The sequence below is a fragment of the Amblyomma maculatum genome, chromosome 11, assembly GCF_055883805.1.
Source record: "Amblyomma maculatum isolate TAMU_Amacu chromosome 11, ASM5588380v1, whole genome shotgun sequence".
Classification (NCBI taxonomy): domain Eukaryota; kingdom Metazoa; phylum Arthropoda; class Arachnida; order Ixodida; family Ixodidae; genus Amblyomma; species Amblyomma maculatum.
Genome location: NC_139354.1, coordinates 63,997,873 through 64,286,230, shown reverse-complemented (window position 1 = coordinate 64,286,230; position 288,358 = coordinate 63,997,873). Strand labels below are relative to the sequence as shown.

The window sequence follows — 288,358 nt, the reverse complement described above, 5'->3', positions numbered from 1 at the left end:
CAAGAACGCACAAATAACAAGTACAAGGAATAAAGCAAGGTAATTCTCTACTACAATTAACGGGAATCGTTAGTAGAAAATATTTGTAACCTCTTTGTTGTGTCCCAACCTAAAAAAGCTGTCGTCAACAGAGCCATTTTTTTAATTGGTTCACAGGAATGGAAAAGTGCGGTATCTGTCACAGGCGTTAGAATTACAATAAAACTCTAATTGGCAATTAGTCTTAAGGCATGATTTGTAAGGCGTACATGTAAGGTATCTAATCTTATTGAAGTATTCGTACATAGCTTGACAAATGGCAGCAGCGTCTTTTCGCGCTCAGCGCTACTCTGCGAAGTTTGTTGCCCACGTTTGTTGTTGCCCAAGTTTGTTGACCATGGAATAAGCACGATAGAGCACATGGCTGACGATCGTCGTCTTCACGTTATCCAGGTTGGTCAATCGTGTTCTCTACATGCTAGGAAAACATCAAATCGTTTTTTACTGCTGCTTCCGTGCCCGCAAGTGCTCTATGACGTGTGTTGTGACTGCAAGGAGGTGTTGCTTATGTTGTTGCTATGTTCGGGTGACGTTTAGCTAAACCCCGGGCCTAATCGCAAGCAAACTACAGAGCGGCAGACCCAAGTAGCTGATGAAGATGGCACGTCGTGCGCCCATCGTGATAATGAAGTCATGGCTGCGTTGTCCTTTATTAAAACCGCCTGTGAGGCGTCAGCGGAGGCCCAAGCCATGTTGACGCAGGCTGTTAATGACGTAAAAGCCAATCAGGAATGTTTATCAAAGCGGCTGTCTAATATTGATACTCGACTCGCTTCTGTTGAAACAAAAGTCAGCATTGTTAGTAGTCTCGATGGAGAACTTCTGTTAACAAACGACACCATTAATGACTTGACGCAACAGAATAATGAGCTTCTTTCCCGCATCAATGATCTGGAAGACAGATCTCGCAGAAATAATTTAATATTTTATGGCGTCCCCGATAGCAATGAAACGTGGAATGACACAGAAAAAAACGTTATTAGTTTGCTTTCATCCAGTTTTGGGTCAGAATTTAAACCAGACAAAATAGAACGAGCCCACCGCCTTGGTGGCCCTTTTGTTCAAGAAAAATGCCGACCAGTGATAATAAAATTTTCGCACTTTAAAGCGAAAGAAGAAGTGATGTCACATCGTGATGAGCTGAAAACAAATGACATTTCAGTTTCTGAAGACTACTGCGCAGCAACTAGGCTCGCTCGCAAAAGGTTAACTGCTTTCGCAAAATCTTTGCCTGGTTCACCATCCTTTAGGCTTCGCTACGACAAACTAACTGTAAATAAAAGGCAATATGTTTATGATCCTAGAACAGACAGTGTCATTGAGCTGCCCCGGCTGCGTTATCATTCTCCTTCTCGTAGCAGCCCATCCGATGATTCATCTGCACGCGCTCGACCCTCTACATCCAATGCTGCTCGCGCATGCGCGATGGGAGACATTTCGAACTCAAGTCCCACGCGTAATGTTTCATAACACTTAGCCAGGGGTAGTGGTCATCGGCGCCCTATATCAGTCCTTTATACCAATATCCGGAACATTTTAGGCAAAAGAGATGATATCAGCGCAGCAATCAATTCGTGCGGTGCCGACCTGGTGGCGCTCACTGAAACTTGGTTAAGTGCTCGTGTAAGCGACAGCGAAATTTTTACTCACACCAAGCCTTTCAATGTCTATCGTTGTGACAGAGATGGAAGACAAGGGGGTGGAACCCTGCTCGCAGTTTCTACTAACCTAACATCGTTCAGAATTAATGTTTCATGCAACATAGAATCTGTCTGGTGTGGCGTCATTTTAAACAACAGAGTACACATCATTGGCGTCTGTTATCGTCCACCTAATGCAGACATCACATTCGTGAATGAATTGCATGACGCGGTTAACACCGTCGTCCTTCGTTATCCAGCATCCCCGGTATTTCTTCTAGGCGATTTCAATTATCCATCAATAAACTGGACATCGACACCGCCTACCTGCACACCATATTCTTCGAATTGTCAAGCTTTTCTCGATATGTGCTCCCTTTTCAATTTTGATCAGGTTGTTGATGGCCCAACGCGTGTTATCGGCAGTTCTGCTAACATTCTTGACCTGATCCTCACCACTAACCTTGATATGATAGGCCCAATAATTTTCATGCCGGGACTCAGTGATCATTCTTTACTTCATTTTGACCTAAACTTTACCGCGTCTTCAGCTACGAAAAAACGCAAGATTGTATTTGATTACAAAAAGACAAACTTTGAAGAGATAAATAGAGAACTTTCGCTCTTCCTTGACAACTATCTTAGTGGTTTTGGACATCGTTCTGTCCAAGAGAACTGGGACCTGTTCGTCAATAAAATTTCATATCTAACTGAGGCTTACATTCCCAAGAAAATACTAACAGTACATAGACATTCGCCATGGTATAATCCGTACTTAAATCGACTTTCGAACAGAAAAAACGCTTATTTCGGGCAGCAAAACTGCAGCAGACTGCGTCACGCTGGCAAGCATACACTAATGCATCTCACACCTACTCTCAAGCTGTCGCTTCTGCAAAATCTACTTTTTTGAAATACACTCTACCATCCTAGCTCACTAATAACCCTAGCAAATTTTGGAACATCGTAACTAACTCCCAGAGCAACTCAGAGATTTCTTTACTTGACCAGAACGACTTACCTGTGCCTAGCAAGGAGTGCGCATCGATTTTAAACAATATGTTCACACTGAACTTTTCATCTGCAACTAATCTTCAATTGCCTACACATTCGTTTTCGGGCTATACGATTATGCATCCAATATCAATAGATGCCGACGGGATTGCAAAGCTAATTGAAACACTAAAACCTTCATGTTCCTCTGGTGTTGACAATATAAATGCAAGATTCCTTAAAGAAACAAACATGTACTCCTCTGTCCTTTTGGCAAAAATATTTCAACAATCTTTAGATACTGGCGCTATTCCTGTACATTGGAAGCAGGCGAAGGTGATTCCACTTCATAAATCCGGTAACAAGCAATCTCCCCTTAATTATCGCCCCATATCTCTTACTAGCATACCATGTAAAATTCTTGAACATGTCATTTGCTCACACCTAGCTAGTTTTCTTGACTCGAACCTTTTTTTCAATCCAGCGCAACATGGCTTCAGGAAATCATACTCATGCGAGACACAGCTACTTTGTTTCACAAACTCCATGCTAACCCTTATTGACAACCGTTCCTTGGCTGATTGTATCTTCTTGGATTTTTCTAAGGCCTTTGACAAAATAAACCATCATCTTTTACTACTTAAACTCAAGTGTCTTAATATTGACAGACATCTTCTTACCTGGGTCGAAGTTTTCCTCATCGGTCGATCACAGCATGTCTTTGCTAACAACAATAATTCACCGTCAGCACCTGTTACGTCAGGTGTACCACAAGGGTCCGTTTTGGGCCCTCTTCTTTTTTTAGTTTATATTAATGACCTTCCTAACTGTGTGACTTCCCCTATTCACTTATTTGCCGATGACTGTGTTATTTATCGCGAGATTGCTGAACCCGCCGATGTTTCTGATTTACAATCTGACCTCAATAATATAACTAAATGGTGCAGCACATGGTGTATGGACCTAAATGTTAAAAAATGTAAAGCTATGCGAGTGTCGCGCAGTAATTTCCCCCCTGCTTGCTATGTATTGAATAACACTCCTTTAGATACTGTAACTTCGTACAAATATTTGGGTGTGCATATTACTAATGACCTCAGCTGGAAGCAACATATTGATTACATTATTAACAACAGTAACCGCATGCTTGGGTATTTGCGCCGTAACTTTTCGAAGGCACCTGTTTCGACTAAAATGACTATGTACAAAGCATTGGTACATTCAAAGATTGAATATGCTTCTACAATCTGGGATCCCGGTTTCACGAACTTGAAATCCTCACTTGAGATGGTTCAAAATAATTCAGCGCGTTTCATTCTTTCCAATTACAGTCGCACTAGCAGCATAACTTCAATGAAACTAACGTTATCTTTGCCATGTCTCGAGCTTAGAAGGAAAATTTCACGTCTTAGCCTTTTTCACAAAATTTATCATCATAACGAATTGAGGCATACTTTCATTTCGCAGCCATCGTATCGCTCCTCCCGCGTTGATCATGCTTACAAAGTAAATGTCATAACTTGCAATACTAATGCCCTTTTTCATTCCTTTCTACCTCGTACGTCAGTAGAGTGGAATCGCCTTCCGCCCGATGTCGCATTAATCCAAGATCACGATTCATTTCGCTCATCACTGATGCAATATCTTGAAGCTGATCCGTGACGCTTTTTTCCCCCCTGACTATTATCTTATTTCCGTTTTTAGTTTTTCATGCTTGTTTGCTCCCAGTGCTGTTGTTCTTTTCGCTGTATAATGCTGTTCTCTCACCGCTTATGATTGTTTTCAATTTATTCCGCTTGTATAACTTTCTTTATTGTAAGATTGTTTTCGTTGTTCTGTATTCCCTTGTTCGTTTAGCCTTTGTTATGTTTTGTTCATTTAGTGTTCTATGCTTTCTATCATATATGATGTACCACTCCCCTCTGTAATGCGTATGCGCTTGAGGGTAATAAAATGAAATGAAATGAAAAATGAAAAGCTTTATAAATGCTTGTCGCTCTGGCTTACAACTGATTTCAATCTGTTACGGGTGTGTTCAGCAACGCATAATATGCTGCTGTACACTTGAAACCCTTTATTTCGAGGCAAGGCTGCTTTCGAACGGTCTTCAAGTACATATGATATAAACCTAAACCCAGAGCATTGGAAATTACATTCTTTAGGCGGGTATATTAATGAGGCAATTGTAATTCTAGGACCATCTCACTCGGCAAGTTTGCGTCCCTAAGAAGCCCCAGATAGTCAAAACTCGCACTTAGAGGTAGGCTAGCCGTTAACGGTAAATATTTCTTTGTTTAGCATGGGGCACTTTTGAAGCACATGTTTCCTTCTTATGCGAGTTCCTCCTACAATTGGTCATCCATGAATACTTTGCACCCAATGTCATTCCGATTCTCGTTTATAACTCTCTTCTTGTTTGACGATTTTGGAGCGCAGAGAAATCAGGCGATTTGGAATAGAGATGGAATGCGGAAAAATGGCAACTGAAGAGATATGTATATTATACAATTTCTATTGTCCGCTGGGAGTTCAACAGCATTACATTCCTATATCTTTAGATGCAGCTTTATCGCTGCTTAGGTCTCGATTGTTTTATTGCCTTCTGCAAAGCAGTTGTGGTGCAAGTACTTAATTGTAAATCCAGCTTATGCATTACACACATTGCCAGATTCAGTTCTTAAACGCTTAGTCAAGCGGAACCCTTGTGCACCTTTTTAGCAGTTGAAAGATTGGTCTGCTTCACGAACATTTGCCGGAGTAGATTAGCACTGCGCTGGCTCAAGACCAGGCATTCATGGCGAAACATACTTTCATCCTACATTACACGCAACTTTTTAAGCCATTACATGACAGTCAGACTGAGGACGTTTGAGACTGGTTCACACAGTTTAAACAGTTCACTCAATTTACCAATGAAAGGACTACGAACTAAGAAGGCGTTTCAACTATATGGCTTCAGTTTTGCCGGCGACCTCTTGAGACCTCCCCCAGCATGAATCATCGAGACAAAGCAAAACGAGCTTTGCAGGTTCACATTTCTGATCTCTTTGCCGTGCCCCTTATACATTACTTTATGTTGAATGCCCTCGCCTTATTTCGGCGCCGCTGCGATGATGCAATGTTTAGAGTGCTCGACTGCTGGGATTCGAGGATCAGCCCCAGCAGTTCTGATCCTCAGAGTCATGTATCGCCTTTTTATGTCCTGACTTGCAGGTCAAGAACCACTCCCTGGAGTGCTATTTTCTGTTTGTTGAGTGATCCAGCTGCTTGGCAACTGTCACCTTCTACGATTACTATCCACACCTCCCACGATTACTCTCACACCCTTCCCAAAGACATTTCATATGTGAGCTTCCTGTATTCTTTCGCATTAGCCTATTCAGCTGTATTGCCGTGCCCAAAATTGAATTATACAATAAGTTGCTTTTTAAATTTTGGCTTGGTCCCTTTCAGGCTCTGGTACTTCTATATTCGATTAGCTTAAGCAGGTGAATACTTTTTTGTTCGTTCGTTTGTTCGCTTTTTTGTTTGTTTATGTGAATTCGCGCCTCAAAGCGACTCAGGCCATGAGAGACGCCGTAGTGGAGGGCTCCGGAAATTTCAACCTCCTGGGGCTCTTTAACGTGCACTAACATCGCACAGCACACAGGCTCTGAGCTTTTCATCGCAAAGTGGCCGCCGCGGCCGGGATTCGATCCTGCTGCCTTGGGCACGGTAGCCGAGCACCCTAACTGCTGCACCACAGCGGCGTTAGGTGCGGGCTCCGTGCGCTTTTATTTTTGTGATTTATTCTTAGACGCCCTCAAGCTAGCAAGGAAGGGATAACTCTCAAATTTATAATCACTCTTTTTCCTAATGCAGCGAAGCTACTTTTTGTAAGAACCGCTAATATTAGGTTTAACAAGTTGTCAAAGATTGCTCCACTAACCAACATTAAATTTTTTTAATGTAGTCTTCTGAAATTGGCTGTTATTCCAGTGTTTTCATTGAAGCATGGCATGAAAAAAACGTCTTGCTGAATTTTTTTATTTTATGACGGCAGATGTTAATCAAACTCTCTGATGAAATTAAACGTCCACAACTGAATCGTTTGAAGGTTTGAAGGTTTGAAGGTTTATTAAAACGAAATACAAGTCAATTATAAGTGCATAAAAAAGTTTGTACAGTAGGAGGCCCCGAAGTAAGACTGTCTGGGGGACCTCCCATCAGGAATACATGAGTATAAATACACAAGTGTGGCAGAGGATCTAGAAAAAGATATAATCAAATTGAAACCTATTAAAATATCGGCAATGAATAAGTTACACAATAGTAAGCGGGCGTAAGTTTTCAGCGGGCGTAAGCGGGCGTAAGCACTGCGTCGGATGAGATGATTTCTTTCCCGAAATTTAGCGCCTTCTTTCTTCTCTCTAGCCACAAAAAAGAAGTCATTATCACAGCGGAGGTGGTTCGTTTGTCGGCGCAGATAACAGCTCGTACTTGTAAACGGTGTTATTGTGCTGTCGGTACAGTGCGCCTGAAATTTCTACATTTCACTTATTTCGCCTGTATTCATTCATGCATGGCAAGCTCATGTGATATCCCTTATTTCGGAATGTGTTTCCGTCTGAAGAAACTCTCGTTGTTCTCTCGAGCGCCCAGGTTTTCGCTGCTCCGCGGAGCCTCGGATTACTTTCGAACGAAACTTCAGCAAAAAGAGGAAATGCGAAAAAGCTTTCAAAGAACTGACTTCGAAACAACAAAAACAGTATAAGTCCAAGTGATACCGGATTTATGCAGAGAAATTTAACATAGGCTTTTATAAATGCAGATTGTTCTGTGAAGAAGCTGACTAGTCCAACGCGCGAAGAAACCTGTTAACAAGCAAAATTCCTTTCCTTTTGTTTCCTGGGGTTTTTGATGTTTACAAATCATATGTTCTCGTACACAGCTGCAGCGGTTTTAGCTTCATTCTAGTGCTGAGCGTAACATAACAATTTACTTACGGTGATACGATTCTGCGTAAAGAAAGGACGCTGCTGGCGAATAATCGCTACTCCCGCACATGCGTTCACTTCCCGAGACAGGTCTTTGCGAGCGTCTATGTGAAATTCGAGTGGTTAACAGGCAGCTTCATATATAGCAACTGGAATAAGTGAATCATTAGCTTTATTTCCTTGTTAGCAAAACTTTACTTGCCTGCACATCTGGCTCCCGCATGCCTTAATTTTACGTGGTTTTCGATCTCTTACTCCGTGAATAGCTGCGCCGAGAAATAAATGCTGCTGGAGCCTTGCGTATGATGGATGGATGTAATAATGGGTTGGATTATTTTTCTGTTACGCCTAAACTTTAATCTTTGGGAACGATATTTTTCAACATTGTAGGTCAAATTTAACGATTTTAATTTTAGTTCGTTGTGCCCTGTCTGGAATGTTTTATGCCAAAGGTGTCGATAATAGCACAGATGCCTCCATAAAATAGATCTTCATAAATTGAGATGACTTCATTTTCCAGAAATATTTGCTCTAGGAAACACAACATAAAGTTGAGAACTGTATAGATTATTAGGCACCAGATGTGCTAATGTAGATTTCGGTGCACTTTGTTGTGTTTTGCTTGAATGCATGCTGTTAAACTGGCTTTTAATATCAACGTAATAGGGGAAATCAGCTAGCATGTAACAAAATAAAGATAAGTCTATTAAAATAGCTTAAGATGGCGAGGATGAAGCAGGCCGGTGAAGTACGTCTGCAGTCGTCGTGCTCCTAGCAGGGCCTCCCAAGGCCTGAAGGCTGCCCGTGACCGCCCATGACACGATGATCCGCAATGTATAGCCTATCTCGCTTCCCGTACCGCGGTGCGCGACTCCCTTTGGAACGCATCCTACGCGAGGTGCCACTGTCGTCTAGCCAAACACCGCGGAACTGACTGGAGAGTCGATAAATACTTCTGGCTGTGGGCAGCAGCACCAACCAGTACCGGATCCGCGCAAATGACAGTATTCGCCGGAATGTGCTGATACCGGACACTCGACAGGACTGTCAGAATGGCTTCCACTGTGTCGAGACTGCATACAGGGGCAGGGCGTCGCGACGGGCTGACTCTTTATCATTCGGTCGCATCTTCTTGCCATGTCAGCTTTCTATATCCTTGTCGACCATGCTAGGGCGTTCTCGTAAGCGACGCGCGCTGGTCAGGCCTATCAGAATCGCCCAGGATAGAGAACGCCGATCAAAGCCGCCTACCCCAAACCCGGATATTTAGTTGTTGATGATGATCAAAATAGCTCAAATCTACCTCGCATTAACATTCTGCTAGTGGGAAGAGCGTCTAATCATCGAAGGAACGTTTTCTACTCAAATGCACGAAGAGTGCTAGCTGAGCTTTGTCTGATATGTTCTATATAATTTGCAACACATTTTGAACGTTTTCCTTACTTCATAATAGAGATTTATTTTTCCGTGATGCGCGATCAGCTACCGTGACTCTACCGAGCGTGATAGTGGCGAAGAAGCTGACTGGTCCCGACGCGGTAGGTCTATGTGCCGACATGCAGTATGTGCGTTATCTATCGACGTAAAGGGGATCTGAGCATGCAGTGGAACATGCGGTGGCGGATCAAGGTAGCGAATAGCGGATCATGGTAAACTAATACTCTCTAATAGCTCGAGGGGCCTAGTGAACTTCAGACCACTGGCCTGCACACAAAAAAGCATAGCATTCAAGGCTGTAACGTTCCTGTAAATATTGCAGGAGAGATCGACGTCACCTTCCCTGGTCTCAAATGAGTTTTCAACCAATGTTAGAATAGTACCATAAATTATTTGTGGTGTTCCAATCAATGTGTCAGAATATATTCTTTCGACACGCGATTTATACGGAGGGCACTTCTGCCAACCTACGAATGATCATAAGCGCAAATACATAGCATGCGCAAGACGACATAAGTGACTAAGGTACTGGTTTTTAAACTTCTCACAAGGAGCACTGAGAAGAAATACCAGATGCTATTATGACAATTTAATATCTCTTCAGTACATTCCTCGTAGTAATTTGTTAATCAATGTTGTAGTGACTGCATTTACCGTGATATTGGGCTCGTCTAGTTGATAACTGAGGTGTGCAACAAATGGTACCTTCAATGCGTTTCCGTACAAAAACTGTACATTAGGGTAAAATAAAACATTACTTAAAGCATTGCTGACATTATAGAAACACACTTTAGTTAGCACGTTAAAATGCTTATTTATTGGGTCATGGGCTAGATATTTTCTGGACCCGATAATATAGTTTGATACAAATAGGGTGTTGGAAAAAATCCTGCACGCGGTGACAGACATGCCAAACTAAAGCACGTGTCATGGTCAACTTTCCATAAATCGTACAGATAAAGCAGCAGGAAGTACACACGGGTGAAAAGAGCTGCGTTACTACATCACAAATTAACTGTCGTCAAAGGAATCCATGCAGTTTACCTTTTTCGGTCAACAGAAAGTTTAATCACATATTGTCGAGCTGATCTGCATGTAAATACATATAGTTCTGTCTGGCTAACCTTCTTCTGTGGTTAACAAAGGACGCTTTTTCCGGCGTCGAGTAGACTGCCTGTTCATCTCGATATCATTATATGTGTTAAAATGTAGAAGGAAAATGAGCGCTTGATAAAGATAAATGTTCTGGACAGCCTTTGGAAAAGTAAAGTTATACATTTTATATAAGTGGCATTTCAGACCCTGTTGTGCGCACTGATAGCCTCTCTGCCATTAATACATAGTCCAAAAATCAAGTCGACGAACAAAAGTAAATCTCAGAACCAGTATGCGAAGTAGAATGAGCCATATGTCTTCACTGTCGGAAATTCAGGCCGTTTACCGAAGCAGAATAATTATTATAGCGTTTATGAAAGCATTCATTCTTCATTCCCGTGAAAGACCTGTTCATTGCGCACATTCTGAGTTACTTCAGGTGTTTTTGATATGAAAAATAAGGTTAATATTGACCTTATTGTACCCATCGTTTTTCTTTCATCACTACTTTTGCTTCATTTATAGTTAGTAAAATTTCATGCAGCTGAATACGGCATTGCTCACTGTCGAAGCACTATATTATTACATTGTTTTGCTCAATTCCATGTGTCGCACTAATCCTCAAATTATCCCGCCACCCACCTAATACAGGATGTTTTCAAGTTTTTTGCCGCAGCATGAGATTACAAAATGCATTGCAGTTTTCGCAAACCTATTGCAGGGGTATTTCAACGATATATGGTTTTTTTCGGTAAAGGTGCACGGTTTGGATATTATTTTACATACCCAAAGTTTTTATTATGACGATATAATTTGCCGGCAAGAAATTCACCCTTACGTCCCTCATCATTTGAGGCAATATATTGTCTTTCCGTTTTCCGAAATAACATTCTGCTGTACAGTTCAGTCTCGCTACTAAGACTTGACAAAATATGGGTGACATGGTGTCAGGTTCGTCCAGTCCTACGTGAAACACGTTGAGTGTCTTCAAAGCACCTTTTCGGCCGATGCGGTCGCATATGGAAACAAAGGGCCGCTAACACAGAGAAGCCTGGTGGTGGCCGCTAACACAGAGAAGCCAGTGCATTGCCCGTTAGGCAATGCACTGGCAGTATTCTTGAGGCTGAGCACAGCGATGAAAAGATATTTGACATACTTGCGTATATGTGCATTCCTACAAGTAGCTGCAAAACATTCAAGGAGTAATTTATTTCTGTGGAAAAAGCTCGTAAACATCTGCGGAGCTGTTCGCTGTAAATTGCGTGCTTTAAAATACAGGGTTCTTTCAGACGTCCTTTTTATGAGGGCACTTAAAGCGATAGATATTTAAAGAAAGCTTTGTTACCGTTGATTGTGCCATATGCTTTTAGTACACAGAGCATACATCTCAATAGTCTTGAAAATAGTATCTACTGAAAGTAATAGTTGGGTTATATATGTACTGGCATAAAATGCGTATATAAATATTTGATGTATGTATTCCGCTGAAGAAAGGCACATGAGTAAACTTATTTTAGCAAATTTTAACTTCGTAGCTGTTTTTGGAATAACTAGAAATTATTGCATAACTCCAACGCACAATAAAAATGAATTTTAAAAAGAATGCTGCCTCTTTTGAACATTTCTTAAGCCAGTTATACATGTAGGAAGCATAGAGATACTTCAACGCAGTTTGTTAATAAGTCTTAAAAGGCATTGAACAAGGAAGAGAAGGAGAACAGTGAACAAGATAATCTGATTGTACAACGGGGCCACTCTTCCGGTTGTCCATGCCTGTTGCTGCGAAGAAAGGGCGGTGTAGTAGAAGTTCATGTCTCCAAGAGATATATTTTTCAATTCATACGTAACATGTGGTAGCGCTTTGAATATAAAATTTACACGGTGAAGGCAGATCTAATTTAATTTAGTGCTGTGTGTGTTGCAATGGCGCTTTGATGCAGCTGGACGCGATGTGTCAGTTTGTCTCTAAAATGCCGTGCCAGAAGAGCTACACGAGTGATTCGTAGTCTTCAGAAAAAATATCCGTCTAACACTGTGTATATGGCCAGATCGACTCGCACGCCTAATACATTGATCGGAGGTGGCTTATGGTTTTTGGACGAGGGTAGGCATAGTTCAAAGGGAAAGCGTGGCAAAATAATTGCTACAAGTGTTATGGTTTTTGAATGTTTTGATGCTGCGTTATGAATAGTACCACGGTATTACAACTTCAACTTCCTCTTCATGAGTTTAAGCACTATCGTAGATGAGAACGAAGGTTATGGAACTATTTTGCGATTAACAATACAGTAGGATCGAAATCAATTTTTTTTAGTTACATGAATTTCGCTCACTTTTAAAAGCGAAAGCTAACTGGACTGCAGAGAACCGTTCTATGAGAGACACGAGGGCCAATTTGAGGGGCAGAGAATAAAAGATCCAAGCAGGCAGTTGCCTCTCATGACATGGTACTTGGAGCGCAGTTACCTGGGAGCTGTCGAACATCGCCAGTGTTAGGGGTGCTGACGATTTACACGTGGGATGGACCTTTATTTTCGAACGAGATTCAGGTCGGGGCGAGACAGATCAAATGGAAACCATAGCGAATACAATCCTTAGCATTGCTGCAAGACAAAGCAGCGATTGTGTACAGTCGGCTAAACGTGCTGCGAAAGTAGCTCTACGGAAGGCACTTAGTTTAAGGTTCATGCGGTAAAAGTATATATACCGGCTCCTGAGACCGTAGCGCAGAAAGAATAACGACGCATCCTGGGCGGTTTGTTTGCAGAACGCTGGGGAGACTTAAAAGAGAGAATTGCGAAATACGTTTTTGGTTCTAATACGATATCGAATAATCTAAAAAAAAGAATGCACTGTCAGCTCAGGATAGCCAGACCTCCAGCTGGTTGGTCAGTGAAGCAAAATGAATTCAGACTTCCCTTCATTTCTTCATTAGGCTGCCACTAGTACAGATACACACTAAGTGATTAATTCTTTTGGCCTGTATCTAATGCACTTTCAAGCGTATGCCAAAATCATTGAAGTACGCCAAGGAATAATACCGAAAAGAAAAGTAATAAATATGGCATTAGGAGTTGCTCCTACTATTCAAATGTCATTCCAAAAGTGGTTATCCATATTGCTGCCTTTACAAATCCTTTATTAAAATCCCTATATCATCAGCCTTTTGGATGGGACGACAAGGTACTGTTATGCCATAGGTCAGAAAACTATCGGTGTTTTCGAGGTAGCAAGCGCAATTCTTTAGATGTATTCGTCATACGAAGTACCCAATACATGCTTAGAAAGCGATGCATAAATTTCATATCACACCTGACGATGCAACTCAGCTTACTCATGGCGGAGAAGAAACTGCCGGCAGCACATTTCTACCTGATGCGTTGTGGCTTGGTACAGCGCAATTAAGCAGTGCAATTGGCCAAATGATAATTAAAATGTCTCGAAAAGCACCTATAGTAACGGCGTTTGATACACATTGGCTCTGCTGTTTACATAAGAAAACATCCGGCAGTCAAACCTAGAATTCCTTGAATTGGCGGTGCTATACAGCGAAGATGTCAGAAGGCCATACAATATCCATTATATGATTGTTAGAATAATCAATTCAGATTTGAATAGAAGACAACGGATATGTAAATACAAAAACTAACAAAGAGCTTGGAAGAAACCTTTACAATCGGACATCTGAAGCCTATACTGCCAAGGCGATGTCAAAGTAGCTAAAAAAACCGAATTCTGATAAATCAAGAACTGGAGCAAATACAAAAGATGCCATTTCCGGTTTGAAGTGAGCCGAACCAGATCAATATTTAGTTCAAAGATTCGTTATTATTGACATAAAATATTATTGGAAGAGACAGTAACCTACCCGCCAAGAGATCAAGAAATGTTTCACCCAGATTTCCTTCGATGGCTTAAAGAGATGAGTCCCTGACGGGTTTATTGCTCTCATGGTCGTCTAAAAAAAAGCCTTGTGCCCATGAATTGCTCACATTAAACGCACAAAGGACAGCTGGAATTGAATACGCAATACGTAATCCTGCCCTAAACGCAGAAGAGACGGTGGAAGTCAAGCCTCTTCTGGAGCAGTCATACGATGTATTCTGCGACCTGCTCGTACAGACGATGATGTTAGATTGCAAGCTATCACTGAACACATTACAGGCAATACATTGGTTTACCATAATAATACCGAGTCGAAATAAAACGAAAGGGGTACGCTGAATCTATAATCAACCCGCGGAGGCCTGGGCGAATAGCGTGTAGTAGTTTTTAAATATAAAGGAAGCTTCAATCGACGTAATGTGGATTTTAGCCTGTACAGCTGCGTTCTAAACATTTAGGAGTGCATCAGATAGAATGTTTTCTCAAAGTTCAACCCCTGGTCTGCCACCCAGCTTCTTTAGGGGGTGAGCTTGGATGAAACTCCGTTACCTGCGCTGTGCCTTCCAGGCCACAATCAGTTTCGAACACGCCAGCTTGCAAAGGTGGGTCGTGGTTGAGTTGAGATTGATAGCGAGATGTTGATGATCATGTGATGTCGATAAGATTATGTCCCTCACGATGTAAAGAAAAAAAGGGCCACATAAGGGCTTCTTCTGCTCGAGGCGGACCTATGGTTGTCCGATTGCGGAACGAATCACTGGCCCATCGGAGCAACTATTTGGGCCATGACCCCTTTTCCAAGCATTTCACCCAATAAGAGCCGAGCACTAGGCCGGGGGATCGCTTGTACCCATTGAAAAACCGGCGAGTACCCGGCGGCACCAGGGGCAGAACCTGGTACCTCCCGAATATGAAGCGGATGTTGTGATGAGGGCCTTTTCAAAGCTATTTGGGTTTAAGATAGGCGAAACCAAATTTCGAAAGCACTTTCTTGAAGGTCTGATGTTGTGTAACAAGTACAGTATGTATTAAATTAGATTTTATCTGCCTCAGACATAATGGAGCAAACAGTCTGAAAACACTGCAGGACCTGCACAGGGGAAAGGAGAACCAATATTTCGGCATTGCTTTTGCGACACCAGGTGAGCCTTATTTCTTTTTGTTTATTTCATATTCTTCATATTTGTCCTAACTATTTTTATATTTTTGATTTCTCGACGCCCTTCAGCGTCTTTACGCGAGACGAATAGAGGTGAAGACATGTTGGAAGAAATTCAAAATATATCTGGTCAACACGCTCAACTGGGACATGGCAGGGATGTTTTTCCAGTGCTAGCGTGGACACGACTCTTTTTTCTTATTAACGACTGACAGACTGTTAGGACACGCTGTGGTGACTCGTTTTGTCCACAAGTGTTGTACACGCTACTAACGAGGCATAAAGTGTTTTTTGCATAATGTCTAAATGCGTTTGAATTCCTCTCAGATAAATCGAGTGAGATGCTCTCTATAGAATTTTCGAAAGCGTAAGATGGATCTGAGTGTTTTTTTTTTCTCGAGACTCTAGAGGGTTGGGGCGGATGTCAACGAAGGAAGATGAGCTAAAAACATTTCTACCGGCACTGAGGCCAATCACCAGAAAGAGTTGCAGTTAATGTCCTTAACAACAGGATTCTATAAAAACTGTTCCTCGAATATGCATGCATGGTTATCAAAATTGCAGAGATGAAAACGAAACGAATACCAATTACTCTAATCTACAGTTTTGGCCAGCGGAAAGGTTTGAGCAAAGGAAATGAAAGCTTGACGCGGCCACCTGCGCGGCTAGTTCCTAAGCAAATGAGGTACTTTTGTTACGCACAGACACTTCAGTGGAAGTTCCTAGAACATTTCTGATGCAGGATGAAGGTTTTTTTTTTTTTCTCAGCCTGCGGGTATGCCAAAAGGTAAAATGGCGAGAATTGGGCCTAGTTGGTTATTCATATTGGTTTCACCGCGCTAACACAGGAGGCAATTTTAAAGAACTTTGAAAGGATCTAATCCGGAACAAAAAAGGTGAAAAGCAGGAAAAAAGAAGCGGTTAGCCTTTTCGAAAAATCTGGCCTGGAGAGCTTAGCAAGGGAACTGAAATCAAAAGGGAACCTTTGTCTTCGACCATTCTACACAGTAAAGACCCATAAAGATGGCAACCCCTTGCGGATGATTGTGGAAGACAAAGAAACCTGGCAAAGGAGCGTGGCACGATACCTGCAACAGCATCTCTGTACTTTGGAAGTAGATGACCCGTACAGAATACAGGGATCTGAAAAAGTCGTGGACTTCCTAAAAGAAGGCCGCAATGTTAGTTGCCTCTCCATCGATGTTCAGGACATGTACTACAACATCCCAAAACCTGATGCCGTGACCGCCGTCGAGGAGGCTGTGGAGTACTTTGGACCCACAAAATTCCAAAATCAATGCGGTACTAGTGTTCGTGCTTTTTTAGACTTGCTTCAGTTGTACTTGGGATCTCTGTTTGTCGAATTCGAAGGGAACCTTTTCGAGCAGCGCACTGGGATCTGAATCGGCTCCTGCTTGGCGCCGATTTTGTCTGACCTGTGCATGGCAAAAGGAAATAGGGCATTGAAGCACCAGCTCGAATCCCTCGGAGTGCTTGCATGTTTCCGTTATGTTGATGTTTTTTTGGTTTGTTTTCCTGGTGAAGCAAGCAGTACTGTAAACCCCAACTTGGTTATTAATTTGTTTGAAACGGCGTTCAAAGGACTAAAATTCTCGTTTGAACTGCCGGAACAATCGGTGATTAGGTTTCTGGACCTCGAAATTTATAAGGGCCTAGAGCACACATGTTGGCTTCACAAGACAAAAGGAGAGAAGGCGATTTTAAGGTATGATTCCGGACACTCAAAATTAATCAAACGGTCCATTGCCAATACATGTATAATTCAGAGCATCAGGAAGTCATGCGTGCATAAGGTAGAGCAAGGAATTATCCAACAGGTTGCAAGGTTAAAAGATAGCGGGTACCCTGATATTCTCCTGGCCTCGATTTAAGAAAAAATCCTAATAACATTGACCGCAAAAATAAGGAAAAAAATGACCCTGAAGGTTCCAAGAAGATCACGCGTCCGATTGTCATCCCGTATGTACACGGAGTATCGCACGGTCTAAAAAAGATTGCAGGCAGGCACGAAGTTCCTGTGGTGTTCACGGCACCCAAAAAGCTATCGGGGTTGTGCGCAAAAATAAACAGACTCGATGAAACACCCAAACTACGTTGCACCACCAACCATGAGAGGAAAGACGTCGAATGCGATACAGGCGTGGTTTATTCCATCCCCCTCTCATGCGGATTGAAGTATGTCGGCCAAACGGGTCGGTGCATAAACAAAAGGCTGAATGAGCATGCTAACAATTGCAAATCAATCGCGCATCCAGGGAAGCTGGCTACGCATTGCCAGCACTGCAAATGTAATCCTCAATTTGAAAAAACCGCAGTTATTTCGCATTCTGATAATAAAACCGAAAGACAGATCACAGAAGCGTTTGAAGTAAAATCCGTCGGGGCCGATATGTGTATCAGCAACGTATCACTGTCGTTGTCTGCGAAAGAAGTTGATTTGCTTAGATTATCGCGATGAGTGTGTCTAGCTGTATGCCTTTGTTACCTGCGATGATTGTTTCCTCATGTTTCCTCGTTGCTTATGTTTGTTTGATGACGACCACGTTTTGTGTATAAAATGACTTCCGTTTCATCCATTAAAACCAGTTGTTAGTTCGCGCTCCGTGGTGTTTGTCTTTTCTGTCGTTCAATGTGTTAGCGCGGTGAAACCAATAAGCCAAAAGATCATTAGCATAAGCGACATACCTATCCTAGCAGAAAAATGGAATGTTTTGAACTTGTATAGGGATTTGACAGATTTATTGTTTACACTAAAGGACGCATTTCAAGCTGAGAAGCGGCCATCAGCCCAAGAAGTGTTCGACAAAAACTAAAAGATCGACTTGAAGACTGACGAGGTAGTGCATCGAGGATTACGAACTTCACACTGAATGTATCAAATCAACATAAGTAATGCATTCAAAGTTATGTTCTTAGGGCTCTGTTGTATACTCAGTGGACGTGACGTTGACTCTCACACTTCTCTGTGCCTGTTTGTGCTTTAAATATGAATGAGCCATTTTTTTTTTGTGTGTGAAAAACCCCTGAGTTAACGGTGTGTGCTCGACTTTTTGGGTTTCGCTGCCTGAAAAAGAAGTGAAGTGGGACACGTGAACGAGGATCAGCAAAGGGACATTAGGTGCATGGATGTGTCTCTAAATATATTCATACTATTGTTCCACGGCATAAAATAATTTTGGTTTGGTAGACGTAAATCGGCCTAGTTTCTTTACTCTCGCTGGGAATTTGAACTCACAGCTATGCGTGAAAAGAAGGGAACCTGCATAAGGACGATGGTTTCCTAACATAAAGCGTAATTTATCACTTACAATATGTGTAACCTCTTTTCCATTTTCTGTAGTGATGAGACGCACCAGAGGAGCTGCGACCGAGCTTTTTCTTAAATTGAGCACAAGGTCGTCAGTGACGTGCAGCGTAAGTTCCCCATTTGCTGTTCGTTCTTCGAGCAGTTGTGGGTATACAAGCTCCGAACGTTCATGCGATGGTAATGTTCGTGCGTCAGCACCTGCGCAAAATTCGTGCAAAGGCGAGTTTAAATGTTTTACTGGATCTCCGTGCCTACAAATAATTTGCATTAACCAAAATTTAAGATTCGCTGTTTTGTGACTGACAATAAAAAGTACTCTTCATTTGCAGCCTGGCTCCCGCGACAACTGCGCGCCTCGTGCTTCTTCATGTAATCTGCATAATAAGTTTTATTTAAAAGTGCATTGAAGCCTTTTCTTGGATTCTGACTCGGACTAATCTTATAAAAAAGCCGTCTATAGTAACCAGGACGAATACTCATTTGTGGAAGTAATTTAACACTTGCACGTCACCATAAGCCGAAACTGCCCAATAATCCGGTCACAGGATGAAATGGGCATAAAGGTATTTCCTTTACGATGACATACTCAGCTCACTATGAAATGCGAGAGAAGCCGGTAATTGTTCCAGAAAAAACAATTTATCGAATGAGAGGGCATTTTGTCTAAAAAGTTTCATTTTATTATTAATATTTAACCGCATAGTTTAATGAAGTAGTAGTAGACCAGTGCTTTTCTAACTCTCGACGTGTGAACCGTGCCTGAAGGCCAGTTAACGATCCCTTGCTAGGTTAATTCTATTTTATTCCAAAGAGTAGGGAATCCGCTATTAGGTGTTCCTGGCGTATGCATTACACAACTTATAGTCTTAAAGACATAGATAGGTTTTGCTCTAACACCTTAGCAAGGCTCACATCGCAGCTTTTGCGTTGTGCCTAGCAGTCGTTCAATTGGTCTATCTGTCTCATATCACCTTTTTCGCGATAAAAATTAGAATAATGCGTCTGCTTTTGCAGTTGAAGGAATAAACCATATTGGCCTTTGGCCCCGATGCTTCAGTCCTATTAAAATGAAGGAATTAGATCCTGGCTGTCTTTGCCAGCTAGCCGATGGATTTCCTAATCTCTTTCGCGTTTACAGATGACTGTGAAACTAACTCTTAGTTGGATATGTAGCGTTTGGACCAGAAATTACTAGTGCTGTTCAAATTGGTCACAGCAATATCATGCCACAGTGGTCACAGCAATATCATGACGTCGACCATGAAATGTACCCTCTCTTTAGGACACACAGGAATCGGAGCTGAAAGCAGCTATGCCTGCGCTCTAAGGTCCATTGTATCATTTCGTATACGAAGAATAATATGGTAAATGGCAGGAAACATTACGATAGGCAGTTGTAATTCGCCGCCAGGTATGTTGATATAGTTCTACATATTACTGAAAATACTTCAGAGGGCCGAGACGAATTTAATAGCGAAAATGAGACTAATTACACACAATCTCTAGCAAAGCAGGTGGAATAAAAAGAAAAAAAAATTACTGTTTAAAATGCAGTGCTTTAAGAAATTGCATACTCTTACTCAAGACACCTACAATACTATAAAATATAGCTACTCACCCAATGCAGAGAACGTTAGCAAGAAAATTGCTCTGTACATGATAGTAGATACAAGTAGAGTGTTGGTCTCTTTTGTCCGTAATCGGTGTTTCAATCTAATCATGTATTGTGGCATCCAAAAGAGCTGCTCAGCGAGTTTCCGCAACGTTATTCCTCAGTTCATCGATCGGAGGCTTATAAAGGGATCGGAAAATTTTCTGCTGCTTGGTAAGACTTCTTGGTAAGCTGAACAGGCGGTGGTTCTAAGATTCATAGCAGCATTTTCTTCGTATTTAAAAGGGTGCCTGGATCGATGGTGTGAATGCTGCTCAAAATCAACTAGGTAGTTTTACAATTATGAAAAAGCAAGCGAAGCAAGCGCAGCACGATTTTGGAGAATTGAAGAAGGAAGCATTAGACGCAGTGGCACATTGCTAACAACTTTCAGCTGGCAAGCAAAAATAAAAAGAGATGGCCCCTCAAACTCTGACAGCACAAAGCAGCTTGTCACTAGAGCCTTCTTGTGTATGTAGATGTGCAGCTAAAGAAAAGTGATAAGGTCAAGAGCAAGAAAATGGGTATTGTTCGATGCAAACTATGACATCTTCGCAGAAGCCGTCAGCCTTGGACGTTTCCTGAGACAGTTGTTTTTTCTGGGCCGCGAAAATCAATAAAATAAATAATATATTTACGTGATGCCGAACAAAAAGGAATAAAGAAGGCACAGTTTGTGTCTAGTCCATGAGAGCTAGAGGTCGTAAGAGATAAAAGTAAGCTATATGTCTAGATTTCTTTTTTATTCTTCACATGCATTTAGTGTTCCATGTTTCTACTCGGGAGCTATGCTGCCGAGAACACAATTGAAACTTGAATATTATTACGCTCATGATGACACAGTCACTGTGTTCATTGCGCAGAGACCAAATGTGATAGCAGAAGCACTCGCTTAGGAAATATTGATTTTTAATATAATTCGCCAACATGAACACGATAGCAAGAACGCACAAATAACAAGTACAAGGAACAAAGCGAGGTCATTCACTACTTCGATGAACGGGAATCGTTAGTAGAAAATATTTGTGACCTTTTTATTGTGTCCCAGCCTAAAAAAGCTGTTGTCAACAGAGCCATTTTTTTTAATTGGTTCACAGGAATGAAAAAGTGCAGTTTTTGTCACAGGCGTTCGAATTACAATAAAACTCTAATTGCCAATTAGTCATAGGGCATGATTTGTAAGGAGTACATGTACGGTATCTAATTTTATTGAAGTATTCGATGTTAACTTGACCAATGGCCGCAGCTTCTTTTCGCGCTCAGCGCTACTCTGCGAAGTTTCTTGCCAAGCTTTATAACTTTTTGTCGCTCTAGCTTATAACTGATTTCAATCTGTTACGGGTGTGCTCAGCAATACATAATATGCTGCTGTACACATGAAACCCTTTATTTCGAGGCAAGGCTGCTTTCGAACGGTCTTCAAGTACATATGATATGAACCTAAACCCAGAGCACTGGAAATGATATTCTTTAGGCGGGTATATTAATGAGACAATTGTAAATCTAGGACAATCTCACTCGGCAAGTTTGCGTCCCTAAGAAGCCCCAGATAGTCAAAACTCGCACTTAGAGGTAGGCTAGCCGTTAACGGCAAATATTTCTTTTTTTAACTTGGGGCACTTTTGAAGCACAAGTTTCCTTCTTATGCGAGTTCCTCCTACAATTGGTCAGCCATGAATACTTTGCAACCAATGCCATTCTGATTCTAGTTTACAACTCTCTTCTTGTTTGATGATTTTGGAGCGCAGAGAAATCAGGCGCTTGGAATAGAGATGGAATGCGGAAAAATGTCAACTGATGAGATATGTATATTATACAATTTCTATTGTCCGCTGGGAGTTCAACAGCATTACATTCCTATATCTTTAGATGCAACTTTATCGCTGCTTAGGACTCGATTGTTTTATTGCCTTCTGCAAAGCAGTTGTGGTGCAAGTACTTAATTGTAAATCCAGCTTATGCATTACACACATTGCCAGATTCAGTTCTTAAACGCTTAGTCCAGCGGAACCCTTGTGCACCTTTTTAGCAGTTGAAAGATTGGTCTGCTTCACGAACATTTGCCGGAACAGATTAGCACTGCGCTGGCTCAAGACCAGGCATTCATGGCGAAACATACTTTCATCCTACATTACACGCAACTTTTTAAGCCATTACATGACAGTCAGACTGAAGAAGTTTGAGACTGGTTCACAAAGTTCAAACAGTTCACTCAATTTAACCAATGAAACGACTACGAACTAAGAAGGCGTTTCAACTATATGGCTTCAGTTTTGCCGGCGACCTCTTGAGACCTCCCCCAGCATGAATCATCGAGACAAAGCAAAACGAGCTTTGCAGGTTCACATTTCTGATCTCTTTGCCGTGCCCCTTATACATTACTTTATGTTGAATGCCCTCACCTTATTTCGGCGCCGCTGCGATGATGCAGTGTCTAGAGTGCTCGACTGCTGGGATTCGAGGATCAGCCACAGCAGTCCTGATCCTCAGAGTCATGTATCGTCTTTTTATGTCCTGACTTGCAGGTCTAGAACCACTCCCTGGAGTGCTATTTTCTGTTTGTTGAGTGATCCAGCTGCTTGGCAACTGTCACCTTCTACGATTACTACCCACACCTCCCACGATTACTCTCACACCCTTCCCAAAGACATTTCATATGTGAGCTTCCTGTATTCTTTCGCATTAGCCTATTCAGCTGCATTGCCGTGCCCCAAATTGAATTATACAATAAGTTGCTTTTTAAATTTTTGCCTTGGGCCCTTTCAGGCTCTGGTACTTCTATATTCGATTAGCTTAAGCCGGTGAATAATTTTTTGTTCGTTCGTTTGTTTGCTTTTTTGTTTGTTTATGTGAATTCGCGTCTCAAAGCAACCGAGGCTATGAGAGACGCCGTAGTGGAGGGCTCCGGAAATTCCAACCTCCTGGGGTTCTGTGACGTGCACTGACATCGCACAGCACACAGGCTCTGAGCTTTTCATCGCAATTGCGGCCGCCGCGGCCGGGATTCGATCCTGCTGCCATGGGCACGGTAGCCGAGCACCCTAACTGCTGCACCACAGCGGCGTTAGGTGCTGGCTCCGTGCGCTTTTATTTTTGTGATTTATTCTTAGACGCCCTCAAGCTAAGCAAGGAAGGGATAATAACTCTCAAATTTATAATCACTCTTTTTCATTGAGGGTAAACAGTGCAAAAAAGACGAGGACGAATAAAGTACACAATCGAGAATGTGTACTTCATTCGTCCTCGTCTTTTTTGCGCTGTTTACCCTCAATGGATTACCAACTTGCCCAAGCGTCTGTTTTAGCCACTCTTTTTCTTAATGCAGCAAAGCAATGTTTTTAAGAACCGCTAATATAAGGTTTAACAAGTTGTCAAAGATTGCTTAACTAACCAACATTTAGATTGTTTAATGTAGTGTTCTGAAATTGGCTGTTATTCCAGTGTTTTCATTGAAGCATGGCATGAAAAAAACGTCTTGCTGAATTTTTTTATTTTATGACTGCAGATGTTAATCAAACTGGAAGATGAAATTAAATGTCCACAACTGACTCGTTCAAGAAGCACTGCGTCGGATGAGATGATTTCTTTCCCGAAATTTAGCGCATTCTTTCTTCTCCACAAAGAAGAAGTCATTATCACAGTGGAGGTGGTTCGTTTGTCGGCGCAGATAACAGCTCGTACTTGTAAACGGTGTTATTGTGCTGTCGGTACAGTGCGCCTGAAATTTCTACATTTCACTTATTTCGCCTGTATTCATTCATGCGTGGCAAGCTCATGTGATATCCATTATTTCGGAATGTATTTCCATCTGAAGAAACTCTCGTTGTTCTCTCGAGCGCCCAGGTTTTCGCTGCTCCGCGGAGCCTCGGAGTACTTTCGAACGAAACTTCAGCAATACGAGGAAATGCGAAAAAAACTTTCAAAGAACTGACTTCGAAACAACAGAAACAGTATAAGTCCAAGTGATGCCGGATTTCTGCAGAGAAATTTACCATAGGCTTTTATAAATGGAGATTGTTCTGTGAAGAAGCTGACTAGTCCAACGCGCGAAGAAACCTGTTAACGAGCAAAATTCACAAAAGTGCGTTCTGTAGGAGGCCTTTCTTTTTGTTTCCTGGGGTTTTTGATGTTTACAAATCATATGTTCTCTTTCACAGCTGCAGCAGTTTTAGCTTCATTCTAGTGTTGAGCGTAACATAACAATTTACGTACGGTGATGCGATTCTGCGTAAAGAAAGGACGCTGCTGGCGAATAATCGCTACTCCCGCACATGCCTTCACTTCCCGAGACAGGTCTTTGCGAGCGTCTATGCGAAATTCGAGTGGTTAACAGGCAGCTTTTGGTCAGCTTCATCTATAGCAACTGGAATAAGTGATTCATTAGCTTTATTTCCTCGTTAGCAGAACTTTACCTGCCTGCACATCTGGCTCCCATATGCCTTAATTTTACGGGGTTTATGATCTCTTACTCCGTGAATAGCTGCGCCGAGAAATAAATTCTGCTGGAGCCTTGTATATGATGGATGTAATAATGGATTGCATTATTTTTCTGTTACGCCTAAACTTTAATCTTTGGGAACGATATTTTTCAATGTTTTAGGTCCAATTTAACGGTTTTAATTTTAGTTCGTTGTGCCCTGTCTGGAATATTTTATGCCAAGTGTCGATAATAGCACAGATGCCTCCATAAAATAGATCTTCATAAATTGAGATGACTTCATTTTCCAGAAATATTTGCTCTAGGAAACACAACATAAAGTTGAGAACTGTATAGATTAATAGGCACCAGATGTGCTATTGTAGGTTTCGGTGCACTTTGTTGTGTTTTGCTTGAATGCATGCTGTTAAACTGGCTTTTTGACAACGTAATAGCGGAAATCAGCTAGCATGTAACAAAATAAAAAGAAGTCTATTAAAATAGCTTAAGATGGCGAGGATGAAGCAGGCCGGTGAAGTACGTCTGCAGTCGTCGTGCTCCTAGCAGGGCCTCCCAAGGCCTGAAGCTGCCCTTGACCACCCAGGACACGATGATGCGCCATGTATAGCCTATCTCGCTGCCCGTACCGCGGTGCGCGACTCCCTTTGGAACGCATCCTACGCGAGGTGCCACTGTCGTCTAGCCAAACACCGCGGAACTGACTGGAGAGTCGATAAATACTTCTGGCTGTGGGCAGCAGCACCACCCAGTACCGGATCTGCACAAATGGGCAATATTCGCCGGAATGTGATGATGCCGGACACTCGGCAGCACTGCCAGAATGGCTTCAACTGTGTCGAGACTGCATCCAGGGGCAGGGCGTTGCGACGGGCTGACTGGTTATCATTCGGTCGCATCTTCTTGACATGTTAGCTTCCTATATCCTTGTCGACCATGCTAGGGCGTTCTCGTAAGCGACGCGCGCTGGTTAGACCTATCAGAATCGCCCAGGATGGAGAACGCTGATCAAAGCCGCCTACCACAAACCCGGATATTTCGTTGTTGATGATGTTTAAAATAGCTCAAATCTACTACGCATTAACATTGTGGTAGTGGGAACAGCGTCTAATTGTCGAAGGAATGTTTTCTACTCAAATGCATGAAGAGTGCTAGCAGAGCTTTGTGTGATATGCTCTATATAATTTGCAACACAGTTTGAAAGTTTTCTTTACTTCATAATAGAGATTTATTTTACCGTGATTCGCGATCAGCTACCGTGCTCTACCGAGCGTGGGAGTGGCGGACAAGCTGACTGGCCCCGACGCGGTAGGTCTATGTAACGACATGCAGTATGCGCGCTATCTATCGACGTCAAGGGGATCTGATGAAATGAAGGAGATAGATGAAATGAGAGCCACGGTAATAGGCGAGAGAGTATGGCGGAACCAGTAATAGAGAGTTTTAGCTTACCGTGATCCGCGATCCGCTACTGGGATCCGCCACCGCGCGTTCCACTGCGCATGCCCAGACCCCCCTTGACTCCGACAGATGGCGCCACATATTGGATGTCGGCCCACAGACCTGCCGCGTCGGGACCAATCAGCTTGACCGCCCTGCCCACGCGCGGTAGAGAGCCACGGTGGCGGATCGCGGATCACGGTAAGCTAAATCTCTCTAATATCTAAAAACTATCAAGGGGTTCTAGTCGTACCCCTTGTGTAGCGCCACATCGCGGCAACTAACAAATGTGAGAGAACCGACGGGTCCTTTTGCGAAGCAGACAATTTCGCTGACATTGTAAAAATACAGAAGATACTTGTACGGTCTCTCAAGGCAGGTTAACGCGCAAAACTCTGCCATATTTTGCTAAGCCTCGAGCAGAATGGGGTAAATGCTGCAAACGTTCGCGACTCTAACGGAATGTTTAAAGATATCGGTGGAGCTACCAACAGACGACCCGTGTGATCATTTCTGAAAATCTATATTTTCTAGCTCTTGGCAGCACTGACAAACCCCCTGGTGAGTCGGCTAGCGAGAGCGACTTCTTCATTCTTGCAATAGAGCATCGAAATTTCCTGCCCTTGCTCGCCGCTGCTCCCAACACAGACCAGGATAGGACGGTAGAAGTCTTGGAAAATGGCGCTTGGGACGTGTCATTCTGTCATTCCTTCCTCCCAAGTAGCGTATTTGAAAGGTTCTGACTCCCAGGACTTCATAATGATAACATAATCAGGCAACACGCTGTAAGATATTAACGGTAATGAGTGTAAACAGCCTGAAACGCAGCGGCCATCTGCAGATATAAAGAACAAATTGGCATTACAACGACCACAAGCCCCCGCAGAGCACAAAAATGACACTGCCACAGAAACTCAAGCATTTTGCCGACAGAAGAAGAATGCACTTGGAAGAACTCATGCATTTTTTCTACGGAATTGTTTATGTTGCACATACCTCAAGTTTCGAAGTTATTTGCATTAAAGCAGCTCTAAATATCGCACTGCACTAAATGCTGCTGTTACCAGGGCAGGTTCTCGTACACAAAATGAATACACAAATGTTCTTATGGACAGTGCAGCTTACATGTTATTTGAATATGTTCAATGCAAACTTAATAAACTATATTCGAAGAAAATATACTGCATCCTTCGTGCTTGGCTGTCTGTCATTCGCATACATTGGTAATCCTGATTTCCCACCAACCACTGCTAGTCAAACTGTGAGGTAATACAAATAGCCTGAAAGTGCTGGGTAGATATGCGACAAGTTGGAGTTCGAAGGCTAAGGTTTTAACTCAAGATAAGCAGTACGTGCTTGCAGCCAGATTGCTTGTCTAGACATGGCTTATATTTAGGGTTGTTCGTTTTTTGGTGAAATTCGATTTTACTCGCTTTTTCACCCCGAACATGTTCCTAATATTCAGGTAAGACCTCAGTTTTTCCAGTTTCTGGAACAGTTGTACCTATGGAACCTGTTGAAAGCTCGAATCAAAGTGCCAAAGGAGAAGCAATTTGAATGTAACTTTCCGATAAGGAGGTTCTTAATGCGAAGGCAATATTAATGAGAGATGCACAACAGCCACTTTTCAATGTCCAGAAAACGCTTGAAAGCGGAAAACATTTTGTGCCAGGCTTCGATCATCTTGTAAACGTCAAGCTGCAGCAGACAGTCAACGAGTTTTACACGACAATGGGTAAAAGCGATTGAGCAAAAGGTGTTCCATCTATGTTACCTAAGAGCAGGGCCACATCAGTAAAAGCTTCTTCTGAAGAGATTTGCGAGAAAATCTCCATAAAATGGGGCTGCACTCTGAAACCGAATGTCTCGGACAAAGAAGAAAACCAGTTCTGAATGCAATGTGGCCTTACTGGCCCATTCTAGAAGCGGCTGCTGAGTCTCTCTTTGGAGGACTACCTACCTATCTTTATTTCCGTGACGGGCGTTGCAGGCTCGCTTTACGGAGAGTTTAACCAGTACTTGCTTGCAGCAAGCCCGACGAATGAGTGTTGAACTGATGAACTATTGGAATGAACTGATGAACTATTGGAACGACGCTACTGTGCGCTACCCAAGGCTAGCAAATGCAGATGAATATGTATGTTATTAAGAGCGTGTAAAATGTTGATGACCAGCTAAAGTGAATAAAATGCTTCTTGTCCACACACTAATCACTGTACATTACTGAGAAAAATAATTACGACAGAAAAGCCAAAATATAAAATATTTTCTTGAAAGCAGCACAAACATAACCTTTATTGTTACCCACCGATTAAGAGAAATCCGATAAACCCCGAATATCAGAGTGTTTCCACAAAGAACTTGATTTACCCCCTAATAACTAGCGGAAAAATAACGCCCTTGTTTAGACCCTTGAATTTAAAAAAAATATATACCCGAAACGAAAACCCATGCTCATATTGCTCCTCAGATAGAGGCTCTGCAGGCATAGGGAACAAGAAAAGTCTACACTGAGAGGCTTTCATTTCATTTAGGTGTTTTGTAAGGTAACGCGAAGGTAGGACTTGGGGGATCAGGTTTTATCGCAGACCTGAAGCCTTGGTCGCACACTGCAGCCAAACACACTCCGCGATGACGATGGGTATCTACAAGATGAAGCAGCACGTTCAGCCGTGTGGAAGTTGAATCGCCACACAGTGCTCACGCTATTTCGCCCGCGCAGTTGAAGCGGCCCGCCTGGCCGCAATTAGTCCTCAGGATTGCGCCGAATAAAAGGCTTCATGCGTAAAACGTGGACAACTTCAATGCCATGGTAACGACTGTCCGGAGGAGGGTAAACAGGAGAGACGCGATAGTTGACCTGGGAGGTTTTTGCAAGAACTGTGTAAGGACCAATCTAACGGTGCTGGAACTTGTCACAAAGGCCAGGAGTGCGTAATGGGGTCCAAAGTAACATCTCTTCGCCGGGACGGAACGACACTTGGCAATCGGCTGCATCATAGCGGCACTTGCGGTCTTCCTGGCTAGCTTCCGTGGTGACGCAAGCAAGCCGACGAGATTTGGCCGTTCGGGAAAGGAACTGGTCAGGAAGAGAGGATGAGGAGCTGGCATGTGTAGAAAGGAAAGAGGCATCAAAAAAGGTAGCGGGAGAACGGCCGTAAACGAAAAAAAAAAACGGAGTGCAACCTGTGGTCCGCTGTACAGCTGTATTGTAGGCGAACGTAACAAAAGGAAGTATTGCGTCCCAGTTTCGGTGGTCCTGGTCGACGTACATAGACAACATGTCAGAAAGCGTGCGGTGGATCCGCTCACTCAACCCATTGGTCTGCGGGTGATAGCTGGAGGTCAGTCTGTGATGTGGGGTTGAGGCCGCAAGAACTTCGGCTACAATCGTCAACAGAAATGCCCGACCACGATCGCTGAGAAGCACTGGAGGGGCCCCATGGCGCAGCACGAGCGATTTCAAAAAGAAGGTCGCGCCCTCATGTGCAGGGCAGCGGTCTCAGCGTAGCATGTTAGGTGGTCGATGGCGGTGACGATCCAGCGATTACCTCGTGCGGACAATGGAAGTGGCCCGTATAAGTCTATGCCAATAACGGCGAAAGGAGTAGCAGGGCAAGGTAGCGGCTGTAGTAGGCCATCAGGAGAAGTCCGCTGTTTGCGGCGCTGGCATGGCAGACAAAAGGCGACCTATTTTGCCTCGCTTGAGCCGAGGCCTGGCCAGAAGAAATGGGTTTTCACGCGGTGGTAAGTTTTATGAAAGTGTAAGTGACTGGCTGTAGAATCATTGGGGAAAGCCGCCAGGATACGGGTGCGAAGCGCTCTCGGAATAATGGGAACCCAACGGGTGCCTTCAGACCAATAAATATAACGGAAGAGCACGCCGTTGTCAACTTTGAACTTTTGGAGTTGCCTGCGCATCCTAGCGGTAGGAGGGTGAGAAGCACCGGTGAGAAGGTCGATTAGGCAAAGACAGTAGGGATCTACTCGTTGGTGTGAAATAATGGAGTAGCGATCTGGAGCAGCGGCAGCCGTAGCACAGGTGATGTTTGGAGCTCTGGACAACATTGGGACGTCGAGGGTGCACGCAGGAGAGAGAGAGAAAGAGAGAGAGAAAGAGAGATAGAGAAGGCAGAGAGGTTAACGAGGAAAGCTTCCGGTTTGCTACCCTGCACTGGGGAAGGGGAATGAAGAGTTTAAAGGAGAAAGATAGAAGAGAATGATAGGAAAGGTAAGGCGACGAGGAGCACAGTCACAGTTTCTCAATCAAGTTTGTATCTCTCATAAAACACATAAGTGCTTTGAAGGCTTTGCCGGTGCACGCAGGAAGGCATGAAGATGCACTAGGTGGTGATTCTGGGAGCTGGCAACGGGAAAGAGCATCGGAATCTCGACGTTTGCGCCCCGATTTGTATGTGACATCGAAGTGGTATTCCTGCAAATGCAGAATCCAACGGCCCAGGCATCTAGTCAAATTTTTGAGGGTTGATAACCAACACAGAGCGTGATTATCGGTAACGATCGTGAAATGGCGGCTGTAGAGGTAGGGGCGGAATTTCTTAACTGCCCAAACGACGGCGAGGCACTCTTGCTCAGTGATTGTGTAGTTGCGTTCCGCTGGTGTTAGAGCTCGACTGGCAAACGCAATTACATTTTCCCGAGAAGCGATATCACGTTGCAGAAGTACGGCGCCGATACCGAGGCTGCTTGCCTCGGTGGGGAGAATGGTGGCAGCAGTGTCGTCGAAGTGAGCGAGAACAGGGTTCGAAGTGAGGGCATTCTTCAGGGTTTGAAAAGCTTTTTCGCATTCTTCGGACCAATTGAAAGTAGTACGGTCGGTAAGGAGGTGGTGGAGCGGTGCAGCAATGGCAGCAAAACTTCGAATGAAATTGCGGAAGTATGAAGATGGGCCAAGGAAACTGCGTAGATCCTTAGTCCGCTGAGGGCGTGCAAAGTTCAAAACTGCAGCAAGCTTTTCAGGGTCGGGTCGAATGCCATCGCGGCTGACGAGGTGGCCCAGGATCTTGATTTCTTTCTTGGCGAAATTACACTATTTTGTGTTCAGCTGGAGACCGGCGGATGCCAGGCACGTTAATACTTGATCAAGGCGGCATAAATGATCAGAAAAAGTCTCAGAGAAAATAACTATGTCGTCCAGGTAGCACAAGCCTGTTTTCCACTTAAGCCCTCTAAGAACAGTGTCAATCATGCACTCAAACGTAGCGGGGGCATTACAAAGTCCCAGAGGCATGACATTGAATTCATAAAGCCCATCGGGAGTAGCGAATGTGGTTTTTTCTTTGTCGGCTTCATGCATCGGAATCTGCCAGTAACCGGAACGCAAATCCAACGTGGAGAAATATTCGGCGCCCTGAACACAGTCGAGGAAGTCGTCAATTTGTGGATTAGGGTAAACATCTTTGCGAGTGGCTTTGTTAAGTGCGCGGTGATCAACGCAAAAACGCACGGACAAATCCTTATTTTTTATCAAGGCGACCGGAGATGACCAGGGGCCAGCTGAGGGCCGAATAATGTCTCGTCGGAGCATATCATTCATATTATCTTCTATTATTTTACGTTCTGATAAGGAAACACGGTAAGGGCGGCGGCTAACAATTGAAGTACCTTCTACAATAATGCGCTGCTGTGCAGAAGAAGTTCGGCCCTAGGTCGAAGAAATGACATCAAAGGAGGCTTGGTGTTTTCGAAGTAATTCCTGCAAAGCTTGGCGGTCAGTCGCAGGAAGGTCAGGATTGATGGTGCCACGGAGAACACAGAGAGAAGCATCGGAAGAAGCTGCTGGTGAGGAAGAGGAGGCGGTAAGGGTGGTGAGGGACACCGGGTGAATGTCCGGGGCACAAGGAAAACATGTCCCTTTAGTCAGCACAGTGAGCTCTGGAGAAGTGTTCGAAGCAGCGACAAGCGCTATGCCATGCTCAAACCGAACAAGACTTGGTAATAGCGCGATTCCACGGGTTTGATGGCGATCAGAAGGCACGATTAGCACATTTCCGTTATCAATGTCAGTAGAAGTAAGCGCGACAAGTTGTTCGCGTCCAGGGGGCAACACTGAGTCAGTAGCGGCAAGTAGGGGATGACGGGGCTTGGGAGGTTCAGAAGACGGATCGCTCTCGTTCATGTAAATGACCCTGTAAATGACCCTGCAATGTAAATGTAAATGTGAAGGTCATGTAAATTACCTTTAATAATCTTTCAATGCCTCGAGGATGAGTACTGATCGTTCAGGAAGAATGAAATTCGTTCCGCATTAAAACAAAATTTCCTAATATGACACATCCGTCCATATATTTGAAGACAGATTATAAGTGCTCATTGAAGTGCAATCTGGGGAGCGAAGCACTTACCCTGAAATTGCAGTAAATGTTTCCTTCGCCATTTTGCGCAAATGACACACTTAAATATTTGAGCATGATTGTATAACCTAAATGCTTCAAAATGTTGAAGCCAGCTCTACTAGAGATTCGGACCAGAAGAGAACTTTTTTTTTTCACGCAGGCTGCGGCTACCTACAACCATCTTACTTATTCTCCAGAGATGTTTATGTGTGAATGTACCTACTCTGGAAATAAAATAAAAATATGCACAGAAACAAGAAATAATTCTCCACTGCATCCTAGAAGGCTTGTTTCTAATCGAAGCTTTCTTGTTCATTGCAACCAGCATATCTTCGACGCCAATACCCATTCTTCAGAGGCGCGTCTGTATTCGTTATCATCAGTCACACTATGCCGCTGCATTGCGAAGGCCCCTCCCATATTGCTCCAATTCAGCCGTTTATGTTCTAGACGCCTAAACCTTGCCCCTGCAAACTTTCTAACCTCCTCCTTCGACCAAATAAATATTCTGACGTCTACTTGGAATCCAATTGGTTCCACTTAGTGCACTAAATGTCCTGCCCATTACCACTTCATCTTGATTTCTACTGGAATGTCATTAACTCCAGTCACTTCTGCCTCGCACGCACACTATTATAACATTACATCCAGGATTTTTTGTTCCATAAATGTCGGTTTTATCCCCAACTTAAGCAGAACGCTTTTCGGGTTAGCCTCTGCTTTTCAACTTTGTAGGTGAGCATAGGTAAGGTTTTGGTAAGCCGCTAGTAATAACCGGTGAGTACTATAAAGAAAGGTGTTAGGCAAGGAGACACAATCTTTCCAGTACTATTCACGGCTTGTTTAGAGGAAGTATTCAGAGGCTTGGAATGGGAGCAGTTAGAGATAAGGGTAGATGGAGAATACCTCAGTAATCTGCGATTTGCTGATGACATTGCCTTGCTAAGCAACTCGGGGGATGAACTGCAAATAATGATTGATGACCTAGACAGGAAAAGTAGAAAGGTAGGCTTGAAAATCAATATGCAGAAGACTAAGGTAATGTTCAACAGCCTCGGGAAGGAACAGCAGTTTGCATTAGGTAGCGAAATACTGGAAGTAGTGGACGAATATGTCTACTTAGGACAGGTAGTAACCGCAGATCCGGACCATGAAAAGGAAATAACAAGAAAAATAAGATTGGGATGAAGCGCATTTGGCAAGCACTCGCAGATTATGACTAGCAGCTTACCGGTATCGCTCAAGAGGAAAGTATACAACAGTTGCATCGTCCCTGTACTCACCTATGGGGCTGAAACGTGGAGGCTAACCAAGAGAGTTCTACTTAAGTTGAGAACAACCCAGAGGGCTATGGAACGAAAAATGGTAGGGGTAACATTAAGAGATAGAAAGCGTGCAGAGTGCGTCAAAGAAATAACTGAAGTTACCGACATTATAGTAGAAATTAAGAAGAAGAAATGGACATGGGCAGGACATGTAGTGCGAACAGAGTATAACCGATGGTCGCTGAGGGTAACAAACTGGATTCCAAGGGAAGGAAAGCGTAGCAGGGGGCGGCAGAAAGTTAGGTGGGCGGATGAGATTAAGAAGTTCGCAGGGGTCAAGTGGATGCAGCTTGCACAGAACCGGGTTAAGTGGAGAAATATGGGAGAGGCCTTTGCCCTGCAGTGGGTATAATCAGGCTGATGATGATGATGATGACTTGCCAAGTGCATCTGTAGCACTTGCCGGACAAACTCTCTTCTTTTTCTTATTTTTCAAGGCCCCAATCCATAACTGCCGTATTAGTTTTTTTTACAGTGCAACCACAGACCCTTTCTATAACCTTACTATAAGGACTTCCAATCCACCATTGTCTCTATTATCAAGTGTATTTCATCTGAATTACTTTGTGACGAGAATCAAGCTAGGAATACAATGGTCGCGTGACAAACTTTGTTTGTACGTTGGGCTTACTGAGAACAAATAATTCGCACAACGACCATTATCAGTTCCATTTGGCGCACTGCGTAAAATTCATTATTTTAATTTCAAAGGTAATAAATAATTATCTTCAGCCCTCGCACTATCCATTAATAATGAAGTGTCCCTGCGTCGACAAAAAGAAAGAGTACCCATCTTGTCTGGGGTCAATAGAAGCATAATTTTCCTCCTTTGATAAGGACGGGGCAGTTGAGAAGGAAATGCTTCGCAGTATTCAATTGTAAGATTTAGTAACTTACAAGGAACTTGAGACATCAGTGAAAACGAATCATGCGACTTGATAATCTCACTTTTGGGAAAACGTCGTTTTTAACCATAATATCCATTTAATAATCATGCCCTCCGTTGATAGACATATGACTCTTCTATGTTGGCTACTGTAACATAATCGAACGAACCCTTTCACGCAATCAGGAAAAGACATACCATTTTGTTTCTCACAGTCTGGTAACTTATTTATTTCTCTTGTCGTAGCGATAAGTTCGGATGCGTTCGCGTGACAGCAAAAGATCTGTTGAGCGCTGACTCGAAGAATGCATTTGTCATTTTCAATAGCTGTGTGTAACAGACGGTCCATGTTTGCCTGAAATTAGGGATATTAGGCGTTAGCCGCTAGTCTGCCTGTTTCATGCTTGAACTGGGTTTTATGTAGGCCGGTACCATTGGGAAAAACTTAATGAAGGAAGGATCTTAAATTTAAATAAAAGTAGAAGTACATAACAGTCACTGAAGCACTTCCTTGCTTTTGCAAGCTTTTTCTGAAAAATGTAATAGCTTCCGCCCTGGGGGTTTTTAAAGTCGAACTATATATTTCCCCCTTTATAGGAGATCTGTGAATTCTCTGACTTGTGAAGCAAGAGTACCATGGCCCAGTATCCTAAATAGAGATAGGATCGGGTATTCTAGCAGTCTAATGTTCTCAGAAATTTGGCACCTCAGTGGTGAAATGCAATTATGAGTCGTGCGTCTAGGTCTTTCTGCAACATCGTGTGAAGTAAAGAAAATGAAATAGGCACAATATGCTTGAAATAGTGATAAGTTATTTTCAGCGGGCTGCTGTTGCAAAATATACTGAGAACATTATTATGCGAAGAAATAATTAGAGCAGTGCACTGCTTGCAGTAGACCACCATATTACTAGAGAATAATTTAAGCTCACAAAACTCTGCATTCCGTGGCCTACAGAATGCAGCAGTTATAATATTATGTTGGCATAACTGAACAGCAATTCATGGCATTTCAGCATGTCTAGCATTCAGAAGAACTGACTACTGTGGGCGTGCTTTCGGTTCCGATTCATCACTCTAACACTTTTTAATGATCTGGGAAGACGCTACTTCTGATGCTCTGGATTCGAGGGAAATGCAAATTAAGACTTGGCTAAACATCTTGACGTATTCGAGCGTAAGACAAGAAGAGGAAAAGAGAGCAGCATAGGCCTCGAACCTAGGTTCATATTTTAATGCCGGAATGTCGATATATAAGAGATATGCAGCTCTTATTAAAGAGCACACGGAAAGGTTAGGACATGCTGTAAACATACTGAAAGTTTACCACTCGCTCAAATATGTCTGAAAATCGTATTAGCATGATCACCTGACATCTTCATTTGAAGTGGGCACAGACAGGCGATACCAACACTTCCTCTTGAGATAAAACTGCCTATAGCTGCAATAACACTATGCGCGTCAAGGTTCCGGCAGGCTGATTTGTGTCCTCTCTTTGTCGACGCAGGGATACTTCATTATTAATGGATAGTGCGAGGCTGAACATATTTATTTATTAACTTTGAAATTAAAATAATGAATTTTACTCAGAGCGCCAAATGGAACTGATAATGGCCGTTGTGTGAATTATTTGTTCTCAGTAAGCTCAACGTATGAATAGAGTTTGTCACGCGACCAACGTATTCCTAAGTTGATTCTCGTCACAAAGTAATTCAAATAAAATACACTTGATAATAGAGACAATGGTGGATCGGAAGTCCTTATTGAAAGGTTATAGGAAGGGTCTGTGGTTGCACTGTAAAAAAAACTAATACGGCAGTTATGGATTAGGGCCTTGAAAAATAAGAAAAAGAAGAGAGTTTGTCTGGCAAGTGCTACAGATGCACTTGGCAAGCACTCACCGGTTATTACTAGCGGCTTACCGACATCTTACCTATGCTCACCTACAAAGCTGAAAAGCAGAGGCTACCGAAAAGCGTTCTTCTTAAGTTGGGGATAAAACCGACCTTTATGGAACAGAAAATCCTGGATGTAATGTTAAAATAGTGCAGCGTGCGAGGCAGAAGTGACTGCAGTTAATGACATTCCAGTAGAAATCAATATGAAATGGTAGTGGGCAGGACATGTAGTGCACTAATTGGAACCAATTGGATTTCAAGTAGACGGCACAATACTTGGTCGAAGGAGGAGGTTAGAAAGTTTGCAGGGGCAAGAGTAGGCTTCTAGAACATAAATGGCTGAATTTGAGGAATATGGTAGGGGCCTTCGCAATGGAGCGGCATAGCGGGATTGATGATAACAAATACAGACGCGCCTCTGAAGAAATGGGTATTGGCGTCGAAGATAAGCTGGTTGCAATGAACAAGAAAGCTTCGAGTAGAAACAAGCCTTCTAGGATGCAGTGGGGAATTATTTCTTGTTTCTGTGCATATTTTTTATTTTATTTCCAGAGTAGGTACATTCACACATAAACATCTCTGGAGAATAAGTAAGATGGTTGTAGGTAGCCGCAGCCTGCGTGAAAAATAAAAAAAAAGTTATCTTCTGGTCCGAATCTCTAGTAGAGCTGGTTTCAACATTGTGAAACATTTAGGTAATACAATCATGTTCAAATATTTAAGTGTGTCATTTGCACAAAATGGCAAAGGAAACATTTACTGCAATTTCAGGGTAAATGCTTAGCTCCACAGATTGAAGTTCAATGAGCACTTATATTGTGTCCTCAAATATTTGGACGGATGTGTCATATTAGGAAATTTTGTTTTAATCCGGTACGAATTTCATTCTTCCTGAAGGGTCAGTACTCATCCACAAGACATTGAAAGATTATTAAAGGTCATTTAGATGACCTTTACGTTTACATTTACATTACAGGGTCATTCACAGGGTCATTTACATGAACGAGAGCGATCCGTCTTCTGAACCTCCCGAGCCCCGTCATCGCCTACTTGCCGCTACTGACTTAGTGTTGCCCCCTGGATGCGAACAACTTGTCGCGCTTACTTCTACTGACATTGATAACGCAGATGTGCTAATGGCGCCTTCTGATCGCCATCTAACCCGTGGAATCGCGCTACCACCAAGTCTTGTTCGATTTGAGCATGGCATAGCGCTTGTCACTGCTTCGAACACTTCTCCAGAGCCCATTGTGCTGACTAAAGGTACATATTTTCCTTGTGCCCTGGACATTCATCCGGTGTCCCTCCACACCCTTACCGCCTCCTCTTCCTCACCAGCAGCTTCTTCCGATGCTTCTCTCTGTGTTCTTTGTGGCACCATCAATCCTGACCTTCCTGCGACTCACTGCCAAGCTTTGCAGGAATTACTTCGAAAACACCAAGCCTCCTTTGATGTCATTTCTCCGACCTTGGGCCGAACTTCTCCATAGCACCGCATTATTACAGAAGGTACTTCTACTGTTAGCCGCCGCCCTTACCGTGTTTCCTTATCAGAGCGTAAAATCATAGAAGATGATATGAATGATATGCTCCGACGAGACATTATTCGGCCCTGAGCTGGCCCCTGGTCATCTCCGGGCGTCTTGGTCAAAAAAAAAAAAGGATGGGTCCGTGCGTTTTTGCGCTGATTACCGTGCACTTAACAAAGTCACCCGCAAAGATGTTTACCCTATGCCACGAATTGACGACTCCCTCGACACTTCAGGGCGCCGAATATTTCTCCACGTTGGATTTGAGTTCCAGTTACTGGCAAATTCCGATGCACGAAGCCGACAAAGAAAAAACCACATTCGCTACTCCCTATGGGCTCTACGAATTCAATGTCATGCCTTTAGGACTTTGTAATGCCCCCGCTACGTTTGAGCGCATGATTGACACTGTTCTTAGAGGACTTAAGCGGAAAACATGCTTGTACTACCTGGACGACATAGTTATTTTCTCTACGACTTTTTCTGATCATTTATGCCTCCTTGATCGAGTATTACCGTGCCTGGCATCTGCCGGTCTCCAGCTGAACACAAAAAAGTGTAATTTCGCCAAGAAAGAAACAAGACCCTGGGCTACCTGATCAGCCGCGATGGCATTCGACCCGACCCTGACAAGATTGCTGCAGTTTTGAACTTTGCACGCCCTCAGCGGACTAAGGATCTAGGCAGTTTCCTTGGCCTATCTTCATACTTTCGCCGTTTCATTCGCAGTTTCGCAACCATTGCGGCACAGCTCCACCACCTCCTTACCGACCATTCTACTTTCAATTGGTCCGAAGAATGCGAAAAAGCTTTTCAAACCCTGCAGAATTCCCTCACTTCGGACCCTGTTCTCGCTCACTTCGACGACACTGCTGCCACCATTCTCCGCACCGATGCCAGCAGCCTCGGTATCGGCGCCGTACTTCTGCAAAGTGATACCGCTTCTCGGGAAAAGGTAATTGCGTTTGCCAGTCGAGCTCTAACACCAGCGGAAAGCAACTACACCATCACTGAGCAAAAGTGCCTCGCCGTCGTTTGGGCAGTCCAGAAATTCCGCCCCTACCTCCACGGCCGCCATTTCACGATCGTTACCGAGCATCACGCTCTGTGTTGGTTATCAACCCTCAAAAATTTGACTGGACGCCTGGGCCGTTGGATTCTGCGTTTTCAGGAATACCACTTCAATGTCACATACAAATCGGGTCGCAAACGTCGAGATGCCGATGCTCTTTCCCGTTGCCAGCTCCCAGAATCACCACCTAGTGCTTCTTCGCGCCTTCCTGCGTGCACCCGCGACGTCCCAATGTCGTCCAGAGCTCCAAACATTACCTGTGCTACTCCTGCCGCTGCTCCAGATCGCTACTCCATTATTTCACACCAGCGAGTAGATCCCTACTGGCTTTGCCTAATCGACCTTCTCACCTGTGCTTCTCACCCTCCTACCGCTAGGATGCGCAGGCAACTCCAAAAGTTCAAAGTTGACAACGGCGCGGTCTTCCGTTATATTTATTGCTCTGAAGGCACCCGTTGGGTCCCCATTATTCCGAGAGCGCTTCGCACCCGTATCCTGGCGGCTTTCCACAATGATGCTACAGCCGGTCAGTTACACTTTCATAAAACTTACCACCGCATGAAAACCCGTTTCTTCTGGCCAGGCCTCGGCTCAAGCGCGGCAAAATATGTCGCCTTTTGCCTGCCATGCCAGCGCCGCAAACAGCCGACTTCTCCTGCTGGCCTACTACAGCCGCTACCTTGCCCTGCTACTCCTTTCGCCGTTTTTGGCATAGACTTATACGGGCCACTTCCATTGTCCGCACGAGGTAATCGCTGGATCGTCACCGCCATCGACCACCTAACATGCTACGCTGAGACCGCTGCCCTGCCTAATGGCTCAGCACATGAGGTCGCGACCTTCTTTTTGGAATCGCTCGTACTGCGCCATGGGGCCCCTCTAGTGCTTCTCAGCGATCGTGGTCGGGCATTTCTGTCGACGATTGTAGCCGAAGTTCTTGCGGACCCAACCCCACATCAAAGACTGACCTCCAGCTATCAATCGCAGACGAATAGGTTGACTTAGCGGATCCACCCCACGCTTTCTGACATGTTGTCTATGTACGTCGCCCAGGACCACCGAAACTTGGACGCAATACTTCCTTTTGTTACGTTCGCCTACAATACAGCTGTATAGCGGACCCCAGGTTGCACTCCGTTTTTTCTCGTTTACGGCCGTTCTCCCGCTACCTTTCTTGATGCCTCTTTAATTTCTACACATGCCAGCTCCTCATCCTCTCTTCCTGACCAGTTCCTTTCCCGAGCGGCCAAATCTCGTCGGCTTGCTTGCGTCAACACGGAAGCTAGCCAGGGAGACCTGCTAGTGCCGCTATGATGCAACCGATTGCCAAGTTTCGTTTCGTCCCGGCGACGAAGTGTTACTTTGGACCCCATTACGCACTCCTGGCCTTTGTGACAAGTTCCAGCACCGTTACATTGGTACTTACACAGTTCTTGCAAAAACCTCCCAGGTCAACTATCGCGTCTCATCTGTTTACCCTCCTCCGGACAGTCGTTACCATGACATTGAAGTTGTCCACGTTTCAGGCATGAAGCCTTTTATTCGGCGAAATCCTGCAGACTAATTGCGGCCAGGCTGGCCGCTTCAACTGCGCGGGCGAAATAGACTGAGCACTGTGTGGCGCTTCATCGTCCACACGGCTGAACCTGCTGCTTCATCTTCATCCTGCTCCCTCTTGTAGATACCCATCGCCATAGCGGAGTGTGGTTGGCTGCAGTGTGCGACCAAGGCTTCAGGTCTGCGATAAAACCTGATCCCCAAAGTCCGACCTTCGCGTTACCTTACAAAACACCTAAATGAAATGAAAGCCTCTAACTGTAGACTTTTCTTGGTCCCTATGCCTGCAGAGCCGCTATCTGAGGAGCAATTTGAGCATGGTTTTTCGTTTCGGGAATATATTTTTTTAAATACGAGGGTCTAAACAAGGGCGTTATTTTTCCGCTAGTTATTAGGGGGTAAATCAAGTTCTTTTTGGAACCGCGCAGATATTCGGGGTTTATCGGATTTCTCTTAATTGGTGGGTAACAATAAGGGTTATGTTTGTGCTGATTTCAAGAAAATATTTTATATTTTGGCTTTTCTGTCGTAATTATTACTCTCAGTAATGTAAAGTGATTAGTGTGTGGACAAGAAACATTTTATTCACTTTAGCTGGTCATCAACATTTTACACGCTCTTAATAACATACATATTTATCTGCATGTCTGGTCTGTCTGGTCAGATACCTATGGATACCTGTCTGGTCTCTAGAGGTATCTGAGCTGAGAGAACGTTCACTCAACGTCACAGCTGCCATTACTAAGACGCAACAATGTAAACGCTGCATTTGCTAGCCTTGGGTAGCGCACAGTTGCGTCCTTCCAATAGTTCATCAGTTCAACACTCATTCGTCGGGCTTGCTGCAAGCAAGTACTGGTTAAACTCTCCGTAAAGCGAGCCTGCAACGCCCGTCACGGAAATAAAGATAGGTAGGTAGTCCTCCAAAGAGAGACTCAGCAGCCGCTTCTAGAATGGACCAGTAAGGCCACATTGCATTCAGAACTGGTTTTCTTCTTTGTCCGAGACATTCGGTTTCAGAGTGCAGCCCCATTTTATGGAGATTTTCGCGCAAATCTCTTCACAAGAAGCTTTTACTGATGTGGCACTGCTCTTAGGTAACATAGAGGGAACACCTTTTGCTCAATCGGTTTTACCCATTGTCATGTAAAACTCGTTGACTGTCTGTTGCAGCTTGACGTTTACAAGGTGATCGAAGCCTGGCACAAAATGTTTTCCGCTTTCAAGTGTTTTCTGGACATTGAAAAGTGGCTGTTGTGCATCTCTCATTAATATTGCCCTCGCATTAAGAACCTCCTTATCGGAAAGTACCATTCGAATTGCTTCTGCCCTGGCACTTTGATTCGAGTTTTCGACACGTTCCATGGGTACAATTGTTCCAGAAACTAGAAACACTGAGGTCTTACCTGATTTTTAGGAACATGTTCGAGGTGAAAAACCGAGTAAAATCGAATTTCACCAAAAAACGAACAACCCTAAATATAAGCCATGTCTAGACAAGCAATCTGGCTGCAAGCACGTACTATTTATCTTGAGTTAAAACCTTAGCCTTCCAACTCCAACTTGTCGCCTATCTACCCAGCACTTTCAGGCTATTTGTATTACCTCACAGTTTGACTAGCAGTGGTTGGTGGGCAATCAGGATTACCAATGTATGCGAATGACAGACAGCCAAGCACGAAGGATGCAGTATATTTTGTTCGAATATAGTTTATTAAGTTTGCATTGAACATATTCAAATAACATGTAAGCTGCACTGTCCATAAGAACATTTGTGTATTCATTTTGGGTAAGAGAACCTGCCATGGTAACAGCAGCATTTAGTGCAGTGCGATATTTAGAGCTGCTTCAATGCAAATAACTTCGAAACTTGAGGTATGTGCAACGTGAACAGTTCCGTTGAAAAAATGCCTGAGTTCTTCCAAGTGCATCTTTCTTCTGTCGGCAAAATGCTTGAGTTTCTGTGGCAGTGTCATTTTTGTGCTCTGCGGGGGCTTGTGGTCGTTGTAATGCCAATTTGTTCTTTGTATCTGCAGATGGCCGCTGCGTTTCAGGCTGTTTACACTCATTACCGTTAATATCTTACAGCGTGTTGCGTGATTATGTTATCATTATGAAGTCCTGGAAGTGAGAACCTTTCAAATACGCTACTTGGGAGGAAGGAAGGACAGAATGACACGTCCCAAGCGCCATTTTCTAAGACTTTTACCGTCCTATCCTGGTCTGTGTTTGGAGCAGTGGCGAGCAACGGCAGGAAATTTCGATGCTGTATTGCAAGAATGAAGAAGTCGTTCTCGCTAGCCGACTCACCAGGCGGTTTGTCAATGCTGCCAAGAGCTAGAAAATACAGATTTTCAGAAATGATCACACGGGTCGTCTGTTGGTAAGCTCCACCGATATCTTTAAACATTTCATTAGAGTCGCGAACGTTTGCAGCATTTACCCCATTCTGCTCGAGGCTTAGCAAAATATGGCAGAGTTTTGCGCGTTAACCTGCCTTGAGAGACCGTACAAGTATCTCCTGTATTCTTACAATGCCAGCGAAATTGTCTGCATCGCAAAAAGACCCGTCGGTTCTCTTACATTTGTTAGTTGCCGCGATGTGGCGCTACACAAGGGGTATGACTAAAACCCCTTGATAGTTTTTAGATATTAGAGAGATTTAGCTTACCGTGGTCCGCGATCCGCCACCGTGGCTCTCTGCCGCGCGTGGGCGGGGCGGTCAAGCTGATTGGTCCCGACGCGGCAGGTCTGTGTGCCGACATCCAGTATGTGGCGCCATCTGTCGGAGTCAAGGGGGGTCTGGGCATGCGCAGTGGAACGCGCGGTGGCGGATCCCAGTAGCGGATCGCGGATCACGGTAAGCTAAAACTCTCTATTACTGGTTCCGCCATACTCTCTCGCCTATTTCCGTGGCTCTCATTTCATCCCCGGCGGGATGTTTTTTAAACGACAATCGATTGTAGTGCAGCTTTGCTTTCCCGTCGCAGACTTGGCTGCGGGGCTCGCTCCCCTTATCACTTTACATGACGTCAGGTATAATTGAAGCTTTGCTTGAGTTGTTTGCGCCCCTTATGGCTCTTCCTTGTCAGACAAATAAAGCGTTGTAAGTTGAACGTTCGATCGTTTTGACAGTAAAAATTGTCTGACTCGCGCAGTTGTTTCTCTGCATCTATTATGAGCAAACTAGCTTGAAGAGATCCCAGCTCAACCTTCTCAGCGAAAACAAGTTACAATACTTATGCCAAGCTGATAACATAATTGGAAGCCGCAACGTACTTTGTCATGAGTTGAGCATCTGAGAATAAAGATATTACTTCTTAAACAAATCACAGCTCAGGCTACGTCGCACAGAGAACATTGAAGAAAGGCACCCTAAGAACATAGAGGCCAATACTGCTGGAGTAGTTCGCGCAAAGGCATGTGAGGAGGAGCTGCCCTTGACGTAGGGGCTAATATGCAGAAAGCCGCAGCCACGAACGCATCCTGGTGCAGTCACAACTTTAGGGAAACATAAACACGCTCCGAGACGCTTAGGATAGGCGAACATAGTATGTATCCGTAATAGACGCTATATTGTTGCGCTACCACGCGGGTGTTTAGTGGCAACGTTCCTCTTCTGATGCCTTCTATACGCATGCGCTCAAACATTGAACAGCGTTGATATATTCCTTTATGGGGCAAATTATGAGGTAGTACGGATTATACATTTAATTGTTTCTGCCGCCAGATAACATTGTGCCAACGAACACAAAATATTGTTGAAGTGTAGCGGGTCGTCGACTCATAGGGCGAACACGCGGGGAGGTTGTTGCTCTCTTCACAGTGCAGTTCCGTTAAATAGAACAGCATATCATTGGAAAGTCGAACTGAAGTTGAGAGATATGAAAGTGGTGGCCCGCATCGCCTGTCATTTGGCTTCACTGGGTATTGGGGACAGGCGAAAAGCGCTTTGAAGAGATCGATCACGTGCTAGTGTATTCACTCTAAGAGTAAACGACATTAGTCACAATCACACAGCAACCCCGTTCACCACCTAGTATGAGTACCACAAGGTGCGGTACCTGCAGATGTACAGACATACGTTTTGTTTGAGCATATTTTGACCTGTATGTATACTGTGTGCTCTTTTCGAGGAGTAGCTTCTAGATGGTAGTGTGCGGTGCTTGAGGAAGCTTGTTTGGATTTTTCAACTAAAGGTATATAGCTTACTCGCGCTAATTCATTCACAGAAGAGACTACACCATGGCATGTAATTGCTTACATGGTGCTAGACGTTTTACTATTTTTAGTGTAGTGAGTTGGATTGAAGTTTTCGCATAGTAAACAGCCCACTTTTGTGCTGAGTGCAGCATTAAATTTTATTTTGTTAAAAAGGACGTGTTTTTCTAGACAAAAATTGTTTTTGAGAAGATTGATTTCCGTGGAAAGAAAAATAGGAGCGTAATTTCTAGAGAAGTTTCATTTCTTCCATGTTGAAATTTGGGTTTTTCTCCACCTAATGTCTTGAATGAAGCAGGATGGGTTCAAACTATATGCATATGAAATCTGTTTTCGTCATTTTTCGAGTGTTGTTCATGAAGCAGACCTCGCTGGCACCGGTGCCTGTGTCTAATATATACACGGAATGTTGCTAAACCTGAGGTATTTCAATTAACTTGTCTAGTATTTTAGATGGAAGGTTTCTTCTTTATTTTGTCTTGAGGACAACTTCAGACAAATTCTATAACTCAAGAACTGCATCTCCTTAAAATCATGGCCGTTTATTATTCCGTTTCTTCGGATCTTGTACGCAATCGCCTTGAATGCATACCTGCAGGAGAGGGGGACGAAAGGGTTGCAATCAGAGAAGTTCTCTTAAAGAACAGAAATTCCTATTTGAAAACAAATACTTCCAATAATCTGGCAATAACTATCGGCATGAAAGCAAGTGCAAGCCGGAAATATATTGCAAAGTAAACGGACGACATAATCGAGCAGCTGAATGCACGGCTATCCGCGTTGTTGGTGTGGCATTAGGCCTTGATCTGAAATTTTGCCACTCGCTCAAATATACGTGTGAAAATATGATTAGAATAATCACCTGATATCTCCATTTGAAGCGGGCACAAACAGATGGTACCAACAGTTACTCTTCAGAATTAAACTGCCTATAGCTGCAATAATAGTATGCGAGTCAATGTTCCGCCAGGCTGATTGCTCTATTTGAAGTTGGACAGTAAGCTTGGACTTAATGCAAACAGTTTTAGGCAATGGCGCCTGAATGCCCTCGTTGAAGCGAATTGGCATCATAAATTGGTTGTGAGCGAAGAATCAAAAGTATGCGTTTGGCAGGCGTAACTGGGCGGTGATACAGCTTGCACTGATTATTGGACGCACTGTGTGTCGTCAGGACACCGCAAAGCAGCCCCTGGGGTAGCTTAAGTTCTACGCGAGGTTGACATAGGCATCTGATTTAAGAACATTCCCTTCAGAGTCACATGCTACTACTAGGCCTTTCACATGTGTTAATGTGACCTGGTTAAAATGGGACTATATAACTATGTTCGGTGATCTTTCAGCGAATAGAACAGTTTATGACTTTAATTATAGCGACTGAGATAAGATTTTTGAGGCACTTAATATCCCTCAGGAGCGATGGGGAGAAAGTCTTTAGGGCTTGTTGTGTTGTACTACTGTTGTGTTTATTTGACAGAACACGGCCGATCACACAGTACCGCACTGTGGCTTACCCGATTCGAGCTGAATAGCTTCATTCGGCGGCGAGGGCGCGCCTTCGTGGCTGAGCTTGTTCTTCATAGCTGCCGGAAGATGGCGTGCGCCATGCTCCGATGGCGTGCGCCATGTTTCGTTCAGAACAAGGGTGTGAAGGCGTCATGGGATGCCGTTTCAAATTATCCCGTCTCGTGATGCTTTCCATAAGGCACAAAATGCAGATATAATCGTGCGTTACAGCCGCTATAAGAGACTTCATTTTAATTACTTGCGCGAGGACACGTTGTTGTGACCACAAAAGTACGTTAGTCAGGCAAAATTACGACAAAAATGAGATCGGCGGAGACTCTCGTTCGGTGGTGGTGAGCACTTGAGTGCTTTCGCGAACATAGTGATAAAGGGAGTACCAAAGTGTATGCATGCGAGTGTAGAACCGGGAAAGGAATCACAAGGGGATATATGATGCTCTTGTCTCCTAGAATTAACGCGGAGCATACGAGCCTCGAATATTTTGTTCTTTACGTGCAGCCGCATTCAACCACTTCTATTCGTGGTGAGTCACGCGCTTCTAGATTCATCGGCAACAGGAAGGTACGCGGGAAATGCTTGTAGGAAATCCACGCAATAAATGTGGGAAGAAAGTATTCGCGCGTAATTCCACTTAAAAAAAAAAGCTGCCTCTACAAGGAACTGAGCCACTACCCCTCCGACCCCGGCTGGGCACAGAAACGACTAATCTGCTACACTTCGCCGGGCTTGTGAGAAACCAACAGTATTTCTCCATGTCTATAGCGAGGAGGCTCGTAGCGATGTCAATGACAATGCGGTTATTGATAATTATGAAATTATAATAATAGCGATGGCAACATATTAGCATTTTCTATAATTGCCATAGTAGCGATGGTATTAGCGATGATAATCCAATTATTGTAAACAGTCCTGTACAATCAATTTCGCCATTTACCCTAAACGCACTCCTGTAATTGTGTGTAGAGCTCTTGCCCGCAGCTTCTGTCACATCGACTATGGATATTTGCAGCAGCTAATAAGCAGCCGCAGTAACTTCTTTCTGATAAACGCTGGGAATTTATAGGACCAGTATGTATGGTTATGAAAATACTGGCAAATAAATTTGAAGATAACAAAGAATGATTAAGAATGATGAAATCACGGCAACACGATCGACGGAGATGACATATACATTTATTTGCATCTCGATTATTCGTTGTGTACGTTTTGGCGCAATAACTCATTGTGCACTGCTAACTTTGTGCCCTTTACAATGATGGTAAATTCGGCTTCTAGAAGGACTACTTCGAAAATTTATTTGTCAGAAGTTGTACTTCGTACATTTATTAGAGCTTAAAATGTAAACTCCAAATTTAAGAGTGAAGAATCGAATTATCCTCTCCGTATATATTTTATACTATATAAGAAAGTTACGTTTTCAACGGCGTCTATTTATCTGAAGAATGAATCCTTTGCAAACAGTGCATTCAAGTAAATCCTACTGCTGGGATAGTTAGTGCATTAGAAAGGGAAAGAAAAATTACAGAGCGCTAGCAAATACGAACACACAAGGAGGCACACACAGGACAGGCGGTCACTCAAATTGGTCACACTTTAGAAAAGGCAGCAAAGTAGCTGCCTGCAGCCGCTGCATCGTCTCCTAAAGCAGCTTTACCGGAAATGTTCACCGAACCGCCTTTTGACTTATTCACTGACTCTGTCATTAAGGTTAAAGAGAGGTAAGTCATAAGCGCCGCCGTTTTCACTCCGATGCCCTATTTCTGTTCGAGTTAGCCTCGAAGGCATCAATAGAGGAAGCGGAGTAAAACGAGACAACGAAGAAATTCATTGAGAGGAGTGATGATTTTCGGTGGGCCCAGAGAGATGTCAGCAGCCACCGAGGAGTGCCTGCCATACAGTTGGAAAGGCCTTTGGGAAATACTTATTGAAATGAGGGACCGATCTAGATGGGGCTGTGGCGGAGTAAGCAAACCGTCTAGCCAGTTAGGAACTTTAAAAGTAAAGTAGTGGCATCTGTGTTCTTTACAGGCAAGATTGTTTTCGGACCTCCAAAGCAAGAAGATTGCGAACAATCACCACATGTTGATCCCGTGCCTGGTGACATACACACGGAGCGATCATCCAAATGAATCGAATTTATCGGCCTGCGGAGGTATAGGACTGGCAAGGAGGAGGCTATGGGATGTAATGACCTCACTCAAGGCCCAGGAAGCCACTAATATAAAACGCTAAAAGTTCATTCAGTGGCCTTGAGCAAAACGAGAAAGCCAGTGAACGTTATAGATACTCAGCCTTGTGGCTTCTGTAAAGCATATGCGAGAGGAAGACACCGCAGCAGGGACTCCAATTGACATGCCGACCTCTGCAGACCATACGAAAGGTGCTGAGATAAACAAACCGAGCTAATCGTCTACGATATTATTACACAAACAGAAAATATATTCATGCAGTGCTGGAAGCACTTGTGAAGTGGAAAAGGTCGATGAAGAAACAGCATAGACTATCGAACAGCCTGGAAAAGTGACGGTCACTTTTTTCACCAGTACAGAGAGAGAAATTCCAGTGCGCAGGAAAAGAACACGTTGGAAACCCAGAGTGTTGTGCTGTGTTGTGACAGCGTGTGTGTAAGTTGTGTCAGTGTTGATGTCAAGGATGTGTGTCTAGAATTTTGAATTGAACTATGAACTTCCAGCGTTGAGGTCACAGCTTTATACACGTGAAAAAGTCGATGCTGATTATGCTTTCAGTAAAGTGGGACGAAGACCTTCACGCAGGGGAGCAGGGCTCGAACAACGAGATGGCGTCCAAATCTTTCACCCTGTCCGTAGGGCGCCCGCGGTTTAACCGTGGATATATTGAGCCGTACACGATCGTCACCAAGACTTATAACGGGTAGGAGCCTTACGAAATGAGCCTCAAGCCAGAAGTCGAGCAGGATATACGTGAAACCATCAATGCTGTAGGAATCGAGAAAGTAGGATGTCACCTGGAAGCAGAGTAAGTGGTGTCACAGACTGCGGGAAAACTACCGAGGTGCTATAGTGCTTACCGTATACATACGTGAACTAAGATGTTGAGCGATGTATTGTGGCAATCAGCGCCGACGAATTAGTGCAGTCTGTTGCTGGACCTATAGGAGAAGAATGCTGGGAAAAACTTGGACAGAGCGTAGTCTATAGTCTGCGATTTGAATCCGTGTGGCCTCGCTCCTACTGATCTATCTTTTTTTTTTAACGGTTGGTGTCCTGTTGCAGACGTTAGATGCCAGTATTTGTGGAGTATCTAATGCCATTATTGAGGAGCTTCACGAGCAAGCTATTAGCATCGACTTCATAATAGTGGCTGTTGCACTTCACTGGTCGGGAGTTTGGACAGTTGGCGCCAAACCGACTCAATTTGAATTATAGGAATAGCGGCCTGTTGCTGCAGGACAGTGTGTGTGTGCGTGCTTACTCGCCGACATCCCGTCCGGAGAAGTGTTTTGGTCGCGCGCACGTGATCCCGGCGACGACCCGTTTCTGTGCGAACCAGACGGCACCTGTGCACCCCCCTTGCGGTCAGGAAGCGGCCGGGGCCCGCCGCCGCTACCCGCTGCAATCTGGGGATACTGCTCGCTGACCTGTGCCTTGGAAAACGGCGGCTGTGTCAAAAAAATGCGGGGCGACGGAGCAAGGGACCCGGAGTCCCATAAATCGACTGTCGGCGGAGACGCAGCCATTTGGACGCTGACAGCGGACGGGCATAGATTACTTTGGGCGGCTCCGCAGAATTCCGAGGCGTGATGTTACATCAATCGACAAGAGTCGTGGTGGGAGGACCGCCGAGAGTTTGAAGGCACCGCGTTATCATGGGCTGGTTTTCATCAATGAATGTGATTGGTTGGCTAGCAAAACAGCAAAATTTCCCGTCGCAAGTCGGAAGCCTTAAAATGGAACTCGTGGCATTATTCAGGGATCTTGATCCTGACATTAAATATTTAAATAAATTGTGTTTATATCGTCTAACTTCGCTGAACCGACTGCACCTTATTCTGCACTTTGTTGGGGAACTGAAAAACTTCGCGGACCATCACGAAGTACAAACCATGTAAAAACATCCTAATTGTGGCCGTCAGATATCATTGATGAACACTCTTCCAGCTTCAAGCTACGACTTCCTTCAGGGCGCGGTGTGTGTTGCAGATTCGGTGAGGAATCTTCGAGCCGAACGAAAACCAGGAAGACAAAGTTTGGGGACGGACGCGCGCGTGAAGTGGAGTGGGCGCCATGTTGGCACATTGGCAAACCAGGGAACAGCCAGGAATTAAACGCAGTGCAGATGTGACCTGGCGTCTTGCCCTGCTCCTTCTATATTCTACCAAGCACGGTGTGAGGACGGTCTTCTCCGCTTCCCGAAAACTGGCTAACATGTCCGTGCGAGACACGGGAAGTGACAATTAAAAAAAACAAGTTAAAGGCTGCTTTAGAAGCATGTTAAGCCATACATCAAATGCGCCGCCGAGGTTATTAAATCCCCTTAACCTGTGCAAGTTATATGTCAGCAAATCTGGCTGATGTGTGAATGATCGGGCTGCAGAGCAGAAGCGTTCCATGACAAACAGTTCAAATTTACATCTACCCGCCCACTGCCAGCTGTGCGATTTCAAACCAGTGGGAGCCAAAGCTGACAGAAATCAGGATTTTAAGCAGGAGCAGGGAAACTATCGCTCGTTAGTTGCTTGAAGCCTCTTATATCAAAATGCTGGGAACGGAATGCATCAGTGGAACCTCAGTATCACTTATTTGATTAGACAATTAAGGAAGGCCTAGCATCACATACACACGTTGCCGGCGGTGGGGAAGCGTTTGAGGCTATTTAATTTGCAAATTCGTTTTTGAGCATGGACAATGACGTTTCATTTTTGTCATTTCGAAGAAGTGTGACCAGTTGGAGAAACTAGATTGTTGCTCTTTCTGTCAGTAAATGACAGTAAACGTCTTGTACATGCTATGAAATAAGAATTAGTGTAGCTTTTATACTGGCTGCGTTAAATACGGCATGCAGCGTAATGCTTACCTGTTGCTTTCATATATCCATAATCCAGTGTGACCTCCCTTTCAAGTTCGGAATCATGCTACAGCTCATGAGGCTGCCTCCGGACAATGCCCGCTTGCTCTAGACAATTTTACACTGATCTGGTTTCAACCCCAGGAGTGCGCTGTTAGATGATCTCTCCATGCTGGTTTACACTTTCATATCTTTAAAGTCTACCGTTATTTTGCTTGCAATGGTGCATACAAGCCATGCCCTATTTATATTGGCAATTCGTCCACAGCTGAGAAATTGAAATAGAAACTGTCTGCTTAGATTTATTGCTCAGGGTAATTATTTAGTGCAACTAACTTTGGTTGTTGCGAAATATGCTTGCTTGAGCTGCTGCGCGTGACCTCTGGCACTTGCTATGCCTGGGCGAATAGAAATGGTAAGGTAATATTTTTCACCAATCTTCATGCCTTTCTGCCTTTCCCTTTCCCTGCCTTTCCTCATCTTCCTTCCCTGCTTCCTTCATGTCAACGTCTCGCGTAAACTTTGCGAATTTAAAGTAAGGCTGATACCTTAAGTATATTTTAGTTTATGGAATCTTCAAATGAATGGTGCTCTTTTAGTGAAAGGAATATCCGGGAGCGTAATGAACTTTTGTCAAAAAATTCTACCACAACAGTACTTTGTTCTTGCATTTCGTAACCAGTCTTCTTTTCACCGGTTGCGCAAGAAGCGCTACTAAGTAAGACGAAATATCCAATCTGACTGTGATATATCCATGATTAAAATATCTATAGTTTACAACGGTTATGTTTTTATAGTCGTCGCTCGCACCGCACTTTGCAGGCATGGAGAAACGTTTCTATAGTGCAGATTTGTGCAGGTTTCTGTGAACTTTGCCGACCTAGCTAAGCGGCTTGTATATGATCCAGAGAATACTCTTGTCTATTGAATCATGGACTATAGGTTTTAAATTATCGGCTTCGCTCCTCCGCGAAGGCGAAGTGTTCTTAGTGAGTCGCATCTCATAAACCTTTCTCTATCCCTGCGTATTAAAAGTGAGTTCTTGAAAGTTGCGTTACTAGATGTTCTTGCCCAAGTAAGGTGTTATTAAATTTTACGAAAATTGATTTAAAGGTCGCGTGGCCGTACCTGGTCGTTTCCACAGGGTGTGTATTCAAGCGCTTCAACATCTTGGAAGGAACTGTGTCCATTAGAATTCGTCTCATGCACTTCGTTGTATAAACAGCGCACCGAGCATTGCGCTTTGAAATATTCACTCTGAAAAATAGAACAACCAGTTTTAACGGAAATATCTGACCCTATAGCAAAGCGAGCGTCGAGAAAGGAGGATGGGATTTTTGTGATTGCTTACAGCAGTGACATCATTCTTTTCTGCAAACTTCCTCTGACAGTAGGCCTCCATGGTCAAGACCATCCCAGGGTACTTCTTCGTTACATTGTATGTCTTGATAGCAGTCACTCGCCAGCATGCAGAGCCTCGCAGTCTGCAATAAAAGTACGCAAACCCCTAAAGCCGGCAATAACGTAGCATACAATTTTACTTTTCCTTTTATCTTGGCTGAGGAAGAATGCAATAAAGAAGAGCAGTACTAAGCAGATGAGGCTTGGCTTTGAACTATTAGTTCTTTGCATATTTTCTTTTAAATCCGAGGCTTATTACCGCAGCTCACAAGAGTGTGAGTTGATGAACAATATTGCAGTGTCAATAGTAGTGTATAGAGAAGTTAACACAAGACGTAACGGATGTACTGAACCATATGTATCAGCAGCGCGAACACAATCAGAGGAAAAGAAGAATAAGAAGGACAGAGCGCTGAACTTGCAACTTTATTAGAGGAAACTGAAACCTATTCAAGGATGTACTGAGCCAGAACGTTTAGCATGCTAACGCTTTGCAGTTGCGTAAGATTTAGGATAATCACTCTGGGATCTCATACAGGAGCTCTGAGTAATTGGCTTTTTCTTGTAGCGGCATTAAATATTGATAGCGATACTATTTCCTATTGTTTTCTCAGGTTTCTGAATTGAAGTCCAACTCGTAGATGTCTTAAATATGTTTTAGAGAGGAGGTCGTATAGAGCTTGTCTGATAAAATCAGTACGGAAGAAAAAATTCTAAGGGTTCATAGTAGCTTCTTGAGAGAACATTTTTTAGAATTATGGGAAAACGAGACGTTGATATTGCAAGGATTTTGTTTATCAGCTCTGACGACAAATCAAGGCGCATCGTTGAGGTAGAAAGTGAAAAACATTTACGAAACACGTGCACTGAGCAACAGTTAAGAAGGACAGGTGATTTCGTTTTATAATTTGGATGTTTGAGACTGCACCAAAAAGCGAGATGCGATCGAAACCGTCGAGGTATGATCTACAGAGTGGCAGGCGTTTTACTGAGGGGTATCCTCTGCACCATTTGATGGCCTCCTGCATACTTCCGCAATGTGCTTGCTATTAGGGGTGGTGTACCAAGAGCAGTATATCAATGAAGGTTGCTCGTTTTCGGATAAAACCCAATTTTACACGGTTTGCACACCCCACAAATGTTCCTGATAATCGGGCTTTCACACTCCAAAAATGTTCCTAATAATCGGGTAAATCCCCAATTTTCCCGGTTTCTGAACGACTGTGTCCATCGCACCTGTTTAAAGCTCGTATGAAAGCCCTCAAGCAGAAGCTTCTTGAGCGATAAGTTTTGATAAAAAGGTTCTTTATGCGAAAGCAGTCTTAAAGAGAGATGCACTCAAGATAATTTTAGATGTTCAGAAAACTCTCGAAAGCAGAAAACGTCTGATCCCAGGCTTCGATCACCTCGTTAATGTCACGCTACAGCAGACTCTCTACGAGTTTTCACAATGATCGGTACAAGGGACCAAAAAAAAAGTGTTTAGTTTGTGACAGTTACGAGCTGTGCCCCATTAGTTAAAACTTGAGAAGGGTTTTGCGTGAGAATCTCCACAAATGGGACTGCACTCTCAAACAGAATGCCTCCGAAAAAGACGAAAACCAGCTGACAATGGGAAAACTGGGTGGCGTACTCGATCCATGCCAAAAGCGGCTGCTGAGTAGTTTGTTTGATGACTAACGTCCTCTCTTTCCGCGACGGACGATGTAGTCTCGGCTCGCGAGGAGTTTAACCAGTACTTGCTGGAAGCAAGCCCCGCAGATGGAAATCTTGAAGTGATGGACTGTTGGAACGACGAACTACGTGCTACCCCAGGCTAGCAAATGCAGCGTTGAAATTGCTGTTTAGCTAATAAAACGTGTGACGTTGAGCGAACGTTCTTTCAGCTAAGGTAACTCCAGAAACCAGACAGGTCTCGAATGGAAACAGAATATTGCACAAGCAGATGATTATACATGTTATTAAGGGCATGTAAAACGTCAATGACCATACTCATGCGAATAAAACGTTTCGTGTCTAACAACTAACCGTCGCACACCATTGAGAGTAATGAATACGACAGGAACGCCAAATTAGGAAATATTTTCTTGATTGGAACCCAAAACGCGACTTTAGTCTTTACCTGCCGATTAGGAGAAATAGAATACATTAATACTTTGTAAATGTAGCCCCATAAACTCGAAGTTTGGAGGTTGTTAACAAAAAACAAGTTGACAAATTTAACCCCCAAATTTGAAAAAAAAAAAATCAAACCCGAAAACGAATAACCCTAAGTATATGCCACCTAACAATATACACGTTCAATGTGTACATCTGTCCTTTCTAGCTATGATGCAGACGACGAAGTGGGACAGTTTTATTTCCCACTGCCGCAATGATTGTTATAACCCATTCCCAGAATGCCCCCTTCACTTGCAAACATTTTTCAAACATCAAGTAGTGCTGATTTCGCTTTTATTGAAACATATATTCGACACCACCTCAGAGGCTTTTCAAGGCAATTTGTGGTATCTGGTAAAGACCCCGTGCAGCGAAGGATGAAATCAAATACAGCACGATAGATTAGGCACCGGTAATGTGCTTAGGGAAGTTAGTTATGGCCGTTATAAGGGATTGCCTCAAAATAACTAGGCTGGGCCCACCTGCTGGGAAAACGAGGTTAAAATGTGCAAGAAGTATTTTCCCTCCCTTTAAAAGAGTACGTTTTGCAGAGAGATGAAGTGCCACAGCAAAGTAGAGAGACGCATCATATTACGCGATGCCCTGTATACCTCTTTATGTCGAAATTCGAAATATCCTTCCCACCGCAACGCTATAGTTAGAGAGACAACGTGAAAGACGTGTGGGAACAATTTTTTGGCACAGACGTGATGCAGGCGCCATAACTCCTTCAATATTTGATACGCCATTCCAAGACTGATAGTGCCTGTTTGTCTTGTTTGAAAGTTGCTTTTGCAGTGCGAATTGCGAATATACCTTGATTTTCGAATGCGAAAACAGGCCAGATGGCTTCATATAGCTGTTATCAATTCATACCTATACGGCAGAGTCTAAACGTTGTCAAAATGTTCCTCACGTCATACAAAATGTTATTCGCCACACAGCTTGCTTAATCAGGATGCTAGAAACAAAACTTTTCAAATCCTGCAAGCTCTAGCCCAATAATATCTATTTATGAAATCCGAAACTTTGTACCCCAGCACTTAAAGCAAGGCACTATAACCAACATCTTTATGTCGTGCCTAATTATGCCGGAAATTATTTCAGAAAGCGCAATGATTAAACTTTCGTCACCCGACAGGGCTACGCATTGAAATGGTAAATGCGCCTGTGTAACCCTTCGGTGCCGTTTGAGGTAGCAAAGTTACATATGTCTTAGGTTGGAGGGAAAGAAAAACTGATGTACCTCGCCGTGTACATATCTCGATATATTAAAAAAATCAGTTTTACCGATATGGGTATTCATGGTGTCTCCAAAGTATGCAGAGCCTTTTTGTTTTACTCGTGTGAAGCCGTATTCCATCCCACATTTAGGAAATGGTACTGCTCCAAACGCAGCCTTATGCCGCCTACCCCATTTGGGTCTGCCAGAGAGATTTCCAGACATCTCTTCTACTTAGGTCTGCAGAGAGAAATGCCGGGGAGAATTCAAGCAATTGAGCTAATGTCTTCTCATCTAAAGAACTGTCCATGCGGGGATACGTGTTGCGGCGCCGCGCTGAGCCTCAGGACGTTAAACTTCGGTAGCAATATTCCGCACACGAGAACCCATAAAGAATATGTTAGCAAAAGGCCATTTAGCTTGACGGAAGATTGGGGGGGGGGGGGGGGGGGGGTATTCATAAATTTGCACACTGTGCAAAACAGTTTCAGCGTGCTGTGCAGACTGCGCATTAGAGAGGTGTAGGTAAGGATCAGATACGTTTCATATCCGAAGACGGGAAGGCGCCTCTCTAACTATCGATATGCAAAGATTCTTCCCTCAAACTTGTAGTGTGACGAGAGAGGTCATGTGGCGCCTGCGTACTCTGCGTAAGAGCACTACATCCTTAGAAATTTTCCGCTCAACACGTGTTCGCGCGATAAGCATGAGAGTGGTCATGCAAGTATTCCTAGAGATATCTGATTGCCTAGGGGCCGAGACGTTTAAGTAGGAGTAAGCGGAAGTGGAAACGTGAACGGAGCAGGAGCAATGCTGCAACGTTGAAGAGCAGACCTTGTTTGAAGCGTTTATTTGGCTTCGGCTAGTTAGTTAGGAATGCTAGCCAGGTTTCAGCATTATTTGTCCGCTTTAAGTGCACTGCATGGTTTATAGCTATCGGAATGTGGAGGTACGTAGAATTTTTATTCGGCAAGTGCCGCAGAGTCGCCAGTAGCAGCTGCATCAATTTTTCCAGCCCCGTACGTGGAAGCCGTGATGCGTAGTTGGCGGGGTTATGCAAAAGTAATAGGGCAACTCACCTGACAATGTACCTCATTTGTTGAAGACTGCACTGAGAGTAGTGGTGGCCGAAGCGACTCCTCTTCGCGTTTCCCATGAGGTAGCCGTAATGGAACGGACAATGCTGTGCACCTGGCCTCCCAGGATACCTGGGGTCAGGGGGCTGTCCATCGTGTGAGGCTCCCAGCCTGTAAAAGGTATTGATTGCGGCGGCCATTTATCATCATGCACAAATTTTTGCAGCAAGTGCAGATTTTCTTTGAGCACAGTGAGATAATAAAGTTCAAAATAAAAAAAAAATTATGAGGCAACGTTTGGTGCTTTTTTGTGTGCGTTAATTTGGGATAATGTAAGCCGCTAAATTGTTGTAAACGACATGCTACCGGTCAAATTATGCAAAAGTCTCCCGTCAGTATTGATTAAATACTGAAGCTGAAGCAGTGAAAGTTTATTCGGCATATGAAAGCCGATTTGAGCTGTCTGTGTTTAGCCGCGAAATTTAGAATATACCTTAAATTGGTTCTCTCATGTTCTACCCTCTAGAAGGGCATGCGTAGTAAATCATACATTTCGCACTTCAAGTAAGCTTATGATCGGTACTACTGAGACCTAGCATCAACGCTTAACTCATTGTAACGTGGGACAAATACAGGCCATCTCATCAACTGTACGCATCGAAGGGGAGAGCTTAAACAGTCAGAGTAAGTTTGTTTATTTTATACATTTGTTTGGACGTATCATTGAAGTAGTCTGGCTTTACGGACGCATTCCCACTTCCCTGTTGCATTTTTAGATTGCTATTCTAAATATAAATTCAATTCAATTTTTATTTCAATCACAACACGATTAACGCAAGTAACATTGCAAGAAGCATCTGGATCCCTAGCTCGCATGATAGTTGGGATCTATGCACAGAATGTTCAAAAAAGTTAATTAAGACAGCACAGACATTTGGTCAAATTTTAAAGGAGTAAAATTTTCTTAACTTATTGTAATAGTACGACTTTACCAGTGCAGAGAAGTTGGTAGTTTTCTTGGTAAAGGATAGTTGCTGGTGATCACGCGGTGCACCATTACTGCAGTTTTATGTTCAATTAATAAATGAAGGGGAAGTATATTTAAATATTTGAAGAGAGGCATCGTATAGGCATGGTAACCACAAGGTGATGTGAATAACATTATAATTTTTTGAATTTTGAAAAGTGGTTCTAAACATGTCGGGTAGGTATGGCCCAAGTTTCAACACAATATGAAAGGTGACTGTTAAATAAAGAAAAGTATATTGTTCTTAAAGTGACAGTATCGAAGTACTGTTGACATTTTTACAATGTGAAGTAGACACGGGACAACTTTTTGCAGAGAGATTCGATGTGAAGTTGCCAGTGTAATTGCTCATCCAGTATAATTCCTAAGTAAGTGATGTGATCAACTTGTTTAATGACGGAGCTTTGACTGTTAATATGCAGGTTTTGAGTTGGTGGCGGCCTGCGTGGGGACCTGAATAGAATGTACTTTGTTTTAGCAGAGTTAAGCGCCAAACTATTGCTAGAAAACCAATGAGAGACAGATTTAAGTTCAAGATTTGCACTTTTGATCACATCCTCATATGATTCACTAGCGCAAGTCAAGGCAGTGCCGTCAGCATACATGAATGCAGTAAATTTATTTATTGCTTTGGGGAGGTCATTTATGGGTATGGAGAATAAAATAGGGCCAAAGACTGACCCGTGCGGTACGCCTGCACCAGCAACTTTGTACTCACATTTTAGATGGAGAAATCAACACACTGTTTTCTATTTCTTAAATAACTGCTAAACACGTGCTACACCACGAAAGCCATAGCACTTTAATTTGCGAAGCAGGTTGTCGTGGTTCACCGAATCAAAAGCCTTTTCATTGTATAAGACGCCCAATACAAATTTGTTATCGTTTAATAGCTGATTTATGAGGTTCGAAATTGAGAGGACCGCTGTGCCAGTTGATGGATTGCTCCTAAAGCCATGCTGGCAGGTGGAGAGTATATCTTCGCGCTCCACAAAAGCTGTTGCTCGCGCCGCTAAGAGTTCTTAAATAGAGTTTAATTACTGCTTAGGATGCGAATGGGGCGATAATTTGCGAAAGCATTATGATCCTAATTTTTAAATATAGGAATACTTTTACCAACGTTTAAAGAGTCTGGGAATGTAGCTTCATGAAAGGCGTGAATGAAGATTTTGTCTAGTGGAACGGCTACGATATTAATGCGTTCGTTAAGTAAAAAAGCAAATATGTCGTCTATTCCAGCGGAATGCTTCGCTGGCATGGCCTTAACAACTGTGACGATTTCAGCAGCGGTTATATCAATATATCTGAACGATGCCAAACTGTAAGAAACGGCAGTGGGGCTGTCAACGAAAGGGCATGCGTTCGCAATCCGTCAACCTGTTTCAAATAAATAACTATTAAATGCAGCAACAAATTCTACGTTATTCCCGAAACTGCAATGTCAGGCATTTCAGAATCAACCAGCTGTAGGTTTAATAACCGAGTTAATTCTTCGCCATGTCTGCATTGAAGCATTAGAAATTCTGGCTGTTAATTGAGAGGAGGTTTCCACAAATCGTTCTTCCTTATAAGCGATAGGATCGTTTTATTCATCCATGGAGAGATGGGAATGCTAGAGCGCTTCTTAGAATATGTTTCTGTGGACTGAGAGATCGCATTTCTTATAGTCCTACTAAGCCCGTCATACCGGGCATTTGTGTCTTCTAGGTCTGATAGCTCTAAAGTCACCTCTTGCAGACGTTGTTTTAGAGTATTAAAGTTTACAGGATTGTGAACACGTCTTGTGGTAAGTTTACTACTATCATTAGAGGAAAAATAAAGCCAACCGGAAAATCATCCGTTACGGGATAGTCATATGTACTGCACCAGCTCAAATCCGGGCTGAAGTTACAGAGTACATGGTCAATTAATGATGACGTGGTAAGGGTTACTCTTATCGGTAATTGTGCAAAACTATGGTACCCATAGGCTTCCAATAGATTGAAGTATGCTGTTGTACTCTCTTTCGTTGCATCAATATTAAAGTCTCCTGCAATTACTGTTTGCATGCGAAAGCTAGATAGGCACATAAGCAATCACTCGAAATGTCGAAGGAATATATGCATGTTCCTGTTGGTGGCGGGATATATTACCACTGATAGCACAACTGAAAGCTTTATCACGAATATATCAAATTCATTATTAAAGGTATAAGAAAGTTCGGGAACTACGAGATAATGTAAAGATGTCTTGACAAGTAAAGCAACAACACCGCCTCTTGTATTACCTACCCTCGGTGCATGAAAAAAAGAGTATCCTGGAATACTGTGAAATTCCCCGGGGTTCAGCCATGTCTTCGTCAGAGAAATGAAATCAAACATGAATGAATGTTGTGCCACCAAGGAACAAAGGCAGTAAATATTTTTGTGAATGCTGCGGATATTGCAATACATAAGGGAGCGGGCTGGGTTGCGGACGGCAAAATCACAAGCCGAGTTTGATAGTAATAGACTATATCTTGGAGTTAAGAAAAAAAAGACATCAGCTTCCATTGGGCGAACAAGAGCAAGAGCAACAAGCAACCAGGGCAGCCCACGAGAGCACTGGGGATGCGCGTTCTCGTCTCCCCAACGGGACATTCATGCTGCTCGGAGAGCAGCGTAGCGAGGGGGAGCGCGTGACGTCAGGCGTTATGTGATCAAACTTTTCCCGCGCTCGCGTTGCCCGTATCCGCCGGCCGAACGCCGCCGCTGCCGTCTTCCGCCATTTTAGAGCGCAGCTCTTTGGCGCCCGTTCCTGGGTTTCGCGTCGGCGTCGGCCTCGTAACCAGCTCCGCCCCCCTTTCAGCCCCCCTCTTCCTGCGTGGCGCCAGCCAAGCGTGTTATCTGATTGCTGCGCGCGTTCCCCCGTTCGCCGCTGCTTATACCCCCTTCCCCCCCCTCTTCCTACGTGGCGGCGAGGGTGCTCTCCGATTGCCGGAACGACGGCTCCCTATCAGCGGATCACGGTGCTTGCATCCCAAGCCAAAACGCAGTCACGTTCTCTTCACTCGCTAGCAGCGTCAGCGGCATCAGTCAGACGCTGCTATCTGATAGTCGCGCAACGTTCCTATGGGCTCACGCGCTGCCTCCCGCGACCTCCCGATAACTTAATTGCTCTCTTCATTTCTCCGACCACAAAGCTTCTTTTATGACAGCCAAGAACTGTTAGTGGAGTGTTTCTTGAAGGAATACCTGTGAAAAATAAAAAAAATAAAGTTGTCTGTAATTGTACATACGTCTCCTGCTCGAAATCTTCGCCTCAATCTATCGAAAAGGTGAAACAGCTGATGAGCTGCGCTCAAATTTCGCATTTTTCTCGACCGTCCTGCCCGGGCTCCGGGGGAATTACCAGGAGTGACGTTAAAAAGAGTTCGTGACTTCTTCTGTTCTCCCTGTACTCCGCCGCTTGGCACGGAGCACCGAGGACTGCTCTAAGCTGCTCCCGGAACCCCAAAAGCGCGCCTCCTCTGCCAATAGAACACAACGCTACTACTCCTGTTCGACCACTGGTAGGCGCCGAAACTCGCGAGAGCACTTTGAGTGCAGCTAAAAGTGCTCCTGTTCGCCTAGTGGAAACCGGGATTACCAGATCAAAGCGAGATCGCTTTCCTCAGAAATGAGAATGTCAGTCAAAGTTTCTGCTTTCCGCGCAAGAATTGGTCCGTTCACAACCCATAGGAACTTCCACCTGTATTCCTTTTTTCTTGTATATGCTTTCCCAAACCGGATCTTGTTCTCCGGGCACATGTGTTCCTTAATGTATAAGCGTATTTTAGGCCCACACGTGTGCTATATCATGGTAAAAACGCTTCGCCGAAGAAGGTCTTTTGTTTGTTGCCTATTTCATAAAATTAGTACGATTTTAACAAAAGGAGACGACGCAAGAGTAGTTTTGACATCGTGACACATGTTTTCTGGCAGTGTCCGTCAAAGAGAGCTATGGCTAGTGCTCCTTGTGAGCCTTGGGCCTCCTCCTTGAATGATGAGATCTTTGTTGCTATTGCGTGCTACGAATGCATTCTGTCCTCTAACATTTTGTTGAGGCAGCGGTGCTTTCGTATTATCTCTGTCCTGGAACGTTTCTAATGAATAAAAACAGATCACATCCCACAGATTCGCAGCGTTGGCTATAGCATGGCGTTCTCAATCCCTCAAACGGTCAGTCGCGAAGGATGCCTAATCCTATTCTTATGGTGATAGTTCATCCTTCTGAATCGCGAACGTTCTGGTTCATGTTGGTCCAGAGGACAACGTCGTGAAATCGCAATGTTACATGTATCACCATCACAACAGCTGGGATCTTACTTGAATTTATTTTCTTCATATTTTCTTTCTGTGACAAGTTTATTTTTCATATATGACCCTCGAAAGAGAAACAACCACGAGAATATAATTGGGATGAGGAGAAATCGCAAGCACGTGTAGATTATGACTAGCAGCCTATTGGTATCCTCCAAAAAAAAGTGTGTCACATTTGCATCTTACTGGTTCTCGCCTATGCGCCTGAAGCTTGAGGGCTAACAAAATGGTTCTACTTAAGATGAGGACAATATATAGCACTATAGAACAAAAATGACAAGTGTAACATTCAGCGATAGGATGCGTAGTAAGTGCTTCACAAAATAACTCATGGTAATGGTATTTTGAAATAAGAAATGAGAATAGACAGCATGGGTATTGCGAAGAGAGGATAACCGATGACCGCTAAGGGTAATAAATTTAATTCCAAAGGAAGGAAAACGTAACAGGAGGCGATAGAAAATTATGTGCGAGTTTCAGGTTAGGACGTCGTAGCCATCAAGCTGAACAATAGGCAAAAGATCAAGATTGGAGGAGTGTGGGAGAGGCCTTCGCCCTGCACAGAGGCTGGTGATGGCACTGATGAGTGACCCTCTGGGTCAAGGATTTGAGATGCATTATCATTACCCTTTCAGACATTCCGTCATGACCCCTGCTCACTGTATTTCACTTCGCACCAGTCACCCAACGCCATCCACATACTTTGAGCATCCACTATTGCGCATCTCAAGTAGTTTTTTTTCCCAGACTGCAAGAGATTGTAACGACCTGCCGGCTGAAGCTCTTGCCCTTCCGAACCATGAATCTTATATTTCATTCATCATCGAACTTATTATATGATATGTCAGCCCACTTCTCATGTAGCGCTCCATATTGAGCCTTTGAGATACCAATAAAATACAATAAAAGGTAGTACTAAAGTGCTCTGACGTTTTGAAATTAAATCGTTTTGATCTTTGTGGACATCTAGATCATTGGAAGCGTGCGAATAAAAAATATGAATCGCGGGGTGAGTCTGCCCCAGCCGTCACATCAGATATTTTAGGATGGATTAGTGGATAATTGCCATGTTGATAGCCCCACATTGAATAAAAATCTCAGCCGCATATTAAAAATATCCCAGATGACGTGTTCTCATTTGTAGATGCAAAAGCTGCAATACTCGGTACACAACCATCAAGAAGGGCGGTAGCGAATGAAATGTATACGTGTATCATCAGCGAGAGCCCTTACTGATGACCGCTGCACAGTTCTGATATCGGGTTACAGGTGAGCACCAATTATTCGTCCGCAAATTTTAAGAATTGGGAATAACAAAAATGACATCGAAGAGTTTTTTTTTTTAGTCTTTTCGCACATACTTTAGGAAATGGCAATGCGTAACGTGCACACGTGTTTTATTTCATGTGTACGCATCATCAGAGCCAGAATCGACGGCGCAAAACATCAGCAGGTTAGCTCGGCACATGCAGTTCGACAGAGCAAGTTGTTACCGATTTCCGCAAGTGCACGGAAGAATCGTGCACAAGAGCACGCGAGCGGCTACGCTAGCAACGCAATGAAGCTCGCCATTCTAAAACGCCGTCCGCCGCGGCTTTGGTACAAAACAAACAAGGCCTTGCGACGACTTGGGAGCAGTGCACGAGCGTAGTGCCGTCGGCAGCAGCGCTTGGGGACGGCATCTCTGCGGTAACCTGGCGGCATCCGGTGCTGCACGCAAGCGGTACGAATTCGTGTACTTTGCGATGAAGGTGAGGGTAGACCTTTTTTGACCCACGTTACATTTAATTATCAACATGCAGCAAAAATGGTCCATGCTGCAAAGAGAAGGCGGGACTACAGTACGCTGCTGCGCCGTCGGTCCATACACAAAGGTTGATACTGCCGATTTTATGCGCTGCCCCTCAAACATGATCTGAAACAGAAGTGTACAGTCGGTACGGTGTTGAGGCGGACCAGTTCGTGCTTTTTTCGCACTCCGGCGCCGACACGCACTTTCAGACGAACTCCACCGCCTTGGTTGACATCGCAAACCGAAGCGTCAAGCTCAGGGGTTCACGCGTTCAGTGCATGCAGCCCTTGAGCAGACGACTTTCGCCGCTACCGAAAGTGCGTCCGTGACGTAGTAGCCGTCGCGGCTGCAGCCAATGGGAGCCTGTCGTGATCTGTCTCTCTCGGTACTTGGGACGCAGGTACTTATGAAAGAATAGTTCTAGCTAGATATCACCGCCACGCGAGAACCCAGCAGTCCGTGAATTTCAAGAAACGCAGATTTTAAAAATTATAATAAATCACTGCCTTTGTTGCAAAGAGGTGTACTCTAGGAGAACGCTCGGAAGAATTAGTTATACACAAAACGTTTATCAGTGACATTTCTAGCCATTTAATACCCCATTTAACTGTAGTCACCCTTGTTACACTTTAAAAAATTGTGTTGATGAAAATCTTTGCGCTTGCCCGACAACACAAGTAAGCGTTTCGCATTCATAAGCTGCCCCACTGAGTAACTCTACCCCACCTTCGCTCACGTACAGGCCACGCACATCGTATCTTACCACCATGTCTAGGGCACCTCCCTCCTATACGTTTTATCAACGGGCAACTTCGGCCACCACTTTAGTGCAGGTTACTCTGCATTTTACCAATTGTACGACAGCATAGCAATATGGCTTATTCTGTGGCTGTCGTACAAGTGGTAAAATGCGCAATAACCTGCATATCGTGGCGGAAACCATAATAATCCCGCTCATAACTTATGCGGACATTACAAATTATTTACGCCTCTGCAGGAAGGCACTCCGGGGACCCGCCAAAGGTCTCGACAGATCTGAGGAGTGCCACCTTTGACGGCTCCAAATCGGATCTTTTCTAAATCCCGTCATACTAAAACACGCGGACCCGGCAATCATGGGTAGGTGCAAATTCTGCGGGCAATATGCTGACCTATACCACATGATGTGGGCATGCCAGCAAAATATAAAAATAAAAGTTATAAAACAACCAACTAGGGAGGACTGTGAGGTGGCTCTGTCCAGCTCGGACCTGGAGGCCCAACGTGCCCTGGTCCAGAGAGCTTAGACAGCGGCGGCGGCCAATGGCATCCCGGAATAGGGTTTGCCACTCAGCTCCACAACATTCGTTCCCACATCATTTCGTTGTCAATAAAGGTTTTCTCCTCCTCCTCCTTGTACGACAGTCAGCTTGAATTACCTGCTGAAACGGTTTTCCTACATCTGGTTCCCCCCACTAAATGCAGCTGCAAACCCTTTCGTCATGCTGACCACGCCTGTGAACAGGCACGCTGTTGCCTTTAATCATCCAAATTCGCTCAACAAGTGCCCTACCGCTGCCGCTGTCGTGATTGTCGAATCCTTCTAGCCTGGCTCTCTTGCGGTGTTCTGAGAGCCTTCTTTCCTTGCTCTTGGAAAGGCTTCTGTGCCGCTAATACAGCGAGCTTAGTAAGCTGCACCAGTCACGGCTGCCACCTAGGATATCGCACCTGCCTTCCTTGCTGTCCCATAGCACCCATATTGGATACGTCACGTGCCTGATGTTCTTCCAGCTCCGTGCTCTGCAGCGTGTAATCAAAACGTTGAGGGTCTTTGTGAGACCAAATGGGCTCTACTAGAAGTGCAATGAATGTGCACCATGAAAATGAAATTTTAAGCGCTTGGCACGTGCTCTCTCGCCCATTTGATCTCATCAGCCTGTGCCCTTCTTACCGCGCTTGCCACGTGTGTTGCGTTTTGATTTCTTCTTGTGAATCTTACTTACTGCGAATGCCTTTGCTCCCCAAACGTATCACCGAAAATATAAGAAGACGAATAATCATCTAAAAAAAACATCAGTGCAATCTCAATGTCGGCAGTGCACCTCCACCATGGGGTTCTGCGAGCGCGTCCGGGACGGCTACTCTCTTCAACTCTTAATGGACCGCCCGTATTTCTAAAAATGTGACTAGTGAGACTAGTAATATAGTAATATTAATGTGACAAATATATAACATATAAATTAATCTAGTAATATTATATAATTAGCAATAATATATATAGTGAGATTAGTAAGGCAAGAATGTGTTATTGCAAGCTTTTGTACTTGTCGAAAAATAGCCATTCGCTTCTTTCAGAATATTTAGTAGTTATTGTCCACCTTTTTAATTTCAAATCACCTAATGAAAAAACATGTTCGTTGCATTGCGTTAATATGTATAATGACTGAACTTACAGGTGGGCAACCTCGTGAGCAAAGGTGTCTGCTCCACTGAACGTTCCAGGCACGTCTTCTCCCAAAGCCACAAACCAGTCAGAGCACAGACCATTGTCATATCCAAGACCTTAGAGGAGAAGTTTTAACATGCATTTTTATACCTCCAAAAGTTTGCTTGCTTTATTACATACTGACTTGAATTAATTTTTGAACTGATCTGGGGATGAATCGCTAGTAGAGGAATGCGGTTATAGATGTTGTCTGCCACTGTTCAATGTGCGGAATAGTGAAATTATTTCAGCCACTGTTTAAATAAACCGCTGTGACAAAACCTCGACAACATATACTGCCAGCGCATTTTATGCTTTTATTATGGCGCTTAAATTATAACTACTTCCAGTATCCCAAAAGGAAGGCCACTTAATTTTGCGATCATCTCGCAAATATACCAAAGGAAGTTTCGGTTTTTATAACCCAAAATCGAACTCAATGCATGCGCATCACACTTCTTAACCAGTTTAAATACAACGATGAAACATAAGGCGGCTGCATTCTGAGGAGGTTGCAATGGTACGTACTATAAACAATGATAGTTTTTATAGCGGATTCCTAAATTCAACTTACAAACAATAGTTTTCTGACTTATGAGCTACCGGACAGGGTTGTTTTCGACGCATTTTATATGACACAAGTACGATAATCTTATGAAATCACCTTACCGAATTAAAGTTATTATTGAATAAAAATATTCGCCCTAGTCGAAGAAAGAGAACCATGCAAAAAGATAAATATTTTGTATTCTTTTCAGACTTCACATGTTTGGGAAATGTGTAATACTGTTTGCTTGTTGCTTACGTTTGTGCGACACTTCCTTCAGTGCGAAGTTTATTATTAGTTTTCCGGATTAGCTAAGGAAAATTCGTTTCTTGCTTTAAAATGTTCTACTCAAGCTAAGGTTCGAAGACGAAAAGCGTACAAACTATCCACATTAACGAGACGAAATCCTGTTCAGTTTTTACTACCCGGCGTCTCGGTGTCGTCTCACCAGATGATGAAGCCGTTCGCCGAGATGAGAGGGGAAGGTGATGGAGGATCCGGCTGGCGCACTACACCAGTCCTCCCACCCTCGCCCTCTCCGCCAAAGCCCCGGGGGAAGGCGGCCAGAAAGGGAAACATGAAGGATCCCCGTGAAAGAGAGAGAGAGTGTGCTCGCCGCGTCGTGTCGATGAGGAGAATGTTAATTTTCTTGATAGATTGATGAAAGGATCGATGGACGCAGAATACAGACGGATACCTAAACGGATAGACAGACAGATAGGAGGGAAGGCAAGGACGTTACCAGCAAAAGGCTTCCCCGATTGGCTACCCTGCACTGCGGAAAAGGAATGATGAGATTACAGGGAGGAAGAGAGAAGCGACTAGGAGCAGTAATCATTTGTCACTCAAGCCGGTTGCCCTCAGGTCACAAAGCAGAGCAAAGCGAAAACAAATAAATCCGTATGTGATAATTTAGTGACGAATAAGGCACCGCCGATTTTACACTCCGTTGTTATTTTATTATTAATTTCGCAACGCCACACCGCGGAATTAGGACTTTTTCTTCGCATACGGAGGTGATAATTTTTTTATTGGAACACCCTCTTTCTCTGAAAGAATGGCCACGATCATACGAACGCTCAAATTGTCAGCGCAAACCCAACTAAAGGGGAACAAGGATGCCTAAAGTTATGAGGTAACATCAGTCTGTGCCATTTTTGTGTTTTTGGCTTGAGAAAATTGCTGAAGATACGTATTTCATATACGAAAGCCGCCTTCTGATTCAGGATGATGAGGACGTTGAAATCACGACAAAAATCTTCGCTCGAGACGCCACCTATATGGCGAACGATATATCACATTGTGAGGTACTACCGGTGGTGACCGCTTGCCAGCGCCGCCGTGCCATTTAAAGAAAGAAGAAACAGCAGTATGCACAGGGTTTCCCACTCTTAGCACTGTCATTGGGATAAATTGAGATTTCACTACCGGACATGTTTCAACTACTACTTGCTGGCATGAGTTGCGCATACATTTTTTTTCGTGCAGCCCTGAAGCTCAGCCAAGCAGTACTGCTACAGCTAAAGATACGCCGTGCTCAATGGCTGTAGTAGTTCTGCTCCGGGCAGAATCTGAGTACTTTTCATGCTTCTGAAAACAATATCATCAGTTATCGCGGCACCAGCTGCGTTACTGGTCTATAAGCAGCTGTAAGACGTCTGTATTCTGCATCTTCGCATTCCTCTCTTGAAATTCACGACACGGCCATGTTTATAAACATCTCCATGCATTTCTTACTTGCGCTGTTATCAAGGTCTTCACCTGTTCCTCCATGTTTTCAGGCCGCGAAATGGATGCACTGCTAGGAGCATCTGTGTGCTAATGCTAACACTTCTATTCAGCTAACGCTTCTTGCTGATGATTTTCAAACTATCTTCTGGTTTCCCTGGCGTGGTTGGCTTAACTTGCTTAAGAATACTAACGCACACGTGTGTCCTCGCAAGAGTTAAAGACTCACCTCTCAGCCCTCTATCACTTCTTCCCCATCGTTGTCCGTATGCATCGCGCCTGTCAGAAAAAAAAAAAAACAAATGCCTTTTTGTTCACGCTCGCAAGGAATACTGTTGAAGAAAAAAAGTAAAGTTCACAAAAGTGGAAAAACTAGGGCACCCGGTAAATAAATATAGCGTGTCTGGATATCCGAGTCGTTGCTTTACATGAAACGCGTATCTTCCCAGCGCTTGGATAGTAGTTTCAGCGTTGAGCATGTAACCTTTGTCGTTCAAATAAGGTTCGTTCTACAAAAAAGAAACGAAACGATGGGTGACTTACTCATGCAGCTACTAACCCAAATACAGGCACGAGAAGAAAATGCACTCACCTTGCTCACTTCAATGCCAGTAAAAAGAAGCTGTATTGTAGGATCGCTTGTTTCACTGAGCCTAATGTTGGCCTGAAACACCAATCGTAACACGTTTGGCAAATTAAGTTCAATGCGTTCAATAATGTAAATAAATTCAGTAGGTTCCTGACATTCTTACGGTAATATTTTATGAACAGTGATGTTTATAAATGAACTTGCTTTCTAAATGTGAACTGTGAAATTAAATACTTTTTACTGCGTTGTTGATTGGTAGGTATAATCAAATCCTCTATCAGATTTGTTATGCTTTTCAGAACTTTTCGTTTCACTTATATAAGGCTGCTGAGGCGCCAAGAGATTAGGGCAACATATTTACCCACTAGTGCTGATCACAATGAATATTATTGCCATGTTGACCATAAGGCCGAAACGCTCTGCAGGACAAGACATTTTTTTTACATAAGAGGATATCAACTATTGATTCGCAAGCATTTCATTCCAGTAGCTTTGAGCCCGTGGCCAGAAGGCTTTACGGGGTGGAAATCAATGGGTAACGTGACGCCACTGCGAGCTAGTCAGTGAATGTTGTACAATAAGCGAACGCCGTAAGGGTTTTCTTGCATTTATTGCACAGATGAGTATTGCTGAATCAGTGAATTAGCTTTGCCCTGCCATTGTACTGACTGCACTAACGAGTTTCTTATTCGCTTAATACACGTCGAAGAAAACTCCGATCCCAATACACGAGATGGTAGGAGCTAAACGGACATGCGAAAAAGAGAGAAGCTAGGCAAAACAGACTCATGGGCGAGCTGAAATCGATAAGTAGTAAACCTGAGACAACAAAGCAAAGAACCGGTAGCGTGCATAAAGAAGAAGCTGAATGCGTGTGTATCCGCATGTTTCTAGGCAACGTCGGGCAGCTGCTATCTTAAACGTCTGAGACAATTAAAGCAATCACTGATGTTGATGATCGCCTAGATCGTTCTAATACAGGTCACGTAGCAAAAATCTTGTTTTTTTGTTTTTTTTACAGCTCTACCGATTGCGAATTTGAGATAAAAAAGGACAGCGGAAATGCTATAATCTACTGTTGAATTAAAAAGATGGGAGTTGAAATGAAGCAAAAGGAAAATATACAGCTCATCGTATTGGTGAAGTGACCTCGGACGAAGAGAGCCGCAACCTTGATTTGGTTAAACCATAATTTTCAAGACAAAAGAGCCTATACTGTCACAGGAGATGAAACTGAAATTTGTCATGGCGTAACTTTTGGGAATATAACTGCTCTGTCGTCAATAATTTTAACGCTTTAAACTTGAAACTGACGTCTAGTTTAGCTTCAGTATAAAACAAAGATCATTGGTTTTCAAAATATCATATCTGCAACTGATCCCAAAAAAGTTGGGAACGGAAAAGTTATTCCAAAGCTACATAAATGCCTCCTACCAAGGCCTATCACCAGGCAGTCATATTGTTTTCCCTAAAGTCACATTTCAAAACAAAGAAACGACATTTTAGTTTTCATTATTCGCAGTTTACATTTATAAAGTTTCTGTTGAAGTGAGACGGCATGAACCCAACAATCTAATTTACGGAATCTGACATTATGTTACGAGAAAGATGGCAACCGACCGCTGTCAAATATTTGCAAATGTTTCTTATGTGTCCTTGGATTCATAGCATAGGAGCAAAAGAGTTTAATTGGTAAATATGGTGGCATGGTGACGGGAAAAAAAAACAAGCTCACCCTCTAAACTGCAGAGGCTGATAAACTTTTACTCACAATATAAGTGAGGAATAGGGGAAATCAGCTAGCGTGCCACAGGCCGTGGAACGCTTTGGCAACGCCGGTCATTCCACGGCCTTGAACTAAATGCCAGGGTCATCGCTGGAACGTAACTTGTTCCAAGCTGGCCAGAGTTCTAAGGGAGGCTTTAGGCCTTTGCACGGCCAGATACTGTGGTCGAAGTTGTCTTTCTAAGAAAGTATTGACACTCGACTAAACTGCGTCCAGACACCAGCCTTCATATATATCGTGCTGGGCGTGAAGTAGCCTCTTCAGAAACAAAAACCCGAACTTAGGCTTCATTGTTCACTTCAACAGTGAGATCAATCCTGACCTCGGCGGCCGCTTTTCAATGGAGGCGAAAAGCAAGGCGCCCGTGTGCTGTGCGATGTTAGTGCACGTTAAAGAACCCCAGGTAGTCGAAATTTCCGGCGTCCTCCACTACGGACTCTCTGATAGCCTGAGTTGCTTTGGGACGTTAAACCCTACAAACATAATTCTCTATAAACGAGTTACCCGCCTACAAAGTTTGCTCCTTGAGGTAATTTAAGCAGCCCTAATTAAATTGGCTATAAAATATTGCTAACTTCTCAGAATGCTGAGAATAAATAAATAAATGCACTACCTACCTGAACTACATATTAGACTAGCAGCTAACGTTGGTAATAATCAGATTACTAGAAAACCGACTAACAACCGAGGTATTGGGGATCTTCTATTAGCGTTCCATACTTCTAATCAGCAGAGTCTTCATTATTTACCATACAAATGACGATAGGTGTTATCTCGCTACTTTTACAATCCTGTGCTCTAAGAAAGCATACTAAGAAACAAGTACATCTGCATCACAGCGGGGATTACAGAGCTATAAAGAGTGAGGTAAATAATTTCTGCAACCCTCCCGAAAGCAGCTTTTCTGCGCGTTCTATTCAAAATGATTGGCGCCTTCTTCAAAACAAAATGAGTGTCATCGTTCCGACGTTTTTAGGTATCACAAAAATAAAATATGAACCCTACAGTTCTGGTACCGCCATTAAAATTATTATGAATGTCAACTAAATGTTAACAGGTCTCCCTGACGCAAGGAATTGAGAAGTAATCAAACCGAGCTTGAGGCAATGCAGCCGCGAAATGCGTAGGCAAGGCGAAGCAAAATATTGTGGCACAACTTTAGCAAACATAGTAAGGACAACCCACGGCGTTTACTATAAAGCAACAAATTAGTCACCAAAGAGGGCGGTTATCATCACTGATAGCTGTGAAATACCATTGTAAGGCTGAGAGAAACGTGTTTCAGCTTAGCCTTTTCATCAAAATTCAGAGAGGAGCTCGGGCAGTATTATCCTATGCCCTCTATTTTAGTAATCACGGAAGCTTTTGTACGAATATTCTTTGTGTCCTCAATAGCCTCTAAAGATAACTGAAATTCTAGAATACTGCAAAACACAAAAGCAGTTTTAAGGTAATTCTTAACTTTATTTTTTTACATTCCTTTATGTGGGAGTGTACATAGAGAATTAATTGCAGGGAACGTCGTACGAATCGCTAATCCAGACAATAAGCCAGTTATTTACATTTACAGGCCTGTATCTTTAACTGGCGTCTCATCTGGTCCTGGAGGCGTTTCGGAAAGTGCAATCTCGGCCAAACGTGCTCTTCTTTTAAAGAAAAAGCCGCACGCCCATTTAGCTGGTTGCGTGCCTCTACCTTTCAATTTCTCTCGTGCTCTGATACTCAATTTTACTTGGCTGTCCAGCTCCTCAGAATTATTCATATTTGATTGTTTCTTAATTACCACAATCTTCTGCGGCGGGACTTCAGCACTGCTTAGCATCTACATATGGGATTGGCTAGCCTTGCTCAATGTTTTCTTCACTCAAACTGGCTTTTCCAGAAAATGTACAGCTTTTTCCCGTTTGGCAGCTTGGTTTTATGAAAGTTGGCTATCAATGTTGGTTCTTAGTTCCTTAATGATGATTTCCTGCGTTTCAATTGCTTCTTGGGGTGCATCGAACAAACGAAACTAAAATAAATGTGAAGAATGTTTCTAGAACAGAATCTTTGCTTTGAGGATATGGGTGAAATGTTGTAAAGAGCCTCACCGTATAAGAGCCTGACCATGTTGTAAAAGAGCCTCACCAGGCACAAAAAGCGATTTTATATGCCTTAGTACAATTCAGGGAAATAGTTATGTGAATAAAGTCTCCAGTCGACTGGCTGGCTGCTTGCCGTCAGGATATATTATTGAGTGAATAGCAGTGAGGGAAGAGGCCTATGTGTCCCTATGATCAACTATTCTGTAACAGCTAATGCAGTCGCGTAAACAATGATATGATGACACCACTTAATTGACAGGGTGTGAATAACAGTAAAATATGTAACTTACAACATTTATAATAAGGCACACGTAGACAGTCAGCTTCGTTTTGTTATGGAAGAACTGGCTGTGATGCGTGTCCGATATCACAAAGATTTCGACTGTAACTTTTTTAGGCACCGTTTCTGTTCCTGAAATACTTCTAGCAGTGACAGGGTCAGGCGCCACTGAAAAAGAAAGTTCTTTACATGAGAAACAGTTGCGTCAACTCAAAAGAGATCGGTATTTTATTTTTAAGCATGGACGTATTCCAACCCACAACATTCTGTATAGCTAATAATCTTAAACAAATTCAGTCTCACAAAGACTGAACCAATTCGACAAATCTGGTTGAAAGCGATGATCAGACGTGTTGTGTGCACATTATGGGCTGATAAACAGAAAGCTAGATTCAAGTACAGCGCGCTTTCCTCTTTCTGCTGAAAAGCTTCAAGTAGAAAAGCATAGCTTCCGAGAAACATAAAAATTTAGATAATCAATTTTCTGCGTTCATTGTATCTTTATACGCAGAAGAACTCGACACCTGCCTGAGTTGGCTGCAAGACTGGCCGAACCTGTTCATGTCTACCTCCTTCTATCACTTACTATGTTCCATCGGTAATATTGTTGCGTGGTGACAAGCAAAGAGGACGGCACAACAAGGCGACAGGATCAACTATGATGTAACGTCTGGCCTAGCGCGAGAGCTCCTCTCGCGCCACTGCCGACATTCTTCGCAACACTTCCCGGGGCCATCGAGAGATTGTCCCGATAGGTTCGTGAAAGTTGATGGTGACGTGACAGTGTAGAGATGTTCAAGAAAAGATAGAAGAGAATGATGCGCTTTCCACCACGATGACGATGAACACGATGATGCTGGGGTGATCCGCCTCCCCTGAAGCGGTTCAACCATCCGCCATAGAGTCCATGGGACCGATGGCTCGAAGTCGCTTCGAGCGGCTGGGCGGAGGTTGCGTGTACATGTCCGGTTCCTTTGGGTCCTTCGGGTCTTTCTGGCATTCATCTCGGTTTTGGTTGGTCTGTCTGTTCTCCTTGTCTTCAGATCCGAGCTGAGGGCTGTGCGGTGGTAGTTGGTCGGGTCTTGGCAGGAAGGGCTGGGGCGAAGCGGCTCAGCGATGTCTTTGGCCCTCGGTCGATGGTCCCGGCTTACAGATGGCGTCGATGCTCGAAAGCGTGGATGAGGATGACTTACGCCGCACCTCCAACTAAGATGCTATGTGGTGATAAGCAAAGAGGACGGCACATCATGGCGTTAGAACGAAGGGTGATTTATTGGTTGGCCTAGCGCGAGAGCTCCTCTCGCGCCACTGGCGACCTTCTTCTTCGCAAAAATATAATGCTGGCTCTTTTGCATATTTTTGTCAATACGATGAAGGGGAAAAGTCTGACCGACAGAAGCATATAATATAATGCATTTGTTTCTAACCTGGTCAATTTAGTTTACACAGCAGCTGGTAATTAGCTGTTCACGGCATTGACAAAACGTCAGATCGTGAAATGATTATACGACATACCCTCTTCAGTTTGGAATGTCTTGCTTAAAACAAGAAAGGTAAATATTTTTGCGCTCAATATCATATCGTTATGAATTTGGGGCATTAGAAGGTTCACGAAGCAAATGTCACCTGTTAATAATTAAGGGGGTATTATTAACGATGCGCCCTTAACGGTGCGCACACTCCCAGACACCCTTAGAGTGAGTGGGGGTAGCTGCTCCGGTCGCAAAGGAGATGCCCTCGACTTGCGTGGCAAGCTCAGCCGGAATTCAGCTACCTTGTAGTGACAGAAGGGGGTGGTCGTTTGGTGCCCAGCGGTCGCCGGTTCAAACCAGAATAAGGATCGGAGTCAGAAGTAACAAACAAAACACAATTTATGTACAGCAAGAGACGATACAGAGGAATACACAAGATCACTCGAAATACAACAGACGAGAGGTTCACAGAATAACAAACGCTAAGCATGCAATTATACAGGTATTCAATAACATAGAGGCTTTACAACAGATGAAACACGAGAGAGTACATAAACAAACACCAAATTGTTCACCGGGCACTGTTGCAGTCCGACGCCTCAAGAGTCACGATGTGGCCGCCATACGAGACGAGCGCCGCTCCCTTGAAAGTCCGTGGGCTTGCCAGCAGCGGGTGATCCCTGGGAGTCCAGCCTAACACGTCGCAAAGCACTGACGAACTGACTGACTGACTGACTCAACAAGCGGCGCGGTCGCTTTAAATAGGGCGCGCCGCGTCTGTTTGTTAACACGCGCCAAAGCTAGCGCGCACACTCACATAGCTTCGCTGGTTGTAGCTCCCTCTTCTCCACCCGTCGAGCCGCGCGTCGTCATTGGCTAGGTCCCATAGAGGATGCTAGAATTTTCTGGCTGATTCCAGTCCGATGAATCACCGTCCTCCCCGGGCAATGGAAAAGAGGGTGACGGCAACGCGTACAAAGCTACGCGCTCTCCCGCGTGGGGAAGGGGGCTTTCTCTACATGCTTTCCACGCGACGCCGCGCGGGCCTCGCGCCGTGCCGGCTTGATGAAAATGGGCGCCGATTTCGTGACAGCAAATAAATATTTGTATTATACATTTTATAGAAGCATTTCTTTATTCCACAAGCGCTTGTAATAAAATTATTTATACTTTGCAACATTGGAAATGTTAAATTTGTTTTTGAAAGTTCCAAAGGCAAAACACTTCACGACTTTCACGGCATCAAAAAATTCGGCTTTGACGAAGAGCATCATGAACCAGGTTAATTGTTCTCCTATGTCCAGTGTGGAAAAAGTCGTACGCCTTCAAAATTATCAGTCCATGTCTTCTTTACACTGTGCGAACAATTATCTGGTGGCATGATCAGAGGCCACTTTTCAATAGGTCACCAAATTCGCATTTTAGCAGGACAAATGTGATTCTGAACAAACTAAAGCTATATACTTACACATTTTATGGTTATAGATCACACTGTCATGAACTCCACCTGAGTCAATAGCATATATAACATGTGGAATGAGGCCGGTTGCTAGCCTGGCCTGCTCCCTAGCTGGCTCAATCCGCTTTTTGGGACTGATTAGGCCTTCCTATGAAACATGGAAAAAGGTAAATGAAAATCAGAGAGACGCTTAATTTGTCTTAAGAGTCCATTCATAAGCGTGCGCGCTCATTGCCTCATTGCCTCAATCGTTGCTACTCCGATGTTACTTGGATCACACCCGCTTCTTTGCCTATTAATAAACGACGTAGACGATTACATGTAACAACGAAGAATACATAAACGTTCATAATCGCTCAGTGGTGTAGTTTTGTAGCATACTAACGTCTGGAAAAATTCTGCACAGTATATAAAATAGACCATCTAAAGCTGTTTTTAAAGTACAGCTCTATTAACCTAGCCCTTGTATTTCAAAAAGATTATTTTGACAATTATATATTTGTCACTTCAGTCATTTCTAGCATACCAAAGGCTTCTAAATGACATTCTACATTTCGTTTGAAAAATATTTCGCTGCACAACGCAAAAAAGGGCAAACTGCATATATCACAATGATTCGCACACCAGGAATATCATCTTACAGGATAGTTAAATAATGTGTTCATTGCATTACCTAGCGTTACTAAATTCACCTTTACCTTTCATGGGGCTTCTAATACCTGGTGAAATGGAGTGTAGGTAAATTCGTGGAGTTCTGCAAGACATGGAATGCTTGATACCTGCAGTTATATAGTGTCACCTGCAGTAAAGTTCCTCATCAGCCACAGTGCTACAAGGCAATATAGACAATCGGAAGACGATTGCGCACCGATATATTCATGTTTGTGCCAGCGAGCTTCCTGCTCAATAAAGCAGAACAATTACGAACTTGACCACGCGAGCCGCATTCTTGTGATGCATGAAGTGTTATAGACATTCGACGAGGTATCACTCAAAGTCTGCGTGCCCGCGGTTGTGATATGTTTTTTGTTTTGGGCTTTCATATATTAGTAAGTTCAAATTTTTATCATCTCACCACTTCGATCCCGCTCCCCGCTTGAGTAATAGACACTGATGCCATCGTTGTCACGTCGTGGTAAATAGTGCTCTCAATCGCCTTGCCGTCGAGCTGAAAAGTAAGCGCAATATTGGAGCTTCGGTAAAAGATGTCCTGACAAAAGAAGGCGAGAAGTACAGTGCTGCGGCACTGGAGAGGAAGCAAACTGGGCAACTGGTGCGGAGGGAATCAGTGTATAGCAGATGAGCTAAAAGGAGAGAAAGGGCTACAGACACAAGCAGTAATTATATCAACGGCAGAAAAAAAGCTGATCACTTGAAAGCGGTGCACTGAAAATCACGGAATTACATGAATACACAAAGTCCTCGGACGCAAGTGTACCTAGGACTAGGTGCGGACTAGGTGCGCACACGCGAAATTGGCTGCGGCCGCATGTGGGCGCAGTGACGCTCCCCTTCTGGCCTATGCATCCTGGCCACCATTCGGACCGTACAGGCAGTCGATCTGGTACACTTCGGAGGAACGAACGAGATAACACCAAGGGACATCCCAAATCGGCATCACTCTTAAGATCATTTAAGATTGCACTATTTGAAGTCTTCTTCACTCGGTTCCTAACCAAAAAGTGTAATTACCCTAGCGAAAAAAGCCCTATGAGTCGCAATAACCTCATACAGATTTCTCATACTAAGCTCATATACATCTCATATAATCTCATACAAATATCTTTCAACGTATGAGAAATATATCAGATTGTATGAGATTTGTATTACTGTAGTATGAGAAATCTGTATGTGGTTATTGTGATTCATAGGGTTTTTTCGCTAGGGTAGGACTACGTTTTATTATCTCTACGACACTAGCGTGTAGGAATTTTACTTAAGTGCGCATCTGTGTTTTGAAACCACTAGAAAATTCCAGCGCGATAGTGGTAAAGGTCGTTTTCTTCGATAAGACTGGCGTCGTTAGCAGGTTTCAGCACTTTAAGCAAGAATTCACGGGAATGGATCTGACAAGCCGTGTTGTTGGCAGCTTACGTGGGCGTGCTCTAACTGGTAGTCGGATTGTGGGATGTTGTGAGAGGGCATGACATCGAAATGACAGGTGCTGCTAACAAAGGCGTCTCGATTCAGAAGGTGGGTGAGGTGGAACCGGACCTTTCAGGACCTTGAGCGATAAGTAAAACGCGCAGCATTTAGGCTATGCAGGCGCGCCCGCATGAATGCTCAGAAATGGCGCTTTATAGAGAGAATCGAGTAATCTGAAACATAAGTGTCTACCTTACGGCTGTATGCTAATGACGATAGATACGGAACCTAAGCCATGAGAGATTAACTGGGTAGCGATATCGATACATTGAACGCGCATCTGCAAAGGAACATTAAGACAGGAGCCAGTGACATCGTGGCATCATACCTACGAAGGCTGACAATAAAGGTCGCATAAAAACATATTTACAATAACTAGAAAACACGCACAAGAAATAGGTATCACACTAGTATTCTGCTCTAAACAAAAATTTTTAACCGATCTCTAGTAGTGTCTAAAATATCGGCGGTCAAAAATGACGTGCCTCCACTTCTTGTCAAAAATGACGTGCCTCCACTTCTTGGAAGTGGAAGCACGTCATTGCGTCATATGGAAGGTTTACGAGGGGACCGTGTCACTCCAAACGGTTACAAGCGGTCGCCAGGAGCAGATTTTAAAATTATCGGCTTCAAGTTAAGCTTTTAAATTTCGCTCGAGTACTCACAAGGACAACCTCTATAGGTTTCTCCTGCAAGAATATTCGGCGCGTAATGTGTCAGGAGAGCATAGGTTTGCCTAATTATTTTCATACTTTTTTCAATGCTTTACACTTGCTTGGTTTGGGAGACGTAAAGCTGTATGGTTTCCTCACTCGCGTTGTAAACTGAACTCAGAGAATGAATGGCAACCTGGATATGACGACGTTTTTCAAACGTAAGGTGTGAACTTTCACTTACAAAGTTCGTAACCTCCTTTCCATTTTCTGTAGTGATGAGACGCAGCAGAGGTGCTGCAACAGAGCTTTTCCTCAAGGTGAGCACAAGGTCGTCAGTTATGTGCAGCATAAGTTCGCCATTTGCTGCTCGTTCTTCTAAGAGCTGTGGGTAAACAAGCTCTGAACTTCCATGCGATGGTAATACTCCTGCGTCAGCACCTGTGCAAGATTTGTTGGAAATGCAGTTTCAGATGCTTGACAGGATCTCCATTCTTCACATAAACGATCATATCCAAAGATAGTTTAAGATGTGTTTTTAATGGCTTGTAAAACAAAGTCGCCTCTATTTGCAAATTACCTCCCGCCACAGCTTCGCGTATCAACCTTTTCCATTCGATCCCTACGATTGTGAACTATTTCAAAGTTCTTTACAACTAACCTTATAAAAAGACGATCCACAGAAAACAGAAGGGCACTAATTTGAGGACGCAATTCAAAAGATGTTCTTAGCCACAAGTCGAAACTGCCCAATAATTCAGTGCAGAATGGAAAGCGCAAAAAAGTATTTTTTTAGGTATTCAAAACTAAGCTCAATATATAATTAAAAAAGAAATCAGTGCTTTTTGTAGCAGACATGTCTATCGAATTTGACTATATTTTACTTGAAGGCTTTTGCTTTGCCTCTCAACTATAAATGGTGCAGGAAGTAGCCGAGAACCAGTGCTTTTCCAACTACCGACGCCTGCACTCTGTCTAAACGCCAATTAATGATCACTTGTCACGTTCAGTCTCTTTTGTTACACAGAATACCGATGCAATTATTACGTGTTCCTAGCTGATGCAATACACGACAATAGGCTTTCAAACATAGGTAGGTTGGGCTCTAATACCCAAGCAATGCTCGCATGGCAGCTTTTGCGTTGTGCCTAGCAGTTATTCCATCGCTCTATCTGTCTGATAAACTCTTTGACATTCAACGCTGGCACTCATAGCCACTATTTGGAGTTCAAAAAATAAACCACATTGCCATTTGACTCCCATGCCTCAGTCTTATTGAAATGAGAGAACAAGTACCTGGCTGCCTTTTTCTTCTAGCCGGTGGATGTCTTAATCTCTGTTTTGTTTGCATACCGTGTAGAATTTTTAGCTTCTAGACCAGAATTTACTAACGCTGTTCATATCTTTTTGGTGGTCACATCATTACTGTGCCATCGGTCATGAAGTATGCACTCTTTTTAACATGCACTGAAATCGAAGCTGAATGCAGAAGTTCCGTGCGCTGCAAGTCTGGTGTATTATGTTGTATACAATGCCACTAAACGGTAGCAATCATTGCACAAGCCGTTTGTAATTCACCGCCGAATAAGTTAATATTGTCCTATGCGTTTCTACAAATATTTGCGTGGGCGAAGGCGAAATTATCAGACTAATTAAATGTAATTACACGCATTTTCTAGGAACTAGTGTGGTATAAACGGGACAAAATATTACTGTTACAAATGTAGTGGTCTAGAAAATCGCATAGTGTTAATCAAAGCACCTCACAATGCTAATAAATACTGCTACTTACCGAGTGTTGAGAACGTTAGCAAGAAAATTAACCTGTGCATTGTAATAGATACAAGTAGAGTGCTGCTCTTTCTCCGCAATCAGTGTTTCAAGTCAAGGTGCCTTGCATCATCTATGTCTCGATAATTAACAATCTGCTCATGTATTATGGCAGATAAGGAGTGGTGCTCTGCGAGATGCCAGAAGCTAATTCCTCAGTTCATCGATCGGAGATTTATAAAGCGATCGGGCAATTTTCTGCTGAACGGCAAGAATTCTTGGTAAGCTGCACAGGCGGTGGGTCTAAGATCCGTAACAGGATTTTCTTCGTATTTAAATGGGTCTCTGGAACGGTGGTGTGAACACTGCTCAAAATCAACTGGGGAGTTTTGCAATTATGAAAAAGCCAGCGAGGCATGATTCTGGAGAATTGAACAAGGAAGCTGCAGAAGCAGCAGCTCATAGTTAAGATCTTTCAGCTGGGATGCAAAAATAAAAAAGAACGGTCCATCAATTTCAGACAGCACAAAGCACCTCGTCACTAGAACCTTATTGTGTATGTAGATCTGCAGCTAACAAAACCCGTAAGGTCAAGAGCAAGAAAATGATTTTTGTTAGGTGCAACCTATGACATCTTCGCAGAAGCAGTGATCTTTCGACGTTTCCTGAGACATCTCGCAGTTTTTTTTTTCGGGGCTGCATAAATCGTTACGTGATGCCGAAGAAAAAGGAATAAAGAAGGCACAGGCTGAAAGGCCGTAAAAAATAAAAGCAAGCTATATGTCTAGATTTATGTTTTGTCCTTCACGTGTATTTAGTATTCCATGCTTCTACATAGGAGCTATGCTGCCGAAACCAAAATTCAAACTTCAATATTATTATGCTCATGAAGGCACAGCTGCTTTGTTGATTACGCCGAGACAAACGGTGATGGCAGAAGCACTCGCGTAGGAAATATTTGTTTTCAATAAAATTCGCCCACCCCATGAACACTATAGTAAGAGGGCACAAATAACAAGTACAAGAAACAAAGCGAGGTCATTTTCTATTCTGATTAACGGGAATCGTTAGAAGAAAATATTTGTTACCTCTATTTTGTCCCTACCTAAAAAAAGCTGTTGTTAACACTGCCGATATTTTAATTGATTTACAGGGAGGGAAAGGCGCAATATCTGTCACAGGCGTTCAAATTACAGTAAAAATCTAATTGCCAATTGTTCGTAAAGCATGATTTGTACGAGATAGATGTAAGGTGTCTAATTTTATTGACGTATTTGATGTTAACTTGGCAAATGGCAGCAGCTTCTTTTCGCGCTAAGCGCCACTCTGCGAAGTTTCTTGCCAAGCTAACTGCTTGTCGCTCTGGCTTACAACTGATTTCTATCTATTACGAGTGTGCTCAGCAACGCATACTATGCTGCTGTACACTTGCAACCGTCTATTTCGCGTTAAGGCTTCATTCGAACGGTCTTCAAGCACATAAGATTTAAACCTAAACCCAGAGCATTGGAATTGATAAAGAATCTTTAAGGGGGTAAATTAATGAGACAATTGCAAACCGAGGAAATAACCTCATTCAGCACATTTGCGTCCCTAAGAAGCTGCAGATATTCAGGACTCGCACTTAGAGTTGGAATTCGGGTGGACTAGTCGTTAACGACAAATACTTTTTTGTTTATCTTGGGGCACTCTTGAAGCACATGTTTCCATCTTATGCGATTTCCTCCTGCAATTGGTTATCCATGACTACATTTCACCCATCGGGATTCTGTTTCCCGTTTACCAATCTCTTCTTCAACGCCTAACGGTGTCCTCGTGTTTGATGATTTATGGAGCGAAGAGAAATCAGGCGATGGGAACAGAGTTGAATAAAAAGAAATGCTTAAGACCTTCAACTGACGAGACGTGAATATTATACAATTTGGCAGGTGAAGGGCATAGAATTGCTATATCTTTGGATGCAGCTCTACCACTGCTTAGGACCTGATTGTTTTATTGCCTTCGCTAAAACAGTTTTGGCGCAAGTACTTAACTTAAAATCCAGCTTATTTATTACGCACATTGCCAGATTCAGTGTTTAAATGCTTGGCCCAGCGGAACCCTTGTGCACCTTTTTAACCGTTGAAAGAAGGGTGTGCCTCACGAGCATGGGCCGGATCAGATTATTACTACGCTCGGTCAGGTACAGTCATTCATGGTGAAACATACTTCCATCCTACATTACGCGCAACTTCTTCAGCCATTACATGGCAGTTAGATTGAAGACGTTTGAGACTGGTTCGCACAGTTTAGCCAGTTCGCTCAACTTTACCAATGAAAGGACGACGCGAAGCTCAAAATCGCCTTCTTCAACCTTGATGACGAAATTCTTACTTGGTACGAGAAATAAGAAGGCGTTTCAACTATATGGCTTGAGTTTTGTCGGCGACCTCCTAGGGTTCTTTAGCGTGCGCTGACATCGCACAGCACACAGGCTCAGAGCTTTTCGTCGCAAAGCGGCCGCCGCGGCCGGGATTCGATCCTGCTGCCTTGGGCACGGTAGCCGAGCACCCTAACTGCTGCACCACAGCGGCGTTAGGTGCTGGCTCCGTGCGCTTTTACTTTTGCGTTTTCTACTTATACGCCCTCATGCTAAGCAAAGAAGGGCCAAGTCTCGAATTTGTAATCACTTGTTTTCTTAATGCAGCAAAGCTACCTTTTGTAAGAACCGCTAATGTTATGTGTAACAAGTTGGCAAAGTTTGCTTCACTAACCAACATTTAGATTATTTTGTGTACTGGATCCACACTAATGACAGTATTCGCCGGAATTTGCTGATACCGGACAATCGGAAGCACGTTCAGAATGGCTTGAAGGGTGTCGAGACTGCGGCCAGGGGAAGGCCGTCACGACTGGTTGACTGGTAATTATTCGGTCGCATATTCTTGTCATGTCAGCTTCCTAAATATTTTCCGACTATGCTAGGGCGTTCTCCGTAGGCGACGCGCGCTGGTCGGGCCTATCAAAATCGCCCAGGATAGAGGAAGCTGATCAAAGCCATCGACCCCACACCGGGATAATGCGTTGCTGATGACGAATAAAATAGCTCAAACCTACCTAGCATTAACATTATACTAGTAGGAGCAGCGTCTACTCATCGAAGGAATGTTTTCTACTCAGATGCACAAAAAGTGCCAGCTAAGCGTTGTGTGATGTTCTCTATATAATTTTCAACCCAGTTTGAACGTTTTCTTCACTTTATAATAGATATTTATATTACCGTGATCTGCGAACCGCTACCGCGACTCTACCGCGCCACTCCCAGGCTCGGTAGGTCTATGTGCCGACATGCGGTATGTGCGCCATCTATCGATGTCAAGGGGATCTGAGCATGCGCAGTGAAACACGCGGTGACGGATCACGGTAGTGGATAGCGGATCATGATAAACTAAATCTCTGATTGGTCGCGAGCCCTAGTAAACTCAGGACCACATTTTTGCCCACAAAAAAGCAAGCATTCAAGGCTGCAACGTTCCTGTAAATATTGCAGGAGAGATCGACATCACCTTCAGCGGTCTCAAATGAGTTTTCAACCAATGATAGCGTAGTACCATAAATTATTTGTGGTGTTCCAATCAATGTGTCAGAATATATTCCTTCGACATGCGATTTAATTGGAGGGCACTTAATTCTGCCAACCTACGAATGATCATAAGCGCAAATAGATAGCATGCACAAGACAACATAAATGACTAAGGGTACTGTTTTTCAAACTTCTCACAAGGAGCACTGAGAAGAAATACCAGATGCTATTATGACAATTTAATATCTCTTCAGTACATTCCTCGTAGTAATTTGTTAATCAATGTTGTAGTGACTGCATTTACCGTGATAGTGGGCTCGTCCAGTTGATAACTGGAGTGTGCAGCAAATGGTACCTTTAATGCGTTTCCGTACAAAAACTGTACATTAGGGTAAAATAAAACATTACTTAAAGCATTGCCTACATTATAAAAACGCACTTTAGTTTGCACGTTAAAATGCTTATTTCTTGGGTTATGGTCTAGATATTTTCTGGACCCGATAATATAGTTTGATACAAATCGGCTGTTGGAAAGAATCCTGCACGCGGTGACAGACATGCCAAACTAAAGCACGTGTCATGGTCAACTTTCCATAAATCGTACAGATAAAGCAGCAGGAAGTGCACACGGGTGAAAATAGCTGCATTACTGCATCACAAATTAACTGTCGTCAAAGAGAGCCATGCAGTTTACCTTTTTCGGTCAACAGAAAGTTTAATCACATATTGTCGAGCTTATCTGCATGCAAATACATATAGTTTTGTCCGGCTAACCTTCTTCTGTGGCTAACAAAGGACTCTTTTTCCGGCGTCGAGTAGACTGCCTGTTCATCTCGATATCATTATATGTGTTAAAATGTAGAAAGAAAATGAGCGCTTGATAAAGATAAATGTTCTGGACAGCCTTTGGAAAAGCAAAGTTAAACATTTTATATATGTGGCATTTCAGACCCCATTGTGCGCAGTGATAGCCTCACTGCCATAAATCAAGTCCAAAAATCAAGTCGACAACAAAAGTAAAGCTCAGAACCAGTATGCGAAGTAGAATGAGCCATATGTCTTCACTGTCGGAAACTCAGGCCGTGTACCGAAGCAGAATAATTATTATAGCGTTTATGAAAGTATTCATTCTTCATTCCCGTGAAAGACCTGTTCATTGCGCACATGCTGACTTACTTCAGATGTTTTTGATATGAAAAATAAGGTTATTATTGACCTTATTGTACCCATCGTTTTTCTTTCATCACTACTTTTGCTTGGTTTATAGTTAGTAAAATTTCATGCAGCTGAATACGGCATTGCTCACTGTCAAAGCAGTACATTATTACATTGGTTTGCTCAATTCCATGTGTTGCACTAATCCTCAATTTATCCCGCCACCCACCTAATACCGGATGTTTTCAAGTTTTTTGCCGCAGCATGAGATTACAAAATGCATTGCAGTTTTCGCAAACCTACTGTGGGGGTATTTCAACGATATATGGTTTTTTTCGGTAAAGGTGCACGGTTTGGATATTACTTTACATACCCAAAGTTTTTATTATGACGATATAATCTGCCGGCAAGAAATTCACCCTTACGTCCCTCCTCATTTGAGGCAATATATTGTCTTTCCGTTTTCCGAAATAACATTCTGCTGTACAGTTCAGTCTCGCTACTAAGACTTGACAAAATATGGGTGACATGGTGTCAGGTTCGTCCAGTCCTACGTGAAACACGTTGAGTGTCTTCAAAGCACCTTTTCGGCCGACGCGGTCGCATATGGAAACAAAGGGCCACTAACACAGAGAAACCTGGTGGTGGTGCTTCCCACAGCCGGCCACTTTGCTTCACAGCGGCTTAGTGTCGGCCGCAAAGACGCTTTGAGAATAGCACTCGTGTTTTAGCCAGATGTGGAGGACCATGTAGGCAGTGTACAATGTCGCTCTCATGTCGTGCACATTAGCCCGTTAGGCAATGCACTGGCAATATTCTTGAGGCTGAGCACAGCGACCAAAAGATATTTGACATACTTGCGTATATGTGTATTCCTACAAGTAGCCGCAAAACATTCAAGGAGTAATTTATTTCTGTGGAAAAATCTCGTAAAAAACTGCCAGTCATAACAAATCTGTTTAATCAAATCAAGAATAATATTTTCCTGGCGATGAAATGCAATCCTTAAAATTTAGGCAGGCGTTCGCCCCTAAAAACCAAATATATTAGCTAGACGGGCTGCCATAGTCAAACATTCTAGCTCCAACGTTGATGTGACCTCGGAAAGGTAAGAATCAACCACGGATAAGCACAAAATAATTCTGTAATTCATCTGCAAATAGAAAACGAAGAATTAGGGTCCCTTAATCTCCATCAATAACAATATCGCCTGATAGCGTTTCACGCACTCTGAGAAGGTTTCTACTTTTTAATTGTTCAATTTTTATTGCTATATTTTTCTTATAGACTGCCGGGCGATGACTTCATTGATAAATTCGGACCCCGCTTCTGGAAACTGAACGCATCCCAATGCGTGTTGGGCGGAACGCGCTGTTGATGTTCCATTCGATGCTTAGGGACACTTGCGCCACAGTTAACAGCATGGCGCGACAACGTTTCCCACACGTGAATGATGTTCATTCATTTTATTTGTAATTTTACGTTTTCATTATCTTTATTTTTTTGCCGATGCTTATAATCAGCAAATTCAGAGAATTTTGGCAAGTTGTTACCCTTCTTTTTCTAACGTTTCATATTTAATCATTATATTTATCACGTTTTTAATTACACACTCTAAAATCTCTTGATTGATGCAATCAAGCATTTGCTTTTTGATTCTGTGCCTTTTGATACCTTTGAATCTTCCTTTTCCAATTCTTAAGTTTTAATAATTTCAAATAATGTATGCATTAATCAATATAAAGTATTTAAATTAGCGTTCTTCAGCATTAGCCTCTTATTTCACACATTTTGACCCCTTGCATCTCTTTTTTTCTAATTTTGATTTTATAGATTATTTTAAATACGTAATGATCAATTATACACTCTAGTTTCATCAAACAATATAATAAAACACTGACTTTCTTTCAGGTCATTTTAATGCTTGTGACTCCCGTTTTCTAATGCATCATTTTACCAATCATGTCGATTATTGTTTTGATCAAATAAACGCACTAAAGCATTCCTTCTTTGCCTACGGTAGTTAAATCCAGCATGCCCCTTCTACATTACCTTACTGTTATATTTCACATGACAAATTCCGTTTTTCACGACCACTCGCCCCGCCGTAAAACGTGGAGACGTCCATCTTGACTTCTTGTTTACAAACACATTTCGATGTACCTGCAACAGAGGGCGCCACATACTTCACAGGGAGGGGCCAGTTGTTTGTGCGCCAAATTCAAAAGTGGGAACACGCCTTGCGAGCAAGCTACGACGACATTTGGGTCGCGTCCACATATGTGGACACAGCGCCTGAAGGGGTTAATTAGCCGAATCAAGCAATACAGTGATACTGACATCAAGTTTCTCGTTGTGGGTACAAGGGGTAGCAACGTCCGCTTATTCAGTTCCTTTTATAACAATGTCCTTGTAGTCAAGGAAAACGAATCTCAAGATATTATTATAGACAGCATGTCGCAGCATGCAGAACCTAAAAACAAATTGTCGGTACGATCTTCAGCGTAATGCAGCTCTCAACCGTAGAAGGGCCATCTTGAATCAGTGAACGCAGACCAATCAGGTGAAGGATCTTCGCTGGTAAACGAAACTGCAGATCTTAAGGTGGGCATTCGGCAGTAGTTCAAAACGTATGATAGATCGTGTCCATCTTTATAAAAAGGGACTCGACCGGTTAGTAGCAAGCATTGCGGAACTGTTTCAGCTAATGGTACTATCATTGTAGACAAGTATGTGATCACTGCATTAAAATTCAAATGATCCAACGTCATTTATTTCGGAGCAAGTAACTACACTCCAGTTTTCTTCGGAATTCCATGAATAGAATATGAACATCAGGTTCATATCGGCTACATATTGTCAGAATTGTCTCGAGGCAGGGGTGAATGGCGATTGCATATAGTCAGAATGAGTGTCTATGACTTTAGGGAATGCATTATGTTTTTCTAATTACAGTAACTGGTCTAGATGAGAACAGATCACCCATAAGGGATGTCGATTATCTGTTGCGTTCGAGTAAAAAACCACAGCCAATTCGTATCGAATATACTCCGCGCGACCTTTTAAGTACTCAAAGCCAGACGGATTCTGCGACTCGCCTTTCACCTTCAACCTCGACATCGCCGAACCTTATAAAATTGAACAATGCTACCCTACTTTTGACAAGAAAGGAACACCTCCGATGCCGTACACGTGTTCTGATACCTCCGTGTGTGGTAAGCCTCCCCAGCGGTCTAATCCGTGCAGAGGAGGTGGCACTTCGGAGGATTTGATTTGAGGCGGCCCTAACACCGGCAGTGTTCAAACATGGCCTCAATTTCAACATCGGTATCCACACCCTGGATGCCCCATCTGAAAATCCAGAAATACAAAAGCTGACATCCATTACTTGCTTTTGGAATGTCTAGCCCTCAAGCTAACGCGGATACGGCATCTGGTGACAGCTGGCCTCTCCCCCCATAATCCACAGTCATAAGCGGATGGGACGCAGGGACCCCATCATCGTGCAGTCCTCGACTTCATTGTATCAGCCAACCTTTATTCATTTATTTGACCGCACCCTTTATCCTTCATGGCATTTTTGTGTCCTGAGGCAATAAACATCACAAAAAAACACACATAAAGCAACAGGAGGCTCTTGAGAGGCAAGAACAGTTGCTGCTGCTGAATTTAATTTTGCAGTCTAATCCAGATGCAGATTCGCATTTTGAATGAAATATTGTTCGGTAAGTCGTTGATATAAATTAAGAAGAGTAACGGACCAAGGACACTTCCTTGCGGTACACCCGACGTAACATCTGAGAGAGCAGAGGAATAATGATTAACAACTGTGAATTGCTGGCGATTAGAAAGGAAGTTGCGAATCCATGACAAAGTTAGAGAGTCTAAGCTAAGAGCAGAAAACTTCGATATTAGACAACAGTGTGCTACGCGATCAAATGCTTTTGAGAAGTCAAGAAAGGCGCAGTCAGTTTGTAAGTTGTTGTTCATATTGGAACGAAGGTCAGTAGTGAATTCGAAAAGCTGTGACTCGCAAGAAAAGTCTTTTCTAAAGCCATATTGATTGGGAAAGAAGAAATTATTAGATTCCAGGTGACCGTAAATATTAGACGCAATAATGTGCTCAAGCATCTTGCAGCAGATGCATGTTAGTGAAATGGGGCGGTAGCTTTCGCGGGAGTGTTTATTGCCACTTTTGTAAACTGGTACCACTTTTGCTATCCTCCAATCGTCAGGGAGCATGCCCGTTAATAATGATTGCCAAAATATATGAAGTAGGAGAGTACTAGACAAAGAAATAGTGTTTTTTAATATTTTGGAATTGACCTCATCAATGCCACTTGAAGAGGATACCTTAAGGCTAGTGATCAAATGGACTATGCCATCTAATGCAATGTCAATCGGAGCCATATACGGGCAGTCAAAATCAGATACGTGGGGAACATTAGAACTGCCTTCTGTAGTGAATACTGATGTAAAAGAAGAGTTAAATACCTTTGGACAGTCAACATCACAGTAAGGAATGTTATTGATGTCGTGTATGGAAATGTCATCATTCATGCTTCGCTGACCTATTACCTTCCAGAATTTTCTCGGATTATTTTTTAGCAGAGAAGGAAGGTCTTGTTAAAAATATTTAGCTTCAGCGTCACAAAGAACAGAGAAGTATGTTTTCAGGTAGTTTTTATACTTACTCCAAGCAATCGGAGAATTCACGCGTTTTGCATTTTGTTACAGCCATTTTTTCGTAATCCTCATTCGATTATGATTTTTTGTAAACCAAGGGTTTGATTTATCATTTGTTATAGTGACTAGGGGAACATGGTTTTGCACCAAGCTTGCCAGCTTCTCTGTAAATAGCACCCAGTTGTCACTGACAGACCGGTCAGAGAAACCAGGGAACAGTAACTTGTCAGAAAATTCCTGAAGTTATGTGTTGATAGCATTGTAATCAGCTCTATTGTAATCACGAATTTGCTTTCTCGCAGTGCCATAAAATGATAGCGGAATGTTAATAGTCACCAGAAGCAAATTGTGGTCACTGATTTCATCCAAAAAATGTATGTTACTAATTGTTTCAGGTGCTGTTGTAAAGATGAGGTCCAATATATTGAAACCACGGGTGGGCTTGGTAACTATTTGAAATAGGCTAAAATCTAAAGTCACGGTTATGAAATTTGTTGAGACATTACAAGGAGATGATAGCTTTATCCAGTCAGTCTCCTGAAAGTTAAAATTCCCAAACAGATAAGTGATATCGGCCTGGAAGAGTTCAAGCGCCCTAGTCATGCTTTCACGAAGTTTATTTGGAAAGCAACTGTCGGAATCTGGTGCACGGTAGCAATTTTGGGAGACGAAATCATGCAAGCTGTCCAGATTAATTCTAAATGGGATCCAGTGTCAATGACGAATGATGTAAAAGTTTTTATTATTCCCAAGAGGACGCCTCCCCCTCGCCTTTGAGGTCGATCCCGCCTATATATACTGAATGAAGTGGAGCCCGATAGTACTTCATGATCACTGATATCGGGGTGGAGCCATGTTTCGGTGCATACGATAATGTCAGAATCGCTATCTTCAAGAAAAGATGTGACAAGAGTGCGCTTCGATAGAATACTTCGTATGTTAGCAAATGAAATAGACGAAAAAGAGGAGACGACAGCTGGTTTAGGCTTGTGATAGTTGGGAAAATCAAATCCGGATAGTGCCTATTGTTCCAAAGGGATGACAGCGTCAGAAGTGATGTCGCAGATGTACGTTTGTGAATCCATGCGCAGCTTGTCTACCGATAGCTTGAATTTTTTCTTGTCATGCATTTTTGCGAATTCAATCAGCTTTGACCTGACCTTCTGTGTTGCAAGTGAAAAATCCTCACGAATGGCAAACGTCGTTATTTTCAACTTATAACCACAAGGCAGAATGCGGTCCTTGTCTTCAAAATACGTGAACTTTGCTATTATAGGGTGTTGCTTTTCAGCCTGATATTTTTCTAGCCTATGAACTCTTTCGAATTGTTTGCCCAGTTGTGGCGATACCTAGTTTGTCCCAGCAGAGGTTAATTACTTTTTGTTCAGACGTTGCCCAGTCCTCTTTTGGGTCATCTTCCACCCCAAAGAAAAACAGATTACAACGTCACATCCTATTTTCAGTATCGTTACATCGTGACGAAATGGCTGCCAACTGGTCTGAGACAACAACCGAATCCGCAGCGTTTATCCCATCGTCCGTAGTAGCGTGCGAGGCAAGGGTTGCTTCCAAAGCCGCCACTTTACTACTCAGTAGTTTCACTTCATTTTCTGCTGCTGCTTGTTTTTCTTTGACAATTTTGAATTCATCCAATAGTGAACTATATCCTTCCTCAAGTTTACTAATAGTTTCAAGAGCCTCAGCAAAGGCTTCAGCTTCAGTTTTATTCATTGGTCCAGGGTTTGCTTCCATGTCACAGGCGAGCATGAGCAGAATTTCACACAAAGCAAAGTAAAAACCAGACAAAGACGCTAACACTCGCTTCAACACATCATTCATCTCTAGTGGGCACGACACCGTAAAAAGACAGTAATTACTGCTCTTAACACAGGTCGCGTTATTCAGATAACTAACCTGTAACGTCAACCAGTGTGAGTAAGGCATCCCTCGTGCGGTATCGTGCCCGAAGTGGCCGGGGTGGGGATGGCTTTTAAGCTGCGCTCCAGCCGCTTCGAATTGTGATGCAGTTCCGGGTTGCCAGACAAAGAAACGGTTTTCTTCCAAAGTTGGTGTCAGGCGAGTCGTAGGCGGCAAAGTAGGACGCAAGTAGGTAGGCGGCAGCAGGTCGGTTCCTAGAAGCCCTGAGCAGGCCACCCAGGTGATAGCGGCCTGTAACATCAACCAGCGTGAGTAAGGCATCCCTTGTGCGGTGTCGTGCCCTATTCTTTGCATTTCTGGTGCTTAGAGTACCCAATAGACCTCATCGAGGTAAGACGCTAAATTGTTCATCCAGCACGCTCAGGAGAAACGTTCGGATCGATAGGTGCAACACAATACATGGGCTAGTTTGTTGAAACCTTGATCAGGTTAACAAATACCGATGATTTCCTGATGCTCACTAGACTCTGAAAATTCTGTTCCCCCTCCACTACTACGCGGTTTATGTCGCGCTTGCCCTTTTTTGGAACATAGCCGACTGCGCGAGGACCTAAATATCTCCCTTAGGAGAAACAGGAAAACTGGAAAAAGGGAAGTGTTGTATCTTAAATCCGACACTTCAATTTTGATTGCCTCCACTTCAAATAGTTGCAGTGGCATAACTCCATTTATTGTCACACAGTAGCCTCATACCAAATCATATGTGACCTTTTTGAGGATTGTAATCTTCAGTCTCTTAAGTGCGGACAAAGGCTTTTATTCTAAACTAGAATAGGCTTAGCCATGCCATGCTAGAAAACGCTTAGCCATGCCATAAGGCATTTGCATTGAAGGAAATATTGTTTTATTGCAAAAGCAATACTACGTCAAGTCTGGAGCCTTCAGCGTAGTATGATCCGGTAGTTACGCTTTACACCACGTGACTATTGACGTCTTACCAGCACGAAAGCTGCGCTACCAAGCCGACTCTTCAGCGTAGCGTGGCAGCAGCCACGCCAGCCGTTTCGCGCTTTTCCCACTAGGTGCGTTGTGGTCTAACAGGTGGTGTTGTCTTCCATTGGAGACACTTCGCCTCTCTTCTCTCTTCGGTAAGTAGAGGAGGGGAGGCTGCGATGTATAAAGCATTCATTTCAGCGCTTTTAAGACCGTTCGTCATGGCGTCTGAGAAGCAGAGGGAGAAGGCGGCTCGCAAGTGTGAAGCCAGGAAGCGACAGCGAGCTACGGAGACACAGGAACAATGTGAAGAGCGTTCGCAATCTCCTAGGCTTAACCACAGCTAAGCCATTGTGAATTTTTTTAATGTAGTGAAAGCGCCGGAGTCCTTTGTCATTTGAGCGTATAGTTATTAGTTGCCTTATCAGAAGTATTCCTTTATTTTGTCAATGCTTTCTGTCTCCTTGCGGCGTCACTGACAAGAAAAAAGACATAACAGAAAAACAACAGTTTTATTTCGTTTAAACATTCAAGTTCTGTCCTTCTTGCGCTTTTTGGGGTCCGCAACACACTGTCCTTGAATGCATACCTGTGCAAAAAAACAAAATGTCACTATAATTACTGTATTTGTGGCTACGTACCGCATTGACAAAAACTGAAAACTTTTTTCTTTCTATCTTTTATATATTTTATGAAATATGACCCTAGAAATATTGAACAAGTGCGTTGTCAGGCGTTGAATTAGTGCTGGCATTAGTCATATGTTGGTATGGTACTTGGTCATACATTCAAAACAATGTTAGATCGATGGCCATCCCGCTTCATGATTATCGCATTTTGCTTCTACGTGCTGTGCGCTATATGCTCATTCTTTCTAGCTATATTCTCTTCTTGAGAGGATGCTATCGTGAGTGGCTGGTATTCTTAAAGGTGGAGAGCACAATTCGAATCTGCAACTTTCTGTGCTTTAAGCGCTTTAGCATTCGATTAACTTTCAGTGACTACCTTCCCCTGTATATTAGCCTCGGCTGCCCTCCCACATTGGTTTGCGGCAGTGATATTCCTTTGTTGTCAGTAAAGTCCATTGCACTCTTGGGTAGCGTCAAGCACCGGTACACCAACTCTTTGACAGTATCTATCAGACGCCTCTCATCTCTTCCTTTTTTCTAATGCATTTGATTTCTGCTGCTTTGCTGTTGCGTGACATTTGGAAGGGCAAGAAGAGTGCTTAAGAATGTGGCCAAATATTGCGATGATGTATGTTCCTTCTTGTGCGTGCTTTCTGTTCGTGATGCATAATTTCACTCTGCTGCTTGGGATGGCCGTAAAACTCCTTCTATACGGTACAAGGTACACTTAATTTTTGCTAGCAGTTTGGGCGATCTTTCACTGGCGGCGCTACGATGGACTCTAAGAGCGTACAACACAAAAAAAAAAATTGAAAAAGTATTTATTCACGACTATTATTTCTTCTTAGCTAATCCTCAGGCCCTCAATGCATACAAAGGTGTGCACTGTAATCGTAGATGTGCACCAGCCATTCTGAGGCACGCCATCGCAATATTAATGAAATCGTTACCGCTATTCCACATCTGCAACATCAGCCTTATCTGTTTTAGCGCTTTATAGCGTGTTATCTGTGTTTTAGGGCTGTAGGTGCCTTAAATAGAGAGTCATCAGCGTGAATTAACATAAGGCCATGGTACTAAAGAGCATTATTTTGAAGTGTAATTAGGCAAAGTACAATAGTTGGGATGAAGCCAATAACAATAATTGCCGCCGTGACCCTCCTGGCGTGATTCAGAGAGTGCCACTGGTAAGTTGAGGCGCAATCATTACAGTTAAAACATTTATTGTCATGCCCATTACCACCCCTACATCTGCGAAAGGATGCACTTGGAAACTCCCAAGCACTTTTAACACTTACTATGAGCGTATATGTATCTTTAGAAGTTTTGCAATGCCATTCGAGCGTCGGTTGTTCGCTTGACGTGCCTGCTACGCCGGAGCGAATTGGAAAATGCGTACATGAATAGAAAGCTACAATCAGGGCTCCGTTCGTCTAGCTTGCCTCTAAATTTACCCATAGCCACTGATTGCTACTTCCTGTAGTTGTACTGAGTGTCCTACAAGCCGGTGATTGTCAGATGACCGATAAAGTATTTGAATATAATATTATTATTTTGTTTACAATGTACCTTGCAACAACGAAACATTACAGCATGAGGTTAATTCCTTATGCAGAAGGTAGTGCTGTAAAATGAGAAAGAAAAAATAGAACCGTATCAGGTGGAGTGGAGTTCCGGAAAAGCTTCTAATAAGTGTAGTAGCATGAGTGATAAGGTTTCAAATTATTGATCCAAGATAACAGTATAATGGTAGGATATCAAAATATGCAATAAGCTACAAAAATACGGTTTCATCGAGCTTACACATTCAAGTGGCCATATATATTTGATTTTTAGGAGTGTTCTGTTGTGCATTTTGTGAATGCTTTGTTTTTGTTTTTTTTCAGCAATAATGTTTAAATGTCATGTTTTCCTTTCTTAGGTCTTTTCGGGCTGCTTGTACAGCTTGATAGGGATTTGCACTTGTTCTTGTCGCAAACGTTTGCGACGGTTCAATTCGAAAAGTAGTTTGGTAGTTCTTTGCGTTTCAGGGAGCAAAAATGACCTTCGTCGCCTGACAGCGAAGGAACATGTCCGCGGCGTCGAATTTGCAGCACTTTTCTTCGATATAGTATACGTATGTACATTCATGCATACACAAACGATAACACACATACATACATAATACATACACAAATACATACATGCCCACACATATTTACATAACACATAAATATATAGATATTCAAGATGGCTGCGTGCCTGCTGGGATGCTAGTTGTTTTTTGAGCTAGTGTAACGTTCAAGAATTCTCAGAAAGGCATTTAAAATGGCGCTGTACCTGGCCTTCTCCACAGGGAGTGTATTCCAGTGCATCAAAATCTTGGTATGAATCGTGTCGATTAGGAGCCGTCTCATCATTTTCATTATATAAGCATCGTATCATGCATGTGCTTATGAACCAGTTTGTCTGAAAAGCAAGCAAGCCATTTCTCCGTGTAACATTCGGCTACATAGTACAACGAATGTCTAGAAGAGTTGGTGGAAGATTGGGCAGCTTCTTACTGGCTCGGGAACGACATTTTTCTTTGTGGGAAGCTTTCTCTCACAGTACATCTCAGCCGACACCACCATCCCAGGGTATTTCTTCGTAACGTTATATGTCGGCGTCGCGGTTACTTTCCAACAGGAAGGGCCCCGTTGTCTGCGAAAATCATGAAGAACAAGAACAGAAAAAATGACTGCACCGTAGAGTGAGCGACTGCGCAGAATTTCAAACGTGAATATAAGTTAAAAGTCAGAGCTCCTAAGAGAGACAGTCTTGCTGCCGTCTCAGATAGCGGATTTTATTCCGCCATTAAACATATTGTGCAGAAGAGCGGCCGTGCATAAGGAAGGAAGGTTTGAGCGCAGTGGGAAAATATAGGCAGCGAAGTGTTGTGCGATTTTAGAAATGATAGGGTGCAGCATATGTCACAGAAGGTCATCTAAAATTGCTATTATGTTTTACAGACGTACCGAAAGATGAATTGGCAGCCTTTAGTCACCATTTTAGGTTCTTAAAAAAGAAAATGGCAATCAAAAGTGTCCTTTATAAGCTGCATTCTAGAGGAGGGACTGCGCTGCAGAAGAAAAAAGGATCTCAACGGAAAGGCGTATAAAAATAGTAGTGAAAGAGGAACCTTGCTTTCTAAGCCCTTTCGTCAATTTTAGAGGTCATGTTTCCAAATATGTCTCGAAGAAGCATACAATTAGGGCATAATGCAGCCTGATCATTTTTGTTGTGATAGAGTCTGGCTTTTAATTGAAAACCCCTTGCAGCGGTTGTCATCGTTATTCTGCATATATATAATCGTATACATTAACCCACAAAAAGGAATATAACATATAATCTGGACACCGCCCCAAACGTTTTTTGACGACATTTATATGAACAGATTATTTGATTTATTTTTTAGTTTACATGATTGAAATTCTAGAAGCGATTGCAGTTTTGAGCCACGCCACATGGAGGGCTTCGGAAATTATTCAGCGCCAGGAGCTCTTTCTTCGAAAGCTGCACTGTGCCAAATTCCGGCCAAGCTCAACCTGTTCGGCAGCTTGACCTTCAAAAGGGATGTGTGACTTTGACCTGATTAAGTGTAGGTGTCCATTATTCTGTGGCGTCCTCTCAAATTTATACTTCGCCTTCTTTTCCGCAAAATCTAAGGTAACGAAAAATAGGTTGGTTGGTTGGTTGGTTGGTTTGTGGGGTTTAACGTCCCGAAGCAACTCAGGCTATGAGAGACGCCGTAGTGGAGGACTCCGGAAATTTCGACCACCTGGGGTTCTTTAACGTGCACTGACATCGCACAGCACACGGGCGCCTTACTTTTCGCCTCCATCGAAAAGCTGCCGCCGAGGCCAGGATTCGATCCCGCGTCCTTATAATTGTTCAATATGAAAAAATTGCGGATTGAACAAGTGGTGGTGTCTATCGCGCTTACTCTAATGACGAAGCTTGAGCTTCTTCCAAATTCAAAATGTCAAACCATGGATAAACATGCCTCCCGCAACTTCCACTTGCATCACTAGGTTTAGGCATGCTTTAATTCTCGGAATACTTTCAAGTGCACTGATATCGCACAGGGCATGAGTGCATTGTTTTTTGCCTCAATCAAAAAGCAGCCCGCAAGGTACAGACAGGTTGATGAACTAATGGTACAGGTACTACATAATCCAACCGTTTGACGGAATTGGTGAAGTCCATAAAATAGTTTTTAATGCGCTACTTATCTTCAAGATAACTATTATATGGCGAGCATGCGCGTTAATGCTAATCGCTGATATTGTTACGAGTGTAGCCGAATATGCCGCAACACGACGATGTTTTCCATGCTGGTTGAAAGAACGACCACGCTGAAGCTGACGCCACTGCGGGTTGTGCATGTTGTCTCTGAGGGGCTCCTTACTACTAAGGGAGAGACTTCTCCCGGAAACGCCCCTTAACAGTTTGATGGAGTGTGCGGGGTGAAATTAACCCGGGTCCAAAACAGGCAGCTTCGAAGTAGGTGCCAGCTTGATTCTCTAACTATGCCACCTGATACATAACCATCCACAGCGGCAACAGCGCCCTGCCATTGTCATAACACATGATCGTGGAACGGGCACTTTTTTGCGGCACCGATGAAGCCGATCTTGATCACTGGTCCTTCATGTATGAGCGGGTAAGCAAGCACAATCCTTGGGACGCTACTGTTTTGCTCGCCAGCGTCATTTTCTACCTGACGGGAGCAGCGCATGTCTGGTTCGAGACGCACGTGTAAGACATTATCCTGGGACATTTTCAAGCAAAAGCTGAAAGGCTTATTGGAAAGCCAATTGGACGCAAGCTCGGCGCTAAAAAAGATCTCCATCCAAAGAAGTTCTATCCTTCAGCCGCGGATAGGGTACCAGGCATAATTTCAGCGCCTCAGCCGTAGTCAATGGGACGTTCCCTTGAAGCTATCAATCGTGATGCTATGCGCACTGTAACCTATCTCCCTCGTCCCAAACCAATGCCCGTTCTGAAAGTGTCCACTCAACTTGAAACATCAGCTGAATTCATCGACCAGCGTGAGGTAAGCAGAATACTCAAAATTTCGCTTTAGCTCCATGGCTTGCACACCCTTCCTTCTTGGTCGTACTGTCAACTAAAAGACAATACCTCCACTGCTTTGCCACCGATAATAGCCGCGCATTTGCCTCCAGGGTGCGTTATATACACCGGTGCATCACTCACAGTTCTGCAGGGAGTTACCGTGTACAGGCCCTCCCATCCTCATTTTACCTCTCGCGCAGTGTTTAGCGTGGATACATGCACCCGCTTGCATTGGAGCTTCAGACGACACACAAAGCAATTAGTCCCTCCCACTCGAACCCATATTTGATACTGTTCATATTTGACTCCCTAGCCGGCTTAAGCAGCTTTTGGCTGTTCGGTGCGCATTCAACATTGCACAAACCATTCACCAGCTGTGCAAAAAATACCCCTCTCCTTTGCGTATAACTGGATTCGAGGCCATACTCACGATCTACAAAATATCCATGTGAATAAAATGACGCACATTCACACATCAGACATCCCGACAACTCCCCGCTTTCCTCAGATACGTTTCTGTCTCTAAATTCCGAGAAAAAAGCTTTGCTTCAACGAACACGCGCTCTAATTCCTCTGTGTTCGTACCCTCTCCCCCGTAATCTCACTAGAGAGGAGGAGGTATCTGTGCACTGTATTCGGGAATTTGGGCAGGAGCGGCACTGACCCCTTCTGTGCTTCATCTATGGCGTGATGAACGGTTTCAAGTGACCGAAAAGTGCCCTCATTGCGGTGCTTCACCCGAACTGTGGAATATGAGGCACCTATTGTGGACCTGCAGAGCTACGGCATCCGTGAGAGAGTGCTACATACAGAAAGTAGGCCTGCGGTGAAACCACGACTGTGACTACAGGAGCTGGATGCTAAACTATCATTTTATCGGCAACTTATGCGATATTTTAAGGGCGACCTGTTTAAACCTGTTCTTTTAACTTCCTTCTATTCCCCGCTTCCTTTTTCTATACCTGATGTTCGACTCCTCAAATAAAAAACAATCATCATAAATATACAACATTGCGTGTCACGATATCACACAGCCCTCCAGTTCTCCGCATACCTTATTCGGCCACCGCTATCCATCTTAATGGACTCCTTGAACCTCCTCCTTAACATTGCTCTCGACTTATTCGTGTCTTCTAGACCCGGCTGTGGTGCTCCTAAGGCCCGCAGAAACCCAGGGAGGAGTCACGCGCATTCCCTTTGTCTGCTTAGGTTTGCCGGTGTCAAAACTTTTCTTAATTGTTGTTCCCGAAGTACTAATGAAATATAGATTTTAGCGTCTTCATTTGATGCATTGGTAACGTGTGCCTTCTCTGTAGAGAACTAATGGTGTCTTTGACTGTTGGAGTGCCTGACAAACCAACACCGCCACAATAGCAACATTTAGTAGCATGCGCTGGCGTCTCTAGTTAGCCCTAGCTCTGCACACTATTAGTAGGGACGTAGGATATCCTCCGATACTGATAAAAGTCTCGGAGGCTATGCAGGAGTGCACAGAAAACTCCACTAGCGCCGTCAGCCGAAGACACGAAAAGAATATTCTTAATGATTATTGGTTGCTAATGTACACTAACATCTCACACGCATTGCTGCTTTGAAGTGCTAAATGAAAAGCACCCAACACAGCTGAAAAAACAATCCCTCTATATCTTCGAATATACACATAATGCTAAGGTGCCAAGGATTATCGCCTGAACTCACGTGACAATGTATTTCATCTGGGCGAGGCTGCAGGGGGAGTAGTGGTGGCTTACAGGACCCAGCTTCACGTAGCTCATGAGGTATCCATGTGTGATCGGGCAGTGCTCAGCACCCGGTCTCCCAGGATACCTGCGGTCAGGTGGCTGCCCATCGTGGGACGCTCCCAGCCTGCAAAAAAGTGAGTGATAATTTCCGCCCGACTTTTCTTCGATTTCAACTGTGCACCAATAAAAGAATTGCTTCGACCAAATGTGTATTTGACTATATATAATCTAAGATACATGTTTAGCAGTTCTCACACCTTTTAAATACCGAGCTGGTCAAAGCAGTTTGAAAGATACACTCCAGGAAATTGCGAAGTTATATCACCAAAAAAGCTTTGAAATCTAATTAGTAAGCGTGCTTCTCTAGCATATGAGAATTTGCCTTTCTAGCATGGGAAAGACAAAAAGTTATTGCATCCCTCGATGAATCTCTGATCCACTGTCCGTTACCGGCTGCAATAATCTTCACTACCGAATTCTTACCTTTATAAGCTTGAGCTTAGGGTTCATATTATTTTGTTACGCTATATCAATTATCCCCAACTTGTTTCAACTACAGGATTAACATATTTTCACGTTTTAACGCGACAGCGGTTAAGGGCCCCGTGTCACAGAAAAGTCGGTGTCGTCGACGGCGGCCGCCGTCCCGCGTCGTCCGGCGTTGGCCGTGAGCGAAAAATCCCAGAAGCATTAATAAATAAAAACTATTAGGAAAACTGCCCACCTGAGGAATCGAACGTGGACCTCCGGGGTGCGAGACGAGCACGTTAACCACTCCGCTTTGCCAGCTAGTTGGTTTAAAATTGACAAAGGCGCGTCTATTGATTGCGGTGTTGTCTCAGAAGTGTCCCTTAGAGAAGTGTATTCTGGCGTATATTAATAATTATGAGCATGTAAATTACAGAATTACAGAACATGCAGTTAAGCGAGTGGCAAATTACTTTTCCGCTTTACTTCCTCTTCACGTAGCGCCATCATGCGTGTGGCGCACGGAATAACATAGACAGGGCATGGCATCTTCATCGCGCCGGCTCGGATCGGCAATGATCGGCAACGGACTACGACTGCAACTTGAGGCCCGCGCATTTCGGCAAGGTGGCTGGCAGCGCTTCTACGTCCCGGAGGGATTATTAAATAAAAATGAGTATAGCAAGTTGCTCGATAACGCTAGCGCGTTCCATTCTTAAATGCGAAGCTTAAATTATCCCCAACTTGTTTCAACTACAGGATTAGACATATTTGCACGTTTTAATTAGAAAGTATTGTCAATATAGGTTTTGTTACGGTTGTTTAAAGAAAGCAAATTTTATCAATAGTACCTGAGAGTTCATATTTTGCTAGCTAGTCATAGCTTTTTGAAAGATCTTCAGACGCAGTTCACGCAGATATACAATTATGAACCTAAATTTTATGTCTTAACATACAAGTCTGCAGTGCTAAGTACCAAATGGTCAGTACGGTTTTTTTTTTTTTTGCGCTAAAAAATTCTCAGGAGAATAAACTTCAAATTCTAATTGCTAATGCGACATTTAGCACGCAATTCAAAGTGTAGTACATTCTTCGAGTGAACAGAGCAAACATTCAGCTTTATGCGTACTACGATTGCATCTTGAGAGGATTTGTTGTAGGGTGGCGCCAGGCTACTTTGTTAGTCTGAATACAGTGAGTGTTTTCTTTCGTGTTTTTGTATTTGTATATTTGTATTTGTATAGAGACGTTGAAATCGAACAAATACATATTACAGCCTCAGCTTTGTCGGCATTGTTTATTCGACATTACTGCGATAATATGGTTTAGTTGAATGCAATCATTTTTTGTCCAGAGAACAGAAAGCACGAGATGCCACCAGGTTAAATACATTTTCGCGAAAAGCCGCACATGTTTGGTTGAAAAAAATGTCACATATTGAACTAAAACTTACAAATGGCCAACCTCATGCGCAAAAGTGTCCGTTCCGCTGAATGTTCCAGCTTTGTCCTCTCCCAAAGCAACAAACCAATCACTACAGATGCCATTGTCATAACCAAGACCTGAAAAAATAATTTTAGCATTGAGTGGCACATTGTGGAAAGAAGCCGGTAGCCTGTAACATTGTCTACGATAAAAGTCGGTTAATGGTCAATGGGCTATGTTACATTTTTAGACGATGTTTAAACGCTAAGATTACAGGCTTGCAGCAGTTGGCAGGGGAAAGTTGGTAGATGCTGTAATAAGTGGACACAGCCAAATCTGGTGGTGGCTTGATTTAAAGACCACCATGGCGCATCGTCTCTACGTCAGTCATAAACTTACGGGCTCGTCGCCACAGTGTAACGGCGCTTGGATGTGTGCAGACGAGTCTTGATAGCTGCGTGCATCAGATTGCAATCGATACAGAAAAAAATACACGGACTGTCTACACCATAGAGAAAATGCCCTGCAGAGAAAGGCTGAGAGAGCAGGGTTGTGCCTGTGAGGATGGAGTATCAGCTGTCGCAGAGGCCTCAAGTTTAAGAGGAAAGGGAATGGCGAAGGAAGCGTAGACGAGGCAACGCGTACGTAAGGCTGGAATGTCATTGGATTCTGAATACAACATATAAGTTCCTGTTCGCAAATCTCCTTAATATTGCAATGTCTGTCGCTTTGGTGACCGGTAATTGTCGTGTAGTTAGTAGACGGCGGTTTCCGCTTTCTCTCAATATTAAACGTATAGCCTATGAGACGTAAGGTGCAGGTGTCACTTAATACAGTTTGTGTTTTATTTCTAAATGCTGGTAGTCAATAATACGATACCTTTCCTTAACCATTAAGGAAAGCAACGATAAATAAGTCTCATGAGGATTTCAGTACGCGATATTAGTTATTTTGAGGTTTATATATCGCTTGAACAACAGCTAATGGTACAGAAGAGTGAATGCCACTATATTTTGAGGACATTCTTGTTTTTAGCTATAACAAGAAAATTGGGCTCATCGAAAAACAATAAAATTTGTTAAGAATGTACAAACCGGTACATTTTAGCTACCAATGCAGCGATGAAATATTGTTTGGTTTTAACTGACGTGGTCGCCATCGGAAGCCCTACTTGATTTACTAAATCGCTCTTCCTGCTCGGCACTGTTGAAAAACATTACTTCACTGAAATTTTATAGTCCGCACCTACATATTTCCACTGTATGTGCACATTAGGGTAAGGGCAAAACAAAGAGAACACCTGGCAAGCATAAGATCGACGCTGAGTAGGGTAATAATGTGGACACAACGTTTCTTGCCTGTTCATAGCCGAATGACAAACATTACCAATGTTCGAATAGTAAAAGGCTTTTCCACTTGCTTTTTGGAACCCTCCCGTTGCAACAGCATTCAGTTTTTGACAGCCAAATAAGAGTTTTAAGAAGTATATGTTTATAGTTTACTGAAGCAGTTTCCTCCGAAGTTCTGTTATAATGTTTTCGAGAATAGCTTTGGCGTGCCGTTTTAAGGCTTTTCTCTTTGACAGCGAGTTAGTCGATTCGACTCAGAGGTACCGGTGCGCCATCCCTTTATTCTTACGTTGCCGAAATAAACTAAAACTATCAATTTGCAATCCAGAAAGATGTTACACTATTCTTTAAAAAGGCAGTGATCGGTATAAATGGCTTCAGAAAAGCTCGCATTTTGTCGGCGTTATAGATGCGCCACCTTTTACCTAAAAATCATTTTTGATTAGAGCACGGTCAATAGTGGCGATAAGTGCTATTCAGATCACCGTCGAAAGATCGGCCCAAATTCGCTACCGCTCAGCTCAGTCAAAAGTTTGGTCATCCATGATTAACATGCTGCAGCGTAACAGCTTTACACTAACTGAAGTAAGGACACCATAAAACGCCTTCATCCTCTTTAGAATTAGCGAAAACCACTAGGCCGCAAACGGAGCAGAGCTCAAAGAAGCGTATCTCGAACGCTAATCGAACGCTAATTTTAAGGTGCAGTAGTAAGTAGTCTACTATTCTCATATGATTTAGTTGGTCTTTGATATAAGATGCGTTGAGGGCACGTACGTCTTTGTTTACTTCCACGAATCTGTGCAATCACCAATTTTCGTTATGAAATGGCACCAAATTAAATATAGCCAAAAGTCGAAATGGCCAAGAAGCGTGTAGAGTGTTATATAGCTGAACGCCGCCCAGAAATGCATACTGTTCATGACGGTGTCCACGGGAAAACAGTAGTAAATTTGTTTGGGCTCTTAAATGAGGAAAAACTTTCAATAACGAGTAAACCAAACACAGGAAATACCAAAAAGAAGGCATATCCTGAATAAAACTGGTGGCGCATCTTAAAAATATATAGGAGCCTATTTTAGAATAATATGCGGAAATAGTCGTACACGTCTTATTTGCAGCTGAAGAAAAAAAAACAACGGCGTAAACACCTCTTTGTTGAAATGCACATTTTTCTCGGAAAGGCAGAATAACTCACCTCTAAGTGATCTATCTTCTCTTCCTCCTCGTTTTCCATAAGCATCGCGACTGTCAAATAGCAAAAAAGTTCATGTGATACTTTTCCTGTGTAAGTCAGGTATGATATCAAGATGTTAAGTGGCCAAATTAAACAAAAATACTTACCCAGTTAACAAAAACAGCGTGTCAGGATTACCTAATCGTACCTTCTCCTGAAAAGCATACCTTCCAAGAGCTTGTACAGTATCTTCGGCATTAAATATATCTCCTTTTTGGAGCATGTAAGGCTCGTCCTATATAACAGGAGGCGGCAAGACGGCACGCACGCTCGTTAAGTTTATGACGCCAAAATAAGTTTACAAGAGAAGGCGATGCCACTCACCACGCTCACTTCAACACCTGTCAGAAGAAGCTGTATCTTCGGGTCACGTGTTGCGCTCAGCCTAATGTTTACCTGAAGCAGCAATCGTATCTCTCATTGAATGCTCCTCAAGCCGTTCGATTAGGTATCGGTTACAAGTACGCTAAAAATAGTAGTTGTCACGCAGAAGTTGAAATTGATAAAATTTAATGTGCAGTTGCTAGGTGGGCGTGTTGTATTAATTACTTATCTGAATATTTACCGATATTAACAAAAAACGAAAAGCTTTCTCTCCCGGCTGCCCAGTTTGTGGGGGACAGAAATTGTTCTGTTCAAGTAACAACTGATTTACTCGGCAAAGTTAGGGGTGGTGATGATGAACTTAAGTGGCGCAAAGCAGCTTCTAATCGCCTAGACACAACCGTCCTTACTTCTACGGGAGGTTGGGATAGAGACGTTTGGTAGGGTAAGCGAGCGGAACAAACACGAGCCCCAAACGGGGAGAAAGGTTATGGCAATTGGAACGAGTGGACAGTCAAACGATCTGGACCCTTGAATCTACTTTGGCCTCGAAGGCTACTCCTGCGCTTATATAACGCGGTGCAGGTAAGCAACCACGCATAGATCATATTTAAGATTGCCGCAATCATCACTTACTTGAGTGCTTTCTCATTATAGGGCCGTTGAATACCGGCGCATTGTGAAATCTCAGTTTAAAAGAAAATAAGGTTAAAGACGCACACAAAAAAGCTTTGTGTTTTGTGATGATTAATGCACTCGATGTCGGATGTATTGAGCATAGATATATCAAATTTCTGCGTATATAGAACTCTAAAAATATTCCCTTGAAAACCCCATACAAAAGTATTGGAGCGGTGTTCTGTTATATTGAACTACCGAACTGAACGCAGTGACCCTGCAAAGGGTGCTTCTTCTAATAACAAAACATGATTATTTTCGCTTGCCCACCCGTGTACGTCGGGCTACTTTGGCCGCCTGCTGCCAGCGGTAAATTTGCAAAATCACTGAACGAGGAGCATGTCTAGTCCAAACTAAAAGGGCCTTCGGTCTGATGTATTTGTTTTAATGCGAAAACATTACTACGGTATGTTCAGAGATTTCTGTCCGCAGACCGCATCAACAAAATCGTGTCCGCAGCAGTTGTGAGTAATTGAAAAGGTTAGAGGTTAACGACTGGTATGAATCGATAGAGGGTGACGTAATTTTGGTGCCAAAAATAATTAGGCCAATAAGTTAATTAGGTAAATATTTACAGGCAAACAATTTTTAGTTGTCAGCAGCAGTAGTGAGTAATTTAGAAGAGGTAGATATTAATTAGTGATGTCAATTGATAGAAACGTGCGTAATGTTGGGTCTGCAAAAAATAAGATCAATATGTTACTTAGGTAATTAATTAGAGGCAGAACACGCAAAATACTGTCAACAGCAGTTGTAACTGAGAAGTGGTAGAGGTTAATTAGTGGGGTCAATCGATGAAGGGTGACGCAATGTTGTGTCTTAAAAATTATTAGTCCAATGAGTTAATTAGGGAATTATTTACAGGCAAAAATGTAAACGCAAAATGGTCTCATTAGCCAATGGCTCGGCGCTACCTTTTGAATGTATCAGATACTAAAACAGTTATTAAATCAGTAAATTAAGGTGACGTCAAGGACGTGATGTCATGCAATCTGAACTCGAGTCAAAAATGGGCAGAGGAAGGGAGGATTGGAACGCAATTTGAAAGTACCGAACTCTGAAAGGGGTAAACAAGAAGTGATTTATTGTAACGTCAAGAATATGACGTCACGCAACAAGACGTAGGGCCAAAGAAGGGCATAGGAAGGGATTGGCGCGCAATTTCAGAGTATCAAAGACTAAAATGGCTAATTATGAAGTGAATTAAGCAACTAGAAGCAACTACAAAGAGACCAGAAGCAACCAACAGCCGCATCCACGCCTTCGCCTCATTCCAATGCAGATTCTGCAGTGCTCTTTAACTTTTTCAGCTCGACATTCCTGATATGCGAGAAAGGCAAGGCTCAAAGCACAGGTTGTCGTCCAGTGAAACCAACCATGCCGACTGAAGATTTGTGGCTGGCTCCCGCGTGGTCGTCTTAGCTGCTAAACAAGAATAAAATGTATCGATTTCAACTGTTCAATTGTTACGTTTATACATTTCATCTAACAAGATATCTCTACCAATGGGGAAGGCAGAGAAGCCCTTGCAATTGTGCTCCAAAATTCCTCTCGCCCCCGCGTGCTAAAATAGAGAATTGTGTTTCTACTGTCACCCCCACCAATTCGGGGGTGAGAGGTGCGTTGGAGCACAATTGCCAATTGTAGTGCGCGTGATCCTGATTGAATCGAGGTGCCTCTGGTTTTAGTAGTGCTGCAAACATCTTTTGAGACAAAGTATGTGTACCCGTAAAATAATTGTTTTATACGGAACACAAGCAATTAAGTATCAAACTATGGTGTTTGTTAATGTTAACCTATTTCTAATAGATGTTGAACAAAACAGTATTATTCTTAGTAGTTATAAACGCATACATTCGTATTTTTGTTTTGAGTGAAATAGTTGCGTCGCACATGAAATATAACTATTTATTGTTACGTTCATTTGCTGTTATTTGCGCGGTTAGAAAAAGGTCTGTTCGTATCATAAAATTTATATTTTTCTGCATGATTAAATCTGCATTTAAATATTTGCTGCGATTGTGTAAACTACGATAGTTGGCGTCTTCGTGTTGTATATATATACCTCTCCTGGTGTTGTACCCATGTGAGGTCAAGACACAGTCATGAGGTTTCAGCACCTCCTTTTTGCCTCGTAGGTAATACCTGTACGTTGCCAAAGCAGCAATCACTTTTCCCAAATCCCCATCTATAGCATTGATGTAAACCCTAACCCCAAATGAATATGTGGCACGCGGCGCAAGACAGCCTTTACGCCCCGGGTTGTAGCACGTTCGTACATACGGTTCGGCATGCTCCCGGCTCATACCACGCAAACGTCTCAGACCCCGAAAGCGACAATCACCGCTCTCTCTTGAAAAAAATGGGGCAATTGTCGATTGTAATGTACTGGTTTGCCATATTATTTTGTAAAAAAAAATTCTTCACGTAAGCGCCTTTCAATATTTTCGTTAAACGCAAAAGATGCTTGCATTTAAATATTTTTAAATCAAGTGAAAAAGCATACAGATCATCAGATTCTAACTTATGTTATCGCAGAAGGGTTGTTCTTTTATTTACCTTTATTAGTGCCCATATTTAAGCATTTTCTGCATTTTCTTGGCTTAATAAAGGAGGCAGATATTGTGCGCTTCCAGTATTTTTTCTCATAAACGTCACTTATGGTTTAATCTCAATAAATGTTTTCATCCTTTATCTGTCGGTAAGGTTTATGCCAAAAATCTTATGAAGCACCTTTTAAGGAAATCAGTCCCAAAGTTTGTAAAAAGTGACGCTTTTCTTCGATTGAGATGAAAATAAACATAAAGGTCCACGAGTTAATAATACAAGAGATAGTTCATTAAACAGATAAACCTTGTAGTCTACAATCAACAAGGGAAATAAGGGACTCGTTATTACAGAGTTTAAAGGAGCTGACAGACTACGTGTCTAAGGAAAACATTGGGAGTTTTTTTATGTTTGGTTGTTGGTATTGACAAGAATTAGACTAATAGTGATTATCGGGATAAAGAATGTCAAATGAAAAGCGGAAGGAAAAACAGCGCGCCGATGATGAGAGTCCCAAAGCGACTCAGACTATGAGAAACACCGCAGTGGAAGACTCCGGAAATTTCGACCACCTGGGGTTTTTTAACGTGCACTGACATCGCAAAGCACACGGGCGTTTTGCTTTTCACCTCAATCGAACAGCGACCGCCGAGGCTGGGATTCGATCCCGCATCCTTGGGAACAGTAGTCGAGCGCCGTAACCATCGCGCCACCCAGGCGGGTCGACAAAGTTTATATTTTCTTCCAATGCGTTTCTCAAGTCTCTTATTTAGACTCTTTATCCTATTTGACACTCAGTGATGAACATGCGTTAGTGTGTCCAATTGTTCAATACCCCATTACCTTTTCCCTTTTGAATATATCCTCTTTTGAAAGGTTTCTGGCTTTGGTTAATTATTTGACTATTTGTTTTAGCCGTCGATGTTCTCTGTTACAAGATGTTTGCTTAAAATGCACATTTTCATTTTGTTTTCTAATAGATTGAGTGAAACCAGGAAAGCAAAACCTGCATGTTTTGCTTCTCATTACGAATGCATCCATGCTTCAGCGCAAGTTTCTCGCCAATTATAAACGTGCTGCTAACGAAGTGGCTTCGGAGGTCGCATATTTCAATCGCCTGAGACCGATTCGGTCAGAAATATAATTTGTATTGTTCTTTTATGGTGACCGGACTTGCCATTCACCAGAAAAGTACATGCCTGAGTTCATAGGAAAGCTTGAAATAGAGCATCTATGAACTTTAACTGTCATCTTAGTACAAAACTGCCATGAGACTTTACATACTTCAATACAACTGCATCGACAGCAGCCTCTACTCCATGTTAACGTTGCAAACTTACCGTGTTTACAATCAGGCAGATGTAGGTTATCAGTTTTGTTTTGTTCTTAAAAAACTTGCTGTGGTAGGTGTCCGATATCACGACAATTTCGACTTGCACATTTTCTGGTGCGCCTTGCGGGTTTGCACTGCTTCTAGCAGTTATCGCGAGAGGACCAGCTGCAAAACAGTTTTATTCATTTGTGAGAACATGCGTGCAAAAGGAAAAATTGATTTGTCTAAGAATAGATTGCATGCGTGCCGGTCCCCTCATCTCTGCATAGTGGATAGTTTAGCATTGGTTCAACCTTGCTCGCAATTAAATCTGCCCGCTATTTTGCTTCAGCTTTGAAAGCGCATAGCAAGCTGCTCTCTTCTAAAGCACCTGTTATAGCGAAGAGATGCAATCTAACGTCGATACAGGTGTATGGTGGCTCTAAAATAGTCGCCAAGCAGTGTTGAAACCGTTTATGCACCCAATTACATCTACTTCGCGACACATTGTACGCTCAATTAAAGAGCAAAATGTGCAGTGGTAGATGGCGATATTAGCCGTAATTATTCCTGCCTCATTCACATCAAAAAGGGTCCGAAAACTTGAGCACAGGTTAGGGTGAAATTTGCTATTTGGGGAGGTGTAATATTTGTATGACAAGACTGAAGCTGACCCAACATGGAAGACGATACACGGTAATATTTTATCTATAAGTTTGCAGTGTTGAATTCCAGAAACAGAGTGCCAGAACTTTTTTACCATAGCGAGTTCAGCTAACATACTACCTGTTATCATGCATGTGTGAGGAGGATGTTTATCTTCTCAACGAGATACTTACTGCGCATGAATACGTTCAGTTCTCATGAGTTCGGCTTCCAATTGTAATACATTGACGCTTAAAGGATAAACAATAACTTCAAAAATTTTGTTTACAACTGTCTTGCAGAATGTTCTTTCTTTTCAAGAGATAGAGAAGCATAAATATTCTTAAAATGTATATTTCGCTGCTCTATAAGAATAAAGCAATAAGTTGATTGGGTAGCAAAACTGGTATTCTCTGAAACTCTGCTTCCCTTACTTTTGCATCACCATTATGTTCGACTTTAGTGTGGAGCATCTCAGAGCAGGCTGAACTGCCTAATGTACTACACTTGTCCAAAACGACAGTTTAGATTTTCGCTCATCTGAGTGCGTGGGGCGCCCTACTTACAGCCGGGAACGTTTTTGCTTAGATTTAAATTGTTTCTCAATGAAGAAGACAATAGAGGGACTTACAAAATGTATGATTGTAGGTTACATTCTCAGGTTCTTCTGCGGCATTAATTACATGTATCATATGAGGAATGAGATCAATTCTTGACCGGACATCCTCGGAAACTGGTTCAATCCGCAACTCGGGGCTGATGAGACCTTCCTAACAAGGGATAAGGACGAAAAATATTATTATGCAGACGCCGAGTGGCAGCAAGCGAACTGGTCCTACTGGGGACACAAATCCCGAGAGAAACAAACAAAAAATTCCAAAGTTGAAATATAAACAGTGAAGCTCTGAAAATTTAATTTTGCATTGGCATTCACTGAAACTACAACTTTTAATAAGGGGAAAACCAAAGTTTAATTATGTTTTGAATAAATAATTTTCGGCTATCCTGCAGTTTAATTGCTTCAGTAGCGGCTCTTGCAATGCAATTGTAAACATAGTAATTATTGAATCTAGCGATCGTTTTGGTGAGGCGAGGTTGCAATGATAAATAGGGAAAACATTTGGCAGTTGGAAACGAAATCGTCAAGTATTTGATTTCGTTAGGATCATTAGGTTATCATTGCATTAGAGCACCAAATTCAAGCATGTCGTCAAGCCGACCTATGAGCACAGTAACTAGATACACCTGCTGGATACACCTGCGGGCAAATGTTCTTCATCTTGAGCGGGGCGGTCAAGCGACGTTAACACCATACCTCTTGCCTACATTTTTGAGGCCATGTGAAATTCTGGGCACATACGGTACCACCGCAACCGTCCTCTTCTTCTCACCGCCCAGCTCAAGATTCAGAAGATTTTCCCGGCTATTCAAAGGAAAAAAGAATTGAAGAAGCAAGAATTTAGGGTGAAACGTAGAGACCCATTTGATGGATGCAAGACAGGTGTTGTGTACAGGCTTCCACTCTCTTGTGGAGCCTGTTATATAAGACAAACAGGACGATGTATTAATAAGAGACTACATGAACACCGGAACAACTTGGAAAGCTGCGAGGACAAAACTTTTCTGGTATCACATTGCCATTCATGTGAAATAACGAAGGAGAAGAAGTGCACTCTTAAGTTTGACCAGGTTATGATTTTGTATCGCCACAAAGAGAGGATGACGAGAGAGATAGTGGAATCATATTTTATTTCAACGAACAATAGGTGTGTCAGCAACACTCTTCTTTCTCTTTCAAGCAAAGAGATGTCTTTTTTGAGTGACTTTTTGTTCAGCAGGTGAACCCAGGGGATTTTTCACGTGATTGTTTCGTTTTCTTCATGATTGTTTTTTTTTCTGGGCCTTGGAGTAAAGGGCTTAGGCATAGTTGTGAGTCGGTGCTTGTACTGTGGCTTTCTTTTATCATGTCCTTTGTCTTCGTGCTCGCGCTGTTTAAATAATTAATGAATAAGTACCAACTCGCCCAACAATGTATCTTGGCCAGCCATCTTTCACATACTGACGTCGACCACCATAAAAAGTATTCCTATCTCTTTCAATATAAAACAAAAAACGAAATTTCATCATACTCATGTCAGCGGGCAGCCTTAAGAGAAAATACAAAAATTTTAATCTGCCTTATTGGTCAGCTCTCCCTAATTGTATGCAGTAAAGCGCTTGCAAGCAGCAAACATGTTTTGCGTGAAGTTTAATACGTAAACAGAACACATTTTTCTTCTTACCACTTCGATGCCTATCCCCTCGTCAATAATAGACACTGACGCCTGTTTCTCCATGTCTTGGTAAATAGTGCTCTCAATCTCTTCGCCGTCGTACTGCAAAATGAATATTACATTGTGTTTTAGAATGCACAGTGTGTCATGCACATTTGACCGGTTTGAAGAGCTGCTAAATTTCTAATCAGTCGCAGAGCAAAATGCAGTTTGATAATATACTTCACGTGCCTACGTAAACGATGTCGCTTGAGGATGGCAGCTAATTTTAGAAAATATTGTATCTGCTTCTTTATTGCTATTGCTATTGTATTAGCACATACGCTTCCTTTTAGGGCAGCTAACGTTCTCTATATCATCAATTCATAGGAGACTAAGGCATTACTTTTGGTAATAGATTGATTTGTCATTGTCACAATAAACTAAAAACACGTTGCCTGCATAATAATGTGCTTATTCACAGGTTCGTGATAAAATTTCACACAGCTGGGGTTACGTCGGGCTATTATGACGGAGATGTTGCTGCGAAGCATTATCCTGTAAGTTGGGGGATGCCCGGGGGCGCTGTAACGAACATATCTCACTGCCTTTGTGAAACGAATGCACCGTAATTTATTTCGTACGACTGCAGCCGCATGCATGGCTGCTTACACACACTTGTATATTTTTGGAGTTGGCATTCGTTTCATGATTGGAAACCACCTTGCTCCCCTTACCTGATTTATTTTGAGTGGTGTAGAAAGCAGGAGGCGCTCCGTACCTCGCTGACTAGTCAGCAGATATATTTTACTTTCCCCACCACAGAGTTGCACACTTCTCAGTGAGCGATGGTCAGCCAAATTAAATAGTTTTATAAGAAGTTCTTGGTTTTCTTCCTGAGGGCTGTGCTGCTGCTGCGACTGTGTGATAGCACTACTTGTTCAACACTGTCAGCTCGAAGAGCGAAAAGCTTTGCATTTAAGAATCAGGCAAGCATTATAGCATTATACACACCCTTATGGCTGTACTCTTCTCTGTAGCCCCGCCGGGGTGGCAATGATTACGGCGCTCGACTACTACTGTTCCCAAAGTGATGGGACCAAATCCTGGCCTAGGCGGCCGCTTTTCAATGGAGGCGAGGGAGCAAGTCACCCGTGTGCTGTGTGATGTCAGTGCGCGTTAAGGAACCCCAGTTTGTCGACATTTCCGGAGTCTCTCATAGCCTAACTCTACGCCGTCTCTCATAGCCTAACTCACTTTGGAACATTAGCCCCCCAACCCAGCCCATCGTCTTTGCAGAAAACAGTGAGTCGAACTTAGAGCGTTGTGCAGAGAGGAAGAGAAAACATATTGCCGCAATCCATTCAAATCTTTATTTGTTCATTATGCCGGCATGCGGTCAAATCACTCTGATTATGGCAAGCGGATCAATAATGTATTCTTTGTTCATGCCACGCGTATATTTTTGATCAGTTTCTTTGCCGCGCAAGATGCATCGAGATGTGTCTCGAAGATTGCGGCAACTCGTTTAGCTTTCTGCAATGTTCTATGTTGTGCTAGTATTGAGCGTTTGCCAGTGGGATGGAGTGAGTAATTCAACGTCCAGCGAAAACGTTTGCTGCTATCGCCACAGCAGATTTGTTCACTTATTTTGAGGGCCCAAGTCAGCTCAATAAAAAAGTTAATTTCAGTGCAGGACACACAGAGTGCTGTGTGTTCTTTTGTGATCACGGCATTGTTGCCGCCACGAGACAATATTCAAGGGAATGAAATCTGATGTTACATCCTGCTAATGTTTTGTTAGAATGCGCATTAAGGCTATGCGAAGGCGATGCCAGAGAAAAAAAATGGCGGTGTAAGAGGTCTTTTCTTGGAGCTCAGTGAATTCAGGGAGCGTATTTCTAATACGAAGATTACAGGGTGTTTGTTTTGATTATTTTGTATCAAGTATTTGAACATTTTAGTAGCAATCCATATCGAAATTGCTTTAAATTGATTAAAGGCAGTGTAAATAGTCTCCACTGAGTGGTTGTTTTTGTTACAGCCTAATGATTACAGCACATAATAACGGAGTATTGCACATAACAGGCACACACACGTACTAAAACAAAGTATAAGAAAAACGTTTCGCCTATTAACCCATTTGGCACAATACTTAATATAAGCTCTGGCCCACCGCATAACGTTTGGCATCAATTCAAGGTCACATTTTTAAAGAACATCGGAGAAACCGGCGACTGTTAGCCTTAGCGGTAACGCCCTACGAATTTTAAGAGCGCTTATGTTCCTTAAGAGATAAATGATATAGCGCTGTGTTCTGAATTCATTGCTCCACTGGTGGGACTATAATGATGGCAAGCAGGGAGAGCGCGAAGAATTCTCCAAGAAGAGTTATCGTTTGCTGTGTTAGCATGTGTGCCTGTTACACGAGGATTATAATTCACACTAGTAAATGTCTCGACCCTACGCTTTTAGTCATATCGCAACAAATGATTGAAACGTACACTGCAAATCAATATTAATATTAGGTTTTTATCTCTTGAAAGAAAGTGTGGTTGCCATGAGATCTCTTTTTTGTGGGAAAGCCCAGCTTTTGGAACAGCGGTATGCTAGACTTACATGCCAAAATACCAGGATTATTGAAGTCGAAAGCACGTGAGAAACACGCCTTGGTGCACGGAGTATATGCTGCGATGGACGAACTTCCTACTGAATTCCTTAAATTGGTGTGTGTGTGTCTTCCATAATTTTAATATTCGTGCGGTGAAGAAAAGCGGAGATATGGTGCCCATGTAAAGCCTACCGGGCTGCTTTGAGTTTAGTTATGCATAAGAGTTAGGTCTTATTCCTGTTTACAAAAACGTTGCACCAACAGCATTGTCCCAGCGTACAGTTGCCAGCCAAATTCACCTTTCCACTATTCGGTAGAGTTAAATTATTTCAGAGGGGGTGTAGTTTGGCTGCACTTTTGTATATTTTGCTGAGGATCTAGGTGCCTTCAAAGAAATACAAGAAATTCTTTTCGTATAACGTAGAGCCTTAGTGCTAACGCACAAAAGGTTGTAGCTGTTGTCGTCGACTTCCCGACCCCCAGTGATATCAGCTACGTAGTGACTAAGATACCCAAGTTCACACTTAATCCGCGCGGTATTTATTCTAGTTCACTCTGTCAACTAAGCCACTTCCTACAGCAAAGCTACTATCGCTGTCATGGCTCAGGTTTTTTCTAGAACATACTGTGAGGTCACAGTCCTCCCGCCGTTGTTGTTACTGACCACAGGACCTCGTAGAGAAAAAAAGAGCGAGCTAAAATGTATTTCAAACGTGTATTTATTTCCACCAATTGTGTATATTTTGTGTAAATGATCACAAAAGCAGAATGAATATATTAAATTTTACTGTTAATAAAACGCTGCACATTCCAATAAATAAATCAAAGTACACCATTTATACCGCCTAGTACATCTCAGATATATTAAAAATGTACTTCATTCAGTTCGGCTTGTTGTGCAGGGTTCAATATGTTCCAACAATAGACTGACAGAGCGGTTTCCAAACATTAGTGATGTTTTGATGACCTTTTATTCATGCTACTAGAAAGTATGCGAATAATTTAGTAGAATGCACTTTTCCAAAAGGAAAAGATATACACAAACAATGCACCTTCAACATAGTTAACAGTACTCTAGGAAAATAAATATACACCTAAGCTAGCTAAGAAGGAACAGAAAAGGCTAATCATCATAAAGGTATAATTTTATGAGGGACCTTTGTTACCGTTTTCTTGCTCCTTGCTGCCGAGCTTTGAAAAGTTTGCAAGAGTTAACTGACATTCCATTTTAAGGCTGAAAGTCTGAAAGTATCCGGTTGCTAGCCCCATTACCCGATAAAGCATCTGCCATGTGCGCACGTGTGCGAACGTAATGATATATAACGATAGCATTGCATTGCGCGCCGTGTAGCAACTGACATCATCCCTGGCGGACGTCACTGAGTCGCCAGTTTTAAGAATATCCATATCATCTACTCGTCAACCTTTCTTGGTATGTCGGCCTTGATGGCGCCGTACAAAAGTAGCACGCAGATATTAGCCAAGTTAAACGCTACTCTGCGGTACATATAAGGGCCCAAGAAACAAGTACAATTAAAAAAAATAAGCTTCATGGTTGAGCAACACTTAAGTGCACTTCAGAAGAATTATTTTCAAAGCTAAAAAATAATTTCTGGAATTCATTCCCAATATGCTATTGCGCACTTGCATTTCTCATATATACGAAATATGCTCGAAGCGCACTTTCCTTATAGAACATTTTCGGCAAAGTTTAAGAATATATTTCGGGCGCTGAGGAATATTTTAAATGTATTTCAGACGAATTAAATTCATGTTTACAAAAGTTCTCTAATCTATTACCAGCATGTTAAAAAGCATTAGTGGCTTTCACATATTTGAATATGCTTGCAGCGTTGTTCCAGGCCTGGAAGTTTCTAAAGATTCAAAAGATATACTTCGAGTTTTTAGAAGCCGAGGTATAGATTTCTGAGGGTATACTTGCTTGGACCGATGTCATATTGCTCTATTGCAGCGGCCAGGGAAGCTCATCTGCTCGCGCCTGCTCATGGTGAAACCTCATTCGCGGACTCACTTACTCCATGTATTTCACAAAAGAGATACAAAGCAAGAGGAAACAGCATATCGATGGCATAAAATCATCTTGCGGTGTATTAGGTAAACTGTAAACAGCAACTGATTGTCTCTGCCAGGGTTGCGAAAAGAAGAAACCGACAAGAAATCACGGATATTTTTAGCCAGTAATAGGTTGCGCCAGTATTTAGATAATGTCTGAATGTGGCATGCAGAAGGTCACTTACAAAGCTTGCCTCTTCCGTTCCGTTCTCAGAACTGATCACGCGCAGATGAGGGGATGCTACTGAGCTTTTCTTCAAGTTGAGCACGAGCCCGTCAGTAATGTACAGCACTAGGTCGCTATCGGCTGTTCGCTCTTCGAGGAGTTGTGGGTATACAACTTTTGAGCTTCCATGAAATGGCAGTATTCTTGCGTCAGCACCTGTGGCTAGTGAGGGCAAACGAATTTTGATTATTAGCTCTAGTGATGGATAGCTGTAAATAGCCGACAGGATATCCATGCCAGAACGTCCATGACAAAAAGCTTTTAAGTTCAGGGGACAATATTAGCTTTCTAGCTCATGCTTACAAGTCAGATGTATGGTTTACAGCTCATATTTGAATGTTAAAACCTCTTTAGTTTTCTGAGGACCTCTATGACGTCTCTTTGCTGACTGCACTTGTTTCACGTAATTTATAGGTCGCTTTAAGATGGCGTGAATGTAGAATAAGCAGTAGACATACGGTAATACTAGTGAACATCGAGTACAAGCGCTGGAAACAAGTAAAATGTTTTTGATTCATTTCGGTAAGATCGGTTTATGTGAAGACCAAAAGGGAATGACACTGAACAAGCCAAAATATTCAGTGTTTTCTTTGCGGTTGGCTGGAAATGCTAATTTCATGATTTCCCCAAGATCATTTTCACTGAATCAGCAAAAAAAAAAACAGCATGGCATCAATTGATAGCACAAACCCCGACCAGTACACAGCACGTGCATGGCTTTACAATAGGCGACTTGTTAAGAGCAAATTATATAAAATAATATATGGTCACTGTTACTAAAGACATAACAAGGTGTAATATACGTAGGTACGTTTTTATCGAAATCATTAAACTACTTACCTGATATTTCTACTCTTGCTAAGCAGATGTTGTATTGTATATATATTTCCTTATACCATGTTTAAATAAATATGAAACTTAGCATTTATTTCATTGCTATTTTAAAGGCCAAGCACTTGCTGCTCTTCAATCAGTGATAAGAAAGTGCAATGAGTTCTTAGCCTTCTTAACCTTCTCTACGCACGTACAGGGCTCAAACTGTCTCAAGTACATTTGCCGTGATTTGGATACATGTACTTGTATAGAAAGGGTGCTATTTGTTCCTTTCATTATTTTAGATGAACACTGCCATCGAGGCTCAGGTAATTATAAAGAATTAGTAAGTTAATTGTAATTTAGCATTAAAAAGTGCTGATATTTATAGACGCGACGCACCAAGTGAGTTTAAAATGACTTGGAAAACAGCTCTTTTGTGATATGAGTGTTACTACTGAATACTCCTAATATTGAAAAAGTGGACCCACTTACCAAATGTTGAAATAGTTATCAATGTAGCTATTCTCATCGTAACGGCTGATGTGAGGAAAGAGGTGCATTTCTTACGCTGAACGTAGACAAACTTCATGAAGATGAAATTAAATAAACGTAAATAATTTGCTATCGTCACTTGTATTGGAGGGTGAACTGTGGAGTTCGCAGCTGGAAAGAAGCAGTGAAGCCTGCAGCTCATTCCGTGTTTTTATAAAACTTCTTCAGGTTATTTCTTTACGCAAGGATATACAAGCGTGGCGAACTACTATAACAAGCATGCATAAATGAGAGGCCAAGTATCAAGCTAGATATTCATATATGCTTTTACAGCTGCAAGCGGACAGCTGGTATCAAACTATTAAAATGAAAATAGACAATTATTGAATATTAAAATTTCCACATCATACCACTAGTGAACCGTATCCACTCTAATGCTACTATCACCTCTTATAAAACGGATGAGCTGCACATATCTAATTTCTAACCTCACTGTGTCATACTAAAATTAGACAAATACCGACGGTAATAAGTATTATATGTTCTCTACGGAATCACCTCGTGATACGGTCATAAGTCATAAAAATTTATGATTCTCAAAAGAATCTATTTTAGTCGATGTAATACCCGATAACAAAAAATAATAAATTTGCTTTGCGCTGTCGAAACATTGGCGACGACAGCGCAGACTTTGGACGTGCTGTGTTGAAACAGTTCTAAAAGAAATAACTTGAAAGCATCGAACGTTACTGTAAGTGCCTGAGCATAAAATCTGACTGCCTTTTGCAGCTATAGACTAATATGTATGATTAACCTGCAAACGCCTCAACCACTCGTACTTTGAAAACCTAAAGCATCCTGCCGAAAGCAATATTAGAACGCTGGATACAGTCACGGGGTAGTGATAACGTCGTGAGAGCCACGGTGCCGACATAGAAAAAGAATTTCCAGATAAAAACTTACTGAAAACTTTTTGCTGATTACTTTTCTAGCACCACATATTATTCATCTAAAGCCAGCAATTAAAATTAATTATATAAACTGGCATGAAAATTCAGGAGAGTCAGATCAAGCGCTGTCTAAAGGTAATGATTGCTACCAGTCTACAAAGACCGTGACCAAAGAAGGTAGTCCTGAATATTTGCCCAATTGGAGACATTTAAGCGCTTGGAAAATTCTACAGTGCACGAAATGTCTAATTTTGTAGACCTATCGCACCTTTCGTCAAAAAAGGCCACCCGCGTTCTGGCTGGTTTCCCTTGTTGTAGCAGTTGAAACGACGTTCAGGCCAGAGGGGGCCGAAACAAATCTACAACGGTAAGAAACGTACCTTGACGTTTCATCTCGCGTCCATAGTCTCCAGCCGTTATTTACACAGCACCTCAACCTTAACTGAAGGCTGGGGAACTCTGCGGTACGTATAAAAACATGTATGGAAAGCTCTTGAAAAACAATTGTGGAAACCTTATTGAGCAATTTTTCAGATTGAAAATTGTGAGTTGGTGTTGTTCTGAATGACATGTCACACCAAAGTGCTCTCAATCTGTTTGTGTAATGTTCAGATCTTGTGCGAGCTCCAGGCGGTATTCTAACGTCATAGAGTCCGAGGCGAAATCACTATGCAGGGAAAGTAATATTCAAATTATGTTTTGCTAGGCAGATTCAAAATAAATTATTTCCCAGTCGACCGAGAACGAAAGTGGTGACCGGCTAAATTTCAAGTGTTCTTGTAAAATGTTTGAGAATTATTATCGCTTCTCTCGCGCTCGCTGTAATGATTTCGCACGGATAAGAAACCCATTTCATTTGTTATCTGCGAAGGCCATGGCAAAGAAGTCGCTGCTCGAAAGTGGAGTAATCTGGTTCGAGTGTGGCTCGCACTTCTTTCGATGATCACATATTTAAAGCACAGTGCTGAGGGTTGCGCAGCTTCCCCATTCACCGTGCATGAACGAAGAAAAATGGTATCATCCGTAAAGCTGGAGGTTATAGAAGCCATTCAAGCGCGAAACCGGGCCTGTTCTCTTCTGCTCGCCAACAAGAAATAACGCCACCTTACATGTGCAGACGTGGTGAAGCTATAGGCATATAGTAGCAATTTATTCTACTTGTTTTCCATAAATCATAGTTTAAAAGGAGAAGGCAATGTAAGAGAATTTTTAAAACAGAACTTTGGCCTTACTAAATATTTAGAGTTTACGATGCAGCGAAGTTCTATTCCCCTCTCGTCTAAAAAAACCTCAAGGTCAATGGTTGATAGAAATCTGACGAACTTTCGCGCTGTCTACCAAACCTCGTCGTCTTCATCGTCGTGTTCAGACATGAGAACACTATGCTATCACTGCAGCCGATCACCCCTAATAAAAACATGTAACACATTACCGCTTTGGAGTAAACATTATTGTCTTCAGTCAATGTTAGCAGAAAAAACTTTGTTGCTGTGCTTTGAATATTCTCACCTTCATGTAGGTTCATTGCATCGCTACTTCGCTTAAAATTATTGCATTGGACATACAAATATCCCATCCAACCAAAGGTAGAGAACGCGTCCGTGCGAGACATTCGTAGGCTCCTCAGACGACCGAACAAAGAGAAATCAGGCTTGGCAGTGGCAGCGACTGTCACTGTTGCGTACTACTAACACTCCTGAAACTTGGTTCAGGGACAATTGATCCTTTAAACATTTTTATTACGCTGTTCAATACCTCACGACATAAAAGAAGTTAAGAAAATTAGAAAATGTTTTTTTAGGCATATTCAAAAAGATTGATCTCTCTAATGAAGTTTAGAGGGAGCGATGATGGGGCCCTTGTGTTCAAGCAACATTTGAGGATGAGTTATTCGAACTCCATTTGCAATAGTTTAAATACAAGGTACCGCAGCCTGCCCACCTTCCTGCGAAAGCATTGTTTCACCACAGTAGCAGACCATGTCCACAAGTGTTGCACATCAGGCTTTTCAGGTAAAGCGCCACAGGGAGGGCACTTCTCTGTTAGCGGCTATATCTATCACTTCACCAATTTCGCGCAAGAAAACTTAAGTCATGCAGCCCAAATTCTCAGCAAGCATACTTCCACCCCTTGAGAGAGATAAGGGAAAAGGGGTGGGAGCATCAATGAAGTAGTACGCATGTGCTCTGGAGACAAGCTTTTTTAGTACCCATGCGACCGGAACGAATCTACAGGAAAATGGACGTTGAGGGATGTCTGACGTGTTAAGACGTGTTGCTGTATACACGTGAATGTATAATGCGGATCGTGAGATGGCTGCGGAATAATGGAATGCGTTATGACAGCTTTGTTTCGCACAGGTCTGATAAATCGATTGTTTTTTTTTCGAATAGGTACCGAGTAAAGTTAAGATTCTTTTGTGTAGAAAGGGAGTCGGTATAAATACGAAATACCCTGAAACATGGTAAGAGCGGAAGTGAAATCTTGTATTGAAAATTGCTTGCATACCCAAGGGCACCGGAGCAACGTATCAGTGCTATATGACGTGCGGGATTAATGATAAAGACGGGAAGAACAGTCAATAGCATGAAACTCCTCTTTGCAGTGTGTGATACACAGGCGGACATTCTACGCTCAACAGGTGGGTGAGAAAATGATATTCGGCGGTGAAGCTGAGAAACGATCGCCTTTAACGGGATTGTATTACCAAGGAGGAAGAATTTTTAGATCTTGAATCCGAAGAGAACAGCGTGTGTGTAGGGTTTGCGCCACTCCGGTCGATGAATTTCGCTGATGTTGCTCGCTCAGCGAGCCTATATGTGAAGGTTATTATTGCTAGACGAATGAAGTTTACAATACTCATGCCCTCAAAATTGAATATTTCAGGTACCTTATCTTTTTAGTGAGGTGATGAATATGCCTTGTGTACTACACACTTAGTGAATTCATTACGACGGATGACGGGTGTTTTCAAAAACGGACACTGAGTGTTCAATACCCTTGCAGCAATCGCACTATTTCAGCTCATGTACGAGCCTCGTGCATCCCTGGGACACCATTCAGGCGTTTAATTTTGAAACGGAAAACGATCACCTTCAACCTAATTTATGAACGATCACCTTCAACCTAATTTATGGGGGAAGTACCAACGCTCAAACTTGATGGCCATCTTTTTATGTCACATTTGTATTGAATTCAAGTGAAATATGATATTGTCACGGATGTTGGCGACTGGGGCTAGATTAACAGAGCCGGTACAGGTCGAATTGCACGGTCCAAGGTTTAGGTACGTCCTGCGAGTCCGGAGCCGATTCACTTTAACGTCGTCTTTCACTCCGAGCGCCCCCTGGCATTCCTCCCTCCTTAAGCGTAACGCACACAGTTACACGTGCACAAAAGCGTACAAAAGCGACCTCCCCCCCTCAAAAAAAAAGTTTGTAGATGTAGTTTGTCAGTCACCGTGCAAAGTACGGTTTCAGTCGCAAGACATGAACTGTCTCTGGACGAGGTAGCCGACGGCCTGTGTGCTCTGATCCATCCGGGAGCACCTCGTAATTGACGCTACTGATGCGTCGCACGATTTTATACAGTCCGAAGTAGTGGCTTGTCTGTGGCGGAGGTTGTACCGGCGTGAATCCCTGTCCTGTTGCTGGGTGGTTTGGACGCGTGCTAGTTGGCGTGCTTGCTCAGCATCTTGGGCAAACTGCTCGGCGTCAGAACAAAGTTCGGTATCTGTTTGGTAAGGGAGCATTGCGTCCAGCATCGTCCGAACCTCCCTGCCGTAAACGAGGCGAAATGGCGTGAAACGTGTAGTCTCTTGGACTGCCGTATTGTATGCGAACGTCACATATGGTACGATCGCATCCCAAGTCTTGTGCTGGGCGTCGACGTACATCGCCAGCATATCCGCGATGGTCTTATTAAGCCTTTCCGTCAGCCCATTGGTCTGCGGATGGTAAGCCGTAGCTTTTCGATGCGCTGTACCACTGAGATGAAAGACTTCGGCCATCATTTTTGAAGTAAAGGCAGTCCCTCTATCAGTAATAATACAGGTAGGAGCACCGTGCCGTAGTATGATCTGGTGTACAAAGAAATGGGCAACTTCAGACGCTGTACCACTAGGTAACGCTTTGGTCTCGGCATAGCGAGTCAGATAGTCTGTGGCGATGATTATCCAACGGTTGCCACCAGAGGACCGAGGGAAAGGACCGAGAAGGTCCATGCCGACTTGATCAAATGGTGCTCGTGGTGGTATTATGGGCATGAGGAGGCCCGCAGGCTTTGATTGCGGAACCTTCCGACGCTGACATTGCCGACAGCTCTTGACATAGCGCTTAACAACAGTGGCAAGGTTGGGCCAGTAGAATGTCTGTCGTATCTTAGCAAGTGTGCGAGAATAGCCCAAGTGGCCAGATGTTGGTTCATCGTGGCACGCGGAAAGGATTTCCTCTCTCAGAGCTGTGGCTACCACGAGGAGGTAGGCTCTTGACTCGGATCTAGAGTTCTGCTTATAAAGCACACCACCTCTCAGGCAGAAAGTTGAGAGGCTCCGAGAAAAGCACTTAGGTATGGTGGCTGGCTGACCTTCTAAATAACCAATCAGTGCTCGTAAATCTGGATCTGCACGCTGCTGATGTGACATATCTGAAGCATCAACAGCTCCTAGGAAACTGCCAGCGTCATCCGTGTCTGGTGGAGCGAGCTCGACAGGCGCGCGGGAGAGCGTGTCAGCATCTTCATGCTTATGTCCGGACTTATAAACAATAGTGAGATCGAACTCCTGTAGGCTAAGGCTCCATCGCGCCAGGCGGCCGCATGGGTCACGCAGGTTGGCCAGCCAACACAAAGAATGGTGGTCAGTGACAACTTTAAATGGGCGACCATAAAGGTAGGGGCGAAATTTCGCAGCAGCCCAAATAATGGCGAGGCATTCCTTTTCAGTAGTTGAATAGTTCGTCTCGGCGCAGGATAAAGTACGGCTGGCATAGGCGATGACTCGTTCAACACCCTCTTGACGTTGCACGGGAACCGCCCCAAGACCAATGTTACTAGCGTCGGTGTGTATTTCTGTCTCCCCCTGCTCATCGAAATGGGCTAGAACAGGCGGCGATTGGAGACGGAGACGCAGCTCGGCAAAAGCAGCTTCTTGTTCGTGAGTCCAAACAAAAGGGGTGTCTCCCCGGGTGAGCTGAGTCAGCGGTTCAGCGAGATCAGCGAAGTTATCGATAAAACGCCGGTAGTAACTGCACAAGCCGAGAAATCGGCGAACAGCTTTCTTCTCACGTGGAATTGGAAATTCCGCAACAGCAGCAATCTTGTCAGGGTCGGGCTTCACGCCGGCGGCGCTGACGACATGGCCGAGAAATTTAAGCTCTCGGTAGCCAAAGTGGCATTTCTGTGGCTTGAGTGTCAAGTTAGCGGATCGAAGGGCTTCGAATACTGACCGCAGGCGCTGAAGATGTTGTGCAAATGATTCTGCGAAGACCACCACGTCATCTAGGTAGACTAGACAACACTGCCATTTAAGGCCGGCGAGGACAGTGTCCATCATCCGCTGAAATGTGGCCGGCGCGGAACACAGGCCGAAAGGTAGAACTTTAAATTCGTAAAGGCCGTCGGGTGTGACGAACGCCGGCTTCTCACGATCTCGCTCATCGACCTCAATCTGCCAGTAGCCACTTTTTAGATCGATGGACGAAAAATATTTTGCACGCCGAAGGCGGTCGAGAGAGTCGTCAATCCGCGGCAAGGGGTAGACATCCTTCTTGGTTACGGCGTTCAGTTTGCGGTAATCGACGCAAAAACGTAACGTGCCGTCTTTCTTTTTAACTAGAACGACCGGGGAGGACCACGGGCTATTGGAAGGCTGGATAACCTCACCTTCGAGCATTTCCTTAACTTGTGACCTAATAACTTCGCGCTCGGTCGAAGAGACGCGGTAGGGGTGCTGGCGGATTGGGCGCACATTATCGAACGTCACGATCTGGTGCTTGGCGATGGGAGTTTGATTCACTTTTGACGACGATGCAAAACACTCTTTGAATTCGAATAACAATGAAAACAGCTGGTCGCGCTGGCTGACCGATAGCTCTGAGCTGACATCGAGATTGTCGAGGGATGTGGGCGGTGGCACGGTTTCTGCGGACAAGCACTCGGAGACATCGGAGATGCGTTCGGCGAAAGCTACGGAAGTGTCACGAAAAAGGTGCCGATACTCGTGCGAAAAATTTGTAACAAGTACCTTGGACTGACCACGGTGAAGATGTATCAAACTGCGGGCCACGCAGACTCCTTGTGTCAACAGTAACGATACGTTAGTTTCGGCTATTGCGTCACCATCGTTAAGGGCATTGCATTTGACATTAACGAAGGTGCTGGTTCGTGGTGGCAGAGTGACACTGTCCTCATAAACTCGAAGCACATTGAGTGGTCGCTTTGCACCGCTGAAGGCCACTGCTTTCTCAGTAGAAAACGAGACCTTAGAATTCCGGAGGTCAATAATTGCGCCATATTCACGAAGAAAATCTACGCCGAGAATCAGGTCACGCGAACAGCTTTTCAGAACAAGGCAGCTTACCACAAATGTTGATTCTTGAATTTGAACTCTGGCCGTGCACATGCCCAGAGGAGTAATCAGATGACCACCCGCGGTGCGAACGTTTGTGCCAGCCCACGGAGTCAAAACCTTCTTGAGAACTGCGGCAAACTGGCTGCTCAAAATAGAATAATCAGCGCCAGTATCCAACAGAGCTCGAACATGGCGACCATCCAGTACTACGGGTATGTCCAACGAGATCTGCTCGCGAATGTCAGGCTTCTGAGTCTTTGAGTGCTCTGCGTTGGTGTACGCGGTCTGCTTCACCTGCAATTCGTCGTCGTTGCAGGTGCGTTGTTGCAGCGTCCGTTCCACCGGCAGTTCGTCGTCGTTGCGGGTGCCTTGTTGCGTCATGTGTCCCACCGGCAATTCGTCGTCGTTGCGGGTGCGTGGTTGCGTCGTTTGTTCCACCGGCAATTCGTCGTCGTTGCGGGTGCGTCGTTTCGTCGTCGGTTCCGCCGGCAATTCGTCGTGGTTGCAGGTGCGTCGTGGTGGCGTCGAGGTGGCGTTATGATCGGTAACCGCGGACTTTTCCAATGTCGATGCGTAGTCTTTCCGTGTCCGCATCAATGGGGGTCTCCCGCGCCGCGATGTCCAGCGAACCTACCCCCGAAGGTCGCTGGTTTCAGTTTTCCCTCTGGGGACTGGGCGAGCGGCCCTGCGCTGCCCATGAGGAACTCGTAGCAGATGGCGACGGGCGAGACCTGGGTGACGGTGATCTAGATGGTCGCAGACGAGACGGAACGATCCGGCGCTGATCATTGACGAAATCTTCAACGGCTCGAGGCCGTTCGCCGTAGCGAGGCCGCGGAGAATCAGCGGAAAACCCTTCGAGACCTAGTCGACGGTAGGGACAGCGCCGATAGACATGACCCGGTTCGCCGCAGTGAAAGCATAACGGCCGTCGGTCGGGGGTGCGCCACTCGTCTGCTTTCCGTGTAGGCGGTCGAGAATCTGTGACGTACTGGATCACGGGGGCTGCTGTTTTCGGCCCAGCTACGTTCGGAGGAATCAGGGACGGCGACGAGAGCGGAGAGTACTGCAGCACCTGGGAGTATGTAGGGCGGTGGCACTCTGGTGGTGTAAGAGGAGGAGTAGGGCCAGGTTCACCGATTGGAAATGGAGGCCGGAGCGCTTGCTGCACCTCGTCGCGGACAACGCTGGCGATGGAGGAAGGAGCTGGTTGAGGTGTGCCATACATCAGTCGGAGTTCATCGCGCACAACGGAACGTATGAGCTCCCGTAGCGCCGATGTGTCCATGCTATGCGATGAGAACTCATCAGAGACGGAGGCGGCGTGGATGGTGGGATCCCATGCCGAAGCTCGCTGCTGAAGCACTTTCTCTATAGTGGATGTTTCCGCAAAGAATTCTGCAACAGTTTTCGGCGGGCTGCGCACCAGGCCAGCGAAAAGCTGCTCTTTGACGCCACGCATGAGGTAGCGCGGCTTTTTGTCCTCGGACATCGTAGGATCCGCACGCTTAAACAGGTGCCTCATGTCTTCGATGTACGCCGCGACGGTTTCGTTAGGCATTTGGATCCGGGTGTGTAGAGCGCGTTCGGCCCGTTCGCGGCGATCTGAGCTTCCGTAAGTTGCCGCAAGATGACGTTTGAACTCACTCCAAGATGACAGCTGCTCTTCATGGTTCTCGAACCACGTCCGAGCGCCATCCTCGAGGCTGAAATATACATTTCGAAGCCGTGCGGCGTCATCCCAGAGGTTGAATGTAGCTACCCTTTCGTAGTGCTGCAACCAGTCGTCGACGTCTTCATAGGTGTCCCCGTGAAAGGTCTTTGGGACGCGGGGGTTTTGCAACGTCACGTATGTGGGGGTCGCGCCAGGCATTGCGACGGCGTCGTGGCTACTGGTAGTCATGCCCGAGGGGGAAAACTCAGGTGGTAGGCCTCGTTGCCTGCGGCTAGTGCGGTGAACGGGCGTTTCCTCGAATATATGACCAGCACTCCTGCTTAGCGTAGGGGTACGGGACATCAGACCTGACCTCCACCAGGTTTGTCACGGATGTTGGCGACTGGGGCTAGATTAACAGAGCCGGTACAGGTAGAATTGCACGGTCCAAGGTTTAGGTACGTCCTGCGAGTCCGGAGCCGATTCACTTCAACGTCGTCTTTCACTCCGAGCGCCCCCTGGCAATATAATACGTGGTACGATCAGACTCAGAAGTTGAAATGAGAGAGCCTGGATATTCTGCTCCAATGAAACGTTGATTTTATATACAGAGGCACATCACGTTCGTCTTCAAATTAGGTTTATAGCGTGACGGATTACCTCAAGGATTCTGCGAAATGCCACCCGATAATTCCTTATTTGCCAAATGTATTCTCACTTGCTGATCGGCTCTGCGGTGCACATATTCTTAATTCCATTGACCACGTCTCTCTACCAAATATTTTCTGGACATTGGTTTTGTAATTATGTTCGCGCTTATACATAGCTGGTATTTTACTCATATTTATTTTTAGGGTGACAGGTTTGGTTCTTTTGATCCCAAATTATTCCACGGATTCTCATTACCTAAAATGCAAAAGAGTATTTGTACCTAATGTTTAAATACTAAACTGCTTTCAATCGAATGGCAGTGATTTTTAGCGTTCCGATTCACTGTAGGCCTACTTTCAAGATTGTTCGTTCACTAGATGTTGTGACTAGGGCATGTGGAGCCGCGTTCAAATGTTTTGATCTCATGTACTCCTTGAAAGTCGGCCTCTCATGATATTTTGTTTCTTGGTGCCTTAACTATGACGTTTTTCGCAAGAAATAAGTTTTGACCATAAAGTTCCCATATAGTTATCATCGCCACTAGGTACTAGGGTTTTTGTGGGCAAGGTTTGTTCAATCTAATGGTGGATAAAATCAATATTTGCGGGATAGTTTGCACATATTTCGTATCACAGGTTTCCTGCAGCACAAGACAATCACTGGAGACAGAATAGATCACGCGTTAGACATCTCTCTTTATGCACCGTGTCGGTATAAGAGTGATCATGAAAATCTTTGTTCTACTAGGCTTGTCATTTCAAGGAGGAATTATTTTAGTACAGCACCTGCCTCAATGGTTTTCACGACGTCGGTGATGCCTGGTAACTACACCAAGAGACGAGATATTCTCTTTGAAAGGAGGAATTTTGTTGCTCTATTAAGGGTTTCTAAGAAGAAATGGACAGTAGGCAAATATTTTGGACCTTCCTTATTGCAACTTCTTAGAAATGGATTCACCGCATGATAGTGCTATGATTTATTACGTTCTCAGTCCTCGTATACCTAGCCATAATACACACACACTGAGTTCAAATAATATTGAAAGGATTTGACTGGTTATTAGATGGATTGCACTTGAAAAAAGGAACGCAAAGACGATAGTAAACACCGGATTAGCAGTTACAGTAGCCGGGGGCGGGCAGTGAAGATAGCCAATTTTGTTTTCTTGCATGTCTGAAGAAGATAGATTGATGCAGCTCTGAAAGGGATTCGCGAAGGTCGTATACATTTTTTTGATGACCAAAGATAACTTGGATTCTGCCACGGCTTTCATCAAGCACTGTCGCATGTTCGGAACTCTAAAGCTGCCTCGAATAATACCGGAGTTCGGCCATTTGCCTAAAACCACCACTGTCTCAAGCGTGGATTCCCATCAGCCTTCGAATTTACCTGACATGATTAGACAAATATTTCGTGACGAACTCTTCCGTTATCAAGACGTGAGCCGCATTGGAATTCCCAGTGACAGCTACTCTATGCAGGCAGCTCCAATCCAGCTCTCTTCTTCTCGAGGTACAACCGCTCACACTCCTGCTGCCCGTGAACCCAGGAACGACTACTAACGGCCCTGGTCCGCTCATTCACTCCTACTACAGCGTGCCACCTCCTCCGCAAGGACACTAGCGGCTGGACTTCGCTGATGCTTCAATCCTGTCTGCAAGGACTTTACCCTGGCAGTGTTCGCGAACGAGTACATTACTGATATCGTATGCTCTGCCACATATCCCGATTCTGGCGCCGCCGCGGAACAAAATTCTACGCAAAAATGGTAGACTTGTCGAGTTAGGGTAAGCCCAGATGTCCGGGACCCGACCATCCAACCCCCTTCGGGCCCCTACCGCTACGCACTACCAGGAAACCATTCATCAGTTTCTGACCGGAGCTTGACTCTCCCTGGTCGCCGCTCCCGACGTTCGCCCTCTCCCAGCTGTTTTTCCCTGCCACCGGGAAATGCGTGCGCGGCCGATGGAGGTGCGGTTGCCAGGTCATTGATGTTGACAATTCCTTTGCCTGTTGTTATGCTCAAGAACAGCCTGTAAATGTTAGTGGATGGTGTTTGTGTTATGGCCTTAGTGGACACTGGTGCTAGTGCCCATGATGACCTTAGATTTTAAGATTCGCCTGAGTCATAAAATAATGTTTATTTCGGATACAACTGTCAGATATATAGAATCGTTGGTTACACTTGATATTTGTTTTGTAAATGTAGCAATCGCTGGCCACGTGCTTTGAACTGAAGTAAGGTACTCACTCACTCCGCTCAAATTATTCTAGATGTGGATATTTTACAACAGTGTGGCGCTGCTCTGGACTGTAACAGTGATGGGATATCAATAAGCCCTAGCCAGCGACCGGCCCTCATAAAAGAGTCGTCGCAGGCTCCCCTAACAATTTTCTGCTTTTAAAGATACCGTCGTTCTGGCGACATCCATCATCTTCGTCCCAGTTGAGTCCTCAGGAGCGATTTCCAATGCCTTCAACGCTCTTATGGAGATTGTACTGGTGCTCCGCAGAGTGAACGAGGACCTTGCCACGCTTCGGACTGTCAGTTATTCCAGTGATCTTGCGTTATTGCGGAAAAAACGTTTCTGTGCCAATTTCCACGTTCTATGGCGGCGTTGCTCGTCCATCTAGGCGTCCTGATCTGACTAATTTCAATTCTGGTTCATGATAAACAATCGCTACTCACAAGTGATTGCCGGAAATTGTAGAAAAATGTTTTCGTGTCCGACTTCGCTTAGAATCAGCCACCACCGATTTCACCTTCCCGCGTCCACTACATGATTGACAGCGGGTCTGCACACCCGATTAGACAGACGTCATAAAGTGTCTCACCTTCAGAACGTAAAATAATTGATGACATGGTCTCCGATAGGCTGCCACAAAGAATTATTTAGGAATCGTCGAACCTGTGGGCCGCCACTGTGGTTCGCTTTAAAAAAATGACAGAAGAGGATTTTGCTTTGACTATTGTCACCTAAGCACTGTAAAAAAAAAGGATGTTTAGCCGCTCCTCCGCATTGATGATATCACTGACTGCCTCCATTCAGTTTTCTATTTTTCCTGCGTTGATTAGTGTGCGGGTACTGGCAGATCCCGATGCATCCGTAAGGCAAAGAAAAACTGCGCTCGTGACTCCAGATGGGATATATAAATTTATTCTGATGCTTTTCGGCCTATGCAACGTCCCGGCTTCTTTTGAAAGATTTATGGGCACCCTTTAGCGTAGACTGAAGTGACAAATTTTCATGTGTTACTTAGATGGAGCAGTGATTTCCCGGAGTACGTTCGCCGGGCATAATAACCGTTAAGCTGTTATCTTTAACTGTCTGGGGAAAGCAGGTCTCGTTCTGAACTCTAAGAAGTGCCACTTCGGAGAACGCCACATCGTTATGCTTGGGCATCTGGTTGACAAAAATCGTGTCACGTCTACCAAGAGATGACTGAAGCTGTCAACTGCATTAAAGAGCCCAAGTCTTTGCAATAACACCGGCGGTTCTTCACACTTCGCTCTTACTCTCGGCGTTTAATCACTAAATTTGGTGACATAGCCTACCCGCTCACATGCCCCTTTGAGAAAGATAATTTTTTAAAATGGACTCTAGAATGTGATTTTGTGTTTTGTAAGCTCTAGTTTCTTCCCACGCGGCCCATACTGCGTCACTGCAGTCCCACAGGTCCTACTAGACTCTACATTGATGCCAGCGGCATCGGCGTGGGTACTGTCATCCTACAACGGCATGGTGGCAATCAACGTGTTGTCGCTTATGCATGTCGCCCCCTGAGAAAGTCTGAACGCAATTATATTGTGACAGAGCAAGAGTACCTTGCTGTTGGTTTCGGCGTACATTGCTTTTCCCTCGTAGCTTTATGGAGTTGCCTTTAGAGTCATCAACCATCATCATTCGTTTTGATGGCTGGTGAATCTGGGCGCACCCTGCGGTAGGTTGGCTCTCTGGGCGTTACGTTTTCTCTAGTTCACCGTTACAGTGTCGTACAAAAGTGGCCGCCAACGCGCCGACACAGATTGCCTCTCGCGGAAGTCCTCGCGACTACCCTTTGCAATGACGATCACTCTGAAGGCTATCTAGCCACCGTTTGCAAACAATTTCCGGATCTTGTCATTTCGAAGCAAGAACAGCGCAAAGATCAAGACTTGGTCAAGACCATCGACTAATATCAAGACCACCGATCACACCATATAAGTAAGTGGGTGTTGAACTCATAATATGCTTATGCTTTATTATTTCAGTCGAGAATGTTTCATAATTTTGAAGTTCTTTTTGGAATGCGAAAGCGGAAAAATACGTCTTCGTAATCACCTTTCTGCTGGTGAATACTTTTATTATACATCCAACAAACTTATTGCCATAATAAAGTATACATTATGCATTAGCTCTTATAAGCCTTATTGAGTTCAAATGCACTGGCGGTATTCTAATGAGCCCTTGGTGAGAGGGAAAGAAGAGCTCAAATCACTTTTTATAGGCAAAATTTAGATTAGCGATAGATTTACCAGCGAACAAAGTTGTTCCTGAAAGTATTGCAAGGTGGATCCAGTCTCAGTGCTTTTTTCTATGTAGGAACTGTATTATCATTGAAGTTTAGGAATCTATAAGTGGCAATATCTGCATCATGTTTTTTGTTTTTAATATATTACCTCGTTGCACGTCAGTGCAAGAAGAGATGAAATAAATATCATTTTACATCTTTAGGATGCGACTTTTCGCTCGAATACTAGCTGCCTCAGTTCAGTTCAGTCGTTCAGTCGTGTCCGACTCTTCGTGACCCTATGGACCATATCACGCCACGCTTCTCGGTCCCTCACTATCTTCCTAACATCACATAACTTCATCTGCAGCGCCTCGAGGATGCCATCTAACCATCGCGTTCCCTGCCTACCCCTTCTCCGGTGACCCTCGACCTTTCCCAACATCAAATCTTTCTCCAGTGACTCCTCTCTTCTTATCAGATGGCCAAAGTACCTGAGCTTTAACTTTAGAAGTTAACGTTCCAATAAGCAATCAGGGTTTATGGTCGACAATATCGACTGCCTTGATCTTCTGGCCGTCCAAGGAACTCTCAAGATTTTCCGCCAGCACCCCAATTCAAACGCGTCAATTCTTCGGCAGTCAGCCTTCTTCACTGTCCAATTTTCGCATCCATACATCACAAATGGAAATACCATAGCACGAGTTATACGGATCTTGGTTGGCAGACTAATGTCTCTGCTCTTTACTAGGCGGTCAAGGCTAGCCATGGCTCTCTTTCCCAGAAGTAGGCGTCTCCTAATTTCATGGCTGCAGTCTCCTTCCGGGGTAATCTTTGAGCCCAAGAAGAGAAAATCTGTCACAGCTTCCACTTCTTGTCACTCGATGCTCCAGGACTTGATGGGGCAAGACGCCATGATCTTAGTTTTTTTAATATTCAGTTTAAGCACAAACTTCTCACTCTCTTCTTGTACGCGCATCAGAATTCTCTTGAGTTCCACTACATTCTGCCAGTAAAGTGGTATCATCCGTATACCTAAGGTTGTTGATACGTTTCCCAGCAATCTTCACTCCAGCTGAAGACTCGTCCAGACCGGCCTGCCTCATGATGCACTCAGCATATAGGTTAAATAGGCAGGGCGACAGTATGCAGCCTTGTCTCACTCCTTTCTCAATCGGAAACCAATCAGTAAGACCATGCCATGTTCTGACTGTGGCCTCTTGCCCTTCATACATGTTCCTGAGGAGATAGATGAGGTGATTTGGAACTCCCATCTCTTGGAGAGCTTGCCACAATATGGTCTGATCTACACAATCAAACGCTTTCGCAAAATCAATAAAGCAGAAGTAGATGGGTTTCTGGAACTCTCTTGCTTTTTCCATGGTACAGCGAAGGTTGGCGATCTGGTCTCTAGTTCCTCTGCCCTTGCGAAACACAGCTTGCACGTCCGGAAGCTCCTGATCCACATACTGCTGCAGCCTGGCAGCCTGCCTTGGAGGATTTTCAACATCACATTGCTAGCATGCGAAATAAGCGCGATCGTGCTGTAGTTGGAACAATCTTTGGCACTGCCTTTCCTTGGAATAGAAATGAAAACTGACCTCCTCTAATCCTGTGGCCACTGCACGGTTGTCCAAATTTGCTGACTTAATGTATACAGAATGTTAACAGCGTCGTCATGGTTGAGGTTTTGAAGCAACTCAGCTGGAATGCCATCAATTCAGCCAGATTTGTTCTTAGCAAGACTGGTTAAGGCCCATTCAACTTCACTCTTCAGGATGCCCGGCTCGAGATCTGTAATCACAGTGTTCTTATGTTGGGTTTGCACATCCGGGTCGTTCTTGTACAGTTCGTCTGTGTATTCCTGCCACCTCTTCTTTATCTCTGAGGCTTCCGTGAGGTCCTTGCCTCGTTTGTCCTTTATCACGCCCAGCTTAGCACAGAAGCTTCCTTTGATATCTTTGATTGTCTTATACAGAGCTCTTGTGTTCCTCAATTGGCTTTTGTCCTCAACTGCTTGGCACTGTATGTTCAGGAAGGCATTCTTGTCTCTTGCTATTTTCTGAAAATCCGCATGGAGAACCTTTTATATTTCTCTTTCCCCCATAACGTTTCCCATCCTCCTTTCCTCAGCTATTTGCAAAGCTTCTTCAGATAACCAGTTTGCTTTCTTGCATTTCTTTTGCTTTGGGACTACCTTAGTAGCAACTTCTTGTATTATATCACGAACATCAGTCCATATCTCTTCAGGCTTTCTGTCTTCTAGATCTAATTCTTGAAATCGATTCCTCACTTCCACAGCATATTCTGATGGAATTTGATCCAGATCATACCTGAAAGGCCTTCTAGTTTTACTGCGTTTTCCTCAACCGAAGTTTAAATTTGGCAACAAGAAGCTGATGATTGGTGCCACAATGGGCCCCAGGCCTTGTTTTAACTGCTTGTATAGCGCTTCTCCATCTCTGCCGGCAAAGAATATGATCAATGTGATTCCTGTACAGACCGTCCAGTGAAGTCAATGTGTACAGGCGCCTCTTGTGGTGTTGAAAATGAGTATTCGCTATGGTCAGGTTATTTTGTTTACAAAACTCTACTAGCCTCTGCCCAGCTTCATTTGCCTCACCAAGATCGAACTTGCTGTAATTCCGAATATTTCTTCACTCCCCACCTAAGCATTTCAGTCTCCAATGAGAAAAAGGACGTCTGATGATGGAGTGCGGTCTAAAAGGCATTGCAGGTCAGCACAAATTCTCTCAACATCAGCTTCTTCAGCAGTAGTGGTTGCTAGCTGCCTGGGTTTAGTTAAATAATAATATAAGTTTATTTCAATACCTTATATAGCTTTAACTATAAGATTGAACGCGCAACATTTTCTCACCCCTTGGAGCATCACTGGTGTCCTCGATGCCTCAAAGGAGGAAGAATACCGGGTCAAACTAGAACTATTATAGGCGAAATTACATTCCTTTTCAGCTACGTGCAACGTCGCCACTGGTGCCGGAAATGTGGCCACAACCGTGTATGTATTGCACCTTGGTGAGCTAACCTATGTGTAGCTTGTGATAAAAGGTATCCGCTTTGCCTTGCATAGACAGGCGCAAGCACCTCCCATTTGCGCTTGGCCATAGGTCTGACTTCACTGCGTATTGCGCGTGTCTGCTATCAACAAATCCAAAACCCTAGAGCAGAGGTGCCGGAGGGTCTTTCCATTAGTGAAGCCATTAGCAAAGCCTGGGAAGAACTCTAATTTGCTCCTATTCTGTAAGGTAGCGGTTGACGAAGTGGACGGGGCAACGCTGGCGAAGTCGTACGTGTGTACCGCACTGCTGTACAGTACAGCATATACTGCCTCTGTCTCAATTTATACTAATCTTGGCTTATGCTGGTCGTCACGGTCACCATTTAGAAATTGCGACAAAAAAAAGAGAGCGCAGCTGCGCGTGATGTAAATCTAACACCGACTATGTCCGCTTTCCTAGACCTAAATACCGACCTAAAGTACTTTCCTCATGTCACGGGCATATCTGCCCATGACGGCAGGAGGTGTATGTAAAGTACTCTTGGCAAGTATTGTCGCCAGTAAGTACTTCCAATTGTACTACGAATGCCCTACATTATGACTTACGTTTATCAGATCTCCTCAAGATCCTTATCACCAGAAGAGGCCTGACTGCGTGAGTACAGGGCGAAACCTACAATCCTGTCATTTCAACTTCATCGCTCTAAATTCAGATAATGCCGACAATCTGTTTGCGAACGACATAGTAGGATGGTTATGTACGCGCAATCATATTCCCCAAGTGGCTGCTGTAGTAATAGATGCTCCCAAATAACTATAGATAACAAATTATAGGTTTGCTGCCGCACCAAAAGCCATAAAATAGCTAACGCAAAAGCCGATGTAACATCCAAGAGCACTACATCCGAATGCTTCCCCATAAAAACAGTCCGCAAAAGGGCAATTTTATAGCCCAGCTTAATTGCAACTTTTTTATATCTCTATCCAGTTCCTCTACATTGAACACTGCAGTACCGAATTTGCCTATACAGGGGAGAAATTTAGATGCTATTGATTGCTGATTAATACCGTTATAACTAACACGCTGAACGGCGCGGGTATTGCTCACCAGAGCCACCACTGAGCACGGGAGCGCACAGATGTCGCCTTCGACGTAAAAGCAATGATTGTGAGTGAGAATTAGTGCGGCGCTACAGACATGGTATCCCCAGATAACTGGAAAGAAAAATGCTCCATTAGGCTAACGCCCAGCCATTTGATGAGTTGCGCGTTGCCTGCCTACAAAAGAGATCGAAGCTAGACACACATATCTCGGCGGCTTCGTATAGTATCAAACTTAGTAAGCAATAAGAAATGGCACTAAGCTACAAGCAAATATAGGCGAACTCTGCAAATCTCGATGCGCTAGTATGCTGAACCTGTTTACGGACGTTGCCTTAACCGGTACGCTCAGTGGTCGACCACTGACGAGACCAACCTATGAACTAACACTTTCTCCCAGGGGCTTTCCGATGGAGTTGAAAACCAAAACGCCCATGTACAGTACAATGGCAGTACGCTTTCAAGATCTCAAGGTAGTCCAAATTACCCTAAACCCACCACTAGAGGTCCTTCATATACACAATTGCTTTGGGAAAATAAAGTCTATTCCTTAGACCAAGTCAAAGTTGGGGTTGAGGGGTGTAGCAAGCCCTTTTGAAGCGAAAAGCTTCACTATTCAAGTCAACACCGGGTATCACGTGCGTGTGATCACTTTCAGCCACAGCTGCGCATGCGCTAGCTCTCCGAGTGACGTCACTAGAAGGCACGTGTTTGAAGTTAAAAGCTTCACTACGAGGGTCAGAGCCGAGCTTCGCGTATGCCGTATGCCGTGACGTCACAGCCAAGGCCAAATGCTCAGCCCCCTCACCAAGCTCTGCCGGCGTTGCCTAGCAACGCTTAAGAGGTGTGCGACTCCTCCTTATTATTATCTATCCGGGAATCGAACCTCCATTCCTTGGATCCCCAGCCGAGCGCTTTACCGTTGTGCCACGCCGCGCTGGTCGTAAAGCGCTGCTCATAATTCCGCTTGTGTACCGTGTGGATGATAGCGGGATTCCGCGCGTGAAGGATACGGCGACTGGAGTGCAAATTGAAAATACCTAAGTCACTCGATCAGGGTGCCGTCAATGATGTGACGTCACCCATCTGCCGTCAGCTATGAGGACCAAGCGGGAACGAGGGCGCTCCTACTCTGCCAGGCGGCGCTTCTTGCCTTCCGCGCGTGACAGATGCGGCGCCTTTTCCTTTCCTGTGAACGCATTACAAAACGCCGGTGAACTTAGACGTGTGCGACATGGACGCCAAGGAGAGTTTAGCTGCTGACGAACGGCGCAGAAGACTGGAGAAATTAACTTCTGTCCCCGACCTAGTCACTGCTTTTCGCAACGTATATCCAGGCATAGCAGACCTAAGCCACGCTTAATTTTTTTATCGGTCCGGGCGCATGAGTTAGCTATGAGCTTGCCCGCACTTCTTTTGCATTGTACTTAGTACGCAATTTTAAGAGTAGAAACGCTTCGACAGCACCCGGGTCTGTGTAGCTCTAATTACGTCTTTCGCGGTTATCCACCGCGTGCTCTTGGATCATGATGACGTAAGGACAGCTGGAATACCAGTTTCTATCATACTATATAACGTTAACAAAATGATGCAGATGAACCCAGGGATGTTTCACGCGAAATCTTCGTTTTGGACATATTTGTTTTTGTCTGGGCCTTGGATTAAATGCTGAGGCTGAGTTGTGACTCAGCGCTTGTCCTGTAACTTCCTTTTATCTTGTCTTGTGTCTTCCTGTTCGCGCTATTTTTGATGACAATGGATGTTTACCAACTCGCCTAACGAAGTATCTTGGTTAACCATTGTTGCTACTGCTCGGAAGGTTAGTGGCAACATTCCTCCTGTGGTGTCGTCTTGGATAAGATCCAACATTGAATAGTATTTATACGTTCATTCACTGGGGCCACCTAGAGAAGCAGGATTAAACCTCTACATGTTTCATCCCCTAAACTGAAAATTAAAATCTCGTATTTGAAAATAGTTTAGTGCATCTATAGCGCGTTAAAGCAGCTAAACGTCAAGTTGCAGTAACAGATTACTGTACACTAAAAGGGTGCTGCATAGCAAAATGCAACATTGGACTGTTGTGCAATTTTGTAATGTTCACTACGAACACACAAAAAAGCGCACAACTCCACTCAATTCTCATCTAGGAGAGTACCCATTCGTCCGTAGCGATTTGTTAACCAAAATAACCCTCCACCCCATAACGTACGACAGTACGAAAGGCTAGCGTGATTAAAAATGTCCAGAGATGTGTTTTCGTTTCATCATGTGGGTATTATGTACCTCTTACGGAGGATATTGTAAAGGGTTTGTTGTCACACGATGGTGGGTTGAGCTGCAGAAGCTCGATTCTGTCTTTTCGCAAATACGGTATTTCTTACAAGCGCTGAAGTCTGTATACAAAAACCTGCATGCGACCAGTTAGGGCTCGCAGGGTGGTGGTGATGGTAAAAATTTAATCTGCAACGCACACAGCATAGGCGCCAACCTATCTGCCTAGACGACGGTCTGGAGTCCTTGGACCCGCACGTGATGTTTGGCCAGTTCGATTAGACCTATTTGGGCTACAGGGTGTGAGATCCACTCTTGTGTGTCCTAAAATTCTTCTGTTTATTTATTTATTTATTCTGCGGTCTTTGTTCAAGACATTGGCAGGTGGGTACATACACACAACTGGACATACAAGAAAGGCATATCAATATTGGTAAATTATTTCAGATTCCCTTCAATCACCTTATTGATTTATGTTTCACTGCGTCGTTAGAAAGGTTGTCCCAGTCACCTATGGTGCGAGGGAAGTAAGAGTTCTTAAATGAATTAACTCTCGAGGTTAGAGGTGCTATTGTTTTTAGATGTAGTTTCTCATTTGATAGCGTGTGGGGGAAGTGAGAATTACAGCCCTGTTGATATTGTAATGTCTTTTTAATAACTTCAAGAAGAACTTCGAAATACAAATGCGATGCCCCTCACTCATTGAATGGAAACCACAATGTAGAAGGAATTGCATAATTGAGCTACAATCATATTTGTTTAATATAAATATTGCTGGTTGTGGTTGAATGCGTTCAAGTTTGTCTTTATTTGATGCGGTGAACGAGTCCCAAATTATGACGATATATTTAGGTGTTGAGCGGACCGTGGTGTTGTATGCGAGCGATTGTACGTTGGCGTATCAGTTTAAAGATCGTCAAAGAAAAACAGTTTATAGAGGCCGGTAGCTGTCACAGTTTTGATGTTTTTTGTCCATAATAAGTTATTAGTAATCCCGAGACCAGAGCATTTGTAATGCATTACTTCTGAGAGAGTGATGTTAATGTGGTACGGGAACAATAACAGTCGTTTCTTTTGGGTGATTAGCATTAATACTGTCTTTTCATAGCTCCTTGTCACTTGCCTCTCTTCACACCATGCTACTAATATTAAAAACTCGTTATTTATTTTTTTGGTCTTGGAGAGTGTTAGTTGTGCTGTAGAGCACACAGTCATCTGCATACAATCTAACATGAACAGAACTATTATCAACAATGTCATTTATGAAGAGTAAGAACAGTAGAGGGCCTAGTACACACCCCTGAGGAACACCAGAATCAACAGCTCCGGTATTAAAAGATGTATTGTTTAGAGAGACAAGAAACCCCCGATCCACGGAAGTAATTTATTTTTTGTTAAGGACTCTAATTTGTCCATCCATTTATCTTGTTACACTGTATCAAAAGACTTTAAAAAATTTATAAATATCGCGTGTGTCTGATTCCCATTATTTATTGTTTTGGGAAAAGTGATGTATATTCTGAACTAGTTGAGTGATTGTACAGTACCCTGCCAGAATTCGTGCTGTATTTTTAATAATATTGTGTTCCTAAAGAAAAGTGATGAAATGCTTTGCAGGGTTTTGAAGTTACTGCAACCGGCCGGTAAATTGTGGTCCGTTTTGTTTATCGGTTTTATTCGGACAGCCCCCAGTCGTCCGGTATTGGATTCATTCAGCGGTTAGTATAAATGACACAGAAATATTTAGAGTGCCATTTCGTGCAAAGCTTCAAAAAGGCTTTAGGTGAGTGGCCAGGTCCAGGAGAAAGTTTACATTAGTTTTCAGTGAGAAATTACAAACACAAGCCTCATTAATCACCAAATCAGGCAGTGAAGTTGAGGACGTGAAATTCTGAAAGGTGGCCATTATAATTGGTAAGTACCGCTTTAAAGAATGATTCAATGCTGAACAAATTGCATGATCATAACATACATGTACACTATTTACTGAAAACACAGTGGGAGACCGAGAACTTGGAGTTACAAGTCGAGATAATTTCTCGTAAGACGGTTGAATAAGCGAGAGAAGTACCGTGTAAAATATTTGTCTGAATTATGATCAATTTCAGCTTTTAGTTGCAGGGTTACATTTTCAATTGGAGCTTTCAAATTGTGGGAACTGGAATGTTTTCACCTCTTTTTCAGCCGTTTATGCTGCCGCTGTAAACGTAACTTTTCAGAGTAATCCATGGATTATGACGGGTTTTTTAGCAATGGTTCGTACAAACTGTTGGATGCATTCAAAAACGATATCTTTGAACTTGAACCATATGCTGTTGACATTTGTTCGGAATGTGTTGAAGTTGAATGCTAGCATATCAATTATTTATTCGTCGTCAGCTAAAGAAACATTCCAATATACCTAGATGTTGCTAAAAACACTGGAATCTAAACCGTTTAAAGACAACAGGACTGCTTTATTATCAGATACCACTCAAAACGTCGCATGTGAAATCATCTCTTATCGATTCTTTGCCAACGAACAGATCAAGTGTCGATTTTGAGTGCCCTTGAATTATAGTAAAACTGCTTGCTACCTGTAACAGGTCAAATGTGCAGGCAATATCTAACATTTCAATTTTATAACGATATGTGAAGATATCAAAATGAGGTGCAGTTAGTGTTTGGTAAATTAAGATCCCTTTCTCCTTGTTGTATATGTAGTATCAGTTACTCTCTTAGATTGTTTAGAACAATAGAAGAGTTAGGAGGTATTTATATGGGGGGAACCTAAAATATTTCTAACATTGTTAATAGAAACTTTGCAAAAAAAAGGCTTTTTACATCCTAAATAAGAAACTTTCTCGAAGGTTTCACACATTATTTGCATCTCGCAGCCACTACATCCCCTTTTCAATCACGATCCTTGTGAAATACATTGCAGTCTACTGGTACAAACTCGCTGCCGTAGATGTTAGTACTTACCATGTTCGCATAGAACAGTAATATCCGCTTCTTGTGAACTTAGTAAGGACTCAAACTGTGCAGTTTTGTTTAAGGCTGTTCTGCTTTGGTTTATATTTTCAATTTCCGGACACGTCAATATTGTTACGGACGAGCAAAAAAGAAGCGAGCAGTGGTGCGGGCAGGAGCGCTCGCGCTAGGCCCACTAACATTTCAATAAACGTCATCTCATGGTCATCGAACATCTGTCTGTCCTCTGTTCTCGTTTTCATCGGCTTGCCGCCCCGTGACATTTTGTTGGATGTGCGAGGTACTTCATTATCATCCACTCATCCTGGTCCTGAGCTTCGTCGCCCTGCGACTTCTTGCGCCGTCGGCTGAAGATTAGGAGGCATCGCATAGCTGTTCCCCAGCCTGCCGGACCCAGCAAGAGCTTACCGTTCCTCCGCCCTGTCCCCCCACGCCGACCACAAGACACGACGAAGGAGAGACTGACCCGAGACGCCACACGTGACCACAAGACACAAGGAGAGACCTGAACGACCATATGTGACCTCACTGACCAGATGTGCCGACCAAAGACCCCACGACCTAAGAGACCGCTACACTTGGAGACACCCTCTCCTTCCTATGCCATGCGGTGCGTGGCTTGACCTTCTCCATCGAGTCGTCGCAAAGTGTGGCCCGAGAGTGTCCTGGACCAAGGTTCACCGGGAATCATCATGCCGGCAGGCCGTTCCATTCTTCTTTCTTCCTCTTCTTCAAGCATCCAGACACGCCCATCATCATGCCATGGAATCATCAACATCAGTAAATGTTGTCGTCCACGATCCGGACGATCACTCAGTGGCCCCGGGGCATGTTATGGACGAGAAAGGAAGAAGAAGCGGGCAGTGCCGCGGGCAGGAGCGCTCGCGCTTGGGCCGCTAACATTTCATTAAACGCCATCTCACGGTCATCGAACATTATCTCTCTGTGCTTTGTTGTACTGTTTTCATCGTCTTGCATCCCCGTAAAAATATCATACTTACGTGATCCGCATCATCCTAGAATAGGCTGCATCTGTCTAAAAAATGTTCGTACCACTGTCTAAGGATAGCTGTATTCGGGAATGTTCTTGTTTGTAAGAACCTCCATATACTTTCTTAGCTCTTATTTAGTGTCCCATCCACCGGCGGGTATTCTTCCCTGTTTATTCGATAGTGTTCAGTAATATCTTTATAGCTGACTAGCCTGTATCTGCCTAGAGTGTTGTGGGGGTCAGAGATTACGAGTAAGGTGATACCGTGGGCAAACTTATGAGCTCCCTCATTTCCTTGAAGCTGGGAGTTGGCTAGTGCTCATATTAGCCGGATTATTGTCCCACATGACATGCTTCCAGCATCTCATTTGCCTGAAGAGAGACCATTGCCTTCAGAAACTTGCATATTGCTGTTTTCTAACTACTAATAAATGTAGTACTAGCCGTTGTCCCTGTTATAGCAAGGGCAATGGCCACCGCTTCAGCCGTGTCAGCTAAGCTCGTCCTGACCGAGGGGCTTATTCTTGCGTTTCGTTTATTATCTGTTAATCCCACAGCCATAGCATGCCTGTCCTCGTACTCGGCGGCGTCGACATAGACCAGGCTCTGTTTTCCTTGATAAGTCTTCCGTAGCATTCCCCCCTTTTCTTCCTTCTTTCCTGTTGATGCTTTGGATATGTTCCGTGGCAGCGGTAGACTTTTTAGTCGATTCCTCACTTCAATCGGGACGTCCGTCTTCTGGCCTACTTAGCGTTCATATCGAATGCTTAGACTTAGCAGCATGCTTCTTCCCGTACGTGTCTTAGACAGTCTTTCTTATTATGAGATCTGCTTGGCCTTTATCACTTCTTCCAGCGTATTGTGCACCTCAAGCTTCATTAGCCATTTGCTAGCTTGGAGATTAAACACTATTTTTTGTGTGTGTTACGTTGGGCTCTCTAATGTGGGTAAAGTATTAAGTCCATAATACGCCAAACAAAGGGTAAGTTAGGTTTTCGTCAAACATTACTTGTCTTTATTTCCAAAGAAATGCTCGTGTTGGTTAAAGGTGGATGTCTTTGAACGAAAATCTGGAAACACGTGATTATACAAATACTTCCTTCACGTAAGCTTCGATAGAGTTGAGTGTGTCAGTTATGAAGTCATGTGAAATGTTTTTATTGCCTCAATTTTGTGCATTACAGAAGAGTATACCAGCGCCTCATATTAAAATTGTTATTACAATGCATCGTGTTTTAGCGCTTGTTACTGAATTTGTTTTGTGTTATTTTTAAGGCAGCAATAAGACCTAGATGGAACATGGGCGTCTTCGTGAAATATTCCACTTCATTGCTAATTGTGTTCCTCTGGCGGCACTGTGCAAACTCCTTGAATGCAGAACTAGACAAGAGAAGAATGAAGAATCAGTAATCAAAAAGTTGTACATAATGACGGCGAAATATTCATTTGCAAAGGAAAACGCAAAAATATACAAGTAAATGTGTCAATGAGGGCAGGTGTACGAATATGTATTGTAAGAAAAACAATTCCCTTTCAAGAGCGCTGAAATCATTAACTTTCCATGCTCGTTGTACTATACTAGTTGGCGGCCTAGCTTTTCTTTCTACTGTGCGACGCACATCTCAATACCTAATATTTCATTTTAGAGTTCCTAAGCCTGACTTTTATTGTATTTATTCTTGACTTTGCGCCACGTCTAATAGGTATCGTGAGAATTCAGGCGCAGCCTTTGAATTTATGACCTCGGCCGCAAATGGCGGCATCTTCGGAGTTCTCCATCAGTGAAGCTCGTAGCGGGAGGGGGGGGGGGGGGTTTCATCGCTATTGGGAAAGCGGATGTCACACTATCTGCGCGAAGAGCCGAGGAGCCACCTATTTGCGAGTGACAGTCACAGTTCGTTATGTCTGAATATTATTCGGTCGGAGCGCCCTTATGACCTCTTTCATGGCTCGGTGCGTACTTTCTTCGCCTGTGGCGGCAGGGTGTGACGGGAGTGGGAGTGGAAGTCAAAACGCCAGAAACAAAACGAGCGTGAGACGTGGCCCGGTGCGTTAATATCACAGTGCTAGCAGATCCAGGTGGAAGGAGAGGAAGAAGATGGTTAACACGGTATGAAGGAGCACTGAACAAGGGTAAATGGGGTGCGCCTCAGTTCTCAGGTCAAGCCAACGTTTCGACAAGTCCACTTGTCGAAACTTTGGCTCGACCTGCGAACTGAACTGTTCCCCCTTTACCCTTGTTCTGTGCTAGCAGAAGTAACTTCAGCACGCGCGTTGTCTGCTGTCTGTTGCCGGCGCCGCCACCGAAGGAAGTCCAACTTCAATGGCAATTCGCTATTTTCTGTGTTTTGTTCCTTGCGTTAATTTCGAATGCCAGATCGAGATCAAGTTTTTTTTACTCTGTTTGGGACAGCAATTTTAATGGCAGAGTGGGAGTGAGATCTTTCTGTTCCAGTGGCAGATTGGGATAAGCTGTGGATCCCGGATTTTGTCGTTTAGCAGGAAGCCTGTATGCTGCGGCTGATGTTCCCGCTTCTACTCCCTGCCACGGCTGCCGTATCCTCGCTTCCTCGCCGCTGTACGGCGGTCTGAGCAGCTTTGGATGACATGAAAGTTGCGCTTGCTTGTCGACCTTCAAGGAACCAATTTTCACTCCAAATCCTCACGATGAAAAGTCTAGCATGGCGGTCTGCATCAAAATCGAGCAAAGAGCGGACGCCGCCGGTAAGCACCTGCAATATGCCTATCGCAGTGGGCAGCTGTCGCAGCGAATCTGTATCGACGAGCAGTGGCTCCCGGTCGTAAAAGAAGCTGCTACAGAATAAGATGGAGTACCTTATATGACGTAAGCTTTCCTTTTAAGTTCACTTTACAAAGCACGTCACGTGACCTGTATATATGATTCTTTAAATTGTTCCTGCACACTTCGGCGGCAGCAGTACGATGAAACCCTGAAGCCAGCCATGACAGCGACGACATATTTTTTTCGCATGCGCAACTGGCAAATGGTTCCGCGTCCCAACTGACGCAAGAAAAATGTTTCTAAACTATCCTTACGTTATTTATACTACAACAAGCTAGCTTCTGAATTACTGCAAGTAGGAACAACATTTATTCCCTTCGCTTGAGATGCCGTTGCGCTGAGTTCGGCTTCGGTAGCTTTTTCAAACAGCACCTCTGTCACTTCAGACATGTGTAAGCTTCGATCCAAGATCTGATTATGCTTTATCAGGAACGCAAACATTCATGCCATGAAGCATGTTTCGTTTGCCAATAGCTGCAAAAATGTCCTCGCAACACGACGAAGGCGACGGCGGCCATTGTAGAAGGCGGAGCCATGATAACCGATTTACGCGCTTATTAGATTACGTCACCATGGAGCATGCTCCCGCAGCATCGAATGCATTCCATTGGCAAATATGGAGGAACGGATCCACAGTGGAGGGATGCTCCCAGCTTGTGGTCCGACCAAGCGCTCGCGATCTGCCATTGGAGTTCAACATTGGTGTGTTCTTTGCGGCCACCACTGCTTCAGCTAGCTGAATTCCTTCTTGAGTACAGCACGCATCCATGCTAGAATCGCCAGAAAATATGATATACACAAGAGTTAACTCACATGAAAGTGTCTGCTCGAAATATGCTATCTAGCATTAGGTTTAGCTCTTTGGTGAGATTTAACGCGTTCATTGTTCTATTTTGAACATCTGCGATCCATTGGAACTATTGAGCCATGCCGCATTGCATTCGAATTTCTCTGGATGGTGCACTCCTATGATCGAGATCAGCCCATCGTGTTTGCTTTTGCATGCCATATGCAATACGCGATACATTTGAGCATGGCCACTTCATACATTGGTACACTGTTCCAAACTTACAGAGCGTCTCTTATTACTTCCAAAAATGCAGCGTTCATTTCACACCTCTTTCATGTTAACCGTTCTCCTACAGCATAATACTCGATAGAGAAAATTTTGTTTATATATATATATATATATATATATATATATATATATATATATATATATATATATATATATATATTGCTCAATCGATCCCGTTGCAGAAGGCACCAAGCATGTTTCATTGCCCCAAATAAGGACGCGTAAGCTACAGGGCGCATTCAGTGGCCCTTGCTTTTCAGTTTGGGATTTACCGGGACTGAACAGCTTGAGTATTTGCCACTGAATTCTTTACAGGAATATTTTGTACCCTTTTTCTTCATTCGTCCTAGCGTTTTACTCAATTATGGGAGACTTAACACTAATTAGGACGAAATCACCTTATTGAACTTCGTATGTGGATGTCTGAACAATGTAACTCTTTTGTTATGGCTGTGTTTCCCTATCTTTATAAATATACATCCATCACTCAACCCATTCGATGTACTCATATAAAGATGACTGGGATGCGAATATTTACTTTACCTCGCTAGCTACTCAGCTTGCAAACAATCGCGTCGTGAATGAGCATGCAGATCTAATCGTAGCACATGAGGTTTGAAAGAACTGCTTCAACTCGCCACAAAGGCAAAGATATGTTTGCGAGTGGCATCCCCCAGACATGTGTATGTGACAAGATATTATAATAGTTCCGCGAAATGAGCGATACAAGTTCTTTCTGCATATGTGAGCTGCTGACAAATTCAAGAAATATGTTTTCAATGTCACTGTACCTTCCCTTGTCCACATGACGTGTATTCTAGTGCGTCAAAGTCTTGGTATGAGCTTTGGCTATTGGGATTCGTGTCGTAGGTTTCTTTGAAGTAACAGCGTACCAAACATTGTGGGTCGAAATATCCGCTCTGAAAAGAAGACAAAAAAATTTTGTCACAAAATAAGTTCGAGCAAAAAGAGCGTTCAGAGGAAATAGGGGCTCATACGGTAATTGCTTACGCTGTCAGCTCTGACGTCTTTCTTTTTGGCAAACTTCCTCTGACAGTACTCGTCTGCGGACAAAACCATCCCAGGGTACTCCTTCGTTGTATTGTATGGCTTGGTAGCGGTCACTTGCCAGCATGAAGAGCCTCGGAGTCTGTGGTGCAAGAACCGAAACATCTAAAATGAGAATAAAGATGTCTACAAGAATATTCTTGTTACGTTTACCGGCACGGGAAATGAAGTCGATTTCATATAGTCGACGAATCGAAGCACGATTTAAGAAAACCATAAGAACACATATCTCCATTCTCTGTTCAACATTCAAGAAAGTTGCTTTCAAAACTTACAACGACAATGTCAAAATTCCTGCGCTTGTACTTGGGTAGTTTTATAATCAGGGCTCTAGGGCTACTTTCAAACCATCTGAAAAATCGCTATCATTTTAGTATGGTTCTAAAATTGACAATGACGGCATTTGTCGGTGATTTGTAGGCCAGCAGACAGGAATGTTAACTTCTATTTGTTCTCCAACTGTTCTAACCAAGAGGTGGTATAGTACACACCTAAAAAGAAAGCGTACGGCAAAATAGCCGCTTAAGATTTTTCTGTATATTCGTGGGCGTAAAAGTTTTGCGATTACATATTCTAATGAGAGGCCGATATAAACTGGTTGTGTGTCTTTATGAGGACTCACATCACGACCCATCACTGAGGTACAAACGGAAGGGAGTCGTCCTCAAGCAACAGCTGGATAGAGCAGACAATAAATTTTTCATTACACCACCTATGTTTAGTAAAAAAAAAAAAAAAAATTAGTGGAGTGCTATCAAAACTGCTGAAACAGTATTTGAAAATTTCCAGGAATATTCCTGACTTATATTTTATACGTCATGAAGGTCGCGTGAATTCATTTTGAAATCTGACCTTATGCCATTATTGACGCTAATAGATGAGGAAACGACCAAGAACTACCGTTTTAATTTTTTTTCACAGACAATTTTACAGTAAATCTGCCGAACCCTTATAAGGCCCCTGAATCGCCATATGACAACAAATGTAGAGAAAAAAAGAAGACAACTGCTGCGCTCGGTGAATGTCATAACCCAGTGACTGTTCACCACAGGCAAAACCGCGACGACTAGATAAGCAAACGAGGCTAAACAGCATGTAGCGACGTCGGCAATAAAGGATCCCCAGCCCCAAACCAGCGGGCCTGTGAGCCCGTGCTCTCAACCCATATAACACAGCCACGTTCCTCCGGGGGGTGTGGGGGAATATGTCTCTCTCGAGTTTCGCATATGTCTGCTGCCTTCCAAAAACTAGAATCCTCTAGGACCATTCCGCCAAATAAAAATTGCTAACGGCGCAGGAACGAAAAACGATAAATGTTGGTGGTTGCTTCTGGGAAAGAGAGCCATGGGAAGCCTTGACCGCCTAGTGAAGAGCAGAGACATTACACTGCCAACCAAGATCTGTATAACTCGAGCTATGGTAGTTCCAATTGTGATGTATAGATGCGAGAGTTGGACTGTGAAGAAGGCTGACCGCCGCAGAATTGACGCGTTTGAATTGTGGTGCTGGCGGAGACTCTTAAGAGTTGCTTGGACGGCAAGAAGATCAAATCAGTCGATATTGTCGACCATAAACCCTGACTGCTCATTGGAGGGTCAAATTCTAAAGTTTAAGCTCAGCTAGTTTCAGCTGATGAGAAGAGAGGAGTCGCTGGAGAAAGATTTGATGTTGGGAAAGGTTGAGGGTCACCGGAGAAGGGGTAGACAGCGAACGCGATGGTTAGATGGCATCCTCGAGGCGCTGCAGATGAAGTTATGTGATGTTAGGAAGATAGTGAGAGACCGGAAAGCATGGCGTGACATGGCCATAGGGTCACGAAGAGTCGGACACGACTGAACGACTGAACTGAACTGAACATTTAGAGATAGGAAGCGTGCAGATTGGGTCAGTTTACTTTCCAGATTCTCTATCCTCTCTCTTTCGTTCACAGTCTGTCAGCGTCACGGTGTCTGTCTAGCTTCTTGTGTTGCGTCGAACTCAAGTTACTGATTTTCTAGTGGTAAACAAAAAGAAGAAATGGGCACGAGCAGGACATGTAGTGCGAATAGAGGATAACCGATGGTCGCTTAGGGTAACAAACTTGATTCCAAGGAAAGGAAAGCGTAGCAGGGGGCGCAAGAAAGTTAGGTGGGCAGATGAGGTTAAGAAGTTCGCAGGGTTGAAGTGGATGCAACTAGCACAGAACCGGGTTAATTGGAGAAATATGGGAGAGGCCTTCGCCCTGCAAAGGGTAGATTCAGGCTGATGATGATGATGAACGGCAATTCCCCCCCCCCCCCCCCCCCGGAGAGTGACGTGATGCTATCGGCTGTCTGACGCGTGAAACAAGGGTATCATGAGTAGCACCAAACAAAGGACACATGCATAACATTGCTGAAAAAAACTCTATTGGTCTGACTAGCGCCCGCACATGAACTAAACAACGGGGCGGCGGCGATGGCAGCAAACGTGCGCTCTGGTCGTCGAACTGAGAAACGCATAATTTAAAGGTGGCGAGGGAACATCTAGATAAAGCCGGAAACGATGACCAGCACAACCTAGAACATTGCAGAAGCAGAAGCGAGTGGCAAGAGTATTCGATACCAATCTGGCACATCTGGGGCGACAAAGAAACATAAATCTGCAGCTCGCAACAACGAGCATGAACGAACAAAGAATGCATAATTGATCCACGTACGAGAATCAAAGTGATAAGGGCGCATGCCGACAGCTGTCGAAAAAAAAGAACAAATAATGGTTTGACTACATCGCGGCAATATATAAGGCACCCCAGCTACCATGCACCAAGATACAAAAAGAAATCGTTAGCCTTAGGACAGTGAAACCAATTCAGGGCTGTTCAGCGTCGCCCAATGCTAACCTCCAATATTTGTTTAGTTCACTAAATTAATTACTGAAGACTAATCAGATATTTTTTTTTAAGCATTGGCTAGAAAACAAAATGTCCATGAAGCTAGCGTTTACGCAAAGTGATATTTTTATCAGCTGAAAGTGACACCTGGCGCAAAAAAAATACTTCCCCGTGACTGCGGCGTCACTTTAATGCTTACAGTCGCGCCAGAGATATAAAAATGAGCTTCTCTGGGCCGTGCTCTCTACGTGGAATCTGGTTTTATCCCCTTGGCGAACGATTCAAAGTAACAGCTGGTCATGTTACAGCATTTCTGAAGGCCTATAAATAGTGCGTAAATCGTACCTTATGGAAGCAACGTAGCTACCTGTTTTTTGAAATCTGCAAGTTTTGCATTGATAATTTTGCTCTTGAGCCAAATATTTCGGAATATATACACAATTAGTCTTTACTAAATATTCAGCTGTAATTAACGAATAAAATTCTGGAGGTCAGCATAGACTGAACAGGTTTCACTGTGCTAGGGCTAACCGCGTATTTAAATATTTATGAACTCTGCGTACAAAGTATATATATATATATATATATATATATATATATATATATATATATATATATATATATATATATATGTATATATTATTACGAAGCGGCAAGCCGATGAAAACAGAACATAGGACAGAGAGATGGTCGATGACAGTGAGATGACGTTTAATGAATTGTTGCCGGGCCTAGCGCGAGCGCTACTGTCCGCGCCACTGCCCGCTTCTTTTTCCTTGATCGTCCGTAACACTATCATATATATATATATATATATATATATATATATATATATATATATATATATATATATATATATATATATATATATATATATATATATATACACATATATTGTTACGGAGCACAGTATGGAAACGACGACGACGTGCTGATGTGAAGTAGGGAAGAAGACAACGCTCAGGCCTAGCTGACTTCGTTCTGTGATGTGCGGTGTGTCGTGTGCGTCTGACAGTGAACTAGCGTTTACCACTGTGTACATTTCCTAACACAATATATATATTGTTACGCGATGAGGAAGACGAAGTGGTTCCTTTGCTTGTGCTCGAACCTCGTCGACTGTTGGCTTCTTTCCTTCATGTATAATAACGAGCACCCAAATTTCCCCTAAATTGATCTGCTTGTTGCTTACGGGGGTCTCGGTTCTAGCAGTCTTGAAACCATAGGTAGCGTTAGAGGGTTCTAGCACAGCTTTCGCCCTCGCTCTTGATCACGTTCCACGTGACGCTGGCGGTAACAAAGGACGTTCCACGTCCGCCGCTATGGCTGAGGGTGGCGCTGGTGAGCACTCTCAAGGTTCGTATCCAGACAACATAAATACCCAAGAAAGTAGCAGGGGGGACAGCGGCCGATGTAGCTCAGTTGGAAGAGCACCGGACGCGATATTCGGAGGTTGTGGGTTCGGTTCCCACCATCGGCAAGTTGTTTTTTCTTCTACTTTGTGTTTAATTATCTTCCCCTTAAACAGACTGCAGTACTAATATGTGTGATTATCCAAGTAAATATTACAAAAAAGACACAAAGTACCATCCCCAATGCTTTCCTTTGCCTCGCCGACTGTTGGCTTCTTTCCTTCATGTATAATAACAAACACCCTTATTTCCCCTATATATATATATATATATATATAGGGGAAATAAGGGTGCTCGTTATTATACATGAAGGATTTTATCAAGACAGCTGCGGGAAAGGTGAGAATAACGGAGGAAAATGGACTGTAGCCAGTCGTCTCATGCTGTGTAGTGTTATACGCGTCTATACTGAAAGGGAGGATGTCATCCCAGTTATGATGATCAGAGTCCACATACATCGCCAACATAGTGGTCAGAGTGTTGTTGGTCCGTTCAACAATATATATATATATATATATATATATATATATATATATATATATATATATATATATATATATATATATATATATATATACTCTGTGGACTCTGATCATCATAACTGGGATGACATCCTCCCTTTCAGTATAGACGCGTATAACACTACACAGCATGAGACGACTGGCTACAGTCCATTTTCCTCCGTTATTCTCACCTTTCCCGCAGCTGTCTTGATAAAATCCTTCTTTTCTCCCTCCACAACGAGCCTTCTATTGCCATCACTTTATGTCGAGCCGAAGAAGCTCGCCACGCTGCCCCCCTCCGCATCCTGCACTGGCAGGAATGTTGGAAGGAGCGTTATGGCCGCCGACGCCCACAAGTCTCTTATGTGCCCGGTGATTTAGCGTTGTGTGGACGCCGCTGCGCAAGCCTGGTTTAGCACAGAAGCTGCTGTTTCGCTGTAGCAATAAATTGTCGTTGTGGAGCTTCTGATTGACGTGAACTATGTAATTTCACGCCGCACCGAAAGTGGCCGATGCTCACGCCAGATCCAGGTGGTGCATGTGGCTCAGCTAAAAAGGTTCCTTCTCCGGCACCTTCCTTAAACGGCTTGCTCTGGGGGCTTCGCCGGCGAAGGGGGAAGTGCCATGTGCTTCGGGGCTTCAAGGGAATAAAGAAGAGGCCGGAGAGAAAAAAACAGAAGCTACAGTGTTGTGTGCTGGTGTTCCTTGCGAACTCGCAGCGCTAAGACTACAAATGAACACCCCCGTAACAACATGTATATATGCATATATATAAATATATAGATCAGTTCAGTTCAGTCGTTCATTCGCGTTCGCCTCTTCGTCACCCTATAGACCACATCACGCCACGCTTTCCGGTCTCTCACTATCTTCCTAACGTCACATAACTTCATCTGCAGCGCATCGAGGATGCCATCTACCCATCGCGTTCGCTGCCTACTCCTCCGGTGACCCTCAACCTTTCCCAACATCAAATCTTTCACCAGCAACTACTCTCTTCTCATCAGATGACCAAAGTAGCTGAGCTTTAACTTTAGAATTTGGCACTCCAATGAGCAGTCAGGGTTTATAGTCGACAATATCGACTGATTTGATCTTTTGGCCGTCCGAGGAACTCTCAAGAGTCTCCACCAGCACCACAATTCAAACGCGTCAATTCCTCGGCGGTCAGCCTTCTTCACAGTCCAACTCTTGCATCCATACATCACAAAAGACCATAGCATGAGTTATACGGCTCTTGGTTGGCAGACTAATATATCTGCTCTTTACTAGGCGGTCAAGGCTAGCCATGGCTCTCTTTCCCAGAAGCAGGTGTCTCCTAATTTCATGGCCGCAGTCTCCTTCCAGGGAAATCTTGAATGCCAAGAAGAGAAAATCTGTCACAGCTTCCACTTCATGTCCCTTGATGCTCCAGGACTCGATAGGGCAAGACACCATGATCTTTGTCTTTTTAATGTTCAGTTTAAGCTCAAACTTCTCACTCTCTTCTAGTACGCGCATCAAACGTCTCCGGAGTTCCACTTTAAGTTCTGTCATTAAAGTGGTATCATCCGCATATCTAGGGCTGTTGATACGTTTCCCAGCAATCTTCACTCCAGCTGAAGACTCGTCCCGGCCGGCCTTCCTCATGATGCACTCAGCATATCGGTTAAATAGGCAGGGCGACAGTATGCAGCCTTGTCTCACTCCTTTCTCAATCGGAAACCAATCAGTAAGACCATGCCCAGTTCTGACTGTGGCCTCTTGCCCTTCATACAAGTTCCTGAGGAGACAGATGAGGTGGATTGAAACTCCCATCTCTTGGAGAGCTTGCCACAATCTGCTGTGATCTACAGTCAGACTTTGCTCTGTTGCTCTGTTTAGTTTTCCCTGCGCGGCCATGGGGACCTTCCGCGCACACTCTCAACATAGTTATGGCCTGGCGACGCAAAGCGGGCCCTGTGCGGCGATGGAGACCTGAAGCGACGGCTTGGTGGCGCAATCTCACCGCTATGCTAATAGTTGTCGATTTCTTGCGGTCGTTAACGGGGCCTGGTCATGGAGCGTCGACTGCAAATCCGCGACGGGCAATGGCGCAGAATGTCACCGGTTTCACCGCAGTGGAAGCATAATGGCCGGTTCGCTGTCCTCCAGGCATTGCACTTCCTGGGGTTGGGGATCGTTGGTAAGCTTGGTGGGTGGGGCCAAGGGGCGGCTTTCAGGAACAGGACGGTAGCGGCGAGGGCTTGGAAAGTCTTCACGTCAGGGCGCAGGGCGACGTAATACAGCAGCGTAGTTCATCGCTGTTACCTCTTGTGCTAGAACTGTCGCAGCCGTCGCTTTAGGAACGCCCAGCGCCTGCTGTACTTCTTCATGGACGACGTCCGCGAGCGTCGCCACATGGTATTGATGCGATGATGGCAGCAATCGGCGGAGCTCCTATCGTACGGTCTCCGGGATGAGGTGCCGAAGGTTCTCTCTACTTGCAGATACGCTGGGGTAGTGGCTTGAGTAGTCCGGCTGAAGTGGTTGCTCGTAGAGACGTATCCGGGTATCCAACGTCTTCTCGATGGTCGATGCTTCACTTTTAAATTTGTCCACAGTTTTCGGCGGGTTCCTGAGAAGCCCTGCAAAAAGCGACTCTTTAATTCCGAACTATAAAAATTTCACTCTCTCACCTTCGGCCATGTTAGGGTCGGCGCGGCGAAATAGTCACTTCATCTCCTCTACGTAGGCCAGGACGGGCTTGTTTGGGAGTTGAAGTCTTGATTGGAGGAGGGCCTGAACTCTTTCTTTTCAGACCGAACTTGCGAAGGCCATCAAAAACTCTGCATTAAATATCTCCAAATCCTTTAAAGAATTCTCGTGATTTTTGAACCAAACTAGGGCATGTTCTTGAAGAATAAAGTAGACTTGCCTGAGCTTTTCAGCGTCGTTCCTGCCTTTGAATTCTGCCACAAGGTCGAAATGGTCCATCCAGTCTTCCGCATCTTCACTGGGCAGTCCTTGAAAGGTGGGGGGAGGGGGGTTCCAGGGTTTGCACGAAGACGACTGTTGCTGTGGACTGGGCCATTCCCAAAGTTGATGCTTTCCGGAGTCGAACGGGGTTAGGCAGCAGATCATGTTCGGGTTGCAGGCCCTGTAGTCGGTGGCTGGTTCGGTGACCTGATCTGTGCTGGTCCCCCAGGGCAACAGGAATAAGGCTGGGGTCTTCGCTTGAAGGATCATAAGCACCACCTCCCCCAGATGTCACGTAGTGGCGACAAGGCCGTAGAGACCAAAAGAAGACACAGGCTTGATGGTACTGAAATAGTCTTTATTGGGCTTACTTGCGCCCGCAAAAGAACTAAGCAACTTGGCGGTGGCAATAGTAGAGAGAATGTATTGTCTTCTATAGACAGAGGTACTTGTATATACACACACAGGCATTGTAGTACATATATGGGAGGACAACGAAAGGTGCGATAAATTCGCTAACTAGCAACAATCACATATTAATAGTCATTTCGTGTTCATCAGTACCCACAGAACACAAGTTCGAAAGGAATTACAATGAGAAACTTAATTACCGATGATTATATCTTATACGGCAATATACTTCCTCATGAATTGAGGTACGTATAGAAGGGGGGAGGGGTTAGTATGGCAAAGCTGGCGTAACAAGCCTGCCGCCCCGAACGAAGAAGAAACGGGTGTGCCAGCGCCGCAGAAACCGCGCCTCTCCATTTCTGTCCAGTTGATCAGAGAGATACTTCCACAATAGAAGACGCAATCTCTGCAGTGCTGGGTACACGGCTCTGGCTGGTTGCATACGGGCTTCATCAAGGCAACGCCTCTTCAACAGCCAAAAAATATACACAGGCGACTACTAGCCGCGCAAAACATCCGCGTGGTGGCCTGGCGCAAGGGCCACCGTGCAAGGAGAACATCCTTCTCACTAAGCGCCACATGACCGGCGCGAATGGGCATTCAAAGAACGCGTGCTTCATGGTTTACCTGCGGCCGCAGTTTGGGCATTGGTCATTCGGCACGACATGCCACATGGCGAGGCATTATCGCGTGAGTAACACGAGCCATCGCCGGTACCATTCGAAATCGTGGACCTCGGAAGGCACACGGCTCAGGTCCACCACCAGGCTCAGGTGCACAGGAAGGCCCACCAACGCCACTTGTTCACGGCCGTGTGAAGCTAGTCGTCGCGGTTTAAACGCGAGGAGGCAACTATCTCGTTGACCTGCATTGCGGGTACATAAAAAAATGGAGGTCAGGTATGGTCGCTGTCGACCGCTGTCTTAAAGCCTGCTACCGTTTGGTAGAACCTGTGAGGCCTTTCGGCCTGTGGGCCCATGTGCCTGTCTGCAGGAAAGGCCCGGCGAGCCGTGCTCAGCCAGTTCTGTAACAGGGAGTGCCGGGGGTACCGCGGATCATTGAGCAGCGTAGAGACAAGTTTCGACGTGAGCACTCGATCCACCATGCTGACGCATGGCAGCCCGACGCCTCCCCTTTTTGCGGTAGGTGAAGGAAACAACGCGCGACAAGAGCTGTCTTGGCATCCCAAACGAAGGCCCCAGCCAGAGAGGTGAGGCGACCTGCCGTTCGACGCGGAATCACCACAACGCGCGAAACGTAGAGCGCGTAGGCTTACACCTTAGTCTTTACGACTTCGACTTTTGTCTTTACGGAAAGTGCAAATTGGGCGCACTCCGACCTCGCACCTGTGGCCCGCGTGACCACATCCTGCCACGTCCGTGGCGACACGCCGCTCTTCGAAAATAACACCCAGCCCACGGACCGCGTCGACAAATGGAACACAAACTGGGAGAGGGTCCGCGAAAGAGCCAAAGTGATGCAGCGCGTGGCTTTTGCTGGCGTTCAACTGCGCTCCAGACAAATTGTAATATGTGTCAAAAACAGCAAGAAAGGCGCCGAAGTTGCGGCCATAGCGTAAGAAAAGCGAGAGGTCGTCAGCGTAAGCTGATATCACTACCGCTTCTTGCCCCGTCACTGGAAAGCCTCAGATGAGCCGTTCACAGGCAACGCTCCTTAAGAGGGGATGCGATGACAAGACAAAAAGTGCAGGCGACAAGGGGCAACCCTGGCGAACTCCTCTTGTTATTGCGAAAGGAGGGGATATTGACCCGTTCAGAACAATGCACTACTTAGGTTGCTGAACAAAACTCGTATCCTGTCGATAAATACCGGAGGCAAATCGAAGCAGCGGAGGACAGCAAACAAGAAGCCGTGCTCGATTCTGTCAAATGCCTTCGACTGAGGGGAGAAAGACCTCGTCTACTGCCTTCTCTTTTGCATAAGCGAACACGTCTCGGGTCAGCGTGATTGACGAAAAGACGGTGCGACCCGGAACTGCACATGATTGATACTCTCTGACAAGAAGTGGTAGGACAGGGCGCAGCAGTTTGACCAAAAGGGAGATCATCAACTTGTAAGCCATGTTAAGCAGCGTAATCGGGCGCCACACCTCCAGCTCCGATAAAGTCGCATCATGCTTCGGCACTAGCACGATCCGGCTTGAAGAAAACGATGCTGGCTTTTTGCCCTCTTCGAAAAAAATTTCACGAGGCGCGTCAGATACCTTTCAATGACATCAAAGAAAGTGCAATAAAACCCCGTAACCAATCTATCTGGTCCGGGTGCCGAATCTTGGTGCATGCTTCGCAACACGCTTACAATTTCCTTATCCGTTGCTGGGGCGCACAGCATCTTAATCATGTCATCCGGTGGATGGGTAATGTTCCGCAGAAGTCTGCAGTCGCTCTCTCAAAACCTCCTTGCTCGCAGAGGCCTTCCGACGCGAAGGTCGCTTTGAAATAGCCTCGAAAAACGCGTTCAACATCTGCAGGCTCCATGGACGTTGTCCCGTCTTGCATGCGCACTTCCTCGATGGGGGCAGGTCTGTCATTTTTGTGCCGACAGCTGCACGCGTACGTTAAGTCGTCCGGATCGTAAGCAGGCAGACGCAGGTCCTTAGCGATGCGCGAGGCTTGCGATCCCTCTTCTAGAATCTGATGATGCCGCATGCGAAGACTTTCCAAATACTTACGCATCGAGAACGTCAACTCGTCAGCGTTTCCAATGATTCTCATGCGGAGCAGCACATCGTTCAATCCTGCAGTGTTGCGCGCCCGCCTTTGCTTATCTGCGCGGACCAAAATATCGCACCATTCAAGTTTCAACAAATCCCACATCTCAAAACTGAAATCTGCAATCTTACCGACTGAGCTGATTATGTCTCGGCGGATGTCGTGGACACTGATAAGACCGTGGAGCACGGAGACATCCATGCGCCAAGTTCCTGATGAGTGTGGACGGCCCGACGCACTCCTCAACAACACAACGACCGGGAGGTGGTCGCTGAGGTGTCTGACGCCAACAGGTGGAGTAACCAGTTCGCAGGATACTAAGACATCAGCAAGCGTGGGAGACAGATCCACGCGGTCAATGCGACTCCCGCACCGGCCTCGTGCCCTTATGGCCACGAAAGCGTCGCCGTGTGGAGTGACATACGCGTCGGATAGCTGGAGCTTTCGTACAAGCTTCCCCAACACCTCTGCATTATATCAGGACGTACCCTGACTTTGTACACAGATGTTACGTGTTGAGTAAAGTACCCAATTAAAATCACCTATGAGCACGTGCCAGATAGGCTCGAAAACCTGCGACGCAACTGAACGAAAGAACACATTCGTTAAAGCGCGCGTAACTGGAGCATACACATTCACGAACCTGACCTTCCGTCCGTTAAGAAAAATGTCTACGACGAGGACGCGGCCATCAACACCAAATGTGCGATGCGCTCCTGCCCGACATGCCGGCATGAGAAAAATCACTCTAACGCCGCAAAACCTCGAGTTCGTCAGCGTAAAGAAAGCGTCCGCACTGAAACGCGAACGAAAAGAACTAACCTCAGCAGGAGAGCGCAAATTACGCTCTTGTATAAATAAAACATCAAGGTTGTGCAAGCGTGCTAGCTTCAATACTCCCCGTTACACAAAAGCTACATGTTAGACACGTGCCGGAAAGAGACGGGCGCGTTTGTCAGGAAAAGAAGATTGTAAATCACCATAACTGCCATTACATCACAGCCTATTCATTATATTGTGGAGTACAAAGCGAGGAGCTACGTGGTAGTCCTCCCGGCGCATCCGCAAATATCCAGCGTATGAAAACTGCTTAAAACTTTCAGCTAAAAACTCGTACACCCCTATCTATCTGTGAATACACTGGTACGTTTCTGGGAAGCTAAGCGCGTGCGATCATATGTACACTTTCAGGGTAGGAAAACGATCTGGCATTCAGACGATGCAGTGCCAGCCAGTAAAAGCGGCTTGTCCGGGACTAAACGCGCGATTGCGACTGCGATGTTTAGAAACTTAATATCTTTCAAGGGGCTACATGCTTTCCATGACTGTAATAGTTATAACTGAGCTCCAGTTAGCATTTTGTGGTGTTTATTTTGTAGTATTCGTGATACTACACGAAGAACATTTCCTAGAAAGCGGGTGAGAGCTGTTATTTACATTGAAGCGATAAAAACTATATCTGATCGCTTTTTTCCGCTTGCGAATTCCCACCTTCCTCTCCTACAGGAATGAGTGCGGTATGTGTTGTCGTATTATCTTTCTAAGCGTTGTCCAGGAAGCTCAAAGAATTTCAATAATCGACAAAAAAAGCAGACGCTATTTTGCCCGCTTTGCGTAATAACCTCATAGAGGAAAGCTGCAACGGACAGCCCATTGAGCGCATGTGCGTTTTCTTGATTGTTACGCCGCTGCGTGCCGTCATTTGGCGCTAATGGACTCGGCGGTCGATGCTCTAGCGTTTAGGTAAAAATTAAGGGAGGTTGTACATCTGTGTAGAAGAGATGCAAACGTGGAGTTCAGTAGCAATAACCGCTGTATTGCGATTTATTTGTGCTGGTCGAGTTTTACCTTCCGCATATCTTGGCAGCGGGGATGTGTAGGTGGAGGGATTCTACAAGTGTCATGTCAACTTACGTGACAATGTACTTCATCTGGTCGAGACTGCATTGGGAGTAGTGGTGGCTGATGGCACCAAGCTTCCCAGTGCCCATGATGTAGCCTTGAAAGAACGGGCAATTCTGTGCGCTTGGTTTGTTAGGGTACGCGTGATCAGCAATTTGGCCATCATGAGTTGCTCCCAGCCTGTAAGAGAGTTAATAATTACGGCAGTCAGCTTTTACAAAGCACCAGTTCTAACTGTACATTTTCGTCGGCTACAATGGGCTGATAAGGTTCAAGATATTACGACAGCGATGAATGTCTGTTCACAAAGCTTATACAAAACCCCAAAGTTTTGTGAAAGAAATTCGGCAGCTAACATTCGTAACATAGCACAACTGTCCCTTGCCAAATTGTCAAGAGCGTTAAAGCAGAGTGGTGTATAAAATTACTTTACTAATGAAAGCTGCCTTTTCCTGCTGGCGTTTCCCAAGAAACATTTTGTAGCAATATAAGTTATCCGGCTCATTTTTCATTCATAAATGTATGAAAACTATTCACCAACAGATTTCTTACTTAATGAAAGGCCAGAGTCGGGCTTCTTGCCATTCGCTACCACCCCTAATATTATTTTAACTTGTGACAAGTAGATATCTTCCGACCTACTCGAAGTATATCCAAATAAATAGCTTAAGAATTGATTTGTGTGTGTTCACTTAAATAGCTACAATATGTCGGCTACATTCCGGCTTTCATTCTTGTAAGCAAGTCCTAGCGACCTTGAGGCGACATTTTTAGAGTTTGGAGATTATGAAATTTAAAGGGGAATATTTTGGCCTGTGCGTGTGCTGTATATTACATAAATAAGTTTCGCCAACGAGCTTGCGTTGGTTTCTCTCTCAAAATATTGTTTAAAACACAGGCACAGGCACAGTTTTGAGGGCTTAAAGCATACTCGCTGGCCGAATTCGCTGCATTGGAGTTTGCCTTGTGACTATACCTTGTGTCTCTCAGTGGTTTATTCGCTGCGAACACCTTCTACCTCGCAAACCCTTGTTGGAGGTGTTGGTATTTCCAATAATGTTCCTCACGGTACGCCACAAACGAGCGCATGCGCATTGCCCAAACGAACCTCATAGATGGGGCAGCGGGTTGGACTCAATTACTGAACGCAGAGAGTCACAGAGAAACTATAACACTGCTTTCATGGTGATGACTCATTCCTGTGTTCCCGAAAACTTTTCTGGCGACCAGTGCGGAAATGTGTTGAAGCGGTTAGCAATATATGAGTGTGACGGCATCTATATAAGGAGGAACCTCCCTCTGATGCTACGGAACTACTCGATGAGGCGAAGTGAGATGCATGAGGCAAATTTAAGAAGTTGAGACGTTTTAAAGTGAAGACTTCTTGATATTTGCAGCCAACCAGTTTAATCAAAGAGCGCAGCAGAAAACTACTAACTTCACCCATACCTCTCTCACAATTTTTATATCCACTCACCCCTTTCTCACAGTGGAGCGTAGCAAACCGGTTTCTTTTTACGGGTTAACCTCCCTGCCTTTCGTCATCCTCGTCCTCATCCTCCAACTCAGTCTTCCACAAAATATTACGTCGCTCTTAAGCAAGGTGTGGCAGCATTTTAGTGGCCAATTCAATGTCACCTGATGTGACTCAGAAAATCGCGGCCGCATATCGAAGAACATCGCAGATCACCGCGCCTTTTTCAACCTGCTGCTATACTGGGCGTATCATTAACCAACGAGTGCCATCGCTTTAACGACATTTTCAGCTGGCGCGCACAGCAGAAATTTATTTGGCTCCCATATGCTTCCCTACGTCTTTATGTGAGGATAATATCGGATCTGCCATTCAATACAGCTCCCTACAGAACCGCTAACTTCGCTGCCACTGTCGTGAGAATAGTTCGCTGTAAACTGCATACATTTTCCCCTTTGTAGGTCCGGCTCAATGTTTACAGACGCATATTTTAACGTGCCTGACGTGTTTGTACTCAGGTCCTCGTGGGCGTAGAACTACCTAACTCGATTGTGTTTCCTGTGGTCAATTCGGTCGCAAACCCAAGCGTCCAGCAGCCTTGTATTACCGTTTACAGTTCTAGGTTTCACATTTTTCATTTCGGCGCCAATATGCAGCGGAGCAGCCGACGCCTTATGACCGCACAGCCGGTATCAACTGCTCCTGCGTCGGCCACGTTTTCGAACGCAACCTGAGGATCCGACTCTCCGTAATAAATATTGCGATCATCACGAGCCTGTAGCACCAACTGCAGGGACGATCTCCACTCCTTCCTAACATCGCTAGGTCACCTAACTTCCTTCTGTTCCTTCCTACACTTCCCTTCAATTATAACCTAGATTTTTCACCTACTCACATATCAGTTATCTTCCCTTTGCATTATATGACATGCTCACGTCCATTTCTTCTTCATTTCTACCAGAATGAAGAAATAGCTTGTCCTGTTAATCGATCCACCATGCTTCCTGTGTCTTAACATTACAAGCACCATTTGTCTTTTCGTACCTCCCTGCGGGGTCATCCACATCATCATCATCACCATCAGCCTGACTATACCCGCTGCAGGGCGAAGGCCTCTCCCATATTTCTTCAATTAACCCGGTTCTGTGCTAGCTGCATCCACTTGACCCCTGCGAAATTCTATATCTCATCCGCCCATCTAACTTTCTGCCGCCCCCTGATACGCTTTCTTCCCCTTCGAATCCACTTTGTTGCACTAAGTGACCATCGGTTATCCTCTCTTTGCACTAAATGTCCTGCCCATACCCATTTTTCTTCTTAACTTCCACTAGAACATCAATAACTAGAGTTATTTCTCTGACCCACTCTGCACGCTTCCTATCTATTAATATTACCCCTACCATTTTTCGCTCCGTAGCGCTCTGAGTTGTCCTCAACTCAAGTAGAACCCTTTTGGTTAGCCTCCACGTTTCAGCCCAATAGGTCAGTACAGGTAAGATGCAACTGTTGTATACTTTCCTCTTGAGCGATACCGGTAAGCTGCTAGTCATAATTTTCGAGTGCTTGCCAAATGCGCTCCATTCCAATCTTATTCTTCTTGTTATTTCCTTTTCATGGTCCGGATCTGCGGTTACTACCTGTCCTAAGTAGACATATTCGCCTACTACTTTCAGTATTTCGCTACCTAACGTAAACTGCTGTTCCTTCCCGAGGCTGTGGAACATTACCTTAGTCTTCTGCATATTGATTTTCAAGCCTACCTTTCTACTTTTCCTGTCTAGGTCATCAATCATAATTTGCGGTTCATCCCCCGAGTTACTTAGAAGGCAATGTCATCAGCAAATGACACATTACTGAGGCATTCTCCATCTACCCTTATTCCTAACTGCTCCCATTCCAAGTCTCTGAATACTTCCTCTAAGCAAGCTGTGAATAGCACTGGGGAGATCGTGTCTCCTTGACTAACTCCTTTCTTTATAATTTTGGTACTTTTTATGCAGAACTATGGTTGCAGTGCAGCCACTATATATATATTTTCTCAATTTTATGGCAGCATTTTTATGCTACCTTTAACCATCGCAGGCCACAGCACTGGGTTGCACACATTATGGGAGATTTTGGAGATGCCAAAAGGACAATTATGTTAAAGCCGTGCTTTTCCCCGCAAAAATCGCAAGAGGATATTTCGCCACTTGAGGTCTGGCCGTGAACGGCCCACAAGGCATTTTCCCTGCTATTGTCGTCATTCACTAGGTTTGCCTCATCCGAACCTCACCTTCGCAGCTCTTCTGGCTTGCCCCTTTTTCACAGAAGAGCACCCCACTGCTCTCCTCGCGCAGGGCGCTTTTTTCTTTGTGAAATTTTTTTTCAATCGCCTGCTCGAACCTGTTTTTCCTCACGCCTGAATGCTCTGTACGTGGCTTATTCTCTTTCTCCTCGTCCTTCTACACATCTTTCAGCTGCATACCTTCTCTTCCCGCGTGCTTCCCAGTTGCCTTGCGATCGAGCAGTTAAGTACAATAGGTAACGACTCTGGTTTGGTAGCCTGCCTGACAACCAGCGCGACAAGAATCTTACGACAGCTCCAGCGAATTCCAGAAGCCGGTCAACAAAGTCATATTTGTGAGTACCACTCTATGTTTACTTTCAGACAATTTTGGAAATGAAATGTTCTGGGCGGTTTGTTGATTGCTCGATGTGGTGTTTCATTTCAATTTTTTTTCCAGGAATAAAAGCGAGGCGCATACTGATTTTTTAGACAACTTCCATTGAGAAATATCTAAGTTACGTAGCGCACGAAATACTACTTCTGGAATGAGAAAAGCATCATTATTTGTTTTGGTTAAGATGCATCCAGGGGACGTAGACAAATGTTAATTACCGGGATTTGGTGCAATGTTGTATCACGTCTTATGCGATCGTGGCATTATAGGTCATCTATCATTTGTGCAAGACAAGAATCTTACTCGCTCGGGTTTGCAGTTCAGCAAGACATTAAAGGCCTATCACATACAAGCGATTGAGTGAACGCAGCCAGAAGGAGGTGGCGATGCAACGAAAATTTTAATTTTGGAGACGTTTACTCAGTCAAAAAGCTATAACTCTCGTTTGTCCGGTGGGCGTTTTGTAAGCGTTTCAAATATCCCGATCGTGCCTAATTTGCATGCACCCCGAGTGACATAGTCATACTACTTAAATTCATTTTTTAATAAAAATTACCTCCGATTTCTGTATTCAGCGTATTTCACTTGGTTTTGCTGGCATTTCAAGTAGAAAATTGTTCTCCCATTTAAAAATAGAGCACCGTTCAAAGTTGATTAAAACTTTTACATCTGGGGAGAGGGGGGGCAGGAATTGAAGGAAATTGCAGAAAACGAGAGGTGGTAATGAGTGGCTTCACCGTGCCTACGGGAGATTAGGAAATAAGGTTTTGAAGCTGTGCAGGGCACACCAGGCAAATTTCAATCTGAACTTCACGAATATTTAATTTCAATATATCATCAAAATAGTAACTCTAACCACGTAACATATTTTTCTGCACTGTTTTGTGCATTGTTTGTCAGACAGTGCACATTTGATGAATATGATGTTGATCTAATTGTTTATGTTTTTAGTTTAGGGTCTTCCAGTCGGCTAAGCTCAAGAAAGCGCACGTCCCTGGACCAAGCCTGGCATCAATGGTTTTCGCTTTACGATGATAGTTACTATAACGCATAACTTTCGCCATAACCTCATCCGCTTTTCAATCGCTGCTGACCTTGTGTAGCATCGAAAGCTTTGCCCTGCTAGCCACACCCTTCGCCTCTTCATTTGAAAAAGAGGACGCATCGTTTTCCTCTATGAACTACGTGATCTTCCTAATGCTGCTCACTTCAGCTCTTCGCGCACGTGCTACGATGTCTGTGTCGGTTCGTGTGGCCTGACCTCTCCAGCTCTGTCCAATGTTATGTTCCTAGGGGCACCAACGATGTAATCGGCACCCATGTTTACAGGTAAAGTTCTAGCAATTTGGAGAATCTAGGGTGTCGGATTAGACATTCTAAGACCCTCTCCTGACTCCCGCTTTGAAGATAGATGGCTTGAGGTAGCCACATATTACGCCAACCGATCAATGATAGAGTGTACTGTCTAGAGTATACCCTTAACAGTCCTCACTTTGTGATTCAAGTTCGCCATACAAAATGGGTTTCAATGGTTCGCATTTGTCATAAATAAAACAGTGAACTCACAAGTGGCCAACCTCGTGGGCAAATGTGTCCGCTCCACTGAACGTTCCCGGCACGTCCTCTCCCAAAGCCACAAACCAGGTATCACAAATACCGTTGTTGTAACCAAGACCTGAAAGGAGAAGTTGCAATGTGCAAGATGTTACGGCTTTAAGGAAGCGGTTTATTATTAAATATTTGCTTGAGTTTGTAGTTAAACTCAGTCGAGCAGAATAGTGATAAAGAGGATCATTGTAGATATGAGCTGCCACTATTTGTCTATTATGCCGAATAAATGAAAGGATCCTTGATATTCACTAAATTAAACACGCTGACAAAATGTCCGCGACTAAATGTTTTCAACATAAACATAGCATCAAAAAGTATCGTAATATCTTTCTACTAACTTCAGAGCTCGCCGACATTATCTTTTTGTCGTTTTATTTTACTTCAAAAATAGCATACTACTACTGGAGCTTCTCAAGATCTTCATTACAATGTCGGAAACAGAAATCTGCGCCATAAAAGAAATAGTAAAACGATGCCAAAAATACATAACTATTTCTCGTTTTTTTGTGAAGTGAGCTTTTATAAAGATCTGCAGTACATTCCAATATTCCTATGTATTTGAGTATTTTAATGTTTAAAACAGTTATTTGTACTGTACAATATTCTGCAGAAGCTTAGGTTTGTAGCCGACAAAACCACAAGCTGTATAAAGGCCGCAGAAATTTTAGTACTGTTTGCTACGAAAGCCTGCAATTTCTGTGTTTCAAGTTCGCGTCGTGAGGGACAAAAAATCGAATCGTAAGGTATCCATCAGAAAGATAGTTTTGCGTCTTTTAAGTATCGTAAAACTACGTGTGGGTTTGCCTTCGCACTGGCGTACACCATAAAATGTAGTAGTCGTATCCACGTGGGCTGAGGACGTCATTCTGGATCTCTGTGATAACGCACCAGGCGCTAGTCGCGCGCGGGGTAGACCAAAAGAGACCTCTGGCGGAAGAGTCTTAAAAGTTCAAAATGGCGCTCGTCGGAAGTACCCTTAGGAAAACGCCACAATAGATAAGTTGTAGCAGCTTCGCGATAATGCACGCCCTGGTAATGCCGAATTGCAGGAGGTTGACTCCTGACCGCAGGTTGCAGACGAACAGCCTTAGGAGGAAAAGGTACCGACGGAGCCAAACAGTGGTGCCTGGCTTTAGCGAACAAACGGAAAGAGCTTCAGGGGTGCTTTCTTGGCGGCTGGTGAAACGGTGATGGGTCCGGCGGTTGTTGAGATTATACAATGCTGATACAGCAGAGTGACAGCTGTGTGCGAGGATGGCTTTGTTGATAATTTCCTTGGTGGAGGTTCGGGATGTGTGTAACCCACTTAGTTTAATAGTGACTGAAGAAATTGAAACCTGAGCGGGCGTCAGGAATTTCCAGATCAGAACATGAATGCGTTTTGTCTTCATGCACATGTGCCGATTCTAGAGCTATGGGCGAAATGCCTAATCTGCAGATCTTGCCTATAAACGAAACATCAAACTAGGCCTTCACGTTCATATCCTGGAAACGTTATAAGCATGCCCGTAATTTTGTTCGGGTGGTTTGTAAGAGATGCGAGGTCTGTAGCCCCCCGATTTTGAAAAAAGTTAGTTTCTTAATTCACTTAAACCAAACTCGTCCGTTAACCCCACTTCAATAAAAAACGTACCCATCGTTCCTGCAGAATCAATAAGATACTTTGAAATTAATGCAGAGGGCGTATCTCATTATATGAACTCCCTTACATTACCGGTGTCCAGAAGGTGTGATGAAGAAAACAGCAAATCGCTAACAAGCACTCATCACTTTTAAACCGCGTATTTCACCTTATCGTTTCGCAATTTCTTGACACCGGTAGTGTTCCCGGCGATTGAATAAAGCACAAACTATGGCTATTTTTAAATATGCTGAGCGCTCAAACCTGTTTATTTGCCGTCCAGTATCTTTGACAAGCATCCTCTCAAAGCTAGTGAAACATAGCGCAGCATCTACCCCTATGAAGTCATTATCTGGTTTTACCCTCAGCAACACGGTTTTAAAAAGCTATTTTTATGCGAAACGCAATTATAAGAATTTATTCATGATTTATTACAGCGCATGGCCGACTAGCATCAGACTGCCAGTGTAATTTAAATTGTTCAAAGACGTTTGATCGCGCTTTACATTATTGATGGTTAAAGATGTCCTGCATTGGAGTAATGCAGATTATCATGCTGGATAGAGAACACCTTGTAAGGTAGCTTTCAGTTCGGATGCTCTAACTACTGTAACTTTTCTCTTGCAAGCGTAATATAAGGTGTTTCTTAGGATGACGGTAGGTCTCCTCTATTAGGGCGAAAGCCTTTCTAAGCTCATGAAACGAAATCCCGTGCGCGAGAGTTGTGAGCGAAGTTGGGTGCAGGATCTGTGTCCGAGATTTATCATATTCGGCGAGATTCCATGAGGTGCATTCTTGTCTAGCGCGAGATCTGTGCGCGAGATCTGTCATATTCGACAAGATTCCGTGAGCTGCGTTCTTGTCTAGCGTTCCTGCCATCTGCAATCCCACATTTGAATTCGCGCCAAGGAACGCCACTCGACTGCGAACTTGAGGGATAAATTGTGGAAGATACTGCGCCTTTTCTAAAATGAAAACCAATTATATTTATATGTACAAGAGGAAGGGTAGGCTTTCGCCATACTCCTCCTAAGAGAAATGTAGGAGACCCCCTGATTTTGTTTGTTAATAACATAAATTATCTGCCTTCTATCATCAAGTCTAAAGAGATATTCGCAGATGATCGGGTCATTTACCGTGCCATAAAAAGTTAGGACGACGCATGCGCCCTGCAACAAGACCTAAACGCTACCACGTTTTAATGAGAAACTTCGCTTATGCCATACACCTAGCGAAATGTAAAGTCATGACAATTTCCTGCCTTCAGAGCCCGATTTATCCCTTCATACTACATCAACTTAGCTCGCGTTAGTTAAACGACTTGATAAAAGTATCTTTGCGTGTATATTGCGACGGGCATTTCTTTGTTCGACGATCGACGAGCACGTTTGTTGCTATCGCCGCCGCCGAGTTGCTTAGTTTTTTTGCGGGCGCAAGTCAGCCCAATAGTTTCTTCAGTGCAATCATCGACCCTTCATTTGTGTCATAGACCTCGTCACCACTACGTGACAATATTACATGGTCCCCATCATGGGTAACTCACATCTAAAACATCTCCCCCGCCGCATGGCGCACTCTGGACTACATGCAGTAAAACCTGAACGAGTCATTCCAAGAAATTAAAAAATGAGCCTTCTTAACGTTCGTCACCCTGAAGCTTGAATACGCATCTGCAGTATGGAACACATTGAAGTACAACTTGCCGCTAACATCGAATCTTTTCAAAAGCGCACTGCACGATATATCTGCTAGAGCTACTCCATGTAATCCAGTGTTTCTTTCGGGTCGCGCTGTCTTATACCTCGTCAATACATTTTTGTGTACTTTTTTACTATCATCCGAATTCCAGGCACAAATGTTCTGAAGCACATCTAAGATCTGCCCGTTTAAGCAACAGCCCGTCTCGTCACGTATTCCTGCCTGCACGCTACGAATGAACCTCTCATTCTGTCCTCAAGCAATAGCTTCTCATACGCACGTTATTCTCTTTGATCAAACTTCACCGCATGCCTTCTCGCCTGCTTTTTTTTTTTTTTTTGCTGCATTGAGGTTATCCCCTTCTGAATATATATGTCAATCTTCAATATAATCTTTGTATTTGTTACCTGTGCTACTTTTTCGTTGTTTTGATTTTTGTTTCTTTTTTTTTCAACATTTTCAAAGACCATTACACATGTTATAATGCCTGACATTACGTAATTCATTCGGGACCTGAAGGGTTAAATAAATGCCGTAAAAAAAAACGATTAGCCGCATGTACAGCTCTCATATGAACTTTTTGTATGTGATGCAGTGAACGCGAGCATCGTAAGCATTCATTCCCTTTCCAGCTCTCTCTCATCACTATCTTCAAATGCACTCTCCACATTATCACTCGCTCTGGTAAGAAACTAATTAAAACTTTTAACTGCGTATCAAATGCATTCAAAGAAGTGGCTGGCGATCTTAAGCTCTGCAGTTATTTTGTTATCTTGTTCGCTACGCGACAATGTGAGGGATACCTTTCCTTGCATCGCGAGGTACTACTTTATTGCTTTAGGACTCTGTTACTCGCAAAATCAGGAGTCTGCGCTTTCGGGGTCACTGTGGCTAGCATAAAATAAATCTGGCATAAACTGCGGCACTGCCTTCTGGTTTGACGGTATAGTGACCAGTAGAATTTGCGCGTTCGTTGCACAGAGAAGTAGGCATAGACGCGTATTTTATACATGACGAGCTAAAATGACGTCACATGCACTATTTTGTGGCGCAGAGCCTCAGCACTAAATTCCGGAGCAGGAAGTGTTAAGGCGTCTAGATATGCCCGCCGCCCTTTGCCATGTTGCATAACATCAGAGCCTATCTGCCATTGCGACGTAAGTGCATTCTCCCTTTACATAAGCCGCCTTATTCGAGCGGCGAGCACTGAACTCAAAAAGAACCGTTCCATGAAGACTTCACATGTGCAACCAGGAGTGTATCATAGAGAGAGAGAGAGAGAGAGAAACAACTTTATTTGCTCGAGCTAAATACGACGTCTGCTTAGACGCCGTCGATGGGAGTGGTTCCCTCTTCACGGGACCCATATGCATCCCTGGCCGCCTGGCCCCTGGAGATCAGGACGAGCTGGTCTTCTACGGCGGGGCTGGTTAGCAAGGTCTCCCATCGCTCGGTAAGGGAGGATGAGGGATGGGGTGGTGGGGTAGTGGGGCAGGTAAGAGGTGGGGTGATTTCCTTGATGAAGTTGCATACTCCAATGACATGTTGGAGCGTGCCTATCTCAGTCTTGCAGAAATCACATTCCTTCTGGTACCTTTCCGGGTACATGTTGTGCTGAAGGTAAGGGTGCCAGTGTATCATAATGCGAAGATGTTTCAGAGACCACATCGTTGCGAAGTCGCAATGCCGCGTGGAGAAAAGAAAAAAATTGCAGCATGTCCGAGCATGACCTGAGCCTTATTATTGTCTTGAAAACGGCATTACGAGTGGCCTAGCCTCTCAGTGAATCTTACTGGCAGGTGATATATATAGCCGCATACAATTGCAACGTTCGAATTGCTTTCCATCATTTCGGAAGTCACACTTGAAAAACCTAAAAGCGACTTTGAAGTGCAACTCCAGCGCTAATTATCAACATCAAGAGGCCTAATAGCTCGTGTAACCCGTCTAGTCACTGAGCTCATTAAATTCAAGAGTTCACGCGTGGACTACTGAACAGGTTGTTCAGAGCTCTGCTGGGACCCGGCTAAATTCATTTTAGATTACCCAGCATCATTGGCGTCACTACTCATAACCGAAGCAGGCCTTGTGGTAAAACATCCGCCTCACGTTCTGTATGTGCCAGGCTCAACCCTGAATGCCGCCTGTTACCCATCGGTTTACCCCGGCCTGGTGCTAGACAATACTTGGGTGAAATAGTTGGGATATGCGTCATTGTATTTTGCGCTGATGTTCCAGTGATTCGTTCCATTATTCAACAACCATAACGTCGCCTGGTGTGGATAAAGTTATATGTTGCAAATTTTGGTCCGTCACCGCTTTCCCAGAGCATTTTACACCAGAAGAGCAGAGCACCAAGCCGAGGGAAATTGTTTACCCATTGGAAACGAACGGGTGCCCGACGCCACCGGATTCGCTCCTGGTACTCTACCACAAGGCCACAGCTCTTGCATGTTAAATTTGTCTTCGTGGGTGCTATAAATTGTGTGTATTAATCAAGAAATAAAAACAATAGAGCGTATAGCGTCTCCTATCGGATAGGAATGCACTTTTCTTCATTCTAAAAGTATATCGAAAGATTAAAAGGTTGAAAGGGTACAGCGTTTCTGCAAATAATAGAAGGTAAGCGCTGATGCTAGAATGATTTTTATGGCAAACAATGGAAGTATTCACAGGCCATTCTGTTCTGTTCATACGCTGCGCTGGTAGAGTATGAATAAGCTTGCGGTTCATGTTATGCATTTCGAAAAAATAAAGATTTCTCTCTAAACCACCCAAGGAATATGAAAGGAATATTTCTGTTTCTTATAAAAGCGCACTATATATTTGAAAATGCTTTGAATGATTCGAATTGCTCGTGCAACTTCTCCACTATATTAAAGTTCTTTGTTGGCCTTACCTTCTCATGTTCATGTTACAATGCTCTGCAATGTACTGTCTTTTACGAGCCTAGACTGTTCCATGTAAAGACATTATAACGCAATTACTAAGCACACAACGTTTGAAATATCGACTTCAGCATAAAGAGAAATATATTTGACGCAGAAACCATGCGCACACAAAATTACTTGTGTTTTCAGGATCTTAAAGAAGGAAAAAGAAGTGAAATCAAGAAAGCGCATTTTTGCGTGCATTTATACAGCTTCGTATACTTAAACATCTCTTAATTCCCATCGAATTTGAATTGGCTCACCTCTCAGCGTGTTATCGTCTCGTCCCCATCGCGTTCCGTATGCGTCGCGGCTGTCAAGAAATGAACAAAACTCAAATATATTTGGCTCACATGAAATGCTGTCGCTAGAAATATATATTCATAAAACTTGAAAAGTATAGGTTACCCAGTTAAGAAATATAGTGTATCCGGGTTTCCGAATCGTGCCTTTTCCTGAAGTGCGTATCGCCCAAGATTTTCTATAGTTGTTTCTGCTTTGAAAGTGTCTCCTTTGTGGCTCAAAAATGATTCATTCTGCAAAACATGAACGAAAGCAATAGTCGGGTCACTTAATACTATTAGAAGCCAAGATTATGTGAGCGAAAAGAAAATGTACTTACTACGCTCAACTCCAGACCAGTCAAAAGAAGTTGTATCCTTGGATCACGGGTTTCTCTGAGCCTAATGTTAACCTGAAACACGAATCGGAACTCCTGTTGAAAGCTATGCAGGCATTCTCGCTTTCAGGATTTAAGATTGCTGTAAATAGAAAAGACGCATTCAAAAACTGAAATACGGAATAGGATACCTTTACTGCGTAGTTTCTTGGCAGTTATGAGCGAATTATCCATCAGGTTGTTTTTAACCATTAAGCATTTTTCTTTGCGATTTATAGCTTTGCCGATTTGCTGAAGCCCCAAGGGAATGTGGACGCAAGAATTGCCAACCGATGGTCGAGACGGCCCATTTTATTGCTCTATGACGCCGTCGGCTAAAACAGTGCAGGACCAGTTGCTTTACTGTACATAAGCTGCGTTCATTTCCAAGCACTTCGTCCGACGAATGTTCTGCGCCAAGCCAGACGTAAGCTTGCCCCGGTAAGAAATCGAGGAGTAACGAGGTACCCCTAAGCCTCAGATGTGCACAGAACCTAGGCAGTGAGGGTTAAGTAAAAAGGTGTCCATACTCAATGTTCACATTGTATCAACTGTCCTCAGACTTCAATAAAAAGCCGGTACAGCGAACACATCCTTGGTGGCTCAAAAGCAGTACAGCCTTGCCAATTTGCCTGTCACTTTTCACCATTTTTGGGCCGGTGATCTCAGCTGTCCATGTGCTACAGCTCTGTACAGCAGCCCCCGCAAACACCGAGATCGACTATGATGGTCGTTTACTCCGGCTCATGGCGGGTGCATAACTATCACCTACATGGCACCCAACGTTGACATCACCACTATTGGAAGCCCTAGAGTAAGAATTAGCACCGTCGCCACTTATAAAAAGCGGCTCTAAAGGGAAGTCATACTCACCGCTCAGTGTGTTTGAAAGCTGTGCATCCATGCATTTAGTCTGACACGTTTAGTATTGGTTGTAACGGTGCCTAATAGTGAATTCCTACTTACTATGAAAACTAGCTATAATTTCGTGATGCAGCTGCCGAGCACACAATGAACTGCTACTTTGTTTTGCCGGAGTGCTGGTATCCTTGAGCTTCTTATTCGGTCAGGACATGCTGAAGCAAGCCCCAGCAATAATACACAACGGTAGAAGTCACTCAAATTGTGTAGTTCGGACACTTGTTACAGAGATCGAAGCTGGTCAGAACGCAATGGTGACCGAACTTAAATCGATAAGCCCTAGCCTAACGACCACAAAGCAAACCTCGAAAGAAATTGTGCTTCGCCTAAACAGAGCAGACGCTTGAATGATTATGTATGTCTTCCATTCGCAGAAATATTGACAAGTTTCCATATCGAATTCTGAAACAATCAAAGCCCTCACTGATTTTAATGTTAGCCTAGACGATGCTAAGCACCGCTCTCGTCGTTGAATAGTCGTTTTTTATGAAGCTGCCGAGCGTGCTTCCGGGACACTCTAGGAGAGCAAAGAAGCCATCGCGCCATAAGAAAATTAGCGAGCGCACCGCACTGACAAAGTGTCCTCATACAAAAACGGACACTGTCCTGCTTGCCTAAAATTGGTAGTCTTAGAAAGAAAAGAAATAACTATACATCAAAGAAGTTGAAACTGAACATTGTGTCAATAAGCATTGGTACCTACTTCTGGGCCACTACATTTTGTCTTAGTGAACAACTAGCACGCTTCACAGTGGTAATCACGTCCGGTCCAGCTCCACTAAAATCATTTAATCCTCCATGTAAACACCAGCTACCGCGCCCTATCACCAGACAGTCATTTTATAACGGAAATGAAGCTGCAGTTTGTTTTCCTTACCCTTACATAACAAGCTTTCTATCGACGCCCAACAATGCATTTCTAGCGTAACATTAATATATGTTACATAGACATAGCTTACCACACTGTCAAATAATCATAAATCTTTCCTTAATCGGCAAAATATGTTGTATATTGACAAGATCGTTATATCTGTGGAGGCGGTGGCTTCTTGACAGCAATCAAAGACGACATCGGTCGCTCAAAATTCTCGATGACACTCCTCTGAAAATGCTTTTTCTTACCTTCACTAGCTTGTGGTCTCTTAGCAAACTTAGCCGTATTATATCTTCCCAGTATTTAATTATGGTGCGATTCGGCACTTGGACAAAGACTTATGCTACGTATACACCAGAGAGCCAAGTGCAAATTTCTTTTTTTTTTTGTTGGAGACTTAGGATCCCTAACACACGTTATCTACTAACATGAAGAAAGAATTGAGTTTATTACACACAACCAGCTAACGATGGTGATCACTGAAGCTGGCTAACTTTCATTTGCTAGAACTACATATATACTGGATATGATACTAACATCTGTCTGTCCTAATTTGAACTTCGTTATTAGCAAAAAGAAATAAGCAACCATATGGTCCTTCTCACTACTTTTACATTGCTGGGCCATTAAGAAAAAATAAGACACGCCTATATCCGGGGGAAACGTTCGCTCAAAATATTTTGCGTCGTTTAAAAAATGCGAAATTCCCACATCTGCTACTGAAGATAATTTGCGCCTTCAAGTTAAACTGGAGGAATCTGTTCAGACCTTTGTATTTATGAGAACAATTAAAAAAAAGCATCTCCCTCATATATGAATACCGCAATTAAGAAGTAATTTGTTTTTTAAATTTATACACAGCCCTGTGGCAAATAAAAAAAACTTTTTAAAAGGAAAAGCATGAACGCAAGGCCAAGCAAAATTTCTTTACACCGAAATAAGAAACATGCTAAGGACGAACCCCCTACAGTTTTGGAAAACATTGAATCTTTTGCGAAATATCGTAGCTTCCAACACTGACAGCTCTGATCAGCCTTCAAGAGGAGTGATCTCGCAGAAACCTTCAACACCTCCTTTTGTTCAAACCTATCTCTGGAGTGCCGCCTGAATTATCATAGCCAGCTGTCTCGCACGATGTCAAAGAAGCTGTGATTCTAAGAGTAACTGTACCTCAATATTAATAATATCATATCTAAAGCACTGTAAAAATGTAAGTGTCAGTGAATTCTCCAACAAATGTTTTTACTATCCGGGCTGCCCATGTCATACCCATGTTGAAACCAGGCAGTAAATCATTCATTTACTTTAATAGCTTGTCATGTAAAGTCTTAGAACGCTTGTTGGTCAGCAATACTGATCAACTTGAGCGCCAGATATTTATTCAAACCGAACAAGCAAACGTCCTTAATGGCCCTTGTGTGAAACACACTGGGCTGAATTTCTCGGTTACCTGTTGTGAACACTGATAATTGATCAGTTACAAAAGTTGTCTTTGCTGGCTTAAAGAAAGCTTTTGGGAGATATCCTTATGGCCTGTTTGGGCATAAATTATAACTTTTTTGTCTGTACCCATTTATTATTTCATTGCCTGAATACTTCCTTAAAAAGAGAATGCAGTGTGTAGCATTTAATAATACAGTGACTAAGTCTTCCTATGTTCTCTATTGCCTCTCCAGTGATCTGTGCTCAGACCCCCCCTTCCCCCTTTCTTATCTTTAGTAGCAACATTCGCTGGGCATATCCAGTAGAATTCAGCTTTTGCAGGCGACTGCATATTTTATGGCTGAATAAATCACTATAAATACAGTTGAGCACACAAAACAATTTACAAGCTGTCGGATATTGTTGTTAAAATGATAATAGTTCTCATACAGTGATCAATATAATATAAGCTAATGCATTTTCCTAGGTGCTCTGACATAACTTCACACAGGTACATTCCATTTCGCGCTGGGTACCAGGATAAGAAAACAAAGAAATATTTTGTATTACGCCTACCTAACAATCTTGTTTCGAAAATAAACATTAAGCACACATCAAGTCTAGCTGTCTAACTTAAATTTCGCTCCGGCGACAGTAAAATTATAGCCTGCACTACACTATTACGCCCATATTAGAATATTCAACTGCCATTTGAAACCCACATAAGAAGTGCTGAAACTGAAAAATCATATGGTTATGCTTGTCGATTATGATGTTGTTCTTTTACTAATAATAACCACATAAGAAGGGCTGAAACTATGAAAAATCATGCGGATATGTTTGCGGATTAGGATTATTGTTCTTTCACTAGGGTTTCCAAATAAAAGGACCATTCTGGCTTGCCCCTAGTAGACTACGGCAGAAATTTGAACCCAGACAACAATGGTTTGTTTTGGCCTTCTGCTCTTCAGAACTGGGTAGCCAAAGCGCTTTGATGTGACCTTGGCTATAAGGAGGCATGTTCTGCCTTTAGATCTGTCGGATTAGGAAACATATAAACTGCGCAAGGACGCCATCTTGGATGCCGATTGAGGAGATAAGGCACACTGTTCGGCGTTGTATTGCCGTTCCCCTCTACGAGAAATCTGCCGCCGCAACTAGGAGGAGCGGAAAATTGCAGAGCCGCATTATAAGAGCACACAGGAATAAAGACGGAAGAAATGCTGATGCTCAGCGCTGGCTTACACGTCGAAAGAGCATGAATTGATACTTTCTGCATCTCTTTTCGACGTCTTGCTGAACGCCAGTGAGATGCGCAACGCAATCTACCGCAGTTGCAGGTGCGGGACTACAGGATCAGGTAGTGAAAGTCGGGTATCATGAGCTGCGTTGCCGCTGAAAACCTGCACCTGAAAATAAAGCATAGTAAAAGCGACTAAACTTCGCCTAAGTTTCCGACCAGTTCTCGGGACAAGCTGGAAGGCAGTCGACTTTCACGGACGAGTTCCTCTTCGCCCCACTTCGGAACCAATGACACCATGTGGGGTGTGTGTTTAACATCAGCTATAATCTGGTTTCTTTACAGGTGACAGATTAACGGGCGACGTTTGATTAACCAGTCAATGCTAAATCTTTAGGATGGTTGTTACTGTGTCTTAGCCTCACGAATGCACTCCAGCCATCTTTGACCCTTACCGCGTTTCTTGAGAAAGGATCAGTATTGAATAAAAATATTTTATTTGTACGTAGTACATACCAGTGTTGGTTGAAATGTCAGTTGATTGTAATTTAAGCCTTCATATTTATATCCGCTTTCAGCAAAGGATAGCTGCAGGTTTTTGGACTAGATATATTTTTATAGTTACTCTCTATATTCCAAGCCATATCCCTGGTTATATTCAAGGCGTATTCTGCAGCAGTCCCTGCTCGGTCAAGTTGTGGCATGCCACCAGCCAGGAGCGACCTCGCCCCAATTCTGTCGATCGGTGGCTCATTTAACAGAATACGTTCGTGTAAAGTCCTCATCGAGTATTTGATTCCGTACCTTCTTGGCGGGCCATTTCAGGATGGCTGCCACCTGTTCCACACACAGTTTATGAGTAAAACACGAGCTGTGAGTGCCCTGCTGGAGTGCTACGCCTATGCTTAAGCTGCAGTGGCCGCCAGCATCGCTGATCTCAACCATATCGAAACAAATATAGGGAATGCCGATGAAGATGCTTCCCTTACGACTCCGCTGCGGTGGCCCAGTGGATCGACAGTGGCATACCATGAAAGAAGAGCAGGAAGCTCGGCGCGGACGTCTTTAACAATGAGTATAGTGGCGGTGCTCACGACTCGATGCCAAGGCAAGTCGGTCAAGGCGTCATGCTCGACGGCGACTTCTGATCAGAGGGAGGACCATGTCAGTACTATAAATGCAATTGTTATCTGTCCTCGCGAATAAATAATCAGGCATCTTTCTATTTTTCATTCATGTTCCCATTAACCTTACTTGATTAGACGCATGTAAAGAAAATTCATAGCGTACTACATACCGTAGTTCGTTATGAATTAAGGCAATTCGGAGCCAATTAAGGCAGTGTTCAGAGGGCTCAGTGTATTGCATATTAAACCTACCGTCAGAGACGGTGCCAGACAAGCAGCTCCGAGATACGGGGTGCGCTCAGGAATCCATGCTGCTTTTATACCTCATTGCTCCGTAGTAATAAATGCGCAAGGCACTGTAGCCGCTATTCCGGCGTATCTTTCTCGCCTAAAATAAAAGCAGTGGAGGACACAGGCGACAGGCAATATTATGAAACACGATTCGAAAATAAACGACCAACAAAAAAAAAACTAACAGGACGGGTGTTGGTTCCCTCACAAGGCTGTGGTTTGATTACCTGCGGCTGCCCTGCACAGCGTGAAAGCACTGTTTTCGAATAACGGCGATGCACGATTTCCTTCATCCCATCCCCGGCGGTGACTTTATGGTGGAGGCGAAAAGCAAGGCACCTGAGTGCTATGGGATGTTAGTGCACATCGAAGAGCCCCACTTTGTCGAAATTTTTGGAGCAGTCCACTACGGCTTCTCTCATAACCTGAGTCACTTTGGGACGTTAAACCCCACACTGCAAACCACTTCTCTTTGCCGCGCAAGTCAGCGGCAGAACGGCCAAATGCTGCATAAAAATGTTTAAATGTTAAAAGCATCCCAGAGTTATTGAGAATCAAGTTTGTCTGCACACCGGGTGCCCTTCGCGACAGCTCGCGCTGTGATATCAGCGCGAGTTATGGTATTGCAGCAGTCCGGTTGCCTGAACCGGGGTTTGTTTACATTTTTCACCTATAGTACGGGTTTGTACCTATGTCTCCCCTTCCAGCTGCTCCCCTTGATGGTTTCTTTTTCGGCATGGTCAAGCGGTAAGGCGCAATCGTGGTCCTGGGAGCATGGTAATTTTATTTCCTAACAAACTATTCGTCAAATGTTCCTGCACCGAGTCTTCAGTCCTGTAACATAGGCTTATACGAAATAATATAACTGCGTCCAAAGTTTTCTCAATCAAAGTGGCATTCTTGCAAAGTTATTGTTCTTCCGAGCTTCATTCCATATTTTTGTGCATAAGGCTGCCCCAACGCTGCGTTACATCAGTTATAATACTGTTTTTTATTTCCTTCGGGTTGTGCCCCAAACAAAGCGAACGAAATAAATGTTCACTATTTGCCTCCATAGAACAGAACGATTGCTTTTGAGGATATCACTGAAAGGTTGTAATTTCACTTCCTTATGTTGTGGTGGCAGATTTATTCAATTTACATATATTTACATTGCTGGGATGAAGTAGTCTGTAATTTATATCTTCAATCGATATCGAGATTTTTGCCGTTAGTGATTCTTGGTGCGCCAATGGCAATGGGGGATACTTTCATGCGGTCTTATCATAAACATAGTTTGTAACTTCTGAAATGCGCAAGCAGATTTCGAAGGCACTTCGTAATTCGCTAAGTTGCAGCAAAGCACATGATGCCAACTTACTGTGTTAATAATAAGGCACACGTAGGTCGCCAGCTCCGTATCGTTAGCGAAGTACTGATGATGATATGTGTCTGATATTACAAATATTTCGACTGTTACACTTTCAGGTACCGTGGTTCGGGCCGAAAGGCTTCTTGCAGAAATTGAGCCTGGTGCAGCTGAAAAAAAAAAGCGTGATTTAATTTAGAAAAAGCTATATCTACTCAAAATAAGTCGACAAGGTCGCATCGTTCTCCACACTAAATATTTTAAAAACGAATATACAGCGGCTAGAATGTAGCGATTAAGCTCTTCGCTTGAGAAAAAATATTAGACACAATGCTTATTTGCCGGTAATTCAATTCATCAATTTATCCACAAGTTATTTTCTGTTAAATTTTTGAACAAGAAAGCTGAAGGCCCCATAACCAAATGTGATTTTTCTAATAGCATAATAATATAATAATTATTAACAACAATAATAAAAATAATAATATAAAAAGCATTATATATATAATAATAATAATTATTATTATAATATACCATAGGGAGGTGCCGCTCCATTTTGCCACGGCAATGAACGAGGAGACTACTGGGCCTCCTCTAGCAACCAGTGGGTCGGCAGCAGTCACCCAGAGGAAGAGAGTGTACCCTCCAAGTGACTCAGACAGCCAGAACAGTGATACAGAATTATTTGTAGCGCAAAATTAGACGGACAAGCTGAACAATCTAGATAGGCAAGCTACCTCCATGTATCTTGGGAGCCTCGTACCGGCGGCCACCAAAGACGTGAGGATAAATCCTTACAAAAATATCCTTGCCATTGATGTCACTGCGCGAAGCGCACTCGATAAATTAGGCGTATTAACCAAACTCAGCAATATCAGCGTTCGCGCTCTTAGTCTCCAAGGCAGCGAGACCACGGCTGGCGTCATTTACAATGTTGGAATTGGCATCAGTGACGCTGACTTCCATCAGCTGATCAAGCCGGTGACTGATAGCATTACCATAGTGCAAGTTCTGCGCCTTGGAAAGTCAACATGCATCAAACATACGTTCAAGGATGACTGCATACCAGCGCATGTCAATGTCGGGTGCTTTCGACATTCAGTTCGACCATTCGTGCCTAAACCATTACAATGCAGGAAATGCATGAAGATAGGTGACGTGAGTGCTGTTTGCAGCAACCCCATCGTGTGCCGCAGATGTTCAGAGGCACATAGCACTGATGTGTGCCGAGAGAACACCTTGAAGTGTGCCAACTGCAGTGGCCCCGCGACTGATCGTCGAGAGACTGCCCTCAGCTAAAGACTGAGAGGCCAGTACCGAGGCAAATGGTGTGAGATCGTTACACGCACAGGGAAGCCACCGCAAAGATACGACGACGTCACTAACACCGCAAATGATCAACAAAGAAGGCGACCACCATCGAAGAGAAGGCTCCAAGTGCTACTATGACTTAGCCAACTCCGCCACCATCTAAGCGCAGGAATCCCACCTTCTAGTGATGCTACACCTGGAGCTTGCCGCACCTCTTGGCCATCCCTATTGAAGCCTTCTATGTACACTAGGTCAGAAACGCTACTGCCATACAAATGTCCAACACCTATAATTAAGCCAGCGCCACGACAAGACTGACAGCAGCCAAGATCTGCAAGTGATCGTTATGCTCACGTCCCTGTTGAATGCTATGCGCAGTTTGCTGACGAGCCAGAAAAAGCCAGCAGCAAACAACGCTCTGACACACTACATCCAGTTTTTGCGGCCCTAAAATATTATGCACCATGGCTCCCCCGGAAAGTCCGGAGGAGCCATGGTGCATAATAAAACAGTCAAGCAAGCTTTTATTTTTCAGTGGAATTCCCGTGGACTTCATTTTTGGATTTAAGATATTCGGTGATATGTCTATGAAAACCATTTCTACGTTCTCGTTATTTGTGAATCGATCAAATCGAAAATTTTGCGAATATTTGGTTGCGAGGCATTTTCTTAGCATGCATGCAACAGAATTAGCAAAGTTATCGTATACATTCGACGTGAACTAACATACGTGCTTCATCCGGTTCCTCTAAAAAATGATAACCACTATGTCTGCATGACCGTGAAGAGGCGCACCTTGACGCTAGCACTTGTGGCTTTGTACCTGGTGTCATCAAGCCTCTTTGTTACCGAGAGACTGAGTGACCTGATGAGAGTCGCATGTGGTCCATGAATTATCACAGGATATTTCAATGCCCGCCACCCTTTGTGGCGAGGTGTTAGGATGAACCTCAGGGGCAGAAAGCTCGTCTCCTTTGCCTCGGATCATAAGCTTCAATGCCTTAATGACGCAACCCCGACGGTAATTAGAGGAGTTAATTATAGCAGCTACCTGGACTTGACTTTCGTTTCGGAAGGCCTTACAAGACGAGTCTGCTGGTTTTTAGATATTGAAACCCATGGGAGCGACCACATCTCGACCTACCTCACCATTACCGACCATGTCGCATCTTCTTCAGCACCATGTATGCGCTACATAGACTGGAACGTTTTCAAGGAAATTGTGCAAGATGCTTGAGTTGAAGGCTCCCATACTGGTATCGAAGGAAATATTAGGGAGACTAAGGAAACAGCAACCAGCTTCTTCAACCCTGTGGCAAACTACACCAAGTTTTATACTGAATTACAGCGACTGCGATCGTTACGGCGGAGAGCAGAGCGTAGATACCGTCGCACGAAGTCGCACCTAGACCTTCGGTATGCCAGGCGCATACAAAAGAAGATCCAGCCTAGAATTCAGACACTTGAGACAGCGATGGCGGACTTTCTGCGCAACCCTGGATCCACGGAAGTCCTTGTCACACGTTTGGTATGTGATTCGTGGCCTTCGAGCATCCCCTCAACAGCGCTACTCGTTCAATCCCTTGCGCTGCACCAGTGACGCAGCGAGGTTGATGTAGCCGAAGAGGTCTGTGCAAAGATGACTGCCCTCCCAAACCTACCAGCAGCGGTGTTGCTCTGATGTTCAACCATCGAGGGATTCCAGTGTGGATTTGCTATTTTCTTTAGACAAACTCAATGCCTCGCTAGCTTGTTGCAGACGGTCGTCATCGCCGGGACCCTACGGTGTGACGTACGCAGCAGCGCTTGTCAGCCTTGGCCAGGAGGCTCGGCGGGCTCTTTTCGATTTTCACAACACGTCATAGTGCGATGACACAGTTCCCAATGACTTGAAGGCCGTCCGGCTCATTCCACCGCTGAAACCCGGGAAATACCCCACGAGCTTTCATCATAACGTCCGATAGCACTTGCCAGCGGTGTCGGCAAATTTATGGAACGAATGATGCTCCCGCGCATTAAGTGCTACTCGGAGAGATACCAAGTGTATCCAGGCTCTATGTCCGGTTTTAGACTTGGCCGTTCGTCTATCGACAACATGGTTCACCTGGTTACATCTGTACAGGTGCAAAAAAATTTGAAAAGATTGACTGCGGCGCTGGTTTTGGACCGGCCGACAACGCTGCCAATTTTGCTTACAATGACGGACTTCCAGTGCAAATTCTGTTAGAGCCGACGCGGCCAGGAGGTTTCGCTGTTTGGCTGTGGAGCTGGCACATTCAGCATGAAACACCGGAGAGTTCTCCAACCGTCTCCTCAAGGCATTGGACTCCGAACTGTGCCTGCGTATTGCCCACCACACAACACGTCGTGAAGCAATGTTACTTTGTCGCCAATGGCTTGGCGTTGCTTCGCAAACAAATACGCCTTCCTGATCGGGATGGCTGATAGCCCTGCTTGTGAACAATGTGGCGTTGACGAGACAACTGAGAATCTTCTTTGTGACTGCCCTGTTTTTGTAACTGAAAGACATACGCTGCGTACTGCATTGGACCGTCTGGACGCTCACCCTTCAACAGAAAGGAAGATCTTCGGACCATGGCCTCAAAAGCCATCTGCGCTCAAAGCCTACAAGGCACTTCGCTTTTTAATAGAGGCTAGCCTGATTGACAGACTGTGACTTTCTCAATTCCTCTCCTCTTCTACCCTCCCCCCTTTTATTCCTCATTCCCATTCCCCAGTGTAGGGTAGCCAACCGGAATTATTTCTGGTTAGCACCCCTGCCATCCGTCGTCCCTTTCTCCTCCTTTCTTCTCCTTCGAATAGCATGAGTTTTCATTTATATTTTATTCTTCCACACATACAAAGCAGTACTTGCCGGGTTTTACTGCAAACTGTGATTCAACTTTATATATGTGAATTCCTGATAAGCCTTACAATCAGAAATTGCGAAATAATGCTTGTTTTTTCACGCTCTCGTTCATATGTAGTGAATGTTAGAAATCTGCCTTGGAAAAGCCGTGTAATGCATTATATTCTTTGTATAATATGCTACGACTGTTAATTTCATTTGAAAATAGAATGCTCCCTTTCTCTTGACGAAATCAAGCCGTACACAATACTGATCTCTCGTTCGCTGTTTTCTAGCTTTTGCATGCAACAATACAAATGAAAAGTACGGTATATGAAGCAAAGAATTGTGAATATTGGCAATCTACCTCATGTTGAAGGAATTCTCTCTAGACTTAGGAACACAACTCTACTAGTATCATTTATATGTTGTCATAGCATAAATAAGAATAGAATTACGGGGACGCCTAAGCTTTTCCTCATGAGCACGCGCGTTAGCGCCTTTATACCGCTTGCTGTTTCAGCGTATTGTTGGCAATTGTGAGCCTAGTTCGAAATTGATGAAAGTGCCAACTCGCTTAGTTACTTTGGTTTGGGGAAAAAAGAAGCCGCGTACATACAGCGAGCGGCATTTAATTGCAGGTAAATATGTTATTCGTTCAAATCCCTCTCGCTAATCAACTTCCATTTGATTAGCTGATAAATGCCAAATGGGAAGGAAAATGATATGACACTGCCCTAAGCGCTACACAAAGAACAGTTGCGGGAAAATTTTGAAGCGGAGTCAGGCGCTTGTTCTTCCTGACACGTTTTTTCGGAGTCCTGGTTCACAAAAAAGGCGACGCATTTTCGGCCGAACACTGTACGCTGTTGCATTAAATTTTTCCTTCGGAAGTTAGAAAGGTGAAAAATATTTTGCTCTAATCTTCGGAACATTCATTTAATTAGCTATAGGGGCAAGGATCACGGCCCCGCCTGCGTGTTCAAAGCTGCAGAAAGCCCAAGGCATTCGCAAAATATACAACGTGGGAAAAAGCTGCTCCGGTATTTTTTTCCTTCGCATGGAGCTTATGGTCGTCTGGCGGCACGCATGGTACATATTTTAAATTAACACGAACCGTTATATTTATACTAGAGAAAGATAATTCAAAATTCAAAATTATACTTACAGAATTGACTGTCATATCTCCCATTCTCAGGGGCTGCGCCCACGTCAATAGTATCTATGACATGGGGAATGAGCCCCAGTTCTGAACTGGCCTGCTCGCGAGCTGGCTCTATCCGTTTATTGGGGCTGATGAGACCTTGCTACCAGAAAAAGTAAAAGAGCGCAATTAAGTATAGAACCAAACTTAACAATAAGTATCGAGTAAATGTCCTGTCGCGTTTTTGGATTGTCTTTGTAAGAGTTTTACAGAAGGTAGATGATTCGCCACTGACAATTGTCCTTACATTGCAGTTTGACTAACCTGGATCTTTCATCCAAGCAGGACTGCAATCACTAACAATTGAGGTAAATTCCTCTAACAGAGATTTCTATACTTTGCTTGAGAAGCATTTCACTGAACTTCGAAAATAAAGGCTGAAAAAGACGGGGAAAGCCTAAACACATTCCCCAAACACTAGTACAGCGTGGTTGTGGAAGGATGAAAAAACACAATTACGCATTACTTATCGCTTTGTTTCATTCAGGTCACATTTGCCTTTTGTATAGTGCTTCCAGTGGCTTGCTAAATGAAGTGTGTGGCTAATATCATGAAATGCTGCCATGACAGGTTAGTATACATCTGCACACTTATGTATATGAATACCAGCAGCAGTGTCTCAGAAAGTCATGCAAAAGCGGAAAGAGAGCTGGGCACTGAGCCAGCTGAGGCGCTGAACGAGATGTTGTCTTGTGTCTGTACGTTCTTCCCTCGGTTAAGTGGACCTTTGTCATAATTCTGAAAATATCACGCGACGATTATGGACTAGGTATCACGTATTGGTGTTACGCTGAGTGTAATCGGGCTTCTTTGGCGGATTTTATTGAATAACGAGTACATAATTATATCCTCTCACCACTTCGACGCCGGGGCCCACTTCAGTGATAGACACTGATGCCAGCTTTGTCGCGTCGTGATAAATATTCTTCTCTATCTCTTTTCCATCGAGCTAGAAAAAGGAAATGACATCGCCGTTTCAGTTCACGCAATCGAGCAGAAGGCAAAACTTTGCGGCGCTCCACGCCTTGCACTTATCTAAGACAACAATCAAAAGCTATTCCTATTTTAAGAAATCAAATTACTTGAGCAGGATGCTGTCTGTGCAGTGAGATAAAAATTGGAATAGCCTTCAAAGTGGTATAAATTGAGAGAAAAAATATGTTCATTACATATGTTTAGGTCACTAGAAATGCTGACGCGCAACGTGCATTGCGCAGATGTAGTGAGCAGCAATACAACCAAGGACACGTATTGTAGCAAGTTCGTTCTCTGTTGCGGAATATATGAAAACTTTGAAAAATTGTGTATTTTAGAACAGGTCGCTTCATAAAACAATGATAAATAAGACGTCGAATGTAGCTGTTCAACTTTCCTTCCTTCTGTACCACGAGTAGATTAACTTGCAGAATAACAGCGAGTGTAGAGTAACTTGCACACAAAATTGACAATGCATCTATCGAGACAAACTTGCATCTCCATGGAGACTGGCGATTCTTGCCCATGCGTCGTAAACCCAGAAGTAAGGGTAGTGAACAGAAACCAAAAAATTATCTTTTCAAAAGATGCCTTTCCCGCTTCAGAGGTGGCAAGTTGCAATGCTTCAATATAAAATTCATATGCAGAAAGGAGCGACGACTTCATTTTAGCATATTAAGTGGTGCAATGTGATGCGGATTTTATTGGCAACTGCATAAACTATGTCAGTGGTCTCTAGGTTATAATACAGGTATCAGCATGATCGAGTGATTGATGCACTTCTCAGAAATGTTGGCAGACTTATTCTGAAAACGGGAGCAGGTTTGTCTCGCAACGTTTATTACGGCAGGTCAGAACGCTGCAACGCTTACTATTTCTTAGACGGAAGGTAGGCATCTTGCAATAGGGAAGCGTTACAAATATAAGCGAAAAAAAAAACATCTTCAGAATGTTCAGATTGTGCAACTAGAAAAATGTAACGATAACTTAGTTTTCGTAACTACATCTGAGAGTAAACTCCACAGTAGCTAGCTCTTCAATAAGCTTCACCGAACCCTAGACTCGAAATAAATGTTTCAGCCACATAATTTCTATATTTCTATAACGAAAGTTCCCAGACTGCAGAGAAACTATCAATGACGGTTATGATCGAAAGCAGAATGCGGAGTAGCGGAAAATCAAAACACCTAGTCTCCCACCATAAGCCAACTATTGTTGCTTGTGGGAGAGACAGAAGCGTAAGAAGAGCCTCTCACCATTTTCAAAAATGGTTGCACGAATATTTTTCTAGCTTACTGGTGAGGTGGTGTAAGTCTCGAAGCGTATAGCATGGATCTTTACCTTCGACAGACAAATATTTGTATTTCTTATCGGCAGTATTCACGACCGGCCGTGGGAAGACAGATTATTAGGAGACTTTGTGAGGGAGAAGGCCGCCGCCATGTTCCTGCAGCAAAGTGTTATATATAATTGATCTCCTGTTATGAGCACGATTCATATGAGAGCGAGAGAGGAGAAGAGTAAACGATAGAAAACACCCGCACGAAAATTGCTTCAAGTGAATCCAGCGACCTTACAGAGCCGACTAACTATTCAGTGACGCAGCAGAATCGAACACATCTAATGTTAGGTTACAACGGCGTAATTACTTATGCCTACTCCTGATAATGAAGTAAACAAGTCATAACCGGTCTGTTTTAAGAGAGTTGGGTGTGCTCTAAAGCAAAAGAGGTGGAAAGTCAATCTTACCTTTAACACAAAATAACTCATGCAAAATTGCAATTCTAGATCGCAAAGATAAGCACTTGAACTGGCGGCTCGACAGTAACTGTGAACTCTGGTTATTTGTCTATTCCATGCCTCCGTTTGGCAGCACAATAAAAGTCCAATAACAGCTAAAAACTAGCTGCAGACATCTGATGGGCCTGTATACCAAGTGATGTTAAGAGTAACGCGGAACGGTGTCACATATGCGAATTAACAAAATTGAGAGGAAAAGTAGGAAACCGTCTCTTAGGGAGACTCCTATACTATGAAATACCTCTTAGAAGCGGCCGTCAGTATTATGGGGTTACAAATCCTTCACCTTTAAAACAAATCTCAGTGGCATTACAAAGGTCAATGGGGCTACAAGATATACCCTGATGTCACTTCTCTTGCATTTAGTGATCATTCAAGGTCCCACAAAGCCTTTCCAGATGGTTTGGTGATAGCAAGTTTCAAAAAGGTGCGCATGAATCGGTCATCAAATTCCATATCATACTTGAGGGGGGAACTCAAGACTCATACTGGTGAGAAAGTTTTGGCAACCGCTTACTCACTTTGTGTAGTGGCTTGTTTGAGCACTTCAGGAGTACAATTGTGCACATAATGATAAAATGTGTTGAAAAAGAGGAGTAGTAGAATTTGATTTGTGCAATGTTATTTCTGCAATATGATGCATGCCTGTGAAATGGTTAGATGGCATCCTCGAGTCACTGCAGATGAAGTTATGTGATGTTAGGAAGATAGTGAGAGACCGGAAAGCGTGGCGCGACATGGTCCATAGGGTCACGAAGAGTCGGACACGACTGAACGACTGAACTGAACTGAACTGTGAAATGAAGCCACTTTTGAATATTTTGCTTTTCAGTGCTCTAGGAGACGTGGTTTTGGAAGACATGCAGCACTCCGCTTTCGGTAATGGGTTCTAACCTTCAAATCGAAATGTGGGGGTGAGAAAACGCAACCTGGACATGATGGCACTGTCAAAATGCACCATGTGGTGTATTACTTACAATGCTTGTGACCTCCTCTCCATTATCGTTGCTGATGATGCGCAGTTGAGGAGCTGCGACAGAACTTTTCCTCAAGTTGAGCACAAGGCCGTCATTTATGTGCAGCATAATTTCACCATCGGCTGTACGTTCTTCGAGCACTTGCGGGTAGACAAGCTGTGAGCTTGCATGGGATGGTAATACTGCTGCGTCAGCACCTGTGCAAAATTTGTAGCAAAGAAAAGGGTTAGCTACTAAGTGCCTTACAACCTTAGTTAAACAAAGATATTTGAAGTGTTTGACTGGAGCGCCATTCGAAAAGTAGGTTCAAACTGTTTTCACTTCACTTATTCTAGGCCTTTTCGAGTTACCCATCGATTTGACAGGTAGAGGAAAACGACGACGAACATGAAGAAAGAGACAAAATAAATTTGCAAATAATAACTAAAAAAGCAGAAAAAAGTATTTACAAGAGGCAGCTGCTGCAATTTACTATCAAACACTTGCTCAGAATATATGTATGTCCACGAGCTGGCTGGATAATTGACTAACACTCAGCTCATAGCCTCGTATTACGGCCTCATTCTAAATCTGGGACCTGCCTCCTAACGCTGTAGGAGCTTCATCTAGAGCTGGCAGTAGAAGCGCGGCGCGCTCCTGAAGCCATGACCAAAGTTTTCAGAAGCGAGATAGGGGCACGAAAGAGAGCAACTATGCAGAACAGGCCAGGCTATGCTCCTTCTCGGTCTGCTAGTGTGTACGTGAACCTTAATGATGTTGTGTTCAGTGTACGCCACTTCGCTGCGTTCGCAATAGCTTCGGCACGCAGTGTGCGCGGGGGGGATCTTGCCTTCTCGAAATTATGGTCTGTTCTCGAGGCTTCTAAGTGGTCGATCGCCAAACGGCCTGGAACCCGTTGTGCCCCTGTAGACGGGGGGATGGAATCGAGGTGCGGTAGTTGAGAGAGCGCTACGGCAGCGTTTACTTAACGAAGCTTCTCTCTCGATCTATAGGAGCCACATCTCAAGTGAGCGTGCCTAAAGTGTTAAAAAGCCCCAGCGCAACCTTAAAAGCTCTCCCATAAAGGGATTGCGGGGATATTTACCCAGCTAAACCGAAATAATGCTAAAGACCACAGTCTTTGGTCCGCAAGCATGCAGATCTATCTGCGCTGTTTTTTATGTATTGGACACTTCGGGGCATGCACGACATTCACAGTAAGTCACAGTTCTTGCGTCAGAAAGCCCACATGAATAGTTGCAATGCTGAGTAAATTCATTAGATACCCGACAGCATGGAGCAAGCATGCATGCGAAAGCTACAGGGCAAGACGCCGCTCTTCTAGTCGTCCATTCATCATACGTCATAGCGACCTTCGAGAGCTCTTCGACAGCTTGCTCTTCAATAAGAATAGTCGTCATCTCAACTCATTTGTTCTGCTCTATAAGGGAATATAAAATTCCGCCAAAAATATTCTGCTGCAAAGCGTTTTTCTTAGGATACTGTACCTATGTGCACATTACAAAGTTCGAGTTTAAAATATAGTATTTTAAGCTCTTTAAATAACCAGAATGAAAACAATATTATTAATAACTGTATTGAATACCAGTGCACATCTTATTAGAAGAAATGCAGGATAAAGACAAAGTTGAGCCGTCACTTGCGTTCTCACATACAATTTCAAGATATAGCAAGTTTATTCCATGTTAAGCTATCATCAATCCTACATGCAAGCAGAAAACGACTTTGCAAGCATTGATTACGCTTTGGATATTTCATAATGTCAATTGTAACTGATTTCAGCAAACAATAAATCGACGGTTTGGCGCGTACTCCATAAGGGCAAGCCATAGGCACAGCTATAAAATAAAAACCTGCGTTCGGTGACTTTATACTTTATACTTTATAAGAATACTTTATAGTGACAATGTTTATAATGTAGTTAAGATTGTTTCCAGATATTCAAATCGAAGTAGCAGTAGCTTTTTTGAAATCGAATCAGTATATTTAGGTTTTGGCCGAATTGAAGATAATATGCAAAAAAAAAACAGACTAATCAAGCGCTGAATTTTTTTTTCTCAAATAAGGAACAGAGCTTAGATAACATGCAGACAGAGTTTCAGTGGCAACACTTTATTGGGTCATGCCGACATTCAGGGTCAAATTTCGGCAATTATCAGGAACAACGCTCATTTCTGTATTTATTCCCATTATTTTAGACCATATTTAAAGCGCGTTTCTAGTCCGTAATATTTATGAGGTATTGAGGCTTCTTGAAAGACACTTTATAAAAATCGAAGTTGAGGTTATTCTAAATGGAATGAATGCTGCCCTTTTTGCAATTTTCGAATATTCGACCATTTTGATGCGTTGTGGGGGACCGCACTTAGCGGTCGAGAGCTGCAAATGTTGCCTTAATATTATATATATATATATATATATATATATATATATATATATATATATATATATTGGTATCGTTTCATGAACACACCAATATATATATATTGTTACGAACCTTTTTTTTCGAAAACTGATGGTTGAAAGGGGCTATCTGTGGTCTATTTTGAAGAAAGCATATATATGTATATATATATATATATATATATATATATATATATATATATATATATATATATATATATTGGTGTGTTCATAAAACGATAAACAAGGTTCTGTGACGCCCTTTTCTTTGCCACATAAGTGAGTGTGTTCATATAACAGTAATCGAGGTTGCATGACCCTTCTTTTGACACAAAGTTTCTCCACGAAGGAAAATATGCAATTTTTCAACGAGCAAACTACGCCATATATATAGCAAAACTAAGAATCATTTCTCTGTGACGAAATCTCGTAGCAAAAAAAAAAAGGTCATGGGACCTTGATCACCGTTACATGAACGTCACCATATATATAAATATATATACGTGACGCTGGCGGTACCAGAGGACGTTCCACGTCCACCGCTATGGTTGAGGGTGGCGCTGGTGAACACTCTCAAGGTTCTTATACAGACAACATTATTACCCAAGAAAGTAGCTGGGGGGATAGCGGCCGATGTAGCTCAGTTGGAAGAATACCGTACGCAATATTCGGAGGTAGTGGGTTCCGTTACCACCATCGACACTTTGTTTTTCCTTCTACTTTGTGTTTATTTATCTTTCCCCTAAACAGATTATATTATTAATTTATGTGATTACCGAAGCAAAAATTAAAAAAAAAGACAAAGTACACTCCCCAATTATTTCCTTGGCCTCGCAGACTGTTGGCTGCTTTCCTTCATATATATCGACACGTAGCAAGAACGCAACGCTCGAGAACGCAACGGCTGATAACTTAAATGAATATTCGGGTAGGCGCCAACCTTCTCGTAGTAACAGCTACCGTAGCTTCAGCTTCGTCTTCCTTTCGCGTCACTACTGTTGATCGTCCTCTTCTTCAACAACCGGCGATGCAGGGCATATATGTAACATTACCCCCCCCCCCCCCCCCCCTCCCACGAAAAGCACAATCTCGATGCGCATTATGTCGAACTACTGCAGGTGTAGTACGGCTTCATTCGGGCGACATGAACGATCTCGGTACGTGGCATAGCGCACTATTGCGGCGGATGCACAGGGGTGATCTCGTATGTCACAGGAATGACTGGCCGTAAGACACGGTAGAGTCCTGCGTAGCGTGGCAAGAGCTTCTCACACAGCCCAACTCTACGAGCGGGAGTCCAGAGCAAGACGAGAGAGCCGAGAGAGTAGTGGACGTCCCGGTGACGAGAATCATAGCGGCGTTTCTGGGAATTTTGGGAGGAAGCTAGTCGGCGGCGAGCAATAACCCGGGCGGCGTCAGCTCGAGATATGGCGTCACGAACATAGGAGCTGGCATTAACGGTGGGAGGCAGTACGCTGTCAAACGGAAAGGGAGGGTCGCGGCCGTATTGAAGATAGTAGGGTAAGTAGCCCATTGTGTCGTGACGAGAGGAATTATATGCGAACAGTACAAACGACAAAGTAACATCTCGGTCACGGTGATCATCCGGTACATGCGTTGACAACATGTCCGGGAGCGTGCGGTTGAGGCGTTTGGAGAGGCCGTTCGTTTGTGGATGGTAAGCGGTGGCGAAATAGTGCTTAACGGAGCAGAACCGGATAATTTTGTCGCCTACTCAAGCAAGAAAGCGACGGCCACGGTCAGTGAGCAGCTGGCGTGGAGCACCATGGAGCATGATGACGTCGTGGAGAAGAAACGCAGCCACGTCAGTTGCACAGCTGGTGGATATCGCTCGGATGACATCATAGCGCGTAGTATAATCCGTGGCCACCGCAATCCATTTATTCCCCGACGAAGAGAGTGGGAAAGGCCCGAGGAGATTAAGGCCAACTCGGGAAAACGGGTCTACTGGAATGTCGATCGGCTGCAGGTATCCAGCAGGTACCGCCGATGGCTTCTTCCGTCGCTGACACCGGTCACAAGAAGCCACGTAACGACGAATAGAGTGATAGAAGCCCGGCCAAAAGAAACGGCGGCGGACGCTGTCGTACGTGCGAGATAGACCAAGATGACCCGCTGTGGGCACGTCGTGCAGTTGCTGTAGAACGGTGGCGCGCAGGTGTTCGGGGACTACGAGCAGAGGCTCGGCGCCATCTGGTCGCATATTCCGACGGTATAAGGTGCCGTTGTGGAGCACGAACAAAGCAAGGGTGGCGTCAAGGTGATTAGTGCTGAGGCGATTGATAATGCTGCAAAGCTTGGAGTCTAAGAGCTGTTCATGGCGAATGTTTAAAACGTCAGAGATGGCCAACACACATGTGTCACAGTCACACTCGCTTGTGGGTGGCGGATCTACCGGGTTGCGGGAGAAGCAGTCGGCGTCAGCGTGCAACCGGCCGGACTTCTGGACAACAGAAAAAGTGTATTCCTGAAGGCGGAGGGCTCTACGTCCCAGGCTACCAGTAGGGTCCTTCAGCGTAGAAAGCCAACATAAGGCGGGGTGGTTGGTGATGACGGAGAACGGGCGGCCAGACAAGTAAGGGCGAAACTTTGTAATGGACCACAGAGGGCTAAGCACTCACGTTCTGTGATCGAGTAATTCCTCCCAGCCGCAGAAAGAAGGCGACTGGCATAAGCAATGACGCGAGTGCGACCCATCTGCTGTTGGGCAAGAATGGCACCAATACCGTGACCACTGGCGTCGGTGCGTACCTCCGTTGGTGCTGAGGGATTGAAGTGTGCCAGAATGGGTGTGTTGGTGAGGGCCGCAATGAGCGCAGAAAATGCTTGACATTGTTCTTGGTCCCAGCAAAATGGAGCGTCGTTCTTCAGAATATTGGTGAGTGGACGAGCCGTCTCCGCAAAGTTGGGGACAAACCGCCGAAAATAGGAGAAAAGGCCTACAAAACTACGCACGTCACTGGTACAGTGGGGTGTACTTACAGCACGTATTTTGTCTGCGTCGGATTGAAAGCCACGTGCATCGACCACGTGACCGAGCACCTTGAGTTCACGTCGGCCGAAGCTAAACTTCTTCGAGTTAAGCTGAAGGCCAGCTTTTCGGAAGACTCCAAGAATGGCCTCAAGGCGATGAAGATGGCTCTCGAATGTCGAGGAAAAGGCAATAACGCCATCGAGATAGTATAAACACGTCGTCCATTTGAAACCGCGCAAAAGAGAGTCCATTATGCGCTCGAATTTTGCGGGCGCATTACACAGACCAAAAGGCATCACCTTGAAATGGTACATACCATCGGGTGTGACGACAGCGGTCTTCTCTCGGTCCCATTCGTCAACAGCCATCTGCCAATAACCAGAACGAAGATCAATCGAAGAAAAATAGCTGACATCATGCAAGCAGTCAAGAGCATCTATCCTGAGGAGCGGGTAAACGTCCTTTTTGTAATTTTGTTGAGATGTCAGTAATCAACGCAGAACCTCCAGGTATTGTCCTTCTTTTTAACAAGCACGACAGGTGATGCCCAGGGACTGCTGGAAGGCTCTATAATGTTCCTTGCCAACATTTTGTCGACTTCATCTTGTATGAGGCAATGTTCAGAAATGGCGGCTCGGTAAAGTCATCTGTGAATTGGGCTGGTGTCTCCGGTATTGATGCGATGTGTAACGAGGGACGTCTGACCAAAGGGTCGGTCATCAAAATCAAAAATATCACTGTACGATGTCAGTAGGGTCGTGAGTGCTTTAGCACGATCAGGGCACAAGTCAGGAGCAACCATACCGGATATACGGACCTCCTGAGGTGGGAATGGTGCAGGTCGTGTCGGCACTGCGGCAATAGGGTCACGCAAAAGAGCAGCCACAATAAACTCCGACAATGGGGTCAGTTCGGTGAGAGAAATGCCCTCAGGAAGAACTTGCACAAACAAGCTGAAGTTCAGGACTGAAATACAAGTGCTGTTATTCGCTACATGCACTATATTGTGAGGTAGAGCGATGCTACGCTCAAGTGTCACGTCAGTTATGGGGCAAACAACGTAGTCGCCATCCGGAACGGAGGGAAAAGGCGACATCAGCACATACACTGCAGCTTATGGTGGTAGGCGAATAAATGTAGCGGAGCGGAGACGGAGCGTTGAAGCTTTGTTGTCAGGGCAGATCGGCAGGTCTAGATGAATCAGTCCAGAAGAACAGTCAATGAGAGCGGAGTGTTCTGTTAAAAAGTCGAGTCCTAATATGACTTCTTGAGGGCAACTGATGAGGACTGTAAGTACCACAGGGATGAGGCGGTCGGCAATGGTAACTCTCGCAGTACACATACCAATGACGGTAGCTGTGTTGCCATCAGCAACACGAACGGTAGACGAGGAAGCAGGTGTGAGGACTTTGTTGAGGTCTCGACGGAGAGAGGAACTGAGAACAGAAATGGGGGCTCCAGTGTCAATAAAGTCAGAAACGGAGACTCCGTCCACAAGAATATCAATGAGGTTATGTCTAGGTGCGGGGGTCAGTTCCGAGTTGACAGTCCGGGTCGGAAATGCAGCGTCACTCCAGGGCGCTGCACTCGCTAGTTTCTCGAGTAGGTACCGGCGTATGATGGGGAGGAGTGACGGCGAGATACCGGTGAACGGGATCGACGAGCCAGTGGGGATGGAGATGGGCTGGTGCGACGGGCAGGGGGGACCGTTTCGTTTCGAGTCTCATCTTGTTGAGAAAGATAATCTCCTGGTCCATCGTAGGCGGGGCGGAGCTACTCTGGTTAGGCAGGGAAGCGTCGAGGTCCTTGGTAGTATCGGCGGTCGGCCTTGTAATAGGAGCGACGAGTGAAGAAGGTACGGCTACGGCAATAACGCGATGTGTCACCGGCGCGACAGCAAGTGAAGCAACTTGGCCTGTCGTCTAAGATGCGCCACTCTGCAGGATTGCGACTAAGGTAGCGACGTGGGGAAGGTGGGCTGGCAGTAGCAGCAGCCACTACAGGAACAGAGTGTGATGATGGCGTGGGCGACACGGGGCTGGAGAAGAGTCCGACGTTTGGAAGTTCTTGGCGAACTACGGCCTGTATCATGGCCACGCTGTCGGGTAGCGGAGACAGGAGTGGTGTAGGAGCTAAGGCCTCGATTTCTCTCCGGACGATACGAGTTATGTTCGTGGGATAAGAAGGCTGTTGCAAATGGGCCAGATCATCGCAGGATTATGTAGCTGCGGTGTTTGGAAGACGCTCAAAGCAATGTACGAGGCGTCGTTGTTTAGCCTGCTCAAATTTTCGACGGACTTGAAGCACTGCGTCGACGGTGGAGCAATCCATGCAGAACAGGATGTTGAACGCATCATCCGCAATGTCCTTGAGGATATGGCCTACCTTGTCATTTTCCATCATTGAGCAGTTGACTTTGCGACACAACGCAAGCACGCCTTGAATATACGCAAGGTAGGACTCCGTGGAGGATTGGATGCGAGATGAAAGTTCTGTTTTTGATGCGACAGCTCGACCAATGGGCTTCCCGAACAGGTCCTGAAGCTTTTGCTTAGAGATTGCCCACATCACCAGCTCTTCTTCGTGATTTTGGAACCACGTGCGAGCTGTTTCCGCCAAGTAGAAAATGATGTTGACCAGCATAATGGTCGCGTCCCAGTGGTTGTTCTTGCTGCAGCGCTCGTACTCATCCAGCCAATCTTCCACGTCTGTCTTGTCTTCGCCATTACATATGGGAGGGTGGCGGATTTTTGTGAGCACGACTGGCTGAGCCGATGTTGCAGTGGTGGTAGGGGCTGCCTCGGAGGTCACAGAGGTAGTTGTTGACGTCGTTGAAAACCCAGGTTTATGACGGCCACTGCGAAAATCCAGCTTTTGGCAGCGCAAGGGTTAATCTGTGCGCACGGGGATCTTTGGTCACCTCCACCAAGATGACACGTAGTAAGAAGGTTTGCTCGAGAACGCAACGGCTGATAACTTAAGCGAATGTTTGGGTAGGCGCCAACCTTCTCGTAGTAACAGCTACCGTAGCTCCAGCTGCGTCTTCCTTTCGCGTCACTATTGTTGATCGTCCTCTTCTTCAACATCCAGCGACGCAGGGCTTGTATATATATTGTAGTGTGGTAACTTTCATCTTCATAGCCACTGCCATGCGTCGCGTGCTGGCGCGCTCGAGGACGAAGAAGTTGGTCACTGCCTTGTTGGTTCGCCCCGTCTTACGCTCCGCTGCGAGTTCCTCCTGACCGGCTATACCCATCTGAATAAACACACCCCTACATTTGGTGCAGGTGCTGCTGGGTACGTTCCCATCTACCCTGGAACTTAGAAGCCGCACATTGACCTCTGCTTCCACCATGCCAGACGAGACCAGCTCGACATTGGCGCCCATACCAACCACGGTACTGTGTTCTGGCGTTCTACGGCAGCGTGATCCATGCCTCTTCAGTGGCACGGCTGACCAAGACGTCGACGACTGGTTGTCGGCGTATGAGCGTGTCAGCAGTTATAACAGATGGGACGACACTATCAAGCTAAGTAACGTAATCTTTTACCTGACCGACGTGGCGAACCTCTGGTTTCGCAACCATGAGGCAGACCTGCCATCTTGGTCTGCGTTTAAGAAGAATTTTGCAGAAGTGTTTGGCCGTCCTGCAGTTCGTAAGCTCCGAGCAGAACAACGCTTGCGTGAGCGCACTCAGCATACCGAAGAGTCATTCACAAGCTATATAGAGGACATCATTGACCTGTGCAAACGTGTCGACCCACAAATGTCCGAAGCGGCTAAGATCGGACACATCTTGAAAGGTATCTCCGAGGACGCGTGTCAGATGCTCTGGGTGAAAAATCCTGCTTCCGTCAGTGACATGATTAAACTTTGCCAGAGCTACGACGAGCTTCGAAAGCAGCGCGCTTCTACCCGGCGGTCAGGTGTTAGAGAGGACACCATCTCTACTCTAGCACTGGGTGGTTCTACTTCATCAGAGGAGAGCCCTTTGATTCAACAGATAAAAGCCTTCGTTCGCGAAGAGGTCGCCCGCCAGCTATCCCTGGTCCCTCAATTACAAGACACTGGTCGCCTTGTTCCTGACATGGCTCCATCCTTGGCCCCTACCATACGGCGTGTCGTGCAAGACCATATCGCTGATGTCCTTCCGCCTAGCCCCGTGCTCCCGCCCAGCCCTGTGCAGGCGCAAGTAATGGCACCATTGACGTACGCCCAAGTTACAGCCAGGCCGCTAATGCCAACCGCACCTGTTTCCTACCAGGCTGCCCCTTCCAACCATCCTTCGCCTTTGCCTGGGTCGGCGTTCCATGTCCCTATTCCAAGGGTACGCCAACGCCCTACGAACCCTTGGCGCACGGCAGACAACCGGCCAATCTGCTACTCTTGCGGGGTGCCTGGCCATGAGCCCGTCTTTGCCGCCAACGCCTTCCACCTTCTCGCCCTGACCCCTGGAACTACTCGTACGACGCCGACCAGCCCTCGCCGAGAACTCAACCCGGTTCCGACTTCGTTCCTCGGGACAATCAAACGTATACCTCTCGCCGATCATCTCCCCCTCGTCGCCGTTCACCATCACCTCTTCCCCGACGTTCTACCGGCGTTGTTGAGGGAAACTAACAGTCGCAGTTCCTGGGGCAAGAACTGCGCTTGGTTTGAACTCTTCAAGTCGTCCGTCTTCTCCCGCTAATGTAATACAAGTCTTCGTCGACGGTGTCGCAATACTCGCTCTTGTTGACACGGGCGCTGCCGTATCCGTCATCAGTGAATCTCTTTGCCGTCGTCTTCGCAAAGTGACCACCGCACTACCCGACTTTTCGCTTCGCACCGCTTCATCCCAGCACATTCATCCCTCAGCAGTGTGCACTGCCCGTGTTCTCATCGAAGACGTCTTATACACCATCGAATTTATTGTACTGCCTCACTGCTCACACGACATCATCCTGGGCTACGATTTCCTTTCCACTCATCGTGCCGTTATTGACTGCGCCCGCGCGGAAGTTGCCTTTTTTCCTGTGTGTGATACTGTCTTGTGTGACGTCCCTACCCGGTCTGTAAAACTCCTTGTCGCCAATGACACAGACATTCCTCCATTTTCTGCTGCCCTCGTTCCACTCTCCTGTGAAAGTGTTACTACTTCGACTGTCTTCTTCACACCGTCCGATGCCGCTTCACGCCATCCGTGCCTTCTGCTTCCATTTGCTGTTCTCAAGTTCGAAGAAGGTCTTAGTGCAATGTATGTATCGAATCCATTTTCGTGCCCATTCGTCCTGCTACGCGGCGAGTGTCTCGTTCGTATTGAAGAACTTGATCCTGCGCGTGTAAATACTCTTCCTGCCACGCCTACTTCATTAGACGTTAATGTTCTCAGCTCTTGCGATATAGCGACCGCTTAGACACTACCCGATGTTCTTCAACAAGCTATTGACGCAGATCCTTCACCCGCGCAACGCGATCAACTCTCTGCCCTTCTACAGAGCTTCAATTCTGCCTTCGACTTTCCTCACACTGCTCTGGGTCGCACGTCTGTCGTTGCGCACACAATCGACACTGGTACAAACGCACCTTTACGACAGCGTCCTTACCGCGTGTCGGCCTCTGAGCGCCAAGTCATTGCTGATAACGTGGATGATATGCTTCGCCGGGGCGTCATACAGCCATCAAACAGTCCATGGGCTTCTCCGGTTGTTTTGGTCACCAAAAAAGATGGTTCCATCCGGTTTTTCGTCGATTACCGTAGGCTAAACAAGATCACGCGCAAAGACGTCTATCCTCTGCCACGAATCGACGACGCCTTGGACTGTTTACAGGGAGCCGAGTATTTCTCCTCTTTGGATTTGCGCTCTGGCTACTGGCAGGTGCCGATGGCTGACGATGACCGCTCGAAAACTGCCTTTATAACACCTGATGGCTTATACGAGTTCAACGTTATGCCCTTTGGCCTTTGCAATGCCCCGGCTACTTTCGAGCGCCTGATGGACACTGTTCTTCGTGGACTCAAGTGGCAGACTTGTCTTTGTTATCTGGACGACATCGTAGTTTTTTCTGCCGACTTTTCTTCTCACCTTCTCCGCCTAAAAGATGTCCTCACGTGTCTCGCCGGCGCTGGGCTTCAGTTGAATTTGAAGAAGTGCCACTTTGCCGCTCGAAAACTCACAATTTTAGGCCACGTAGTTTCTAAGGACGGCATTCTTCCCGACCCCACCAAACTTCGCGCAGTTGCAGAGTTTACGAGGCCAACCTCCCTGAAGCAGCTCCGGAGCTTTATCGGCCTCTTCTCCTACTTTCGACGTTTCATCTTGAACTTCGCCTCTATCATCGCTCCTCTGACCCAGCTCCTTGCCGGCAGCTCCGACCTCTCAGCCTGGACTCCGGCCTGCGATAAAGCCTTCGACACTTTACGCCGCCTTTTGGTTTCGCCTCCCATTCTACGCCACTTTGATCCGACTGCGCCTACGGAGATAAACACTGACGCCAGCGGTATTGGGCTTGGTGCCGTCCTTACCCAACGTAAGCCTGGTTACAGCGAGTATGTTGTGGCATACGCCAGTCGAACATTGACGAAAGCAGAGTCCAATTATTCAGTCACAGAAAAGGAATGTTTGCTCATTATTTGCGCCATCGGAAAATTTCGTCCCTATGTGTATGGCCGACCGTTTTATGTTGTGACCGATCACAACGCTTTGTGCTGGCTGGCCTCTCTGAAAGACCCATCCGGTGGCCTTGCTCGCTGGGCTCTCCGTCTCCAGGAGTATGACATCCATGTCATTTATCGATCAGGTCTGAAGCATACGGACGCGGATGCTCTTTCCCGCTCGCCATTGCCTAGTGATACCTCGTCTGACCACGTCTGTGCTTACGATTTATCGACTCTTGCCACTGTCGACATGGTCACGGAGCAGTGGATCAGTGCACTTTTGCATTTTCTTTCAAGTCCTACTCCCGGTCATTTATCCAAAGTGCTGGTCCGGCAAGCCCACCGCTTCTCCATTTGTGCCGGTTTTCTCTATCGCCGCAATTATTTGCTTGATGGACGGAAGTAGCTTCCAGTCATCCAGCGTTATCTCTGCGCCGACATTTGTGCTGCGTACCATGGTGACCCACAGTGTGCCCACGGTGGCGTATTGAAAACCTACACGCGCCTACGTCTGCGATTTCATTGGCGTGGAATGTACCGCTTTGTACGACATTTTGTGCGCGCTTGCGAATCTTGCCAACGCCGAAAAACTCCACAGAAGTACTCTGTTTCGTTGCAGCCGTCAGCCTGCCCTGCTCGTCCGTTTGACCGCGTTGGCATAGATCTATATGGCCCTCTTCCTACTACTTCCACTGGAAACCGGTGGATTATCGTGGCAGTAGACCATCTCACTCGCTACACTGAAACATCACCGTTACCCTCTGCCTCCGCAAGAGACGTTGCTTTGTTCCTACTCAACAACTTGATTCTTCGCCACGGGACTCCGAAGGAACTGCTCAGTGACCGCGGACGCGTTTTCTTGTCCGAAGCTTTTGAGGCACTACTGAAAGAATGCCGCATCATTCACCGCACCGCAACTTCTTACCACCCTCAGACGAATGGCCTGACCGAGCGCTTCAACCATACTCTGAGTGACATGCTGGCCTTGTACGTCAACGACGCTCATTCCAACTAGGACCAAGTTCTTCCCTTCGTAACCTACGCATACAATACTGCGATACAGACCACCACTGGATTCTCTCCCTTCTTTCTTTTTTACGGACGCGAGCCAACCTGCACAATGGACGCTCTCTTTCCCTACCGCCCCGATGTCTCTGAATCGACGCCACTCTCGGACGCCGCCCAGTACGCAGAAAAATGCCGTCAGATCGCCCGTTCGCTTACAACAGAAAACCAGTGGCAACAAAAACACCACCGCGACACCGGCGAGCCTTCTACATGTGCACCTAACTGCCTGGTATGGCTCTGGGTCCCTACCACAACCACCGGCCTTTCAAAGAAGCTTCTTGCTCGATATCATGGTCCATACCGAGTCCTCCAACAAACATCTCCTGTCAACTACCTAGTTGAGCCCTTTACGCGCTCTGCGGACTTGCGTCGCCGTGGAAGCGAAACAGTTCATGTCAACCGAATCAAGCCATACTACGATCCGTCTGTTCTGTCGGCTCCATAAGTCGCCAGGATGGCTCCTTCTCTACTCGGGGAGAAAATGTAGTGTGGTAACTTTCATCTTCATAGCCACTACCATGCGTCGCGTGCTGGCGCGCTCGAGGACGAAGAAGTTGGTCGCGCTGCATTGTTGGTTCGCCACGCCTGACGCTCCGCTGCGAGTTCCTCCTGACCGGCTATACCCATCTGAATAAACACACCCCTACAATATATATATATATATATATATATATATATATATATATATATATAGACATGGATTGCTTGTTACTAATAAGCCAGAGTTAAATTCAAACAGGACGTCACACAACTTTCCCGATTATTTATACCAACAGTTTCGGACGGTGGACCGTCCTCCTTCAAGGTAGAATTGAGAATGGAGAATAAGTCCGCACATTACGCCACTGTTAGGAGAGGGAGAAGGAATTCTCGCTCTCTATCTTTGGAGAAGCAAACATTACTGAATACATAGAAAGGGCGAAAAGCTCCAGTTGATTATTGGCTGGTAATGCAACAAAGACGGAGAGAGAAGAAAAAAAAAGGGGGGGAGAGAGAGAGAAAAGGGCAAAAAGAGAAAGTGGAGAGCCCACGAATGTTACATACGCGCCGTAAGACGACACTAAAATCAAGACAAGTCTCCCTCGAAGGGAGCCAGAAATTGAGCAAAGGTTCAGAATAACATACAAATAAAAAGATAAAAAAGTGAAAAACAGAGAACGAGAGCATGCACACCAACGGCCCGCTCCCCAGCGGTGCAGGTGTTCAAGAAACCGTTAAGATAAGAGTTATGTGTTCTAGACGAAGTTGTTCCACCCCGCGACAAGCCAGCGATCGGATCCAGGGCGGCGCGCCGCCGCGGCGACGAAAGAGCCGTCGACCAGACGCGCTCTCCCGAAACCCGAAACCCGATGCCGCAGCCGGGCATTCGCGTCAAGTGGTTCCCGCGAGCGTGTCCTAAGTGAAGACGTTTGTTGCGGGATAGAAAACCGACCAGAGGGGGGAGGCCAAGGAGCTAAATAACGAACAGTATAGTTTGCGTGAGAAGGAGGAAATTCTTAGGAGCGGGCAAATGGGGGGAGATAAAGGCCTCGTCTATTAGTCATGTAGGCTTTTCAGAAAGGCACAGTTGCCCAATGTTTCATTAATTCCATGGGTTAGAGTCTGAAATTTGTGTATGAAGTACGATACTCTTTGTTCTCTCTGTCGATTTGTTTGGAAACCTGATTGAAGGAGAATGACCCGAATGTTTTCGAAAGTGTGGTTTGGAAGGCACAGGTGCTTAGAAAAAGGGAGATTTGGCAGTGTGTGGACGTGGGCCTTGTGGTTATTGAAACGAAACCTGAATGGTGTTTCGGTCTGGCCGACGTATTCCATGCCGCACACACCGCAGCTTAGCATGTATACCACATTGGCACTGTCGCAGTTCAAGGATTCTTTGATCTTAAAGGTGAAATCAGAGAAGTTGCCCTTTACAATATCTGTCGCCTGCACATGATTGCAAACTTTACAGCGTGGTTTACCGCACGGTTTACATCCGGGGTTTGGGTTAGTATCGGCGGTCGTTTTAGATTTAACTAACATGTCCTCTAGGTTTCTAGAGCGCCGATACACTGCTCTCGGTGGCTGTTTGAAAATGGAAGACAAGTGACTGCATTGCTGGATTATATTGAAATGTTTCGAGAGGATATTATTAACCCGTGGCATGTTTGAGGAATGTGTACGAACGAGGTTTGTTGGCCTGTCGTTCTGCTGTGAGTTTTCAAAATTGATTATTTCATTTCTGTCTAAGCCTCGAGCTTTCCCAATAGCATCATCAACAATGAAGGGGGGTATTCCTTTTGCAGAAGATTTGTTTTTAGTTGCTCCGCATGGCGGTCAAAGTCCTCTAGCTCAGAGCAAATCCGTCGGAATCTATGGGCCTGTGAGTAGGGTATGCTGGTTTTGCAGTGGTGTGGGTGGCTGCTCTTGAAATGTAGGTACTGCTGGCGGTCGGTTGGTTTCCGGAATAGGTTATTCTAAAGAACGTTGCCTTTTCTCTGTATTGTAACATCCAAGAAGTTAATTAAGGATTTAGAAAAGCTGTGAGTGAACGATATGGATGGGTGAAATGAATTGTAATTTTGTATAAATGTTAACAGGCTGGCTTCGTCGTGGGGCCAAATGAGGAAAATATCGTCAAGAAAACGTTTATAGAGGAGGGGTTTCAGAGACTGAGTGTCCAGGAATTGCTTCTCGAAGGCCGCCATGAATATATTGGCATAGGCCGGTGCCACCTTAGTTCCCATCGCCGTACCGTTAACCTGAAGGTAGTGTCTTTCCTCAAATTCGAAGTTATTGTGATTAAGCACCAGGCTAAGAATATTGGAGAGGGTTTCCTCATCCAGGTTTACCGAGGGGTCCGTCTTAAGGTATGCATCCACTGCCGCGCGTATGCCTTCTGAATGGGGGATATTCGTGTACAGGGTTGTTACGTCCATTGTGACTAAAAAGCTTTCCGTCGGAATTTCGAGGTTGGACACGACCCTCAGGAAATGATTTGTGTCCTTAATGTAGGCAGGGATAGTTGGTATAATGTCCTTAAATAGGAAGTCAAGGACTGCGGAAATATTTTCGGTGAGTGTACTGTTACTTGACACAATTGGGCGGCCGGGACGGTTGGGTTTGTGAATTTTTGGGAGGAGGTAGAATCGCCCGGGAACAGGTTTGATGGGCTTCATTGCTTTAAACATATCCTGGGATATCTTTTGCTTTTGAAACAAAGACTCTAATTGATTGTTGATTTTGGTTTCAAAATTTTTTGTGGGATCGCTATCCAATTTAGTGTAGAAACGTTTATCTTCCAATTGTCGGAAACCTTCTGTTAAATATTCTGCCTTGTCCATAACAACAATAGCGCCGCCTTTGTCCGCTGGTTTGATGATGATGTCGGACCACTGACTCAAAGCGTCGCGGGCTTGGCGCTCTTCGGGTGACAGGTTGTTACGGACTGCATTAGTTTTTGTTTTTGTATACGCAGCCAGAATATCCTTTTGAACAGCAGCGATGTACATATCTAAATGTTTTTCTCTGTGTTCCCTTGGTGTCCATGGGAACACACAGAAAAACATTCCACCCCACTCCATTCCAAACACTCCATCCACCAGGCAGACATCTCCTGTTGCCATTAAAATATATATCTTGGTGTCCATGATTTATCAGATATCCCCGGTTTGTTAATTTCACGCTTCGTTTCGTTGTTACTGAAGTATTCACGGAGACGCAGACTCCTTGCAAAGTTATCTAAATCTTGAAATAACTGAAATTCATTGAATTTGCCTGTCGTAGGGCAAAATGTTAGAACCCTAGAGAGCAACGTTCGTTCCGAAGGTGAGAGTGGCAGACTCGACACATTCACTACATTATCAGTAGCCATGGTAGACTGGTTTCCAGCAGACCCGCAAGGCTGGCGAGGAGCTACTTTATCTTTAGCCAAAGGTGGGGCTGGTTTATCCTTGGCCACAGGCGGTGTTAGAGGATAGCTAGGCGTAGGGACCACAGCATCCCGGCTGAGATTTTTTTATTTTCTTTTCGCTGATTTCTGTTGTTTTGCGATTTTCAAATTCGCGGAGCTCAATTAGTTCATTTTCCGTGAATGATTGTTCGCGGCGGCAGCATTCTTCCATATGTTCAAGTTCGAGAGCTTTTCGATGGCTATGTCTTATGATTAGGTCCATAAGGCGCAGTGAGCTGTCATGTAGAATGCCATTCCACTCCGCCTCTTCATCGTCGTTCAGAGTTGTCATAGCCGGGGATAGCTGTAGCCGCCAACCCTTTGGTATTGTTTGCGATTCACAGTACTGCGTAAGTGTTTTAACGTGAATGCGGTATCGGATGCGTTTTTCTGTAATCTTACGGATTTTTAGGAATGAACGTGAATGCGTATTTGGGGAGCGAGCCGTACCTGTGGCGGTAGCGAGTCAATCGCTGCGATGGCCGTGCCGTGCCGCCTCGCTGCAGGCCTTCCTGGTCATGTATCGGCGGCGGGGTGGATCGGGGGGTATCTCGGGTTCCTGAGACAGCGGGCGAATCCCAGTTGAATTCACTACTGTCCTGCAGCCACCTGAAGTCCTTGGACCTGGATGTTGACGGGAGCTCCTCCCTGTCGTCGGGGTCGAGGCGCCAAGTGTGCGTTTCACGTGTTCGCATACGACAGCCACGCCCTCGAAGCTCAGGTGGAACCCATCAGCCGCGAGGACCCTCCACGGTGGCAGCTCCTAGATTGCGTGATTCAAGTAAACCACACCTCTTCTGAGCTGTCGTCGGTGACACAGACGACGAACCTGGAACACATAACGGTGTAGTTGTCCATTGAACCAGGTGACGAACCGCCGGTTGGCTCCGTGGCGTCGGCGGTTCTGTGCACGGGGGAGAGGGAGGCTCATGCAGAGCCTTATCGAGGGCCGCTCACGGCCTATCCTCTTCACCAGCTCCCTCATCGATGACAAGGCATCCGAAGCACCGGCTGCCGCGATTTCCGCTTGTCCGACATGTAAAGTCACTTTCTGGGTGGTCGTGGCAAGGTACTCTAGAAGGGCTGGAACATCGGAGAATGTTGCTCCCATATAGATAATGAAGCCAGGTGTGTCAGGATGGTCCGGGTCGAAGTGTTGATATAGGTGCTTGAGAATTTCGTCACCACTAATAGCTGTGCGGATGTGTCTTCTGGGCAAGTGAATTGACAATCGTTCAGTTGTGTTGAAGCTGGCAGCCATAGCAGTGGAAATAGACATGGATTGTTGTTACTAATGGGAAAGAGTTAAATTCAAACAGGATGTCACACAACTTTCCCGATTATCTATATTATTCCAACAGTTTCGGACGGTGGACCGTCCTTCTTCAAGGTAGAATTGAGAATGGAGAATGAATACGTCCGCACATTACGCCACTGTTAGGAGAGGGAGAAGGAATTCTCGCTCTCCATCTTTGGAGAAGCAAACATTACTGAATAGATAGAAAGGGCGAAAAGCTCCAGTTTATTATTGGCTGGTTATGCAACAAAGATGGAGAGAGAAGAAAAAACAAAGGGGGGGGGGGAGAGAGAGAAAAGGGCAAAAAGAGAAAGTGGAGAGCCGACGAATGTTACATACGCGCCGTGCTTCCACGAAGACGACACTAAAATCAAGACAAGTCTCCCTCGAAGGGAGCCAGAAATTGAGCAAAGGTTCAGAATAACATACAAATAAAAACAAATAAAAAAAGTGAAAAACAGAGAACGCGAGCATGCGCACCAACGGCCCGCTCCCCAGCGGTGCAGGTGTTCAAGAAACCGTTAAGATAAGAGTTATGTGTTCTAGACGGAGTTGTTCCACCCCGCGACACGCCAGCGATCGGAGCCAGGGCGGCGCGCCGCCGCGGTGACGAAAGAGCCGTCGGCCAGACGCGCTCTCCCGAAACCCGAAACCCGATGCCGCAGCCGGGCATTCGCGTCAAGTGGTTCCCGCGAGCGTGTCCTAAGTGAAGACGTTTGTTGCGGGATAGAAAACCGACCAGAGGGGGGAGGCCAAGGAGCTAAATAACGAACAGTATAGTTTGCGTGAGAAGGAGGAAATTCTTAGGAGCGGGCAAATGGGGGGAGATAAAGGCCTCGTCTATTAGTCATGTAGGCTTTTCAGAAAGGCAAAGTTGCCCAATGTTTCATTAATTCCATGGGTTAGAGTCTGAAATTTGTGTATGAAGTACGATTCTCTTTGTTCTCTTTGTCGACTTGTTTGGAAGCCTGATTGAAGGAGAATGACCCGAATGTTTTCGAAAGTGTGGTTTGGAACGCACAGGTGCTTAGAAAAAGGGAGATTTGGTAGTGTGTGGACGTGGGCCTTGTGGTTATTGAAACGAAACCTGAATAGTGTTTCGGTCTGGCCGACGTATTCCATGCGGCACACACCGCAGCTTAGCATGTATACCACATTGGCACGGTCGCAGTTCAAGGATTCTTTGATCTTAAAGGTGAAATCAGAGAAGTTGCCCTTTACAATATTTGTCGCCTGCACATGATTGCAAACTTTACAGCGTGGTTTTCCGCACGATTTACATCCGGGGTTAGGGTTAGTATTGGAGGTCGTTTTAGATTTAACTAACATGTACTTTAGGTTTCTAAAGCGCCGATACACTGCTCTCGGTGGCTGTTTGAAAATGGAAGGCAAGTGACTGCTTTGCTGGATTATATTGAAATGTTTCGAGAGGATATTATGAACCCGTGGCATGTTTGAGGAATGTGTAAGAACGAGGTTTGTTGGCCTGTCGTTCTGGTGTGAGTTTTCAAAATTGATTATTTCATTTCTGTCTAAGCCTCGAGCTTTCCCAATAGCATCATCAACAATGAAGGGGGGTATTCCTTTTGCAGAGAATTTGTTTTTAGTTGCTCCGCATGGAGGTCAAAGTCCTCTAGCTCAGAGCAAATCCGTCAGAATCTGTGGGCCTGTGAGTAGGGTATGCTGGTTTTACAGTGGTGTGGGTGGCTGCTTTTGAAATGTAGGTACTGCTGGCGGTCGGTTGGTTTCCGGTATAGGGTAGTCTTAAGAACGTTGCCTTTTCTCTGTATTGTAACGTCCAAGAAGTTAATTAAGGATTTAGAAAAGCTGTGAGTGAACGATATGGATGGGTGAAATGAATTGTAATTTTGTATAAATGTTAACAGGCTGACTTCGTCGTGGGGCCAAATGAGGAAAATATCGTCAAGAAAACGTTTATAGAGGAGGGGTTTCAGAGACTGAGCGTCCAGGAATTGCTTCTCGAAGGCCGCCATGAATATATTGGCATAGGCCGGTGCCACCTTAGTTCCCATCGCCGTACCGTTAACCTGAAGGTAGTGTCTTCCCTCAAATTCGAAGTCATTTTGATTAGGCACCAGCCTAAGAATAGTGGAGAGGGTTTCCTCATCCAGGTTCACCGAGGGGTCTGTCTTAAGGTATGCATCCACTGCCGCGCGTATGCCGTCTGAATGGGGGATATTCGTGTATAGGGATGTTACGTCCATTGTGACTAAAAAGCTTTCCGTCGGAATTTCGAGGTTGGACACGACCCTCAGGAAATGATTTGTGTCCTAATGTAGGCAGGGATAGTTGGTATAATGTCTTTAAATAGGAAGTCAAGGACTGCGGAAATATTTTCGGTGAGTGTACTGTTACTTGACACAATTGGGCGGCCGGGGCGGTTGGGTTTGTGAATTTTTGGGAGGAGGTAGAATCGCCCGGGAACCGGTTTGATGGGCTTCATTGCTTTAAACATATCCTGGGATATCTTCTGCTTTTGAAACAGAGACTCTAATTGATTGTTGATTTTGGTTTCAAAATATTTTGTGGGATCGCTATCCAATTTAGTGTAGAAACGTTTATCTTCCAATTGTCGGAAACCTTCTGTGAAATATTCTGCCTTGTCCATAACAACAATAGCGCCGCCTTTGTCCGCAGGTTTGATGACGATGTCGGACCGCTGACTCAATGCGTCGAGGGCTTGGCGCTCTTCGGGTGACAGGTTGTTACGGATTGCATTAGGTTTTGATTTTGTATACGCAGCCAGAATATCCTTTTGAACAGGATATGAACAGGTCCGACATCATCATCAAGCCTGCGGAGAAACTGTAGGGAAAGTAGGAGAAACTGTACGAAGTTAAGGATGGCTTAATTTCCGATATTTATACAGCGTGGGCATGTCCCTAATGCTTGTGTTATTAAAGTACCAAATTATAGAACAAACTTTTAAGCGAAGCGTTACACAACAAATACACAAGGAATGAATAGTTAAAATATTTAACGTTTTTTTCAAAATGCTTAATGTGTCTGCGTGATATCGCTAGCAATTTGCTATGAAAATCATTGCATCGGATGAACATTTCTCAAGTCCTTCTTTCTTTTTCATTAAACTGGAAAAATGTCTCGCCGTCATCACGTAGCTGAAACAAGTGCGCGCTTCCATCAGTCACACGAAAATGAAATGATTCTATGTCTTCTTTTACTTTTGTCTGCGCATATAAAACTCGGCTTGCGCAAATACAGCTGTTGGAATTCGATTACATCTACTGATGTAAAATAAACCACATCGCGCACAATAATTTGGACGGAAATTAGCAGCACGGCAGCGGCTCCAAACAATCCTGCCCATTTAAAGCATAAGGGTGTTACATCTGAACGCCGCAATTATTGTGTCCCAAGGCGCCTATACTGTCAGGCATAAAAATGTGCGATCACCAAAAAAATATTATACAGAAAAATTCTTGATTTCCTGCAGTATAAGTAAACATCATCAGCGACTCCACAGATAACTCTCGCGAATGATCTACAGAGAGGAGTGAAGGCATTGATAAGTACAAATAGTGGCAAGACACCACACTAATTTCCCAGTCGACATAAGAATATTTGAAATGCACTCCTTTATAGCTTGATTACTCCCGAAAATTGCTAGTATTGAAAATTTGCACCTACTTACCGAATCTTGAAATAGCTAGCAATATAGCTATCCTCATTATAATGACTGATTGAAGTAAACATGTGCACTTTATAGGCTTTAAGTATATACCCTTCATGAAGGTCGGAATAAAAGAGTCTAAATATTTAGCTATATTCTATTCTATTAGGAGGCGTAATGTTCAGCTTATGGCCTGAAAGAAGCGAATGATCCTGCAGCTCACTACGTGTTACTCCAGAAAGTTGCAAGTTATTTTTTTATGCATTGATCTTCCCGCGTGGCGGACAACTACGCGTAGCATGCACAAATGACAAACCATGTTTGGAGCTAGATAATATATATTCTGAAGGCGTTGAACGGAGAGCTGTTTTCTACAACATTAAAACATAATAGATGGTTTCTGAACAATACCCGTTTGACATCATACCATGTGGAAACGTTTACCACCGCAGTATTGCTACAATATTCTTTGAAAGTTCCAAGTGCACATATCTTAAACATCCGACCTCACAATGTCATACAAAAATGCTAAATATTTTCGTGGTAACAATACAGCCTCCGGAGATATGAAGTCTTGGCAGCAGTAAAAAAATTACGATATTTCATGACTGTCGCAAGATGACATTGTTGCCTATTTGACTTCTTATAAAAAGGCTTATATGGGGACAAAAAAAAATAAAGTACAATACGTCAACGCAGGAAGAGACTGTTCTTAACGCGGAACTAAAATTCGTTATTTTCCAGCTGCATTTCTTGGTAAAACTTTAGCTTAGTGAAATTTGTAATGTCACTAATCGTAAAAGTTGGAGGGTCGCTTAAATACCTTTCACAGAAGAATTGCGAAACCCTGCCCTTCCTCTCGTATCATTTGCGTCTCGTTGCTTGCCTCTTATCCGCGTTCGTTGCAGTGCTACATATAACTGTAATTGGTTTATAGGAAAAGAAAAGCGCAGTATCTGTCGCACTTTCTCCTACAATCAAAGCAGCCCGTTGCGCTAGCAGGAGATGGCTCATGACCCCGTATTCTGACTGGTTTGCCTTTTGTAGCAATTGTTGTTGTTGCGACTGAATGAAGAAGGAAACGAAAATGCGCAGGCCTGCTACTGGCTCCGTAGCTGAGCCACCTCCGCTGCCTCGTGCTGACAGAAGGGAAAATAGAGAAGAAAAAGAAACGTGGGAGAAAGACGCGCGTCGCAACAGCAGTCGTCCACCACCGAAACAGTAGCGGGTGCAATGACGGCCTACAACAGATAAAATACTGGATTGTGGCAGGCTAAAACCAGGCCCCGCCGGGGTGGCGCAGTGGTAAGACGCCCGACTACTGTGCCGGAGTTCCCGGCTCGAACCCGACCTCGGCGGCTGCGTTTCGATGGAGTCGAAACCAAGTGGCGTCCGTGTGTTGTGCGATGTCAGCGCACGTTAAAGATCCCCAGGTGGTCGAAATTACTCCGTAGCCCTCCACTACGGCTCCCCTTTCTCTGTTTCCACTTTCACTCCCGCCTTCCTCTCTTCCCTTACGGCGCGGCTACTGTGCCGGAGTATCCGGGTTCGAACCCGACTACTGTGTTGGAGTACCCGGGTTCGAACCCGACTACTGTGCCGAAGTCCCCGGGTTCGAACCCGACCTCGGCGGCTGTGTTTCGATGGAGGCGAAACGAAGAAGCGTCCGTGTGCTGTGCGATGTCAGCGCACGTTAAAGATCCCCAGGTGGTCGAAATTACTCCGCAGCCCTCCACTAAGGCTCCTCTTTCTCTCTTTCCACTTTCACTCCCACCTTCCTTCCTTCCCTTACGGCGCGGTTGAGGTGTCCACAGAAAACAAGCGAGACAGTTACCGTGCCTTTCCCTTCCTATAAATAAATCAGTCCCTTACGGGACTGATTTAATGGTGTCCAAAGAATCTAAAAACGTTGCCAAAGAGCAAGTGTGACAGATACCGCGCCTTTCCCTTCCTGTGAACCAACCAACCAAAATATTGTGGCAGGCTAAAACCAGCCGCAAGCGGCAGTGACCTACCAGTCCCAGCCCCGTAGGGACAGGAGCAATCACCCCCTTTTGTAGCAGTTGGGAACGTACATACCAAGCTTACGCCTGCTTTAGCAAAGTAGCAAGTTGCGCCAGCAGGAGACAGTTCATGACTTCAAGACCATTATTGTGACTATCCCCTTTGAGATATCACAGAGGGAACAGGATATACGCAGACAATCAGATAATTTTGCGGGATATAACAAACAAAACAACTCGAAATAAGAACAAAAGACCATATCATCACTTAGGCGTAGGGAAAGAAATGTTGATGTACCTACCAGTAAATAAAGAGTAAGCCAGGTATAAAATTCACACCTTGAAATTATACAGGACACAGACTGACCAATCTAATGTCCTAGTTTAAAAAATCATTTTTTTTTTGCTTTTCGTCTTTTATGAACGTTTTGTAGAACGGGAACGTTAGTTTATTCATACACCCGCACGGTGCTTTGCTGGCTTGTATACGCTATTTGTGTAATGGTAAGCGGCTAGGCCTGCCGATTATCGTCTTCGAGCATGAGCTTCCTATACCTCACAATAAACCTAATTTATGGACCAAAATACACTAATTTTAGAACAATGACTGCTCTCTGAAGCTTGTTATTGGGAGAAAAAATAATAAAGTACACTACGTCAATGCAGCAAGAGAGTGCACTTAACGCTGAACGAAAATTCATTATTTAGCTGCTGTTCTTGGTGAAACTTTCACCTTTGGCAAACAGTTCTACGCTGCGCTTAATGAAGCTGTCCGTAGATTCCTTGCGATAGCGTCAAGAAAGAGTGCGCGAATTTATTGCTGTCTCAAATAATAAGCCCAGGTATAACGGAATGTCAAAAATTAACCATTATTGAAGCTCGCTGACTCGCAGCGAGATGCTGGTAGGATAACTGCGATATAAGCAAGTGTCTATTCGCAGCTGTGTAATGGCAGTTGCCGGTGTCGTTGCGGCTCATCCGATTTTCTTGTATGTACGTATAGATTAGCTCTTCTTCTAAGGAGGCGCCGTGATAAATGATAACTTAATTTCATTGTGAGACAAAATGTTTTACAATAGGCAGTTCTACGAGTAGCCTATTTACTACAGCGCTGCTCAATTTCCAAGCGTCGTCTGCTGTGGCGCCGATGCGAAATAATATAAGCATTGCGACAACCAGGGAGTGCGCTCGTCGCTGCCGGCTGCGTTCCAGTACGCTCGCATCATCCGGCGCTGCAGGCGCTACGAGCATGTCGGATTTCATGGTGTGGTTGAAGCCGGAATATTTTCGCCGTTGCATTGAACGGCGCACCGCGCAAGCTAGCTGCGAAGATAGGACGGGAAGCAGCTGCAGTAACCGCGCGTTGGTCGTTGCTCCATTGGGCGGTACTCGAAGGTTTGATAAACGCGCTGCCGACTAGGATTGCGTCATATGCAATGCCTATTCCTTTTGCTGCTACTGAAACGAGCTTTGGTGTGTAAAGATCAGATGTTAAAGCGAGGCCAGCTCTTGCACTTTTCGACTCGGGCAAATGTTCTGACTGCTTTCGCTGTCGATGTACTCGACAGCGTCTTTCGTATAGCCTTTTCTTTTTTTTTTATGTGCTAGTGGCTGGAAAGCGTACGGTAAGTGTTCGAGCTGTCAAGCCTCTGAAGCGACGCGCACGCAAAAACACCATCAGCGCGGACCTGGCATACCCAAACTTTACGTCATGATTATCATCATCATCATCATCATCATCATCATCATCAGCCTGACTATACCCACTGCAGGGCGAAGGCCTCTGCCATATTTCTCCAATTAACCCGGTTCTGTGCTAGCTGCATCCACTTGACCCCTGCGAACTTCTTAACCTCATTCGCCCACCTAACATTCTGCCGCCCCCTGCAACGCTTTCCTTCTCTTGGAATCCAGTTTGTTACCCTCAGCGACCATCGGTTATCTTTTCTTAGCTCTACGTGTCCTGCCCATGCCCATTACTTCTTAATTTCCACTAGAATGTCGGTAACTTGAGTTATTTCTCTGACCCACTCTGCACGCTTCCCATCTATTAATGTTACCCCTACCATTTTTCGTTCCATAGCCCTCTGGGTTGCTCTCAACTTAAGTAGAACTCTCTTGGTTAGCCTCCACGTTTCAGCCCCATAGGTGAGTACAGGCAAGATGCAACTGTTGTATACTTTCCTCTTGAGCGATTCCGGTAAGCTGCTAGTCATAATCTGCGAGTGCTTGCCAAATGCTCTCCATCCCAATCGTATTCTTCTTGTTATTTCCTTTTCGTGGTCCGGATCTGCGGTTACTACCTGCCCTAAGTAGACATATTCGCCTACTACTTCCAGTATTTCGCTACCTAATGTAAACTGCTGTTCCTTCCCGAGGCTGTTGAACATTACCTTAGTCTTCTGCATATTGATTTTCAAGCCTACCTTTCTACTTTTCCTGTCTAGGTCATCAATCATTATTTGCAGTTCATCCCCCGAGTTGCTTAGCAAAGCAATGTCATCAGCAAATTGCAGATTACTGAAATTACGCAGACGTCATGATGGGCCCGGCCAATTACGGACAACAGAGGCGTTTGTTTGGAGGGCGGTCCCGCTGGAGCTCGTTTTCTTGTAACTACTGATCATGCTCCTTTTTGCCTTTTTAAGCATGTTAGTCTTGTTCACAGGACAAAAAACTATAAAATGCAGCACGTAACTCCTTTTTTGCTGAAAGTGTTTCAGCTTCCCTTTAAGAGGAGAACGGCAAAAGCCTACCCATCCAAAGCCCCTCAATAAACTATATAACTTTCTTCTCCTATCATTTACTTCTCATCGTTTGTCTCTTATCGCGTTCGTTGCAGTGTTACATAAAAATATAATTGGTGTACAGTAACGAAAAGACACAGTATCTGTCACACTTTCTCCGGCAAGTGTTTCAAAGGTACACCACCACTCCTGACTACGAGCACGCGAACTCATCGGACGTGCCGCGCATCTGCTGCACCACCTTTTGGCAGGAAGCACAGAAATATTGCCATGACTCCCGAATGAATGTAATCATCATATCCGCGAACTATCTGGCATCTGAAGACATCATTTTGAACCAGGTGGGCCCAATGTTCACCGATTTACGAGAGTATCCTTGTTTGCCAAGGGAACGCGGAGCTGTGCCTAACGGTTCTGGCTCCCCGGCCGCTGGCGACGGAGCACGCTCAAACCCTCCTGATACAAACATGGCCACCAATATGCTTCACGGATACGACTCTATAGTGGGCAAACATTCCTGCAAGTTAGCTTGCGGCGCCAGCGGAACCACTTTCACCTTCTCGAGAAGCTGCGTTCGAATATATACAGAGACGCCGTCGCCAACAAAGTAAAGATGCGGACCCAACTACAGGCTCCACACGTAATTCATCGAAAGGGGAGAATTGCGTTCTCTCCTTTCCGACTCATATGAAGAAACAGAGGACGCCGCCATCTTCGTGGCTGCCCAAACCAACTGTGCGCATGCAACCCGTGGACTACGTAGTAGTGATCAAGCCTACAACAGCGGTCTCTGTGAAGACAGCTTTCCAAGCGGGCGAGTTGGGCGCTGTCGTTAAGCGTCAGGTTCGACCGACTGAACTAAATGCCCTAATTATCAGCCCTAGTTGGGAACAGAACTAGTGGTGTGTGGAAAGCAAAAAGAAGAGGTGGTGCGACGCTTGCTCACAGACTTTCAACTCCCCTCTGGCCATGGACTCATTCCCATGCGTGGACATGGAAAAATGACTGGTGTTGTGAGCCGAGGGGTTATCATGGTGCACAATAGTGAAACCAGTTAATTACGTTAACCCAAACTCCAGTGATGTGGTGGTGAACTTGCATCCAACCGAAAGGTGGGAACCACCAACGTAGCCGTGCTCAATTTCGGGGCTCCACTGCCTCTCGGTTTGTGCCCTACAACGGCGAGCGTGCCCCAGTTCACCAGTACAAACGTACGATCCCAGCCTGCTACCGGTGTGGTGAATTGGGCCATCGAGCCGACATCTGTCCGGCTCCAGTAAAAGAACGCTGCGGCCTATGCGGCCAGAATGACGGCGCCACTGAACAGGGCATGGCGCCACATGACTGCAAGCCAGCATGTCTGGCCTGCAGGGGTAGTCATCTCGCCAGCTCCCGTGAATGTAAAGAGAAATTCAGAAAAATTCAATCACCCGGCGGGCCCGCTAAGAGGACTAAAGTGGCCCCACCAACTAGACGCTCGGACCCCACGCTGATCACGCCACCCGGAGATGTCAATGTGCTATTGGTGGATAGCACCGAAATCTCCAATCAAGACAACGACAAGGCGCGTCAGCAGTTCACGTCATCACAACACAAGAAATCAGCGCCATACCATACAGCGATGGGACAGGGGACCCAGCGCCCGGATCACATCAGCAAAGAGTCGTTGTCGAGCGTACACCCCAGCGGGAAGCAAAACAATCACAGGTGGGCAGTTGAGCAAACAGAGTCGCCTCCCTGTCCTCTCCTTCCTCTCTCCCCTCTTCCATCTCCACCAACTCTCCTTCTCTTTTCGAAGGAACTTAGACGTGAGCTTGCTCTTCTCCGGGCACAGAATGAAAAGCTAGAAAACAGACTTAGCGATCTGGTCGCTCAAAATGCCTCCTATAGGCCCTTTCTTACGGACGAGGATGATAATTAACTGAGCGGAACCCCTCCTCCGAGACTGAAGCGCACCATAAGCCCTGCAGGCACGAGTAACTGCTGACGAAAACATTGCTGCCAAGCTTCCTCAAATCATAAACGTTGCGATTGCTGCTCAGATAGAGAGCATAACTACCCACATCACGCGTTCGGTAGCAAGTTAACCCAGAAATGGACTCTCAAACAACCGCACCTATATAATCGCGCTGGTCCCAGCTTACCTCGCGTCCCTCAAAATTCTCTCGTCGCATTGACAATTCTGATAACTAGGAACGCGTCATCCGCGAGGTATCGGGCGCCAACGGACCGAACATTTTTAACATAGGGGTATCCTGCACCCCCTCAAGCTCTGATCATGGCCCCCAACCCTAGATCGCGAGCATCCACGCAAAGATATCCCTTTACATTAAGCCACTGGAATTGCAGAGGTTTCAAGAACCGGCAGAAGCGAGCGCACGTTAGCCTTTACCTTGAAACATTTGAGTTTGTCATAGGCCTCGTTGCCATTCAGGAAGCAGGAGCCAACGCCAAACTCACTATCAGATTTTCCAGAGGGACACACAAACCTGCATCCTAGTCCACAAAGGCTACACAGCGCACGAGGTCACCCTTCCATCGGTTTCCGAATACTCGTATGTCATGGTCACAGTCTTACCTTTGCGAAGCCAAAACCCCCGATTCATATACTTTATATATACTGTCCCACAAAACGTAAAGGTGTAACTTTTTTCAAGCTCTTAACAGAAGCAATGCGCGTGGCCGGATGTGACCCCCTACTCATTGTAGGTCATTTCAATGCTCCGTCGGTAATGGGGCTACCTTAGGGGGGAACCGCGAGGAGAAAATTGGCGGAACTAATTCCGACCCCCAGTCTTAACATCCACATCACTCCGACCAACCCCACTCTCATGAGCAACTCAGTAACCAGAGATACATGCCCTGTTTGACTCTTACGCGCAATATTCAGCACGCCGACTGGGTTAATACGCAAGACACCTTGGATAGTGATCAGTGTATTATTAATACCACGATATACACAAGGCCCCTTAAACGCGCCCCAAGCAACAAGCGCATATTCCCGATTGGGCGAAGTTCCACGCAACACTTCCCTCTGTCGGCATTTTCTGCTCGAGATATCACGAATGGGTGACCTCTCTAATGACGACTCTCCGCACTAACGAACAACGCATCTAGCTCATCGACTCCACCCTAGAAGCAGACAACCATCTTCTCTATCTTTTGGTTGCCCTCCGCGGTCTTACCAAACGATGAAAAAAAAAACACAAAAAAGAACTCAGAAACCATATCCTTGAACTCACCCAAAAGCCGACTATGCCGCTCAATTAGGGGACACTAACTGGGTGAATCGATGTAATATTGCTGTACGCCAGATGTCTGGTCGTAATAGGTGCACTTATAAACCCCTCTCAGACACGTGCAGAAACGACGTGACATCTCCATCATGTCATTCATAAGTTTCCCGGTACTACAACACAGTTGGGCCAAGCCCTGTGTGACAGATATCTTTTTACCACGGTAAAACCTCGTCGTTCCCAATGCTCATGTGGAGGCCAAACAAATTTGGAGCTGAATGCCTCTTTCCAGCTCTATGATTTGAAGAAGGCCCTAGCCAAAATGAAGCGCTATACTGCACTCTGCAAGGACAAGGTTACAGTCAAACTTCTGGCGTACCTTTCGGAGGCAGCGTATTATATACCCTACTATAGTTTAGCAACCAAATCTGGGCTGGGAGAGATTTACCTCCCCAGGATTGCAAAGCAGCCTAAGTGAAATTTATTCCTAAAGTAGGCAAGCCAGAAGTGGAAAACCTGCGCCCTATATCCCTCACATCTTGTGTCTGCAAATTAATGGAGAGTATGGTGCGAGATAGACTATCTACTTACCTCGAAACACGTCACACTTTTCCGGACACAATTTTGGTTTTGACCACAAACATCCGCACAAGATATGCTTCTACAACTTCATCATGGCATATTAGAGCCTGCATAACTCCCCCAAAATGAGAAGATAGTACTGGCCTTAGATTTGAAAGGAGCTTTTGATAACGTCAAACATGAAGGGATATTAAGTCATCTTCAATATACCAAGTGTGGTCAAAATTCATGCCGATACATCTGGCAATTTCGCACGGGAAGACATGCCTATATTCGAATTCAAGACAAGGAATGTGGACCCGATACCATCGGATACCGAGGTACACCACAGGGCGCAGTGTTATGTCCCCTTCTCTTCAACCTTGCAATAAACGACCTTCCCGCAAAATTAAGCTACATGCCTGGCATCCGATATGCCATATATGCGGATAATATTTCTATCTGGGTGACAGAAACAATCTTGGGCACATGGAAACAAGCCTACAACAGGCAGCGGAGGTGGTGGACGCTTTCGTTGCGTTCTGTGATCTACAATGTGCCCCCCTCCCCCAAATGAGAACTTTTCGACATCCCTCCCTTTCCTCGGGATGACATTGCAATTCGCCTTACATTCCCTTCGGGTCCAATTAGAGATGCCAAGGAGATCCGCATCCTTGATCTCTTAATTCCCCAACAACGCAGACTGGACACCACACTAACGAAACTTCGCATGTATGGTAACCAGGTAGGCCGTATGGTCCGCCGGGTCTCAAATAAGCGGGGGGGAGGGGGGCTTACAAAGTAAAGATGCGTAGCGGCTGGCATTTGCATTCGTTACGAGTAGAATTCCCTACTAAACCCCTTACCTTCACTAGCGCAAACATGACGAGGACCAACTCGAGGTCATACATAGCAGTTATCAAGCGGGCTCTAGGCCTCCTCATTGCCACATACAACCACCATTTGTAGGACCTTGGCATGTTTAGCACCTATTGGGAACTCTGAGAGGTCCATCTTTTCAGCCAATACACGCGCCTATCACAAACGTCATCCGGTAAGAGAAGAGACATCTGGGCGAGTTTGTACGGTGACCTAGATGAATAAAGACATAATTATGAGTTGGTACGGTGACATGATGATTAATGTGTGGTTTGGTGCGGCTTGGCTCGGATATTTATACTGTGTGTTTTTTCATATACTTCAGTTGCGAGTCAGCGTCCGTCCTGTTTGCTGATCTTCGTCATAGTTTGTAGCGCTGTTTATTCATCATGCCATCCGGTAGCCGCATTCTTGACCGACTACACATCCAATGCACCATCACCTTTGAGGAATGCGTACGCCGGTCAGAACCCTGGAGACGCGCCCTGAGGGTCAGACCCATTCCCCGCAACATGTCCCACTCTGACCATAATGGCCGCCGCCAGGCGAATGCCGAAGCACTGACGAGGCAGCATGGTTGACAACATGTATACTACGTGGACATAGTCGGTCCTTACCGTGGGAGGTGGTTCACGGCGGCAGTGATCCACAACACCACCACAGTGGCAGAACTCACATTACATGTCCGCAACACAACACAAGGGGAAGAAATCGAGATTGCGCTTGCCCTCTCCCTTCCCCAAGTGAAACACATCATTGCCGACTTTAAGGAGGCCTGTCGGAAATACGAGCTGGGTTGGATACTTCCGGTTGCCAAGCGCATCCTACAAAAGTGCTGTTGGTCCAGCGACCCTACAAATTGTAACCTCATCTGGATTCCAGGCCATCAAGGCACTCCTGGGCAATGAGTTAGCCGATCAGGCGGCCCGCGCGCTCTCTCCCCGGGCACTCAAACTTGATCGGGAAGTTTACTCTATGCCCAACCAATACCTTATCACGTGAAAAAAATTACTGCATATTATAAGGACAGCCACTGCCGCTTTCCCGAACCTTGTAAAGGTATCCGGAGAGCGGACGAAAGGCTCCTCAAAACTTTTATAAACACAATGCTGCGCCCGGCAGTCTTGAAGCACTTCAATACAGACTGATATGGGCTGCAGCCTGTGTGGAGCGACCTTCTCGGACGTTTTTCACATGGTCTGGGCCTTTCCATCCCATCCCCACAATTCACAATCATTCATTACTCACCCTTCTAGAGAGGCCTGGGAGGCGGCGCTGCTCAGCTGCTATGACCTATAGTCCCAGCGGACCTTGGTCGCTAGGGCACGAACGGCGTTAGATGCCATTGGGGATCCTGAATAGGAGCTCCTTCTAGATTGTGAGGGCTTGGGCCAAAAAGGCCTCGGTCTAAACACTCCCTTATACAAGGGAATAAAAAGGTGTTCGGCACCACCACCACAACCCCAACCACTGTCACGTGGCATGCCATAGACGCGTTCAAGTCTCCTCCAGAATGCTGACGGCGCCTCAGACTGCAACGTTCTGTTTGGCCCCAGCGGCTGTGACGCTCGGAGGACCACCCTTCCCTATGGAAAGCGCGCCGTGTTCAACACACCTCGCCTTCTAGCCACCCTACCATATTGGAGGGTTACAGAATAATTTCGACCAGCGGGCGATCTTGAACATGCACAGACATCACTCAGCACACAAACGCATCTCCGTTTTGCATCCATCGAAACGCAGCCGCCGGCGGGCGGTTTCGAGCCTTGTTACTCTGCCTAGAACAACGGTGAACTTTCATGCGTTGAGTTATATGCATCGCTCGATCGCCTGCAGCGAAAGCGTTTGCTCCCCATTTGAATCAGCAGCGTTGAAACAACCAAACGTTTATTGCGGGAGCAATACTACGCCAGGTTTCGAGCCTTCAGCAGGTGACTACTGACGTCATACCAGCGCGGGAGTTGCGCTACCAAGTCAACCCTTCAGCGTAGCGTGGCTCGTAGCCACGCCGGGCGTTTCGCGCTTCTCCCACTAGGTGCGTGGCGGTCTAACAGGTGGTGTCCTCTTCTACTGGACACTTCGCCCTCTTCTCTCCTCGGTAAGTAGTGGAGGGGATACTGCGCTGTATAAATCATGCCATTTCAGCGCTTGTAAGACAGTTCGTCATGCTGTCGGAACAACGTGAAGAGCGTCGAGCCAGACGTCGTGCTCAAGATACGACTCGGCGAATGCGTGCTTCTTCTCCAGCCACCAAAGCACAACAAGACTTACCGGTGGGGCAACTGATGTCTGCTCTGAGTGGTGAGGACTCTGTATCTACATGTTCATCAAGGTCCTCTCTAACCAGTGCGGAGCGCAAGAATGTAACTAGACGGTTCCAACGTGCTCAAGAAAGTGAATAGGAATGGTAATGAAGAGGAATGGCATAGCGAAGGATATTGTTTTCGCAATCTCCTAGGCTTAATTACAGCTAAGCTACTGTGAATTTTTTTCCTGCAGTAATCCCCTCAAACGTCAATATGTGTGCCTAATGAGTGCAAAGGAAGTTTTTTATTGGTTTTAGTAATGACCGTTTTCGATATCCAACAAGACCCCCTAGCCTGAACCTCAATGACAAGAAGCAAAGCACCTAATGTTCACTATCATTGAGAAGCATTCTGTCACGTCTCTTGGCTTACAACATTCACATGAGAATTTTGTTACGATGCTGTGGAGGTTTTATAGGGCATGCGCATAAAAAACCCCTTCATGGATCACTGCCTTGTCGTGGCGGAGGGGCTTGCGAAACTCGAAGGAGTCGTGAGCTCTGCTGTGTAGGGCCACCCAAGATAGACAAGTCACGGCAGAGAGTTCTGACAAAATGCGATTCACTGGAGAAGGTAATGGCAACCCAATCCAGTATTTCCTGCCAAGAAAACCCTATGGCCAGTCACAATACCATTAAAGATATGGCGCCAGCAGATGAGCCCCCTAGGTTGGAAGGCATCCCACACGTTACTGGGGATGAACAAAGGGCGATTCCTAGTAGCTCCAGGACGAATGAAGCGGCTGGGCTAAAGCCAAAAGGACGCTCAGTTGTGGATGTGTCGGGAAGCGACCGGAAAGTCCGATGTTGCAAGGAGATATATCACATAGCAACATGTAATGTAAGATCTAAGACGCAAGGTTAACTGGATGTCGTCAAGCGAGAAATGGACAGATTGAACATTGATATCTTGGGTATCAGCGAGGTCAAGTGGACCGGAATGGGAGAATTTAACTCCGGCGACCATTATGGCTTTTATTGTGGGCACGAATCCAAGAGAAATAATGGGGTCGCTCTCATAGTAAACAGAAGAATGGGCGAAGCAGTCCTAGGGTACAACCCCAAAAACGACCGAATGATTTCACTTCGGATCCAAGGTCACCCTTTCAACATAACAGTTATCCAAAGTGTATGCACCGACCACTACTGCTGAAGAAGCTGACGTTGAGAGATTTTATGCGGACCTACAATGCCTTTTAGACCGCACCCCATCATCAGACGTCGTTTTTCTCATAGGAGACTGGAATGCTAAGGTCGGGAGTGAAGAAATATCCGGAATTATAGGCGAGTTCGGTCTTGGCGAGCCAAATGAAGCTGGGCAGAGGCTAGTAGAGTTTTGTCAAGAAAACAACCTGACCATAGCGAATACTCATTTTCAACAGCACAAGAGGCGCCTGTACACATGGACTTCACAGGACGGTTTGTACAGGAATCAGATCGATTATATTCTTCGCCGGCAGAGATGGAGAAGCGCTATACAAGCAGTAAAAACAAGGCCTTGGGCCGATTGTGGCACCGATCATCAGCTTCTTGTTGCCAAAATTAAGCTTCGATTGAGGAAAACGCAGAAAACTAGAAGGCCTTTCAGGAATGATCTGGATCAAATTCCATTAGAATATGCTGTGGAAGTGAGGAATCGATTTCAAGAATTAGATCTAGAAGACAGAGAGCCCGAAGAGATGTGGACTGATGTTCGTGATATAATACAAGAAGTTGCTACTAAGGTAGTTCCAAAGCAAAAGAAATGCAAGAAAGCAAACTGGTTATCTGAAGAGGCTTTGCAAATAGCTGAGGAAAGGAGGATGGCAAAAGTTATGGGGAAAAGAGAAAGATACAAGGTTCTCAATGCGGATTTTCAGAAAATAGCAAGGAGAGATAAGAATGCCTTCCTGAACATACAGTGCCAAGCAGTTGAGGGCAACAGCCAATTAAGGAACACAAGAGCTCTGTATGAGACAATCAAAGATATCAAAGGAAGCTTCTGTGCTAAGCTGGGCGTGATAAAGGACAAACAAGTCAAGGACATCACTGAAGCCTCAGAGATAAAGAAGAGGTGGCAGGAATACACAGAAGAACTGGACAAGAAGGACCCGAATGTGCAAACCCAACATAAGACGGTTGTGATTACTGATCTCGAGCCGGGCATCCTGAAGAGTGAAGTTGAATGGGCCTTAGCCAGCCTTGCTAAGAACAAAGCTAGCGGAATTGATGGCATTCCAGCTGAGTTGCTTCAAAACCTCAACCATGACGCTGTTAACATTCTTCATACATTTGTCAGAAGATTTGGACAACCCTGCAGTAGCCACAGGATTGGAGGCGGTCAGTTTACATCCCCATTCCAAAGAAAGGCGTGCCAAAGATTGTTCCAACTACCGCACGATCGCGCATATTTCGCATGCTAGCAAGGTGATGTTGAAAATCCTCCAAAGAAGGCTGCAGCAGTATGTGGATCGGGAGCTCCCGGACGTGCAAGCTGGGTTTCGCAAGGGCAGAGGAACTAGAGATCAAATTGCCAACCTTCGCTGGGTCATGGAAAAAGCAAGAGAATTCCAGAAACCCATCTACTTCTGCTTTATCGATTATGCGAAAGCGTTTGACTGCGTAGATCACAGCACATTGTGGCAAGCTCTCCAGGATTTGGGAGTTATAATTCACATCTGTCTCCTCAGGAACCTGTATGAAGGAAAAGAGGCCACAGTCAGAACTGGGCATGGTCTTACTGATGGGTTTCCGATTGAGAAATTAGTGAGGCAAGGCTGCATACTGATGCCCTGCCTATTTAACCTATATGCCGAGTGCATCATGAGGAAGGCCGGTCTGGACGAGTCTTCAGCTGGAGTGAAGATTGCTGGAAAACGTATCAACAACCTTAGAAATGCGGATGATACCACTTTAATGCAGAAAGTGAAAGTGAAGTGGAACTGAAGAGACTTCTTATGCGCGTACAAGAAGAGAGTGAGAAGTTTGGGCTCAAACTGAACATTAAAAAGACAAAGATCATGGCGTCTTGCCCTATCAAGTCCTGGAGCATCAATGGACAAGAAGTGGAAGCTGTGACAAGTTTTCTCTTCTTGGGCTCCAAGATTACCTCGGAAAGAGACTGCAGCCATGAAATTAGGAGACGTCTGCTTCTGGGAAAGAGAGCAATGGTTAGCCTTGACCGCCTAGTAAATAGCAGATACATTAGACTGCCAACCAAGATCCGTATAACTCGTGCTATGGTCTTTCCAGTTGTGATGTATGGATGCGAGAGTTGGACTGTGAAAAAGGCTGACAGCCGAAGAATTGACGCGTTTGTATTGCGGTGCTGGCGAAGACTCTTGAGAGTTCCTTGGACTGCCAGAAGATCAAATCATCGATATTGTCGACCATAAACCCTGACTGCTCATTGGAGGGTCAAATTCTAAAGTTAAAGCTCAGCTACTTTGGTTATCTGATGAGAAGAGAGGAGTCGCTGCAGAAAGATTTGATGTTGGGAAAGGTTGAGGGTCGCCGGAGAAGGGGTAGCCAGCGAACGCGATGGTTAGATGGCATCCTCGAGGCGCTGCAAATGAAGTTATGTGATGTTAGGAAGATAGTGAGAGACCGGAAAGCGTGGCGTGATATGGTCCATAGGGCCACGAAGAGTCGGATACGACTGAACGACTGAACTGAACTGAACTGAGACGCAGAGATAAAGCTGTGGATTCACGTCAGCACATTGAATATACCTACTCTAAAGCACGACAAATTATTTCGTTTCATTTCAGACCGAGAAACACCCCCACTCCCCCCCCTCCCCCCAAAAAAAAGTGCGGCCTTCGTGGTAGGCTGTGAGTGCTAGCTTTAAATATTTCACAAAGCTCATGTTCACTGAAGTACGAGAAACAGCATGTATAGCCAAGGATGGTTCAACCTCCGATGTTTATACAGCGTGGGCATGTCACTAATGCCTATGTTATTAAAGACCAAATTATACAAAAACTTTGAAGTGAAGCATTACAGAAGAAATACACTAGGAATGAATACTTAAAATATTTTACGTTGTTTTCAAAATGCCTAATTTGCCTTCGTGATATCACTAGTACTTTGCTATGCAGATTTTGGATCGGATATATATTTCTCAAAACCTTCTTTCTTATGCAGTAACCTTGAAAATTATTTTGTCGCCATCACGTAGTTGAAGCAAGTGCGCCCTTCGATCAGACAGACGAAAACAAATGATTCTATGTATTCTATACTTTCTTTCGCGCATATAAAACTCGACTTGCACAAATATAGCTGTTGGAATTCGATTACATCTATTGATGTCAAATCAACCACATTACGTACAATATTTTGGACGGAAATTAGCAGAACGGCGGCGGCTACAAACAATCCTGCCCATTTAAAGCATAAGGGCGTCACATCTGAACGCAGCAATTAATCGCCCCAGCGGCTATACTGTCAAGAATAAAAATGTCCGATGATCCGAAAAAATATTGCAGACCGTCCTTGACTTCCTGCAGTACAGGTCAACATCAAATTCTAGCGAATGGTCTAGAGAAAAGAGCGAAGACATTAATAAGGGCCAATAATTGCAAGACAGACCACTACTGATGTAGTCGATATAAATTATTTGAAATGCACAATTTTATACCTTGATTACTCCTGAACATTAAAAATATTGAAAAATTGCACCTACTTACCAAATCTTGAAATAGCTAGTATTAGAGCTATCCTTAACATAGGTACTGATGGCAGTAAATATGTGCTCTTGACAGGCTTTATGTATATACCCTTCATGAAGGTCGAAATAAAAGAGTCTAAATATGTAGCTATATTGTATTCTATTAGGAGGCGTAAAGTTGAGTTTATGGCCTGAAAGAAGCGAATGATCATGCAGCTCACTGCGTGTTACTCTAGATAATTTGCATGTTATTTCCTTACGCACTGATCTGCCCGCGTGACGGACAACTAACTACCCGTAGCATGCACGAATGACAAACCATGTTTAGTGCTAGATATTATATACCCTGAAAGCGTTGAGCGGAGAGCTTTTTTCTACGTCAATAAAACCTAATAGATGGTTTCTGAACAATAACCCTTTGACATCATACCATGCGGAAAAATTTACCACCGCAATATTGGTACAAGATCCTTTGAAAGTTCCAAGTCCACATATTTTAAACATCCAACCTCAAAATCTCATACAAAAATTCTAAATATTTTCCTGGTAATAAGTACTATGGTCTCCAGAGATATGACGTCTTAGCAGTTGTCATAAAATTTTGATATTTCATGATTCTGGGAAGATTACATTCTTGTCTATATGACGTCTTATAACGAGGTTGTAATTGGGAGAAAAAATAATTAAGTACACTATGTCAACGCAGCAAGAGACTGTTCTTATTGTGGAATGAAAATTCATTATTTTGCAGCTGCTGTTCTTCGTGAAACTTTCATTTTTGGCAAATAGGTCTGAGCTGAGCTTAGCGAACATTGAAAAGTTACCAATTGTACACATCCGAGGGTCTCTTAGATACCTCTCAGAGGAGAATGACGAAAGCCTACTCTACCTCTCGTATCGTTTGCGTATCGTCTCTTGCCTTTTATCCGCGTTCGTTGCAGTGTTACATATAAATACAATTGCTTTATAGGAAAGGAGAAGCGCAGTATCTGACGCCTTCCCCGACAAGGAAAGCAGCAAGTTGCGCTAGCAGGAGATGGTTCATATGACCCGTATTCTGACTGGTTTCCCTTTTGTAGCAGTTGCGACTGAAGGAACAAGGAAACGCGGGCAGCCCCGCCGGGGTGGTGCAGTGCTAAGACGCCCGACTACTGTGCAGGAGTACCCGGGTTCGAACCCGACCTCGGTGGCTGCGTTTTGATGGAGGCGAAACGAAGAGGCGTCCGTGTGCTGTGCGATGTCAACGTACGTTAAAGCGCTAACCGCATGAGGCTACAATGCGCGGCGACATGCCGCGCAACGCCGTCGCGCGACGGGCTGAGGGCCGCCAAAGCATTGCCGCTCGTCGCCGTCGCTCGGTTTCTGGGTTTTTACAAAAATTCGCGTGTCGCCCGGAAGCAGCTCGCGAGGCAGCCAATCGCAAAGGGCTTTAGGGTGCTCAACTTCCGTTCTGGCTTTTTTTTTTCTTTTCATTGCGTGTGAAATTAGTTTTCCTAGTCCGGTTTGGGCGAAGAACCTGGTGCCTCCACGCGCTCACTTCGTCTAATCCGTGTATATATATGAGTGCATCGAGATAATTCAATAAAAGATTGGAAGGGTAATAAAAGAAAGAAAAAGGTTAGCGTGGCTTGATAATGTTAATTTCCGAAAGGAGCAGGAGAAAGTCGCTGTTGCAATGCAAGTCGGCATTGCAGTGTATAGTAGCGCACCGCTGCGTTGTGACCCTTTAAAATACGATGCGTTACAAGAAATTTCATCAGTGTTTTATCGTACTTCATGCTGTTTAGTATTAAAAATGGGATATAGCGTGATTGCATTCCCCTTTACTGAATGACGAGGCGGCGGTAACAGAGCAACGCTGAAAACGCGCCTCTGTCGCTGAGCGCCGTCGCTCCGTGCGGTATGCACCAGCGACAACAACAGGCGTTGGCGGCGGCGTCGCGCGACGGATCGCTAGGGATTGTCGCCTCATGCGGTTACCGCTTAAAGATCCCCAGGTGGTCGAAATTACTCCGTAGCCCTCCACTACGGCTCCTCTTTTTCTCTTTCCACTTTCACTCCCACCTTCCTCCCTTCCCTTACGGCGCGGTTGCGGTGTCCACAGAAAACAAGTGAGACAGTTATTGCGCATTTCCCTTCCTATAAAAAAATAAATCAGGAAACGCGGGCCTGCTACTGGCTCCGTAGCTGAGCCACATCCTATGCCTCGTGCGGAAAGAAGAGAAAATAGAGAAGAAAGAAAAAGAAAAGTGGGAGAAAGACACGCGTCGTAACCGCCGTCGTCCCCGACCGCAACGGTAGCGGGTGCAATGACGGCCTACAACAGATAAAATATGGTGGCAGGCTAGCCCCAGCCACGAGCGGCAGTGACCTACTTGTCCCAGCCTCGTAGGGACAGGAACAACCACTCCCTTCTGTAGCAGTTTAAGAACGTACATACCAAGCATACACCAACTTTAGCAAACCAGCAAGTTGCGCTAGCAGGAGATAGTTCATGACTTCAAGAACTTTATGCGACAATACCCTTTGAGAGCCCCGCCGGGGTAATGCAGTGGTACGACGCCGGACCAGTGGGCAGGAGTACCCGGGTTCGAACCCGACCTCGGAGGAGGAGGAAGAACATTTATTTCCGCCGAATATGGTGCAGCAGCCACCTCCGGTTCCGCACGCAGGCGTCCGGGGAGGCAGTCTGTCGCACCGCGGCCAGAGGACACCCGGCCTCGTCTAGGAGAAGAGGTCTTCAGCCTCGGCCGCCAGGCGGACGGCGAATCGCTGCGTTTTTTCGTCGGAGCTTCTTAGCGTGGTCTCCCATTCATCGCTAGTTTTAATCGCGTTGCTCCCTGGGGCACGAACGCATCTCCATATTATATGATCTAATGTTGCCACGTGGCCGCAAAATTAACAAATTTCGGTTTCTGCACCGTCTCTCTTCCGCCCTCTGGCACCCGTCCAACTCCTCCACAGGGGCGAAAAGAAATTTCGAGCTTGGAGTCTTCTCCAGTCGTACGATTCCTTTTTACTCAGGGATTAACCGGTGGCGGATATATCCTCCGGTCTTTCTTCAGTTGTCGGTTACATCCCTAAAGGTACCAATAGATTCTTTGGTTTTAGATGTTGTGGAGGCGTCCGCAGCACCCCGAGGTAGCGAGGAGCGGGCGAGCATGTGGGCAGCCTCGTTGCCGGCGAGACTGGCGTGTGCTGGGGTCCAGATTACGGTCACGCTTTCGGCGAGAGCCTTGCTAAAATTTCTTACCGCCGCTTTGCTATCGCTGATGACGTGTTTCATGCCTGGTCGTGCAATGACAATGGCTATTGCAATCACCTCCGCCTCTACCTGCGGTAGATCTCTGTTTCTTTCTATCCCTATGGCGATCCCAGTGTCTAATAGGGCGACGGAGGTTACGTCGCCTTCTTTCCCGATCGCTGCATCGGTGTAGGCGACCGATCCCGGCGGGAGTTTGTCCAATTTGTTAGCGAGGTGCTTAGCTCTGCTTTTCCTCCTCCCCTCGTCGTGTACGGGGTGCATGTTCTTCGGTATGGGCGAGACGTATAGATGCTTTCTGATTTCTCGATCTATGCTTTCTCTGACACTTTCACCTTCCCAGGGCGCTAGTAGGTTTACCCAGTCGAGGATTTGCTTACCCGCCACCGTTCCTGCGAGTCGCTCTCTCTGGGACAGCCTGACCGCCGCAGCCAGCTCTTTCCACTCATTATGCAACCCATTTTCTCTAGAATGTCGTTGGAAGTAGTTATGGGGAGTCCTAGAGCGCACTTCGTGCATCTCTTAATTATGGTGTTTAATTTGTGTTCTTCGGTCTTGTTGATATTTAGGAATGGAGTCGCGTAGCACATTCTGCTCGTGACAAACGCTTGTACGAGTCTGAGTCTACTACCCTCTGTGAGACCACTCCTTCTGTTGAACGTCTTCTTAAATACTCTGACTACTGTTGTGACGCATGAACACGTGCTTATTTACCGAGATACCAGCTAAGCCACTGTTAACGACAGTAGCTGCGGTGACGTGGCCAGCCAACGGCTATAAATACTAACCTTGAATAAAGCTTGCCCGTTCTTCGCCAACCACTTCTCGATTCACTTCAGTGGCGACGAGGCTGCCCACAGCCGGGCACTGTCTGCTCCATGGCGGCCCACGGCGGACCGCCGGGTTTCGATGAAACGGAAGACAGTTGGGAAGCCTATCAGGTGCGTCTGGAATCTTATTTTGAAGCTTACGGAATCGATGACTCGAAGAAACTACGGGCTCTTCTAACGGCAGCTTTAAGTACAGCAACAGTCGGCATAATAACGGGACGTTGCGCGCCGGTCAAGATTCAAGAGCTAGCCTACGAGCAGCTGGTTCTGCTGCTGACTGAGCATTTCGCGCCGCAAGGCAATGAAATTGCGGAGTCGTACAAGTTCTTCACAAGACGCCAGCGTCCGGACGAAACAATGAAGGACTTTATTGCCGAAATTCGGAAGCAAGCCTGTAGGTGCAACTTTGGCGATGCAAGGGACAGGATGTTACGAGACAGACTTGTTTGCGGTCTGCGTGACACCGGCGTTCAGCGGAAACTCTTGTCAAAAGCTTCGCTAACGCTGAAAGAAGCCGAGGATATAGCGTTAGCGGCAGAGATGGCAGCCCTTAACGTGGACCACATGGATAAGACAAATGATCATGGCAATATTAATGCCGTGAGGAGCAAGCAGCAGGGCCAACCGTATTGCCACAAAACTGGTACGCACACGGCATCTAAACCAAGCCCAGGTGACGCTTGCCCGTGTTGCGTTAGCACTGAGCACAAGGCAGGGAAGTGCAAGTTTCGCCGGGCGAAGTGTTTTCGCTGCCGACGGAAAGGGCACCTAGCTAAAATGTGCGCGTTGAAACACCCAGGAGTGGCACTTTGTGAAGAGCATTCCTCGTCAAGTGACGGCAACGAACTTTGTCTACTTAGTTTGTACACTGCGTCTGTTAACTTGACCACGCCCATTATTCGCACATTCCGTTGTAGCGGGATTCCGATCAAGATGCAAGTAGACACAGGCTCGCCGGTCACCATCATCACGTGGAAAACCTACTGCAAGCATCGGCATGCCTGGCCTGCGCTACTCAAGATGTCTTTGCAGTTGTCCTGCTTCCTCGGCAAGCTCCCCGTGAAGGGCCAGCTCAAGCTTCCTGTCTCGTACGCGGGAAAAACCTTGGAAGCGACGCTGACCGTGCTGCAGTGCGCTGGCCCGGACTTTTGCGGACGTGACATCATCAGCGCATTTGAGCATAGCGGAAGACCCGTCCTCAGCATTGCCAGCGATGCAACCTCTGGTGAGCAAGATTTGTCGCACCAACCTTCCGTTAGCGCACTGTTAGAAGAGTTCAGTGATTTGTTTACGCCAGGTCTAGGGCGCATTAACGGTCCCACAGTTCATCTGCGGTTGCATGAAAATGCGAAACCGCGTTTCTGCAAAGCTCGTTCTGTGCCATATACAATGCGGGAGCAAGTGTCTAATGAAATAGACCGGCTTGTTAAAGATGGCATTCTCTCGCCTATCGACAGTGCGGATTGGGCCACGCCTCTGGTTCCCGTGATCAAGAAGAATGGTTCCATTCGGTTGTCTGGTGATTTTAAGGTGACCGCAAACTCTGCATGCGTTACGGAGCAGTACCCATTGCCGAAAATACGGGTTATTTTCGCCAACCTAAACGGTGGTGAAGTCTTCAGCACTATCGACTTGAAAGATGCTTGCAATCAGTTGCCGCTTGATGAGGAAACCAGGAAGCTTTTGGTCGTAAACACCCCGAAAGGCCTGTTTTGCTTCAATCGACTTCCGTTTGGTGCAGCCTCTGCTCCTGCAATTTTTCAGAGACGTATGGAAGGCATCCCGCAAGGCATTCCGGCGTTCAAGTTTACCTGGACGACATAGTAGTCGCGGAAAAACACGGGAACTCTGACACACTGCGTGAAGTTTTCAGGCGTTTCCGGCAGCATGGTGTGAAGTTGCATCCCCAGAAATGCAAGTTTCGGCAAGCAGAAGTTGAATTTCTGGGGCATCGTATAAGCGCGGACGGGGTGTTACCTAAGGCAGATAACACTGCCGCCATAGCAAAGATGCCGAAGCCAACGTGCGTTGCGGAACTGCGGGCATTCTTGGGGTTTGTAACCTATTACCACGCATTTCTGGGAAATTTGGCTATGGTTCTGGAGCCGCTGCATGAACTACTAAGAAAGAACGCACGCTGGAAGTGGGGGGCGAGACAAGATAACGCTTTCCGGACAACGAAGCGGCTGCTAGAGGAAGCAAAGTTCTTGACACACTACTATCCAAGTAAGCCCCTTTTCTTGGAAACCGATGCATCATCGAGTGGCGTTGGCGCCGTACTATACCACAGAATAAATGGGCAAGATCTACCAATCGGGTTCCGATCGCGAACTCTTTCAGCTGCTGAGCGCAATTACGCGCAGATTGAAAGAGAGGCATTGGCGGTAGTATTTGGTGTTACAAAGTTCCGGGAATATCTGCTCGGGAATCAGTTCACGCTCGTCACTGATCACAGACTTCTCGTGAGCCTTTTCAGCCCCGACAAGCCCGTTCCAGCCATGGCCGCTGCACGGATTCAGCGTTCGTCTCTCCTGCTGAGCGCCTACAACTACAAAATTCAGTACAAACCAGGGAAAGCACTGATTCCTGCCGATACCCTTAGCCGTTTGCCTGTGCGGGAGAAGCAAAACGCTAAGATTGCAGAAGATGATGCGCGTGAGTACGTTCTTCTAACAGATCACCTAAATTCTGGTCCGCTCTCAGCGAGTGATTTGGCCACCCTTATGAAAATCGAATTTTCCTTTTTACTTCCTTTGTTTTTCCTTTTTGCTTCCTGTACAGCCTTCCTATAGACTTTTCCTTTCTTTTGACTAAAGGAAGTTTCCTTTGAGCTCACCTTGTTGAGACTTTCCTTTCTTTTGACAGAAGGAAGCTCATTTTTAAACTGGCTCTCTTTGGCAATATCAATAATGACCTTCCTTTGTTTTTCCTCAAGTAAAGAGAAAGTTCTCTTTACTCTTTATGCATCATACCTTCTTTTTTTTTTGTTCTTAAGCGAAAACATACGAAGCTCATTTTTCTTTTCAGCTAGACTTCTCGTTTTTTTTCTTTCATTAGTATCCCTTGCACTTTTTTAACTTCTCAACTTTTTTGAATAAACCAATTATACATTTATCAAAATATACAAAATCGCATTCGTTTCTTTGTTATGCAAGTAAACATCATTTTAATTTTCTTTTTCATTTGATATTAAATCCCTGCTTTTTTTTTTCACGCGCTAGATCTTATTTTTAGCGCAAGTTTCTTCTTAGTCGCCACACAAGGACCAATAATATTCACCACCTTCCTTCCTTTGTCCTTAAGTGTAAAGATAACTTTCTTTTCATTCATTTCTTGTGCTTATTTTTGTGCGTGTGGCATTACTTGGTCTATTTCTTGCCCCTCTGATTTTTTTAAGATAAAATATAATACATTCAAGAATTTTCATACATGTTAAAGAATGCCAGGTGGTTCTAATTCATCGCTTTCGCAGCCCGCTGGTTCGATGGCGATGCATGCGCGAGACGGCATGTACATACATACATCCGTGACCGCTGCTTCAGCACTCTGACACGGTACGCAACAAAGCTCGGCGCAGGGCTGGCAGGGTTCGTCAGTATTTGCGTCGGCATTGCAGCCTGGCAACTCTTGGCTCGCAGCGACGCCAAGGGCGACGCTGTTAGCAAGCGCGGCCTGCTTCCGTCGTGATTTAGTGCACTTCGGTACGGCGCGACGTTGACGTCGCGCAAGTACGCTTTTACCGTGGTGGCATTTCCAGTGCGTTCGACGGGTAGGCGGTTACCGCAGCACCATCGATAACGGCTTCAAAAGCCTGCAGTTAAATGCACTTCACGATGTGCCTAGTACCGGATGTCACATTGTTCACGAAAGTCAAGCTTGTTTACCTCCTATCACAGTTTAAAGACCAGCAATTAATACGTCAGCGACGTCGGTACGTCGGTACCACCACGCACAGAAGCCCCCGCAGCCGAGGTTACGAATACGCCAGTAAAACCAACGTTCTCACGGCGAGTAAAACGGTAAAACCAATGAAGATTGACATGCACCACAAGAATTCCGCTGCAAAAAAAAAAAGGGCGCTGCAGCTGCTTGTGGCAATAATTTGCTTAAATTATTTTGTGTTTTGTTACGCATCACATATTACTACTAAAAAAAAACAAACGTTTAAGGTTGTTTATAAATTATAAGTTTTATTTTGAAAGTTTGTGAAGTTTGCAAAAATGCATTTAAAAGTTTGCAATGGCGCTTGAGACTCTAGCGCTATCGTTTTCGTGAAAACAGCCGGCGGCATGCTTCACTATGTGTTTCATGACCGTAGAAAGTTGATTGTTCGCGTTCGTTGTGTTCGTCGTGTTTTCTTTACGTGAGTAGTGCAAATGGCCGATCATGTCTTGGTTAAATGGGCGACCGCTCAGAAGTGGGACGTATACCCTGTAAGAAACCTACAATCAAAAGAACTGCAGGCGAAACTGATGGATAATCCCAAATACTGGAAGATTATTCCAAACCAAGGAGTACTACATGCCCAGTGGAAGGAGGGGTCGTACTCTCCTACGTTCATTCTCAGAGTGGGTAAGTAGTCAAACGTCTCTTGTCTCTTTTCGTATTCGTGTCTTGATAATGTTTACCTGTGAAACACCTTCCTTTGCTACTCGCGGTGAGTCGCGTCGCGAAGTAGTTTACATGCCCGCATTACGACCGCATTGTGTTAACCGGCAGGTGACAGTAGTGCACATGGTGAAAGAGGTAGACAGTTGATTCCGGGAATTGCGTGAAATTAAAACAAAAATGCATAATGAACTGAATTTGCGGAAATAAGAAGTAGAATAAACGCGGCTGCTGTCGTTACGTGGACCTGATTCTCCCTGTTTACACAGCAAATGGCAATTCTCGGTGTTTCGTGTTAACAGGAGTAGGCTTCCCAATTTGGGCTCTATATAAAAAAAAAAAAAAAAAAAAAAAAACACCCTGCCCGCATCGTCGTTTCGGAACGGTGCGGCATGGAGAATGGCAGCTCCTTGATTATTGAAGCTGATTTAGAATAAGTTTTAAAGATGCCCAGGGTGCTCGTTCCGAGACAATTGGTAGTGTAGCAGCGAAACGGACGCTTTCACAGCTGCAGGCGACTTAAGTTTAAGCAGAAAAAAGCGCCTAACGTGTTGTCGCATTCATTTACTTTCATATTCATTTGTTTGTTTCTTTTTATTGAAGCGTCAAACATGCTTCCTTTCTTCGCTACCAGCCATTCCTCAGATTTCGCGCAGAGAGAGAAAACTTTATTAAAAAAAGTGAAAAAAAAAAGTGTGTGTGGTGGGGAGGCAGTGTGTGGAGTCTCCATTCTAAGACTCCAGTGGCCTGGGCTGCCGCTTTTGCCTGAGTTACCAGCCTACGCTGGGTTGCTAGGTCAGAGCATAGCAAAGCAAGCAGTGATATCAGTTACCAACAGCATAATGCTGCAATGATTTTTAGCTGCCTATGTAAAAGTTGCTCCCAGTGCATGGGGTACGGCCAACAGGTGGAAGGGCACCGCTCTCTCCACTTCATTTTCAATGCTGCCGTTGCACTTTGCCACTACTTCTGGATGAGGCTACCTGCCACGGGATCGCATGCTCCCTTTCATAAAGCTCACGACTGTACATGGGTACAATCCCAGCATTCATGGCCGCATTTCAGTGGAGGTGAAATGCAAGTTGACTGTGTACTGTATGATGTCATTTGCACATTAAAAAACCCCAGGTGAGCCCACCACTACGGCATCCCTCATCGCTATAGCTTAAGTCGCTTTGGGACATAAAACACCATGAACCTACCATAAAGCAGAGTGGCTATGTTTTACGGTATGCGTGGGAGCTCAAACTGTTTTTCTGGAAATGCATCCTTTGTTTTGTCCACTACTGCTCAAGTGGGCATTCTGCCCACTTGAGCAGTAGTGATGCTGGATGGTGTCAGCTCGCAGTTAAACATTACCATTTCCTTTTCTGTGCCAAGGTTTGCTCAAGGGCTAATGTTCCTCCTTAAGAAGTGTTGCTTTGAACCCTAAACAGTGTCCATGCTACGTTTCTCTTGTCAGTGGTCTTCATTTGGTCACTATTTTGCTAATCTCATGTGTGGAACCAGATATCTGCACAATGCGTTATACTGAATAATTTTTGTATGATGCATTTGAGTGCCAATACAATTTAGTGAATAGACCTTGCCACATGTCGTTTTGCAGGAAAGCTGCAGCTGTGACAAAATGTCTAAGCCAACAGATGCAAAAAAGAGAGTCCTGGAGCTTGAGGATGAAGTGGGGTCTGCAAAAAAAAAAGAATGAAGAAATATAAGGCCGCAAGAGATGAAGCACGTCAGATGCTTGGTATGTGATCGCTTTTTTCTGAAGCCATTGGAATGCTGATCTCCATTGCCATGAGACTGAAATTATTTGCTGTGCCACCAGATGCTACGTAAAGCATAACAAATTCAAGTGCTAACTCTTAAATGAATAAGACCTCTTGGTCTGTAGCATGTCCTAGTAAAAGCACCAGTAAGATTATGTTGCTGCAATAAGGTTCCCCCTACACTGAGGATTAGGATTGGTGTTCCTCCTGTAGTTGTCTTTGCGACACATTATAGGTGGTGTACAGTAGCGCTCAGCTACACCGTGGCGCTGCTGCATGACGCCACCAACCACCATGCTTGTAGTGCACGTAGCAGATGAACTGCTGCCACTCCTGCTCTGCAAGCATGCTTTGTTTGTGTTACAGTGACTTGCGTGTCACATGTCATTGCTTGGGATCGGCATGCATCTGAGATTGAGCCTGTTGTCGTATGTGATAGCTGCATGAAAATGCATGGTAAACAAATGCCACTCAAGGTGAGCACCTGTGCTGATTTGTGCTGCTCAAGCCGATGCCTTAAAACGGGCGCGGGATTGATTTCCTTTCTATTCTGGAGTGGTCGGTGACAACAACGCTCCAGTGAACCCGGAGAGCTGCATTAGGTTCAAACACATTCACGGGGTGTAAGTTGTAGCCAGATGGCTGCGGCAGGTCTGTGGTGCTCTTGCATTACTGTGGATGGCGTATCTGAATGGAACCCTTGATTCCCTCAGATTTTAACCTCAGAGTCTCCTGCAAATGATGAGGTGCATCTAGAATGAGCGCAGGAGGGACAGCAAAAAATCTAAATTTGTATGAAATTATCATATGTGGCCTCGTCCTGTCTTGGACCTTGGAATCCTTATGGCATGCGCTTCATTTTCCTGTGCCATTTTGGTCACTTAGGTGGTGTTTTTTTTTTTTTTTTCACAACAGGAAATTTATACTTGTCCAAGCTCGGCACCTGGCTCAGCAATCTGCCTAACTTAACTCGGTCACTACACCATGTTAGCAAATGTCGACACGAAAGACAGACACGAGATAGGTGAAGCATGGGCTATCGAGTATCAGCTACACACTCGAGTGTCAGCTTTTGTCCAAATGTATGGCGTATTGCTGCCGCCATACATGTATATTGCATGCTGACCTCTTCAAGGCCCTTGCTACCGACAAACTGTTTCAGGGATGTGATCTGACTAACTTCTGTTAAAGCACTCACAGCTATCTCGGCATCATCATTCGCACCCATGAATTCATTCTAAGCAATATCAGCACCCGTCAGTTGCACTGTAGTTACAACGTCCTCCGCAGTTAATTCAATCCAGGCATTTCCACAGCGAACAAAGAGATCAGAAGTGGGATGTCAGCATTGGCTTCATCAATTGCTATCAGCATCCCCTATATTATGTACCGCTGATAGGGCGCCTTGAGTGCGTGAGTGATGCCAGTGTCTAGCAGCTAAATTTTGAATGGCGCATTTGGTGACAGAAAAGGGTTGGTCATGCAGTCAAGGGCAAAGAAAAGGCTTTTCTCCTGTGGTGAATGTTACATGGGCTGCTGCTGCTAGTGATGAAATAGTATGTTTTGTTCCAGCTTTCCTTTTTTGTTTTTTTCAGATGTTGCTGAGCTGGTCAATCAGCTGACGGAATCCGTTAATAATGCTGCGTGTACAACTCAAGCAGTTGTACTGCCAACCGAGGCTCAGGTTAGTTGCTTTAGTCTAGTGTCTGCATGGTTGTGCTCATTACTGCCTTTCTCGATGAAACATTTTTAAGGGTCACACAAGAACTTGGTTCTAGCTTTATGATAGCACTGCCACAAGTCATGCACTTCCATTGAGAAGTGTGCAGGGATAGGGAAACGAGGAGCTCATTATCCATGTGAATGAAGTCAGCAGTCACTGAATTCAAAGATAGGCAAGAAGCAATGCTCTTTATGATTGGTTGGCTCTTAGGGTTTAATGTCCAAAGCGACTCAGGCTATGAGAGATACTGTAGTGCAAGGCTCTGGAAATTTCGACCACCTGGGGTGCTTTAACGTGCACCGACAACACAGAGCACACGGGCACCTTGCGTTTCGGCTCCACTGAAAAGCGGCTGCCCTGGCTGGGATGCTGTTTATGAGGCTGGGCTCACAGACTGCATAATTAGTAGCATTATGATATTTTTAAATGAATGTCAATTTGATAGAAACGACAAAAGACAGACAGGGCTATTTTCTTAAATTCGTCAAAACAACCATGAAAAAAAATCCCAACTGCTTCCTTTCATTTTAGTGACTGTTACTTCATTCGTGTGTATATTGATTTGGAAGAGTTTTTGTGAAAGCTGTAGTGATCGGAAGTGCAAGGTTACTTTTGTTTACGCTTCCTGTTGAGCATACTTCGCTTGGGCTATAGCAAAGCCCTTTTCATCAGAAAAGAGATTTCCATTAGCTTGTTTAATATTCAGCAATTTCTTAGGTTATCGATCTCGGAAGGCCATCTTTTTGCACTACAACTCGAATGACGCAGCTGGTGCTCCTCTAATCAGTCATTTTAGCGACTTGGGCCAGTCATCATGGTATTCAAGCTAATGTGCATATAATCCACTTGCACCTGACAGCCACCTGCAATGTCACTCTGGCAAGTCAAAGGCAATTAACCACCATGGTATTGCCAGGAGGGTCTCCTTTGAGAAGGAGTTGTGGCTTCTTAAGCTGATCCAACAATAGTTCAATTTCACTTTAACCCCTTGAGCACTATTATTTCGAGATTTCTAGCTAAAATTGCTTAAAATTACGATATCGTTAAAGGCCCCATTACATGAAAATTTGTTGTCTGTGTTGTGAGTGAAACATCAAGAGCATGGCGCTGGCAAGTGGCATGGCCGAACACACATTCTTCGATGATTTGTGTGGCTTAACGAGACCACATGATATCCAAAAGTTAGGAGGAGCTGCTAACTCCGGTCGTTCATTTGAGGTGGGAAGGTGAAATACGAATCAACATTCCAGTGCTCTTCAATGCTGAGTCAGGCTTGCTACACCTAGGCTACGCAATGTTGATACAGCTTTGTTAAAGCAGGGCTTTATATGTTGGGTGGTAGCCTACACTGGTCGCATCATACCCTTAAAGGCGGAGCTTAAGTGTCCCTTTAGTTTTTATTTTACTGCTGGTTTCTATTGGTAGTGTAATAAAAAAGGAGGTATCCGAGACAAAAATATTTGAACCAGAAACTAAGTCAAATGAGCGCAGTGAAGTTTATTGCTCATTACGTGAAAAATCAACTGCCCGCCAATAAGCAGCAATCTAGTCGAGTAACATATAGCGAGGTAACTGGAAATGTTTTACAAGGGACGACCAAGAATGGAAGCCCAGGGGGTTTCATCGGAATGTTGTCAATTTTCATCCATTGACACAGAACTCGCAATAGTATCGTCTGAGCTGTCATCATCTTCGTCGGAAGAACTACTCATGTCATCACTGTCGTCTTCACTTCCCATAACAATGCAAAAATTGGTGTCTGAGCCATCTTCGGATGGCGAGGATGGCAACGAAGAAAAGCTTCTTTCCCGCGATGACGGGCCAACAGTGCATGCATTGCCTCTACCAGGCACCATTTTTCTCATTAAGGCTGCTTAAAAGGCTTTCAAGCGGTAGAACAAAAAGCAGTTAACGGGTCAGTGGTGCCATCTGTCAAATGGCGCATGACCTAAGCCTTAGGTGAGTACAGAGGAGCGCTGTACTCACCTAAAACTCTCAGGGCGAGGATCTATCCTGCAAGGACAAGCACTCGTCCAAAATGGCTTGAGGGCATCTTTGCAAGGACGAGCTGCTTGTCCAAAGCGCTTGAGGGGTTAAATTATGAAAGCTACCTGTGCAAGCTGGAAACTAAATGTTGCCTCAAAGTAGCACATACAGAGCAGGGAGTGCATGCTTTTGCTAAACCTTCATTGGCAGTTTTTTTTAATTGGTTGAGCTTCTGATGTACGAAAAGGATGTTAGTATTTTTAAACAGGAGGTGACAATGTGGGCACTGTGCTCTGTCTAAACTGGCTTTTAATGGCCTTTGCAATGTTAATGATGAGTAAATCCCTTTATTTTCTGACTTAAAATCTGTTGTTTTTTTTTATTGTTGAAATGCAAGCATAAATTAGGTCGTTAAAAAATATCTTATTTCTTGTTTTTTCTTCTGCTATAGCAATGCACTATTAGCGCACAATCCTTTACGGGGCATTATGTGCCCTCTTTTTGGCTAGTTACTTTAAATACATATTACACAATTGTCAGGTTACACTAATAAAAATGTTAAAAGATGTTTGGCCTGATTCAAAATTAGATCAAAACACCGCTCGCGAAGGTGTCAAAAACATCCAATAGTTTTCGTATGCCTTCATTGTTGTACATGTTAAAGTACGGCTTCTTGAATGTGTATTTTTACTTGCAAACAAATGACCTTAATTATGCATTTTGGGATTTCTTTGAATGTTCCTAAGCTGGTCTAAGTTTTTTGTTGGTTATAAAGCCCCTTCATTTTCTTATTGCATATCAAGGAATATTGTTGTTGGTTACAATACTGGTCATAGTACTAATATTTGCTTTTTGTTCTTGCAGGTGCACATTGGCAGCAATATTATGGTAAATCAGCAGTTGATTGACCGCATGAAACTCAGTGCGGGCAATCAAGCAACAAAGTTTGCATGTAACTTGGTGCGGGTTGTGTTCTCACCCGAAGAACTGGAAGAAAGCTCACTCTATGGCCGTGTCTGCAATGCCCGCAAGGAACAAGCTCCAAAAAAGGCACTGGGCTGCCCAAAATTGGATGCTGTTATCTGTAAGTCCTCGAGCTCATAGCCTGTGCATGTGATGCAAGAGCATTCTGCAATATTGTCCAAACAGCTGACTTTTCAGTGATGGTCAGGGCCATAATGCTTGCCTTAATGCATAATGCTGTGGTGCCTGCATGGCGCTCACACTGTCAGTGCTCTGTATATTTAATTTACAAAAGCTAAGGAAGGCTGGATGGACTCTAGCTTGTTCATTGCAGTCATGCTTCTAATGTTTTTTTTTTCTTTTTGCAGCCTACACCTGCTTGCTCAATGGAGTACTAGCCAAGGTGGTCACCGGCAGTTGCGCAAGTTTGCACTGGGATTGTGGACAGTGACCCAATTTTTTGTCGCAGGGTCTTCGAAAGCAGGCCTAATTGCAAGGCCTAAACAGAGGAAGTACATCTATTCAAATAAATATAAGCTCATACAAACAAATGTTTCAGTCTGAACCTACTTCCTTCGAACATCCACCAAATATCCCATAGTCATCATTCCTTCGAACTTCCTTTGAACCAATAATTGGCCACTGCCTGTGAACTCAACTCAAACTGACAACGGTCTGTTCCCTGGGAGCTCAAAGGAAATTCACAGGAAATTCACAGGATGGTCAGAGAAATTTAATTCACTGTGAATTCAAAATCAGTAGCCAATTCTCAGTTCAGAGGAAGTTGCTTCCTTCTGACTTTTTTGAGTTCACATTGAACTCAAAGGATGTTCCCATTTTTATAAGGGCAAGATGACGGGCAGTGATAGCGACCTCGCGCAAGTCCGCCAATACATTCACAATGGCTGGCCACGATACTGGCAGCCCAGTCAGGAGCCATTACGCGCATATATGCACAGGAAGGACGAACTGACTTGCAGCCATGGAATTGTATACTGGGGTCATCGTGCGGTAATTCCGACGGCTGCGAGGCTACCAATGTTGCGTATGCTGCACGACGGGCATCAAGGTATAACGGCCATGAAGAACTTGGCTCGGTCTGTATTCTGGTATCCAAGACTCGATCGGGACATTGAGAAGCTTGTAAACGCATGCTCAACATGCATAGAATGCGGCAGCATGCCCGCGGCCCAACAACCCGTTCCTTGGCCGAAAACGGCTGATCTTTTCCGCCTGATCTTTTAATTTCTTAATCAGGCTTTTGTTACTACCCCTGCGGTTGATAATGATACCTAATATTCTAATTTCATCTACTTTCGGGACTTCGTTTCCGTTGACTTTAATTTTGATATCTGGAGTTATCTTCCCACTACTTCTGGTCATTACCAGGAGCTCCGATTTTTCTGGCGAACAGCATAGACCTACGCCCTCTGCGTGATTTCTGATTATATCTGCTGCCTCTTGGAGCCTGGATGTAATGTACGAGTCTTTCCCTTCGCACATCCAGACGGTCACATCGTCCGCGTAGATGCTTAGTTTTAAGTCATCGAGATGGCCAAGCTTACTGGGGAGCTTCCTCATTACGATGTTAAAAAGGAAAGGTGAGAGCACAGCCCCCTGCGGAGTGCCTCTGTTACCCAGCGGGAACTCCTCCGAACATAAGCCCTGAAAGCTGATGATCGCCGTCCGGTCTCGCAGGAATGATCTAATGTAGTTGAAGGTTTTTTCGCCTACTCTAAGCTCAGCGAGCCCGTCGAGAATGGCGTCGTGGCTGACGTTGTCAAAAGCTTTTTCAAGGTCTAAGCCTAGAATAGCTTTCGTATTTTTTTTCCTGAAGTCTCTGACAACATCGTTATGTAGTCTGAGCATAGTATCTTGCGTACAAAGGCCGGGCCTGAATCCGACCAATTCAGCTGGCCACGCATCATTCTCTTCGGTGTATTTGGTTAGCCTCCTCTGAATAACTTTCTCAAGTAGTTTGCCTACGCAGGATGTTAGTGACATTGGGCGGAGATTCTCCAAGCCCGGTGGTTTTCCCTGCTTGTGGATTAGGGTGATCTTAGCCCTCTTCCACTCTTGGGGTACTTGACCACTCTCCCCTACCTGATTTAAATATTTGGTTAGGGCATTGATCGATTCGTCGTCCAAATGTGCGAGCATCTTGTTATTATCGAGGTCCGGCCCGGGGGCAGAGCGTCTTTTTAGGCCGTGCAGCTCCGCTCTGACTTCTGCCACTGTTATGGACGCGTCAAGCTCGCTGTTCGCCGGTCCGTTGTAATCTCTATAATGCGCTGTGGCGGGTGGAGCTACGTACGTGGACTTGAGCTTGTCAATGAGCTGTTTGTCCGTACCCTTAAAGTTATACCTCGCCTTGACCTGTTCTATGTTGGCGGCCGTTTTGGACTTACTGGGGTCTATCAGGAACCTGAGCAGTTGCCAGGCCTTGGCCCCATTAATGGTGCCCTCCATCTCGTCGCATTTGTTATCCCAACGTTGCGACTCGAGTTTCCGGGCGTATTTTTCTATTGCGACGTTGTGTCTGGCTATCTCTCTCCTGAGATTGCGGTTCCACTTTTGCTTTTTGAGCTTTTTCGTTAGCTCTTCTTTCTTTTTGAACTTGCCGAATAGCCTGCTATCCATCGCCTCATGCAGAGCTTCGCCTTTAATTTCTTCGGTGGCCTCATTGACATGGGTAATTAATTGGGCGGCCCAATTTTGAATGCACTCTATATCTTCAATTTCTTCCCGTTCTCTGATCTGTCTGAATTTATCCCAATCCACTTGGGTTTCCGTCCGATACACAGCGGGCTTAACGCTCACTTTCCTACTTAGTTCTATCTCTAGCACGTAGTGGTCGCTACCTAGATCCTGATGCTTGTTCGTCCGTTTGACTATGCCAGTTCTATGGCAGAGAGTCAAGTCCGGGTTTGTGTCCGGTGACACACTGTTGCCCACCCTCGTCGGGCATCTAATTTCGTTAGCGATGTAGAGGTTTGACTCACTGATATCTTCCAACAGCGTGTGACCCTTCGGGCTGCTGGTCGTGTAACCCCATTCTCGATGTCTGGCATTAAAATCGCTGGCTATTATTAGTGGGTTCTTACCTGCCAGGCTAATCGCTCTCTTAAATATCGGGCCAAACCTCGCCTTCGTGCACTTCGGGGAGCTGTATACATTGAGTAGAAATATGCTGCCTCTGTTCTTTTTACCAGTCAGGATTTCCACAAAGACCGTTTCGGTCTCCCTGTTGCCTACTTCGTGCTGGACGACAGCGACATTCTTTTTGACGTGCGTCACGACCTGTGTTTTACTTCCCTTCCCGCTATCGTAGCGTTTGTACCCCGCAAGCTTCCATACACCTCGCGTTTCCTGCAGAGCCATTGCCAAAGGCTGTGTTCTGGCTAGCTACGTACTGTTGCAAGAGCCATCGCTTCATTGACAACGACCGGCAATTCCATTGCCAAATTTTAGACGTTTTGGGATCCATTATGATTAGATATTGTATACCCGATGCGTTGCAAAGGGCTTGAAGCATCGTTTCTAGCACTCCAAATCTCGCCTCGAGTTTCTTATTCAGGTTCAATTTGAAGTCTATGATTTCATCCATGACTAATTTTCTAAATGCCACGTGCTTTCTGGCTTGTCCAATTACACTAGTGTCGTCTGATGTACGTTTCGCGGGTCTAGCCTGATCGATATCCATTTCATCTGAGTCGTCACTGTCCCTGCCACAATTGCTCTCGCTTGCCTCCCCGGGGCCCCGTATGACGGGCGGCCTGAGCATCGGAGGTGCCGGTGCAGGTATAGATTTTGCCTCTTTTAACTCTTTAATTACCTCGACTAGGGATTTGAGGGTTTCTTTAACCTCTTTGATGTCTTCTTTAATGATTCTGATATCTTTGCTATGCTCGGCTTGAGTTTGTTGTAATTCCGAAAGTTCCAAGTTTTTTTCCTTGGAGACCCCGCTAGCGAAGCTGACCGACTTACCGCCTGTGTTAACTTCTTCATTCGTCTTTGCTTGTCCGGCCGGCGTCTCCCCGGGCTTCGGCCTGTGGTTCTTGTCGTCCTTGGGTGGCGGTGGTTGTGGCGGCCCCCTGTTCTTGCTCTTGGATCTGGGCTCATCTCTGGTGAAGGATGCGCTGGAGTCTCTCGCACGGCCCGTTGTGCCCGCGGCGTCGCCTCTTCCTCTCGATCTGCCCCGGGTTTGCGTTGGCTCTTGCTGCTTGTTTTGAGCCTGGATGGCTTCTTTCTCTGCTTGTCGAACTTTGAGAATGTGCGGGGTCCGGTACATGCTTCTGCAGCGGTTGTGCCCCAGGGGGTGGCAGCCGCCGCACAGTAGGCATTGCGGCTCGCAATCTTGTTCGTGCCCCTCCGGTGGATTAAGCATTCTGCACCCTCGGCATCGAGGGCTGGTGGGGTCCGGGCAGACGTCCGACCGATGTCCTAGGTTGCCGCATGCGTAACACACATCGAATTTCTTTTTGTAGAGGTTGCACCGGTATAGCAATCCGTTGAACCACACCTCTCGCGGGACTTCTTGGTCTTTGAAAATGATGAGCACGGTTTTGGACTTTTTCCCGAGCCTCTTCGCTCCATTATAGCCAGGGTTATCTCTGAGTCCCTGCCGAATTTTCTCCTCCGTGACGTCCAGCGGAACGTCGTATATGACGCCCTTGCCGCCCTCCGGCATGGCCGCGTGAGCAGTTGCGTCTATCTCAACTGGCCCGATTTTTATGGTCGTAATTTGCTCGTACTGCTTCGCCCTGCCGAGCTCCGGGGTCATAATTAGTAGGGACTGATTCTTCGGGTTGGCGATGAATCTGTCTTCCCCGTTCAGGTTGAGGCCTGCGTTTCGATGGAGGCGAAACGAAGAGGCGTCGTGTGCTGTGCGATGTCAGCGCACGTTTGAGATCCCCAGGTGGTCGAAATTACTCCGTAGCCCTCCCCTACGGCTCATCTGTCTCCCTTTCCACTTTCACTCTCACCCTCCTCCCTTCCCTTGAGGTGTCCACAGAAAACAAGTGAGACAGTTACCGCGCCTTTCCCTTTCTATAAACGAATCCTACAATACCCTTTGAGAAGTCATGGAGGGAACAGGACATATGCAGATAATCAGATAATTTTACGGGATATAGCGAACAAACAAACGCGAAATAAGAATAAAAGACTATATGATCACTTAGGCTAGGAAAAGGAATGTTGATGTACGCAGCAGCAAATATTGAATAAGTCAGGTATAAAATTTACACCTTGTAAATTGTACAGAACACTGACACATCTAATTTCCGGGGTGGCGCAGTGGTTACGGCGCTCGACTACTGTTCTCAACGACGCCGGATCGAATCCCAGCTTTTCGATAGAGGCGAAAAGGAAGGCGCCCGTGTACTGTGCATGGTCAGCGTATGGTTAAGAACCCGAGTTGGGCAAAATTTCTGGAGTCCTCCACTACGCGTCTCTCATAGCCTGAGTTGGGACGTTAACCCTGCAAACCAAACCAAACCATCATAGTTTAAAAAACGATTTTTCTTATTTGTCTTTTATGAGCGTATTGTGGAACAAGAAGCTAGTTTATTCAAACACTTGCTCGGTACTTTGTTGGCCTGTATCCTTACTGTGTGATTGATCTTGTTTATGCATGATATGCGACTAGGCCTGCCGATTGTCGACTGCTAACATGAGCTTTGTGTACTTCGCAATAAACCAAAATGATTGACCAAAATATAAATTTTGCAAGCAATGACAGCTTTCTGGAGGTGTTATTGGGAGAAAAAATAAAACGTACACTACGTCAATGCAGCAACAAAGCGGCATAAAAATTCAATATTTTCCAGCTGCTGTTCTCGGTTAAACTTTCACCTTTGGCAAAAAGTTCTGCTTTGAGCTTAGTGAAGTATGAAATTATACAAATCGTAAAAATTGGAGGGTCTCTTAGACACAACTAAGGGAAAATAGCTGAAGGCTACTCTTGCTCTCGTATCATTTGCATCTAATCCCTTGCCTCTTATCGGTGTTCTTGCAGTGCTACATATAATTATAACTGGTTTATAGGTAAGGAAAGGCGCAGTATCTCTCGGATTTTGTCCAGCAAGTGTTTGGATGGTACACCATCTCTCCTGTTGCGCGTCGCTTCGCGCTGCGCGTTTAGGTGTGGGATTGCAGATGACAGGAACACTAGACAAGGACACAACTCACAGAATCTCGCGGAATATGTGAAATCTCGCGCACAGATCACATGTGCAACACTTGCTCACAGGATTTAGTTCTACGAGCCTAAAACGGCTTTCGCCTTTAAAGGGAAGCTGAAGCGGTTTTCAAATTGCATGAAATGCTGTGGTTAGGAAGAAAAGACCTCGAAAATCATGTGTGTAAATTTTTTCTCGATTCTGTCCGTTAGAACAGCCGCAATCGCCTTTTAAAAACCCGCCGCGGGCACGCCCCCGTTGCCTCCGGAAGCGCCGGGTTGGGGGATGGCAAAATTGGAGAGCTGGCGGAAGTGACGCCATTCACGGGGAGCCGGCCGGCCGTCCTGCCCGTCCCGCATTGCTTGCTCCGCTGCGTCTCGCGCTTTGGCGTGGCGAACGATGATTCAACGTAATCCTTTGCTAGTGCCGTTTGTTTTTTCTTGTACGAGCGTTCTGTGTGGAGTGGGTGTAGCGACAAGTGGCCATCATGCCGTCGTTCTGCGCAGCATTCGGCTGCGCGAACACTGGCGGCCGGGACGATGTGGTGTTTCACACGTTTCCAAAGGACAAATTTTCAGCGCGGTGGATCTCTGCCGTGAAGAGGAAAAATTTCGTACCTACGAAATCAACTGTGTTGTGCTCGAACCATTTGCGTGACAGTAACTATTATCGGAGCTTGGGAACGATGCGGGCACTCGGAATTCCAATTAAATAAGCGCGACTGAAGCCCGGAGTCGTTCGGTCAGTGTTCCCGTACAACAATAACGCTTCGCCACCTCCAAGAGCGGCCTTCGCCAAAAGAAAGCGGCGGGAGGTAAGTGTTTAAGGTACGCTTGTGCAAGTCCGTGGTTTGCTTGTGTGGCTCAACGTACCGCGAACTGACTAGAGCTATGTGAAGGGCATAGTGGCGAAGGGCTCGGGAAATATTTCTCCTGCCCGAATCTCCATACATCGGATATTACACAGGGGCCTTGCATCTCCCAAAACTGGATTGCGGCTGCTGTGGCGGGGCCAAATCCCTCTGCCTCGAAATCAGCGTCCTAGCAATTGGCACCCGAGGGCCATAACTGTATAGTGGATCGTGGGAAAATATCCTGTGCGCCGCAGCGACCAGTCGGCGGCACAAGGCCCATCAGTTAATAAGGTGTGACTCGGCAGCCCGTCTATTTCCTTTCGACGACATTCGTCAAAACAACCACTGAGCCACCGCGGTGGGACAGTATTTTTTTTTTTAATTGCGTGCTATCAGCGTTGCAGTACGCGGGGGTATATCTGTACAGCATAAAACTGAGACCTTTGGTCGGAGTTTAACTTTCGGATTCTCTCTCATTCACCCTCTGAACATATATCTGTCAAAATGCACCATATTGGTGCAGTGGCAGTAGTTTTCTGGGCTCGTTAGTAAAGTTGCACTCACGCTTGTGCTGTTAATCAGTATGAATCTGACCTTTTTGAACAGAATCTTGCAACATCTTTCACAATGCAAAACAACAGAGTGCAGGGAAGAGCACGTCTCAGGATAGTAAATTCCTTGAGGCTCCTAATCTTTGGATGTGGTCTAAAGCAATGTGGTTATTGACACTAAAGAAAGAAAATGTTTTTGTTAGTGCTTTCATGAATGTTTATGTATTTCTTCATAGTAGGCTGGCATTTGTGTTGTGCTTATTTCATATCCTTTCAGGTCCTGGCAGAAATGCTCGAGAACACGCCTCCTGAAGAAGAAGCTGCCACTTCACCCCCTTCGCCATGCGAAGAGAATGTAAAAATCAGGCTTACAGAGGCACAGGTCGTCTCAAAGGAAACTGCTGACAAAAGCCTGCAAGTTGTGGTGCGGCCGCCAACAGTTTGCAATGCATCCACCGTGCTCTAAATAAATGAAAAACAAATGATTTACCTCGCGTGACTCGTGTAAGCATGCCGGCGTTTAGAATTAGATATTACAGGTGCCTGGTATTTCGGATGTTATGCAGTTGCCAGTAAGCTACAGCGTTTCGACGTGATTTACTTTATTACCACTTGCACATCTACCTCGCAAAGATATGTAAAAACAAGCACCTATGGAAAACATACGTACCAGAGGAGATTTCCAACCCGTGAAAATGTCGCGGCGTTACTTTCTCCATCGGCGCACTCCGCGGCGTCGTTGGTTCCGCCGTTTTCTGCAGCCGCTGATGGCTCGATTATATATGGCGAGTGTCCAAACTGTTCACTACTGCCCGCACTATCCAAAATTTTCAAGACTAGGCCTTCCAGCCAGCTGAAGCAACGCGCTAGCAACGCACTACGCAGAAAAGCCGTCGGTGCAGGCCGGAGACCCGCGGGACACCCGTTGATGACGTCACGACGGTCCCGACTACTCACAGGCGACAGTGGCGTTCGTTCGGCGCCCTGAGGCGCTGGCGCGCGTTTTCTTCTAAAAAACAGCTATTTGCGTTTATTTCAGCCCTTTTTTAATGCGATATTCTTGTTCAGTGGACCAAAAACAACTAAATGCTGCCGAAAACTCAATTTTTTCGAAAAGTGCTTCAGCTTCCCTTTAAATGCTCCCTTTCGGGGCGCGTTTAAAGCGAAAGTCTTTTTATGCTTATAGTCTTGGTAGGTGAGGGAGAAGTGGTGAAGGGTGGCTGACCCTGTCCTTGATGGGGCTGGGACAGGTAGGTCACCGCCGCTTGCGGCGGGGGCTAGCCTGGCACTGATATCTGTTGTAGGCTGTTAATGTACCCGCCGTTGCTACGGTGGTGGACGAGGGCTGTTGTTGCCAGCGAGCATCTTTCTCTCCCTCTTCTTGTTCTTTCTTCTCTATTTTCTCTTCTGTCCGTCTCGCCGGGGTGGTGCAATGGTAAGACGCCCGACGAGTGCGCCGAAGTACCCGGGTTCGAACAAGACTTCGGCGGCTGTGTTTCGATGGAGGCGAAACGAAGAGGCGTCGTGTGCTGTGCGATGTCAGCGCATGGTAAACATTCCTATGTGGTCGAAATTACTCCGCAGCCCTCCACTAGGGTTCCTCTTTCTCTCTTTCCACGTTCACTTCCACCTTCCTGCCTTCCCTTACGGCGCGGTTGAGGTGTCCACAGAAAACAAACGAGGCAGTTACCGTGCCTTTCCCTTCATATAAATCAATCGGTCTCTTCTGTCCGTACAATGCAGCGGAGGTGGCTCAGCTACAGCACTGTAGCTCAGCTACAGAGCCAGTAGCAAGCCCGTGCATTTTCGTTTGCTTGTTCCTACAGCCACAACAACCCTTTCGGCGTAACGCCTACTTTTCAGGCAAAAGTCTTTAATGGCTCATAATGTCTTTGACAAAAGCTGTCCGCACGAGTGGCGCACCTGCCAGGCCGACAGAGAAGTGACGTCACCGACCGCCCAATTCAAAGCGACCGACCAGAAGTCTCGTCGGATAAATAAAAGGGTTAAGCAGATGCCCATAGGAACCCGTGCATTTGGAGTTCACCGTAAATATCAGTAACCACCACTTACTAGTTAAAGGGTGTTTAACTAACGCTAACCACACATTAACTAGTGCTCAGAAAGTGCCAGCCAAGGTTAACTATTACAAACCATTACTAATGGTTAGAAATTTCAAGGCGTCCACAGACGTCACATGGTGACGTCATCGACTTTGACGTCATGGACGCATGTGACTTCATGACGTCACATCGTTCACGTCTAATAACCGGAAGGGATAATGACGTCACATTCGGTCATGACATCATGACTCGTGATGAAGACACCAGGAGATTCACGCATATACGAAGCTGACCCCGCCGGGCGTTCCATCCTGGCGCCCATTTGGCGCTTCCTCGAACGCCGTAATATAGAGCATAATAGGAATAGGCGCTGTAGAGCAGTGGTGTTTGAAATTGGTTGACAGCAAAGGAAAGGCACAGTATTTGCCACAATTATAATTAATCACAAGCGATCTCGCAATCAATGCCTAATCAGCGCGGAGGGGAAGGCTTCCGCCTTGAAGCACTTTAGTGAGCCAAAGTGCACCTGAATTTTTGTCCAGTTGGCGTCTTACTCTCGCAAGAAATTTCTTATTGATCGACAATGCTATGCCGCTAAAGCTGAGTGGCCTTCGCAGTATGTTATCTACACAAAACTCACGTCAGGTCATCGTCATTAAACAAGGTTTATTTATGAACGAATCACGTCATAGAGCACGTCACACATCGAATGAACGGGCCTAAAGGATCTCATGTAATGCGAAAGAAATGTCACCTCAAGTTCCAAAAATTGAATTTATAATAAAAGTTTGTGCCTGAAAACTAATTTAGGAATCTTGTACTGATAAGGATTCGAAACCACGCTTTTCTGCTACACAAACAGATGATGCAGACTAGGCAACACTAAGCACGTCTCGCACTTTAACATTTCCGACGTACTCACTAGCAAATAAGTTGTCTCAAAGCTGTTGCTTTAAATTTGCATACCCTTACCAAGTACAAAACAAAACAATGGCTGTGCGGTTTCAGTGCACGTTAAAGAACCCCAGGTGGTCGAAATTTCCGAAGTCCTCCACTACGGCGTCTCTCATAGCCAAAGTTGCTTTGGGACGTTAAACCCCACAAAGCAAACCAAACCTGACCAAAAATTAATGAACGCCTGCAACGAGCCGCTACAAAAGCAAATTCTATTCACTTCACGCGTTTGGAACGCAGTGTTGACATATTGAAGGAGTTTAGATATATTTTCCTTTTTTCTCCCTAGTGCCAGCCTTCATAGCTCCTTGCAACTTAACAAAAGTGAGTGCAATTATTTGTGCTTCATTTTCTTTCGGATAAATTGGTAGCTTAAGATTGTATCCTATACTCCGTTTCATATATCAAGTGCTACACTGCCAAAGCTAGAGCTCTTGTTTACGCTCCCCGCGTCGCGATGAAAAATAATGGCTGCTCTTGACGAGTGGAAATAATTGCTTTGTCTGTAAGCTGAACACATCTTACCTTTACCATGAATTTCATAAAAAGCACCATTTTTACGGAGAAAGGATCGGATTTGGTGAATTTGTATATTTTGTTTTTCGTTTTTGTTCGTGTCGCCTTTACGCTGCCCCCCAACCCTGTCAGCTGCGCCCTCCGGGCTGCGCATTTATAAGAAAATGGCGTCCAACGCAGCGATTTCGACTGCCTCTTCGGAGCGGATTTTTTCTATACGATCTGTACTGCGATGTCCAGGCACGCGAGGTACTTTTGCCAACGTGTATGCTCGGAATAGAGCCCGTCTCCGCACAAAACCCCTCCGCCACAAAACGAGCATGTAGTGAGACGCCTCATTTTTTTTTTCTTGCGGACTACTTGCGTAGCTTTCGCTGAATTTCACGTGATGTATGAAACGGAGTATAGTGAGGATGTGTCTAACAAGAAAGGGCCACACACCTTAATCGTGTCATTCTTAAAAGAAAGAGCGGGAGTTTCTAATTATTTTTTTATTTCTATGTGCTTTCTTCCTACACAGCTTTGCGTATCCGTTTCTGGGTAATGCAAGTCAGCGCCACCCTTTTTCGTCCGTCATTATTTTTATCGTATCGAAGATCTTGGATGTATACATATTTTCAGCATTCACAGTAGATAACACTGGCGATACGATACTGATAAAGGGACAAAAAGTAGATTGAAATACATAAACTTGGGTTCTGGCTTTTATAATGTTTTTATATAATATGAAGAGAGCCGCCTTGTTTGTCATCGATGAATGATGCGAGTTCTTTTCCCTTGCCTATTGTATTGCCTTGTATCATTCCTACGCTAATGCAATATGTTTGCTGAAAACGTTCACGATCAGATCGCAGATGCCGGCGCTGGCAACCACCTTTTCGTTCCTTTTGTGTACATTGTGGGTTTCCGCAGTCCCTTTAAATATTTAAACCGCGCGCGTGTTTTCCTATTTGTATAGTGTTTACACGGGAAGCGCGAGTGCGCATGAGCGAGCAGCTAATCTTCGGGGCGGGATGTTAGCGGCGAAAAGACGAGGGTAGATAAGCGCATCGGAAGCAAGGCGCAGGTCTTTTTGCCCCGGCGGGGAGGCCAGCGCGAGGCGGCCAGCGAACGTCACGGGCTAACGGGGTGTGCACGGACGATGGAAAGAAGACCGGCGACACGAAAATGGAACGAGTGCCTGAGTAAACGGCCTCGGCGTATTCGCGCGTGTTGCTGCCACGCGAGGAGCAATGTCTGCCGTGCCGCAGCTAGTGCATTGGGCCCTGTCGCTCGCCCTGTTTGCGCCGCATTATGTTTTGTTCGCCACGGCGAAGCCCTGACTCTCGTTAGGTTTTACCCTTGGCAGTGTATTGTCATGCGCGTGGACAGCTTGTCTCTAGCGCACTGGCGTTGTTTTTTGTCCCTTTTATTCAATAATTTTGCGTTTGTCTAAAGATAAACCGGTGTTTATAAGAGATTAGAATTGTCACTCGTCGGGCGAGACCATGGTTCGCGAACCCCTTTTCTGAAGGCGAGGTCTTCAACATAAATGTCACGAATTCGGCGCTTCGGCGCACGCTTTTACTAAATCAGCGCGGAAGCAAGCGGGGCGCCGCATAGAACGTTCCAGCACATTGTAGAAACGACCTTTCCCGCGTGAGGAGAGCGCGTGACCTGGCATGCATCGACGTCAACCTCCTTCTCAGCACCCGGCTGCGACGGTGACTCAACCAGCCCGAAGGTGCTCGTCTTTTCTCGAATTTTCGGCCGCGCGGACCAGTGATGACACGCGGCTCGGCGGGAGGAAAAGGGAATGCTGCAACGAGCGAAGCTAAGTGTATGTGCGCGCCAACTTTGGCACGTGGTAACAGAGAGGCGCGGCGGCCATAATTATTGGGGTCTCTAGATGGTAGTTGACTTCCGGCTGAGCTTGCCACGGAAGTTGAGAGCATTTCCTTTGAGACAGGGACTACTACCCCCCCCTCACTCTAAGGGTCGCTAGAAGTGGGCGCACCATTTGCGTAATAACACTATAATTATTAACGGCTGACAATAATAAATATAGCCACTACAATTTGCGCCTCGATTGTCGTACTGAATTATTGGTTAACCATCACTCCCGCCATTTTATTCAAATTCCTATACTTTTCTTACTGAACATAGCAATTTATTCTTGTTTTTAGAAAAGAATTGAGGAAAAATATTTGGTAGAGGATAAAACTTCCCCATTATTAGTAACGCACAGTTCATTTGTTTGATCCAGGTAACATTAACGCAGTTTACAACACACTAATTCTGCACGTTTGGTAGTATGGGCTATGCGCAATGAGTGATCACTTAAATTTTATTTGTGACTGACAGTAATCGGACGGCCCACGACCTTCAGCTTCTTGAGCTATTGTAATTTTCTCTTTGTTATTTTATCTCTTCAATATTTTAAATCTATGTTAGTGTAAATATTTTATAGTATATATTATTGATATTTAATAAGTCAGTTATTCTGTTATTAATAATCAAGAATCACACTACCCATCCCACTTTCCATTCACTACTTAGAGATCGAATACAGGACTCCATTTTTATGCCGTCTTCCGAACACTTCCGACAAATCCCGACAACGCCCGAGGTGAAACATGAGTTGGCGATGGCTTTTCGTCCGAAAGAGCTAATACGGTTTCCACACTCTTTACTCATAAACCATGGAGTGCTTCTTGCGATCACCCAGACTGCAGTAAGTATTATATTTGGTGTTGAAGGTATAAGAGGTGCATACTGCTTTAGCCGTATTGGAGATTAAGCAGTCTTTAAGTACCAGTGTAAAGGTAACAAGCGTTACGACAGCGGTAGCACAATTAGGCGGAATTAGACTTCTACTGACACAAAACAATTTACAAAAAAAAAAAATTGAACGATGTATTATACTTCAAGAATGGAAGTTACCTACACATTTTCAAATTTTAGCTACGAGTTCGAATCACGCACAACAGAGCTCCGTGCTTCACAATGCAGTGCACCAATTTAGAGTCAGCCGCAGTAGCTGCAGCGAGGGTTCAGAAAAAGTTAGCTGACACGCTACAGAATTCAAAAACTTTGAGAACAAGCGAGTCACTACTATTTAGGACACACAATACCTTTCTTGGAAACAAACCATGCGCTTTAAAAATTAAAACAAATTTGGAAAAAAGGAACGTGTAGAACGTTTGGCGCCACAGCTCCAGAGCAGACAAATCTCTCGCCAGATATTTCTTGAAATAATGGGGAATACCCAGAAACTCGATATAGAAGCACAACTATTTAAATGCAGCTGTGCTGGTTTTCTTTCTCATAATGTTCAGTTTGCCAAGCTTCTTAATAGGCTGTTTTCTTGAAGTAAAATGTGGCACTTAGATGAAACAGCTCCTTAATTATGTGACAAGAAACCTTTCTGCGCAGACTAGCTTTTTTGCGTATATAGCGCGACTGCGTATCCAGTTCGTTCGATGAAACATGAGTCGCCGTCGCCGTCACCCAAAACTGTAAAAAGCGTATGGCAAAAATTGCGCACCTGAATTTGCACCAAAAAGTTTGATGCAACACATCTGGTGCTTTACTTAGTATGGTGACATTACCTTTCTCTTCCATTAAGCATCTACCGGCTAGTCAACCTGGGGGCCAATTGCCGATAAGGGTTGATACCGATGAGATATGTACCTCCCATTCTATGTCGGTCATTACAAGTTTAGTTCTCCATCGAGAAGTGAGACAGATTGCTTGCCTCTATTTTTCCAAAATATCAAGCAAGCCCACGCGCTTAACACATTCCATATTGTCTCAATGACAGAAATTAGAACAATGACCGCGGCGGCTGCGTTTCGATGAAGGCGAAACGAAGTGGCGTCCGTGTACTGTGCTAGTGCTATGTCAGCGCACGTTAAAGATCCCCAGGTGGTCGAAATTACTCCGTAGCTCTCCACTACGGCTCCCCTTTCTCTCATTTCACTTTCACTCCCACTTTCCTCCCTTCCCTTACGGCGTGGTTCTGGTGTCCACAGAGTTTGTGTGACAGATACTGCGCCTTTTCCTTCCTGTGAATCACTTATATCGTTATTAAAAATATTAAAGGCGCCGCTTTACTCTTCAAGGCCAATAACCACCCTCAAAATTTCTTGATACATCAATCTTTTCCTTTTTTTGCTTGGTCTCTACAGTTCAGGAACTCATCAGGTTAATAAAAAAGCACGGCTGCTGTACATGCCATTCCGATGAATTTTAACGACGCGAGGTACAGAAAAGCATCTGTTATATCAGGTGTCGAAGCTGCTACCGGTGGTTCGAACTGATATTGCAGTTCTGGAAATATCGACAGCCTTTTGAAGTGGTTCTTTTGCTTTTCTGACTTTTTTTTTGTCACCCGATTAAAATATTGTTACCGGGAAACGCGGGACCAAAGCGATGTGCTCACTGACAAAGACGACGGCCGAGGAACGCGGGGTCGGCGAAGCGTTGAGAAAGAGGACGACGCTGACAGAGTGAATACTGCATGGCTACTAAAGCCTTAGCATCGAGTTCAGCCCATCGCAGTGCCGTTAAATTAAGTACATCCCCGCAACATCTTGGTGGAGGTCGCGGGTTCGACACAATCTAACGCTGGATCTCCGCAGTGGCCGTCACCTCGGAACCGTCACGATGACAACCGACGCGGCTCCATCTACCTCCGCAACGCCTACACGCCACGCTACCGATACCGCAATCCTAATGAGTGGTGCACCCCTGACGACAGGCCGATCTGTTTCACGTGCTCGCGTATTGGCCACATCTCTCGCCACTGCCGCAGCCGCTGGACATCGCCACCTCGACGTTTTCCTTACGTTGACCGCTACTCCGATTACGGTCACCGCCGTTTCACGCCTCGTTGTGAGCAGCCCCGCACCGATACCACTCCGCCTCCTCCTGTGTCCAGTCGCTCTCCTTCCCCGCCAGCCCGCTGTTCCCGTTCAGCTCTTCCTAACCGCAGTTCCTCGCCTTCCTCTGCCTGCCGCTTCACGGGAAACTAGCCAATGCAGCTCCCGGAGGTGACGCTGCATTGGTACCCCGACCTGGAAATCCTCTACTGCCCATTTCTTCGCCCTGTAACCTCCTCTCCCTGTTCGTGGATGGTGTTCCCGTCTCTGCCCTCATTGACACTGGTGCCCAAGTCTCGATCATGAGCTCATCGGTTTACCGCCGCCTCAAGAAAGTACAGACCCCCGCCACTTCGCCCATCGTTCGTGTTGCCGATGGCAGTACTGCTGCCGTCTCTGGGCTGTGTACTGCCCGAGTCACCCTTGCCGGTCATCGCATCCCTGTTTTGTTCACCGTCCTCAACCAGTGCCCTCACAATGTGATCCTCGGCCTTGACGTTTTACCGGCCCACTCTGCCCTTATCGACTGCTCCAGCGGCCTTCTTCGCTTGGACCTACCTGTCTGCTCAGAACATCCTCCATCTACACCCCGCCTTCGCTCCACCGAGTTCGCTCGCCTGCCCCCTGGCTCTGCTGTTTACCTACCTCTGTCACCTTTCCCGCCTGTGCCTGAACGGTGACTATCTTGCTTGCCCTATCACCGAGGTCTTTCTTGACCGCAACGTCGTTCTTCCTCATCTCATCGTACGCGTTACACAGAACAGCACCTACCTTCCTATCCTGAACTTCAGTCTGTCACCCCAAGTTCTTCCCGAAGGAATATCTCTTGCTACCTTGTCCCCTCTCACAGACTGCACCATTTGTGCACTCACTCCTGGCCCACATTCAAGCGTCCTTCCAACACCCGTACTCTCCACCGCAATGATTGCCTCTGACCTCAGCCCCGAACACGCTCAGAACCTGCACAACCTTTTGTTATCCTTCTCCGACATTTTTGACTTTGCTGCCGGTTCTTTGGGTCAAACATCAGTTGTGACTCACCGCATTGACACCGGCGATGCACAACCTGTACATCGGAGGCCTTATCGTGTGTTTCCTTTCTGAGCGCCAAGTCATCCAGCAGGAGGTCGACAAGATGTTGGGCAACAATATCATCGAACCTTCGAACACCCCCTGGGCATCTCCTGTCGTGCTTGTTAGAAAGACAACAGTTGGCGCTTTTGCGTCGACTATCGACATCTGAACAAGATTACAAGGAAAGATGTTTACCCGCTGCCGCGAATAGACGATGCCTTGGACTGTTTACATGGAGCCCGGTCCATCGACCGGCTACTGGCAGCTACTGGCAGATGTCTGTCGACTAACAAGACCGCGAGAAGACAGCTTTTGTCACACCCGATGGACTTTACCAATTCAAGGTTATGCCTTTTGGACTTTGCAACGCCCCTGCTATGTTTGAACCAATGATGGACTCCTTACTCCGCGGCTTCAAATGGACGACTTGTCTATGTTACTTGGATGACGTGATTGTCTTCTCGCCCTCGTTCGAAAGCCATCTTCGTCGCCTTTCGTCCATCTTGTCACTTTTCCGCCCTACCGGACTTCAACTGAACTTAAATAAGGGCATTTTTAGTCGCCGCGAACTTAAACTGCTTGGCCATTTGGTGAATGCCACCGGCGTGCAACCCGATCCCGACAAAGTTCGCGCTGTCAGTGCTTTTCCATCTCCCCGTTCACCCGGTGATATCGGCAGCTTTATAGGACTGTGCTCTTATTTTCGCCGGTTCGTCCCAAACTTTGCCGCTGTTGCTCGTCCTCTCACCAATCTGCTGAAGAAAGGCGTCCCTTTCTCATAGGGACCATAGCAGGCTAACGCATTCTCCACCCTCATCGCTGTTCTCACCAATCCTCCTGTGCTGGTTCATTTCAACCTGTCTGCCCCGACGGAACTTCGCACCGACGCCAGTGACTACGGGATTGGTGCCATTCTTGCACAGCGACAACGCGGCCAACACTGCTTGATTGCCTACGCCAGTCGTCTCCTGTCATCAGCGGAACAGAACTATTCAATTACGGAACGGGAGTGCCTGGCTCTCGTTTGGGCCGTTGGGAAATTCAGACCCTACTTGTTTGGCCGGCCCTTCACTGTAATTATCGATCACCACGCCTTACGTTGGCTCTCTTCCCTCAAGGATCCTGCTGGCCGCCTCGGCCGCTGGGCACTGCGCTTGCAGGAGTATACATTTTTCGTTGTATAGAAATCCGGTCGGCTCCACGAGGATGCAGACTGTCCCGTTATCCCGTCGATCCCCCTTCCTCTACTGACCACGAATTGGACCCCTCTGTCTTCTTCATATCGGACTTTTCCCACATAGCCGACGAACAGTGCTTGGACCCAACCCTCAGTTCTCTTATCGACCGCCTCCGCACGCAGCCGTGACTCTTCCCTCGCCCTGTTCTTCCTTCATGGGAATACGCTATACCGCCGCAACATGCGACCTGATGGCGCTGAGCACTTGCTGGTCGTTCCCCAACACCTACGCTCTGCCGTTCTCGAACAAATGCACGACGCCCTTACAGCTGGTCACCTTGGCCTCTTACGCACATACGACTGCGTGCGCCGGCGTTTCTTCTGGCCTGGACTCAACCGCTCTGTCCAACGTTATGTAGCCGCTTGCGACCTCTGTCAACGCCGGAAGAAACCCCCTGTGCTACCACCTGGACACCTGCAGCCGATTGCTATCCCGACTGAACCATCTTCTCGTGTTGGCCTTGACGTCCTAGGGCCCTTCCCCGAGTCCTTGTCAGGAAACAAATGGATCGCTGTGGCCACCGAATATGCCACGCGGTACGTGATCACTCGCGCCATTCCAACCGGCTGCGCCACAGACGCTGCTGACTTCCTTTTGTACGACGTCATACTTCACCATGGTGCTCCCCGTCAACTACTTACCGACCGTGGCCGCTGTTTTCTTTCGTGAGTTGCTGAGGAAATACTTCGTTCTTGCTCCGTTCGGCACAAGTTCACCACTGCGTATCACCCTCAGACGAACGGCCTTACGGAGCGTATTAACCGCACACTCACCGACATGCTCGCAATGTACGTATCCGACAGTCATCGCGACTGGGATATTAGTCTGCCATTTGTCACCTTTGCATATAACTCTTCGTGTCATGACACTGCTGGGTACTCTCCATTCTATCTTCTCTTTGGAAGAGACCCCTTACTGGCTTTCGACATTTTGCTTCCCGCCGCTGGCCCCTTCACAACGTATGCCCGCGATACCATCGCCCGAGCCGATGCTGCTCGCCAGATAGCTCGTCACAATCTCACCATCTCTCAAGAAGCTCAAAAACGCCGCTACGACGCTTACCACCGCGATGTGCACTATCCTCCCGGAGCTCTGGTGTTGCTCTGGCTTCCGTACCGTCGTGTGGGGTTGTGTCAAAAACTTCGGCCCCACTACACAGGTCCTTACCGTGTACTACGCCCAGTGACCGACGTGACCTATGAGGTTGCACCGCTCCACCCAAAGTCACCGACTGCTACACCCACTTCGAAATCGTACATGTCGCCCGCCTCAAGCCATATACTCCCCCTCCAAACCGCACGCCTAATACGCACCGGGACGTTGCCTTTTGCCGAAGGGGGTGTGTTACCGGGAAACGCGGGACCAAAGTGATGTGCTCACTGACAAAGACGACGACCGAGGAACGCGAGCTCGACGAAGCGTTGAGAAAGAGGACGACACTGACAGAGTGAATACTGCACGGCTACTAAAGTCTTAGCGTCGAGTTCAGCCCATCGCAGTGCCCTTAAATTAAGCACATCCTTGTAACAATATATATACTTTATCTTACAATATACTGCAAGGCAGATTGTGATCAGTGTTTTCATCCTTTGTATTTTTATTCAAAATGTAATCACTCTCTGTTTTGGGATGCTGGCATAGCTCCATGGACTTCTGTATTTTGTATATTTCTGCAATTGCTTGCTCACTGGAAAGAACATTCTGCTCTGACATTTTTTGTTCTGTTATTGTTCTGTTGAAGCACTCGACCTTTCACGGGATATTTTCTAATGTATAATGACTTTTTGCTGATTGCTACTGCTTAAATTTGAAACAAAACTTTTCGTTTCCACCGGAAACTATCCTTTGGCTATGGGTCTAACAACGTGCTCTGTATTTCTATCATACGCTATAAATAAAAAAAAGAGTTATGTACGAGACCGGTAGTAATGGGCAGTGCTACACCGCCTTTGGCTTTTCGTTCTTCGAGGAGTTTCCTTCATGCAGTGTTCGCTCTCAAACGTCAGTATCTGTACCTAATCAGTAGAAATGAATTTTAATGGATGGCTGCAGTAATAAACCGCTTTCGATATCCAACAGGACCCCAATGCCTGAACGTCAAAGAAAAACAGCTTGTTAAGTTTATTGGAAACATTTAGCGCAAGTTTATGTAGTGCAATTTAGCCGTGCATGTGCTTCGTAAGTCATGTATTCAAAGCCATAAATGTTCAATAGCGTCCCGAGGCATCCTTTCAGGTCTCTTGGCTTACTACATTGACATGAAAATTGTGGTACGATGATGTGCAGGTGTTTTTAAGAGAGCTTGCACTTAGAATAAGCTGTAGATATACAGTTACACTACAGCACATTGAACATACAGACTCTAAAACACGGCAAATTATTTCATTTATTTTCGCAAACTTGGCTTAGAGGAAGTTAAGAGAGAATGAGACTAAGGAACATCTCCCCAACCGCGAAGAAAAAAACCTACACTGCTGACTTTGAGGAAGGCTGTAATTGCAAGCTCTTAATATTTCACAAAGCTCGTGTTTAGTGAAGCAGGAGAAGCAGCACTTAGTGAAGGTTGGGTGAACCTCCGACATTTATACGACGTGGGCATGCCACTAACTGGTCTCTCATTAGCGGGTAAATAATATAAAATATTTTAAGTTAAGCGTCCCTGAAGAAATACGCAAAGAAATAATACTTTTAGAAATGTTTTACGTTGATTTAAAACCGCTTAAACTGCTTCCGTTATATCGCATGTATTTTCATTAAGCAGTTATTGCACGTATATGCATTTCTAAAGTCCTTGTCTCTTATACATTGAAACATGACAATTATTTCGCCGCTTTGACGTAGTCAAAGTAAGTGGCGCGATTCTATCAGTCACACAAAAATGAAATGATTATAATGTCTGCTTATACTTTTGTCGTGCATATAATACACGGCTTGCGCAAATATAGCAGCTGGGATTCGATTACGTCTACTGATGTAAAATAATCCACACTGCGTACATTTATTTGGATGGCAATTAGGAGGATGCCGTCGGCTACAAACCATGCTGCTTATTTAAAACACAGGGGCATCCCATCTAAACGCCGCAATTATTGCGCCCCAAAGCACCTATACTATCCGGCAAAAAAATGTCCCATGATCGAAACAAATTTCACAAAACCACTTTTGATTTGCTGCAGTACAGGTCAACATTATCAGTGAGGTTACAGATAATTCTTAATAATTATCTAGAGAAAAGAGCAAAGGCATTGAAATTTGCAGATATTTGCAAGACACCCCAAAACTTACAATTTGGCATAAGATTATTTGAAATGCAGCCCTTCTCAGATTGAGTACATTTGAAAATTCTTATATTGAAAAACGGTACCTACTTACCAAATCTTGGAATAGTTAGCAAAGTAGCTATCCTAATCATAGGGACTGATGTCAGTAAATATGTGCATTTTCTAGGCTTAAAGTGCATACCCTTCATGAAGGTCGAATTAAAAGATTCTAAATATGTTGCTATCTTCTCTTGTATTAGGAGACGAAATGATAAGTGTGTGGCTTCAAATAAGCTGAGAATCCTGCAGCTCACTTTGTGTAACTCTATAAAATTTGCACGTTATTTCCTTACGCGGTGATCTAGAAATGATGGACCAAGTTTAGAGCTAGGTATTATACGGCTTGAAAGCGGTCAGCGGAAAGCTTTTTCTACATCATTAAAATCTAATAGATTGTTTCTGAATAATAAACGTTCGACATCATACTGTCCGGAAAAGTCTGTGACCTTAATATCATTAACAGAACTCATGAAAGTACTTAGTGCGTATATTTTATTCTTCCGACCTCGCTATCTCATAAAAAAATGCTTAACTGTTTGCTCATAATAAGCTTTATGCTCTCTACATATACGACTTCTTAGCAGTATCATAAAATTCTGATATTTCATGATTTACAAGGATATATTATATGTATGTATCCTTACAGCTAGAAAATTATGGATTTAATCGACGCTCTAAAACGATTGGTAAGGGGTCTTCGCAATCATCTGAAACGCTGTGTTAATAAAGTGCGAAAGGAATAATTTCAACCTCAAACATTGCTTCAAGCGCCCTAGGTTAAATTTTGATTGCTTTTCACCACCAAGATTAATACATATGTTGAGTTTAATAACGCGGTAATCGCTTGCAGTTTGTCAGAAAGCCTGAAATATGCTTCCGAATAAGAATTAGAACACTTGTTATCGTCACTCGATAGCGACAACACCGTGACAGCCACGGTTAAGACTGATCAAAATCAAAACTGCCAGAAATGATTTTCTTCATAATTTTCCGAACACCCAAACCTTATTTGTCGAAAGCATGGAAGGAACAAACATTACATACTCCGCAATGATAATTCTCAACTGTTACGATAAACCACTGTCCAAATGTAAACATTGTTACGAGTCCACGAAGACCCTGACCGAGGAACGTAGTGCTGACTGCTGAGTATTTGCCGAGTTAGAGGCATTTAAGTGCTTGGAAAATGGTGCAGTACACGAGATTTGTATGTTTGGTTACATCTCTGGCGTTGAATTATAGCAGGCCAACCGTTCTCTGACTGGTTCCCCTTTTGCAGCAGTTTGAGAACGTACTTATGGAGTGTACGCTTGATTTAGCAAAGCAGCGTTTCGGTAGTAGGAGATGGTTGATGAATTATTCAGACTATTAGATAAAGTCACGTGATATAAAGAGCAAACGCAGGATAAGAAAGAAAGACAATATAATCACTTATATGCAGGGCAAGCGAGGTTAATGCAAGATGTTTACGCTAATGAAAGATGTTTACTAAAACGTGTACGCCAGTTTTTGTAGCGCCTTAATGCTCAGACAGAACTTTTTGTCCCTTTTATTCGCCTTGCTATTTTTTCTTACTGATAACAGTATTTTTATTCTTGCTTGTAGCGAAATTTTGAGCACAAATGTTCGTAGACCATTGAAACTCCCAATAAATATAAAAGCAATAAGTGTGCGTTCATTGTTTTGGTCCACTTTAAAAAATAATACGAATTACAACACACTTATTCTGCACATATAGTATACGGGCTATGCTACAATAACGAATCACTTTCAATTTTATTGTGACTGACAGTAATGGGACGACTGAAGACGCTCAGTTTCTTTGACTATTATTGGCTAGGACACATTGAATCATCACTTTTAGTAATTATCGTCGGAGCGTTTTTTTTTTGCGAATTTATTCATGCAATTTTTCTTAAACTATATTTGTGTCAATGTTTTATTGTATTTAAATATCACACCCTTCCCATTTTCCATTCTCTACTTATACTTATAGACCAAATACAGTACTCCATTTTTGCGGCCGCGTTCCGAACACTTCCGACAAATCCTGACAACACCCTATGCGAAACGTAGGTATGGCGATCGCTTTTCGTGCGACGTCTATGCATAAACAATGGAGCGCTTTTTGAAATCCCCCCGAAAGCAATAAGCAATATTTCTAATGCTGAAGGCGGAAGTGATGCACAGTTTCTGCTATATGGAATGAGAAGGCTTTAAGTGCCAGCATAAATGTAATAAGCTTTACGACCGTCTGTCCCACCGTTTGATGAAATTCTAATTTCACTAATACAAAAAAATATTTTGAAAACAAACTGAATGCTGTATTCTTCTACAAAACGAAAATGGCCTATAACTTTTCCAAAATTTAGCTACGGGTTGGCATGATGCTGAATAGAGCTGTACCAACGGTCCAAAGGAAGTTAGTTGACACCCTGAAGAATTAAAAACTTTATGAAAAAGCGAGTCACTACTATACGCGACACACAGTACCTATGTTCTTGGAAGCACACTTATACGTTTTACACGTTAAAACAAATTTGGAAAGAATCGACGTTTAGAACGCTTTGCACTTGAGCTCCTGTGCTGACAAATCTCTGGCCATATATTTCTCAAAATATTGGGCAATGCCCAGGAAAAGAAGAGAGAAGCAGTGACCTTAAAAGGTAGGTTTGCAAATTTTCCTCCTCAATAATTATCATTGTGCCGGACGCCGTCACAGTGTTGCCATCTTTTTGAAAAAAAGAGGCAATTGTGAAGAAACATGGTCTGAAGTTGGTCACACGAAATCTTTCAGCACAAGCTCGCTGTTTTGTAGACATTTCGCGACTTTGTATGTTGCTCGTTCGGCCAAAAACGAGTCGCTGTCCCCCAAAATTGGAAAAGCGTATCCCAAAAAATGTGCACTTGAATTTGTGCCAAAGGACTGACGCAACGGTTTATGTGATCAGTGTTGCGTCATTTCATTATTATTCGGCTTGTTAATCAAATTTGCGGATAGGTTCCATATGAGCTCAAACATACAATATATGCCCTTAATTATAAGTGCAGGTACCCGTAGAAAGTGAGAGATACATCGCCTTCATCCTCCCCTCCCCCCCACCCCCCCCCCAGAAAAAAACAACAAAACGAAAAACAAGCGAGATGCGCCTAACACTGCCTTATCGTGTACCAGAATCTAAATAGTGTAAATTCGAAGAATGCATGCACAGTGTTCAAGGTGGTGCCGCATAACTGCCGTCCGGATTTCTGAATACATAAATCATTTATTTTGCTGTCCAGTTTCTTAGAGTTCAGAATCTTCTAACCTCTATAAGAAAGCACGATTACTGTGCAAGTCACCCCCACACAATTTTATGAGCACCAGGTTCAGAACATTTGTTCTGCCAGGTGTCACAGCTGAAGGCGGTAGATTCCAAGTGAAATTGCAGTTCTGGAAATATCTCCAGCCAGCTTTGAAATAGAGCTTTTGTTGTGGCTCGATCACAATTTAACAGAAGAACATTTCAGTTCGGAAGGTAATTCTAGATATATTTTTTCGTTTCGGATGACTGCGGTTTCGAAATCTAACATTCGGCAAAACTGACTTGCAGAGCCAAAAGTATGTCGTTTTTGGGCGAATGTCATCTTTTTTTTTCGTGTGTTGAGGAGGATGCTTTTCAAAAGTAGTTTTTCTGACCGCTGATGGCAAAGTATCACTTTCTAGTGGAGAAATTTATCATAAAATATATCTTGTCGACTTTCTTTATTAGGTGTGTCAAGATTTCCGCCAGAATAAAATTAACCACTCGACTGTATCCGGGCGCCGCGCAGAACCGGCATAATTGGTATTCCAGACTTTGACTCATAATTCCAGCCACAATGATTTAATGGCTTAGAGAAAACACTGCAAATTTATTGCGGCTAATAGAAGCAGTCAAAAAACACAGATGCGGTGCAAGGATTGATTGCGGTTGTGGATCGGAAGAGCATGCGACGCCTGTCGTGCTGAAGCACACGACCTAACAAGAGTCTTAGTTTCTCCATTTTTAGAAGTTGAAACTCCAGCGTCGCTTGCCATTGCATGATATAAAGCTGCTTTTACTGACGTTGTGTAGCATCTCTAGGCTCCGAAGCCAGACGAACTTGGCGATTTCCTACCTAGTTTAATTTTATTACCTGGCAACTCATCGCACTTTTTGTGCACTTCAAATACTGCTGCAACAGTAAACGGTGCGGTACATAAGTGGTTACGATGCTGGGCCACTGAACCAAAAAACGCGGGCGTGTTCTTTGTTACAGTGGTAGTTCGTAGTTCCATTTCTCCGTAGTTCCGTAGTTGTCTTTATATTTGCCTTTTTATTTTTTTATTTTCAATCTGCAATGAAATAAGCAGGAAAATGCAGGGGAGCTATAAATAAAAAAACTCTCTCAGAGTTCGAAGATGGTACCATGAATTCAAAGAGGAACAGTAAATATAAGCGCACTCGAGCATAATCACACCGAGCATTGTTATCTTTCGATATCGGCCATTCTCTGCTCTTGAACGCACAACGGTGTCTCTACTCAGTACAGGGTCTTTATTGGCTTTAGGGGCAAATCAAAAGGGTGCGTTCGCGGCGTAGTTGTCCGAGGGGGAATTCTTGAGGTGACGCTGTGGGTGCAGGAAAGCCGGCCGTGTGGATGAGTGGTCGGAATGAGACCACATCTACAACCTTGGGTACACTGATCCCCTCTTTTTTGTCCAGGAAGGCACTGAGAGAAACAAGAGGTCATATATCACAAGCAGAACGTAAAAATTTATCCTGTCTATATTTCTCCCTGTGTCTTTCGGAGACTTTGAAAATGTTGATAAATTGAATATTCGTTATTCACACGAACGTTCTAAACCTCTTCACTTTTCACTACAAGACGTATCAAGAAGCAAGGCACCTTTTGTGTCAGCTTTTGCGTTCCATGCAGTGCCGCGAATGGAAAGCATGTGCTTTTTGTATCCATGCCTTGTGTACCTCCTCCCGCCAGGTTTTATTTTTTAAAAGAGACAAGCATAAACGCTTAACATAAATCAATAACAATAAATGGTAGAACAAAAAATGAATGCTATCATAAAAAAAGAAAAAAAGTGAAGACCCTACTGAGGAAAGAGCAATGAATAGTTAGGTTCGCTTTTCTACAGCAGTAAGAACAGCCGACAAGAAACACAGATGCACACAGCACTATATGTCTCCGTTCGAAATATATTTAAAACAACATTAATGTAGCTCTGATATACATAAAATGAGAAAAAATCTGTCATGTTCGAAAATGAAAACTAGTCGTTGAGTCTGGAAAAAACTTATATTAGTTGCAACAGCCTGAAAGACACAACTGAGTAGGGTGCATATTCTTATTTAGAGAACTAAAAAGGAAGCAAGATTGGTCATCTCTAAAGTGCCGTCGGAAGGTTTAGGTAGAGCGGACATTATAGAAGATTTGGCTTTGTTTGGTTTGTGGGGTGCCAAAGCGACTCGGGCTATGAGAGACGCTGTAGTGGAGGACTCCGGAAATTTTGACCACCTGGGATTCTTTAACGTGCACTGGCATCGCACAGCACACGGGCGCCTTGCTTCTCTCCTGCATCGAAAAGTTGCCGCCGAGGCCGGGATTCGATCCCGCCTCCTTGGGAACGCATTATAGAAGGAAATGTCTAGAAGGAATTTCATGAAAGTTAATAAAAAATCTGGGCTTGCTGAAACTTTAATTCAAGCTAAACAAAATCAATTGCAAGAACTTGAGCAGGTTTGCAATTTTCCCAAATGATATTTCGTCACTATCTATATTTTATACGATGGTAACGGAAGAGGAAACACCGGCTCTGCTTACCTGAACATTTATGGAAAGCACAATTTACCTCTTGCCAATTTTATCTATGTGTAACGAAGGCTGAATAGAATAAATTCGATGTAAATAAATTATATTTCTTCTCTATAGAGCATACATGAGCACATTGACACAAGCAGTCGTCTCGTTTTATCCTGATCGAAGGTTGCAAGTGATATTAGTAAGCCCTGAGAATACTATACAAGTAATTGTGCCCCGCCGGGGTGACGCAGTGGTTACGGCGCTCGACTACTGTTCCCACGGACGCGGGATCGAATCCCGGCCTCAGCGGCCGCTTTTCGATGGAGGCGAAAAGCAAGGCGCCCGTGTGCTGTGCGATGTCAGTGCAGGTTAAAGAACCTCAGGTGGTCGAAATTTCCGGAGTCCTCCACTACGCCGTCTCTCATAGCCTGAGTCGCTTTGGGACGTTAAACCCCACAAACCAAACCAAACAAGTAATTGTTCTTTTTTCTTTACACGTACCGTGTCCTGAACTGCCTATATTTCTGTCCATGAAATACTAAAATTTCGCTTTCATTATAGAGGTCACAGTCAGAAATATTTTCGATGTTGTTTACTGAGTTGGGGTACGTTTTGCTCACATGGCTTGCTTCCGATAGAGGAGAGCACTGCTGGGTTTCTTCATCATAGCGTCCGGTGGTAGTCGTTGTGACAGTTGGTAATTTTTTAGGTGGAAGATTGGGGATTCCCTCGTCTTTGATGGTCTCGCTTCAGTACAAATCGACTGCTAGCGCAGGACGATCAACATGGCCGTTTTCTAGGTTCTGTATGACTAACAAAGTCTTGATATATGGCAAAACTGAAACATTGGTTTGCTAAATAGGGTTGCACCTTGACTTTTTCTCAGTGAGCTTCGTTGCCGCGAGAGTCATAAACAGGTCAAGGACGAAGCTGACTGGCCTGAACTAAAGCTAAATAAATCTGCGGGAACCGCAGGTATGAAAATAAGGTCCTGTCTGAACACACAACTGCTTAGTATGCCTTTCAAGCCTATGTGAGCAGTTTCGTTTTAATTTAGGCCTTGTAGGCTTGGCTACGCCAAAATGGCTGTAAGTTTAAAGTATAGCACTTCGCTGCCCTGTGAATGCACATTTTAGTTATTATATCCTGTTTAATCTAAAAAGATTTATTGGGCTGACGTAAGCACTATTAAGCCCATGTCTAGTGAAGGTTCATTTACCGTAGTTTTACAATTCCAGAAAGTTACAGTGGAGTTGTGTCCTAATGCAGCGTAAAAATGCCCACTTGCGGCTTCTTCCCATATAATGCCTCATACCGGCTATTTGTCAACTACGTCTACTGAAGGCGTATCCTCGAACACTTCGACAAACAGAGCATAGATGGGAAGAGAAGTAACAAAGAAGTGACACACTGGAATTCTCCAATGTCTCCTGATTCCTGATGTGGTCTTCCGAGTATTCAGCAAAAAATTTCCAAATATAAGGATCAGTGCTTAGAAGATACCTTGACCAGTTCCTGTGTGGCTGGCCTTTCAATGTCATAACTATCTATACAGCTCTAAGTACTTGACGGAAAATAATTTATCAATGGTCTCTAATCGACCTTTTGCGCGAGATTGGAGCGCCGCCCCAAGGAAGCAAATAAAGAAAACTGGAAATCAGCGAAACTGACGACAGTCCGATAGCATTTAGGTAATGCTTTCCTGAAGCTCGAAATAATAAAAGTTTCCCGATGAATGCACGTTACGCGTAAGTATTCAATGAGTATATTGGAAAGAACGATGCCGAAAACATTGGTCATACTTTAACCCTTGTAAACCTATGAAGCAAAAAAAAAAATGCTAGCACTTTTGACGAGACGTTCTTCAGAGGTCTCGGCGGCAACTTTTGCTCGACTCGCCTTCTTCGATTCTGCGCGGTAGCCTATCGGCAAGCTCTTTCCAAGAGATGTGATCTAATTCGACCTGTCATCTTTGCAACCTTTGAGACGCACACACTGCACGGGGCGTCTCGCCTCGATCATCAATGACGAGTTGTGCCGTTAAATTCTCGACGACTGTTACCATCAGTTGACAAGGGCTAAAAAGCAGCGAATGCTATCATACACAGCGAGCGCCACTGCTCCAGCACAGCAGCGATTGAGTGACGTCATGTCACGTGACTAGGCGGAGGCGAGCCCGGGGTTACCACGGCTTCGGCATTGGCCACGGTGGCGACGGAGGATGGGCGTCATATCTGCCGCGTGGCTTCTCCTCGGTTGAAGAACAAACATGCGCACATGGTGTACACAGCGGAGAAGGCAGGTGCACGGATGAAATACTGAGGACGTCGATTGGCATTGTGTTGGAAGTGGGTTGGCAGTCTCCGTAACTACAACGCCAGCTTGACAGTCCTTGCTCGCTGTGACAGAAGTACAGGTCATGGGTGGTAAGCAAAATCCAAAAGGTTGCGAAAGTGCATTCTCTCGATTCAATAGGCACAAGCATTTATTTGCAAAGCACTTGAACCTTAATTTAAGAGGTATGTACTTTGCGCTGCACAAAAGCCTATTTATGGGGAGTTCTTTAAAAATGATGTGGACACCTCATTTAGCAATTTTGCGGATTGAAGACAGTGCAATGGTGTCCGTTTGAGAGCGATATGTCACATCACAATGCTCCCAATTTGCTTGAGGGGCCTTCAGATACTCTGAAGGCTCAGACGATATTCCAGCATCAGAGTCCGAGGATACATTACTTCATGCGGGGAAAGTAATAAACACCCAGACGAAAAAAACTACAGAAATATTTCTGTTGTTACGACAAAATTTCTGTGCGGTTTTTGACAGAAAACTTGTGACAACAGAACTTTCTATAGTAACATCAGAGCTTTCTGTAGTTACAACAGAAAAGTGCGACAGAAATACAGACAACAGAAAGCTACTACAGAAAAACTACAGAACTACAGTAAAGTACCACAGAACTACAGAAAAACCTGATGTTTACGACACAACTACAGAATATTCTGTCGTATTTTTGACATGGTTCTGTAGTTTTTTTCGACTGGGATGCATAAATAAATTTTTCTAAAAAGATTGAAAATAATATATTACTTCCCTGGTTGAACGACAACAGCCGTAGATTCCGCGTAAATTTGGCGGGCTCTTGACTATTTTTAAGAGTAATAATCGTTTCAACGGCGCTTGCTCTAATGGTCTAGCGCGGTAAAAGTCGTGCCATGTCTTCTTAGTAACGGCTAGAAATTGCGGTAATGTGCTTTAAGGGTTGTTCGGACTGCTTTGGATCGTCAAATATGTAACGCCCAGTCTTGAGGGTAGCGATGACTCCACATTATTGTTTGCTGGTAATATGTAATGAGCGAAGGCGATGAGCTATCAGACTGGGAGCTGCAGATAATCGCAGCCATTTAAGCCTGGCACCCGGCCTCATCTTTACGGCTCGCGTGCATGTAACTACGTCACCTTTCTTCTGCACATGTTGTGGAGTTGTGCGCGTATATAAGCATTTTATTCATGCTGTTTACTGTACGTCATAGCGAGAAAACCGAAGGGAGTCTGGAATTTCTGGAACTGATTTTAGACCTGTCTACTAAATATTGAGAAAATCTTCCGATGCAAAAATTTTGTTACTTCTTCTATGTAAAAACCTCCAATTCAATGAAAAGTATATATTTGACGTTGAACACTTCGCTGTCCACTAAACATCGTCGTGTTCATCGTCATGCCCAAGACGAGACATTCGAAGAACGAGGAGCCAGGCTAGCCTGTTTCCGGGAAGCTTGAAAAGCATAAAAGCGAGACAAATGGAAGCGCTAGCAGCGACTATGACAGCTGTCGATGGTTAACGCTCGCGAATCTTCGTTCGAGAATAGTTGAACCTATAAGAATTTGTACGACGTCGTTTAATGCCTCAAGAGTTAAAATGCGTTGTTAAGAAATATGGTGTCACCGAGTGACGAGATATTGCCTTAAAACGTGGAATTTTATTTGCTTTGAAAAGCGTTGTAACGAGGGCCTGGAGAGTAGGCAAATATTTGGGCTTTACTTACTATAAGTGGATGAAAACTAAGTCACCACATGTTGCTGCTTTGGTTTATTACGCTCTCAGTCATGATATAATTAGGCAGTGTACTTACATATTGAGGACAAATAATATTGAATGGATTTGGCCGGTCATTAGGAGGTTTGCACCTGAAAATAAAAACGGAAATACGACTGCAAAGATATTTTTTTTTTTTTTTGCAATTTGCTACGAAGGTTTAGCACGGTTTCTAAAATGGACGATACCGGATGCTTAACAGTTGCTAACGGAAATAATTTTAACTTTAGCAAACCTTATTCCAGCATAACTAGATACCTCAGCTGATAAACGTCGGTTAAGCTATTTCCACATTCTTTGCTCAAAATGGACATTTAGGTATTCGTGACTGTGTTCTCAAAATTACTAAAAAAGCTACCGGTATAAATTCCCACCGACGGAGCGCTTGAAAGAAAGCGGAAACTTACAATGTTGCGCATGATGAGCGCAAGTTCACGAGCCCGTGTGACACGCGCACTGCCCTGGCGCGTCCTTTCTTTGACCTAGTTCAAGCGAGTGTAGCACAAAACTACAGCGAACGTAGCCATCCGCATCACAGGCGGCACTTGATAAACACGGAGCAAGCGGCCGACTTGCGAAAGTCAACGTCAGCGCTTCCCTGGCCCAGTCACGCGGCCATTGGATGACGTAGTACAATGGAGACGCTTAAACAAGCCCGGTCCAAGCCTGGGGTGCAAGTGGGGTCCTTTTCGGTCTGATAACGAAGGTTAGCATGGGGCTAGTATGAAGACTGTTACTAACGCGGTATCCGGCGTGAGTAGCTGAGTCTACTGTTGCCGAGCCCATGTGCTGCCCTGATGTTTGCTCAGCATAAGGCTGCTTATTTATCGCGTTGGTGCCAGCTTCGTAGTTGGAATGGCTTGCATTATTAAGACGAAAGAAGTTAACCGTTCATTAGTGGCACCCGTAGAAACTGTGCGCGAGATGTGTCTGCGAGATTCCGTGGGATATCTGTATGGTTCTTGTAGATAGTGACCGATAGTTATAGTTCGTGCTAAATAATGATAGTGATGATAATGGCAGAAAGGAAGAAACTGTCTCGTTAGAAGTAGAGGGATAGCTCTTCCTGAGAGAAAAAGAAGAGAAACTCCATAAAGAGAGGAAGAAAGAGAAATAGTATCCTTCTCGCTCTTCCTCTTTCTCTTTGACTCCAATATCTTCCTCTGTCCCTCCCACTATGCTACCCACCATTTCCCTCCCCTCTCTGCCTGTACACCTATAGAGAGAGAGAGCGATTAGAAAGGGATGTACACTCTTTCTAGAGACAAAGAGAGTGAAGAGACTATCTACTCTCTCTCTAATCAGAGATGGCTGAGCTTGAGGGAGATTGAATTTGTTTTCCTTATTTATTTTCTTTCCAAAATTCTTTCACCGGGCTTTACGCAAGGGAAGTTAGTGCTCATTTATATTTTTCGCAATTCTTTCGCTGGAGTCCCTATGTTGCACTTTTGACTTTCATTTGTCTTCTTGTAATGCACTGGGGAAAAGTTTGCACGGGCCACTTGATGCAAATAGCAAAGGACCGAGTTGAATGGGGTAATGTGGGAGAGGCCTTCGCTTTTTAGTAGGTATAGTCCAGCTGATGACGATAATGAATGAAGTGATGCTTTGTGGTTTCCACTCACGCCGGGTATCATATAAAGAACCGCTTCGAAGTTGGCCGCCGGTGAGCTTGCGCGCAAGGAGCAGAAACGAGGTCGCTAGCCCGAAGGCATGAACCGGACTTGTGTTGGGTTACCGTAACCACAATGCTCAGTTTAAAGTTGATAAAGTTGATCCAACCACCACAACGTCAGCACAGAACTTCCCGTTTTGCTGATTTGTTCGTGTTTATCGAGCTTAGCTGACACCATGCCATCGATACCACAAGGTGATGAGATGGCCTAACAAGCACCGTTACATCGTACCTGTCTGCACTTTCGTTCACTACCTCAAAAAAAAGGACGTGTCTGAGCAACGCATATCGCATAGGCATGTGAGGGACATGCGTCAGGGTTTGGGAGAACAATAGCAAAATAAAAATCACAGGTTGTGTGTTATAACCTGTTCTTTGTAGCTTTCGTACACATGGCCGCGCTCTTCGAGTTTAGGCACGGCTTCGGGCTGGGGGTGCTCCACGCTTGCGCGAGCGGAAAACTTGGGCCGGCGAAGTGAGTACCTTGAGCTTGTTGTCTGAGCAGGGCGCCCGCACCGCTGAATGGCGACTTCTGAAGTTACCGCAACTTTGGAAATAATCTCCACACGCATCTTGCTGACTGGATGTGAAAGAACGGCACAAGAACGCCGACTGGTTTGAAATAATGACTCCTAAATGTGCTACGTTCCGCGTCTCTCCTCAGCTTTTCGGGGATGGATATGATCATTGCTGAAACATTGAACTGGGAACAGTCTTAAACTCATGTGAGCTTGTATTAGTCCTTCAACTGTGCAGAAGTGTTTGCAAATAGGTGAGTATACGAATAGAAGCATGACTAACATATCCTTCGCTATGTCAGTCAGTGAGATTGTTTTGCCTATAATGTGAGAAATAGGCAGCTGCCAAAACTCGAACGAGTGGCTAGAAGAGGTTGAAGGTATAACCCCGGTTATGCTGCCATCCACTACCGTGCATTGCCGGCAATGATAACTCATCTTTATGTATAATGGTGAAACGTTTCCAATTTCCCGCTGCCTTCGTTATCTTAGATGAAATGTTATAGTACAAATGAGGCAAGGCACTCTGATGGGCTAGTTGGTTCATATTATGCAAACGAGGGCTAGTGGGTTCATATTATGCAAACGAGTAAAACTGCGCGAAAAACAGGACTAAGCTAACACACAGGCACGAACAAGGCGCAGGGGGAGAAGAAATATACTGAAGACACTCGGATGGGTTATTCTAATTATATTAAGCGAACGACTAAACCTGCGCGAAAAACGGGAGTGAAGGAACACACAGGCATAACCAAGGCACAGGGGAGAAGAATCATACTGAAGTAAGAAACTCTGATGGGCTAGTTGGTTCATATTAAGCAAATGAGTAAAACTGCACGTTATCCATGGTTCACTAACTGCTATAGAGTCCGCTATCTATCTGTAGTGGTACGAGCGGATTCCGACGCTTTGGGTGCGCGGTGAAAGCGTGTGCCAATAGCAATTAGTATTCTTCATTGAGCGTATCAGAAAACATACGCAGAAAACAATAACTTGATGTAATTTTTTCGTGATGACTGATAGCAGCAGGTACTGCTTTATTTCCACCTGTCAATGATGGAAATGCTTTTTTTGCCTCTTTACTAAGAATATGTTTCTGACGTAGTAAACTCCCAAGTTTGCGTCCGGCATTTCCAACAATCCTGCTTATTTCTCTTCATGTAGGGCATAGTAAAATTTTATTATAAATTTTTTGAGCCCCCATTATGCACGAGATGCCAATTAGCATGCACTTATGAGATAACACGGTATATGAAGTAATGCCAGATCAAGATATCAATGGCCGTCTAAGGTTATTTACGGGAACGTCCCTTCACGTCTTAGGTGGAGTGTCACTAACTCCGGACCAAAGGGTCCTGGTAGGCAGGATGCCGATCGCACCCTGTCATATTAAAGAGCGAAGATCTCACACCTTCCAGACCCACGACAGGGTGTTTTCTCTGAGAACACCGATGTCGACAAAGCCAGCGGCTAATTTTTTCTGGAACGGGGCTGTTGAAGCTGTCCAGTTAAAATGTTGGCAATAAACAATAACACAGTGCTATCTAATAGTGGATATTGAATATTTTCTGACGATCATGATCGACAACTCTTTGTTTGGTGCACAGCGTAGGTAAGCAAAAACGAAAGGTAGAGCTTACTCTGAGGCTACCAACACAGCCACAAGAAAGGACACGAACGTTATTCTCCACTCCATTACTTTTGTTGGGCAAGTCACCCGCGACGACGCATTTATGTCTATCTGAAAGCAGCGATTTCCCACTCATGACGGCTTTTTTATATTTATGCTTGTGAAGTAATGCTGGTTTTGACCTATCATGATATGTTTATTTTTTTATGATATCAATCGACTATGTCTTCGTAATGTTTAAAATCTTATTGTAATGCGAAAGCAGAAAAAGGTTTTGCAATCTGTGTTCCACTGGCCAATATTTTTGTTAAACATTCATCCCGCTTATTTCTATAATTAACCAACTATGATCTATTTCTTCCTATAAAACCTCTTCCGAACAAATGTGCTGGCGACATTCAAAATGTGCTGTCGCCGAGAACAGCGCTGAGATTACTATATATTACGAAGAATTACCAAGAAAGACGTTCCTTAAGGTCTCGCAAGCTAGATCTAGTCCCTATGTATAAGTACGTAGAAATTGCATTGGCATTACATTTTAAGAAGTTATAAGCATTAATATCTGCGTCATGGCATTTTTAATTAATTAACTTGTGACATTTCACATTAAGAGCAAAAACGAGATAAATGTCCTTTCACATCTCCGGTAGAGGCATACATAGATTTAGATTTCACATTTCGCTCGGATAATCGCTTATCGCTTCCTAAGTTTATATACACAAAAATATAGCCAATATTTCGTTTATTTCAATGCCTCATGATGATGTTCGTAACAGTTTTGAATATGCGTTATTTTCGCTCTCTTTGGAACATGCCTGGTGATCCCGATGCCACTAAGCAGGGGGTATATATGAGCGAACTAGAGTTAACATTTACGAGACTCCTTCATTTCTTAGTTGATGCGTGCTGGGTCGCCACCGGTGCCACATATACAGCTACAACAGTATTTTTGGTGCCGTACTGAGCGAACCTTATAGGTAGAGAGAAAGCGTCTTTGTTTTGTCGTGCATCCAGATAGGCACACGGGCAGTCGAGTTGGCGCTTCCGTCTTAGTTATACCTTCACTAAATATTGTATGCAGCTGCGATAAACGAATCGACAACACAGGTAGCGAACTTGCCGTCCATTAGCCGTGTGTCGAACCCGCTTCTATCGTTTCCTATTCTTCTACGCAGTGGTTGATGGAGTGGAGACGACAGCGGTGGCGGAATCGGGCCACTGTTCCAATGTTAGTCATAGCATGCACTGTAGCCGTTTGTTTTTTCTAGGGTGCTTGCCATGTACTGGTCCCAAAAATCACCAGTTATAAAAGACAGAAAATGACACCCAGTGCGAGGTCGCTCGCGATGTAAAAATTAAAAAAAATCTGACGATGGCTTTTTTCCTGGACCAACTAGCCGACATTATTTCACTTTTATACCTTCCTGGTTTCATGTCAAATTCTACATTAACACTTTCTTCAGATGATCTCTATATCGTTATCAACAGAAGGATCCTGACGGCAATACGCGCAGAGCAATACCTACAAACCTATTCCTTCAATTACATCGGCCATTTTCGAGATAATGCTAACTTTCTCTACGCCAACTTCCACATCTATTCTGTCTATTTAATTTTCAACCAAACCTCCTATGCTTCCATTGTTTCTAAATCCTGCTTCATGGAGCTATTTTTGATTTCTTGCCTTCATAATACTTTCCCAACCCATTGTCTTTCCTTCTCTTTTATGTTGGCTATGTTGTCAATGATTAGCCCTCGTTCGCATATCGACTGTGGCAAAGCCTCCGCTCCTAAATATCCTCCTTACCCCACTTCAAAGCTTAAGAATAATGCTTAAGGATAAGAAAATCAGGTGGGGTCTCGTGGATTTAATTTCCTTATCCACAAAAAGCTATTGATTGAGAAAGAGAATTGGGGCTTTGGAAAAGCTATGGGTTGAACCAGGGAGTTGTAGAGAGGGGTGCAGATCTCCTTCCACTCTAATATTATTTGCACTGTTACATCTTACGCAATAGCATAATAGATTTCTCAGGAACGCCACAGAGTACCTCTTCAGTAGTGTTGAATCTAATGACAAGTGAAGAAAACAGTCACTCATGTCTTAGAAGCGGCGAATAAGTTTACTAAATTCAGATCAGGGCCCTCTTGTGAGATGAAGAAATAAGGGCATTTGGTAGTGCTGAAATCGATTTGCGAAATAAAACTGAATAAACTTATTTTTCTTTTTATTGCCATGTGAATGTATATAAAAAGAAATAAATAAAAAAGCAAATCTTACAAGGAGAGCTTTGCATGGAGAGGTCTGAAATAATTCTGTTTTCAAACTCTGCATTTTTGGTAAGATCAGAGCTCTCCTCTCTCCAAGGTTGAACAGAGCTCAGATGTTTCAAACCTCGCAGTAAGACCCCTGCACTTGCTGCATTTTGTTGCTACACTGTGAAAGTTTGGTAAGTTTTCCTAACTTGCAAGTATGTTTGAATTAGGCGGAGGCAATGCCGAAAGAAAAAAAATGTGATGAAATAGAGATTTGCTTTCAGTACGGCAGTCCATTTTGACTAAACTTTCTTTGCGAGAATGCACAAGCGCTGCTGTTTCCAGACTACACCATAACGCCTAAATTCAGCTCCAGTTCAGTTCAGTTCAGTCGTTCAGTCGTGTCCGACTCTTCGTGACCCTATTGACCATGTCACGCCACGCTTTCCGGTCTCTCACTATCTTCCTAACATCACATAACTTCATCTGCAGTGCCTCGAGGATGCCATCTAACCATCGCGTTCGCTGCCTACCCCTTCTCAGACAACCCTCAACCTTTCCCAACATCAAATCTTTCTCCAGCGACTCCTCTCTTCTCATCAGATGACCAAAGTAGCTGAGCTTTAACTTTAGAATTTGACCCTCCAATGAGCAGTCAGGGTTTATGGTCGACAATATTGACTGATTTGATCTTCTGGCAGTCCAAGGAACTCTCAAGAGTCTTCGCCAGCACCACAATTCAAACGCGTCAATTCTTCGGCGGTCAGCCTTTTTCACAGTCCAACTCTCGCATCCATACATCACAACTGGAAAGACCATAGCACGAGTTATACGGATCTTGGTTGGCAGACTAATGTCTCTGCTCTTTACTAGGCGGTCAAGGCTAACCATTGCTCTCTTTCCCAGAAGCAGGCGTCTCCTAATTTCATGGCTGCAGTCTCCTTCCGAGGTAATCTTGGAGCCCAAGAAGAGAAAATCTGTCACAGCTTCCACTTCTTGTCCCTTGATGCTCCAGGACTTGATAGGGGAAGACGCCATGATCTTTGTCTTTTTAATGTTCAGTTTAAGCCCAAACTTCTCACTCTCTTCTTGTACGCGCATCAGAAGTCTCTTGAGTTCCGCTTCACTTTCTGCAAATAACGTGGTATCATCCGCATATCTAAGGTTGTTGATACGTTTTCCAGCAATCTTCACTCCAGCTGAAGACTCGTCCAGACCGGCCTTCCTCATGATGCACTCTGCATATAGGTTAAATAGGCAGGGCGACAGTATGCAGCCTTGCCTCACTCCTTTCTCAATCGGAAACCAATCAGTAAGACCATGCCCAGTTCTGACTGTGGCCTCTTATCCTTCATACAGGTTCCTGAGGAGACAGATGAGGTGAATTTTAACTCCCATCTTTTGGAGAGCTTGCCACAATCTGCTGTGATCTACGCAGTCAAACACTTTCGCATAATCAATAAAGCAGAAGTAGATAGGTTTCTGGAACTCTCTTGCTTTTTTCATGATCCAGCGAAGGTTGACAACTTGGTCTCTAGTTCCTCTGCCCTTGCGAAACCCAGCTTGCACGTCCGCAAGCTCCCAATCCACATACTGCTGCAGCCTACTTTGGAGGATTTTCAACATCACCTTGCTAGCATGCGAAATAAGCGCGATCGTGCGGTGGTTGGAACAATCCTTGGCACTGCCTTTCTTTGGAATGGGGATGTAAACTGACCTCCTCCAATCCTGTGGCCACTGCAGGGTTGTCCAAATCTTCTGACATAATGTATGCAGAATGTTAACAGCGTCATGGTTGAGGTTTTGAAGCAACTCAGCTGGAATGCTATCAATTCCGCTAGCTTTGTTCTTAGCAAGGCTGGCTAAGGCCCATTCAACTTCACTCTTCAGGATGCCCGGCTCGAGATCAGTTATCACAACCGTCTTATGTTGGGTTTGCACATTCGGGTCCTTCTTGTACAGTTCTTCTGTGTACTCCTGCCACCTCTTCCTTATCTCTGCGGCTTCAGTGAGGTCCTTGCCTCGTTTGTCCTTTATCACGCCCATCTTAGCACAGAAGCTTCCTTTGATATCTTTGATTGTCTTGTACAGAGCTCTTGTGTTCCTTAATTGGCTGTTGTCCTCAACAGCTCGAGTACTCTAGATATAATTGTTACCATATTTAAAATAGTGTGCGCAGAAAAAAAAATAGTACCCAGCCCGCATCATCTAAGTGCTAAACCACCCTCGCAAAGGAAACTCAGCAATTTTGCTCACTCAAAGCACTCACAGAGTTAAAAATATTTCAAGTGCAAGAGAACCTAATTATGACACACCATGTGTTTTTATTGGCTCAAAAATATTTTGCTGCATCAGTAACGCGCCTTTGTGGCTTCAGTGCGCAATGCGGATACAGGGACAAAAAAGGTTATATTAAATGTGGTTTTAATCAATCACTCAGCGCTTTCCAGCAAACAGAGCAACGCAACAGAGACTAACCTCTGTCATCGGCTTGCTAACTTTAATGCAGAGTATCGCCCCGTCGTTGAGCATGTGTTATATATATGTTGCCTGCCTTTGCGGAACTTGTATGTCAGATACATTTTTCCGCTAATCCTTTCGCTTTGCGAATAGAAGTAAATCATGTCATGAAATAAATATTATTTTTCATCACTAGCTTCAGCTCAAGTTTTGATGTGCTGTCTCGCTCCGAATTTTCAAATCGCGCTTCTTTTATCATTGCTCGGGTGCTATCTATTTCGACCCAACTGCAACCTACTTTAGTTCAAAACTTGGAGGTTGTCTAACAGTGGAATGGAATCTGAGTGCTCTGGGCACTGGCCTTTCGCAGGTTTTCAGGAGCTGCGGGTATTTCCGGGGCCCGCGCAAGTGTTGAAGCTTTCACTTGCCTACAACACTGGATATTCCATAAATAGTACAGGCTTATTATCTGTTACCGATTTTATGCGAAGCTGGTGGAAAAGTTGGTGGTCGCGTCGGCACCGCATGTCGCAAGTATTCGTGCAAAAAACTTATTCGTTCACGCGGCTGTGTTGTAAAACCACATGACATCTTTCGGGACTTTCAAACACCTCATATTAACATATTAATAGCACAAAATATATTTCTACGCATTATTACTGACGTACCATACCTGCAATCTACCTCTCAGCTTTTTAAACAGTGCAATATACTTAGAGTTAGTGAGCTATATAGGTTTAAGTTATCACAAACATATATTAGTAAAAATCGCGGAAGAAATACCCTTACCGATATAACCAGACTACGCTTAGCCGATCCAGTTTGCGCCACCAGGTCTGCCCTATTTTGAAAAATATCTACCTGCTGGACTAATTACGGTCGACACATTATACGTGATCTGTTACCACGGATGCTAAATGACTATATAAATCAAGGTATCAACATTTCTAAACTGAAACGTTCAGATCTCATTGCCATGTTCATCCGCGGTGACTTGCTGAACCTTACTGTATTATTTTGAGTACCATGTGAGACACGCTCAATTGGTGCAGTGTTCTGTAGTTTATTTTGATAAGTGGCGTGTTTGTGCCACTTGCTATGGTTCCATTTAGTTTTTTTGCTGTGCATTCTGCTTTGTACTGACTGGGCTAGCTGCGTCCTAGAACAATGTTTTTTGTGCTGTTCTCGCTGCTGCCAGTGCCTGATAAGTAAGGACAAGGACAAATCCCGCCGGACTTGAACGGCTTTTCTCTTGGCTTCTTTTTTCACAGTATAGTACGAAAAAAAGAAAGAAAGGTTGAAGGTTGAAGGTTTATTTCCGCAACTGGTGTTGCGAGGACAGCCAGGGAAAAAGCTGTATAAACAGCTTGAGAGGTCCTGGCATCCTCTTACAGAGCAGCATTGACGGCGGCGGAGTAGAATACATCAAACAACAAGATGTGAGGAAAAAAAAACATTGTTGGTACAAAGAAAGAGACGTTTTTTTAGTACGCAGTGCATTGTACTTCTACAGTACAAAACTACATGAACATTTGGGGCAATTCTTTCAAAGAAATATTGGTTAAATCTATATTTGCGGAGCAGTGCAACTGGTTCAGAAGGGTCGGTAAGGTATGCTGCAACATTTGTTTGCCATAGTTTGTGCGGCATTTCTTAACATGCCAAGGTTCTGCTGCGCGGGTATCATACACAGTTCTGCTTTGCTCTAACCCAGCAAGTGTAAGTAAGAAGTCATCCTTTTTCATTATGGCGAGTTTATATTTAGAAAGAAAGAAAGAAAGAAAGAAAGAAAGAAGGAAAGAAAGAAAGAAAGAAAGAAAGAAAGAAAGAAAGAAAGAAAGAAAGAAAGAAAGAAAGAAAGAAAGAAAGAAAGAAAGAAAGAAAGAAAGAAAGAAAGAAAGAAAGAAAGAAAGAAAGAAAGAAAGGAAAATGAGGTGTATAACGAATCGTGATTCTCGAACTACCAGCGTTGCAGCGATAACATTAAATCATTTCCAACTCTATTCCTCTTGCACGTGTGAGCAGCCAATAAACTGGTAAACCAATTGCAAGATCTCAAAAAGCCAAACAAGCAGAAGAAATTGTCCAATGCCAACCCTGTCTACTATAGCAGTGCCGTTTCTACTTAACGCTATAAGGTAGCCTATTGTTCTTCGGTACTTCATTTACACGTCGCCTATATGCATCTAGCACCACATATTTTGGCTGTTAGGGTTGCTATTCACCTCTGGTTCTAGATATTTTTCATAATGTTGGCGAAAGGCTAGGTTCATTTTTGCACTTGGCCATTTCAAGCTGGTGTCCACATACTCACATGGAGGTGCAATGCAAGATCAGAATAACATTAAAGATTCTGCCTTGTAATTAACGCATATACTCGCCTGAAACAACGCGCGACGAACACTGTAATGGGCTTACGTAGTGGCTAGCTCGAAGTAATTCATGGGCTCGAAGTAATTCTAGAAAAATGCGCATTGCCCACCAATAGAAAGTAACGTAAACTCTGTATATTTTCATATCTATCAGCGTGGGCACCTAGCTCCGAATCACACAGAACATCTCCTGTTTGTGCTCCATGCTCTGTCGAGATTGAGTTCCATACTGGGCATTATTATTCTATACAGAGCTGTATACCGTTTAACTTTGTTGACCTTGAGCGCCATAATAAGCCAATCTGTGAGATGTTACTTGAAAACCCGACCCGTTCTGTCTGGTTGCAACTTGATACCATACTGGTCTGTCCAGTTTAAGCATTGCACCGGTAGATACAAACCTGTTTACACTTTATATATGGCGGATCACACTGATATATAATGTTCTTCATCTCCCGTAATCGACAGTAGTTAGCATGAAACGGTTAAATGTACAGGATATTTGCTGTACAACTGCTGCTACCCAAGGCAGGAGAGAAGGTCCTCAGCCAGGAAGCTTACGACCTCCTTTTGATGACGTACCAGGACAGGGAAAAGCACCCAGTTTCGTCTGCTTGAGGAGAGAACCTCACACCAATAATGGATGGATGGATGGATGGATGGATGGATGGATGGATGGATGGATGGATGGATGGATGGATGGATGGATGGATGGATGGATGGATGGATGGATGGATGGATGGATGGATGGATGGATGGATGGATGGATGGATGGATGGATGGGACCGACGGACGGACGGATGGGCGGAATATAGGAGCGTCCCCTTTGAAACGGGGTGGTAGCAGTAGCTATCATGCTCACTTTCCCCTTATATCTTATATATTGTTTCAGATTGGCTAATTATGCCTTCATTTTATTTATTGAATTTTTATTTCTACATTACAAACATTATTTCATTTTTCTGCTTTTATGCCACCAATCTTCCAGTCGCTTTTTGCTAGCTTCCACCGCCGGTTTATTCACCCGGCCACTAGTATCTCTAAACCCCAGAGCTTGAAGAAGAGTGACTGCGCCTGCATCAACTTCCGGATGGATAGCAAAACATTCGAGTGTAATATGGTCAATTGTTTCACTGGAGTTACCACATACAGCACATGCCTCATCTTCAGTGTTAATTTTTTTGTAGCTGCGTGCTCAATGGCACCCTGATCTAGCTTCAAAGAGTAGGGCACTGTCTCTTGAGTTATCAAAGAGAGCTTCCTTCCTGATCTGCCTTTTCCACTTTCGGTATAATTCCACAATCTGTTTCTTTTCCATCGAATTTATCCAATTTTTACCTTCTGTGTTTTTCCCTTGTTGCTTAATGCTTTTTGTTTTTTCGTCCTTGTGACG

At 44.7% G+C, this 288,358-nt stretch overlaps 4 protein-coding genes across 4 annotated transcripts; 1 reads left to right on the top strand and 3 right to left on the bottom strand.

Annotated features, from left to right (window-relative positions):
* Positions 1-45,285: 45,285 nt before the first annotated feature.
* LOC146173981 (venom metalloproteinase Antarease-like) lies at positions 45,286-81,843 on the bottom strand. Its single transcript, XM_084584924.1, has 13 exons — positions 81,488-81,843; positions 79,940-80,136; positions 77,973-78,065; positions 76,907-77,045; positions 73,977-74,134; positions 69,820-69,891; positions 69,609-69,736; positions 69,457-69,506; positions 66,921-67,029; positions 57,354-57,521; positions 52,843-52,975; positions 52,620-52,748; positions 45,286-45,513 (listed from the first exon to the last, which is right to left on the bottom strand). Exons 1-13 carry the CDS (start codon positions 81,525-81,527, stop codon positions 45,454-45,456), a joined length of 1,476 nt encoding a protein of 491 aa, XP_084441050.1. The 5' UTR covers positions 81,528-81,843; the 3' UTR covers positions 45,286-45,453.
* A 12,403-nt stretch (positions 81,844-94,246) lies between these two features.
* LOC146173980 (A disintegrin and metalloproteinase with thrombospondin motifs like) lies at positions 94,247-110,714 on the bottom strand. Its single transcript, XM_084583872.1, has 8 exons — positions 110,576-110,714; positions 106,011-106,082; positions 105,794-105,921; positions 105,648-105,697; positions 103,129-103,237; positions 101,164-101,331; positions 96,688-97,050; positions 94,247-94,328 (listed from the first exon to the last, which is right to left on the bottom strand). The coding sequence occupies exons 3-7, from the start codon at positions 105,907-105,909 to the stop codon at positions 96,876-96,878; spliced, it is 618 nt and encodes a 205-aa protein (XP_084439998.1). The 5' UTR covers positions 105,910-105,921; positions 106,011-106,082; positions 110,576-110,714; the 3' UTR covers positions 94,247-94,328; positions 96,688-96,875.
* A 34,753-nt stretch (positions 110,715-145,467) lies between these two features.
* LOC146173978 (venom metalloproteinase Antarease-like) lies at positions 145,468-266,493 on the bottom strand. The gene is made up of 13 exons (XM_084585309.1): positions 266,194-266,493; positions 191,025-191,221; positions 188,129-188,221; positions 187,237-187,375; positions 181,922-182,079; positions 174,651-174,722; positions 174,437-174,564; positions 174,292-174,341; positions 167,735-167,843; positions 162,044-162,211; positions 149,227-149,365; positions 149,007-149,135; positions 145,468-145,714 (listed from the first exon to the last, which is right to left on the bottom strand). Exons 1-13 carry the CDS (start codon positions 266,288-266,290, stop codon positions 145,667-145,669), a joined length of 1,527 nt encoding a protein of 508 aa, XP_084441435.1. The 5' UTR covers positions 266,291-266,493; the 3' UTR covers positions 145,468-145,666.
* LOC146173979 (uncharacterized) lies at positions 237,784-245,267 on the top strand. The gene is made up of 5 exons (XM_084584841.1): positions 237,784-238,051; positions 239,694-239,834; positions 241,452-241,540; positions 244,430-244,649; positions 244,897-245,267. The coding sequence occupies exons 2-5, from the start codon at positions 239,789-239,791 to the stop codon at positions 244,977-244,979; spliced, it is 438 nt and encodes a 145-aa protein (XP_084440967.1). The 5' UTR covers positions 237,784-238,051; positions 239,694-239,788; the 3' UTR covers positions 244,980-245,267.
* Positions 266,494-288,358: the final 21,865 nt, after the last annotated feature.

Excerpts from the sequence above, each read along its gene's own strand:
- LOC146173981 (XM_084584924.1), bottom strand. The coding sequence starts at position 81,527 with ATGCACAGGTTAATTTTCTTGCTAACGTTCTCAACACTCG. Across the intron at positions 69,892-73,976 it reads TGTGCCTTATTATAAATGTT|GCCAACATTAGGCTCAGTGA; the intron begins GTAAGTTACATA and ends TTGGTGTTTCAG. Across the intron at positions 69,737-69,819 it reads CTGGCATTGAAGTGAGCAAG|AACGAACCTTATTTGAACGA; the intron begins GTGAGTGCATTT and ends TCTTTTTTGTAG.
- LOC146173980 (XM_084583872.1), bottom strand. The coding sequence starts at position 105,909 with ATGCTCCAAAAAGGAGATATATTTAATGCCGAAGATACTGTACAAGCT. Across the intron at positions 103,238-105,647 it reads AGAAGATAGATCACTTAGAG|GTCTTGGTTATGACAATGGC; the intron begins GTGAGTTATTCT and ends TTATTTTTTCAG. Across the intron at positions 101,332-103,128 it reads GCGCATGAGGTTGGCCATTT|GCTGGGAGCGTCCCACGATG; the intron begins GTAAGTTTTAGT and ends ACTTTTTTGCAG.
- LOC146173979 (XM_084584841.1), top strand. The coding sequence starts at position 239,789 with ATGAAGAAATATAAGGCCGCAAGAGATGAAGCACGTCAGATGCTTG. Across the intron at positions 239,835-241,451 it reads TGAAGCACGTCAGATGCTTG|ATGTTGCTGAGCTGGTCAAT; the intron begins GTATGTGATCGC and ends TGTTTTTTTCAG. Across the intron at positions 241,541-244,429 it reads TACTGCCAACCGAGGCTCAG|GTGCACATTGGCAGCAATAT; the intron begins GTTAGTTGCTTT and ends TTGTTCTTGCAG.
- LOC146173978 (XM_084585309.1), bottom strand. The coding sequence starts at position 266,290 with ATGAAGGGTATGCACTTTAAGCCTAGAAAATGCACATATTTACTGACA. Across the intron at positions 174,565-174,650 it reads CTGGTCTGGAGTTGAGCGTA|AATGAATCATTTTTGAGCCA; the intron begins GTAAGTACATTT and ends CATGTTTTGCAG. Across the intron at positions 174,342-174,436 it reads ACACTATATTTCTTAACTGG|CCGCGACGCATACGGAACGC; the intron begins GTAACCTATACT and ends ATTTCTTGACAG.